This window comes from Tenrec ecaudatus, chromosome 12, assembly GCF_050624435.1.
Source record: "Tenrec ecaudatus isolate mTenEca1 chromosome 12, mTenEca1.hap1, whole genome shotgun sequence".
Classification (NCBI taxonomy): domain Eukaryota; kingdom Metazoa; phylum Chordata; class Mammalia; order Afrosoricida; family Tenrecidae; genus Tenrec; species Tenrec ecaudatus.
Window position 1 is genome coordinate 26,638,675 of NC_134541.1, and position 288,358 is coordinate 26,927,032.

The window sequence follows — 288,358 nt, forward strand, 5'->3', positions numbered from 1 at the left end:
AGGACTTGGCTATGCATTACTAAATTCACAGGACCACCATTTCTCAGGAAGGCAAACTGTTTCCCCCACTGCTTAGCCAGCGAGATGCCAAGAACTCAAAGAGAGAGAAGAGAAAGTTTTTGAAAGAAGCCCGGTAAAGTCCTGAGGGAAGACATTCAAGAGGACGCCCCACAGACAGACAGACACACACACACACACACACACACACACACCACCACCACCACCACCACCACCACCACCACCACCACCACCACCACCCCTACCTCAAAAACTTAACCTTGCTAATTCTATATGCTTTTACTTTTTTTTGGTTGTGTATTTTTTATTAAGTATAATACTAGTGGGTCACACACATATACACACACCAAAAAACCCCAAAGTCTTTTTTAATAAATAAGAACTGGTCAAATAATTTGTAATGAAATAATCTGTAAGTGTGATGAGGACATGTAAGGCTTTGATTATATATATTACATTACCTCTAGAGTTCTTATCCAGGGATAAATCTGGCAATTATTTATTACAGAGAAAAATAATACTGTCTTCATGGGACTATTTATGAAGGTTTGGGTTTTGAATTAGTCCTTTTCCCTTTTGTGCCTTGATTTATCAAGGTGAAGAATTCAGAAGAATTAAATATTTATCAATATATCTTAAATTTAACCTAGAGCCTGGGGGTGGATTTAAAGACCTCTGTAGATTACGTGAAGAGCTCTGGCGGTGTAGTGGACTGCTAACTGCAAAATTAGCCGTTCAAAACCACCAGTCTCTCCCCCGGGGAAAGATGGAGCTTTCTACCCTGGTGAAGAGTTACAGTCTCAGATGCCCAAAATCCATCTGCAGGGCCCACACATGGATTCAGCCTGCAGTGAATTCCCTCTGACCAGAGTTGAGGGCTGTGATTGGCCGTTACCAGCTAGCATGATAAAGTCAATTATGGCAGGCATAGTTAAGTTACAATATAATAGCTTCTTATTTGACCTTCCTTTTGACCCATTCTAAGGGGAAACATACATGAATTAAGCCTCAGATGAATCCCCTCTGACCATCGGCCAGGAATGTAAATAGCCTTGCTATTCTGCAGAAGGCACTGGAAAGTGGATTCTTGCAGGTGCAGGCTGATTAAAATGTAACCACTAGCATTTTATCTCCCTTTAGACCACTCTTTAATTTGTCCTAGTTGTTAATGTTTACTGCTTTCTTGTTGATTGAGGTTTTCTGTTTTACTTCGTAACTGTTGTTAGGTTTTCAGTGTTTTTCTGTGTGGGAATCCAGGAAAGCTACATGTACAGACACGGTAACTGGATCACTGGTTCTTTAGGGGCGTGGCAGGGGGTTAGGAGGAATGGGCAGCTAGTAACCACCAGTCAAAGAATGGAGAACACGTTCTAAAACTGAGTGTGGCGATGATTGCAGAGTTTTCTTATGTGATTGAACTATTGAATTCTATAGCTTGTGAATTATATTCCAATGAAACAATTTATAATTAATAATAATAAAAGTGAGTCAGAAGCCCCCAGGGGCAGTTCTGCCCTGTCCGATAGAGTCGCTGTGAGTCAGGATGACTCAATGACAGTGAGTTTAGTTGGTAGGAAAGAGACGACTGAGCTCCAGGTGGGGGAAGAATGACTGAGGATTCTTTGTGGGGCACTTGGTAGGAGGGATGTCTTTGGTGGCATGCAACAAAAGGGCTGCATTGAACTTGGGTGTCGGGGATATCCCAGGAAACCAGGCCGGGTTCCATGCAACGCCAGGCCACTGAAGCCTGGATCTTGGGGGCACGCAGCATGCTCCAGAGGCTGCATGAGTGAGACCGCATGTGGGAACTCCACTGGGTGAACTGGATTCTACCTCAGACACGCTTGTCACCTGAGGACTTGAGTTGGGAAATACATGGTGTCTGAGGAAGCAGAAGACAGCGGTACCAAGAGTGGTGAACTGTTGGTTGGCAGACAAACAAGGTCTTGCTATATCACCACCCTGTATGCTATATTAAGCTATGTATTATTTCAGCAAACCTATGATGGACATTCTGTTTTATTGTTTATGCTTGTCACATGAGGATGTATCTCAGAGGCGCTGTGTAACTGGGGCCACCCTCTTGAAGTTGTGTTATTTGTTGCTCTGGGTTTGGGTAGATGAAGCCCGGACTGATGGGCCTATAGGGATAGCAAATAGAATGAAGGGTGGTGGTGGAACAGTGGGTGGGAAGGGGGAGGGTCAGATAATAGGGAGATGATGTCAAGTAGTCCAGAAGGAAAAGTATGTTTGGAAACCATTTATGGAAGCAATCGTACAATTCTGTTTGATGTGATTGAGCTATGGAATGATATGACATATGTGTTAACTCCCAAGTAATAACATATTAAGAGAATATATATATCCAGAAATGGGTTTGAGGCTCACACTAAATCCTAGCTCCAATTTAAGAATAATTCGTTCTTACATCATGGTCCTGCTCGATACGCGTCTTCAGGAAGGTAACACAGAAGATGCGGGTGCTAGATCAAAATGTGGTGAAGAATGTCATCGGTACCTGACTATCAGATAAAATAGCATCTGGGGTCTTAAAGGCTTGTCTCCAAACAAGCAGCCAACTAAGTGAGATGTCAACTAAGTCCACATGGTAAAAGCACACCATCATCAGTCACTGAAGGATTGTAACCCATGTAATCCAAACTCAAAGGGGATTAGCATCAGAGTCTAAATTGTGAGAATCCAGTGTGCAGAAGGCTATGGACGGCAGTGGGAGCCCAAGATTCATTTTTGGAACGACATAGGAAATAAGCCTCCAGAGAACTCCCTCTGTCCACAATTGAGGGATGGGAGGACAGTGGCTACTAAACAGAATGCTTTGGAGAGAAGAGTCTAGAATATCAAAGATATAAATCTGACTTGACTGTTAAAACTTTTGTCAGTAGATCTGTTAGGTAGCCAGATTTAGGGACAAGGGATTGTCCCTCCCATGCCAGCGAAGGCCCCCCTAGAGGAGGTTGTAAAGAAATCAGGTGACCATTAGACACCTATGAAGACCCTAACTGAGCATGCTCCAATTCAAACCCCCAGCCAGGTCAGAGGTACACCTGGGTGGTCCAAACCAGACCCAGGCTCATGACATCACCCAAGTGGGCTTAACACAGCCAGTGGGGTCAACCAATACCATCAATCACACCTCTCAACCAGAGGTTTGAAACACCCTGGTAGGGGAAGGGCCTTCTCTTTTTTAAACTTGCCCCTGGTCAGTGGCAGGTCAGCATACACCTGTGCTCGCCCAGGCCTACTTGGGGCCACAGCCGCCCCTCCCCTAGCGCAATCTGGTGCTCACTTGTGCCATGCCGCATGCTCTCTGGCCTCATTGCCAGTGTGGGTGTGGTGTTCCATGAGGTTGTCCAGTTATGAACCCCAGGGCAGCTTCCCACCTGCTCAGCACGCTTCCCTGAAATAGTGTGTACCCTTTTGAGACTGTAAAACCTGAAGCCTCTCCCGTCCCTCATAAAAATCCACTTGGATTACAAAAGGGGCTTCAGCGTGAATTCTTTCTTGAGCGAAGTCAAGAATCAAGGTATTACCCACTGGAAAAAGCTTACAGATCCCCCCTCCCCCCCCGCCCCTGGTCTATGACCCAGGCTGGACTTCATCTGGTTTCCAACATGTTCTATATTTTTAGTTTGTAATGTTTTGTTTGTTCACATGAGGGTGTATATCAGGGGTGTGGAAATCACCCTCTTGAAGTTGTGGTATGTGCTTTCCCATTTTTGGGGAATCTAAAGTCCAGGATTGGTGAATCTATGGGGACAGCAAGTAGAAACAGGGTTTTGGAAAGAGGCGGGTACTGTGGGGGGGGGAAGGGGAGGGTCTGCGGGGGGTGGGGGGGGAGGTTGAGGAGGGTGGTAGGGAGACAACGGCAAGGAATCCAGGTAGGAAAAGAATGTTTGGAAACTGTGACAACAGTTGTGCGGCTCTACTGGACGTGATTGAGCTGTGGAATCATATGACATACGCATTCAATCCCTATTCATAATACATCTCTTAAAAAGGCCCTTGGAATTCTAGACATATGGCCTGAGAAGGGGCTGACTGCCAGTGGTGGGGGCCACACAACGTAGAGTATGCCTGCTACCAATCCTGCCCACTGGAGAGTGGTATCGCCATGGTCAGATCACAGACCGACAAGAACTCAGTTACATGGCTCAAATCTCAGAGTCATCAGGGGACCACAGGAACTCTAGATCCCTGACCTCCTCCTAGGTCTAATGTGGAGTGAGCGTGACCCCAATCCGAATGTCAATATTTCAATAAAGCATGATGATATGAAATCCTTTCTGGGGTGGGGGAAAGAGTAGACACTCGGACCTCACCTTCGGTCAGCTATGGCTGTATAATTAATTTCTTTGGGAATTGGATCAGTATTGGAGAGAAAAAGGCAGGAAGTTTGGAGAGCTTTGTATTGAGTCAAGATGAATCAGTAAGTTGGAGTTGTAACCCCCCCCCCATCACTGAAAACATTTAAGTTATCTGTTGTGAGGCAGCCTGGGCATTCAAATCAGCCTTGAAAGTCAGTTCTAGAAATTGAGAACATTCCATTTTGTCTCAGTTCCTAGTTTTATAGTGGAAACTACTGTAAGTGATGATGTCAGAAAGAGCTCTGGAAGAGAAGCTGGCCCTGCTACCGTGCAGCTTGGGGTAAGCTGCTCAACCACTTGGAGTCAGATTTTTGCCCCTATAAAAATGGAACGAGATTTAATTCCACAAATAACTTATTTTCAAGATGTGAAGATTCTCTTTTTTGATGTAAAGATTCTTATTGCTTGCTGATAATGAAAGTTATACCACAAGACTTTATAGCGTTCCAATTATATACAAAGCATAAAAAGGTAAATAAGACATAGTCTCTGTTCGCACGGAGGTGACGGAGAAAGGCTCTCCATAAGGGAGCTCTGAAAGACACGTGAAGAGAAGGCTGGGCATGATGTTCAGGGAGCAGCAGCTTCATGAGATGCTCAGAGGACATGACAGGAACTGAGGCAGACTATCAGAGGCCCAACTGAGCATTATTTGATCCCTGTACTGTTTTGGTTAAAATGCTATTAACAATTAATTCGACAGTCCTTAGTTGGTAAACAAGCTCCCCAGTGCACCACAGTCGTTACCCCTTTGCCTCTTCATACTTGTCAGGCACCTGTAGGTATGTGAGTGGCAACCCCCAGTATAACATCTGGATGGTCTCTTCTAGATGCCAAACTATTTGACTACAATCAGTAGTTGAAAAAATTATGGTCCCCAGCCTGTTAACTGAAGACACATTTTAACAGCCTATAGAGTTAAAAAAAATTTTTAATTAATTGTCATCCTTTAAATACTAGGATTTTTTATAATAACTTTCTAGGAAACATGATTGATCAAGATGGCCTCAATAGAAATAGAAAGTCTAATAGACTTATTTTTAGATTTCCTTCCCCCAAATTATGACAAAATGTGAACCTAAAATTTGCCGTTTTAACCATTTTCAAGAGTATCAACCAGTGGAATTAGTCACACATGATGATACCACGTTCACCACTCTTTGCTTCCAAAATGTTTTCACGACTCCAAACAAAAACGCTATACCCTTCAGCAATAACTCCCATGCCCCTCAGCCCCGACAGCCCAAGGTGGTCACTAATGTACCTTCCTCCGAGTGCGTTCTCCAGTTCCAGATCACATACATGCATCTAGCTCATCTCATTTAGCATAAGGTTTTCAAGGCTCAGTCCTGTTGTGTTAGGGCTTCACTCCTTTTGATGCCTGCTACTTTTCCATTGTGCATAAAACCACATTTTGTTCATGCATGTCTCTCTCTAAATAACCTTAGGTTGTTTTTTTCCCATTTCAGTAACTTTATTGAAAGTTATATTCCTTAAAGCCAAAACATAATGGTAGCTTGTTAGGTTACCTCTACCAACTGAAAATTAACACTGGTGAATTCAAATATTAAAATGTATGAGCTGTTGGGGAAAACTGAAAAGTTATCCACAAAAATATAGGTTACAAAAAATAATTATAAGATATACTATAGTTGTGGTAGTTACATAATCTGGTGTCAATTTGAGGATTCAGAGTGTAGGGGTGGAGTCGAGCCTATAAATCAGGTCATAGCCAATGAGGCCTCTGTGTGGGCATGACCTTCTTCTGAGGATTCTGGGAACTCCAGTATTCCTCCTTGGAGGCGGGAAGTAGACACTCTCTCTCAGCTCACTCTTTGCAAGACATCCCTGTGGAGAAGATAAATGGAGAGAGGCTGACGGAGCCAGACCTTGGGAGCCAGAGAAGCAATGTGGAGACCCCTGCCAGCGCTGAGATGCTTACAATGCCACTGGATCCACAAGACTTCCCATCCACTGGCCTGTGATCTTCCTGCATTCGGTGTCATTGCATGTGTTTTGTGAGTCTAAAGAGGACTTTATAGATTGGTATTGGACATGTGGGCTAATAGCAGACTTACAGACTTGATCTGTACTGGGCTGGGATGTTTCTTCAATATTCAACTGCTCTTCTACATGAAAGTCTTTCTTATACACATATGAGTGTCTGTGGATTTGTTTCTCTAGTCTACCCAGACTAGCACAGTATTGGCTTATTTATTTAGTGCATATTTATTCATATGTGACATGATGTCAAAAGTAAATCGGAACTGGTTTCAACTAGATTGCATGGGCTCAGGCTGCACCAAGCACTGAGTAACTATTTACCAAACTGGAGCATTCTCGGTCTCCTTTCAGTTACTGACTTACACAGAGAACCCCAAACATTACCTCAGGTTCTCTATCATGAACAAGATGCCGATTTACTGTCCTTAAGATTTTATTTTGGCATAATATGGGCATTTAATGAAGGTATACTTTGTTCTTTTAAAAAAGAGAGGCTATGATGGTTTTATAAAAGCATAATTTAGGTTTGTCTAGAAAGATTTCAGAGAAGGGTTTTGTTGCTGTAATAATCCAATTTAGGAACAGGTTCAGAGCTTGTTGGAAGCTGGGAACAGACCATCAATTGCTCGTATGTAAGTTCAGGGTAAAACTGAAGAAAATTAAAACAAATCCACCAGAGCCAAAATACAACCTTGAATCTATCCTACATGTATTTTGAGAACAACTCAAAAACAGATTTGGTGCACTGAATACTAATGACAGAAGACATGAGGAGATCTGGGACCAAATCAAGAACAGCATTCATGAAGACAACAAAAAGGTCATTGAAAATACAGGAAGACAGAAAAAAAACAAAGTAGATATCAAAAGAGACTCTAAAACTTGCTCCTAATCCTAGCGTAACTAAGACAAATGGAACAAATGAAGACGTTAATGAGCTGAATAGAAAATTTCAAAAAGGCAGCTCTAGAAGTCAAGAGCAAGGCTCCAGGAATTGATGGTAATGCCCATTGAAATGTTTCAACAAGCTGACAAACCACTAGAAGCACTCGCTCTCCTATGCAGGGAAATTTGGAAGACAGCTACTTGGTCAACTGTCTGGAAGAGATCCAACGCTCAAAGCTACAAGGCAGCAGAGATGTTTCTTTAAAATCCACAAGAAAATAAAGTTCTCATGAGTTTTATATCCCAACTGTGGTTCATCTGTAAAGAAAACACAAATATTTTGGAGCATGCCAAGAACCCAGGGGATCTAGTTCTCCTAAGACCCTTTTTGAAAAAATGATTAATAATTTGAGTTTCTCCAAAAGCTGACCTTGGGCTAACACTTGGCACTGCTCGTTTATTTGGTAGGTGTTTCCAGGAAGCGTGAGTCAAGGAACGAGGAAGATGAGACAGGGACAAAGAAATGCCAGTAAAAGATGATTTGTTGAGCAGTTCATTGATGTGGCTGACTAGAGTCCCTCTGAGTCAAAGAGAATTCACCTGAGTTGTCCTACTGAAGGACAGAGGAGCTGTGTCATGAACTACCTGTTCCTCATAGGTTGAAGACAGCCCTTGAGGGTGGTAAATCCTTGGTGTCTACAGTCTGTCCTGCACATGGTTTCCAAGTGAGAGTTCAGGGAGGGAAGCAGAGGAACGAACGCTTCTCAGAAGATAAGTTGTCAGCCTGCCTGGGACTGTTCTCCACAATGGAAGGTAAGTTCAAAACTGGGTCAAGGGTACCAATTGTGTTGGCCATGGCATTGGTCAACCCATGAAAATGAAGGTCAGCCAACCATGAGACAAATGAAGAAACAGACAAAGATGCAGAAAGTGATCATGACTAAAATAAAACAACTGTGGAATTATAGAACACGTTCAATGGCTATTCATTCACTCATTGATGTTTTGTACCACCATCTCTACCACTTAAGATATAGAAGTAAGCCAGATAGACAAAATCCCTTGCCTTCAAAGAACATACACTCTAGTGGAGGTGACCACCATTGATCTATAAACAAATAGATGTATGACATATATATTATGTACAAACCCCACTGCCAGTCAGTTGATTGTAACTCACGTGCCCTTATAGAACAGAGTAGAACTGCTCCTGAAGTTTTCTGAAGCTGTATTTTTTTAAAACCAGACAGCTTTATTGTATTCAATATATTCCCACCAGTTTGTGTTCTGCCACAACATGCAAGTTATTTTTAGCCATTGCCAACCAGACAGGGTAAAGGGAGACAGACACCACTTTGTCAGTAGTTCTTGATTTTATATATATATGAAAAAGGGCAGTGCATACTGAAGACAAATGGGTGCATAAGCAAATGTGGTGAAGAAAACTGATGGTGCCCAGCTATCAAAAGATATAGGTTTGGGTCATAAAGACTTGAAGGTAAACAAGCAGCCATCTAGCTGAGAAGCAACAAAGCCCACATGGAAGAACACCAGCCAATGTGATCATAAGGTGTTGATGGGATCAGGTATCAGACATCAAAGGAAAAAATCATATCATTGTGAATGAGGGGGAGTGTGGAGTTGAGACCCAAAGCCCATCTGTAGACAACTGGATTTCCCCTCGCTGAAGGGTCTCTGGGAGGAGACCAGTCAGTCAGGGTGCAAGGTAGCAATGATGAAACATACAACTCTCCTCTCCTTCTTAAATGCTTCCTCCCCTCACTATCATGATCCCATTTCTATCTTAGAAATCTGGCTAGACCAGAGGATGTACACTGGTACAGATAGGAACTGGAAACACAGGGAATCCAGGACAGATGAACCTCTCAGGACCAGTGGTGAGAGTGGCGATACTGGGAGGGTGGAGGGAAGGGAAGGTAGAAAGGGGGAAGTGATCACAGGATCTACATATAACCCCCTCCTGGAAGACAGACAACAGAAAAGTGGGTGAAGGGAGACATTGGACAGTGTAAGACATGAAAAAAATAATCGCTTATAAATTATCAAGTGTTCATGAAGGAGGGTGGGCGGGGAGGGAGGGGAAATATGAGGAGCTGATACCAAGGGCTCAAGTAGAAAGCAGCTGTTTTGAGAATGATGAGGGCAACAAATGTACAAATGTGCTCGACACAATGCATGGATGGATGGATGGTGATAAGAGTTGTACGAGCCCCCAATAAAGTGATTTTAAAAAGAAAAAGGGCAGTGCATTCATTTAAACTCGATCCAATCTCTTTGCACCTTACAAAATTAAACAGCTAAAAGGAAAACAGAAGGCCATGCAGGGCATGTTGACAGCATCTTCCCATTATGATTTGACAGCTTGCTTTTCCTGTTCGATGGTGTCTTTCTCTTTTTCCCCCGATGGTTTCTTTGAAAGTGTTTTCTCTTGCGTTTGTTTTCTTCAGATTTGCTTTATTGAATTTCTCAGTCTCAGCCATATCAGGTTTGTCAGCCATTGTTGCTAAGGAAGTTAGTGAAGCTCAAGCAAAGCAAACAGCGTCCTGGTGCTGTGCCCCGCTGAAGTGAGTGCTGACATGACACTGTGGATCTTCCTTTCTCTCTTTAAAAATCATTTTATTGGCGGCTCATCCAGCTCTTATCACTATCCATCCATCCATCCATTGTGTCAAGCACATTTGAACATTTGTTGCCATCATCATTCTCAAAACATTTGCCTTCTATTTGAGCCCCTGGTATCAAAGCTGTAGGTTTTGTTGTTGTTGTTTTTCAAACTGTAAGTTTTTATGGGAGTAGACGCCTCATCTTTCTCCCTCCAAGTTCAAATTGCTCTTTCATTAGCAGCTCTACACTGAACCCCCTACACCATCAGGGCTCCTTTAGAACAAGGATCTATCTATTATAATGACACGCACTAGTCACAAAATAGGACACGGGTTTTCAAAATGTGACAAAACAGAAATAAGACATCTATGGGGTTATAGATGGAGAGAAATTGGGCACTTGTGTAAATACCTTCTTCAACTTTTTTTTTCTTTTTTCTTTTATTTTTTAAAACTATTGGGGCTCATATAATTCTTATCACAGTTCATACATATACATACATCAATTGTATAAAGCACATCTGTACAGTCTTTGCCCTAATCATTTTTTCTCCTCTTTTCTTTTTTTACATTTTATTAGGGACTCATACAACTCTTATCACCACCCATACCTATACATACATCAATTGTATAAAGCACATCCATACATTCCCTGCCCCAATCATTCTCAAGGCATTTGCTCTCCACTTAAGCCCCTTCTTCAACTTTTACAGTCATAAATCTTTACAAATATTTTAGAACTGATAAAGCAAGAAACAGATGCACAAGCATACTCAAAGATATAAAAGGAAATGATAATAAGACTGGATGGTCAAGGGACAGAAAGAAAAAGAAGTATACTAATTACTCATTACTTTAAAATTTTTGTACTAGGTATATGTGTTAAACAATCATATCTAGGGAGGGGGGCATGGAGAGGAGCTGATATCAAGGGCTCAAGTAGAAAGAAAATGTTTTGAAAATGATGATGGCAGGGGCTAGGGTGTGGGGGAGGGGGAGGGGAATCATATCGTGAATGAGGGGAGCACGTGATGGGGACCCAATGCCCATCTGTAGACAACTGGACATCCCTTGCAGAGGGGTAGTGGGGAGGAGATGAGTCACTCAGGGTTCAGTGTAGCAACAATGAAACTCAAAACCTTCCTCTAGTTCCTGAACGCCTCCTCCCTCCCAATTATTATGACCCCAATTCTACCTTGCAAACCTGGTTAGACCAGAGGATGCACAGCGGTGCAGATGGGAACTGGAAACACAGGGAATCCAGGACAGATGAACCCCTCAGGGCCAGTGGTGAGAGTGGCGATATTGGGAGGGAAGGGGACATAGAAAGGGGAAACCTATTATAAGGATCGATGATAACACATATAACCTCCTCCCTCGGGGATGGGCAACAGTAAAGTGGGTGAAGGGAGATGCCGGGCAGCATAAGATATGATAAAATAATAATTTATAAATTATCAAGGGTTCATGGGGGGAGGGAGTGGAAAGGGAAGTGGAGGGGAAAGGAAAATGAGGAGCTGATTCCAGGAGCCCAAGCGGAAGGCAAGAGTTTTGAGAATGAGGAGGGCAACGAATGTATAAGTGTATGTGTATGTGTGGATTGTGAAAAGAGTTGTATGAGCCCCATAAAATGATAAAAAAAGAAAGAAAATGATGATGGCAACATATGTACAAATGTGCTTGAACAATTGATGTATAGGTTGTTATAAGAGATGTAAGAGCCCCCACTAAAACGATTTATTAAAAAAATCATATCATTGTTGATGCTTCCTCATGGAGATCCCATATGAGTCAGAGTAGAGCTGTGCTCCACAGGGCTTCTCGTGGCTGGTTTTTCAGAAGTAGATTATCAGATCATTCTTCCAAGGCACCGCTGTGTGAACCCAAACTACCAACCTCGTGCTTAGCAGCCAAGAACATTAGCTATATATAACACCCAGGGACTCCTGGTTTATATAATATCCACTCAAAATGAATGTTTTGTTAAGAAATAAAACCAACAAAATCAATCAGTGCAATTAGAAATCCAGGTAGTCATAACCATAAGCTGTACGAACAAAACTGAGAAAGAAGAGGAACCAGAGAGCAGCACAGCAATAGAGTTTCATTGAAAACTGGGTGGGGACTAAAACATAGAAATCGACAAAGAAATTGATGTATATATGGATTGTGATAAGAGTTGTATGAGCCCCTAATAAAATGATGTTTAAAAAAAAGAACTCTGCTTAGATAACAGCTATGATTAAGTGTGAGCTCAAAAAACCCAACAACAACAAAAAAATCAACAAAGAGAAAGGTGAAAGGCGATGAGGTGGCTAAGATTCTAAATTAGTCCTGGTTTATCAGAAATGAGAATTAAGAGTAACTGAGTTAATTACATACACAGTCCAGCTGGCTAAAAAACCTGGTCCAGATGACCTCCTGCACATGAAAACACCAAAAGATAATACAGATCGTTACCCCAAGATCACATATATTTGATAACACAAATTATCAAAGAGAAGTTAATAAGGGCTGCAGAGAGAACAGAACAAACTTCTTAGACTTGGTATTGAGAAAAGGAAGAAATGCAGCATTTGGGGGGGCTTGAAGCTGCTTCCCTTTCACCGTCATCACAGCTGCTGAATGATGAATGTGGTTAAATGAAATTGTAAGATTATAAGTCTGCTGAGCTGGAACTCTAAAGCTGAACATTTATGTCATCGTTAAAAAAAAATCTTGCTCCCCTTCCACCTCCCTTTCCATCTCCCCTTCTTAAAAGATTCACTCTACCCATTGGGGGAAGAAGGAAAGCAAGGCAGGCATCTACATAGGGGGAGGGAGGGTTCCGGAGGCTTTGGTAAGTCCGTGATGATTGAGCCCAGGCAGGGTGAGGCTGATGGAGCAGGGAAGAGAAAAGGGAGAGGCAACAGCTATAGGAGACTGATTGCATTCAGTTGGCTTGATCAAAGAAAATCATGACAGGTTTTTCTGTGGGAAAGTGGGTTAAATAAATGGAAAGGGAGAAAACTAGAATAAACCATTTACCATCTTGTAAAATTTTCTTTTATTACTCTCTGCAGTGTTGTAATAGAAGAAGTGTTGATAGGAACTCCTGGCTTTCACTATATACAGAAGGATATAGAACTAAATATATACATACATACATATATATATATATATAATTTATGTATGACTATGTATATATCCACTGCTATTGAGTACTTTCTGACTAACAGTGACCATAGAGGACAGTGACCCTACAGAACAGAGTACAACTACCCCATAAGGTTTCCACAGCTACAAATCTTTATAGAAGCAGACTGTCACCTTTTTCTCCTCCAAAGCAGGTAGTATATTTGAGCCAACAACTTTTCAGTATATATATCGCTATCTAGGACTGTCCAGAGAGGGTCTGGGAATAGTGATTACTCCTAAACCCACTGCTCAGATCTTGGTTTCTAAATACTACTCTCCATTGAAATAACACATATGCCTGAGAGAGATTCCAGAATGGGGACAGAAATGGTACAAGATGAATTTTGAACATCTTGTGCCAAAGTAAGATACTGCTCAAAAAAAATGATGGGACATGTCAACGGGACACAGAAGTCATCACGAATGGACTCTTTCTAATCAAATTTGATGGATTTGAACATCTGACTAGATAATAAGCCTCAGTGCTTTTCCTCCCACTCATCACAACTAAAATGTGGGTACAAACTATGAAAAACAACTAACCAGGAACTCTGAATAGCAAATAATCTCAAACGGATGAGGCAGAAGGGTAGGGAAACTTGAAGAAATAATCCTAATGAAGGTGACTTTTCTTTTTCAATGAAGATGCAGGATACAAATCAATATACAAAAATCAATTATCACGAAACTACTGAAAATTGAAAAATTTAAAGCAACAATACTTATAGTAGCACTAAATAAAATGAAATATTTAGGTCTAAATCTACCAAAATATGTGCAGGTTTACTAAGCTGAAAACTAAAAAAACACTGATATAAAATATTAAAGAACACCTAAATTAATGGAGATATATACCATGCTCGTGGATTGGAAGACTTAATATTGTTAGGATGTTAATTCTTTTCAAATTTATCTAAAGAATCAATGCAGTCACAAGCAAATAACAAAAGAAAATTTTTGGAAGTTGATAAGTGGATTAGAAAATTTATATAAAAAGGCAAATGAATTAGAAAAGCCAAACAATTTGGAAAAAGAATAATAAAATTTGAAAACATATTACTTGATTTCAAAACAGTATAAAGCTATAGTATCAAGGCTTTGTGAAAAGATATGTTCATAGATCAGTGAAATACAATACATAGTTCTAAAATAGACACATGAAAGTATGGTCAATTGATCTTACAAATATAAGGATAATTCAATGGATAAAGGATAATGTTTTCAACAAGTAGTGTTAGAATGCTTGGATATCTATATGAAAAATAACGTGCCTCAATCCCGTACCTCACATCCTATACAAAAATTACCTCAACATGGATCACAGACTTAAATGTAAACCCCCAAACTATAAAACATCTAAAAGGAAACAGGCAATAATCTTTATGACCTATAGGGCAGAGAGCTCCTAGATATGACACAAAAAGCATAATCCATTAAAAAAAAAGACAAATGAAAAACTTTTGCTGAGAGAGATACTGTTAAAAGACTAAAAAGATAAGTCATATGTGGCCTATGGACTTGAAACTTGCCAGCTTCTAAGACTGTGTAGAGCCATTTTCTTGAGATAAATCTCCCTGTGTATGTGTGTATGCATACAAACATCGCTGGTTTTGCTACTCCGACAACCCTACCTAAGACAGAATGTAACTGATGATTTATGATAAAGGATGAGTGATTCATGATCCCTTCCCAAGTGAGCACCCAATGGGGTGATATTGAGAAGGCCTAAGATGATTAGACTAAACTAGGGGGGAAATAATTCTATATTCTTCTTGTCAGCATTTTCTGCTCTATCTTTGACCTTTGTTTTACTTTTAATTGTCTGGTGGTATTTTGTTTTAGGTAGGTTGTTTGTTACCAGAACCTCATTGGATTTTCCATTTAAACTTTTTCCAGCTTTATTTTTCAAATTGGGAAGTCTCACACATATGCATGGAAAGATGTTCATTCTATATTCTAAAGTAAAACAGAACAGGTTACAAACCAGCATATTTAGTATTTACTCAAATATGTAGGGTTGAATCCCAAATTGTGGGCATATGTGTATCCATACACAACAAACACTTGTCCATTGCCATGGACTCTATTTCAATTCATAACAAAGTCTGGTGGTTTTGAATTACAGACCTTGCAGATCACTGCCGAAGAGGTAATCACTAGGCCACCAAAGCCCCCACTTCCTCAAAATAGATATTGAAATCCTCACATTTTTCTTCCCTGTTTGGAAATAGGGTCTTTTTTATTGTTATGTCAATGAAGCGATAAGGGGTGTAGAATCCATCCAAAAGTTAATCCTTTCTGAGAACAGATCATTTGAGGAAACATCCACAAGACAAGAAAAACAAAAATAAAACAAAACTCACTGTCATCGAACCGATTCTGACTCATTGAGACCCTATGGGACACAGTAGAACTACCCAGGGGTTTCCAGGACTGAAAGCCTCGTCTTTCTCTCATGGAGTGACTGTGGTTTCATACTGCTGACCTTGAGGTTAGAGGCTAATACACAACACACAAAACCCGGGCTCCATTACAAACACGGGGACCCAAGAAATACCCAGGAGGACTATCCAGAACTTTGGGCGAGGTGCAATGTTGACGCCCTGAATTAGACAACTAGCCTCTGAAACTGTGAGACCGTGAATTTCTGAGCTTTAAACCACCCATTTCTGGTATTTTTGTTATAGCGGCACTGGGTAACTAAGATGCCAACTCTGAGCGTGGAAGAGAAATACAGTTTGAAGGCCAACGGCCTCAGAACAAGAGCCAACAAAACAAATCATTTCCGGGAACAATAGGGAGCATGTGTGAAGCGGGGGCTGAGGCCAAGTGGAACAGAGTTTCTTGTCTCCAGATCTATAGGAAGGGACTTCTATTTTGCTCCACCTGATGGTTGCTGATCTGCAGAAATGAGGGTCCAGTGTGGCTAATTCTTCCACTTTTCTAACAAAAGGTGAAAATCCAGAATTGTGTGTGAATTAGTCTTTTTTTTTACTTTAATAGCTGATTTATTTTAAAACAACAGTTTTTACTGTGAAGTAGGTGAATGTTTACAGAGCAGATCATCAGTTGCACATTCAGTGATTCATTAGCTTTTCCCCTCATTGATCGCCATGTCAACGGAACGTCACCCATCCCACCTCTTCTCTGAGTTTCCTGTATTCGTCCTTCCTTCTCCCCTTGAACTTTGTCCTTGGAGAAAGCCTGCCACCTTGATTCCAAATGGTCACTTATTCTAAAATGTACATATCGATTATTCCCCTTAGAGACCTATTGTTTGGCTGAAAAATGAGCTACAGGGGAGAATCCGGTTGCAGATCCGAAGAGTGGCCAAAAACCATAGTCTTGGGAGTGCCGCCTGTCTCAATCTGACCAGTGAGCCTGGTGTTCTTCATGATTGTGAGTTTTGTTCCCCATCTTTCTCTCATTCTCCTGATGACCCTCTCGAGCCATTCCTTTCAGAGCGGCAGTCGAGCACCATCTAATTCACTGGTATCGGGGTGTGGAGAGTGAGTGTGTGTGCCCCTTTCGCCTGTTAGACTAATTGATCCATGTGCCTTCACTTCTCATCACGCCTTCTTCCACGTAGGGAGAGCCCAATAGTTGACCCACAGATGGCTGCTTATGAGCTTTTAAGACCCCACTCACTAATCACCAAAGCAGAATAGACTGTGGACTGTCTCACCAGTTGACCTTGGTGTCCCCAAGACTATGCCCCTGAGCCCTCGGCACAGCAACGCATCCCCCCAGCGTACTTGGTTATGTCTAAGAAGTATTCATAACGTTTTCCCACATCCATGGATACAAATGCAGCAAAGATAACTATCCATGCACAAATATCCTGTCCAACCTACATGGCCGCTCTCCTCCCTTACCTGCTATCTGGGCATCTGCTTGTTGGTGGTGCTTGGTGCCATCGAGTCAGTTCCAACTCAGCGTGACCTAATGCACAACAGAATGGAAGACTGCCAGTCCTACTCCATCCTCACAATGGTTCCTCTGCTTGAGACCACGATTGCAGCCACTGGGTCCATCCATGTCCTGGAGGACCTTCCTCTCTTTCATTGCCCTCTAGTTTACCAAGCATAACGTACTTCTCCAGGGACTGGTCTCTCCTGACAACTTGCCCAAAGTATGGGATGAAGTCTCACCATCCTTGCCTCTAAGGAGCACTCTGGCCATACTTCTTCCAGGACAGATCAGCTTGTCCTTTTAGCAGTCCATAGTGTTTTCAATATTCTTCTTTAGCACCACCGTTTAAATGCATCAAATCTTCTTCAGTCCAATCTCTCTTACTCAATGTCCAACTTTCATAGAAAACATCATGGTTTGAGTCAGGCACATCTTAGTTCTCAAAGTAAACAAGCTTGCTTTTCATTTACCCAATGTTTGGGCCAGGTCCCATCTCCTTTCTGGCTCCTCAGGAGGATAGAACTTCAAGGCCCCCATTTCCAGCCTCTGGGGAAGATAAATGACCTATTGAAGTCTGCATCTTCTGCCCCAACATTCCAAGGAGCTTATCTCTCCACACCAAGGTTGTGCAGCCCAGTCCCAGCGCTCCAAGGAGGAGGTTGGCAAACAATTAAGGCACTTCCCACGGATCGCATCCTGACTCAAGGTCCTGCAGCTGCAAGCAACAAATCTCCCTTCTTGTCAACAATACCTCCCTAACTCGAGCCCTACTTATCTCCCACCGCCTCACCAACAAGCTGCGATCTCCCTGACCCAACTCGCTGGATTTCAGAACCGCCCAAGAGCTCAAGGGGCTCCCGTCCCTCTCTCTGATCTCCCTTCCCTCCCGGGAGCTCTGTCGCTGCCCTAATGAAGCCGCTCTTAGCCTCATGTCCTTTGTCTCAATCCTATCTCCTTCCCGTCTCAGTGTTGACCTCACCCAAGGCAATGCTTCTTTTGAGCTCTTGACTGCTGCTTCCAGGAGCATTGATTGTGGATCCAAGCAAGACAAAATCCTTGACAACTTAAATCTTTTCTCCATTTAGCATGAGATCACCTATTGGTCCAGTTGTGAGGATTTTAGGTTTCTTTACTTTGAGCTGTAATGCATACTGAAGACTGTAACCCTTGATCTTCATCAAGTACTTCAAGTCCCATTCACTTTCAGCAAACAAGGTTGTGTCATCTGCATATTGCAGGTGATTAATGAGCCTTCCTCCAATCCTGATGCCTCATTCATCTTCATATAATCCAACTTCTCTGACAATTTTCTCTGCATGCAGATTGAAAAGGTATGGTGAGAGGCTACAGCCTTGATGTACATCTTGACTTTAAACCATGCAGAATGCCCTTATTCCATGTGCACAACTGCCTCTTGATCCATATACAAGTTCCACAGGAGCACAGTGACATGTTCCGGTATTCCCATTCTTGTCAGGATTAAACAGTTTGTTATGATCCACAGGGTCAAATGCCTTGGCATAGTCAATAAAACACAAATAAGCATCTTTCTGGTATTCTGTGCTAAGATCCACTGAATCTGGCCACTGATCCTCATGGACTCTAGTTCAGAGAAACTAGAGGAGAGACAAGAGCAGGTTGACTGGTCTGAAGTTTTAAAAGTTGTGCAAAATCTGAGCCTATGGCATGACCTAGCCAAGGGGGCAAGGGTCGTTGAGAATTTGTGAAGGAGTTCATGGTTGAAAGGTGAGGCGGCCAATGGGCACCCTGGTGAGGCTAAGCTACGTGAATTGACCAGAATCCAACCACATGAAGACAAGATTTTTAAGCCTGTGAATTAGTGCATATTGCCTGTCCTGATTTGACTTTGCTTGTGGATGCATACTCACAAGGTTCCAACTGGAATGAAGATTATTCATATCAAAGAATATTCCTGTCTCCTCAGAGCACTGGGTAGACAAAAATGGGCAGTACAGAAATTGGATACTCCAAATGGGGCTAGATAAAGATAGGAAGTGGCTGGCCTACAATCTTTCATGGTTCGGGGAAGATGTTGATAGGATCACAGGATTCGGATGTAGGGGTTTACATAGTTGCAGTTGTTAGACATATTCATGTTTTGTTCACATATAGAATATGCTTTAAATGGGCTGACACATATTCAGTTGTACACATTGTAGTTTTATCCTATTAATCACAAACATGATTTTGTTTATTTTTTAGAAGTGTCTATTTAATTAGAGCAGTCTGGTCACACGTGGTCCAAGAACATTCAAACAACAAACCAAATATAATCAGATGTTAAAGACTGATCTTCAAACATCTTAGCCTCGCTTGTCTATGATCTCACCAATATAAAACCACATCCACATTTCCGTGGCCCCCAAAACATTTGGCAGAACTTCCTTAATTGTGAGCTGCTTGAAGCAACCAGTCTGAGCACTACTGACTGTTTAGGGGATTTTTTTAATTCAAAGGAAAATTTTATCAACTGAAGGAAAGTTATTGTTTTGTTTTGTTTTCAGGCTCTAAGTAGCTGGAGGGATCTCAGCAGGGGTGGGAGGAACCACGTGACAAAGGAATTACTACTCCTTCCTGTTTCCAACTTTTGTATTCCAATGATCAATGCACCTTAATTGCATCTTGGACCAATTTCCCACTGAAGACATTGATAGGAGTCTTCAATGTCTCCATCATTAATTTTCATGGTTGGTGGATAAATTTTAATGATAGTTGTATTGCTTGGATTTACTTGAAGGTAGGGAGATATAACTGTATCACAGACAGCATTGTACTCCAGAACAGATCTTGTTCTGGACACATTTCTAACAACAAATGTGATACCATTTTTAGATCTCATTCCCAGCATATAAATGATAGGACTTTCTGATTCAAAATGGCCAATATCAGTCCACTTCAACTATCTCCAAGGACATTGATCTTTATTAGTTCCACTTTGTTTTTCATGACTGTTGGGTACCAGCCTCCACAATCAAATGGGTCCAAGGGGTGGTTGTGTAATTGAGGGGTAAAATTAAAGAGACATCAGACAAGATCAAGCATGTGAGTGCTCATCTCGGGACCATCATGACCTCAGGAGCCAGATCTGTGCAGACAGGGCGAATATATTTCCAACCAAGGCTTATATACACTCTAGGAGCATGCCAGTACCCCTAATTACAGGTAACCATATGCGTAACAGGAAGAGGTTGTATAATAGGCAGACACATGACACGAAAACATACACATAACAAGATAGGTGGGTTCTAGAGTCATGATGGCAGCCTAAGCTTGGTCCTCTCTGATTTGGCTTTACCTTAGGTGTCTTTGGGTTCTCCTTCAAGGAACAACCCATTATCCTTATCAGAATGGAGTGGACTCTAGTTAGGGTGGGATAGACAATAGGATGGTTCTCAACCTTCCTCATGCCGTGACCCTTTCATACAGTTCCTCATGTTGTGGTGACCCCCCCCCAACCATAAAATTATTTTCGTTGCTACTTCCTAACTGTAATTTTGCTACTGATCTGAATCGTCATGTAAATATCTGCTATGCAGGGTATATTTTCATTGTTACAAACTGAACATAATTAAACATAGTGATTCATCACAGAAACAATATGTAATTACATATTGTGAAATATTTATTTCTAATTACAAATAAATGAAAATTTTGTCTTGAAACATGGTACAGCATGGGTAACAGTCTTAAAATAACAATAGTAAACTACATTGCTACATTTTGTGACAGTATGAGTAAGAAGCCAACATCCTTGCAAAGGTTGAGATAGCTTCTTTCTCACCAGATCAGAAATTCTCGGGGCAGCCTTTGCAAGAGCACAATGAAGATCATCTTGCACAAGTCTACTTCTGTATTTAGACGTGATAACCAACAAGCTGGAAAACCCTGTTTCACAAAAATATGTTGTTGGAAATGGAAGAAGGAGGAACACAGTCTCAGACAGAACAGGTTATGACTGCAAACACTTGATCCAGAATTTTGTAACTGGCATTGTAGAGAAACCAGTTCTCGCTGCATCACTGTTAATAAGTTCAATGAACTCCTCTTGTGCTGTCTCAGGAACATTTTCAACTTTGACTGTGAATGGGTTTCTCGTAAGTGCAAATGGGGTGTCAGGTAGATTTGGAAAGTACAATGAAATATCATCTGCAAGCATGTGCAAGTGTACTTTCACAGAAATTATCATTGTAATCCTTTTGTCTGGTTCAATGTCATGTTCCTCAAAGAAAGCAGATAAGGTAGGCAACATGGAAATTTCATTTCCATCCAATTTTTTTTTTTGCCAAAGCTTAAGTTTCATTTAGAATGATTGGATTTTTTTCAGACAAATAGAGGCATGGTTGAATTTGGTCCTTGCAGTGATAAATTTAACTCATTCAAGATGGCAAAGATGGCAACCAAGTAAGCTATTTTCTGCAGTTCACTTTTATCACTGAAAAGTGCGGTCTTGCTTTCTGATTGAAAAACATTTTGAGTTTATCACAAAGTTCAAAAACACATTTTAAAACTTTTCCTCAACAACCATCTCACTTCAGTGTGAAATAGCAGAGCATTATTCAGCGCATCCAACTTGTTGTACAGTTGTGGCAACAGTCAGTCGACTGTTTAAAGTGCTCGCCTTTACAAAATTGACAGAATTTATTATGCTTTTCTTTACTTCTTGTAACTCTTGTGGCAGCGTCTTTGTTGCTAACATTTGCTGATGAATCATACAGTGAGTTCTGATGACTTTTGGTGACTCATTCAGTACCAAACGTTGAAATCCAGATCAACAGCCCAGCATAACTGGAGCACCATCTGTACAACCAACACAAATCTTTTCCCAAGAGATCTTAGGCTCTTTCAGAAATGAACCGTGTCAAATACATCACATGCAGAAATTGAAGTACTGGAAGTGGAGTAGATTTAATTTCCTGGATTACCTGATCAAGAATATCAGCAAACATGTCATCAATCCTTCTGGGGACAGTGTTGTTAGGTAAGGAAATTGCACTCAATTTCGTAACAAATTCATCTCTGATTATAACTGGAACAATGTCTTTGGCCACTGGCAACATTAAATCCTCAGCAATGGTGTGAGATTTCATAGCTCTGGTGATTCTGAGTGCCACCAAATATGAAGTTTCAATGGCTGCTACGTTTTGTCTGTGGTACTTGCCACCAGTGTCAAGTCTGGCTTTCTTGAGCCCATCAGCTTTGCTTCTAAAATAGTTGATATCCTTGCCGGCAAAGCTCAGATGCTTGCTATCAAAATGGTGTCTTAGTTTGTTCAGCTTCCTAGATTCGGCTGATAGAACTTCACAACAAATAATGCGGTTTCTTAATTCCTGCTGTAATTATTAAGGTAAAAATAAACTGTAAAAAATCCTCATTATATTTTCTCTTCTTAATGTTTTTCTCTACACAATTCATTGTCATGGGATGGTTTACTAATGAAAATAATATATATAACAATAGCTTTAATAATACAAAAGATGATATATGGCATAGTTCAGTCAATACAGTTCATTAAAGTTTCCTATGATTTAACATTCTGTGTTGCGGTTTTTTTTTTACCTACCTGTTACTATCACAAGGGGGCAGTATTCACAACAACCACAGCTGAATATACAAAGACCAATCAGCTTCCAGATTAAGTTCCCATGGTACAGATATAATTTTTTTGCAGTAGTTGATGATTTTACATTTACCCAGTAATTATAACTCATGAAATGTCATTTTACCACCAGTATTGCTGTTTTCAACACAGCAGCTGCTTTCTACACAGGAGCTGCTCTCTACACATGTGTGACTGGTCCGCATAAGTACATTATGGTGCCAAACCTGTCACCTGCACCTGTATTTGTACGGGGTATATATGATGGCGTTGGCATGTCATGATGATGTCATCATGCTGGGTACTCGTATGTAGGAGTATCTCCATGTGGGCAGACCAGCCTGCAGACAGAGGAGCGGTGTCTTGGTCTTGGTTCCTAAGACCTTCAGTGAAAGGGTTGTTTAACACCCCCAAAGGGGTCGCGACCCACGGGTTGAGAACTGCTGCTCCAGACAGTAGGGTTGATGTCAGGCAGATAACTTTTAAGCACTGTCTTCCAAATGTATCGTTAATGTTTACAAATAGCACCTTAGGCTTGGCATATATTATGGGGAGGTGGACAATATGGGGAATAATTTTTCTATTTCCCACAGATGGCTTTCAATTTTCCTAGTTCATACTACATACAATCCAAGATCTGGTTATTAGTAGAGTTTTGCAGCTGTTTCTTCTTACCTTGAGCTGTTCCTCATCAGTTAAATGAGGATCTCACTCCCACAAGCTTTACTCTATTCATATCATCATGGTCAACTCTACTTTGACATTCACAGTGCCCTCCAACCCAAGGGACCCATTCTCTGGCACTATCTCCAAAAATGTTCTGCTTCCATACATTAGGCCTTCAGTATCTGATAATGTTTCCATTCTACCCATAAGATTTTCCTCAGCTACTTCCTCCAAAGTGTGCTCTGGATTTCTTCTAATAGATCACTATTATTGCAGGATTACATATATAACAATGGTACCTCGTTGTCTTTAACTCTTGCATTCCTGCCAGTATCCTCCCTTGACTCCATTATTTGCCAACCTCCCTCTTATTGTATATTACCCTAAACTTCATGCAAGTTTTTGAAATCTACCTAGCTTTCCCATTTGGCAGTTCTATAACTACAGTATTTCATTTTTGTTAACTTTGGAATCATCTCCATTACAAATTCATCGATCTGGCTCCCTATAGACTTATTTTACTTTGGATACGTCTCGGTCTGGGTCGACTCTGGGTGGCACTGTCAGCTAGGTGAGGCCTAGGTAGGCCTCTCCCATTGCTGGTTCTCTGTCCAAAGAATTCCCTTTAGTATTTCTGATACTGTTGGTCTGCTTTCCCAAATTTCTGTTTATCTGGAAATGTCCTAATTTCACCCTCAAATTTGAGGGAGTGTTGCTGGATATGATGATTGATTGATTTGATTTTTCTTCTGGAGATTTGTCAATCCATAGCCTCTTGCTTGCATGGTTTCTGCTGAGAAATAGGAGTTTACTCTTATTGGTTCTCCTATGTAGGTAACTTTTTGTTTTACCCAATTTGTTCTCAGGATTCTTTATCTTTGTTTTTGGAAAGCTTGATTAAATGTCGTGGTGACTTTCTTTTGGCTTTTTCCTGTTTGGGGCTTGGTCGGCTTCTTACATATACACGGGGGTTAAACCACTCCTCCCACTGAAAAAAAAACCAACAACATTAAAAAGCACCACTGAATGTAGCTTTCATAGTACACATTTTTTTCTGCTAGGTGAGCATCAAGCAACTTGCTGAGTTACTGCACCCAGTGACATCACCTGGAAGGTTCTCTCTGGTCACAGTGAATTTTTTCATAAAAGCAGTTTGCTTGAACCTCATTTTCTGTGATAGCCAATTTAAAGGAACAGCAATGAAACTGTGAAATTTCTGTTTCCTGCTTGGGAAAAATGCCGCAGAAACTGTTGTGATGTTGACCACAGCTTATAAGGACAATGGTAAGGGGGAAACTCAAATGTACAAGTGGTTTTCTTGTTTTAAGAAAGGTGAATTGTCAATTGATGACAAACCTCGTTCTGGACATCAATCAACTTCCCAAACATACGAAAATGTGGACAAAATTCATGCACCAACAACAGACCATTGAAGAGATGTAGGAGTTATCTGAACTATCGTGGAGCTTGGTTCAGCAAATTTTCCTGGAAAATTTAGGAATGAGAAGGATCGCTGCAAAATTTGTGCCTTGGGGTCTGACTGACCAGGAAAAAGGGAAACATGCCATGCTTGAAAAGAACAGCTCTGAAGGGATCCAGACTTTCCCAAGGTCATTACTGGTAAGAAAGCATGCTGCTATTCTTACGACTCTGAAAGCAAACATCAATCAAGCCAGTGGAAGACTTCATCACCTTGCCCCCCTAAAAAGCTCGTCAAGTGAAATCAAAGATCAAAATGATGCTTGTTTGTTTTTTTTTAATGTGAGGAGGATAGAGCATTTGAAGTTCATTCCACCAGATTAGACTGTTAATCAAGCTTTCTATTTAGAGGTTCTGAAAAGATTGCGTAATGATGTGTGGCAAAAAAGGTCTGATGTGTGGCAATATGGGGGACGGGTTTCGCCATCATGACAATGCACCTGCTCACACAGCCATCTCAGTGCACGAGTTTTTGGCAAAAATCAACATGCCTCTCTTTCCCCACGTACCTTATTCACCTGACCTAGCTCAATGCGACTTCTTGTTTCCACAAATGAAGAGGTACATAAAAGGACTGTGATTTGATGAAACAGAAGGGGTGAAGAAAAAAAAGAGGGAGGTGCTGTCAGCCACCCAAAGAGATGAGTTTGGGAAACTTTTTCCAAAAATGGAAATAGTAGTTTCAACAAATGTTTTAATGTAGAGTCTTTGAAGGTGTTAAGGTTATTTTGTTTTAAAAATGTTTAATAAAAAAATGTAAATACATAGTTTAAAAAAAATCTTGTCTTTTGGAGGGTACCCCCTTCATATAGATCTTCTCATCTTTCATGAGGTTAGATTAGTTTTCTTTTCAACAATTCTGTGGGTATAAAAAAAAGATTAGGGAAACAAAAGGAAAGCAGAGAAAGAAAGATTAAAAAAGGAAAGAGAAAGATAAGGCTAAAAAGAACAAGTAAAGAAAGGAGAAAACTGTGGCCTAGGGCACCCAGTATGGTCAGCACTTTCTGCCAGCAAAGGGGTGCTAATGGGAAGGGAGAAATAAGAGGTGGGACTCCCAGTCCTAGGTAAATTTTTGTTGTCTGGTGTCAGGGGACGTGAAGTCTCTTTTCGATGGCAACTAAGGCTAGGGGGCTGGTTCCTGGGAAGCATTGTTTTGGGCCCAGAGGACAGCTGAATGGACACAGGTGTTCTTGTCCATTCAGGGGTGACCAGGGACCGCATCGTGCACGTTCTATTGATCTTATTAGAGTTCATGGCCCTCCAGACTCAGGGGTGGTACGCCAGCCCTTAACTTCAGACCGAGCAGAGGCAGGTGCAGCTGGTGGCTGGGCGAGGGTAGGGCCTGCTTACCAGGAAGTGGTAGGGAACATAAGAGTGTTAGGTTTGAGCTCCTGGCCCGGAAGGGGTGGTACACTTAGGTGAACGTTACACCTGGATTGGCCCATCTAAGCCAGGTGAATTTGATTCAGCCAATGGGGTCCACCAGGATTATTGGCCACGCCCCCAACAGGGGTCCCTGAAAAGCCAGCGGTTTTGCTCTGGAACTCTCTTCCAGCAGCTCCGACACAGGGCAGTGGCAATTGGGGTGCAGCCCGAGCGGCCGCGCCTTGGTCCCTGGCACTTGTGCCGCTTCTATTCTCCACAAACTCACTTGGATCACAAACCAGGCTTTGGCGTGAATTCTTTCTCGCCTGCAGCCAAGGATTGAGGTATATCTCTCCCCCGAGAGGGAGAGATCTAACAGAAGGACACCACCTTTCCTGTCATCAGCCACTGATGAATATGTTTCGGGGAAAGTTAGGCGACTGTCTTGAATGCTGCTTGCAAAGTAGCCTCATCAGGTCAGGCCGGCCGGCCAGCCATTCAGGTTTCCTTTCTGACTGCTTTTAGTCCGTATTCAGCCCACGTCTCTGTCCTTTCTCCTGAAGCTTGCAAGCAAGATTATTGTCCATATCTACTTCATGTGGTCTCTCACGCCTGTGCTGTGGAAGGTCTGTGCAGACTATACTATCAGCCTTGTTTGACATCTTGCCAAAAGACCTTAGTGGCTTACAGTTTAAAAATCAATTGTGATGACTTACAGGAGCCTGGATGGCTAAGCACCAATCTGTTACCTAGAAGGTTTGTGATTTGAACCCACCTGCAGCTGTTTGGGAGTAAGGCGACAATCTGATTCCATATTTACAGCTGTAGAAAACCGGGGAGGGGGACAGTTCTCCACTATCCCATGGGGTTGCTGCTATAAGGCTGGATGAACTGAAAGGCAATGGGTTGGTTTTGGCCCTCATATCATGACTTTCCAGGGTTTCTGGCTGTGGAACATCAGGCCCCACTTTTATTTATTTGAGGGAGCACTTCTGATAGGCAGGTCGCTGGTGCGCTGATGCGCTCGCCTCCAGCCTGCACGGGGAGGAACCTTCAGGGTTACACAGCACCTTTCAGAGAGCCCCTTACCTTTGTCTGGGTCTCACTTTCCCTCTCTGTAAAATGGGGCTTCAAAATGGTCTGTGAGCCAGCTGTCAAACAAACTATAGTATCACTTCCTGGAGGGTTGACAGAAGCAGATCCTTTTACTGGCATCAGCTCACAGAATTTTCAGAGTACCCTTATGAGGTTAGCTTTATTAGATCCGCATTTTCTGAAAACAATAGTTCAGAGAGAGGGAACATTTAAAAAGTTCTTTGTTGCAAGCACTTATTCAGTTAATTGTCTGCAGACTCTTATACCTGCCTGAGGCCAAAAGAACAAATAAACCAAAGCAATTTAACCCTAACACTGCTCAAGTGCTGTTGAACAGAGAACTCATTACAGCCACCTTACAGAAGTGAACGGGTTAAATCAATGTTAATCCTTTTTTTGACCTACCATATGCAAAATACTATAATTCCAACATATAATCAATATAAAATTGAGCTATCTTACATTATTTTTGCATACTAAATCTTCGAAATGCAGTATTTCCCGTTCAACACATCTCAATTTGGAGGAGTCAGTGAAAGGACCTGCTTCACACTTGGAATTAGTGTCACCCAACGGGGCAACCCCTTTACAGTTCATTTACCAACGGGCGCGTAATAATAATTGCGAGTTCTTGAGTATTTACCCTGTGTCAGGTACTGTGTGGAGGATCGTACTACACAGGTTACATGTCCTCCTCACAATGAGGCCAGTGCGACTGGCTCTCCTCGTTTGACACATGAGCAAAATGTGGCTGCCCGTGTGGCTGGACGTCAGGGTGCGCTCTCAAGTCCCCACAGCTGACCTGAGCCAGGCCCTCCCCAGCGCCTGCTGCCCAGAACCTAGTCCAGCGAGGGGTGCCAGCTCTGGAAAGCTCAGGCTCACCATCGTCCTAACCAGCGAGACGCGCGCCGGCGAAGGCAGGCGCGGGTCACCAGCGAGATGCTACGGTTGGCAAAGCTAAGAACCCTTAGCGAGAGGTCCACATTGAAGCGGTTTACTTTGGTCTACCTCGGAGCTTGCTTCCCGCGGCCTCAGCTCCCGCCCGAAGCCGCTTGCGCGCGCCAGGGGGCGCCGCTGCCTCGCGTTGCCACGCCGCTTCCGGCCTCTCGCGCGCCGACCGGATCATAGAGAAGCCAGAGGTGACTTCCACTTCCGGCTGTCGGAGGTGCCGCGCTGGTGTAGGTAGGCTCCCCGCGTTCCCGTGCCGGCCCCCGCCCCTCGTCCGCCTTCCTCGGGGGGCGCGGGCTCTAACCTCGACTGGAAACGTGTTCTCGCTTTGCCCGCGCAGACGTGGAGCTGAGCCCTTTGCTACCGGACAAAGAGTGACGCCCAGAGCCGGAGTCATGGCGGCAACGGAGGAAAGCTTAGCGACCGCCGGGGCGCCTGGGAACCTCGCCGCGCCGCGTGAGACAGCGGATCCGAGCTCGGACCCGGGACGTGCCTTTGCACGTTTCCTTTCGATCCCAGAGGCCTCGCCGCCGGTCCCCGAACCCTCCAGTCCCTACGCCGCGATCCCTGAGGCGATCCCGACGGCTCCTGCGGTAGCTTCCGCCGCCCCGGATTGGCCCCTCGGGCCCGCGCCCCCGGCGGCCGCCGCGCCGCGCCCGGGCGCCTCCCGACCCGGCCCCGAGACCTTCCGCCAGCGATTCCGGCAGTTCCGATACCAGGACGCGGCCGGCCCGCGGGAGGCCTTCCGCCAGCTGCGGGAGCTGTCGCGCCAGTGGCTGCGGCCCGACGTCCGCACCAAGGAGCAGATCGTGGAGATGCTGGTGCAGGAGCAGCTGCTCGCCATCCTGCCCGAGGCGGCGCGGGCCCGGCGGCGGGGTCGCCGCACCGACGTCCGCATCACGGGCTGAACCGCAGGTCCCCGCGCGCGACTCTCCCAAACCCCCGTCCCTGATAATGAAAAGCGCGTTTTGGCAGCTCTGTGGTCTGGTGTGCCTCTTTTCGCCCGCCCTGAGGTTTCTGCCCCCGCCCTCTGCCTCCTTTCTGGCTGATGACACCAAGTTGGTGACTCTGGAGAGCGAAGGGCCTTTGTTCCCTAGGCCCGGACCGTCGTTGGCGTTCGAGGGCCTCTCTCCGTGCGGGCCAGACCCCGGGGGCTATTCCCTCCACCCTCATCTGGGACCCTTAATTGTAGGTTCCATTTCCACCCTCCCTGTTAGAAGCCAGAATCAATCGTGTTTCACCTGCAAAGTTGTTGGCCGTTTATGACAATACAGCCACTAACTTATTCCCATAAAGCCGACCCAAAATCAACACTCATTGCCATTGAGCCAATCCTGACTCATAGCGGCCCTGTGGCCTTCTGAAGTTGTTGTAAATGTTTGTAAATCCTTGCGGGCACAGAAAGCCTCCTCTCCCCCCCCCCCCCCCCGCAAGGGGGCTTGGGGGAGGGGGGTCAACCCTCATAATCTTGTGGTTAGCAGCCCAACTTGTAACCAGCTGCACCACCAGGGTCTAAGCCTAGGTTACTTAACGGTGAAATAAATGTTTGACTGCAGGCCCAGACTATTCAGAGCTGCTTCATGTCCCTGGGGCCCTTCCACCTCTCCCTGTTTTTTAGAAATCACTGATAAGATTCAAGCAGCAAAACTAGTGTGAATCAATGGGTTATTTCAACTGCTAGCTCTGACTTTAATGAGTAACACTGGCTCGCCATTTTTGAAAGGGTATCTAATTATTTAGAAAGGGAAGGAATTTAAGTAATTGGGAAACTGCTCTGAAATCTTAAAAGCTACACAACCGTTCCTGGAAGCTTCTGGCCTCCTCAGAATTAAGTTAAGTGGCTCCATAGGTAGCTTAATTGGTCCCCAAAGGGCCCTCTCTTTGCATTGGGTGCCATCTTAATACCAGGAAGGCCAGAAAAATGTCTGCACTGCTTTCTACAGCCAGCGTGGCAAAGCATGGGCCCAGACTTAAGGCTGGTGTGGGGAGTTTGGCTCTTTAATGTTATAGTATCATTTAAAAATATTTGCATGCTTTCTTGAGGCCTCTGCCTCCCTGCAAAAGAGAAATGTTTAGAATTGTTAAAGCAGACTTCATTTACATGGTAATAAGGAAAATTTAGTGTGCATTAACCCAATAACATGCAGCTGAAACATAGCAACAAAAACCTGTTTTATTTTTTCCCAAATACAGAAGTTTGCATGTTTTGCAAATATTGCTTCAGAGCAACATTTCTATATACAGCGCCTTCCGTTCTAACAGCGCGTAAACATAGGTTTGTATCCACAGTGCATTGGTGGCTCATCAAAGATCCACCTTGCATATACTCAGCACTCAAAATGATTAGTTAAACCAGAACTGTGTATCAAGGCAATTTTTGTAGGTGGATACGTTTTCTTAAAAGACAAAACTTAGGTAGTAGTGCACATGTTTCTAAATGGTAACAGTAATGTTTGCAAATAATTTCCAGTGCTCCAACTTGGGGTTAATTCATCTTGACCTAGGAATCGGGGATGGAGCCCCTCAACATGGCTTTAATATAGGGAAATACAGAGGTCAGAACGTGGGGCAACCACCCTGCTTCCCTAAGGACAAAAGTCATCATGGGTAAAATGCCCACTCCTCACCTCTATGGGACTTAGAACCCACAATGGCCGCTTGGCAAAATTAGGATAATTCAGTTCCTGCCCTCATCTTCCAAAAGGACGAAGTTGACAACTTCCTCAAATGTGACAGTCAAATGCATTTTCACAAAAGAAAAATCATCTTAAAAAGTCATCTTACCTCACAGTTGTGGCTACAGAAAACCATCCTGTCTCTTTTTTCAGATGTATCACATGGTTATTAAAATATGCTGTCTGATTAATTATCCAAAACAGATGCCACAAACACTTGTGTGTCTTCCCACACCAGAAACACCAACATTACAGGAAGTGACAGCTTCCTTTAGAGAAGCGGTTTGCTTTCTTCCAGATGTTAGACTGCATGTATTCCCTCTGATGGATAAGCTACAGCAGACCAATTTATACTTGTCCTATTGTTAAATTTACACCAAATGGTGAATAATTCACTAGACATGAGCATTCTCTGAAACAGATCTTGGGATACAGGCCGCCTTCACAACAGATGCCTCACAGCCTACCCATTCCAAAGGTCCCTGGAGATACTGTCATTGCTATGAGATACTGGCTACTTCACGTTTACACAGTAAATATTTGCAGCATATAACATTACAGATTCATAAACCCATAATTGTGAATATTAATGGACAGCTGTGCTTAGATTTTTGCTTTTAGTAATAATAAAACTATAGTGTAATGGTTCACTCCTCAAAGCATAGGACATGTTCTTTGCCTACTAGTAAAAAAACACAATATAGCAATTATGCTTGGAACCGTAACCTACAACAGTAACACAAAAATTGTCTTAAAAGGTACAAATATACTGTACCTGGACCTTAAGCAGCATGATCACCTTGATCTCACAAAATAACACAAAGAGGAAAGTTGAAAGTGTTAAATGACTATTAACAAAACGATTCTGAAAACGTTGACTACTGACCACACCCTCCAGGAGGAAGAGCGGCAGGTGCAGGATTCAAAGTTTACAACATTACAAAATAAAGGTAATTCTCCAAGCCACATTCTGCACGACAAATCTTTATAGTGAAAGAGTTCAAAACTTAGGGAAACAATTCTGGGGCCTTAAATAGAACTGGGATGCTGTCTAAGTAGAAGTGAGTAAAAAATTCTGTCCTTTAGGTTGCAGACCCTGCCTGCTCTTGGTTTGAAATTGGCCCTAGATTCTTATTAGAATGAGATTCTAGCTTTTCCACAGTCCATGGACTCTGTACAAAAGACACAATCCAGCCAACTCTGGGGTGAATGCATACAAAACTTGTCCCCCAGTACCATGAAGTCATGCAAGAGATGTGAGTACAGGGAAGAGGCCTAACGAGAGGGTAGGGCGGCCAGGCCCTCTGCTCCTGCCCAGCCATCACAGAATGGTGCCATCCGACATCCCCACGAAGCTGGAAATGAAAATGACATCTGCTGACTAAACAATGTCAGGCAGAAACCGTAATGGTTGGTATGTGCCCCAACCTGACGAAAAAGTCAAATAAGCTGCAAATCTAATTTACAGCTTTCCAACAAAATTTTTTTGGCTCTCATTCCATTTTTTATCATCAGTGGCACGATTTCAAATGAAGTTTGTGCAAAAAAGTTCTCTCATCAGTCAACGATGTGCACCAAAAAAGGAATCCACAAGAGTCTTACTTGTATCTTCTTGGCAGGCTTTGAGACCAGATTGCCCAGCCTTCCAAACAGCCAAAGTGGCGCCTCTGTCCAAAGCTCACCACACCCCTGCCCAGATCCCTGATGTCTGTCGGCGTCAACGTGCATTCAGCATGCTAGGTTTGCTTGTTTAAATACGAGAAGTTCTCCGGCAGGTGTCCCCATTAGTTTGGGTGCACAGCTTCATGTTGAGCAGCAGAGGGCAATCTGCTGCACCTTGCCCAGGTCCGTCAGCAGCTGCTTGATGCAATGCTTCAGCTGTGGTAGCCTGGCCAAAGGCTCTGGGGGCTCCAGTTCCCCAGTGTAGTCCAGCCAGCTCTCCAACACTGTTGGCAGAATAGAGAAACAAGACCCCGTGAGCTCTCCGCGTTTGAACTGTGAAAACATCAAAAGTTTCAGCACTTTATCCCATCTGACCCAAGTTTCTCATTTCAAAGTCCTTTTACTTGCTAGGATCAGGATGAAAGGTTCCCCCCTGGGACCCCCAAGGAGCAACAAGAAATATGACAGGAAGGACGGGGAGCTCTGTGGAATCCAGAGAGCTATCATGGGCATTTCACTAAGACCATTAATCCATTCTCTCACTGCATTAGTTGAGTGAGTACTATGTGTTCTAGGCATAAAGTGTGTGAGGATGGTGGGCAAGCCCTCTCAGGTACTGCATTCCTAGAGCTTGTTCTAATTGGAGAGCGAGATTATCATCCCACTGCACAGGCACCAATCACGAGCAGTGCTGCAAAAGGCAGGCAGGGGAAGCCACAGGACCCATAGCAACAGATTCACACCAGAGTCAGGAGGCTTCCCTGAGAAGTCAATTACAGGAAACAGGATTCAGAAAGATGGAGGCTAAGGATGAGAAGAGAAGGGCTCCAGGGTCTAGAAAGTGCTCACACAGGACTGCAGACTAGAGGCTATCATTAGGGTGGAGTAGATGTAAGGCCTACCTGGAGAGACTATCTCTTAGCAACCCTACCTACATTCCATTTAGGTGAATTAAAATGGAATAAAATAAATCCAACTCATCAGTTGCACTAGCTACGTTTCAAATGCTCAATAGAGCTAGTGACTACCATATTGCACAGGTACAGAAAATTTCTATCATCGCAGAAGACATTTTCTTGAACTGCGCGGCTCCAAAGCTGTTGAGCCGTATCCCAGAAGTAATTCTTATACTCCTGGCTGAAACCGTTTTATGGACTGGTCCTCGGGTTTGCTTGCGGCAGGTGGCGGCGCACGCATGTGTTCCATCACCATCATTTTCCTCCAACATTCTTTTTGTTCAGTTGAGCCAGCCCTATTGTCATCCATCCTGAGTCATCCCTATCCCTACACTTCATCTTAGCCAAAAGGCCTAGAAGTGATCATCCTCATCTCTCAAAGAAAACATCATTGCTCTCATCTAGGCAGCGCTTCAGCCCTAGGAGTCCAGGAAGGCCTCTACAGGTACTGTTTCCCTTCACAGCAACAGCGCGCGCAATCTCTGTTGGCATAGTTTCCAACCAAACATGGCCTGGCCACACATCAAGATCACTGCTTTTATAACACAGCATTTTTACCCCTGAGGTTTTTTCCATGCTAAGTATATTTTTATATCCCTAGTTATAGTAAAATTAAACTGAATTTATCCTAAAAGTTATATCTTAATTTGGTTCCATTTTTAAGATACAAACTATCAAGAAGTGCACAACCAGAAGAAATGTGGTGCTCAGTACCAAAACCAACTCCCTGAGGATCAAAGACACCAAATTTGATCATAAAAATTATCACATGTTTAGTCCTTCTGGTAGGAAGGACTACCTTTAAATCTCCTCTAATAAAACAAGCATTTTAGGTTTACAACAAAATAAAAAGGTTTTCAGAGCAATCCTTAGCCACCTTAGACTGAGTGTAGTCTAATTTTCAATTCTCCACAGCACTGTGTTGGATTTTGCTCAGAGGAGGCTTCCTGTAGAGAAAGAAGCCAGTTGCTCTTTTTCTACACAGGTTCCCTTTACAAACAGGACTGGGCAGGTGAGACACGATCCCTGACATCTTGTAGTCCTTATAAGAATTATTACAAGTAAAGCATGCTCATATTGAGGGGAGAATGGAAATAAGGTAAGGCTAAAAAGCTGTCCCTGGAAAATGGAGCAGGATCAGATTGTGGGATTCAGAAGGTAGTTCATTTACGTGGAGTCAGAGGGCATGCCATGCCTTTGGGCAGGAAAAAGACCTACCATCCAGCTCCTTCTCAATGGAGTCCATCCTATGAGTGACTTCATCCTGCAGAGACTCCACATGTGTCAGCAGGTTAAACTGCCACTGGTGCTGGGAGCCCAGCAGTGCCTCTCCGCCTCTGTCCAGCAGCTTCCGTGTAGGGGCTTCCTCTGGGGAGACCTTTTTAGGCACATATTCCCTTCCCTGGGGATGCAATGGCATGAAAGTTACAGGGCAGAAGATCACCAATTCCAACCATCTCCGCCCAGCCTGGACTGCTGGCTGCAGGCCGCATGACTGCCCTACACTGATAGGCCCAATGCCCTAGGCTAGAAGTGTGCCAACAGAGAATCATGTCCAGATCCGTGAGATCTGACTAAAGCAGGGCTAGTCTAGGCAGGATTAGTACTCAGAAGTCACCACAGTAGATTTAAATCCCAGGTCTGTGTCTTGATGAACAAGTGGTCCTGGATTAGCTACTTTCTGAGCCTGTTTCCTCAAAGGAAAGGAGGCAGTAACACCTCCTTTGAAGGTTCATGAGGATAAGACAGAGGCAAGCTCAGTGCCTGCCTTATAGTCAGCTCATCACCCATGGAAGAACTTTTGAATGAAGTTCTTTGCTTGGACCCAGGTACTTCCTGATTTTTGGCTCTGTGCCAGGTGCCTCTACAGAAGTCCAAGTCCAAGTCAGTACTGCCTGTCCCACAAGACCACACATCTTATCTGGATTTTGTGATCCCAACCTTTTGTTCATTCTCTTAAAAACAGATTCTAATCAACATTTATTTGGGCTTACTCACTGTAAATCAATGTGCTGAGAGTATATTAGAAATAAATTCCCCAACAACTGAGAGGGCACTGCCAATGGCCCCTTGGCACAGCCGAAGGAAGCAGGTATGTCTGAGGAGGTGAAGTGACCTGCTCTGGAGCACACAGTAGGTGGCAGAGCCCAGACTTGAAACTGGGTCCATCTCAGGACTGTCTGCCACTATTGCCCTACATGTTTAGACACTGGTGAGGGCACAAGGATGAATAAGATCTAAGGATCTTACATGTGGGGTGAATGCTCTGGGGGGTGTACAGCAATGTCTTTAATGCTGAGGACCCCAACTCACAGGACGAAGTCTGTGAAAGTTACAGCTCTGATGATGCCAAGGGCAAAGAAGCTCTGAAATGGCACACAGTCTGACACTGAGGGCAGTGAACAGCAAGGAGCGTGCTACAGAGGGATTCAGAGAAGAATGACTGAGTAACTTATAAAACTCAAAGCAGCTCATAAGAAAACTGAAATTATTAAGAGCTATCTGAAATTATTAAGAACTGAATGGTTTTTCTTTAAAAAAGAAAAGGATGATGGCAACCTATGTACAAATGCGCTTGATACAATGGATGTATGGATTGTTATAAGAGCTGTAAGAGCCCCCAATAAAATTAGTTATATAAGGAAAAAAAAGAAAACTGAAATTAGAAGTCAAAGTATAGCTATATGATTTCACTTAAAGTTTTATATCTCACCCTAAATACTCGTTATTCTTTACTCGTGCCAAAAATTAGCACCTGTGTGCAATTATAATGTTAAGCTGAATTAAATAAAAACCCAGTTTCCCCAGGTTCCTGTCAACCCTTTTCTCCTCGCCACATCCCTCTTCCCCCCCCCACTCTTTTCACCCACCGATTATACCATCTTCTGGTCATTTCCTAGAATTAATGATCTTTGGCTCAAATGACTCTCCTGACTTTGTACCCATTTTAACAGACAAATTTATATGCATAAATAATTTAAAATATAAATAATTTAAAATAAACTTTTGAATACAATTTTCTAATGAAGTTGTCCTATCTTCCAGAGAACATTTAGCCCCAGGAAGAAAGGCTTATAATCAAACAATTAAGAACAAGTACATGCAAGCAAAAAAAAAAAAGTGTATGTAAGCCACATACCTTTGGGGAGCTGGGTTTAGGGTCACTATTGCCCCTGCTCCTGTCTTGGTCTAGAGGCCAGCCGAGGCGTGGGGAAAGGGAATCGTCACCATTCTCATGGAGGGGGTTGACGGCGTCATCCAGGGCAGAGCCTCGAGTCTCCACCACCAGCTTTTGTTCCACAGCAGGGTAATAAGCGCGGGGCTTTTGGTAGCAGTGTTCACTGGTAATATAGGACTCTTCCACAGATGGGGGCAGAGGCTTCTCCACTGCCCCGTTCAAAGTTCTATAGCTTAGGACTTCCTCCTTGCTCCTGGCTTCAGCAACATGGATGTGTTTGGAATGAGACCGTCCCTCTCCAGAGTGTTGTTTCCAAGGCTGACACCACAGCTGCAGATCAGGATGCTCCCTGCTTCTGTTGGGAAGGAAAAGAGGGAAAGGGCTTTGGAGTAAGTGGGACCACTGCGGAAGCTTCTACATTCCTAGGCTTTTTCCCCAGGACAAAGGACAGTTCCCATGTGGCCACAACCACTATTTGCACCAAGCAAGAGCAACCAAATCTGCAGTCTCTCAGGAGGCTGCTTTTAAGCAAGTTCCCAGAAAACAGACAGCGAATGGGACTGGACTCACAGCCAGAAGACTTGATCTGTGTCGCCTCAGCCTCTGATCAACTAATTATACAGCTGTGCCAAGGCCTTTGCCTACCTCATTCCGGCTTTGTTTTCTATACCATTGGGCTCCATATCTGCCACCAACCACTGCATTTTACAATTATTAGATGAGTTCATGTGAATGGAAGCCCTTTATACAGTGCTTTTCAAATGTGGCGTGCTAAGAATCTTATGTAGGAAAACAGGTATAATAATCCGAATATGCACTGGCACTTAGTCATAAAAGGGCAATAAGACATTGAAAATAATATTTTAAGGGCAATGATGACCCACGGTGGGGAAGAAATCAATTGTCTTCTATATGTAAGCCATTAATAATAATGGGTTTTTCAATTTTTAAAAAAATCTCCCATTTTCATCATTCCAAAGAGAAGTTTGTTAGCAATGAACAGAGATTCTTACTGTTCTGAGAGCCACAGACTCCCAGTCGTGGCTCACAGAATCAGTTGAAACTTCTGATATTTCCATGTGCATCTAAAACTCAGAATCGCTCACTATTTTAGTTTTAACTAAAGAAAAATGTCTTCAAATTCATTTAGTAGACAAATACCAATTAAAATAGAATGAATCAGCTGAACTGCAGTGAGTTTCTTTTTTCTTTCTTTTTTTCATGATCATTTTATTCCTTGTTGGCATTTGAACCAAAATTTAATGGTAGTAGCTGATCACTTAACTGTTTGCATGCCCAGTGACACCACAACTTTAGTGGGCATAGTTTTTAACTTAATAGGTGAAGATCTTGGAAAACCCAGGATGCTTTTTTATACCCTTTTTAATGTGGTGATGTTATTCCAAAATCCAAACTCACTGCCTGTCATCAGATTAAGTAACCCAAACACTCTGAGATAAGCTTTTGGAAAGGAGAAAGATAGTTTTGTTTGCTTAATCGATTAGGCAAAGGAGACGTGGATTCAGTTTTTCTAAAACCTAAGGAAAACTAAGTTTTTTATATAAAGACGAAAAGGAAGTCTTGGAAAGGAACAAAATGGTTTAGAATCTTTTTCGCAGGTGCATTAGCGAAGAATCATTACACCTCCTTCAATGCAGCTGGAAGTTCATCTTTGCCTTTTCTCGTGACTCAAAGAATAGGCCTCAGTTTCTTAGTTCTTGATATCTCAGGTCATGGTGGCTGAGCTGTGAGTACCATTAGGACTGATTGTCAAGTGCAGCCCAAACTAAAAATAAAATCGAAACTTGCTTTTCTGCCAAATTACATCCAGTGTTGCCTTGGGTGCGCCTGTGGCCCTAAAAACCTTTCACATGGAGAAAGTGGCAGCCTCCATGGAGCCGGTCAGGATCTGCTCTCAAGACTGTTTACCAGCGCGGAGTCGTGCACACTGTGTGTGGAGCGACTTGGAACGAATACGCCCCCACGTGACTCAGCCAGCCCCAGTCTCAACCGAGCGCTAGGCAAGGGTCTGAGCGCTAGGCAAGGGTCCACCCGCGAAATTGCGCAGCCGCGGCCCGCGGCCTCCATAACCTGGATAACCCTGGTTAACCTTCCTTTCTTAAGGAAGGTCCACCAGCTACCAGCAGCTCTCAGTCAAGACAGTAGAGAATACTTCTAACCATAACCAAGGGAGCTGAGAACTGGTGTTCACATTTAGCTCACAGAGGTGTGGAACTTTCTGGCTGCCATAATGACTTGAGGGGTGATACTGATATTGAGTATGAAGAATGCTAAGCATTCTATAATGCCTACGGCAATCCCACACAAAGAATTACCCCATAGTATAATTGTTAACAGTATTCTATCAGCACCTCAATCGAGAAACCCTGAATGAGCTCAGCAGAAAAGCACAGGGCAACCACCCACCCCCACCCCTTTTACTGACGCTTGCAGTAGAAACGGAGTAGGTCATAAACATGAAGGATGGAGTGATTTCAGCGACCTAAAATTCTATGCCCAAGACCCTGCACCTGTCCTTTTCTCAGCTCTCCCACTCCAATCACCCCTACCCCACTCCTACTCCTAGAGGAAGGAGGAAGAAACAGCTGACCAACATCAAGGTAATCTGCATCCAGGTGGTCCAGGCCCCACCTCCAAGAAAGGTGTCGGAGTCTGAGCTCCCTTTACCAGGGGCTTACCCAAGATCCTGAGAAATCCTAATTGCATAGGGGAAATGGAAGTTAATTAGATGCTGTGGAATAAGCACTGGACTGCTAACTGCAAGGTCAGTAGTTTAAGCCCACCAGCCATCCTACTGGAGGATGAGGCTGCCTGCCACCTGTAAATCAGTTGAAAATCTGGAGCAGATGAAAATCACAAGCATCTCTATGCTCTCGTACAATTCCCCTCCCAGCTAAGATCTGAATGTTAACAAGGAAAACCTTGCGCTCACAAGGATAAAAACCCTGGCCTGTCAATCACAGCCACACTTACCATTTTGTGACAGCAGTTAATCTGATGTCACTCCAAGCTTTACTGTCTCTGAAACCCACCAGGTCACTTGGAAACAGTATTTCTGAGATTGAAGACTCAGAGGCTGGGATGACAGAGACTACGCATGTGCAACACAGAAAAGCTGCAGTCACCTCTCCCTAGTGCCCAGTCTTTCCTCTATCACATCTAACAAGGTTTCTCTCTTCACAACTGCTAGCGTGGGCAATGCCAGATTTCATTCCAACAAAAACAGTCATCTGCTGTAAAGATCAGGGATCTGAGCAAGGTTCTGGAAACAAGGCCCGGATTACAGATTAGAACTAAGAGCACTCCCATTTCAGTGAGCAGAAAGAATGCCATTGGCTCGAGTCCTCAAATGAAAAAAACCTAGCAGAGGAGTTTGTGTTTCCAGGTCCTCTCAGGAACCACCTTCCTTCAACCTTAGCCAATGTCTGGCTCTCCTAAAGATGTGAATTTGGCATAGATGGAGTGTAGTTTCTTGTATGAAATATGAAGTCTGATAGGTTCGTGATTTCATTCAGTTCACTTCAACAAATTGCTGTCACAGCAACTGCTAAATGATCCCAGCATCTATCCTCTCCCTACTTTTTTTTTTAAAGCCTTACTTTTTTCAAACTACCTACTTTCTAACAGGCCATCTCACTGGTTTCCACCCCCTCACCCCACCCCATGGTGAAGTCCATCCATGAATATGTTTGCTCTCCTCTTGTGAATGTACCCCTCCTGCGGGCTGTGCAGAGCTGGGTGCAGGGGTGACTGTTTCACCATGCACATGAAGACAATCCTGAGGGAATCCCAAGGAAGTAAGACAGAAGAAATACAAGCCCCCAAGTTCAAAATCCTGGAGAAAAGCCACCTACCTGGCCTGGGCCCCTGCCTACTTCTGGACCACTCACTGTATCAGAAGAAATTTCCATTTTGTCTGAGCCCCTATTTTTGGAATCTTTATTGCAGCAGTATGCGAAATGCTAGCAGCTCTCACATCAGAACGATATGCATTCATAAGAGCTTATGTGAACCTGAACATCCTACATGTAGAAGTTACCATAAATGGAAATTTACTCAATTTCCCCACCAAATTTCTGATCACTAAAAGCCAGAGGTACAATTCCCAAAGGCCTTAAACTCCTCTGAGCAAACCACCAAGCAATACATATTTATTAAGCAACCTCTACGCTAAGAGAGCCCATCTGTCAAAAATACTCTTTTTCTAATAGCTTTCTACATTACTCTGTCTACCAATCAAGATGATTTACCATGTGACTGGGAATTTTTAGTGAAAGTCTCTAGTCCTGGGTTATGTGTTGGGCTGCTAACCCAACAGTGTGAGCTCATCAATCACTCCATGGGAGAAAGATGAGGTTTTTTGCGTCTGTCAATATGTGCACTCTCAGAAACCCACGGAGGCCGTTCTACTCTGTCCTGTAGAGCTGCTTTGAATCAGAACGGACTCATTGGCAGTGAGTTTGGGTTTGGCTGAGCTCTCCTGTTTTCATATTGATTTCTTGGCTTTCCAATTTCTCGATGTACCCACCCAAGACCATGTCAGACTCCTCCACAAAGCAGCAGGTGACACACTTACTGCAAGATGCTCATCTTGAGCTGCAGACCATGCAGAACCTCAATCACTCTTTGCACATCGCCAAGGAGCTGGTGGGTAGCCACGATCTTCTTGGCATTCTGGTGGGAATAGTTCTCATCTAGAAAGGCCAGGCCATGCATATGTCCCCTGCTCAACCACTCCTTGTCATACCAATATTTGAAGCCAGGTCTCTGACCTACAGTGTGACAAAGAAAGGATTAAGATATTCCATCATTACTTCACCCTTATAACACATTGCTGAAAGAATGGGTCATACGGTATGTTCGCTTCTTCATTAGCATGGCACCTCTTACATGCTGATCTCTAGTGTCATCGATAAGGTCGTGACTATGACATTCTTTTAGTTGTGTTCATTCCCCACCCTATTGAAAATTCCCCCCTACCAAAATAAAACAAAACAAAAAATTTTAAGAAGAAAATGCCCAATGGCTTCCTACTGCTCATGGAAGAAAACCCTAAGCTCTAGCTCTGGTGTAATTAGATCTGACCCACTCAGTGCCTTCCTGGCCTCCTCCACTTCTCACCCTCCTTTAACGGCCTCTTTTCAGTGGAGTACATTGAGCTCTTCCTGGTCTTAGGATCTTTGTTCTTGCATGCTCTCTGTCTGGAACACTATACCCCAAAGCCTATGCAGGGCTGGCTCCTTCCCACCTCCTTAGAGAAGTCTCATTACGTATTACCTCTCAAAGCAGGAGTCTTCTTGATGCCGTCTAGTCCTTCCCTATCTGGTTGCTCTGTCTGCCTTTATTGATCACGACCTAACACTGCTCTTGCTTATTTTCACATTGGCTCTTCTCACCCCCACCCCACTAATAGTCATAAGAATCCGAATTATGCTGTTCATGATCACATCCCAAAAGCCTGGAAAAAGGCATCTTGAACGGATTTATAACACAACTAGAAAAAAGCCCCAAATCCATTCCCATTTCCCCCAATGACACCACCTAACAAAATAGGTGGTCAGGTCCCTTCCCTTCTCTGGACCTCTGTTTCCTATCGGCTACACCGAGAGAGGAATTCCGTGACTGCAAAGGTCTTCATCACTAGAGGTCTCCTTAGGAACTAAAACAACCAGCAAGTGTGGACAGCATGTCTTGCTCCAGAAGCTCAAGGAACAGCTTTCAGTCAGACTGTTCTTAGCCTTCCAATAGCTGTCCGCCCATCCACCCACCCATAAAACCCCTGAAATAGCCCAGACAAGCCCCGTCAAGGTCCTTGGAACTTCTTTCTGATTTTACTAAGGGACAGTAAGACACCTCAATTCCCTTTTAAAGATCCTTAACAAATCTTTGGTTAAACTTTTGACCCAACACCACAAAGTCAAACAATTTACAAATTCAGATCCTATGACCGACATTCAATAATCAATGCAAGACCGAGTCTATTTCCAGTCTTGGTGATTGAAATTGTAAAAGATCAGAAATTTCACCAGGACTTGATGAAAACGGGGGCTGTCGTTTCTAAGGAGGGAAAAGTGGCGGTAAAGATTGAGAGACAACCATGTAGACAAGAGATGTTTAACAGGAGTCCCGGGTTACTGGGGGAGCCGGACAGGCAGTAGCTGTAGGCAGCAATGACCAGCAGCAACAGAGCAGCAAGCCTGTTGTCGAAGACCAGGTCAGACATGCGTCTTCTCAGCTAGCAGTCATGTCCAATGTGGGGACTTAACTAAGTGGTCCCCGAGGCCCTGGCCACCAATGATAGCCAACCTGATCCTGTTTCTTCCTTGGGATGAGAAGACAAACAGAAGCCGCTGTCTCAGTGTCTAGTCTACAGAGACAAGGTTCCCACAACAGAGGTCACTGTGGCCAGAAGGTAAGTGTCTGCTAGAAAAGAAACTGGAGTTCTTTTTATAACCAACCAATCAAGAGATCCGGTTCCACAAATCAGTACTTCAAATTTCCTTTATGAGATTTGGAAAGTCATAAGCATCCACTTAGAGTCTATTTCTTCTTCATAAGCAAAATGAGAGTAGGAACTCCTGCCAGGTCCACCTCATATGAGTAACAGTAATAAAAGCAGAGGTGCTAAGACACTGGCTGACTAGAAGGGGATTGTGGGACTGGAGCTAGGAGGAACACCTTCCAGGGGTTAAAAAAGAGCTATCACGATCCTTCTAAAGCCAGAACCCACAGATTCATCGTTAACCCCAAGACCTCTAGAAAGAGGCAACCAAGTGCCACAGGCTACCGAAATGACACTAATCTATCCTGTTACAGAATCACTCACTGCTTTCTCTGTGGCAAGCTCCATGCGACCACCCACACCCTTTGTCGTTCCTTCATGAGTCTATCTCCCTTTCTGGCAGCAGATGGTACCACAGGGAGCAAAGGCATGTTTCCAACCCTCCAAGAGACCCAAAAAACCAAGAGCAGAGCCCACATGCCCAACTTCATGAGCTCTCAAGAAAAGAGAAAATGCTAGCTCAAAGCCAGGTCTTCTGCTAGGTGAAGCTCTTACTCTAAGTTCAAGACAGCCTGTCCCCAGGTAGGCAAACAATAAAGGCAAAACAGGTGAAGTCCAATCAATGAGTCTGATGACCACAGACATTTAGGATGTTTCGTGATCAGATGTGCTAAGGAAAAAGCCATGACTCCAGAAAAACTCTACCTGGTGGATCTTGGCAAACATAACAGGTGTATTTCTCGGGCACATTTTCTTCCAGTAATCCCATGCAGACCCCATGCTGCCAGCAACGGCACTCTTCACACTGTTAGAATTAAAGCAACAAAAATTAAACTGAGAAGGTATCCTCCATCCAAAAATAAGTCCTACCTGCAAGGGTGGGAGGAGCAACAGGAGAGGGGAGAGAAGAGCATGTCCTACCGACTTATCAAAGTGAGCTGCAACCATTCCACTAGACCTGCACTGTCTAATATGGGAGTCACTGGCCACAAGCAGCTATTTAAATTAACCGATTACAGAAAAAGTTTGTTCCTCAGTTCTAATAGTCACATTTCACGTGTTCACAGCCACAGGAGCCTGGTGGTAACTGTACTGGACAGAGCAAATAAAGGACCTTTAACTCTTCCACAATATCAATCCAAAATAATTTCTAGAGACTTTATGCTTCTGGTCACTTTCCCAAGACAGAGGAGAGGTTGTTCAAGTCTTTAGAGAGAAAGGCTAACTTGGGGCAGCCAATTTTGAGTTTACCTTTTGAATTGGATATTCATTAGTCTTTGTCACTTTGAATGGATCATTTCCCCTGCTTGGGCTTCAGTTTCTGATTTATAAATAAGCTATTATTCCTCCTCACCTCATGGGGCAGTTTGTGAGGATTCAATGGATCATGTGTAAAAGCTCCTAGGTCAGAGTCAACCTACAACTTACACAGATTAAGTGCCTGGGCAGTTCAATGTTTTTGTTAACTTGAACCTGTGTGAAAGTCCTTGGAAGTGTGTCCTTTTCTGTGAGACAGTGAGAACGTTTCTCTCTCTGTCCGTCGGTCTCCCTGCTTGTTGGGACTCTGGATTTGCCTCTGAGGGCAACCCTATGTGAGCCACTGATCCTAAGAGCCAACCTGAGAACTGTCGGCACTCCTTCAATCTTGCATCCACATGACTCTGCACCCACCGCCCTGTGACCTCTCTGCGTCCCCCCTTCACCTTTCTTTGTCATAACTGGCTTTGTTTCTCTGCACCATCCAAGCTACCACAGAGCCGATTACTGATACTACTGCTACTAGGTAAGAGAATGTAGTTAATGCTTTTTAGAGTACTGTGCGCTAGAACTTTCCACTTATTCTCTCCTAATCTTACCAAAAGTCACAGCGCTGATGAGAGAAAGCGTAAGCCTGGTGAATTCCAAAGCTGGGCTCCACTGCTTAGGATTAAGAGACAAGGAGGAGGAAGGACTAGACAATGAGGCTAGTGTATGGGAATATAGATGTGTAGATACAGAACATGAGATAGAGAGAGAGAGCTAGCTAGAGGGCAGGACGCCTAAAGGCTAAGAACCCAGGGGAGGAAATGAAGAAGGCAGTGTCCCTGGACTTTCAGAACAAATAGTCTACACATGAGCCCTAAACCTTCACCCAACCAACAGCTTAAGAGTCTGGCATGATCTTGAAGGAGGGCCACCAGCTGAGGATTCAAAACTCATATAGATTTTGGTCACTTGGAGTCAGACAAGTCCCATGCAAGAATCAGAAGCTCTCTGGGAAGCCAAGCACAGCAGAATCAAGTGGAATAACTAGAAAAGAGATTTCAAATAAGATCCGATGCAGATTTTCCATGCTGCAAATGAAGACACTGAGGGACAGAAAAGTGCTGTGTGCAAGACAATGAGACAGTTGGTAGCATACAATAGGCAATTTAAAGTCTGGGTGGGGTTGGGAGCCTGTCTCCTTAATGATTGTAAGCTTGAAAACGAGGAATCACCAACATGAACCAAGTGCAAGTAAATCCCCAAATAAAAATGTTAGCATGTCCACTGAAGCTGGATAAGATACATTATTCATCTTTTTAAAGTTTAAATTTAGAAATGGATGTGAATTATAACAGATAAAACATCTAAGAATGAATATTAAAAATATATGAACTAAAAATATATGAACTTTATAAAAGATATTTATACAGAAAACTTTAAAAGAAAGACTTAATGGCTGGCAGAGTGTACCCTTTTCCTACATAGGAAGAGTACATACCCTAAGGATGTCACTTTCTTGGGTTAATCTATGGAATTAATGTAATGTAAATAAAGTGATAGGACAATAGCTTTAGAACTAGATAAGCAGGTTTTCAAAGTTAGTAACCAAAACTATGTGAAGAAAAAGCAGTAAGGGAGTATTCATTAGACATTTTAAAAACACCATCAAGGTAAAATAATTCAGAGAGAACTGTATAGGCATGAGGCAAGCAGAACTGGAGATGAGACCAAAGGCTGAACTTGGGATCTGACAAGATGGCCAGGCTGCCCCGCAGGACTATCAAGGAAACCCAGCTGGCATAACCAGTTGCTGGCATTAAAGCAGAGCCAAACGAGAGCCATGCCTGTTATTTTCATGTGGTCATTGCTGGCCCCCAGGATTCCCCCTCTGAGGGAGAGACCTTTAAACTTAAACTATTCCTTCCAGAAAAATACCCAATGGCAGCTTCTAAAGTACGTTTCATGACCAAAATTTATCACCCTAATGTAGACAAGTTGGGAAGAGTATGTTTAGATATTTTGAAAGAAAAGTGGTCTGCAGCACTGTAGATCTGCACAGTTCTGCTGTCGTCCCAGGCTTTGTTAAGTGCTCGCGATGCAGATGATCCACTAGCAGATGGTGTCTCCGAGCAGTGGAAGGCCAGTGAAGCCCGAGCCATGGACACAGCTAGAGCGTGACTAGACTCTGTGCCAGGTTGGTCTGTGCGTCCCTTCTCCTGTCCTGCCAAGACTTCCTCCTTTTTTGTTTGCAGTTAATGGACCCAGTCTTAGAATCACTACAGAACAAAAGCCCAGACACCTCCAGTCCTTTGGTGATTAAGTGCACATTCGCAAAGCTGGCTTGTCCTGATTCGCTGTTGTACAGCATGAGCAGAGGCTAGAAGTATCATCTGGATTGTTGCTAACTGTGGAAAAGGAGCGGCCCCTCCGCCTTTACTCACTTCCTCCCCCATCATGGTCGACTTGCACAGCATTGTGAAGGAAGGTAGTTGTCAGGGTCAGCTGCGTGGGGTGTGGGTGTTTTTCTTTTATAGTTTGAGGTGCAGAGGTAGTTTTACAGTGACGGGCTCCTTTCCCCCTTTTATGGTGATCTAATTGCATTAGTTAAAAGCAGCTAACCACTTGTTTTTTCGAATGTACCCTCTAGCCAAGTTTAACTTTATTTAGACTGTAGATTGACTGTTTGAACCAAGATGGGAGCATAAGCCATCACAGCCCTCACGAATACCACTGTGACTTTGCTGTCAAGTGTCGACTTCTTCCTTCACAAAAAGGCTTTTGACAATTTTGTATGGTTTGTCTGCAAACTTCTGTAAATCTTACGTTTTGGTAAAATATTTTTGTTATTCTAAGAGAACTGTATAAGCAAATAAGGGCAGTCAAAAATACTCCTATAAAATTTTAGAAGCCTTTATTGGGGAGAGAATGAAAAAAGAGGGGCTGATACCAAGGACTCAAACAGAAAGTAAATGTTTATAAAATGATGATGGCAACGTATGTACAAATATGCTTGATACAATATGTATGGATTGTTACAAGAGCTGTAAGAGCCCCCGATAAAATGACTTATTAAAGAAAAAAGAAGTCTCAAGGGGCAAGATCAAAACTGGAGGGTATATGTGGTAGTTTCTAAACAAAATTACCCTAAGACAGTCCTTCCTTACTTCCCTCAATGAGTGGTGCATTATCATGATGGAAAAAAAATTAGCATAACTCTCCTAGCCTTATTTTCACCAAAGCAGTTCTCAATTTTCTTGAAACTTCCTAATAAGCCCCCATACTGTGTCCTTCAAGAAAGTCTGTCAAGATGACCCCTTTAGAATCCCCAAAACCTTCTGTGTCAACCCTTCTGCCTTGAATGTAACGGGTCAAGTGGTTCCCCCTCAAAACCAGTGTTTTGGTTGGACCTTTTTTATAGAAGGCACCTAGGAGACTAAGTCAAAACAATGGAGCAAAGTGTTAGGACAACCGGTCACTACTGCTCTCCTGTTACCAGGATAAATCCCAGGTAGATAAAATAGCTACATAGCTTGAAAAAAAATAACAAATGAAGCCTCAAGAGTACTGAAAGAACTATGGGAGAATGTCTTGAGAAACGTCCATTGACGAAATAACTATGATTTAAATCTCAGAAGGCATTAAAGAGAAATTTGATCAAAGAAAAAAATCTGTAAGACAAAAATGACCATAAACAAAGTCAAGAGGCAAATGAGAAAATGGAGGGAATATCTGTTAACTCTTGCCGAGCCAAAGGGTTAGTTCTCTGACTCTTTACCACGCCTAAACATATCAGTGAGAAAAGCTCACCAGACAGGGAGATGGATAAAAGCATGCAAAGACAAGTCGAAGGGGAAAAAACACTTAGATACTAAATAGAAGGATATTCAAATCAATCATAAAAAGGAGAATGTAAATTCATGTAAAACAAATGGACAAAAATATCGAAGTTGTCAAGGATTTCCTTTCACTTGGATCCACAATTGACACCCATGAAAGCAGCAGTCAAGAAATTAGTGATATACTGCATCAGTCAAATCTGCTGCAAAAGACCTCTTTAAATGATAAAAGCAAACATGCATCTTGAGGACTAAGGTGTGCTTGACGCAAGCCAGCATCTTTTCAATTACTTCATACACACGCAAGACCAGACAATGAATAACGAAAACTAAAGAACTGATGTATCTGAATTACGGTGTTGGTAAAAAATAGTGAATATACCATGGAGTGTCCTTTTTTTGTTTTTGAAATCTTGTCTGGAAGAAGTACAGCCAGAATGCTCCTTAGGAGGGAGAATGGCGAGACTGTGGAGGTGTTCTCAGGAGAGTCCAGTCCTTAAAGAAGGACATCATGCTTGGTAAATTAGAGGGACAGCCAAAAAGAGAATGACCCTTCCCTTGGTGAGATGAGCCGACAGACACAATGGCTACAACAACTGGCTTGTATATATGTCGCAGGACAGGACAGTGTTTCCCTCTGTTGTACACCATTTGGTCACTACGAGTCAGAAGCAACTCTACTACAACTAACAACAAATTTAATTGATGTACATCAGTGCAAATGAAAATCAGATTAATAATTTGTCCATCTCTTAGTATATCTAATTAATTTTAGAATTAGAGTTCAATTTTTTCTCAATACCTTTATGTATTACCTAGCTTATATTATGCATGCATGTATGATTTTCATGCTAAAAGTGTTATTCCAATTGAAAAAGGATTTATAGTGAATAATTTTAATATGCATGTATCCCAAAATAACAATAGAAGTTATCTCTTAGTAAATATAATCTGGATAGTTCGTTTTTTCTCCTCTCTGATCTGATTTTCTGCATTTTCCAAATGCTACAATTATGGTGAAATTTTTAAGTTACACCATAGAAATTTATTATAAATTATAAAATGACACTTATCTGAACAGCAAAGATAAATAGAAGTTGATAATGGCCTACATGAGAAAGTATGTGAAAAATTGGCTTTCTCATAATATTGCTGGTTTGATTGTTCTTTGGTAAATACATCTGCCAAGGGAAAACATAGCAATATCTGTCAAAAATTATAGGTGTACAAGCCCTTTAGGCCCAGAAATTCCATGGCCAAGATTTGATCTCTGGGATATACTTACACAAATACATCATTTATATAAAACACGCCGTGATCCTTGATACTTATAGAAAAGTATACAGGGAACATGTCACCAAGGACCACAAGCAGGTCTCTTCACCATTAAAAAGGGAGATCAATATACCAATATTACACATCTCCTGACAAGTTCTACAGATAAATAACACCCTAACTCAATCAGACTACCAAGGCTTGGAACTGAGCATGTGCCCACAGAGAGAGTATGGACTCTACTTTAAAAAAAATTTTTATCAAAAAAGTCCTTATCGGGGGTGGGGGGTGGAAGAGGAGCTGATACCAAGAGCTCAATAGAAATTAACTGTCTAGAAAAGAATGGTGTCAACATATGTACAAATACGTCTGATACAATTAATGTATGGACTGTAATAATAATTGTAAGAGCCCTCAATAAAATGATCCCCCCAAAAAAGTATTAAATTGCAAAAAATAAAAGTCTTCATGTTACATTGTTCTTGGGTGTTGTCAAGTTGATTCTGACAATTACCAACCCTGTGGCATTTTCTTGGCTATAGTCTTCATGAAGCTGATTGCTAAGTCTTTCTCCACAGAGCTGCTGGTGAGTGGGTTTGAACCATCAACTTCCCACTTAATAGTTAAGTGCCTAACCACTGCCCCACCAGAGCCCTTTATGTAACCTAACTGTTCAAATTACGTTCTACAGAGCTCTGCTAATGTGTTCTTTTTTTAAACGGGGCTATTTAAAAGATACACAATCAAATGTCTCCCACTCCAAATACAGTGACAATGGAACCCACTAGCACACATCATCTTGTACGGCTAGTCCAGCTTGAGGGCATGTTGTCCTTAGGTCAAAGCTTTCCTCCCATCTCTGATTAATCAACATGAGCACAAAGCCAAGGTTTTAAAAAGTCACCCCTACGTGGGCATATGCATAAAGCTACTGTCACCAAAGTCTCAAGTTGCTCTCACTCACAGCCCTGACTTTATGGCAGAGCTCACAGCAACAGCCCCCATTCACCTTTCTGTTCTCGTTTTTTTCCCATTCACATTTCTAACTTGAAAAGTGAAATATACATGCAAAATACTGCTTTTACCTGTTATACATTTGAGGGTTCTGTGACAGCTCCGATTAGAAAAGGGGGTTCTAACGCTGAACAATGTTAGAAAGCCACTGACAGAAGGCACACTGAAGGTCATGAATGTTGTTTGAGGCGATTCATAAAGCCTCAATTCCAACAAGCTGCTGTGGACACTACTGGAAGAGAAGAGACTCCTGTAGTCTAAGCTACGTCAGCATGCGTGCACCCGGGGTGGTAGTGAGCTTAGCCACTGTTGTTAGGGTGCAAACACTAAGTTTGTCTCACTTTAACTATAACTATGGACCCCAGACTGCCATAGCTCAGTTGAAAGATCGTTTGGCTGGGTGTTCTCGGTCAAATCATAACTTGTTGACCTATTTCGTGGTTCTAGAACCATGGACAAATCAGTAATATCGCCTTAATTTTGTTTTTCCATCTATACAATGTGGAAAATAAATGACTTGAAACAGTCTTATTGAGGGCAAAATGTTAACTGTGAAAAGATTCCAGAAAGTTTAATTCATTATTTAATTGTATACAGTTCTATGAAAATAAGGAACTATTCCGGGAGGGTGGAGGGAGGGTGAGGGATAAAGGTGAACAGATTACAAGGGTCTACATACAATTTCCTCCCTGGGGAACGGACAGCAGAGAAGTGGGTGAAGGGCAACATCGGACGGTGTAAGGTATGACAAAATAATAATAATTTATAAATTATCAAGGGTTCATGAGGGAGAGAGGGCAGGTAAAGGGGGAGGGGGAATGAGGAGCTGATACCAAGGGCTCAAGTAGAAAGCAAATGTTTTCAGAATGATGATGGCAACAGATGTACAAATGTGCTTGACACGATGGATGGATGGATGGATTGTGATAAGAGTTGTACAATAAAATGATTTTTAAAAAAGAGGAACTACTGAGACATGTAACACTTTGGATGCACCTCAAGGAAATTATACGGAGTAATGAAGAGCCTATCTAAATAAGCTAATGTGCAGCCCCCTCACAGAGAGCCTAGTACGGAGAGGGACGAATGGCCCTGCAGGTTTCCACGGTTGTGCTCTCCATTGCTCTCACAGAAATGCTGGGTGGGGCAGGGAGGCTGCTTTAACCACGGGACCATCAGAGCTCAGTAAGCCATACACTGCACCGTTCCATTTATGTAGCAATCACGACCAAATTAGAGATGTACAACAGATTAAGGATTGGCCAGGGTTAGGAACGGCATAGTGGGAGAAATATGCTTATAAAGGGGTAACAAGTGAGAGTTTTCTGGTTGGTGGTACAGTTAATTAAGTGGTGGTTATGCAAGGTTACACACGTGACAAAAGAACACAGAGCTACACGCACGTTCACACACACAGTACACGTACATCTCGTGAAATGTGAGTAAACTCAATAGACTGTGCCAATGTCAATTTTTTGTACTGTGGTATGTGGGCATGAAGGCAGGCCGGGGGGAAGGAATCCATGGGACTTACCTATATAATTCTTTGAAAATGCTTGTGAATCTACAATTATTTCTATATAGATTAGTTATTCGAGGGGGGAAAAACAGCAGTGGGAAAATTAAAAGCAAAGTCACAGGGGCCCACTCACTCTCTGGTCCCTCTGAATGTTCACAGAATATAGCAAAGCCTCAATGTTCAAAACATTAATGGAAAAGGGATGGTTGAAAGTAAAGAAAATAAAAGATAAGCAGCATAAATCTGTTAAGGTCCAAAAGTGAACTTCAAATTGACATCATACTGACGTCAAAGAAGAGCAAGCAAGTAACAGTAACACAAATCAGGCTGAGGACATTTAGCCTTTTTAACCTACTCTTAACGGACTAGGTGGTAAACTTTTCCTGGGGCTGGCAACATGCCCCTTTTCTATGGGTAACCCCATACTCTACCACATGGTAGGAGGAAATGACTCCAAAACAGTCATTCTGTTAAATACAACCGAGTCCACACCCCTGCGTTCTACCACCACCAGACCAGATCACGAGACCCAAGCGGGGACGCTTCACCATTACGGGAACTTTTTCTTCCCTCTGCTTTTATCCATGCCAAGTTGGAATTTTTTTCTCTAAATAATTTCAGCCTGGCTTGTCATGGTTTCCAATGACTTATAACCTAAGGCTGGTGGTTCAAACCCCACCCCTACCCCATAGCAGCGATGAAGAAAGGCCTGGGCACACTATACTCAGGCAAGTCATACGGAGTTCTACTCTGTAACACACGTAGCCATCACAAGTCAGAGTTCACTCGATGACAAGAATTTTGGGAGGTCTCTGGGGTACAGAAGCATACACTGAGAGGTGGGGTGGGGTGGGGTGTTGGAAGTTGCAAGGATGACCATTTTGCATTTTCCAAGAAAACAGACCTGTAGCAAAAAGATAAAGAACCAAGCAGATTCTAGGATGAAGCAACATAATGGGAAGACCAGGTCCCTCAGGACAAAATTCTAGGTTTTTGAGTCTGGCTATATCCCTTGCCCTAGGTTCCAGAGACCAATCTAGTTTCTTAATAGTACTTAAGCCACACCTCTTACAAATCCTAACCAGTATAACCACAACTTAATTTGAAAAGTCAAGTTCCTTCCCCTAAGGCAGGCCAAACAGCTGTCAAGATTCCCAGGGTATGTCAGCTCCAGTCAGCCAGACAGCGCTACTTCCCGCAGAACAGAAAACTTCAAAGAAAATGAAGGGCCAAAGGTAAGAATCTACTAGCTAGGGACGGTCTCCCGAAGCAGGTAGGGCCATTTGACAGGCAGTACGCTAAACACAAATTTCAAGAAAGCAAAGAAAAAGAAACTTACATGGGCCTCCATTTCTTTAGGCCATTAAGAAAATTTACCTCAAAGACAAGTACAGATCTACCTAGAGCAGTGTTTCCCAAAGTGGGTGAGACCACCCCCTGGGGGTCGGGGAGCTGCAAAATCAAATACACTTGACCCTGGATTGTGGAGCACAGTACAGAAGTTCAGAACTGTGGGTAGGGGTAGGTGACTGAGTAATTTCCCCCCACCCATGTTTTGACAAGTTTGGGAACCCATGATCTATAGGAAGAAGCTTAAACTGCGATGCCAGAGTTGGGTCCTTGCTGTTCAGCACCTCACTGTGTGGCCCTTTATCAGTTACAGGTTCTAGCTGCCTCTAGCAGAGGGTGAGAGGTTTAGACTGAATGACCCTTCGAATGTCCTCATGTTCTAGTAAATGACTGTGTACATCAGCCTAGAATCTGGAGGAAACGAAGCAGGAAGAAAAGCTCAGACTGCTGCCAAGAATATTGCTTATCTGGGGCTTCATGATTTGACATTTTTGGTGGCCTCTAACTAGAACACGTTTTTGTGCAAATAATGTATAGTTAGCATAAAAACACTACAGTCCTTCAAAATTCTTACTAGTTTATGCTTTTCTAGATGGGTCTCCTGGCAGCTTTTCCTACCTGAATCATGAAGTCATTTTCCTCCTGGACCTCACAGATGCAGCGGACCACCTCAAAATCGTACCGGACTTCCCCATCAAGCTCTTCATCTGGGTTGGTGGTCACATCCACATCTTGGCCATACTCTTCATCACTCCAAAGAAAGCTCTCGGACGAGGAGTCACTCAGATTATCTTCCTCTGGGTGGAAAGGGTGAATAATTTTAAATGGCATTATTATATACAAACATCCTGGATTGTCAAGACTGGAAAACGTGGACTCCAATGTGTTTCTTAGGCCTGTCATATAACAGCCCAAGCGATGGCGGATGCCTGGCAGTGACCTAACTCTTACTTCCTCATTTGACTGCGAGGAAAGCCCAAAGCCAGTGGCTGCTCAAGGTCCCAGGACTCAATGCAAAGGAGTTCGACCTGCCCACGATCCACATAGAGCAACTCCACCCCACCAGCCAGGACCCCACTTATCATCAGCCTACATGCAAACCTATCTTTAAAGCTCTGCAGACAGTGAAGATTGTGAAGGTACCATAATCCCGGGCAAAACAGAACCAGATTGTGGCTGCTTACAGACATGATCACAGCTAACAATTATGGGGGCTTACTTTGAGTCAGACACTATTTTTTAGCCTTTCCCATATATTCAATTAATTCCTTGAAAACTCGATCACTGAGTCACCTAAGTCGCTGAAGAAAGGGAAACTTCAAAGTTAGCTCAGATTCCCTTGAGTAACCATGCTAGATGCAGAAGTCCTCAACAAGGACTGAAAGAATAAGATGGACAGATGTGAAAGTGAACAAGGGAAAAGAGGGTAAAGGGTCTGGTTATTCTCAGGCTTAAAGGCACATCCATTAAGACAAAGGGGGAGGTTCAGGGATGGCACAGTTAACAGTCTTTGTTTTATTTGATGTACCTCTTACATTAAAAAGATGACCATCTTACTTGAAAGAAGGTCTGGGAAGTAGATGACAGCAGCAACATAAATCCAGTATTCTCAAACTATCGTTTGGTTCAAATGGTAAGGCCAACAGAGTCTCCTTACCAGATACTTTCACTTTTCCTTTGTGGTTCCCAGACTCTGAGCCATGGAGCTGTGGGCTCATGTGGGCTGCAGGCTTGTGTGAAGTCCCACACCTGGTACCAGCAAATGCCTTAGGTGGAGAGGGCTCCTGGGAGGTGTCACTGACCTCCTCACTGCAAGGGCATTCTGAAAGAATGAAACAGAAAGGAATGAGTAGCCCCCCAGGCATCATCAAGGCATCCCAGAAGCAATTTATCAATAGTTCAAATAGCTCAAAGGCTCAGGAAGCAATCCAGCCACATAGGGGAGTCAGGGCTCAGTAGCTTAATCAGGGGCCTCAAAAACAAACGCTTCCTGCTCCCCTCCTTTTTTCCCTATTTCCCTCCCTCTTTTCCTCTGTCAGTAGATAAAAATAAAACATGGGTTCATGTTGATAACACCCACCACCACCCCTATACCTCAAGGAATGAATTACTCTAAGGGTTCAGAGATGCATGGCTTGAGAGCTATGTGTACACGCAGTCACTTATTTATCTGCACATCCTCTCCAACAAGGACGTTTGTATGTGTACTGCCTAAAACACGGCACTGGCCAATGCAGTGGGAAGTTGTTTTACAAAAGTCAAACAGAATGATTAGCGCAAAGAATGTACAGATGTGCTTTATACAATTGATGTATGTATATGTATGGATCGTGATAAGAGTTGTATGAGCCCCTAATAAAATGTTTTAAAAAAAGGTCAAACAGGCCCTGAAAAACAAGGGCATATGAGCTCCTCTCCTGCCAAGGCCCATGCACAGAAGTGCCTACAGGTGGGCTCCCCCCTCCCCGCAGCCCCGAGTGTAGGTTCTAAGGCTAGGATGAAGAGAAAAACCACCTCCCCACACTTGAGGTAAGGAAATCCAAATGAAACATCTTGGGGAAAATTACCAGGCTTGGCTTTCTTTTTCTTTTTCTTTTTTTTCTTCGGCTTCACTCTTACAAACTCTTTGAACTTCTTCTCTTTATTCTTTTCCTTGTCTTTCACAGCTAGAATTAAGCACAAATTTAAGTGTTGGTCTCTTAACTTTTCATCTTACAGGCTAGCGTGTGTGTTCTATTATTAAGTAATTGCACACTTCACCGAAGAACCATAAGAGACAGCGAATCAGTGCTGTTGCTGGCTGTCTGGGAGGTCATTTTCCCTCCAAGACAGTGGTTCTCAACCTGTGGGTTGCAACCCTTTTGGGGGTCAAACAACCCTTTCACTGGGGTCACCTAAGACATACACCCACATGAGTACCCGGCGTGATGACATCATCGCACCAACCCCATCACATATACCCCGTAAAAATACAGGTATATGTGAAAGGGTTAGCGCCAAAATGTACTTATGCAGACCAGTCACACATGTGTAGAGAGCAGCTGCTGTGTAGAAAACAGTTGCTGTGTTGAAAGCAGCAGTACTGGAGGTAAAATGACACTTCATGAATTACCTATAATTACTGGGTAAATGTAAAATCATCAACTACTGAAAAAAATACATATATATATTTGTACCATGGAAACTTAATCCGGATGCTGATCAGTCTTTTTATATTCAGCTGTGGTTGATGTGAATACTGCCCCCTCATGATAGTAACAGGTATGAAAAAAAAAAAACCAACAGGGAATGGTAAATCATAGGAAACTTTAATGAACTGTACTGACTGAACTACACCACGTATCATCTTTTGTACTATTAAAGCTGTTATATATTCTTTTCATCAGCAAACCATCCCATGACACTGGATCGTGTAGAGAAGAACGTTAATAAAATATAATGAGGATTTTTTACAGAATGGTTTTACCTCAATAATTACAGCAGGAATTGAGAAACCACAATGTGTTATTTGTTGTGAAGTTCTATCAGCCAAATCTATGAAGCCGAACAAACTAAAACACCCTTTTGATAGCATGCATCCGAACGTTGCCGGCAAGTATACCAACTATTTTAGAAGCAAAGCTGATGGGCTAAAGAAAGCTAGACTTGACACTGATGGCAAGTACCACAGACAAAACGTAGCAGCCATTGAAGCTTCATATTTGGTGGCACTCAGAATCGCTAGAGCTATGAAACCTCACACCATTGCTGAGGATTTACTGATGCCAACGGCCAAAGACATTGTTCCAGTTACTATCGGAGATGAATTTGTTACGAAATTAAGTGCAATTTCCTTATATTCCACAGAAGGATAGATGATATGTCTGCTGAAATTCTTGATCAGGTAATCCAGGAAATTAAATCTGCTCCACTTCCAATATTCAGCATGCAGCTTGATGAATCTACAGACGTTGCAAACTGTTCGCAGTGACTCGTTTACGTGAGGCATATTAATGATGGTGACTTGAAACGTCAACTATTGAATGTGATGTATTTGTTGACACAGTTAGTTCATTTCTGAAAGAGCCTAAGATTTCTTTTTTTTTTTTAAATAAATTAACCCATTTATTACAGGCCAGAGAGGTTTCAGATAGTGGAGCTTCTACTGGTCTTTCAATTCCTTCAGTCTTCTGATGGCAGACTTTACTGTGACAGCAGAGGTGGTATTGTAGGTCCAGGCCCCACCGGCAACTGTCTTCATGCAGGAACCGCAGTGCCAGATGCCCACGGCGCGTCTCTTCATCTTGGTTTTGCCGCAGAAGGAGTAAGTGTACTTGGCATGTTGGCTGATTTCAATTTTCTTCACCATTTTCCTGAGGGAGGCGCCGTAACGGGTCCCATATTTGCCCACGATCCCGACCTTCTTGGTGCGTTTGGCCATCTTGCCGCACCTAAGATTTCTTATGGAAAGGTTTGTGGTGTATGCACAGCTGGTGCTCCAGCTATGCTAGGATGTCGATCTGGATTTCAATGTTTGGTACGGAATGAGTCACCGAAAGTCCTCGGAACTCACTGTACGATTTATCAGCAGTGAAGGTGCTGCCGCAGAGTTACAAGAAGTAAAGAAAAGCATCATAAGTTCTGTCAATCTTGTAAAGGCGAGCGCTTTAAACAGCAGGCTGTTTTTGCAACTGTGCAACTACTTGGAGGCTGCCATCTTTGCCATCTTGAATGAGTTAAATTTATCACTGCAAGGACCAAATTCAACCATGCCTCTATTTGTCTGAAAAGATCCGATCATTCTAAATGAAACTTCAGCCTAGGCAAAAAAAAAATAAATTGGATGGAAATAAAATTTACATGTTGCCTACCTTATCTGCTTTCTTTGAGGAACATGACATTGAACCAGACAAAAGGATTACAATGAGACTCACTCTCTCACTCACTCTCTTACTCTCACTAACTCACTCATCCTCCCACTCACTCACTCACTCTCCCACTAAAAAAATAAAAACAAATAAAGGATTACAATGATAATTTCTGTGAAAGAACACTTGCACATGCTTGCAAACGATATTTCATTGTACTTTCCAAATCTACCTGACACCCCATTTGCACTTACGAGAAACCCATTCACAGTCAAAGTTGAAGATATTCCTGAGACAGCACAAGGAGTTCACTGAACTTATTAACAGCGACGCAGCAAGAACTGATTTCTCTATAATGCCAGTTACAAAGTTCTGGATCAAGTGTTTGCAGTCATATCCTGTTCTGTCTGAGACTGGGTTGCGCCTTCTTCCATTTCCAACAACATATCTTTGTGAAACAGGGTTTTCCAGCTTGTTAGTTATCAAGTCTAACTACAGAAGTAGACCTGTTGTGCAAGATAATCTTTATTGCGCTCTTGCGAAGACTGCCCTGAGAATTTCTAAATTGGATGGAAATAAAATTTACATGTTGCCTACCTTATCTGCTTTCTTTGAGGAACATGACATTGAACCAGACAAAAGGATTACAATGAGACTCACTCTCTCAATCACTCTCTTACTCTCACTAACTCACTCATCCTCCCACTCACTCACTCACTCTCCCACTAAAAAAATAAAAATAAAGGATTACAATGATAATTTCTGTGAAAGAACACTTGCACATGCTTGCAGACGATATTTCATTGTACCCATATTGTCGCAAAATGTAGCAATGCAGTTTACTGTGGTTATATTAAAGCTGTTACCCATGCTACACGACAAAATTTCATTTATTTGTAATTAGAAATAAAGATTTCATAATATATAATTACATATTGCTTTTGTGATGAATCACTATGCTTTAATGATGTTCAATTTTCAATAATGAAAATAATCCTGCACATCAGATATTTACACGACGATTCCTAATCGTAGCAAAATTAGTTATGAAGTAGCAACGAAAATAATGTTATGGTTGGAGGTCACCACAAGAGTTCTGGGATAGCACAGTAGCACAAAGAGATTAATTGACACAAGGAACATTTCATTCTTGAGACTACATGATATTTCCCTTAATTCCTAGGTACACCATGCTATCTCAAGGTAACTGCGCATATTTGGGACTGAAATTCCCAGAATCACTTATACCTAGTGGGAACTTTTCAATACCCTTGGGGAAGCCATATTCCTGATCTCATTAACTTTCAGGTTGTGACTTTCCCCTGGAGCCCATAATAAAACTCCCCAGTGTTGCCTCTATGTCTTACCAGAGCAGTTTTTTTCTTGCAGTGAAAGACAATAATCGGATCTCAGTAACAATTCTACTGAGCACGTTTTAAAGGACATCGGGGTTTTAAGAAACGCTCTCCAGGTGATCAGAATCAAGATGGATCACAAAGAAAATGTGAGGCAGAGTAGGCAGTGGGGTTCAACTAATTTGAACAAGGCGCTTTTGTATGCAAGGAAATCACAAGCCTTTCACATCTAATCCTTAACAATAACCTGTGTACAAGCAGACCTTGGAGATACTGGTGTCCCGTTCCAGATCCCAGCAACAAAGCAAATATATTATCATCAAGTGAGTCATGTGAGTTTTTGTTTCCTGGTACATATAAAAGTTATGGTTTGTTATGTCAATAAAAATGCTATTCAAAAAAATAATTATGGTTTACACTATACTGTAGTCTGTTGAGTATGTAACATTATGAAAAACTGAGAATTACCAAAATTTGACGCAGAGACACAAAGTGAGACATGCTGTTAGATAAATGGCACCGTCAGGCCTCATCTACAGAGGGCTGGCACGAACTTCCATTTGTACCTACTTTCATAAATATTAGTCTAGGGTACACTGGTCTGACAGGGACCGGGAGAAGCCCCAAGATATTCTTCAAGGTAAGAACTGAACTGACTCCCATCTCCTATGGCTCTGAGTTTTCTGTTTTCAGCCAATCAACAGATAAGGCTACAGACACAACCCACTGCCTTCAATTTAATGGCGACTTCTGGCCATCCTATAGGATTTTCCAAGGCTGTACATTTTTACAGGCGCAGAAAGCTTCAGCCTTTTTCTCACAGAGTGGCTGGTGTCGGCTTGAACCGCTGACCTTGAAGTTAACAAGTTAAACTTACCCAACAGCATCGCCAGGGCTTCTGAAGGATATATAAGGTAAACACTAAGACCAGAGAGGTGACACACTCAACAACCAACCATATGAAGTCAAGTGGGTAGCATTTGCCCAGGGATAAAGTGAGGAACATGCTGTCACACCGCGGGGATTGCAATGAATGGCATGCATCAAAAGATGTTATTAGAAAATCAACTTACTCTTTAAACTTTTACCTAAACCACAAATAAAAAAAAAGAAATTTACAGCCTTAGAAACCCTACAGGGCAGTTCTACCCTCTCTTATATACTAGATATGAGTCAGAAACCACTCAATTGGCATTAAGTTTGGGACTGCTCTGGCCCTCCAGGACCTTGTCACCCCTGCTGCCCAGGGCATCTGGCAAATGAGCACCCAGGAACCGTCAGAGAGGAAGAAGGGGCTGTAGCTGTCAGCTGGTAAGCCTCAGCTCTACAGTTAGACGTTGATTTGATTTGGAACATGAAGAGTCTTAGTGCCTTTCCAACTAACACATTCTGCCACTGCGAAACAGTCCAACAGGAAATTTAAGGCGGAGGGAAGGGCGGGCTCTTAATCCAATTTGTAAAATCATTCATTTTAAAATCAAGAAACCAAGGGTCAGAGAAATAAATTGATGCAGCCAAAGTCACACCGCTCTTTAGCAAAGCAGGTCTGCTGTCTCATGACTTTCATAAAAAGACTATGAACCATTTTTATTTTTCACAGATCCTGAAAGCAGATTTTATTTACCCAAACATAAAAACAAACAAAGCCATCTCAGTGTGTCATCTATGGAGTACCTACCTTAAAAGATTAGTTCTGGGAATTCAAGAAAATGCCACAGGCAGGGGATTTAGACCAGTGGCTGACACATGGCAAGTACTCAAATGTTAGCTGTTATCTTGCTTACAATACTCTCCCTGGACTGGGGTTAGCCGGTCCGTGGCCCACAGAGCACGTGCCTGCCTACAGTGCTTGCCTCCTGCTGCCCAGACAGGGCTGGGCAAAGAGCAGCTTCCTACCTGAGGAAGGTGGGGCTTTCCTCCATGATGGCCACTTGTTCTTTCCCTTGGCTGCCAGTGCCCATCAGGAGAACAATCAGAGAGCTCTTTTAGCTCGCCATTTCCCCCATCAGGTATCACCCACTTATGAGAGCAGAAGGTCAACCACCATCAGACTATCGCTTCCAGGAGGGAGAAGGAAAGCATTAACTCACAGCACCTCACTCATGTGAGAACTCTTGACCACCAGATCAAGGCTGCGTGGTAGGACGAATCAGTGGCCAGAGCATGTTCTCATCTCTACAAGAGGATGGCAACTTGAAAAGCCAAACAGCAGTGGGTATGTACTGAAAGGGATTCCTACCGCCTAAAAGTGGGATACAGGGCTTGCCACCCACATTGCATGATCTTTACTTTGCCAATCTCATCTTCCATCATCCACAGCCAAGAACCCCATCCAGACACCAGCCAAGTGGGCTCTTCGATAAAGCCCTCCTTCAAACCCTATATCCGTCAATGCCCATTTCTCTACTTCATGCTTCCCTGGAGCTAGATGTCACTACGTAAGGACATTCTGGTCTACTGGATGTGAACAGAAGTGATGTGCGGCACTTTTTGGGTTGTATCCTTAAAATCTAAGAAAAAGACATATTCTTCCTTTCCCAGCATGGTGAGAGCCGTCTGGGACCAGGCAGAGGAAAGTAACACCTTCAGCTTAAGCTATGAGAAAGGGGTTGGAGTCCGGAACTTCAGAGTCATAGCAAAGCTGCCATAGACAGTTTGGAGTTTGAGTTTCTGATAGTTGACCGCTTACGTTTTGCTAAAGAGAACATTAAATCTTAATGGCACAGGACAAGACAAACTACAAACACATACCACTGGATGAGGCAGGCCATTAGCGTGAGGTCAGAATGGTGTCCAACAGTTTGCTGAGATACACAGCTTTAAAAGGGATGGGAGGTCAAATTAAAAATGCCACAAAAACATGATTGGTGGCAGATCAATACATCACAGTCACTGCAGGACTCCTGAATTAGGATCACAGCCATGATCGAGACACATACATTATGTTAAACAGAGGCCCTTACAGTGCTGGTTCAGGGGTTTCTCTGAGGCAGCCAGGGCATTATAACTCCCAGTACAGTGACCTGCATCGAGGTGCTCTCAAGTCAATTTTGACATAAGTGACCCTGTGTGGCAGAGTAGAGCTGTCCCGTAGGGTTTTCTAGAAATTAGTTCACCAAATTTTTGGTGGTTAAAAGAGTCAACCTTTTGATTAGCAAGCAAGTGCTTCCATATATAGTTACTTTAGGTATCAGGCAAGCTTAGTTGTGAAGACTTGCAAAATGGATGGAGGCAGGATTTCTAGTAAGATGTGAGTCTCTGGATTCATAACCTCTTCTCCTACTCAATCCTATTGGCGGAGAAATTGAGGGGGCAAAAATAACAATAATCTCTGTAGGTTATCTCTTAACTCTCATCCTGACCATTCTACTGGAAGCCCCAGAAAATCTCTATCAGAGAACTCAGGTTCCCATTTGCCCTAATCCAAGTATTCATCATAAAACCAAACGAAATTCCTTGAGGCTTCCTCACCCCCACCATCATGACCCCAGGACTGCCTTCACTGCAGCTAGACCGGAGCATGTACACAGGTACAGAGAAGAGATCAGCGGTCACGACACATGGAATCCAGGAACAAGAGTGGCAGTAGAGATACCACAAGGCTACGGGGAAGGTGGGAAGGGGAGGGAGAGAGGAAGGGGGAACTGAACACAATGATTAACAACACATAAGCACAAGCACGCACTCCCCTCCAGGGAGGATGAACAACAGAAACTGTGGGAGAAAGAAGACAGCAAGGGGTCACGAGGGGGGGGGATAGGTGGGGGGAAGAAGAGCTAATACTAAGGGCTACTATCTTCTTTCTCCCACAGTTTCCAAGGTAAGCAGTTCTAACCCACCAGCTCCAGATCTTTGGAAAAAATAGGAAACTTTCTGCTCTTGTAAAGGTTTACAGTCTTGGAAACCCTAAGAAGTTCTATTATGTTCTGTAAGATGACTATGGATCAGAATCAACTCAATGGCAATAGGCTTAGTTTTGATTTGTGGTATGAAAATACTGTCAGATGTCCTATGAGTTCACATACAATCTAACACAGATACATTAGAAGTAAAAAATTTATAAACTTAAAAACTATACTGATGTTATAATTCCAGGTAAAAAGCTAAGAAATGTGGGATTCTTCCATTTCTGTCCATTTCAGATGAAATCCCCCAAAAGATTCTCTGTAAGAGGATATAAGAACATGAGATTTACAGCAGCTTTCAAAACTACCACTGTAGTTTCAATGCAAAATAAAGTGTTGTTAGAAAATGCCTTCAGTTGCAAGGAAGATAAAACAGGACTCAAATTTATACGCCGTAACAAAATCACCACCCTTTTGGTCTTCAGTGTTGCTGCCGGTGGGATAGGGTGCAGGTTTACAGGGCTGGGGGTGGGAAGGAATTACCCTGCCCAGGCTCCTCTAAGTCGGAGTTCTTCTACTGGCTTCTGCAGGGGTTTCCCCTTCCTGACTATCCCCACTTCAGAGTGTGAGGAACAAACTCTCTAGAGGTTAGGGCAGTAACAAAAGATATTCCTACTTCCTCCAAGCGGAAACAGCACATCTTACCAGCACATAATCCAATTCGTTGGTCATGGTCAACTTTATAAAATTCAAATTGACCAGATCAGCCTAAGACCTGCTTCTGCATTTCCCAGATACGTAAGTCCTTGGACCCAAGCAGCAGAGCCCTCCAGGACACAACAGAAAATCCAAACACTTACTTGGGGAACTGGCCGAGACTCGCTTCCTGGCCAGACTCTCCTGGCTGGCCTTATCTGAAGCTGCAGAACCCCTTGTTTGGACATGTCTTTTCCCAGAACTTTCCTCAGGCTCTGGTGACTTCTCCATTCCATGGAAATATTTCATATGATAGTGTAATAATTTGGCTTTGCGGAAAAATTTTAAACAGTCCACAACCTTGCATCTGAACTTGTGGTCCAGGTCAACAGCTGGTGTTTTGGATGCCACAAAATCATCTGTTTTCTTTAAAGCATTTGTTACTGAAAAACAAAAACAAAGATCTCTTTTGTTTATCCTGTAGTTAGTACAAATTATGGGACAATGCATAGCAACAAAGTGAAAGAGTCATATGTATACACAGTCAGAGGCATTGATTAGACAGCTATTACCCCCTAAACTTATCTCTATCCACTGAGGGGATAGAAATAACTTGAAATAGAGATACAACTGTGATTTATCTTTTGAAAGAATAGATTGACATGTTTAAGGAGACATGTAGTTCTTATGTTACCACAAGCTTTGGAAAGAGATCAGAGGAAAATCCTAAAGAAAAGTGAGGACCACTTATTACTCATGAGTTAGAGCACATTCAGATTCACCCCCATTCTGGCACCTATTTGAAGAGATATTGCAAGTTTCATTCCACAAGTAAAGATACTAACACAATAAAATGAGTCAGCCTCCTCCCAAATGTATGTATATATATATATGTGTGTGTGTGTGTGTGTGTTTCCTTGTGTATAAAGATGTTATGTTTACACTATACTGTAGTCTACTAAGTGAACAATATCATGAAAACAAAACATTGTTAAATTTTCCAACAAAATATGGCACAGGGACATAAAGTCACCACATGCTATGGGACAAATGGCTCCAGTAGACTTAGTTTGACTAAGGTTGCCACCAACCTTCAGTTTGTAAGAATGCAGTATCTGTAGCACACAACAAAGCACCAGGGAATAAAATGAAGAATGCATATAGAGAGAAGTAGGGAAGCATTTTAGTATGAAATTGAAGGGATTTTATAAAAATCTCTGCATAGGGAAAGTATTACAAAGGATTTCAGTAGTAAGCGTTTCAGATTTCACTATAAACGTTTGCTCAGAAGAACCCCAAGACTGTAAAATAAAATAACAACCAAGTAATGGAGAGAGAAGAAATGAAAACTTAAGAGGACTTGATCAAATTCAAAGGCAAAATCATTTTAAACATTTGACCTTCATGTCATTATCAAGCACCAATAACTAAAAGTAAAACTGTCACACATAAGGAGTCCAAGAGTTAGAAACTTCATTTACTGACTTTCACTAAATCTTCACTCCAATAAGGATACATCTCAAAATCAGCACTGGAATATGTTTGTGTCCTAAAGATACTTTCTATTTATAGCAGAAGACAAAGAAATAGGATCAGTGGTGACATTTTCCTGGTTCACACCAGTTCAGCAGAATCAATACCTAATTTTTGTTAAAGTAGCACTTGTAATAAAGGTTGTCTACGATGGGCTCAGCCACCCAACGTAGAAACCACAAATCTACCTCCCTTCCTCTTCTTTAACATTCATCTGGACACCCCCTTACAGTAGGGTCAGGGGGAGGGGACAGCCAGTCAGGGTGCAGGGTAGCAACAATGAAACATACAACTTTCCTCTGGTTCCTAAATGCTTCCTCCCCCTCCACCCCACCACTATCATGATCCTAATTCTACCTTACAAATCTGGCTAGACCAGAGGATGTACACTGGTACAGATAGGAACTGGAAACACAGGGACTCCAGGACAGATGATCCCTTTGGGACCAGTGCTTAGAGTGGTGATAGCGGGAGGGTGGAAAGAGGGTGGGGTGAAAAAGGGGAAGAACAACAAAAAAGTGGGTGAAGGGAGACATCAGACAGTGTAAGATATGACAAGATAATTTATAAATTATCAAGGGTTCATCAGGGAGGGAGGAACAGGGAGGGAAGGGGGGAAATGAGGAGCTGATGCCAAGGGCTTAAGTGGAGAGCAAATGTTTTGACAATTATGAGGGAAACGAATGTACAAATGTGCTTTACACAATTGATGTATGTATGGATTGTGGTAAGAGTTGTATGAGCCCCAATAAAATTTTTTTAAAAACCAAAACATTCATCTGAGCAAGTGTATACTAAGCACCCATGGTAATGTTCATCCTGCCCAAAGGTATAAAAAGTAGACTAAACTATGCTTGTAATATGTATTCATTTCCTAAAACTCATTATACTTTTGATGAAAGTACATTTTTGTTCCCTTATGTTAGTTACTTCGGTAAACATATAATAATAATAAACTATATAATATAAAAAGTACCAAACAACCAGAGGGTAGCATGCTGTCATTAATTTTAGTTCAATTTATTCACCCCAAATTCCTACGAGATATTATGAGTGAATCATGCAATTCTTTGAACACCTCTGCAAAGTGTTCAAAGAGTTGAAAATATTATCAGAACAATTGCTCAAAGTTCAGCAGAAGCGTAAAGCGGTTTTTTGAAGATGAACATACATGTTCAGAGAAGAGAAGTTATCTGTTTCTAATCTATCAAATACAATGACTATTGCCTAATTGGGCTACCTCTAAAGGAATGGGATCCTATTATTACAGTGAAAAGAAGTTTAAGGAGTAAACCCCACAGCTGATGATGCTTGGATGAAAGGGAAGCCTAGTGCAAGAAGAATGTCAATGAAGAAGCAATATCGAAATATCTTAAGTAACAGTTTTATTGGTTTTTGTCAGGTATTACTTGATTTCTTTCACCGATAGCTTAAAACTCTTTCTTGTAACATAATCTAGCTCTGTGCACTTCTTTTACTTTTCTGACCTAAGAATTAACTGTGTGGAGTAATAAGCTTGCTTTCAGTGTATCTCCTTTATACTTAAAACGGTCATTAGGACATCGAACTAGTTGTTTAATTATTTTAACCTGACCACTGAATAGGATCCAAATCAGTAAAATGAAGAAAGAGAAGAACAGGGAACGTGAAGAGAAAATGGAATACTTACTTATCTGACAAATGGTTGCAAAGAGGAAAGTTTTAATCATGGAGAGATCAAAGAATCAAATTTCTAAAATAACTCAAAATTCTTAGCCTCCACTTTCTCTAAAACATCCTCCTCTAGGGCATATTAGGTTGAATTATGTGAACTTGACAATTATGTTAGTTTAAAAAGTCAACATAATCAGGGTTTTTTTTTTCATTTTCGTTTTTTTTTTTCCCCCCAATCTTCCCCAAATCCCTGTAGACAACTCCTTATGTGTGAACAATGCTAAGGCTCAAAGTCAGAGTTTATCAGCACTGCCTGCCACGCCCTGAGGGTGATGGCAGTGAAGTTCAGCCACGGTAATCTCAGCCAACCATCCTTTGGCTTGTATTTGAAGACTCAGCTATAAGCTTCTTTATGATGAAGAGAAGAATATCACAATATAAACATCTTTGAATAAAAAAAAGAATTGAAAAAAATAATGTTTACCAATTCCTTGAATAAGTACCATTCTAATTGCTCATGTGTAACCACACTGCGCATTTGTATAAGCCAAAAGAAGTACAGTGGTTAAAAGAGTGAGCTTCCTAGCCAAATACCTTGTCTCAAATTCCGATTCCACATAGCTCCTCTTACTTCCATTTCCTTAAGTGCAAGGTGGAGACAACAACGGTTAACTACTTCAATGAATTGTGCAAATTAAAGAAATCACACCCAATGAGCCTATAAGACTGGCACACAGTAAGAGCTCAATGAAAGTTGGTTATTAACACTATACACATTCATTTTGGACTTATGAACAGTCACAAGATTAACCTGCTCATAGGTTAACAAAAGAGCAGCAGTCACCACCATGCCAGCCCAATGGGTATACTCATGCCAACAAAGCCTTATGCCATCAGAGGAGCAGCCTGAGTTTACAACCTTCAGCTACCTTTCAGGAAGTGCCTAAAGAAGCTGTACACGTTAATTTAGAGATCTGATTATCTAGCTTCTCATTTATAAAAGGACGTCATATCACCTACTTTACAAACTTGCACAAGGTGGGTGACCAATAAATGGAAGTCATTGGTGATTTTACATACAAAGCTCCGTAACCAGGCTTATGTCATTTCTGGATCTTGGCTGAAGACACTGACTATAATAAACACTCCTTTAACACCCCTTCTCTGCACTGGCTATGAGAAACATTAAGCTGCCAGCACTTGATTTTTGTCTACACCAAAATCAAACTAGTTGCCAATGTGAATTCCCTTATAAAAATGTAAATCTGTAACTGAACACAGTGTCTTTGGCCATATGTTATTCAATTGGGTTATTACTCCCACATTTTAGGGCATCTTACTTTCTACTGTTGCAGCCAAAGACATGATACAACTTGTATCAGTCTGGGCTAACAAAATCTTGCATTTTGTTTTATCTCTTTAAGTAATTTCATACAATTATATAGGTGAGAAATGACATTTATTCCTAATAAACTCAATTTGGCTATTTTAGTTTAAAAAGTGTATAATCTTACATTTCTTAGTTCTTGATCCAAGGTGATGACAAAGCTAGGAGGAGAGTGCTGTGGACAGCCTTCAGAACAGTCTTCAGGCTGACACCAATTAATCCATTCTCTCGAAAGAGATGTCTAAGCCAATTAAATTTCATCTAGTCTATTATTTCTCCTCTTTGTCCATAAATAAATTTCAAGAGATGTGGTCAATCTGCTGAGATAAAATAAGATACTTATGATCTTAATAGCTACCAACCCAGTAAGCCTCTCAAAAAAGCAAAATCCTCTCTGCCTCACAGCTAAGTAAAATGGGCTGTACCAAAAGTGAGCAGGCTTGGCTCACCAGTGGCCACTGAGAGGCAGTACTAGAATCACAGAGGCTTTAGCTAAACAGAAAGCCTCCTCCCCAGGAAAGGCACAGACAGGAAGCCCCTGGACCAAACCAGGCACCCTTTTCAATGGGACATCACTAACAAGACAAAGTGAATTGCTAATTATATATATATATTTGTGTGTGTGTGTGTGTGTGTGTGTCTGACTGAAACATCAAAAACAGTAAAGATTTGAGTACTACGGAAGTGCAAGAAGTAAGGTTACCCAGTAAACTCAACTTGGAGCTGTGCAATTCTCTGATGTTATGCCCAGATGATTAAAAACCTGTCTGAATCTACCCTGCACTGTTGTGGAAAATAATCATCACAAGCATGCAGCAGGCAGCATATAAATCAGTTAAAATAATATCCATTTTGGTTAAATAAATTTAGCGGAAGGACCACTGTGGGAGGTGGAAGAGAGGAGTAGGAAATTTGTGAGGCTATCACTGCGGCTACACCAGCAAGAATGAAAATCATGCACTGTGTGCAAAATAGCTTTTATCTCTTAATGAAATCTCAGCTTTTATGTGATTGTAGTCTATAATGCACATAACAATAACAACATGTTGGCAGTTTCCATCAGCAAGTGGACACTTCCAGGCCCCTGCATTATTCAATAGTCATCTACTTAAACACTCGACTTAAACAATTGTCTGTTCTCCGGAAGGCCTCGCATATTGAACTGTTTTGTTTTGATGTAACACATTCTAGGATACAAAAATACTGGGTTTTACATATTTCATGATTTTATCCCAACTTTCCCATGTTAGACATGTGATGGAGCACAATTCAAAATGCGAGAAATAGTTGTAAAGATCAATAATTGGCACATGGAATGCACCAAATATGAATATAAGAAAATTGACTATCACCAAAACTTAAGTGTAGCCCATAAAGATCCACGGTCTCAATGTGAGTTTGTTGAAATAGACCGATATTGGCCATTTAGGAATAATACATTCAAGAGAAATGGCATCAAATACATAATCAAAAAGTATATTTCAAGATCTGCCTTGAGGTACAATGCTGTCATAGGATAAGGTCTGTCTGCATACAAGGAAAAATCAGTCAGCACAACTATTTACACACTAATCACTAAAGTGTTAAAAAAAACTGAAAAATTCTACTAATTTCTTTAGTTTGAAATCGCTCAGATAGGTAATAAAAATGCTTTGATAATGACTAGTGATTACAATGCAAAAATCAGAAACAAATTAATAGGTGTAAACTATGGCCTCTGTAATAGAAACACAGCTGGCCATCACATGATAGAATTTTGCACAATCAACAAATTCTTTATTTCAAATGCCTCCAGGTGGCATACACAGGAATCAAGTTGACTATATCTGTGTAAAAGATGATGGAGGAGCAAAATATCATCTGTCAAAACAAGGCCAGGGCTTGACTCTGGAACAGATCACGAATTGCTCAGATTCAAATTCGGACTGAAGCTGAAGAAAATTAATACAAGTCCATGAAAACCAAAATATGACTTCAAGTATATCCCACCTGAATTTAAAGATTATCTCAAGAACAGATGTGACACACTGAACACTAATGATTGATGACCAGAAGGGTTATGGAATGGCATCAAAAACATCTCACAAGAACAAGCAAATGGTCACTACAAAGACAGGCAAGAAAGGCCAAAACGGATGTCAAAAGAGACTCTGAAGCTTGTTCTGAAACACAGAGTAGCTAAATGAGAAGAGAAGAAATGAGGAAGTAAAAGAGCTGAACAGAACATTTCAAAAGACAGATTGAGAAGGTAGAGTGAAGCACTCTAAGGAAATATGCAATGACCTGGACTTAGAACGCCACAAAGGAAGAACACAGTCAGCAGAAAGAACGCACACAAAAAAGGTTTTGAGTAGGGGTCTCATACTACAGTATTTGTCTTTTTGCTCCCTAAAAGCAAGGATGGAGAAAATTCATCTGATATACACTAGGCATGTTATCAAGAAAGACCAGTCCCTGGAGAAGGAAATCACACTTGGTAAAGTGGAGTGCAGCAAAAAAGAGGCAGGCCCTCGTCAAGATGAATTGGCACAGTGGCTACAATAGGCTCAAATCATGAATTATGAAATCTGATAGAGAAAAGCAAAGCACAGGAGGATGTGAACTCCTGAGAGACTGGAGTACTCTACAAAACTCGAGGATAAATGGATTTTACAATGCATCTGAAGCTTCCAAAAGCAGCCAGCTATGTTCTCCTACAAGTGAGGTCCATCTACTCTTTTCAACTGAGGAATTTTGTGAATAAAAGAAAACCTGCTAAAATGATATCTACTCTTGGGATACTATGGTCCTTGTCAACATGACAACGGTTGCTATGATACAGAAGGACAGATAATATGCAAATGAAACCCTCAATGGAGTCTAATTCAAAAGCTAGGGATGGAGGATAAATATTGTTGATCTTAAGCTGGGAGACAGTTGGCAGCACTGCCGTGTGTGCAGAGCACACGGTGCGCTCTTCCACATGAGCTCACAAATCTCTGCTTGAAGAATCCCGGCACAGCTGAGCACTCCTTCCTGAGTTCCCAGGCTCATATCCCAAGCGTCTCTCCTTGTTCCTACCTTTCCTAAATTACTACTAAACCCAGGTTTACGCCAAGAAAAATGGTCTGCAGAATTTGTTTTTAATAATGGCAACTCTGGGGAATGTTGCCATTTCCTTTCTTTGAGGTGGGGGGGGGGGGCAGTGTGTATGTGTCAGACAGAGGATAAATTGTCTCTTAATAATCCCCACCTCCTATCATCCACATCACTCTTGTGTAGCTCCTCATTTTGAGAATGGGTCTTTACACAGGGAATCCAGGGCGGATGATTCCTTCGGGACCAGGGGTGTGAGTGGTGATACTGGGAGGGTAAAGGGAAAGTGGGTTGGAAAGAGAGAACCGATTACAAGGATCTACATGTAACCTCCTCCCTAGGGGATGGACAACAGAAAAGTGGGTGAAGGGAGATGTCGGACAGGGCAAGATATGACAAAATAATAATTTGTAAATTATCAAGGGCTCAAGAGGGAGGGGGGAGCAGGGAGGGAGAGGGAAGAAAAGAGGACCTGATGCCAAGGGCTTAAGTGGAGAGCAAATGCTTTGAAAATGATGAGGGCAATGAATGTACAGATGTGCTATACACAATTGATGTAGGTATGGATTGTGATGAGTTGTATGAGCCCCTAATAACGTAAAAATAAAAAGGGGGGGCCTTTAACCAACAGAAGATGGCAAACGTAGCATAAGACTAGAACCATATCTGTCTTACTAACAGACACTTTCCCATGCTGGCTTGAAGAAGTGGCTAAGTTGTGAACTACCCTATGTAGGGGATCGGAGCGGCCAGGAATGGTGAGTGACCCCAGGAAAAATCCCCGAGATGCTCCTGAGGGCAGCCCGCAAGGAGCCAAAGCTTGTCAACAAAACCACAAGAGCCTGGAAGGGTTTCTTCATCAACAGTCTTTTCAGATGAGAACTCAGCCCCGATCAACCTCTGAGTACAGCCTTGCAGAGGGTTTAACGAAGCTGCCCAGACTCCTGACTCACAGAGACTATCAGCAGAAAGGGAGATGTTTTAAGCTACTATGTTTGTGATAAAACTGTTACAAAATGCACATGTTCCCTCACAATAAGTGTTATAAATCCTAATCTCTATGCCTAAATGGTCTAATCTCATTTGGGAATGGACTGTCTTTGATATATCAATGAGGCAGAATTATTATAGTATGTATCTTCAGTTAATCTTTTTCATACATAAGAGATTAAAGCATGTGAACAGAGAAAGATGGAGTTGAACAGATGCCAAGACACATGGAGATCTTTAAGGAAACAGGAAGCAGAAGCTAAAGAGATGAGGCCGTTTATAGAGAGCTAAAAGAGAGGGAGCCTTCCCACTAAATCAGGTGCTATAGACTTCTAGCCTCCTACACTGAAAAACAAACTTGCTTGGTAAGGCTCTCCAGTTGTGGTATTTCTGTTGTAGCACCACTAGATGACTAGGATGAGAAGCAAGTCCGCAACCTATTCTTACACAATTGAAAACATTATATATTTTAGTATCTTGAAAGAAAGAAGAGACAGAGAAAAGTAAATATGATAAACTACAAATAATTGGGGAATTTGGGCAAAAGTAAAAGAATTATTTGTACTAAAAATATAACTCCTTTTTAGTAAATTTGGCATCCTTTCAAAATAGAAACTTCTTTTAAAATATATACAGAAAAAATACTTTGAAGCCACAGCATAGCTAAGTGGGAGGAAAATAACCCTGCTAACACACGGGTGTTGGGGAACCTTCCATTGCTACATGCACACTCAGCCACCAAAAAAAAAAAAACCCTGAGAATTGATTCCACAAGATGGCAGCGTTGCCCCAAATGCCAGTGCTGGATTTCCAGCAGGGACTACTGTCACTTTGAGCTTGCTGTGTTGCCTTCCTGGCTCCTCCTCCATTCCCCAGGGGATCCCTTTCACAGGGACTTCTTAGACAGTGACTCCATTTCAGATGTGAAACTTCCAAGTCTGTCACATCAGGAAGAAGCAGGATCACTAAGCAGTGACTAGTGCAGCATCCTGGCGTCCAGGGGTCTGCTAGATGTTTCTGATGACAATGATCTTACCGCCCTCCTTGCTTACATAATACATTCCTGGTGAATGAGTTCTCAACAACCCCTCCTCCTCTCCCCGCTGGGAAATCTTCTGGATCATTCTGTACTCACCACTAAACGCCTGTTCCAAAAGAAACACCAGGAACAGGAACACCAGCCAGTTTGCAGATCAACAAATCTCCCCATGTCAAATTAAAGGCATCCCTCTGCCTGGAGTACTGATCGACATTACTCACACACACACACACACACACACACACACACACACACACACACACACACACATCTCTTCAAACTTAGTCAACCAACTAAGCCTCTGACTGGGTGACAGCAGAGGGGTTGTATACCACACTTCCCTTGACCTGTATAGTGCTCTGCACCTCATCAGATGAGACTAAGAACCAGCTGGGAGACGGGAGACACCGATGCAGCATTCCCAGCCATTAGAAGTATGCGACTAGAGTTCCCTTCCTACCAAGTATTAGGCTGTTCACCTACAAAACTGGGAGAGTATAAAAATCCTAAATTCTATAGCTGTAAGACATTCTTTGAGAAGACTCAGGGTAGACTCAAAGCTCCAACCTTTTAATCACTTAAAGTGAATTGTGATTTAAACTTCTATGTGGCAGGCCTACATTATCCCTTATAAGTGAGGAAATAGTGGCGGGGCGGGGGGGGGGGGGGGATGACCATGCCTGATTTCCACCGCTACACAAGGAGAAGTAAACCTCAACTCTACATCTGCCCAAGCATGATTGCTGTAAGGTCAAGGCCAAGCATGCCTCCACTTGCCAACCCTGGTTATCCTAGTCAAACCCCAGCCGTCCCTCCAATGACATTCTACTCTGCAATCATCTCTTTTTCTTTTGCAATAATCTCTTGCAATACTAACACAGAACACACAAACAGTACTACACGTTCACAATTAAGGGATCTGTAAGACAATAGTTACAAGAAGTCAAGATTAGAAATGTTAGGGATGTGGGGGTGGAGGGAATCTTCCACAACTGATTGTGGTGATTATTGTGCAACTCTTTTTGAAGTGATTGAACTATTGAATTGTGTGATATGTGAATTAACTGTCAATAAAACTGTTTTTTATCTGTAACTACAAGTAAATTTATTTGATCATACAATATCTGATTCATGTAGATGTTATTCTGTCAAAAAGTTTAAGATTCCTTAAAAAAAATTAATGTTTAGGATGGAGTTCTCTTGTCTGCTGCACCTCTTCTTAGATGATGTCTCGCCCTCTCTCTTCCTCTGCCACAGCAACATTGCCTCTTGGCTTCTGCCCTGCCCAGGCTGTTACAAAGCTCCTTGAGCACTGGTAAATGCCCACCGAACACTCCACTCTGCAAGCTAGCTGCATGCCTGAAAGCATTTGGCTTTCCTGCCACCCCATTTACCACTGTGTGCGACTGCCTCACGCACTGACACCTCTCCACACAGTGATCTCAGACACACTTGACCTCGACTCTTCTTTCTTGATGGTCAAGGGATTCTTTTTGGTGCTTCTGAAAAGTGATTAATCCCCTCATCTTGGTCCCATACACCCTATTTATATGTATCCACCAAGGCATTTGGTAATGTTACAAAGGCTATGGGAGAGCCAGAGTAAATAATTGCATTTACCACAGTTTGGTCTCTATTCCCATTGTTATATTCTATGTACTTTACCTTACTTTCTTGTAACACGAAGACTTCTAGTCTTATTCACCCTCTGGATAAGAAGCCAGACCTGCGAAGGCCGACTAGAGATCTCAAGCATATCTCTTACCCCTAGACAAAGAATCCTCAATGAATTTTCCACAATAGATAATTGATGATATGGCAGACCACAGGTAGATAAAATTTTGGAGACATACACAGGAAATATTCAACACTAAAACAACTATAACTCTATGGCTTAGAAGTTAGGGAGAACACAAGGGCAAGAAAGCTAAACTCTGAATCTGATCTGCTTAATTTAAAAGTAAATCATTTTCTACACGTCATGTAAGTGCTGGACTACTAACAGAAATGTTGGCAGTTAAACCCATCAGTCACTCCAAAGGAAGAAGATGAGGCTCTCTGCTCCCATAAAGATGTATAGCCTCAGAAAACCTATATCCAATAGCTTTGAATCAGAATTGAATTGATGGTGAGTTTGATTTGATTAGAACAATCAGATTAGATAAATGAATCTAGATTTCAACTCCTTTGTTCATTGACTTTCATGCAGAATAATTTACAAATGAGATGCCCTAAAATAGGGTCTGTGCCCACCCCTCTCAAAATGTATGTTGAATTTGTGGTCCTTCTACCTGTGATGTGATCCTACTTGGAAATAGGTATGGTAGATCTTAAACCTTACAATTTCTGAGAAATTAAAAAGCAAGAGTAGATACAAAGACACACAGGAAAACAGATGCCAAGGAATGCCAAGGATTACCAGGATATACCAAAAACTGCAAGAGAGGCTCAAAGAAAGCAACATAGCTAAGAGTCTGGTCTGGACATTTAGTCTCCAGAACTGTGAGACAATTAGTTCCTGTCTTTAAAGCTACCCACATGTGGCACTCTTGTCACAATAGCACTAGGTAACTAAACAGGCAGTTATCGCGGCACCTACCAAACGTTTGTTGACTAAATTTAATGCATGGACAGGAGGCCCATTTCCCAACAGTGCAGGTTATCTGCGAATGGCCAAACTGGTAGGGTCCAAGTTCAGAGAATAATCTGTTTTATAACCTAAACAAATGCCTGTCCATGTAGAACAATGTCTACTACATTCTCTTCCAGCTTTTAAGGCATCAAAGCAAAACGCTTAGAGCCTACTTCAAAAGAACACAATAATGGATTTAATGCTTACACTCGAGTACGGTACACAGTGATTCTGCCCTCGTTAGTCACAGCCTTCCTATGTGTGAGGGGTGTTCTGTGTTGCTGTAATGCTGGAAGCTATGTAACCATTCTTTCAACTATCAACAGTCACCCATAGTGGACAGATTTCATCAGGATTTCTAGACTATAATAGACTAAGGGGAAAAAGTCTAGCAATCTACTTCTACAAAGCAGTCAGTGAAGACCTAGTGGTGACAGCAGAATATTGTTCAACAGAGTGCTGAAAGATGAAATCCCTAGGTGGATTCAAGCATGCTGGCAGTCACGAGGTCAGTGCAGCACACCAGGCAGGCAGCATTTAATTGTTGTACATGGAGCTACCATGATTCAGAGCAGCTGACAGCCAAAGAGTTATTATGAATGAAAGATTTTAAAATACTCACATTAAAACCAAAAATTATGTAAATGTATTTAAATTACCGAGGATGCAGGATTTTCTATTTACAATTAAAATTAATATTTGGAATTTTATTTTCCAGGTGTGGGGGGAGAATTCCAAGTATGATGTTCATGGTTAAATTCATGAATTTCTATTTTGTATGAAACAATGAAATGTATATAAATTTCATAATAGCTAGAGTCAAAGTCACAAGCATGTAAGTGTCCAAATATGCAATCAATAAATATGTGACAACTTTCTCTCCATTTGAAATAGCCCGGTAGGAAATGTGCTATGCTTTGCTCATAGTTTTCCCTCTACTGAAATACCCTGGTCCATCTATTACTCATGGGACAGCACTAGCAGTCATTGCTCAAAAGCACAGCAGACTCGCTGCCATCGAGTCAATGCTGTCCCGGCAAGTTTCCAAGACTGTAACTGTTTGGAGCAATAGAAAGCCCAGTCTTTCCACCATGGAGCTGCTGGTGGTTTCAAACTGCCAACAATGGGCATCATAGCAAAACACATTAACCACTACCTCTTTCAAATTAAGAAGTTCTTCAAGCAGTCCTGGTACTAAAAAGGTTCACAGAACACTCTAATGAACTAAGGAAAAACAGATGTACAACCAGAGCCTCCATGTCCACATTTGCAACATTTCTTCTCATTTTTCATTCCCTTCCTGCAGAAGTTTCATTCAACCATTATTGTCTGAGTCCATCTCTAAAAAGAACATGCCGTGATATTCTTGCCTTCAGATGAGTAAACCACAAAAAGCTTGCAGCGACAATCTCATAGGTAATCACCAAGTTCTGCTTTGAGAACAACAGAGTCCACACTCCACCTTAACAACCTGAGAAAGTTCACAGACCACTCACTCATGCTCATCTAGGGCCACCATACAAGTGATTTCAGATTCTTTCTGGCTCCATTCTCCAGGACAGTCAGTTCTCCCACTAAATCGGCTTTAGTCTATAATAAAGATGAGTCCAGTAAAGAGCTACTCTACAAAGCCTTAGAGCTTCACGAATATTTAGGAAATGTCAGAATTTACCTACACTAGGATTTTTTTGCATATGAAGTAGCTATGTAAATAAAATGTGCACGGTGAACTAATACTCAAGGGTCTGAGGAGCATGGTTTACAAAATAAACTTTCTTATACGTGCATTATTTGTGTAAAAATATGGTAATTCTCTCCAGCTACATCCCTTTCAATTTTAGACAATGCTTTATAAACTAAATAAGCTAATAACAATGAGTACAAGGAAGAAGAGAATCTTCTACAACTGATTATGGTAATGACTGTACAACTCTTCTTGATAAGAATGTACAGAATTGTATGATATGTGGATTGTGTACAATAAAACTGCCTCAACAATAAAAATAATGAATGTTAAAATAATACTAATAATGAATGGCAATCAAGAGCCTCAAGGTATGAAGTATGGGTAAGATATATTTACAATTTTATTTTTTAAAAATGATGAAGTGGGCTACTACCAATTAAAGTTATTTTTAATAGGGTGAATATAATACATAAAATACATAACTAATCATATTAAATACATACTATGATATAACTACTACATATTTTAAATACCAGTAAGAACTAAAATAAAATTTTAAAGTTTGTAATTCTAGTATTTATAAAAAGATAAGTGACAGACCAGGAAAAAGTAATTAGTATCAATAAAATACAAGGAACCCTTACAGATCAATAATAAAAAGAACCAACCCAAAATGAAATGGGAAATGTTAAAAATAATTTTATAAATCTAAGAAACACAGGAAAACGTGTCCAACCCCATGTAGAAAGTAAAAAATAAAATCCTGTTTTCAATGTTGGCATAAATTAAGAAAAATATTAAAAATGGCTATGTTCATAGATGGAAGGGAATATACAGAAAATGGTATGCTCTCCTATTCTTGGTGGAAATTTAAAACAAAATGGCCTTTGGGGAGACTGTTTAGGCAAGATGCATTCCCTGGAATACAGCAATTTCGCTCAAAACTTGTCCTACAGAAAATTTCACTGAGTGGGCAAAAATGTTCACAATGTTCAAGGAAGGCCAATAAATGCATCCTTGTTTGAAACTCTCCAGAATCAATCTAAATGAATATCAGTCAACTTTTAAAGCACTCTTATTAGAGATTAATAAATATTCAGCTGCTAAAAAGAATGAGGCAAATGTACTGAAAGAGGTCGAAGAAATGCTATGAAAAAACAATCAGACAACAATGGCCCTAGGATTCTCTCAATCACATTTAAAAATAAAACCTTCATTGCCTCCCTACCTACGTAAATGCATAGAAAAGGATATAGAAAACTGACACACTATTATATAACAGAAGTTACTCAGAATGAAAGGAAAGAAAGGCCTTTCACTTTTACCTCCCATACTTCTACCTAGGTTTAGACTTTTTTTTATGACCACTGGATACTCTTTTAAAAAGGAAAACAAAACCAAACAGACACACACACACACACACACACACACCAAAGTAGCTTAGCTGTTTATTAGTTTAAGAGAGATCAAGGTGTACTCATAGTCAGGATTATCTTAGACTCTGACCATTTACCACACACATTATATTATCAAAACTAAAATGCTGTACTGCCAACTATATCCAAATAATTATCAATGCAGCAAGCAGTCACTGCTTGAGAGGAAAAATCCCCATATGATCATGAATACACAACTTCCTAATGCTATCCATACCATAAAATTATTATTTCTCTTTCAGTAATGGTAAATTAGCTAATATTCGATAATCCCTTTCACATATAACAATCAGACACCCTGGGAGAATATCTAAAGGCACTGGCAAACATCATAAAGCGAGTTAAAAACTGAAGAATAGTCAGACATTTGAACTAATGTAAGAGCTCACTAGAGGATTTTTCCACTATTTTAAGGCTTTCCACCTAGAGGCCGGACCAAGACAGAACCACTTGGATGGCTAAATCTCAAATGAAAACCTGTATCTCCACTGAAGATAAATGTGTGCATGAGCAAATGTGGTGAAGAAAGCTGATGGTGCCCGGTTATCAAAAGATATAGCGTCTGAGGTCTTAAAGGTTTGATGATAAACAACCGGCCATCTAGCTCAGAAGCAACAAAGTCCACATGGAGAAGCCCACCAGCCGGTGTGACCACAAGAGGTCAAAGGGATCAGGTATCAGGCATGAAAAAACAAAAAATCATATCACAGTAATAAGGGTGAGTGCAGAGTGGAGACCTAAAGCCCATCTGTAAATAAAGGGACACCCCCTTACAGAAGGATCATGGGGAGGAAATGAGCCAGTCAGGGTACAGTATAGCAACAATGAAGCATACAACTTTCCTCTAATTCTTAAATGCTTGCTCCTCCCACCCACCCACTATCATGATTCCAATTCTACCTTATAAATCTGGCTAGACCAGAGGAAATACACTGGTACAGATAGGAACTGGAAACACAAGAAATCCAGGGCAGATGATTCCTTCAGGACCAGTGCTGAAAGTGGTGATATGGAGGGTAGAGGGAAGGTGGAGTAGAAAGGAGGAACTGGCTACAAGGATTTACATTAACCTCCTTTCTGGGGGACAGACAACAGAAAAGTGGGTAAAGGAAGATGTCGGACAGTGTAAGACATGACAAAATAATACTAATTTATAACTTTTCAAGGGTTCATGAGGGAGGGGTTAGGGGGAGGGGGGAAATGAAGAGCTAATACCAAGGGCTTAAGTGGAAAGCAAATATTTTGAGAATGATGAAAGCAACGAATGTACAAATGTGCTTTACACAATTGATGTATGTATGGATTGTGATTAGAGTTGTAAGAGCCCCCAATAAAATGATTTTTAAAAAGAAAGAAAATCTGATCTTACTTGAGTAAACAGAAGACAAAAGGCAGTACAAGGCCTGAAAGAAAAGTGAGGGGGAAATCCCAGAAAGAGAGCCACAGAGAGGTAGCACAAATTTATGTCCCCAAATCTCTGGCTAATCTCCAAAAACAGAGTTCTTAATACTCTGACTAAGGCTAAAAGAACTGAGCAGAGATTGCAGCTGTTGCCCTTTACAGGGGAATAGAATTTCACTTTTGAGTTAAGCTAAATTGATTGCCCTTTAAGACAAAGAAATAAGTTTAGAGAAACTTGGCATAATTCGGACTCTACAACACATAATTTATCATGCCCAGCATACAATTAAAAGTACTGGACATATGAAAAGAAGGAAAAAATAAAATGCTATTTTTAAGGGAAAAACCAATCAACAATGGATTCTGGATGTGACACAAAAAGTACCAGCAGGTCAGAGACCCTCAGGAACAGAAAGGGGAGTAGTGACCCCAGGAGAGCAGGGGAGGGGAGGAAGGGGACATTGATCAATGCATAAGCTCCCCCTCCCCCAAGGGAGGATAAACAACAGAAACGTGGGTAAAGGGTGACAATAGTTGGTGTAATATATAAAAACAATAATAATTTATAATCATTTATAAAGGGTGGGAGGGGAAAAAGAGCTGATACCAAGGGCTCAAATAGAAAGTAAAAGTTTAGAAAATGATGGCAAAAAAAAGAAAATGATGATGGCAACATATGTACAAATGTGCTTGATACAATTGATGTATGGAATGGTATGAGGAGCTGTTAAGAGCCCCCAGTGAAATACTTTTTTAAATAAATAAATAACAAAATAGAATTCATTAGACTTCATCAAAATTAAAAACTTCCATGTATCAGAAAACCGAACTAAAAAAATAAAGAGAACGGAAAAAATATTTTGGAGCCATGTTTACTATGGACAGGGTTTACTATCCAGAATAGTATATAAAGAATTCCCTGACTTAAACATACGGATCCCCATATGACCCAGCAATTTCACTCCTAAGTATAAACTCAAAAGACGTGAAAGCAGGACCACAAACAGGTATTTGTACTAGTGTTCATTGTTCACATAAATCAAAATGTGAAAACAAACCAAATGTTCACCAGCAAATAAAGGGACAAGCAAAATGTGGCACATCAATATAATGGAATGTTATTTACTCAGAAAACCAAAATTCTGACATATGATAGGGCATGACTAAACCTTGAAACCATTATGCTGAGTGAAATGAATCAGATATGAAAAAAAATGTTGGACAATCACACATGAAATATCTGGAAAAAGACAATTTTATAGAGGTTACTAGGGATGGTTGAGAGGGAAATGGCAAGGGAGTTACTGATTAAGGACATTGAGTATCCACTGCTGTTATTATGTCCCATCAAGTGGTTTTCAACTGAGAGAAACCCCATGTGACTGATAGCACTGCTTCACAGGGTTAGAACCACTACAAGAGCAGACCACCAAGTCTTTCTCTGTGCCTGCCATCAACCTTGCAGCTAGCAGCCAAGTGCTTAACCACTGCACTACCCAGGCTCCTTTAATTTTTGTTAATGATATTTTAAAACATTGGAAATGGACGGTGGTCATGGCTGCACAACAAGGTGAATATAATCACTGTCGTGGTATGCTGATTACAGACAAATAATGAGATGACAAATGTTGTTATATATATATATATATTTTGCCATAATAAAAATTGAAAGAAATAAAAAACCGACAATGTAGACTAAGCCCAAGATTATTTACCAAGTCTACCATGTAAATTAAGATTTTAGGGGGGATGGACAAAAAAAAAAGATTTTAAAGCAGCTATTGAAACTATGAGTAAAAAATAAAATTAAAATAAACTATGAGTACAATGAATAAAAAGAAAATTTGACCAGAGTAGAATCTAAAAATATAAGAAACTAAAACTATTAGAAAAAATTCATTGAATAAGCTTAATAGCAAATTAGAGTTGAGAGAAAAGAAAATGAAGCTTAACAAAAGAAATTACTATCTGAAAGATAAAGGAAAGATATTTTAAAAAAGCAAATAGTCTGTTATGTCTTGGACAAAATCAAAATGTCCAACCTAAGTATACTATAGTCTGAATTCTTAAAGTACAAGAATTGGGATAGAAAAAACATTTCAGAAAACAATGTCCTGAAGACAAATGGGCGCATAAGCAAATGTGGTGAAGTAAGCTGATGGTACCCGGCTATCAAAAAATATAGCGTCTGGGGTCTCAAAGGCTTGAAGGTAAACAAGTGGCCATCTAGCTCAAAAGCAATAAAGCCCACATGGAAGAACACCAGCCTTTGTGTGAGATCACGAGGTGTCAAAGGGCTGAGATATCAAGCAGCAAAAAACAAAAAAAATCATTATCATTGTGAATGTGGGAAGTGCAGAGTGGGGACCCAAACCCCATCTGTAGGCAACTGGACATCCCCTGACAGAAGGGTCATGGGGAGGACACGAACCACTCAGGGTGTAGTGTAGCAACGATGAAACATACAACTTTCCTCTAGTTCCTAAATACTTCCATGCTTCCCCCACCCTTACCCCGCCCACTATCATGATCCCAATTCTACCTTACAAATCTGAGTAGACCAGAGGATGTACATTGGTACAGATAGGAATCAGAAACACAGGGAATCCAGGGCGGATGATCCCTTCAGGACCAGGAGTGAGAGTTTCGATACCAGGAGGGTGGAGAGAGGGTAGGGTAGAGAGGGGGAACCGATTATAAGGATCTACATATAACCTCCTTCCTGGGGGACAGACAATAGAAAAGTGGGTGAAGGAAGGCATCGGACAGTGTAAGAGATGACAAAATAACAATTTATAAATTATCAAGGGTTCATGAGGGAGGAGAGAGCAGGGAAGGAGGGGGAAAAAGAGGAGCTGGTGCCAAGGGCATAAGTGAAGAGCAAATGTTTTGAGGCTGATGAAAGTAATGAGTGTACAAATGTGCTTTATATAATTGATTTATGTATGGATTGTGATGAGAGTCGTATGAGCCCCCAATAAAACGATTTTTAAAAAAGATGTAAAAGAGCAAAGATGTAAAAAAAAATACCTCAAATTTGTAAGGAAGATCTAATTAAGCTAAGGTAGCTGAATCTGAACTGACTCAATAGCACCCAAAAGCAACAAACAACACAGCTCTACCTTAAGAAGGTGTGTGTGTGGGGGGGGGGGGGGGTAGAAATTAAATTTAAAAAAAGAAAAAGTTTAAAGAAAAAATAATTAAGATGAAAATAGAAATAAATGAAAATTTAAGACAAATAGAGAAAATTAACAAAAAGTTGGTGCTTTGAAATAATTAAGAGCTGATAAATCCTTAGTCATACAGAGCACATATTACCAAATCAGAAATTATGAGGTTTTAGCACTTACTGACATAAAAACAAAAAGGAAATTTTATTAACAAAAGGTAAAAAGACATGGTTAGCAAATTTGGGTTAATAATTACAGCAGAAGCAAAGGTAGTAAAAGTATGAGAAAAAGGAGAAAAGGATTGTTAACTCTAAATACAAACCTGTAACAGTCGGTCTCTCCTGTAACTCTGAAACGGAAGAGGCCTGTTCCGTTTTCATAGTGTTTTCTCCCATTGACTTGCAGTTCAACTCCAAACCTGTTGGCCCCAGACCATCCCCAAAGGAGTGGCAAGTTAGTGCAGATGAGACCTGCCCTGATTCCAAAGGAGACTTCAACTGACCTATAAGGAAAAAAAGGAAAAATAAAATCTGGAAACATATACATGTGTATAATCTGGGAAGCAGGAGTTTGCACCACAGATTCAGAAAAGCAGGCTTTTTTGGGGAGTCGATCGTTTCACAGCAGACATTCCTTCACAGGTTCTGACATATCACCAAGGTGGTGAGCAGAGAAAAATGCTAGTACGAGGCTAAGGGAGGGACCGCTGTAAATGTTAAAAAAAAAAAAAGTAGGAGGCATGAAATGAGATGGCCCCGGAGAAACAGAGACCAAAGTAAGATATAAGTAAAATCAACCACAAATGCATAGAGAAAGCTTGTTTGTGTAACCAGTGAATTCAATTACTTGATTTCAAGACCATCTTATACTTGTAGACGTCGGCAAACAAAAATTTAGACTGATTCTCACTAGACAGGTACCAGGCTGGTAAGACAATTCTAGAACACATTCTTACCTTCAGATTCCTTGGTGCTAGAAGATGTGTCTCGCAACGGTTGCGTATCAACTGTATTAACCAAATCTGATACAACCAAGTCAGAATCTAGGATCTCATGAGTCCCATTAGTGGACAGTCTGGAGGACCGTCTCCTTGATAAGTCAGTGTTTTCCACGAAATTTTTTGACTTTTCTTGTGCTATAAACCATTAAAAGAGAGGTAGTCAAAAGAACAGGAAAAAAGAGAGAGAGACCAAGAAAAATAACTCAGCTACTCCAGATTTCTGGGCCAAAAGTTCCCACAAGGGTTTTACAGAGAAACTTGTACGATGTTGAAAACCAAATCTGCTGCCATCAAGTTAATTCCAACCCATAACAACTCTCCATAGGATTTTCAAGATTGTAAATCTCTGACAAGAGCAAACAGTCTCAGCTTTTGCCCCCAACGAGCAGCTGATGTGTTTAAACCGCCAGCTCTCTTTTTAGCAATCTACCACCACCTGACTCACAGTGCAATCGGTGTTCCTCCCAGACTATAAGACCACCAAAAGGAAATCTTTTTCCTAGTTTATACCTTGAAATAAAAGTCCAGTCCTTTTCCAGGATTGATTTTTTACTTAAGGATTCATGGTCCAAAAATACAAGGAACCAACCCGCCGCAGAGGCAGTGAACGGTTTTGTGTGGCTCCTCTAGCCAGTCTTTAACTGCCACCAAACAACCTTTCCCTGCACGCATCTGGTAAGAAGGGATGTGTGTCTGGGGGCGGGGGGGATGCATCCCCTGGATCCAAGATCCCTAATGCAGTCAGTGAACCTCCTGGATCCAAAAGACAGCTAGAACATCATAGGAGCAACAGCAGAATGAGGAGCCAGCACCTGGTGCAGAGTGATGGACTTCCCACCCCATGGAGCAAGTACAGCTGAGTGCTTTTGTGCAGGAGGCTGGCTTATGGAGTGGGGAACCTCTGGGCACTGAATTCAGGAAACCGAATTTTCAAACTCATGGAGCTTAAGCTGAGTTATATGCTCCCCTTTGGGCATTTACTAGCAGACCTGAAAGAACTTCTTAACATTTCAAACAACTCAACCGTGAGCATTTCTCACTGGCATTACAGCTTATTAATTTCCTTAATCAAACCCTTTAATCATGAATTTTGTGTAGTCATTGCAAAGAATATTAGAACTGAGCGTTCAAATAGAGAAGCTGTTCTCAGCCTTTGGGTCACAACCCCTTTGGGGACTGAACAACCCTGTCACAGGGGTCGCCCAATTCAGAACAGTAGCAAATGACAGTGATGAAGTAGCAACGAAACTGTAATAAAGGATCACGGCATCAAGGTTGAGAACCATTGCAACAGAGAATATTGGTTAAAGCAACAGAGCTTCAAAAAGCTCACGGGGGAAAAAAGTTTTGTTTTTTAAATAAAAAAATTTTGAAACCCCCTCATTAGTACACCAAGGTGATTTTCCAATCTTGGCACATAAATTCTATTTTAGAGTTTCCTAATGTAAAAAACCTGAGTATTCACTTCCAAAGTCAATAGGTTATAAAAGTCTTACTTAGAGCCATTATAAATCATTTTGGAGTCAAGAGATTTTTTTTAATCAGGAAATACTATTTTTAAAGTTTCACTAAGCATATGAAATCCATCTTTTCTTTAAGCCATGAAATTTCCAGTGGCATCCAACACAAATAGATAGCTTATGGGTATGGAAGTAATACCACTGAACTCAATACAAATACAGTTTGTACTTTGCGATTGCTTTTTCGTATAGCAAATCCCCTTCTCATTAGCCACATCCCAGATACATTGGCCCTATAGCTAAGGACAAGTACTAGAGCCTAAAGGGAGTAAGAGACAACAAGGGAGGCTGACTAGTGCAAACTGTTGGTGTCAATGACTATCCTAAAAGTTGATGGTTTAAACCAACCCACTGGCCCAGCAAAAGACTTGCTTTTGTAAAGATCACAGGCAAGAAACCCTATGGAATAATTCTACGATATACCACATGGAATCACCATGAATCGCAGTCAACCCAAGGTATTGAACAGTCAATGTCAAGTTCTAGCCATACACACAAACTAAAGACTCACATGAATTTTTGTCAAGCCGAGGGCGTTTTAATGGAACTTCACTTCCTTTTGATATTTTCCGTCTTCTCAATTCCAATGTTATTGGTTGCAAAGTTTGGGAGTTGGAATCCACAGCTACAATATACATAAAATCACACACAAAAAAATGTATTGTCTTAGTGGTCCAATCTCTCCTGTTATACATATAAAGTATACATAAATGCAGACATCCTTGTATGATAAACAGACCCTCAAAGGAGCCTTTTTACTTTAGATACAAGGGGGGGAAGTGAAATGAATGAATAATTTCTTCCATATCGGAGATACAGACAACCCTGACTCTTAAATCGTTCTTTCTTAGTCTCCTGTGACCTTGCTCTAGTACTAAGTAACTGCTCTCCCAAAACCTCTTTAAAACACCACATCCTCGTGATTACATTAAAATATAAAGGTTCAAGGGCAATAACAAGAATGCAACAAAAAACTCTGAAGTCATTGTTACCACCTTCAAATTTTCTCATCAAAATTTGACCTGTCAATACTTTGGCAATCCACCATGCAGGCGAATTCCTAAAATGTGTGTCCTTATTGTTGCCAACCTTTACTTGCAAAATTAACTATTTGGGCATGGTCCTAGTTTTAAGAAACCAAGGAAGATATCAACATTTAATTCCTCTTACAAACAACCCAGCAAAACCTCAGGAGACTGTCCAATTTGACATGTCCCAGGCCTGGCTGCAGATCCCTAGCAAGCCCAGCTCTGGCACGTAGCACACAGGACAGTGCACTTTCGTTAACATTTAATGCATTCAGAAACTCTCTTCCGCCAGGAAAGAATCTGAAAAGAAGTTGGCGAGAGAAAACACAGGAAAAGAAACTGAGTCAATTGGAGAGAAAGCAAAAGTGAGGGTTTAAGGGAGGAGTTGGGGAAGAAGTAGGGAAGAGATAGAAAGAGGATGGAAAATAAAGCAAGAGGAGGCAGGAGAAAGTAGACTCATCCAAGACCAGTAGCTTCAGATCTGGCATGACAAATGGCAGAACCAGGCACAGGGCTAAGTTCTGAGGAAGCAAATCTGGTCAGAGTACTGAACTCTTTCTGGCTCTTCCTCTATGTCCAACATGGCCATAAGTCAGTATCATTCTGTTCCAAATGGCAAGAACACCTTCCAAATTAAATACAAATAAAACCTTTGACACGTGCATAGCTCAGAGTCTGCTCCAATCAGGTCTGTACCATTTTGCAAGGGGATTTAAAATACAAGGGGGCTTCAAGAAATTCGGAGGAAAATATAATTTAAAGATAAAGGAATTTTCCCACACACTTTTTGAAGCCCTCAGCTGTATGTGGAATATTTGGCATGCCTTCATTCCTTTGGTACCATTTATAAACTGGACTGAAACAATATAAATGTTTCCCAAATGCTTTTTGCAACAAGAATCATCTGAGAACCTTGTTAACAATTAATTCCCAGTCCCAGGCCCCAACACGGAGATTCTGATAGAGGAGAACTGAGGCAGGGCTGGAATTTGCATTTTAAACAAATTCCTCAGGCAATTCTTAACAGTAACCTTAGAAAATATTCATTTTATTATACTATTCTCTATCATCTTACGTACTATAAAATTCTATACCTATAATAAAAGGCTAAAGCAATAAACTAAATATTCCTTAAAAAAATTCAAAGTCATATGGTCTTCATGGAGACAAACCAGCTAAAGGAGTACAAAATACAAGCTATATATATATATATATATTCCCCTATATATATATGCTTTCCTGAGTTGGAGTAAGTCTTAGGTGGTGCAAATGGTTAAATCACTTGGCTGCTAACTAAAAGGTTGGAGACCAAAGTCCACCCATAGGGGCCTCAAAAAATAGGCCTGGTGACCTATTTCCAGAAAAAAAGGCCCCTGCCAACCCAATGGAGTACAGTTCTACTCTTGAGTAGCTCAGGGACACATACAGGGTTCCCCTGAGTAGGCCACTTGACTGTAACTGGTAAACCAAACAGGACACATCACAACCGGCCAGTCTGTATTTTTCACCTTTCCCTTCATAATTGCCCTTCTCCTCAACTTTTGTAAAAAGACCCAAGCCTCCCTCATCTTTCAGCTTAACATGGTGTGCTACCCAGGAGTTTACAATCTCTAGCCCCACTAAAAAGAGATCCTAAATCTGTATATTGAACACAGAGGTTATTTTCTCAATTATTCCAAGGATATACCATGAGCAACATTCAAGAAGAGAAATCCCTCATTACATATTATAGATGCCTTGGGCATTAGGATCTACTTCCTTTCCAGAAACTCACTGAGAGACCAAGTGAATTTAGGTCAGTGCTGTCCAACAGAAATATAATGAGAGCCATAAATGCAAGCCATACACTTTAATGTTACAATTTTTAGTAGTCATGTTTAAAGAGCTGGAAAAAAAAACATTTTATTTAACCCAAAACACCTAAAAACATTTCAGTATGTAATCAACATAAAAATAATAGACTAAGTACTTGAAATCTAGTATGTATTTTATACTTACAGTACACCTTGATTTGGACTAGCCACATTTCAGGTGTTCAATAGCCACATGTGGCTGCCTAGAGGCTACCAGACTGGACAGCGCAGATCTAGGCCCTAAGAAACATCGCAAGCATGCTAATCTATTCACTTACTGAAGGGGAAGGTAAGGAATATGCAAGTGAGCATGCTTTAGGACCACTGTCGCATGACCTCAAGCAGAGTTCAATCCAAAAAGAGCTTTTATATGGCACTGAATAGACCTGGAGAATAAATGTTTGCCTCAGGAAGAAATTCAGGACATGTTACCCACCTGGGTATTCTAGAAGAATTCCAAATACTAACTTGTATTCTTCCCTGAATCCATACTTTATCATCTTGACTCTGTATCAATTAACCTTCTATTTAGACTATGACATTTTGCGATCAGTAACTACTCTCCAGAGAATTCCATTTCAAAATGTCCCCAGGCCTCCCTCCCTAGTCATTGTGCTTTGACCCCTACTTCCTTGCCAGGAAGTCCACACCTTATTTACTTCTCCTCCTTTCTTCCTTCCTTCAAGCCTGCCTCATTAAAACTCTTATTTCCTACAATAAAATCAATAAAACTTTGAAAAGAAAGAAGCTCTTATTTCCTGATCCTGGTTTCTATTACAATTACTTAAAATGAGACCATTTAAATGGACAGAAGCAAAAGGTCTTAGCTTATTAATAAACTGAAGCTGCAAGAGGTAACGTTTTAACCTATTAGCTGAAGTAGCTAATGGACAGTTATCTGCCACCCAGAAGCTCAGTCATGGACACGCTCCCTGATTTATGTTCAGCTGATGACATGCCTCACTCATTATTCAGCTTCCACAGACACGACTTGTTTTCAGATTGCAAGACGATTCAAAGTCAGTCACAAAAAACGAAGGATTGAAGTACAGAATGTATAAAGAACCACAGAGGGCCACAGAAGAACATTCTGGCATTGCCCACTGCAGAGCCCACTTGGAAAACTCACCAGTAGGAGCTATGGAAGGGGGTCTGCCTCGTTTTCTTTTAGGCTCCCTCAAGTTTTCTTGTGGACTCCTCACAATGTCATGTTCTGATTTCTTATCCACTTGGGCATCTCCAGTATACTCCCTGTCATTTTCGGAAATGTTCTCCTTGTCTTCCTTCTCGTTCTTAGGAAGGCTTTTCTCTGACACCTTTCCCTTGTCAGAGCCGATCAGCTTTCCTTCTTTATCAGGCTGCTTGGGTCGCTTCTCTGCTTTTAAGGCTTTGTCCTCTTTGTCTTTCTTCACAGTGATGGTGGCTTTTCTCTGCTCTTTAAACTTCTCTCGTTTATCAGGAGTTGATGAAAGACTTTTGTGATCTGTTTCTTTAGGCCTAGCATTACCCACAATATTCTAAAATGAGCAAAATAGCGATGAAACACTTGGTGATTACTTGCAAATATAAAGGGAGTTTTTTGCAGTTATGAAGACAAACAAAGAAATTAAAAGACGGCAATGCCAAGTCACATAATGCAAAGCACCACAAAATAAATAAATAGATAGATAAATAAATAACTACTTTACTGGGGTTTGAGAATCAGGCCTAAGCTTAAAGAAAATAACTGTGATATCCAATTCTTCAGAGACAAAGCAGTCGCCCTTATTAAGTCACTAGAAAACAAGAGAACAAATAACTACTTTAGGGATATTTTCTAGAAAGCAATCTTCCAGACGGGGCATTCTAACAAAATGTATGCCAGGCCTTCCCATGGCCCGATCCATAACTACATAGGCTCAAGGCCTTTCAGAGGCCTTGAGTGTCTGTCAGTATATTCTGACAGTGTAGATGGGAATTTAAACTGGTTTAACTGGAGAGAAAAAGAAACCTGTAAAGATTATCCAACCCAGAACCAGGGTCTGCTTCCTCTACTGAGCAACCAATGGCTGTGCTTGCTCCCTCAAGCCCCATACTATGTTCCTAAACCAATCTAAGCTTTCTCAAAGCCACAAGGAAAAACTATTTACTGCTTATCTCTTAAACTACTGTCTTTAAAATACATGCACGAAATCTTGAATCTTATTACAAGTGATTTATAACAAAGTTCTGGAGATCTCAAAACTACAACTAGGCTTATGCATCTCTCTTCAAGATCTCTAAAGAACAAGTTATCATCCTGTTCATAGAAATCCCTAAGACCTAAAGACGCAGATTTTTGCCAGAAACAGGAAGGAATGCCTAAATATACAGTGAGTGCATGATTAATTTATCCATAAGACAAAAACAAGGAGACTCTGAAGTTAGAGCCCAGAAGGAAAAACAATTTTAAATCCTGAAATTGTTCTGAAAGTAGCCAGGTGTCAGAATAGGTGTGAATGTATGTGTGTCCATTAAAGCTAAATTCTAAGAGAATATTAAAGAACTTGGGATAGTGTTACTTTATTAATAGAGCAAATTATAAACGCATGTTTATGTGTGTGTTTATATATATACATATACTAGTCTTGAAATATATATATAGATGTATATGTAAATATGTTTAAAATTCAGAAGGCTAGACTCCTAAGTATTTAATAGGATTCTATACTTTGCTTATTTTTCCTTTGTGTTTTTCTGTACTTTTTAAGTTTTCGCTAGTAACCATGTATTATTTTTTTAACTTCAAAAAAGGGGATAAAGTTTCTAAAATTTAATTATCACAACATTTAGGGGAGTGCAGTTATGTAAAAACATAATCTCAATCTATTCTAAGAAAATAATAAGAAAGCTTACAAATTTTCTTATTTTTTGTGCATGCACATAACAGAACCATTGGTTCCTAGAGCTAGAAAGATATTAAAAGCCCTTTTGTAGAAAAAAAAAAAAGAAGTCATGGGCCTGTGCTTGCCAACCTGCCAAGTCTGACTTGAGACCCACTCAGAGGCAGCTGGAAATTAAGAACTGAGGCACCTACAGATCCTCAATGAGCACGGTGCCCACCTAAGCCTATCAGTCCTATCAATCAGGCTAAGTGACATGCATGAGTTAACAGCTGAATGTTATCTGGAGGCCTAGTTCCAATTGGAGAAATTCTGGTTTCTAAATTAACTCAATCTACAAACCTAGCACAAAAATTAGCCAGATTTAAAGCCAAGTAACATTTTAAATTACTGCACAGTTATTTAGATGCCTAAGGATCAAATAATCAAGAGATAAACATCTTCAGGGCAAAAGTTTCATAATTTTGACTTTTTTCTGAAGAAAATAAAAGGCAAAAACATTTTTAAGGTGTAATCTGAAATGAGTAACTACATAAGCAGAAGTTACTAAAAATCTATGACAAGCAGAGGCATTTGATCATAAGAAAAAGAATATATCAACACCATTCAAAAAGGTAATTTTATTAATTTCTGTTAGTCAACTTCCACAACTAAAATCATTATCAGAATTTTTATAAACACCAATATCCAAGTACTGATCTCCACTTTTCTCTTCTATTATTTCAGTCAAACATAGACGTAAAAAAAATGACAACAGGGGGCGGGGGGACGCGAAAAAAACAACATGAAGAAAGAAGTATTTGTAGATGACCCCTATGACCAGGATCAAAATACCAAAACACAGGCCACATATGGGGCGTAGGACAATAGTATATAATATCTTCAAGCCAGACACATCTAGGGCAAGTGGTTGTCAAATCACTAACAAACAGTAGTACTGAAAATCAACTGGTCATGATTTCAAGATGAAGGCCAAACTAAATGAGAAAAACATGCTCTAGGTCGCCTCAAACATTTACACAAGCTCCCTGCAATCAGCAATAGTGCTAAGGGCACAGACAGAAAAAATAATGACAACCAGACACTTTTGAGGAAAACAAATAACAGACAATGGTTTCCAAGTACTTGGCGCTTTTGGAAAACGAATCTGTGTTAAAAGGAAAAAGGCAAAGAAAGACAAGTATTTACAATATCTGAAAGCTTGTGTGTTATTTTCAGGTGAAACTGTGTTAGATGGAGGAAAAAAGACTTTTGCCAACAGAAGCAAACGTAATGCCTTTATTTGAAAAACAGTACTACAAAGTTAGCATTATTCATACCACAAAGCAAAACCACATTTCTCACCTGATCTTTGGAAAAAGCTTTGACATGAATATGTTTGACAGTCTGAACTACTCCATCATAAAATTTCACAGTGTAAGTACCTAAAATTCAAGAAGATATCATGATTTTAACTTGCAGTCTCATGAAAACAACAACTTTCAAAGTATAAACACAAGGAAGCTCCAACCACATAATAAACTTATGGGAGTTAAAAACCACTGTTTAAGAATCACATTCAGCCATACTTATTAGATACTTGCCTTCATTTCTTACAAAATGTTACATAGTAAGTTTTCTTTTTATCTATACAGATAAAAAAATAACTCAAATTTCTATGATGCCTCATGGGAGGGGGACTTGCAATGAATTAGACTATGAACAATAAGAATGTGAAGAATGTAGATTTATTCCTTAGTGAATAATTGATTTTTATCATTTAATTTTTATTTTCTAGGCTTGGAAGTAGTGGTGTCTTTTAAATTTTAAAGGAAATATAATCATTATCCTATCCTAAAGGCATCATGATTTCATCTCAAAATCCATATAATATTCACATCACAGTATTTCAAAATAAAATGTTGCCAGAACATCAGCAATATTACCTCTATGCTGAACATTTTATCCCACGGGGGGAGGAGGGAGGATGTTCAAAAACAATATAGCCAATGTTTTGTTACATACAGATCTAACACAATTTGAAGATGAAAACAAGTTCAGTAAGTATTCCTCCCCACAAGAACACAGAAAATGATAACCTAAATACAAGTTTCCATTAACTAAACCCAAACCAATACTTTTTACTTTGCTTATCAGAACCCACCTACATCCTAAATAATCCTTGTTGTCCAGAGGATTTGTATTAAAAATAAGAATCATCAATATTTCCCACCAATATAGAAGAGGGAAAAAAATCCCAGAAGGCTGAGAGCAGAAGAATGCGAGTATTTTCCAGAACGTGTCAAGATACACATAATGCCCACCAACTCAGTGTCTAATATTCGCCATCCACTGAAGGTGCCTGTGACACTCCCACCTCCACACTTTTATCGTGTTTTCCTGCCTTGATAAAAGCAAAGTGTGGCCATCATCTGCTAGGCCAGTGGTTCTCAACCATCCTAATGCTGCGACCCTTTAATACAGCTCCTCATATTGTGATGACCCCCCCACCATAAAATTATTTTCATTGCTACATCATAACTGTAATTTTGCTATTGTCATGAATCATAATGTAAATATATGACATGCAGGATATATTTTCATTGTAACAAATTGAATATCATTAAACATAAAGCTTAGTGATTAATCACAAAATATGTAATTATATATTGTGAAATATTTATGTTTTCCAATAGCCTTAGGCAACCCCTGTGAAAGGGTGGTTCGAGCTCCAAAGGAGTCGAAAATAAATGCTGTGTTAGGCTTACTCAAATCTCTTACTGATCTACAAGCACCCAGTTTAAATGACTTCAAAAGTTACATAAAAGCTTCCTAACATTCCAGCTACTGGAGATTTCTCCTTGCTACAAATTATTCTGAGACGCATTTAGTACTTGGCCCACACAACCTCACATGCTTAGGTCTACCTCAATGAAATAAAGATGCCAACTCAAAGGCCTCTAGATCAGGGACCACATCTCACATCAGTTTCTTTTACAATGGCTGGTTCACTGCAGACCAGGGCTTCTCAAAGTGGGGCCTGTATCAGGCCTAATTCCTGAGAGCTTGTTAGAAATGCAAGTTTTCAGCCCCAATTCATATAGAGTACCTCAGAAACTCTGGGAGTGGGAGACAGAGATGTGTTTTAACAAGCTTTCCAGGTGATTCCCACCACCAATCCTTCTGTCTATCACATTGTTGGCTTGAGTGTTGCTATGATCCGGGAGCCATGCCACTGGCATTTCAAATACCAGCAGGGTCACACATACTGGACAGGTTTCAGCAAAGCTTACAGATTAAGACAGACTAGGAAGAAAAGTCTGGCCATCGACCTCCTGAATCAGCCAATAAAAACCCTACAAATCACAACAAATTATAAGGAGGCTTCCAAAACTTCATAGGAAAATTTCATTATCTTTTCATTCAATTTTTCCAACAATTTTTTAGACAACCTCATATTGCAAGCATATATAGCTATGCTCTGTTGGTTAAAATATCAACAAATAGATGACACATGATAACAAAAGAAGTCTAGGAACAAAAACAAAAATGAATCTGCCTAAAGCATCTCAGCAATGACACAATGAGCAGTGCCAACAAGGGTCCAGGATCCCAACTATATAGCGTGTCTACAAACAAAGTTCTTTCCCTGCCTATGTATATATGCTAGGGGGTCAGCAAGCAAAAGAATGCTATGGAATTCTAAACAGATAGTTTTCAGACAACCGTGATATTGCTATGGCCAGCTTGGGGGCAGGAGGGGAAGGGACGGGGGCGGTGCACATACAAGTTTTTAAGGATCCAATTCTTATTTTTCAATTATTTTAGCAACAAAAAAAGTTGATGGGTTACATCAGTTGTCATTTATACTGACATTATCTAAAAGAGCATTAAATTAATGCTACCCAACGTTTCTAACTATCTTAAGTAAATTCTGGAGCATATTTATAGACACAAGGCTGTGCCTCAGTTCCATATGTAAGCTATCTAAGATCAGACTCCAAGCCAGTCGGTCAACTTTGACCAATTCTTCTCTCACCACATAACACTGCCTCACTCCTAAGTCTCAGTCTGTCATCAAACCACAGGCATTACTGGTCACAACTGAATGTCACTGAAATGACACAAATTCTATGGTCAAAGGTGCTTAGGGACCACTGACCTTAGATAATGATACCCTGGTCTTGACCCTTTGGCTTCCAATGGATGACAAAAGATCATCTTCAAACTTTCTTGATTGTGCAAAATGAAGCCTTAGAAAGACTACTGTCACTCAACAGTGGTCTAAAACTGTTTCTGGAAAGAGACCCAAAAACTAATGGTTTCATGTGTAAGTTAAAAGAAGTTCTTCCCTGACATCTCCTTACAGAAGGGTCATGGGGAGGCGACGAGCCAGTCAGGGTGCAGTATAGCAATGATGAAACATACAACTTTCCCCTAGTTCTTTAATGCTTCCTCCACCCCGCCCCCCACTATCATGATCCCCAATTCTACCTTACAAATCTGGCTAGACCAGAGGATGTATACTGGTACAGATAGGAACTGGAAACACGGGGAATCCAGGGCAGATGAACCCTTCAGGACCAGTGGTGAGAGTGGCGATACTGAAGAGTGCAGGGAAGGTGGAATAGAAAAGGGGAACTGAGCACAAGGATATAACCTCCTCCCTAGAGGACGGACAACAGAAAAGTGGGTGAAGGGAGATGTCGGACAGTGCAAAACATGAAAAAATAGTAATAATTTATAAATTATCAAGGGTTTGTGAGGGAGTAGGGAGTGGGGAGGGAGGGGGAAAATGAGGAGCTGATACCAAGGGCTCAAGTAGAAAGCAAATGTTTTGAGAATGATGATGGCAACAAATGTACAAATGTGCTTGACATGATAGATGGATGGATGGACTGTGATAAGAGTTGCACGAGCCAATAAAACGATTAAAAAAAAAAGTCCTTCCCATGAACCTTCCCATAGGTAGCTGATAACAGAGCTCTCTTTATTCAACAGTTTCTCTCTCACTAGATCCCTGGTGGTACAGCAGGTTAAGCACTAGACTACTAGCCTGCACTGTCAACAGTTAGAACCCAGACTCAGAAACACAATGGAGTACTAATCTACCCTAGAGGGCCACTATGAGTCTGAATTGACTCAGTGGCAGTGAGTTTGATTGGCTTTCTCTTTTCACTTCTAAATATAAAGACATATAGTTATGTTTCTAAGTTGACACAGGGTTTGGGTTTTCTGTCTCAGGTAACCTAAAGGAGCCCCTTCCCCTCTACCATTTGAACCCTCCTAACCCATGTCCACAAGTGAAACAAAGCTTCCTGGCCTTGTCCCTGTGAGGGTTAGGAACTCAATGTTATCTTCTTTGTCTGTGAGCAGACAGGAAAAGCAGAAGTGGAGCAGCAAGAACAAAACAAGAGGTGCTTAGCCAGCTCATCTTCTCTAGGGCCAAGAAGGCAAGGACACAAAGGTGATTTTGAATTCCTCTTGAAATCCACCACAACTGTGATAACATGTGATTGACCTGTTTGCAAGCACACCTTTCCCTGCCCTATGGCTTTCCTTCTTAGCAAACTTACAGAGAAGGCTCAGGTTTTGTGATCAACAATGTACAAAGTTTACCTGCCCAAATGAGTCCAAAGGAAGGTCAGTGAATAGCCTGTAGGGGCCAGAACTAGCATCTCTCTCCCCATTACGGCATCTCAGGAGACAAAAAGTTTCAGAAAAAGCAGACCACCTACACCTGCCATAGTCTTACATCAGGCACTTTTTCTGCATTATTCCTTCCCCTTTGTAACACCTGGCTCCAATTCACCCCCCAGCTACCTTAGGAAAATGTGGCCTGCCCTCCCCATCTCCGGGAACAGCAGGGCCATTTCAGAAGCTTGAACCCATTCAGACCTCATTTGTTTGCCCTGTTAGTTTATAGCCTCATCTGTAAAATGAGGACAGAGTCAGTTAGCAAGAACCTTTGCATGTTTGGGTGAAGACAAAGTGAAAGAAGATATGAAAATTGCCACGCACAGGGCTTGTCACAGACGAGAAATCAGTGAGTGATTCTAGTTATTATTATCCACCGAGTCATGACAAATGGGAAGCCCCAGCTCCTCCCCACTGCCTCTGCCAGGAAGGTCAGAATCAAGCTAGCACCTGCTTGTGCGGGTGGGCCTGAAGCTTCTTTCCATCTTCTGTTCTAAAGCTCTTCCCACTGTGCCAACCTCTCCTCACGTCAATACATAGGATCAGTTACAGCAGGAAGGAAACAGAAAGTCAGGAACTTCTCCACTCGAGACTCAGAGCGAAAACTACTTCCATCCAGTCAGCTCTAAATGCAGAGCCGACTTCCTGTCTTTACCAAAAAGATACACAGGTTTTCAAGGAGGAAGGGGAAACCCACCTGGCTCACCACATCTCTCAAGATTAAGAACCACAGATCAACAGGAAAGAGGAATGAATTTCTCTTTGTTGTAAACACTAAATTAACTACTTTTACCTCCACTCCCACCCCACCACACACACACCCAGAACGCCCTACAGAACAGAGCGGAGACACAAAACCCTGACAGTAAGTAAATGGCCCTGGCAAACAAGTGGCTATGCCATGCCCCTGGCAAAAAACAGGAAGCTAAGCAGTTCCAGCTAAAGGCTGAAGTGAACTCACCAGAGACAGCTTCCAAACAAGGATCCATAAAAGTAGACCCTCTGGCTTTAGTACACACCGAGGAGCTGACAAGGCTCACAGGTGTAGCTACCTAAATACAAAATGATGCTTATTTCCCACTGCCAAAGCACCATTCCAGGTGAAAGGGCTACATAATCTGACACTGCCTGCCCCATCTTCCAAGCGAGTGTGCATTCCCTTAAGGCACTATAAAGTTGCTGTTTAGTTGAGGACCTGGCTGGAGACCTGGTGGCACAGTAGCCAATGCACTCAGGAATTAACCAAAAGGTTGGTGGCTTGAACAAAATGAAAGATACTTAGCTAGCAGAAAGCTGAAGAAAAGCAGCAGCAGCTGTTTTCATACAGAATATGGCCTCAGGAAGCCTACTGGGGTGCTCTCAGGAGTCAGAACCAACTGGATGACGAGGGAAAAAAAAGTTGTAGCTCATATATCCTTGATTCCTGACTGCTCACCTACTCTGGAGAGAGCCCCACCCAACCAGACGGCTCATTCAGTGCTCAGCAAAACCACAGGGAGATGAAGAGTGATTTAAAAAAAAAAAATCAGCCCAAGCCTTGCAAAGGTGAATGAATCCATCTGTGACTTCACGATATTCCTGGCCTCCTCTTAGCAGGACTAACAAGAGATAAGTGACTTTCAGAAGAATTACGGGAGATAGGGGACACCTTCCCACCGGAGCCTCTCCTCACAGGAGCATTAAGCTGCAGTGGCCCCTGCTCCAGGTGATCCAGAGGGCAGAAAACGCCAGGGAAAGAGTGAAGAGCCCAGCATTGTAGCTCCTAATCCTGCAAGTAAAGACATGAATCACAATGAAATAGAAACTGCCCACCAGCTCCCATGGATAAACTCCAACCCTAAAGACCTATCACGCAAGAGTATTTTCTTTTTTTAAGAGTATTTTTATCGCAAAATCTGGCCCTAATCTGAGTTCCCACAAGTTAGCTTTCCAACACCATCCAGCAAGTATCAATAACACCATCCTACCTGTTCCAATAATTTTTCACTTCTGGATTTCTCTCTCCTCTTTCAACAAGTTAAGAGTGGCAACATAATTCAGGACTTCAGGAAAACAGACATTGGCAGAAAACACTACTCGTTTTCAATGTTTTCCAATTAACTAAAATTTCATTCCACTGGACAAAATTCTGAGCTCACAGAACCAATGAGGTAAGGAGGCAAATGACTTTTCCCCTTATCCTTTTAGCTCATGGGGGAAACAACTGAAAATACTTTAAAAAAAAAAAAAAAAAACACCTTGCAAGCAAAGCTTTGGTTGCCTCAGTTTAAAAAGAAATACAAAAGCCCTAATTAACTATGACCAATGTGGTCAATACTTAAGTCCTTAAATGATTATTTCAGAAAGCATCACAGCAGCCCCCCCCCCCCCCCGAAACACTAGTAAATGCACATTTCTTGGACCCTTAGGATCACTGTACTGCCTTGCCACTTTTTTGCTATCCCTTTACCTAATCCCTTTACCTAATCCCTTTCCTCCCATTTCAGCACTCCCAGGCACTCTCGCAGGTCAGTAGAACAAAAAATATTCCTTCCTTAAGGCTACCTCTTTTATCTATGGAGGTACCTGTGTTGCTTACCACCTGGGACTTTCCCCTGGTCCATAAAGGACAGTTATTTCCTCCAAAGGAGCAAACCCAAATACATTAGTGAAGGGGGCAAATATGATGCCATCAGCATGAGTGACCTAAACAGACTTTCCAAGAACACACCTCTGTACATGAAAAACTTCCATATTGCATATCACATGGTTTAAAAAGCCAATAAAGACAAAAAGTGTGATTAACCTTGAAAACTACAAACTGTAAAAGTAAACTGCCTTTTACTAAAAGGTATAAATTTAAGAACATTTATATTTTCCTTCAAATACTTTTCCCCCCAGTTAATACACAGGAAAAGCAGTAACATCCATTTTATTTTTATTTTCCTTATAAAAAATAATTTAAGGAAACGAGCTATTTAAAAAGATTTATCTATCTGATTAAAAGACCACTTAAAAGACACAACCTTGCTTTACAGGCCTAAGGGAAGAGAGCTGTGACCGTAACTGGTACATCTAACTGAGCCAAAAGCTGAAGAAAGGAAAACAATCAGAGAACCTGGAATTCCTCCTTCATATTCTGCTATTTGTCACTTTTAATCCTCTCAACCCAACCCATTCTCAGAATTAATTTCTATCCCATGGCCAACACTTCTCTGACCACAAAAGACCCAGCACCAAAGACCCACTGCCCCAACCAAGGCTGAACCCCCAGCACCCCTGTAGCACTGCTCCATAGGGTTTCTGAGACTCAGGAGTCCCAACCACCAGCTCTCAGTCAGCAGCCCGACACTTAACCCACTGCAACACCAGGGCAAATGCTGGCTATCTACCCTAACGAGACCAGTCTGGCCTCATGGCCATGCCTGATAGTGACACCCAGAGGACTAATTAGCTTACAGGTTTTGAAGATCAAGGACATAACATAAACATCCTGGTAGAAAATGTTTACAAACAGTTTTTTTTTTTTTTAAAGTTATCATTTCAGACCCAAGAATCTATTCTCTGAATGCCAGAATTCTGATCACATATGGTATCCTTAGAAACCTCTGCTGGTCTTAATATTCGCAAAATGAGCCTCTTTGGGTATCTGATGTGTGTCCTCAAAGGCTCTAACATGTGGCAAAGACAGCCCACTAAGTAAACTACAGTGTCTCAACTTCCACTGCGACTCTGATGTTACCCACCATCCTCAATCACCTTACATCCACAAAGAATATTCAAAGAAATGTTTGGTATTCATTTCACTTCTAAAATGGTTATTCACAAACCAGCAAAAGGAATAGTAGTGACATTTCATCAATTGTATTGGGAACTTGTAGATCACGTATTTCTCAGCAGGGTGACAGGAAAACTGTGACTATTTTCGACGGAACGTTAGGGAGCAAAGAGTTAACCCCTTTAACCCAGCTTTCCCTCCAGTTACGATTCTTGACATACTGATTAACTTGAAAAGAAATGGTTCCTAGGAAATAATGCTGAAAAATACACCCTCAAACTCTAATATTACCAACTTTCCCCTAAATCACGAGTAAAATCTACTCCAACTTAAATGCCTTACCATCCTTGTTAACAGCAGTGACTTTGGCTGGATAAAAACGACAATCAGACCAGCAAGCAAGGACCTGTTCATTTATCTGAAATTCCTAAAAAACATCAAAAAGAAAAAAATATTCTGTTACTAATCTATGTTTATAGGACACACACTGATCAGAACTCAGAAAAGAGGGTAGGGTGGGTCAGAGTGGGAATGAGAAGTGGCTGCTCGCATATGGAAAGCTTGTTTCTTCTGGTCAGTATTGGAAGGGTTTGGGCACAAGACCTAACCCCCTCAGGGAGGTCTGGCAAGTACAAAACAGCACTACTGATAACTCTCTCCAGTCAAGAATATGCTGGGGAGAGGCGGGGAATATGCTTGGAAAGCAAGTCTAAAAACTGGGGAAACACAGCCAGTATCCAAGTTAAAAGGAATGAGACTACTTCATCCTGAAGAAGCAGCATTGACGCCACTTAATACCGCTCATTTCTAAAGTCTTTAGCCAAGAGAAGCACCCATTCACCTTTAATATTTCATACTGTATCCTACCACCATGTAGAACATGCAGCACACAGCTGGCATGGATACATTCTGTACAATAAATATTGAATAATTAAGATAGAAAAGAGATAAATCCTACTGATTTGAAAGTGGGTATGGGGGAGAGCCTAATAGAGATCAGGGTTAAACCAGAAAACAGATACTGGGTTGAGTCAAATTTGAAGGCAGTAGGATGACTCTGTATATCTCAATGTCTCTTTAAAAAAACTCAAAATTAATGCTTCATTACTCCATTCAGAAGTCAGTAAAAGCGGGAACCAATTACAAGAATCTACATATAGCCTCCTACCTGGGAGATGGACAGCAGAGAAGAGGGCGGGGGGAGACATTGGACAGTGTAACGTATGACAAAATAATAATAATTTATGATGAATTCTGAAGGATTCATGAGGGAGGGAGGGAGGGAGGGAGGGAGGGAGGGAGGGAGGGAGGGGGAAAGTGAGCAAGCAGTTGATATCAAGGGCTCAAGTAGAAGGCAAATGTTTTGAGAACGATGATGGCAAAAAATGTACGTATGTGCTTGACACAATGGATGGATGGATGGATTGTGCTAAGAATTGTACGAGCCCCCAATAAAATGAATTAAAAAACAAAAAAGAAGAAATCAGTAAAAGCTCCAAGCAAATGATAACATTTAGAAAATGGGAATACCCTCCTCTCAGGTCCAAGCTCTTTGAAAGCTATCCCTGATCTTAAATATGAGGTGGCATGGTTTACTACGCAGCATGATTGCTGAGTAACTAATCAGACCGCAAAGACGGTAAGATTGTAAGATTGTGAATCTAAAATTTAATCCTTCATTCATCTATTTACTGCACAAGTATTTCCTGAAGACCTACTATGTCTTCAAGGCACTGTTCTCTAAGATGAGGATACAATGCTGTAAAAGAAAAACAAGGTCTCCACCCATCATCAACTCAAGAACTTCAGCCAGGTTCATGTGTGAGCTGTCACATTAATCACATCAATTGATTAAATGAAAACCAGGATTCTCAAAAGACCCAGTTGTACACATGGGCCTAAATGGGATTGGTCCACAGCTATTGCATTGCACAATAGCTGATCCAGCGCCTTACAGAACTTCTCTAATGCGAAATTACTCACAGACGAGCCTTCTTCGCCATGTAAGCCCTCTTTCCTCAGCTGGATTTTCTCTAAAGGGCGTAAATACGGACTGTCCCAGCAGAACCATTCATCGTAACGGTGGTTCCAGCGCTTGAAGTGGATGAGTACCTTTCCTTCTTCGTAGTCAATGTCTTCTATGTGAGCTGGATACCTGAGTCAGAGAAGTGGGAAAAATTGAAATTGCTTCTAATACTCACAAAAATATTCAATGGACATCCCCAAATCCCTTCCCAAAGAAACTGGTTATCAAAATATTCCACAAATCATTTGAGGGTTTCAATAATACTATCAAATTACAGGTGATGGAAGCTAACTGGTTCAAATCCCAATTTGGCTACTCCTTAGTCCACAATTACCAAATTAATTTTTCAAAGCTGAGTTCCCATATAAAGTAGAGGAAGAAAATCCAGTACATTTGGTTGCAGATGCGAGTTAAACAAGGTAACTCATATAAAAGACCCAGCCACACAGGAGTGGAGGCAGAAAGCAAACATTTAAAGCTACATTGTATTTTATACATGCCAATAAATTAGAATCACCAAGTAATTTAGACTGTGTTGTTGTTGTATTCACAACCCTACAAGGACAAACAGAAATGCCTCATAGGATTTCCGAGGTTATCATCTTCATGGGAGCAGAGCACTAGGTCTTTTCTCCTGCAGAGCAAGTGCTGAGTTAAAATTGCCAACTTCTCAGTTAGCAGAACACTTAGCCACTGTGCCACCATAGCTCCTTTCAAACTGGATTAAAAGTAAACTTAGTTTGTGCGCGTTGATATGATTGGCCGGCGGAGGAGTACCTCCTTTTCGTCTCTGGCTGCTTGAGCGTTCTGCGCCATCATGAATGACACAGTAACCATCTGGACCAGGAAGTTCATGACCAACCGACTACTTCAGTGAAAACAAATAGTTATTGATGTCCTTCACCCTGGGAACGCAACAGTGCCTAAGACAGAATTTCATGAAAAACTAGCTAAAATATACAAGACCACACCAGATGTCATTTTTGCATTTGGATTTAGAACCCATTTTGGAGTTGGCAAGACTACTGGCTTCAGCATGATTTACGATTCTTTGGATTATGCAAAGAAAAACGAACCTAAACACAGACTTGCAAGAGACATGGCCTGTATTAGAAGAAAAAGATTTGAAGAAAACAATGCAAGGAACGCAATAACAGAATGAAGGTCAGGGGGACTGCAAAGGCCAACGTGGATGCTGGCAAAAAGAAAGAATAAAATGTCTACAGTGACTTGATCTGCACTGGTTATGTGGATTTTTCACCAGAATTAAAAAACTATAAAATCTTTTAAAAAAGAAAAGAAAGCTTAAACTCATTGTCATCAAGTAGACTGCAACTTAAAATACCCTAAAAGGCAGAATAGTTTCCGGAGGCAATAAATCTTTATGGGAGCAGAAAGTCTCAAATTTCTCCCTTAAGGCAGCTGGTGAGTTAAACTGTTGATTTTGCAGTGTGTGAACAGATTAGGCCGCCAGAGCTCCCTTTAGATTGTATTCCAAACTCATGCCAATCAAGTCCATTCCAACTGCCCCTGTGGGTTTCCAAGACTGTAATTCTTAGACCACCTCAATTTTTTTAATAAATCATTTTATTGGGGTTCACACAACTCATCACAATCCATACATACAACAATTGAGTAAAGCACCCTTATACATTTGTTGCCCTCATCATTCTCAAAAAGACCACCTCAATTTTAAACAATTTTAATCCACTTACTGGAAAGCCATACAGTTGTTTAAAAAAACAATAATATGGTTATACATGTCATGATATGGAGAGGCCTCCCAAGATAAAATGTGAAATGATAAACTCAAGGTTCAGAATACCATATAAGCTATATAGCTCATTTTAAAATTTTTCAAGTGAAAAAAATTATTTTCACATATGTTTAGGGGTATCAAAGTTTGTGTCAAAATGAAACTTAAATACAATGTAATTTTTCCACAAACCTTTTGGAGCCCTCTCATATAAAGCATAAAGTATCTGGAGGAAACACAAGAAAGTATAATGATTATTTTTGCTAAAGTATGATCAGTTCAGTAGATGGGTTCCTTCAACCTCCATTCATACTTTCCTAAAATAAGAGTTGGGAAAACCGACAATTACATTTCCCAACTCCCTTTCAAATGGAAACAAAATTCAAGAAGGCGCTTGGGTTAGGAAGCAGCAGTGGTGACCAAGCACTCTGCTCCCATGCAGGACCTCTCAAACTTAACTGCACAGGCAAATTACCAGAGATTTTAATAAAACACAGGTTCCGATTTAGCTGGTGACGTTTTAAAGAGTTTCTAACCAGGTACCAGGTGCTGCTGCTGCTGTTTCTGGTCGACAACAGCAAGGTTCCAATGCTTAGTCATCAGCGTCATGACAAACAGGAGAGGCGGGTTAATTAAGAGTGGACATTCTGACCTCCAGATCAGAGCTCCAGTGGTAGGCCCTTACAATTCAATCCTAGAGCAGCCTCCTGAACCCCCTCACTCGTTCAGCTCTTTAAAAAGGACCTAATTCTCTGTGCTAAATCTCTGTAAGTGAAAACATCCAGGGTGGTTTCTGTGTCCAACTTAGAAAAACCAATGACACAAAAGGGAATTCGGTCAGAGAAACGAAGTCAGAGGGCGACTTTGTGGGCAGTATACCTTTTAAGACTTTTTTAACTGTTTCAATCATGTAAATAAATTGTTTGTTCTGAAAATAAAAGGTTAAAAATAGTGCATGTGCGTGTTCTCTTAAATACACTGCGTTAAATCAGATTGCTATGGCCAATTGAGAAGATTTGGGTCTGCCTATACTTTCTAGTTTCATCTTGGATCTGTGCCATTTTCCTTTCTTGCCCCCAACACCTATAGAGTTGCCTAATAAAATGTGCTCCCTAGTCAACAGGCCAGCTCCCTGATTTGTGTCTTCCTCAATCCTACACTATTATCCTCTAAGGTAGGTGGTTGTGGTTTGTCATTGACCTATGACAGTACCTTGTCCATCCAGAGCACTGAATAAATGTTCGGCAAAAATTCCATTATCCCTATTTTCTCAAAGGCCACCTGCCCTATAAGTTCTTCAGTCCCAAGGCTCTCACCTGACAACTCTTACTACCCTTTCCAATTTCAGTCACTCCCAAGTAAAGGCCCCATCACAAGTGGGAATTATTCACACAGGACAACAGCATGTGCTTTTCAAATTTTCATAGTGCTATGCATGCAGTAATTGATCAGAAAGTATTAAGAGAAGGAATAAACGATGCTGAAACTACTCTCCCTGCTCCTAGCCAACCAGCAGCTGCTACAAAAACGAAACATCTTGACAGCAGATTGGCTAATCATATGATCTCATGAACTAAGGAGCACAACTGTAGGACATCAGTACAGAATCCCTTATCTGTTCATCTCTGTAAAATAGGGAGGAGGACATAGAGATCTCAATTCTGTATTTCTTGCCCTATCATTCATTCAACCCACTACTGAATCTTAGTTAGAATCTCACACTCTGCCCTGGTTTTAACACTTGCTATCTCAAACAAAGGCTTTCAAACACAGTTCTTTTTTAAAAAATTATATATATGTGCACATATAAACATTATAACATTTTGTTGTGTCATCTTAAGATACATTTTTGTTCTTTTTTTTCAAACACAGTTATTTGAATCGATTTGGGAATTAATTTTCCACAGTGCAAGATTTAATTTATAGAACTGTTCTTTACACTGAATTGATATTTTCCCCTTAATTTAAGTGCTTAAATATACTTTAAAAAATTTAAAAGAGGGCAAGGGAAAGGTGGGGGGTAGGAAGAGGGAACCGATCACAATGATCTACATATAACCCCCTCCCTGGGGAACGGACAACAGAAAAGTGGGTGAAGGGAGACATTAGGCAGTGTAAGACATGAAAAAATAATTTATAAATGATCAAAGGTTCATGAGGGAGTGAGTGGAGAGGGGGGAATGAGCTGATACCAAGGGCTCAAGTAGAAAACAAATGTTTTGAGAATGATGATGGCAACAAATGTACAAATGTGCTTGACACAATGGATGTATGGATGGATTATAAGAGTTGTACGAGCCCCCAATAGTATTTTTTTAATTTAAAACAATGTTTTAAATCATGTGGTTTCAATGCTTTTAATAATACTGTGGTGTCATTAAAAAAATAATACTGCAGCTATCTGTATACTAATGTAAAGCAACTTCTAAGATAAGATGTAGGAGGTGGGGTAGCTCCCAAGATATAGAAGGATTATTGTAACACACGACCAATTTATGTGGGAGAGGGGAGAAAACCAATACATTCATACCTGTTTGTAAATTCGTGGGCTATCCCTGGAAGGATGATCAAGCAACCGGTTTGCCTCTTGGGAGGGGAACTGGATAGTTAGGGAACTGGAGAGGAAGTATGAGACTTATTTAATTCAATGTATATCCTTTGTATGTTCTGAATGTAGTACCATGAGCATCTATTAACTATTAAGAATATTAATAATAGGTACTTATTTTAAATTACCTTATTTAGCAAAATACAAGGTTGACAACCTCTTAGAGGGCAAACTAGCCAGTGCCCACTAAAAGCCTAGGAAGTTTAGCTTTGTGCAATGAATTTTTAAATCCTCTGCAGACACTCCACTGAACACTCAAGATCTACAGAAACTCTGCAGCCCATTAGCTTAAAACTTCCTTCTTCCGCTCAAAACCCTGGCAATCTCACTGTTTGCAGCCCTAACTCAACCTCTCCAGGATGCTCCCCAGTAACTAACGAGTCAGGAAGACTGATGAAGGAGACAGCAAAATCCTCTGCTACTTCCTTCAAGTGTGACAAGGATGCAAATCACTCCTGGGGAAAACCAGAACCTCCAGACACTGTTGAACTGAAGCCAACTCACAGCAGCAGCCCCATGACCTGCCGAGTTGCACTAGGCTCCCCAGGATTTGTTTTTCCTTCCGCTTTCTTTAATTGTCATTTGAGTGAAAGTTTACAGAGCAAATGAATTTTCCACTCCATAATTTATACACATTTTATTTTGTAACATTGGCTACAACCTCTCAATGTCCAGCACTCTTCCCACATCCTCCCTAGCTGCTCCTCTTTTCCTGCCCCTCCCTGCTTCCTGAGGCTTTCAGGGGCAAACACTGCTGTTGGAACCCTGGTGGTGTAGTGGTCATGTATGTATTAGGCCGAAATCCATGTGGCGGGCAATGTCTCCACAGGGAAAAGACGGGGCTTCCTACTCCTGTAAAGTTACAATCTAGGAAACCCACAGGGGGGCGCTATGAGTCAGCACTGACTAACTGTCAGCAAGAGCTGTGCAGTTGGTCTTATGTGGCTGGGCTTCATATCGTTTTTTACATCGGTGACCTTAAGGAAGCGGATCACCAGTCTTTTCTTCCAAGTCATTTCTGGCTGAGTGTAACTCAGGAGCTCTGCACTGCAGGAGACGGCGGACAGAAGCTGCTCTGGAGACAGCTCAGCTTCATTAGCCAACGGGATTTTAGTAAGTACCTCTGACCGAGTCTGTCAATTCCAGGTCTTGGAAAGGATTGTAAAGACGGATGTGGTCTAGCCCTTGCCTTTTTTATTTTTTAATTACCAATAATCGGCTGCTTTTTACCTACAAAAGCTGTTACTTTATTGGCTCAACTTAAACATGTGGACAACCAAAAGGAGAACTGAAGAAGATAAAGCAAAATTAATGAAAAGACCGGAGAACAGAATTTGCATCGGCAGAAGAGCAGATTTCCAGCTTCATTAGCAATGCCTGCAACTAACAACCAGTTTGATAAAGCTCTAATTTCCAAACTAACGCTGCGGCTGGGAATCACATTTCTAACCAACGGGAATATACTAGGAAGGAGTAGGCAGAACACCAAACTGGCAATAAAAGAGGGCGAGAGGTGATAACGAGCAATACAGCTGCTTCTAAGTGTCTACAAGGGTGCAGTCACATACTTGTGTAAGTAAAACTAAATTAAAATTTTAAATTAGTTTATTTGTTGGGGGGGTTTAAGCACCTAATGGGTAGGCACCAAACCAATAGCTACATGATTACTGTGCTTATACTGGTGGTATACTGGGTCACAAGCCGGCTGCTAACCACAGGTTCACAATTACCTGCCACTCACTGTCTGGGAGAAAGCTGAGGCTTTCCGCTCCCATAAATATTTAAAGCCTCGGAAACCCACAGGGAGGAGGCACACCTACTTTGTCCTGTAAAGATCTCTACAAGTTGGAATTAATTCGATGACAATGAGTTTGGTTTTCAGTGTAACACATTCACAAAATGGAATGTTATGCAGCTGTTGAAGGTGTACTCTATGAAACAAAGAAAAGAGTTCAAGGCATATTGTCACATTGCGAAAAAAGCTATACAGTCACCTTGTATGCTATTTCTTGTGTTAGAAAAGAAAAAATAGAGAATTTATATTTATTTTTCTTTGCATTTAAATGTTTCAATAATACTAGAAGGACAGGCAGAAATTAATAAAACTGATCATCTTTAAAAAAAAACTGATCATCTATAGGGATAGCTGGGAAGATATAGAAAAGTCTTGTTACATTGCTGTGGTTTTTCACCTCTTTCACTCGCTTTGATGGTACAGGACCAGGCAGTGTTTCATAAGATTGCTCAGTTAGTTGGAACCAAGTGGATGGCACCAATTCAATTAATTCCTTTGTATTTCCTGAGTAGACTATTATATCACATTCAATTTATTATTGTGTCTTCTTTTCAAAACTGACCTGTCTTAATTGTCTTATGCTATCAGTAACTAGTGCTTCAAAATTGAGGTTGATACATATAACCTCCTCCCTGGGGGATGGACAACAGAGAAGTGGGTGATGGAAGACGTCAGACATTGTAAGACATGACAAAATAATAATGATAATTTATAAATTATCAAGGGTTCATAAGGAAGTAGGAGTGGCAAGGGAGGGGGAAAATGAGCAGCTGATACCAAGGGTTCAAGCCAAAAGCAAATATTTTGAGAATGATGATGGCAACAAATGTACACATGTGCTTGACACAATGGGTGGATTATGGATTGTGCTAAGAGTTGTACGAGCCCCAATAAAATGATTTTTTTTTTAAAAAGATGAGGTTGGGGCAAAGACTGTACAGATGTGCTTTATACAATTGATGTATGTATATGTATGAACTGTGATAAGAATTGTATGAGCCCCTAATAAATTGTTAAAATTAAAAAAAAATAAAATAAAATAAAATTCAAAAAAAAAGATGAGGTTGAAGTTTAGCAGGCATAATCAGCATTCCTTGTTTTTAATAAAAATGGCTCTACTATTTCTTCATTAAGTATGAAGTTTTACTAAAGATTTCTAATTAAAAAAAATATTTCTAATTAATACCGTTAATCAAGGTGATCGTTTCCTTTTCCTTTTTTTTTGTTTTTCCCTTCTTTTATTTTATATTTTTAATCATTTTATTGGGGTTCATACAACTCTTACCACAATCCATACATACATCAATTGAGTAAAGCATCCTTATACATTAGTTGCCCTTATCATTTTCAAAATTTGCCTTCCGCTTGGGTTCCTGAACTCAGTTCATTTTCCTTTGTTCCCTCACCCTCCCTCCCCTAACCCCCCTCCCTCATGAACCCTTAATAATTTATAAATTATTATTTTATCTAATCTTACACTTCCCGGCATCTCCCTTCACCCACTTTCCTGTTGCCCAACCCCCAGAGAGAAGGTTATATGTAGATCCCCGAGATTGATTCCCCCTTTCTACGCCCCCTTCCCTCCCAGTATCACCACTCTCACCGTTGGTCCTGAGGGCTTCATCTGTCCTAGATTCCCTGTTTCCAGATCCCAACTGTACCACTGTACATCCTCTGGTCTAACCAGGTTTGCAAGGTAGAATTAGGATCATGATAGTTGTGGGAAAGGAAGCGTTTAAGAACTAGATGTAGGTTTTGAGTTTCATTGTTGCTACACTGAACCCTGAGTGACTCATCTCCTTCCTACTACCCCTCTGCAAGGGATGTCCAGCTGTCTACAGATGGGCATTGGGTCCCCATCATGCACTCCCCTCATTCACAATGATATGATTTTCCACCCCCACCTTTGTTGTTTGAAACCTGGTCCCCTCGGCCCTTCATGAACACACATGTTGGTATGCTGTTTCCACGTGGGCTTTGTTGCATCTGAGTTAGATGGCTGCTTATTTATTTTCAAGCCTTTAAGTCCCCAGATGCTATATCTTCAATAGCCATGCACCATCAGCCTTCTTCACCCCACTTACTTATGTACACATTCGTCTTCAGCGTTTATGTGGGGAAGGTGATCACACAATGATGGTTTTTGTTCTTTGGTGTCTGCTACCTGATCCCTTCAATACCTCGTGGTCACTTAGGCTTGTGTGCTTCTTCTCTGTGGGCTTTGTTACTTCCAAGCTAGAAGGTCGCTTGTTTGCCTTCAAGCCTTTAAGACCCCAGACACTATATCTTTTTGATAGCCAGGCACCATCAGCTCTCTTCACCACGTTTGCTTATGCACACGTCTGTCTTCAGTGATCACGTCGGGAAGGTGGGTATCATGGAATGACCGTTTAACTGAGCAAGGTGCTATTGCACTGAGGGAGTGCGCGCGAGGAGACCCAATGTCCACCTGCTACCCTACTACTGAACCTATAAATATATGCATATAAGTCTATTTCCCCCATTGTCATAAATATATTTACATATGACATGTCTGTCTTTAGGCTTCTATGTATGCCCTTTTCCTCCTGCTCCTTTCCTCTATTTCCTTACGCTTTCCTCCCATCCCACTACCACGTGCAGCCTTCATTCTGGTTTCAGTAGTTCCTCTCAGTGACCTTGCCCTTGGTCACTCCCTACCAGTCCTCCATCCCCTCCCTCCACTGGCTTTGAACCACTCGTTGTTGCCTTGTCCCTGGGTTGGCCAACACCTCCTCCCTTCCCCCACCTCCCACACTCTTCGTTTCCTTTTTCTATAGCAATATACCACAGATTCGCCAAGAAAACATTTTGACTTTCATCAAAAATTCTATAAAAGAACCCTGATCAAAAGGGAGAAAATGAAAAGAATTTCAAGTCACCAAAGAATCCAGAGTTTCTGAAGCCACGGAGGCTGGATGAGCCCTGAAACGATTGTCTGAGATGACCTTTAAAGCTTAAAAAAAAATTTTTTAAGATTAAAAATTTTCTCCTGGAATAAGTTTTAAAATCAAACAACAGTTTAGCTTAACTACTAAAGAATGTATGTTTTTAGCCTTTTGTGCTCTTTTCAGAAATATATATGGGATACAACTGACGACAGCAACTCTAATGATCTCACAGAAAGCGGAAGGGGCAGGGAGCTGTGCACTAACGAGCAGCAATTCAGAAAGGAGCGGGAAAGTGGCTGCACAACTGTGCAGAGTGGAATCAATGTCACTGAAGGGTACACATGGAAACTTCTGCATTACTCTATGTTCTGCTGCATGGTCTCAACAAAAGTTAAACTACGGTAAAAAATCAAGTACAGAATTTAATCCAATTGTTTCTCAGTCTGTCAATACGATTTTATAGTTTTCTTTTACTTTATGAAATAATAAAAAGATATCCTAAATTCAAGTTATCATTACTTACTAGAATAAATATTAAATCATCTAGTAAGTACACTTGGTTTCCTAATTTCTTATTAGCAAAATTTGTAAATGTTTTATAAGTGAAGCTTTCATAATTCTACTGCATTATGCCTTTTCTGTTTGGCTTTGGTCTCAGCCTATGCTAGGCTAAAACAATAAACGGGAAAGCTTTAATTTTTAAATGGACTACTCTGAGGTCTCTTCAGAAGGTAGTTCTTCACCTCTTCCATTACTTTTATCAATCTAGACAAAACTTGTTCACCTCGTTTTGAAAATCAACTTCCATATTTCTTTGCATGTGATGTGTCCAAAACGTAGCATGTGTAAACATATGAGCATATACAGCACTCACAGGAACCAAGTCCATAAAAGCATTGCGTGGTTTACAAAAATGAGCAATCTGCATTGATTTATTTCTTGACCTCTAAATGATCTTTAAAATTTTTATGGGTTTTTTAATGTTTTTAAGGTGCCTTTTAATTGAGTAAAATATAACAAAACTAACCATTTTAAAATAATTCAGCAGTATTTCGTAAATTCACAATTTTGTGCAACCACCACCTGCTGTACTTCTTGAACTGACTAATACAAGAGCTTGAAGAAGTCAGATGCTAGGAAATTGGAAAAGCAATTTTAGAGGAAACTTAGCATGTGGACTGTACCTGGGGAAATTAGAAAACAAACTCGCTACCATGGAGTCAATTCAATGCATGTGCATTGCACAAACAGACTTTAGTGCAGCGTGAGGTCTATCATTTTGGAGGAGGTATACATGCATGTGCTGTAGTCACCGTGACAAACAAATGAGTCAAAGAGCAGTATTCCTCCAAGGGTCAAAGAATTCTAAAAATTTGGATTTATCCAAAATTCAGCTTTTAAATAGGCAGACTATCAAAACTTCAGAGTAAACTAGGTTATCTATGAGACTTTATTATAAGCAAATGATGTGAATGGTCACTAAGCCAACCAAGAACCTAAAAAGGCCAGTGTGGCCATTGTTAACTGAAAAGGAATAAGGTGAATGACCAAAAACTTGAGGAAGAGAAAGTCATCGATTCTATAGACATTCTCTGAGTGTCCACACTGGGCCAGGAAGCGTGCTGTTTCAGAAATAAGAGTTAAAGATGTCTGATCACAGAAACTAGTGGAGAGAAAGAACCCATGCTACAAGACACACTCACATAGACACATCTTCCTTCCCAAACTCCTCTGTTCCCTCTACCTCAAGCACTCTCCCTATTGCCCACTCTTTCCAGGCAACACACTCATCCTCCCACAGATAGCCACAGAAATCCTGACTACTCCATTCTCCAGGAGGCTACTCCCCCATTCTCCTGCTTACTTCCTTTATAGCATTTGCTCCATGTGCAAGAATCTCTCTGTTTCCCGCTTATTTGTGTTTTATGACCTGCTTCCTCAGGGAATTATAGGTGTTCCTAGAAACAAGAACTCTGTCCCTGTTCACTGCAGTATCTCCAAAGTCTAACACAGGGGAACAAACATGTCTACATGGAAAAATAACTGTAATTAATTATCATAGGTGCAACAACAAATGACTACTTTAGGTAGAGTACCTAAACCAAACCAAACTCACACCATGGAGTCAATGCTGACTCATAGCAACCCCGCTTGTGTTTGCAAGGCTGTAATTGTTTACAGCAGAAAGTACAGTCCTTCTGCAGAGCTGTTGGTGGTTTCAAACTGCCGCCCATGCAGATTGCAGCCCAAAGGGTAACCACTACACCACGAGGGCTTCCGGTAAAGTACAGTACCGAGTTATTATCACTGTATGCATTTTACATTTGATGAAATAGAAGCTCATAAAGAGTCCCTAAGAGGATGAAAACCAAGGGTAGGACCTAAATCGTCTGACCTAGTGAAGAGCCAGGGGAGAGGTTTCTCCCCTTTGTGTAGCTTCACCTGTACATGTCTTTGTAGTAACAACAGACATAGAGATGGGAGTCTCTTGTCTTAGCCACCAACTTAATCTACTTAGAGGCTAGCCCAGATTTCCCCAAAGGAGTTGAGCATTCAGACAGCTTATAGATTCTTCCCTATATAAAAACCCCCTTGCAACACACAGTACACATTTTACTTCCAGATTCAAAGTATTCCTCTACTTATAGCTCGGGACATATTCCAGAGCAAAGGACTTCTGTGCACAAGTAACACTCTAAGCCATCTGCAGCCTTTGCTGAAACGCCATGGGGAGGGAAGATGTTTGTTGTGAAAACAATGGGATGATTATGCAGCAGAAAAACTGCATGATGTTTTGGATGTCTTAACTCTTTACCCATCGTGTCACAACTTCCATTAATTAACATCTGACACTTCTACGCAGGAAATGTCTTGGATTATTCTCTCCTCCATCCAGATTGTTTCTCACTCATTCATCCCTACAACTCTCACATCCCTCCCTCAGTACTCAGCAGATGGCCTGAAACAGTCAAGATTTGATGACTGACGAAACACCACCACTATCCTATTCCTAGAAGGCATTTGACAATGCTTAAAATCTCATTCACTTATATGCTCATCTCCCACCACTCCTGATCTGTTTCCTCTCTACAGTCTCAGAATCTATTCTGGGAACCCTATTCATTCTATTCCTGCTGCCTACTGCCACCCTCACTTTCATCCTGTCAATATTCTCATCGTTTAAATTCACTTAATTAAATATATATCCTCAACTCTCTGCCCCTCTCTCCCTCCACACTTGCCTGGGTAAACACTAACCCAGGCTAAATTAGGCTCCGCCCAGAAGCCTAAGGAGACATTGCAACTAAACATTCTGGATGGGATCCTAGCACAGAAAAGGGACATTGGAATAAAAACTAAGGAAATCTGACTAAAATACGAACTTTAGTTAAAATAATTTACCGATATTGGTTGAGAAATATGTCTTACATTTGTATTTTAATATGCTAAGAGTAAGGGAAAGTGGATGTGGCACATAGGATAACTTTCTATATACTATCTTTCCATTTTCAACACATCTAAATGCATTTTAGAATTAAAATTCATTTTTTAAAGCCACCCCCAGGCGGGACAAACAACAGAAACATGGATGAAGGAAGACAGCAGGGTGTAAGATATGAAAATAATAGTAATTTATAATTTATCAAAGGCTCACGAGTGTGAGAGGGTAGAAAACGAGAGGGGCTGATACCAAATAGAAAGAAAATGTTTTGAAAATGATGATGGCAACATATGTACAAATGTGTTTTATACAATTGATGTACAGATGGTTATAAGAACTGTAAGAGCCCACAATAAAGTGATTTAATAAATAAACAAAAGAGAAAGAACCATACATAGCCACCACGAAGTTTTTCTTTTTCTAATGATTAAATTGTATGATATGTAAATTATCTGCCAATAAAACAATTTTTTTAAAGTTACAGGGTCCAGCAATTTCATTCCTAGGTCCCACCAACATAAGAGAATTGAAAGGTTATGTCTACACATAAACTGGTACACAGTGTTCACAGCAACATTATTCATAATAGCCAAAAATTGTTAACAAACTACTCACTGATGAATCTACAAACAAAATGTGCAGGTCTGTCTAAATAAGATAGGCTGGATGAACAATCTGGATTTTAAAAAAAAGGAGACTGACAGTTCTGGGAGCACATGGGAGAAGGGGAGGTGGAGGGAAAGGTAGTGATGTTAACAAACCCAGAGACAAGGGAACAGCAACTGATCCAAATCGGTGGTGAGGAGGCTGTATGAGGCCTGGTAGGGCGTGATCAAGGGGAATGTAACCAAGAGGAATAACTGAAACCCAAATGAAGGTTGAACATGATAGTGCGACAGAAGGAAAGTCAAAGGAAATAGAGGAAAGAGCTAGGAGGCAAAGGGCATTTATAGAGGTCTAAATAAAGGCATGTACATATGGAATGTATATATGAGGATGGGGAAATAGATCTATGTGCATATATTTATAGGTTTAGTATTAAGGTAGCAGATGGACATTGGGCCTTCACTCACGTACTCCCTCAATGCAAGAATACTTTGTTCTATAAAACTGGCATCCGTGATGCTCACCTTCTTCTAGACATAATCGCTGAAGTCAAAGCTGGTGCATAAGCAAATGTGGTGAAGAAAGCTGATGATGCCCGGCTATCAAAAGATATAACGTCTGTAGTCTTAAATGCTTTAAGGTAAACAAGCGGCCATCTAGCTGAGAAGCAGCAAAGCCCACATGGAAGAAGCACACCAGCCTGTGTGATTACAAGGTGTCCAAGGGATCAGGTATCAGGCATCATCAGAACAAAAAAACAGATCATTGTGAATGAGGGAGAGTGCAGAGTAGAGACCCAAAGCCCATCTGTAGGCAATTAGACATCCCCTTACAGAAGGAAGGGTTGCGGGGAAGAGACAAGCCAGTCAGGGTGCAGGTGTAGCAACGATGAAACATACAACTTTCCTCTAGTTCCTAAATGCTTTCTTCCTCCCCCCCCCACCCTCACTGCCTCACTATCATGATCCCAATTCTACCTTACAAATATGGGTAGACCAGTGGATTTACACTGGTACAGATAGGAACTGGAAACACAGGGAATCCAGGACGGATGATCCCTTCAGGACCAGTGGTGAGAGTGGCGATACACCAGGAGGGTGGGGTGGAAAGGGGGAACCGATTACAAGGATCTATACATAACCTCCTCTCTGGGTGACGCACAACAGAAAAGTGAGGGAAGACATCGGACAGTGCAAGATATAACAAAATAATAATTTATAAATTATCAAGGGTTCGTGAGGGAGGAAGGAGCGGGGAGGAAGGGGTTAAACGAGGAGCTAATGGCAGGAGCTTAAGTGGAGAGTAAATGTTTTGAAAATGATGAGGGCAATGAATGCACAAATGTGTCTTACACAATTGATGTATGTATGGATTGTGATAAGAGTTGTATGTCCCCCTAATAAAATGATTAAAAAATAAAATTAAATAAAAGGTGATTTTTAGGGTGTGTGAATTATGTCAACATATAAATTAATAATAATTATAATAAAAGTCAGAGAGGAATGAAGCTACCAGTTCTGGAGAGACTATGTAGCACCTGGAACTCTAAGTAGAGTAAGAAAAAAATGTAGAACAAAACTCAAAATTAAAAATAAATAAATAAAAATGTAAACCCTCAAAATTAAAAAAAATGTTTAAAGATCAGATGTCTGAAAGAGATTAGTGAACCACTCAGGCTATGGCTCTTAGACACTCTTTAATTGTCTAGAACTGAACTCAACTCACTATTAACTCCTAAGGTTCAACTGTCAGAAAATCAATGAGAGGGCTATTTAAAGTGAACAATAACATCAGGAGGTAAATATGCCTTAGACTACTCAACCACATAAGCTCAAAAGGGCAGCACTTGCCCAAGGATAAAGCTCAGAAGGCAGAACAGGATAGAAGAGGACAAAGAGACAGGGAGAGAAGTGGGACATGGGCTATTGCATTGTGGGGATTGCAATCTATGCCATAAAATGTGTTAAGAAAGCTTGGGGGGGAAGGGATGCTATATAACCTTGCACTCACATCACTTTTTTTAAACAAGGAGAGAAATGAAATCTTAGCTTATGTTTTCATTGAAATCTGTAAATGGATGTTTATCATAACAGGAAAATGGGTAACCCACTGTACATCCATGATGGAATACTACTCAGCCAAAAAAGGCAAAAACTGCTGATTCATTGCAAAAAAACAGGATGAATCAACTACACTGCAACCAACATGACCTACCTCAGACCAAAGCCATGGGAAGCATCCGTAACTCCCCTCCATCTTTTATTTATAATATAAAAAGCAAACTAGACAAATGTACCTTCAAATATACCCAGACTCTGATATCCTCTTGTTATGACTGATCTTTGCTTCAAACAACTGTCATCTTTAATCCAGATGACAAGAGATTCCTGATACCTACCTACAGCATTTTCTATACACAATAACCACATTCTATAACTGAAATAAGATAATATCACTTCCTTGTGTGAAACTTTTCTTTTTTGTTTTTTTTTAATCACTTTATTGGGGGCTCATACAACTCTTATCACAATCCATACACCCATTGTTTTAAGAACATTTGTACATTTATTGCCATCATCATTCTCAAAACATTTGCTTTCTACGTGAGCCCTTAGTATCAACTAATTTTCCCCCTCCCTCTCCAGACCCCCTCCCTCACAACCCTTGATAATTTATAAATTATTATCATTTTACCATGTCTTACACTGACCAATGTCTCCATTCACCCACTTTTGTGTTGTCTGGCCCCAGGGAGGGGGGTTATATGTAGATCATTGTGATCAGTTCCCCCTTACTCCCCCACCTTCCCCTTCCCCTCCTGGTATGGCTATTCTCATTACTGGTTCTAATGCGTTTATCTCTCCTGGATTCCCTGTATTTCCAGTTCTTACAAGTGTACATTCTCTGGTCTAGCCAGATTTGTAAGGTAGAATTGGGATCATGATAGAACTAGAGGAAAGCTGTATGTTTCATCAGTGATATACTGCACCATGACTGGCTCATCTCCTCCCAGAGACCCTTCCATAAGGGGATGTCCAGCTGCCTACAGATTGGAGTGGAGACAGTCCCCCTCATTCACAATGATGTGATTTTTTTTGTTCTTTGATGCCTGATACCTGATTCCATCAATACCTCATGATCACACAGGGTGGTGTGCTTCTTCCATGTGGGCTTAATTGCATTTCAGCTCGTTGGTCGCTTGTTTATCTTCAAGCCTTTAAGACTACAGACGCTATATCTTTTGATAGCCGAGTACCATGAGCTTTCTTCAACACATTTGCTTATGCACCCACTTTGTCTTCAGCGATCATGTCCAGAAGGTGAGCATCATGGAATGCCAGTTTAATAGAACAAAGTATTCTTGCATTGAAGGAGTACGTGAGTGAAGGCCCAATGTCCATCTGCTACCTTAATACTAAACCTATAAAGATATGCACATAAATCTATTTCCCCATTGTCATGTATTAATATATTTATATATGTACATGCCTGTATTAGACCTCTATAAATGCCCTGTGCCTCCTAGTTCTTTCCTCTATTTTCATGAATCATTTTATTGAGGACTCTTAAAGCTCTTATAATAATTCATACATCAATTATATCAAGCACATTTGTACATCTGTTGCCATCATAATTTTCAAAACATTTTCTTTCGACTTGCGTCCTTGGTATCAACAATCTTTGTCCCGTCTTCCTTTCCCTTTCCCATGCTCACGAACCCTTGATAAATTGGGTGTTTGTTTGTTTTTTCATATTTTACACCATGCACTGTCTCCCTTCGCCCACATTTGGGTTGTTTCCCCTTGGTGTGTGTGTGTGTGAGTGTGTGTGTGTGTGTGTGTGTGTGTGTGTGTGTGTGTGTGAGAGAGAGAGAAACTTTTCAATGACATTTAAAATAAAATCCAATGGTCAGTCTGGCTCCTGATGACCTCTCTGAACTCATCTCATACCTCTAATCTCTCACTTAACCCTCTAGACACATATTCCTTCTTTCTGTTGCTTGAACATGCCCAGCCTGTTCCTACCATAGGGCTTGTGACTTCGTACCTGAAACCATCTTCTATTAGATATCCACCTGGTCCTCTCCCTCACTCCCCTCAGAACTCTTACTTAAATGTCTCTTTGTCAATGAGACCTTTCCTGATCAACCCACACACAGTGTCACTCTCTATCTACTTAGCAGTATGTACTCTTGCCAGCATTTATAACCAACTACAATTTTCTGTAATGAGCCTTGGTATCTGTAGGGGCAATGAATTATTTAATATGACTCTTCTAGTCAACATTTCTAACTGCCACCAGGCAACCTTTTCCTGCATGGCTCTGGTACTGACCGAATCCACCTGTGAGAAAGTGCAAACAGAAGTCCCTGGAGTAACATACTGCTGGAGAAATAAGCCTTCTACTAAGCAGGAGGAGGGGTCTCTTTACCAGCAAGAGTCAGGAGTGGCAAGAGTCCTCTGAACCTAAGATCTCCGCATAGTGAACCTCCTGAATCCAGAAGAGACAGATAATATCAGAGGATCACCAGCAGAACTAGGCATTAAAGCATGGAACAGAGTGATGGGCAGATGAAACTGAGTACTCCCCTCCCCAGAAGAATGTAATACAGAGGACAGCACTAAACATATAGCCCAGGAAGAGTGGCGGGTCTGCCCAGAGCACATGGATGCAAACTAGAAGGAAAAGAGAGTGAGTGGACCTCATCATGACCCACCAAGCTTCAGGGACAACATTCCTGTTCGGAGTAGCCAATGCAGAGAGAGTCATATGGCTGGTCCCACCACGAGACTCAACATTTCCTCACTGACCCATAGAGCTACAGGGAACAGCATTGGAGACTGTGAGGAAAGTGTGCCCAGTCTGCCCCACGCACAGCGGATGAAACATGAAGGGAGTGCAACAGGGCAGCAACGGGAGCAAAGTAACCAAGTCTGCAAGAAGTTCTGAAAATAGACTTCTGACTTGGGGGACAGTGCTCGGCACCTCATCAGACTAGATTGGAAAACATTCATAAAGGTCAGCAGACAGAGCTGGAACTAACTATGGGGATTTTTTGTTGTTTTTCTTTCACCCTAGGTCTAACAATCCGGAGGAGAAAACAATGGCACTGGTGGTCTGGGACAGGGAGGGGAAGCAGGAAGTCAACAAACAGATAAGGGACCAACAAGAGATCTAAAAGTAATGGCAAGGAGGGTGTATAATGCCTGGTGGGGGTTTGATCAAGTGCAATGTATCAGAGAGGAATTACTGAGAGTGGAATGGAGGGTGAGCGTGATAGTGGGACAGAAGGAAAGTGAAAGGAAATAGAGGAAGGAAGTGAGGGCAAAAGCAATTTTTAGGAGAAAGGGGGAACCAATCGAAATGATTGATGTACAACACCCCCACCCCCACCCCTGGAGGGCCAACTGAGGTGGGTGGGAGGGTGGGTAAAAAAAAAAAAGAGGAGCTGAAGGGGGAAATGATTTTTTGGTAATTAAAGAGCTTGGCTTAACCTGAGAGTATGCAAAAACAAATTGAACAATCAATTAGCAACACCTAGAATAGCATTAAGTACTGGGAGACAACCCAAACAGACTCTGAAGAGCAAATCATGCCATGTGAACTCAGTATCTTTCTCTGACAGAATGGCAGGTCATATTATCAGGTAAAAAGTGAAAGGTGCACTCAATAGACAGTAAATGTTTAGAAAACAATGATAGCAACATATGTACAAGTATGCTTGATACAATTGATGTATGGAAAGATCTGAAAGATCCCCCAATAAAATGATCTTTTAATTTTTTTAAAAAAAGAGTTTATACCAAGGACTCAAGTGGAAAGAAAATGTTTGGAAATGATGATGATAACATATGTACAAATATGCTTGAACAATTGATGTATTCAATATTATAAGAGTTGTAAGAGCCCCCAATAAAGTTATTTATTTTAAAATAAGTAAATAAATTTGTATTATATGACTGGGGGGGGGATTGTAAATGATAAAATCCAAATCTGAAGGAGAATATAGTATCCGAGCTTAAATTGTGAAATTCTGGTTTGCAGAAGGCTATGGATGATGCTAAAGGCCCAAAAATAAATGTTGAGGTTCTACCCATGGAATATGCCTCCAGTGATGTCCCTCTGATCATGATTGAGGGGTGAAAATAACTGAGTTATCAAGTACACTATTTTAGAGATGATTATAGACTAAAATGATAAATCTGGAAAAAACAAAAATAAGCTACTTATAGAGGTATAGCTATAAGCATGTATAAATGTAGATATATTTATTTATAATAAAAGGGATAGAGGCCAAGGTACATATATTTATATGTTAAGTATTAAGATAGCAGACGGACTTTGGGCCTCTACTTAAGGCCTCCCAAAACACAAGAACACTTTGTTCTAATAATCTGGCACTCTGTTATGTTCACCTTCCTGACACGATCTCTAAAGACAAAATGGGTGCATAAGCAAATGTGGTAAAGAATTCGGATGGTACCCAGCTCTCAAAAGATATAATGTCTGGGGTTTTAAAAGACTTGAAGTCAAACAACCGGCCATCTAGTAAGGAAGCAAATAAGCCCACATGGAAGAAGCACACCAACCTGAATGATCGACAGGGATCAGGTATCAAAAGATCCAAAACAAACAATTATATCGATGTGAAAGAGGCAGGGTTGGAAGAGAGACCCAAAACCCACCTGAAAACAATTGGACATCCCACCACAGAAGAGTTACAAGGAAGGGACAATTTAACCAGGGTACAGTAGAGCACCAACACACACAACATTCCTCTCACTCCTGAATGCTTCCTCCCCCCACTACCAAGCCGCAGCTCTACCTTACAAATCCGGCTAGACTGGAGTACACACACTGGTACAGATAAGGGCTCTAGACACAAGGAATTCAGGACAGATAAAACCCTCAGGAACAGTAGTGGGAGTAGTGATATCAAGAGGGTAGGGAGATAGTGGGGGGAGGGGGGAATAAAAGAGGAAACCCATCACAAGGTTGAATATATAACCCACCACCCACCCCTGGGGTATGAATAACAAATATGGGTGAAGGGAGATAACAGTGCTAAGACTCAAAATAACAATAATAATATGTAATTCATCAAGGATTCATGAGGGTGGGAGGGTGTTGGGGAGGGGAAAAAACAGGAGCTGATACCAAGGGATCAAGTAGAAAGAAAATATTTTGGAAATGAAGATGGTAATAATATTGTATAAGTGTGGTTAATACAATTGAATGATGGATTGAGCATTTCTTAGTTGCATTATAACTTATGAAATTCCTTAATAAACCCTTTAATCATAAATTTTATTTGTGAGTTCTGTGTAACCACTGCAATGTGTATTAGGATCTGGATAGGTGAAAGAGAAAATTAACTGGAGCAACACAGTGTTGTAGGGCTGCGACCCCAGAGTAGCAGCTTGAAACCACCACCCACTCCATGGAAAAGAGATGAGACTTTAGACCCCGTGAAAGATTTGTCTCAGAAACCCACAGGGGCGGTTCTACTCTGTCCAATTTGGCCACTATGGGTCAGAATCGATTCAATGGCAATGAGTTGATGCTAAAGGCTATAGGCAAATATCCCACTGGCCACTGAACTTTAATGAGTCTATGTAAGCTTCGTTATTCATTCCAGAGCCCATAGTGAATGCATGACTCACAGCAGACATCCAATACGAGCTTATGGACTGCTGAGAAGAGGGGTTATGGGCTGAGGGGGATGATGCGAGAAGTGAAGCCTGCTGAACAGGAAACTCATACCTTATAAAGAGTCCTAATGAAAAAGAAATAAGAAAGAAGTCTAAGGAAATGACAAAACTCAGATCCTTAAAACCCTTGTACAAGAAATGAAAGGAGACCATGACCAATTTAAATGAAAACACAGTGGCAGAAATGAGCCAACAAATCAGGAAAGCAGCCAGCAGGGGAGCTTTTTTCCACCGTGTTCAGAGCAGACACTGGGAGGGCCAGGCCCACTGCTGGGGCAGATGGCACACTCCTGATAGATGACAGGAAGAAGCCCATTCCCTTCTGTCCACCAAGCACCATTAAGGGGACACTTCAGCCTCTCGTGTGTTAGAACATCAGACCACCTCCATAATCCTGAAGGTAAACTCAGCAGGTCCAATGACCCCTTCCTACAAATGAGGCAAAGGCTATGTGAAACATTCCCCCAAGGAGAATTGACAATTTCCACAGAAAGATCTAAATGTGCATTTTACAAACCCCCTTCTCTAGAAAAATAAAATTTTTTTTCATGATTTCTGTGGAAGCCCAACATTCCAGAAAAGTTGCCTTGGCAAAGAATGTACGGATGTGCTTTATACAATTGATGTGTGTATATGTATGGATTGTGATAAGAGTTGTATGAGCCCCTAATAAAATGTATAAATAAATAAGATATACGTAAAAAAAATTTTTAAAAAGAAAAGTTGCCTTGGAAATACCCAATAGACTTATGTGTTGTCATACAACACGATGAGTACAATGTCACTGCATTGTACATGTGAAAAATGCTGAAATATATGTGAAAACATATGTAAAAATACATATATGTACCACAATTAAAAATAAGTAAAATAAATTTAGAAATAGATCTGGGTGAGTCAGTCAAGAATAGATTGTGACCTGAGGCAAGTCATTTTACCTCTGAATTTCAGTTCCAAATGGGTACTGTTCTGAGGATTAAATGAGCTAATCCAAGTAAAGCAGTTAGCAGCATACTGACAAATAGCAAACTCCCTGTAATGTTTGCTGCCACTGTTGCTATCGCAGCTAGTTTAATAAGAGCATAATATATGCAGTTACACAGAGGGGAGGGAAAAAACAAGCTTCTGGAGAGCAGTATCAAAAATTCAAATACAAACTCACTGCTATTAAGTCGATGCCAACTCATAGCAGGAACTTCTGTGAGTTTAAGAGACTGTAACTATCCTCCCAGCCCAAGGCTTAACCACCATGCCACTAGAGCTCCTGCAGAGTAATATAGATAGAATAAATCAAAGGTATCAACCTACTATAAATATGATGTATTAATTCAGAGAGACCTAAAACTCATTTTGGTTACATTTGTGCCTCCAGACACTTGTGTGGCCACAAAGGTTTTGAAAAATGCATCAACTTCTTTCCTAGTTTTTCAAGGGTTTTGTTTGCTTCTTTATCTGCCTCTGCAACAGTAGCAAACCCAGAAAATACCATCAAAGCAAGGAAAAATGTGGGAGACGTGGAAGGCCACTGAAATCAGGTCAAAGAGGGTTAACCCCAACTCTACCATTCACCGGCTCTGTAATTTGGGACAAAGGACTCACTTCTGTGAGCCTCGGTTTAGTTTTTGGTTTTTCAACCCCTCATTTATAAAATTAAAACAATAAACAACCATGTAGCTTGTTGAGAAACTTAATAGGTAGCATGTGAAGATCCTCAACAAATGGTGAGACTTTTACCTAACTGTATGGAACCCTGGTGGCAGAGCTGCTAAAATGCTCTGTTGCCGAATGAAAGGTCAAACCCACCAGCTGCTCCAAAGGAGACAGATGTGGCGGGCTGCGTCTATAAGATGTATACCCCTGTAGACCTTACGGGACAGTTCTATCGTGTCCTGTAATGTGACTATGGAGTCAACATCCAATGGCAGTGGGTTGGGCTAGGATTCAATTGACAGTTATTTTTGCGATCTTAAAAACATTTCCTTTGAGAACGATGAGGGCAACAAATGTACAAATGTGCTTGAAACACAATTGATGGAAGCATGGATTGTGATAAGAGTTGTACAAGCCCCCAATAAAATGATTTTTTTTAAAACACAAAAAGACATTTCCTCCTAAGTATGAATAGTCAAAAGCACGTAGGACGATGTTTTTCCACAGTCATCTGAAACTCATCCCACAGATAGTGTATTAAGTATCTATGATGACCCTGGTGTACTGTTGAGGCACTGGAAGAGGGAGAGGGGACCTCCAGAGAAGTTCATGGAGAAAATCCCAGTATCTTTTAGTTCCAATCTTCAACAAGCTTTTTGAAGCCCCTCAAATAGCAGTGAGCACAGCAGACAGTCCAGCTGTGCTAGCCAGCAGATCTTTTTTTTTTTTAATCATTTTATTGGGGGCTCATACAGCTCTGATCACAATACATACATACATGTATACACTGTGTCAAGCACATTTGTGCTAGCCATCACATCAACTGTAGGGTAACTGGCCCCAGCTTCACTGCCCCACCCTCTGCGCCATGGCCAACTTCCCATACAGCTAGCTCCCAGTTAACACCTGAGCACACAGGAATCCTAAGGCAAGACTCTGGACCCCAGACACTTCCTAGAAGACAAGACTCCTGAGAACAACTTTGACTGAGGATTCACATTTACTATATTCTAATTGCATTACAATCTCAGACCTGTCCTACCCAACTTCGCTTCTTTCTCCCTCTGCTTCACAGAGGTGAGACTTGCCAGGCAATCTGAAAGCTCTCCCAGCTTCCTCCTTATTTCCACTTACTGGCAATCCACCAATAAACCTCTGGAATTTAAAAAAGTGCTTCTTTTTCCCTTTAATATGTTTATGTCTATTTTCAATCTACAAACAGTCTCCAGGTTACAAACGAGAGCCATTCCAACCGTCTGACATCTTTAAGTAAGTAGAATTTGTAGGTCACATGGGTGCATGCCATTTTTATGTAGCCTTTTGTGTAAGAAAGTGATTTTTTTTAAAAAAAGGAAAGTGACTTAAAAGCTGTGTGTGCAACAAATGAAGGCTACCACGATGAAGAAGTTGTTGAGAGCATAGGTAGGTTAAATTATTTCAAAGTGAGGGCAAATTTACATGACATTAAAGAGTAAGTAGGGAATAATAACAAATTATCAAGTGTTCATGAGGGAAGGAGGGAGGGAGGGGAGAATGAGGAGCTGATACCAAGGGCTCAAGAAAATGATGACGGCAACAAACGTACAAATGTGCTTGACACAATGGATGGACATATGGATGGATTATGATAAGAGTTGTACAATAAAAAAAATTTGTACAATCCCCCAATAAAATGATTTTTTTTTAAAAAGTAAGTTCTCCATAAGTCAAATGTCCCCAGCCACTGATAACCTGGGTGGGGACTGCCTGTGATATCCTATGGGTATTAGTTTTTAATTGTGGTCAAAATATGTACAACAAAACATACAATTCAACATCCACAACGCGGTGAAACTGATTACATTCTTCAGGTTATACAACCAACCTTGCTATCTTTTTCCAAATTATCCCACCACTGTTAACTTAGATGCAATACATCCTAAGCAAAAAACGCTCTGCCCTCCTTTCAGCCACTAATAAATTTTAGTTTATGTCAGCTTGCTTGTTTCATTTAAGTTGGGGACATTATATTATTTGTGCTTTTTCAAATGATTTATTTCAGTCAGCATAATCTTTTCTAGGGTCACCTACACTGTGGCACGCATAAGGACTTCACTTTTCCATTGTGCACATACACCACGTTTTGTTTCTCTGTTCTTCAGTTGCTGGGCATATGAGCTGGTTCCACTCATTGTGAACAGTATTGCAACGAACACTGCTTGTACATATGGCTGCTAAAATTGCTGCTTTCAGCTTTATTGGTACACACCTAATTGCTGGTTCATTCCATTTTCTATTTGTCCTACTTCCTGAGGAACCCTGTCTAACACACCAGCCCTCATGGAGATTACATTCTAGTGGGCAAGAGAAGTAAACAAAATAATCAAATCAAATACCTGCAAAAGTATTGCATGAGGGAATTCTTTGGGGTATTGGAAATGTTCCATATTGTTAACGGTGGGACTTACAAAAAACTATACATCTATTTATTTAATACATAGAGTTGTGTATGTAGATATACACACAGTAAATATATATGCTTACAATATGTATAGTACAAAAATTTCTTAAAAACTGGAGAAATAAAATCACAGACCATAAGCAGTCTTTGGGTGCCAATCAATTACCAGCTGAAAGGTTGGCAGTGCAAACTTACCCAGAGACAGCTCGGAAGTCATGCCTGGCAGCCTGCTTCTGAAAGGTCACAGCCTTGGAAACCCTATGGAGGGAGTGGGGAACCTTTTTTTCTGCAAGGGCCATTTGGATATTTACAACATCAATCATAGGCCACACAAATTATGAGATTAAAAACTAGCCTGTTAGAGTTGGTCAAACATTTAACTCACTCCTAATGTAAAGACTGAGGAGCCCTGATGGTAGAGTGGTTACAAGCTGTGCTGTGGTCTTCAAGGTTGGCAGTTTGAAACCACCAGCCGCTCCTCAGGAGAAAGACTGACAACAAAAAAGGAAAAGAAAAACTCCAAACAGTTAACTTTTAATTAGAAGTTTTAAAATGAGCTCATTATTTGTGTGTGTGTGTGTGTGTGTATGTGTATGCAATAACATTCTAGCAGAAGTGAACACACCCAATGGACAGAGCTTAATTTCTCCTTTTCTTAAAACCTACCTCCTACTCCGAGGGCTGAATTTTTTATACCACTTTCTAATAAAAGGAAAGCATCCTCAGAGAAATGGCAAACTCCAGGATGTGAGGCAGGAAAAGTGCAAAATAGGTTCTGGGGCTTCTATATGCCTAAAAGCAACAGTGGGATGTCAAAAGAACAAAGGAAACAGTTTACAGGGCCTCCCAATGACCAAATTTGGGATAATTTTAGCACCATAGAGAATAATGACTGTAATTGACTGTAACACCATTGAATAATCTAGTCCTTAATGATCCTAAATAAAGAAAAAGAAGTTCTTCCTACAGAAGAATAACAGCTAATAAAACTCAGACCAATCCCTTTAGACACTTTTCAAACAGGGACCAGAATCACTCTCAGGGATCACCTTCCAGCCAAACAACAGACTGGCCTATAATGTAAGCAATAACACTTGTGAGAAACTTGACCCTCAGAACAATCAACCATGGAAGACCAAAGAGGCAGCATATGCCCAATAATCATGTTCGGAATTCAGGGAAGGTGGGCAAATGGAAAAGGGAAATCCAGAGAGGAAGTGATAGAATGCTGTTATAATGCAGGATTACAACTACATCATGCATGAAACAAAGTTGCATAAATTTCTGAATGAGAAACTGATTTGCTCTGTAAACTTTCATGTAGACTACGATAAAATATTCTCTTCTCCTCCACCAAAACAAAACAAAAAACAGAACCTAAAATGACATGAGTAGAAAATCACAACCTTCAGAGATTCAAGCAAGGATCTACCTCTAACCACTGCCACAAATCAATTCCCACTCAAAAACCATTAAATAAATTAATGGTGGGGTAACTGGATATTGATATGGTATCAAAGTGTCCCTATAGGCTAATTATTATTTGCACTGGAAAAAAATATACCCTTATAATCTAGAGAGAGCCATCACCTTATGCAAGTGACCACACTAAACCATGGGAAAACAACGTGGCCAGCTCAAAATACGGATTAGGCCTACTCAGAACTCTTGAAAATACATAAATAAGTGCCACGAAGCAGGAAAGACTGGTATGGAATAAAAACAACTAAGAGGACATAAAAACAAAAATATAATATGTGAAAAAGCTGGGGAGCCAGTGTGATCCGAAAATAATAATAACAAAATCCAAACATGATGAAGGGAAAAGTAACAGAGCTTAAATTATGAACACCCAGAGGATAGCGGAAACCTATCTGTAGAGCATCTAGTCAGATTAAACCTCTGGCAGATCCCCTCAGGGACACAAACAGTCTTGTTTTCAGAGATTATTGTAAACTTGATTATGGTAGATGGAACTAAGGTGTAATGATACATGGTCAATAACCTACCTCTTGACCCAACCTGAATTTGCTCTGTTTAAATATTTCTCTCATGTTTCAGAACAGAAACTTCCTCTCTGGCTTTTCAAAAATATGTCATCATTTCTTTCTTACTCTTTATCTTTATATTATTATTCTTTCTTTCTGTTTGTTTCCATTCGGTTTCCCAGTTTATGAGCCACAGAAGGAACAAGTATATTGAGATAATAACTGATGCAACCGCTTATCAGGATGGGGTAAGGTGGCGAGGAAGGGGAAGGAAATTTCAAAGCAAATAACGAATTCAGGAGGGGAAAGGTAGCACTAGACCTGATTGTAATGACGTATATACAACCCTTCTTAAAAGCAACTCAACTATGAAAGGTATGTGTGAATTTCATTTCAATAAAACTATTTTTAATGTAATATATGTGAATTTTGACTGAATATTTTTAGGAACAATAAAAGATATTTGGGGGACAACAAAAAATCTGAAAATAGATATTAGTTATTATGGAATTATTGCTAGTTACAATTAATTGCACTACAAAATATAGAATTCAAATGGCATAAACCTGTCAAAAATCACTTTACTGTTCTCTCAACTCTTATGTTTGAAAATGTTCACAGTAAAAAGTTGGTACTCGCATGAGTCCCTAATAAAATTATCATTAAAAATAAAAATTTAAATAAAAAGAGCACTGATTACAGGGGGAAAAAAAAGTTGGTACTCATTTACTTTACAATCCCAGAAATGAGAACAAGGATTCAGAGATAAAAGTCAAAAGGAAACAAGCTGTGAAGAGCTGGACCTAAACCTCACACCACACCTCATTTCACATCAACAGGTTGGAAATATACACACACACTGTAGCCTACAGAACACTAAACGACCAATCACACCAGTTACCACCTGCTTGATGCCAACTTGACGCTAACCCTATAGGGCAGAGCAGAACTGCCTCATAGGGTTTCCCAGGTGGTAGTAGGCTATGTATAGATTCCGAAAAACCAACCCAAATCCTCCACTATGGACTCACAGAGATCTCATATAGGGTTTCCAAGACTAAATCTTCATGAAAGCAACCAGCCTCATCTTTCTCCCACAGAGCAGCTGATGGAGTCCAACTGCTAACCTTGCTGTTAAACCCAAAGCTTACTGCATCGTGACAACAGGACTCCTACTTTCAATCTAGAGATGCTAAAGCAAACCCTCTATTTTAGGAGACAGAAATCAAAGTCAAATGAGCTCTGGTGAGACAATAGTTAAGGGCTCTTCTGCTAACTGAAAGGCTTGTGTTTCAAAGTCACCAAGGCCTCTACAAAAGAAAAGCTTTGGAGATCAGCTCATAGAGATTAACAGCCTAACAACCCCCAGTGGAGCAATTCTAGTTTGTCTTCTAGCAGAGCTATGAGTCACAGCCAGCAGCACATAACATTCAATGTCAAAGATCCAAGCAAACTATTAAAAATGCCCTTTTACCCACAGGACCGGTGGTAACAGTGGTGATACTGGGAGGGTGGTGGAAAAGTGGGGTAGAAAAGGGGAACCAATCACAAGGATCTACATGTAACCCCTTCCCTGGAGGACAGACAGCAGAGAGGTGGGTAAAGGGAGACATCAAACGGTATAAGACATGACAAAATAATAATAATTTATAAATTATCAAGGGTTCGTGGGAGAGAGAGGATGGGGAAAGGAGGTGGGGGAATGAGTAGCTGATACCAAGGGCTCAAGTAGAAAGCAAATGTTTTGAGAATGATGATGGCAACAAATGTACAAATGTGCTTGACACAATGGATGGATGCATGGATTGTGATAAGAGTTGTATGAGTCCCCAATAAAATTATTTTTAAGTGCCCTTTTAAATATTCAGCCCTTTAGATGATGAATTGGGGAACCATTATCAGAAAGTGTTTTTTAAGTTCTTTTATTAAAAATAATAAATTAACAGTCAGGAAGACCAAAGACACTGAGAGTTCTGGTTAAGTAAGGGTGAAGTACAGCACAGATAAAACATACAACTTTCCTCTAGTTCTTTAATGCTTCCTCCCCCCACTATCATGATTCCAATTCTACCTTACAAATCTGGCTAGACCAGAGCATGTACACAGGTAGAGATAAGAGCCGGAAACACAGGGAATCCAGGACAAATAAACCACTCAGGACCAATAATGAGAGTAGCCATACAAGGAGGGGAAGGGGAAAGTGAGGGGAGAGAGGAACCGATCACAATGATCTACATATAATGGCTTCCCTGGGGGACAGACAACAGAAAAGTGGATGAAGGGAGACATCTGACAGTGTAAGAAATGACAAAATAATAACAATTTATAAATTATTAAGGGTTTATAAGGGAGAGAGGGTGGGGAAAGGAGTCGCTGATACCAAGAACTCAAGTGGAAAGCAAATGTTTTGAGAATGATGATGGCAACAAATGTGTTTGACACAATGGATGTAGATAAGAGCTGCATGAGCCCCAAATAAAATGATTTTAAAAAAATAGTTCTGGTTAATTCAAAGAGGTTATGAGCTCAAGTCTACGGGGATTCAAAGCCTGCCTACACTATGATCTTGGTCAACTGACTTCATTTCTCCCTGAGCCTCCTGGTCTTACTGGTAAAATAAGGCTCATACCAGCACTGCATGGGATAGCTAGTTGAAGATTAGAGAGCCCCGGCAAGGAAGCACATTCCAGGCACACACCTGGCCCAAGGACTCTATTAAATGTTAACTTTAGACTTTGTTCCTAAATATTCAAACTGGCCACGTTTTTTATTTTTACTATGAAGACCTAATTAAGAAGAAAATTAAAAGCTGTATTTTTCCTTGCAATATGAAATACAAAATACATACACAAGGATGATCATATCCAGTATATACAATAACCCAATTATAATTCCTTATTCTGCCTAAACAGAAACTGAGGTTCAGAGAGGAAATATAACTTGACCAAGAAAATTTAGCTAGACCTTGGAGTAACGGAAATTCCAATCCTGAACTCATTGCTCTATATTACAAATATTGTTTAATACACCAAAGAACCTTGGTAACAATGGGTTAAGCACTGGGTTGTTAACAGCAAGGTTAGTGGTTCAAGTCCACCAACTATTCCATAGAGAAAGGTGAGGCTATGTGATCCTGTAAAACTTCAGGCCTGGGAGCCCAAAGAGCAGTTCTGTTCTGCCCTGTGGAGTCACTATGAGTTGGCAAAAACTCGATGGCAGTACTAGCTGAATTTAGAGAGTTATTAATTTATTCATTGCTCTAGTAAGGTTAATCCAGGAATGGAAGAAGAGATCTTTTAAATAAAAATCTACTACTGTCACCCCAAACCCACTGCCATTGAGTTAGTTCTGACACACAGTGACCCTCTATTATGTTTTCTGCCTGCCAATCTTGACAGGAGCAGAAAACCCCACCTTTCTCTCAATGAATGTTGCATGTCATACCAACAGATAAGAGGTAAAAAGTATAATCAATTCATTATGTGCCTAGAGAGTATTAGATAAAATTCAACATTTAAACCCATGTATCTAATGTCAGTTGATTTTGGAAAAGGGTACCAGATCCATCAAATGGGAAGGAATAAATCTCTAATAAATGATACTGGAACAATTGGATTTTCAAAGCAAAAGGAAAAGCCAGAGCCTATGCCTCACAGCATATACACAAAGTAACTCAAAATGATGCAAAGGACTAAATGTAAAAACTGAAACTATAAAACAATTAGAAAAATGTAGGGGTGTTGCTTTAGGGTCTAGTTTTGGAGGTTCTTTTAGGGCCTGGTCTTTTTTTGTTTTTTTTAATTATTTTTTTTATTTTAACAATTTATTAGGGGCTCATACAACTCTTATCACAGTCCATACATATACATACATCAATTGTATAAAGCACATCTGTACATTCTTTGCCCTAATCATTTTCTTTTTTTTCTTTTCTTTTTTTTACATTTTATTAGGGACTCATACAACTCTTACCACAATCCATACATATACATACATCAATTGTATAAAGCACATCCATACATTCCCTGCCCCAATCATTCTCAAGGCATTTGCTCTCCACTTAAGCCCCTTGCATCAGGTCCTCTTTTTTTTTTCCCCCCTCCCTCGCCATTCTCCCCTCCCTCATATGCCCTTGGTAATTTATACATCATTGTTTTGTCATATCTTGCCCTATCCGGAGTCTCCCTTCCCCCCTTCTCTGCTGTCCCTCTCCCAGGGAAGAGGTCACATGTGGATCCTTGTAATCAGTTCCCCCTTTCCAACCCACTCACCCTCCACTCTCCCAGCATCGTCCCTCACACCCTTGGTCCTGAAGGTATCATCCACCCTGGATTCCCTGTACCTCCAACCCTCATATGCACCAGTGTACAGCCTCTGTCCTATCCAGCCCTGCAAGGTAGAATTCGGATCATGGTAGTTGGGGGGAGGAAGCATCCAGGATCCGGGGGAAAGCTGTGTTCTTCATCGATACTACCTCACACCCTAATTAACCCATCTCCTCTCCTAAACCCCTCTATGAGGGGATCTCCATTGGTCGACACTTGGGCCTTGGGTCTCCACTCTGCACTTCCCCCTTCATTTAATATGATATATATATACATATATACATACATATACACATACATACACACACTTATATCTTTTTTTTTTTGCATGATGCCTTATACCTGGTCCCTTGGGCACCTCGTGATCGCCCTGGCCGGTGTGCTTCTTCCATGTGGGCTTATTTGCTTCTGAGCTAGATGGCCGCTTGTTCACCTTCAAGCCTTTAAGACCCCAGACGCCATCACTTTTGATAGCCGGGCACCATCAGCTTTCTTCGCCACATTTGCTTATGCACCCATTTGTCTTCAGCGATCCTATCATGGAGGTGTGCAGTCAATGATATGATTTTTTGTTCTTTGATGCCTGGTAACTGATCCCTTTGGGACCACTCGATCACACAGGCTGGTGTGTTCTTCCATGTGGACTTTGTTGCTTCTGAGCTAGATGGCCGCTTGTTTATCTTCAAGCCTTTAAGACCCCAGTCACTATCTCTTTTGATAGCCGGGCACCATCAGCTTTCTTCACCACATTTACTTGTTCACCCACTTTGGCTCCAGCCGTTGTGTCGGGAGAGTGAGCATCATAGAGTTCCAATTTAATAAAAGAAGGTATTCATGCATTGAGGGAGTGTTTGAGTAGAGGCCCAAGGTCCTTCCGCCACCTTAATACTTGACCTATAAATATAGACACATAGATCTATTTCCCCATCCTCCTATATATATTTGCATGTACATGTCTTTGTCTAGACCTCCATGAATGCCCTTTGACTCCTAGCTCTTTCCTCCATCTCCCTTGACTTTCCTCCTGCCCTACTACCATGCTTCGTCGCCACCTGGGCTAGAGTATACCTCTTCTCTAAGCAACCTTACCCTTGATCATTTCCCACCAGGCCTGCCACTCCCCCTTCTCTACCATTTGGGGTCCCATGTTTTTCCCTTGTCCCTGGGTTTGTTAACACCACTTCCTTACCCCCCCTACCCCCCCACCCCAAGTCCCCCCAGAACTGTCGGTCCCGTTGTTTTTCCTCCAGATAGTTCATTAGGGCCTGGTCTTTAACAATTGACTCTTGGAGAACAAAAGTTCAGGGTGTTGTTGTTGATGTTAGGTGCCATCAAGTCAGCTCCGACCCACAGCGGCCCTGTGCACAGCAGAAGGCAATGCACGGTGCTGCGCCATCCTCACAATTGCTCCCAGGCCTGAGCCCATTCATGCGGGCACTGTGTCAATCCGTCTCATCAAGGGCCTTCCTCTTTTACACTGCCCCTCCACTCTACCAAACAAGCTGTCCTTCTCCAGGAACTGATCTCTCCCGACGATATGTCCAAAGTATGTAAGACGAAGTCTTGCCATCTTTACCTCTAAGGAACAACTCTGGCCTTTCTTAGCTCCATAACCAAGTAGTCCAGAAATCAAGACAGGTAGTATGTTACACAAGATCTCCTTTAAAGTACCGAAAAGCAAGGATGTTACTAAGATGCACCTGACCCAAAATTAACTAAATGAATAAGGACAACCAAAGACTGCTGCATCTGAAGTATGGTCCTGGCGAAGTGACCCTATAGGACAGCTTTGTAAGAGAACTGCCCCCCTGGGTTCCCAAGGCTGCCATCTTTACAGAAGCTGATTGCCACGTTATTCTCCAACCTTTCGGTTATCAGTCGCATGCTGTAACCACTGTGTCATCAAGGAAGCTTAAAGAATAGCCAGGACACTCTGCACAGACCTGGCTCCTGAAGCCATGACTGGGGAGGTGAGCCCTTGCATGCTTTAGCTTGCCTGATGTCTCTTTAATTTACCCCTCAATTATACAACCGCCGCTTTCAGTTGTGGAGGCTGGTCCCTCACACTCTAGTGTCTGGAGTCCACAGTCCCCTCCCTCCACCAGTTGGAGAGTAGAGTATAGCTCAGGGTTCAGGGGCAGGATTTGAAAGCCCCAGAACAGCTCCAACCTCCAGTCCGGCACATTCAGGCCAGGATACAACCCAGGTCCTCTCCCTAGACCTCAATGATCACATCTGGAGGCTCAGCCTCCACCTGCTGCTCCCCAGCTGCACCTGACCAGGGTGCAGGAGACTGGGGACCAACTCCACCTTCACGCCTGCATTCTGGAATGCTTTGTCAAGCAGTGCCAGCACGCAGTGGATGCTCAATCTCTTGAATTAATGGATGAATGAGTGACTAGCTGTGTGACTTTGGGAAGCAACCTCCTGCCTCGGAGTCATGTTGTAGCTATAAAACCAGGAAAAGAATAGCACCTGCTTCTGGATCACTGTCGTGTTAAACAAGTCATCCAGGGCAGGAGCAGAGCCAGCTGTCCTTCTTCAGTGGTCCAGGCTCCCGTCCCTGCCTCACACTAAAGCCAAGTCCTCCAATCAACTGTGTGCCCTACCCTACTCTGGCAGTGCCCTGCCAGTGGGCCCAGCCCAGCCCAGCACTGGCGCTGCACTTCACTGGGTTACCCAGCATTTCTCTGGATGGCCTCACTTCATCCCTGCAAAACCCCATGAGCTGGACAGTCCCAGCTCAGTTCGTAGACGTGTCGGGAGCTGGGGTTTATGGAGTCCCTGGACCATGGAAATCGGCAAGAGCCTTTGCAATTCTTTAATCCATTGATGAGGCAATGAAGACCCAAAGAGGGACGGTGCCTACAGAAATCACTCAGCGTGAATTCAACTCAACACTTGGCCATATGTCCTCCCTATAGGCCCAACCTGAGTTGGTTCTGGGTGCAAATATGTCTTGTGCATGACAGAAATTTCTTCCCTGGCTTTCAGAATGTTGATGGGGGTCTTTTCTTACTTACTTGTTATTTGTATTTTGGTCTTTGTGTTATTACTTTATCTTTACCACCTAATTTTGATTTTGGTTGCTATTGTCTCTGTTGGATCTCTCAGTTTGTAAAGCACAGGGAGAATGGATGCATAGTGATAACTGATAGGGGACACAGGGGTGGGGAGTGGGTAACAGGGAGTGAAAGGGGATTTCAGGAATAAAAAAATGAAGACAGGAGGTGGGAGGGAGCACTAGAACTATGAATGCACAACTCATTTTAAAGGCAATTTAACCACGAGGGCTGGGGAATGTTCTAAAATTGTTATGGTCATGATTGTACAATTCTCATTGATATCATTGAACTATTAATTTGTATAATATGTAAATCATGTGCTAAAAAACTGCTAAAAAAAATAGCCAGGACTTCCTCTGGTGACACCAGAATAGGCATTGGACTGCTAACCACAGGTTGGCAGCACAAACCCACCAGCCAATCCGCAAGAAAAATATGAGACTGTCTATTCCCATAAAGATTTACAGTCTTAGAAATCCTACATAGTGTTACCATGAGCTAGACTCAACTAGATGGCAGTGGATTTGGGACTATAATTCTATAAATTGAATTATCAAACCTGAAGGAACAGTGAGGACCAGCAAGTAGGAAGGGATGAGACCTTGGAACCTCTGGATTGATATCCTGAGGAGGTGAAATGAAAGCCCTGATTTTATAGCCAACAGGTCAAAAGCAAAGGTTACTTAATGGGTATCATAAAAGATATGCACATGACTGGTAGCCTAAAGGGAGAGAAATGAGGCTGCCCAACTCCTGTAAAGAGTTACCCTCTCGGAAATCCACAGGGCCAGATCTACCCTGCCCTATAGCAATGCTATAAATCAGAATCCACTCAATGGCAGTGAGAGTACCCTAAAGGTTGGCCATTTGAACCAATCCAGCAGCATCGCAGGAGAAAAGCCCGCCAATCTGTCTTTCATAAAGACTGCTTCCTATGTCACAGCCCTACTCAGTAGCACATTGGGTCACCATGAGTCGGAATTTACTTGACAACAGGTTTGGGGTTCGTGGTTTGGGGTAGGGCAGAAGTGTAGATGCCATGGATACCATGAAGCTGGCATCTTTAGTCTAGAGGACACTGCTAGGGTCTGAAGGACTTTGCCCTCATTTCTTCCGCAGTCTGGCCCTGGGTAGTTAAGCATCAGAGAAAGAAGTGCTGCACACACAGCTGGTATCAGAACAGACATGGAACTGTTAAGTTGCATTGATTTTTATTTCCACACAGGAAGAAATACAATGGATGATATATATATATATATATATATATATATATATATATATATATAACCTTTATGGAGGCTTAAAATATTAATTACTGAAGATCATAGAGGAAAATGTGAATAAATACTAACGTATAATATTTTCATGAAGGAAACTCATAAATATCAGCTTCCCCAAATTAACTTATAAATTTAGTGCAATTTACTTGAAAGTTACAAACAGTATTTGTCAAGAAACTCAACAAAGACAAAACTTCACATTAAAGAATTAGTCTACAGGAAATAACAATAATAATATATTATTGATCGAGGGTGGAAGGGTGAGGGTGGGAGGGAGCGGGGAAGGGAAAAAAGAGAAGCTGATACCAAGGGCTCAAGTAGAAATTGTTTTGGAAAAGTTGGTGGCAACATATGTACAAGTGTGCTTAATACTATTGAATGATGGATTGCTATAAGATTTGTAAGAGCCCCCCCCAATAAAATGATTAATTTTTTTAAAAGAAAGAATAAGTCTAAAAATAGTCACAGATCAAGCAAAACATAGAGAGGCCAAACCTGTCTTACTAGAACTCAAAATTTATCTTAAAGCAATATTGATTAAATAATGTGTTATTACCACAGGCTCAAAACATACTGCCTTGAATCGATTCCAACTGATATCGTCCCTATATTAGGTTTCTGAGACTATAAATCTTTATGGAAGCTGATACTCTCGTCTTTCTCCTTCAGAGCATTTAGTGGTTAACAGGTCAACATCTAACCCACAGCACCAAGGGAAATAAAGAGTTCAGAATACACATGTAAATACAGAACTTGATACACAAAAGTGGCACTGCAGATCAAATTTGGGGAAGGAGCAGACACATGACTTTGGGGAAACTTGTTATTCATATGGTAAAAAATAAAGATTCAAATGTGAAAAGCAAATTAAACCTTTTAGGAGAATATAAAAGAATAATTTTTAACTAACTGATAAAACGAACTCCATATTCAAGTCACAAAAAGATAAACCCATAAAATTGGAGAATGTTTTAAAATCTAAAACTTAAGATGGAAGTACATTGAAAGACAGCATAAACAAATGAAAAGGCAAGCCACAGACTGGCAGAAGGTTTTTGCAACACAAACTGACAAAGCACTGAAATCCTTAATATTACAAAGAACATCTATAAATCAGTAACATACAAATAACCCCCCCCCAAAAAAATGCCAAGGACAATTTATAGAACACATGTCTAAAAAGATGAATAAGGGCAAGACAAACTAAAAAGATAAAATTTCATAATCAACAAACTGACAAAACTAAAAAGCCTGTCAAAGGTGAGGGCTGCTAACGCTATGGAGACAGAGGAAGCTTCCCATACTACTGGTGAGATTACAGATAAGCATTCTGAAAAGCAACTTGACAAATTCTGTTGTTTGGTGCCATCAAGTCAGTTCTAACTCATAGTGATCCGATGTACAACAGAACAAAACATGACCCGGTCCTACACCATCCTCACAATTGTTCTTATGTTTAGTAAAACAAAATGTTTATCACATTACAGAACAGAGCTTATCAAACTTCAGTTAATCAAGTATTATAAAATCAAATAAATGCTTCCTGACAGTCATTTTTGTTGTGTATTTTAAGGGGAAAAATATCAGAGTATAAAATTTTTGCTTGAGATAAGTTTATATGCACGTGTGTATGAAAGGGTACTGCAATAAATTTAAAATAGCTCTTACTGTAGGTTGTGGTCAAATGAAAGCCATTGCCATCAAAGAACAAAAAATCCTATCATTGGCTGCACACCTCCATGATAGGATCGCTGAAGACAAATGGGTGCATAAGCAAATGTGGCGAAGAAAGCTGATGGTGCCCGGCTATCAAAAGTGATAGTGTCTGGGGTCTTAAAGGCTTGAAGGTGAACAAGCGGCCATCTAGCTCAGAAGCAAAAAAGCCTACATGGAAGAAGCACACCAGCCAGTGCGATCACGAGGTGCCAAAGGGACCAGGTATAAGGCAACATGCAAAAAAAAAAAATATATATATATATATATATACCATATTGAATGAAGGCGGAAGAGCAGAGTAGAGACCCAAGGCTCAAGGGTCGGCCACTGGAGATCCCCTCATAGAGGGGTTTAGGAGAGGCGATGGGTCAGTCAGAGTGCAAGGTAGTACCAATGAAGAATACAGCTTTCCCCCAGATCCTGGATGCTTCCTCCCCCCAACTACCATGATCCGAATTCTACCTTGCAGGACTGGATAGGGCAGAGATTGTACACTGGTGCATAAGGGGGCTAGAGGCACAGGGAATCCAGGGTGGATGATACCTTCAGGACCAAGGGTGTGAGGGGCGATGCTGGGAGAGTGGAGGGTGAGTGGGTTGGAAATGGGGAACTGATTACAAGAATCCACATGTGACCTCCTCCCTGGGAGATGGATGGCAGAGAAGGGGGGGAAGGGAGACTCCGGATAGGGCAAGATATGACAAAATAACAATGTATAAATTACCAAGGGCACATGAGGGAGGGGTGAGCGGGGAGGGAGGAGAAAAAAAAGAGGACCTGATGCAAAGGGCTTAAGTGGAGAGCAAATGCTTTGAGAATGATTGGGGCAGGGAATGGGCGGATGTGCTTTATACAACTGATGTATGTATATGTGTGGATGGTGATAAGAGTTGTATGGGTCCCTAATAAAATGTAAAAAAAGAAAAGAGGAGAAAAAAATGATTAGGGCAGGGACTGTACAGATATGCTTTATACAATTGATATATGTATATGTATGAACTGTGATAAGAATTGTATGAGCCCCTAATAAATTGTTAAAATTTTAAAAAAATTTTTTAAAAAAAAGAAAATGATTAGGGCAAAGAATGTACAGATGTGTTTTATACAACTGATGTATGTATATGTATGGATTGTGATAAGAGTTGTATGAGCCCCTAATAAAATGTTTTTTAATAAAAATAAATTAAAAAAAGAAACAAAAATGAAAGCCATTGCCCAAGAAATATTCTTATACCTTATACACAAGGAGACATTTGCAGGGGCAATCACAGAAACACTGTGTAAAATGAAAACCTGGAAACTCAAATTACCTACAGAGATTAAATAAAATGTAGCATATTCTCATTAAATGGAACTCCCTTACTATACAGCAATATGGATAAATCATAAAAGCATGTTGAATATAAAAAATAAGATACAAACAAGAAAGTAACACAGTAATGTTATTTACTTAAGTTTTAAGAACCCAAAATGATTCGAATTATTATTTCTGCAGATACATAATAAAATTATAACTATGACTAAGGTAGAATACAACTAACTTCTGTTTTATCAATGGAAATTGGCTCTACAGTATGAGAGAGGGGTACTGAATTGAGAAAAACAAAATTTCCATCAGAAATGTTTCTTTTTTAAAGGGGAACCCAATTACAAGGATCTACATGTTACCTCCTCCCTGGGGGACACACAACAGAAAAGTGGGTGAAGGGAGACATCAGACAGGGCAAGATATGACAAAATAATAATTTATAAATTATTAAGCATCCATGAGGGAGGGGGAAGTGGGGAGGGGAAAAATGATGACCTGATGCCAGGGGCTTAAGTGGAGAGCAAATGTTTTGAGAATGATGAGAGCAATGAATGTACAAATGTGCTTTATACAATTGATATGTCTATGGATTGTGATAAGAGTTGTATGAGCCCCTAATAAAATGATTTTTTTAATTATACTAAAAAAAGAAATGTTTCTTTTTTAAAATACAAGTCAACTAAAGGTGTTAATATTTACAAATTCTGAGTGACAAGTACCTAGATTCTATTGTTTTTCTGTATATTATTTTTTTCCAAAATAAAATAAAATCTCCTTTCTTGATTAAGCTGCCTTGCAAAATTCTGAGGAAAGCCACAAAGGAAAATGATTACAGATAATACAAATAGCCTAAAAACAACTAAATATTCAGAGTCCCTCAAACCATCCAGACTGCAAAATACAATGGAAAGTTTCCTGTCCCAGCTACTTCCCTCTGCCTCTCTTCCCATCTTCTCCTCCTACACCAAAAAGACTGGTCAGTCTATCTATTTTGAGCTAATTTAGCCCCAAGAAAGCTAAACTCTTCCTTGTGAAGTCGGAAACCACTCCCCTTACCCCACACCTTGAGCACTAACAACCAACCAAAATGTTCTCAACACAGTCACAATTCTACAGTTGATCAGGCTTTTTCCCAGATGGTTTTATTATATGTTTCTCAAAACAACCCTCTGAGGTTTATGTTACAGTCACCCACATTTATGGATGAAGCTGATGACCAAAGCTGCTAGTTAGTAGCCAGAGGTCACCGGTCAATGACAAAGTCTGGGGTATAATCCCTCAACTGCAAGATGTAATCACCCTCAGGCCCCTAATGTGAGGACTATATTTCAATCATACTATGAACACACTCCAGAAAACAGGAAGGGTTGCTCACAACTACTTCGATCATTTTTCCATCCCTGATCTTTTTCCCTTTCTTCTTCCTGACAAGCAGCCCAGAGCCAGGACGAGAACACTGCCACTATTAACTCTTTCCTTCCCTGTGCCACTCATGTCAATTTGTCCTTTGGCTGAATAGGTAAAAAGGGGGGAACAAGGAACCCATGCACCAAAGGGAAAGGACACTCCAAGGCTCCAGACTTAAGTCTCCTTCCATCTCCCAGAAACAATGAGCAGAAAGCACCACCAAAAAGCCTCGGCCACCACTCTGTATCAGTGCTGACAACAGTCCTTGACTGAAGGGCTTAAATTAACAGAGAAATGTAAAAGTACCAGTTTTTTAATCGGTCCCGGGCTTCCAACTGGGCTCCCACTTCAAAGCTGATTCCTCGTCTGTTAGGTGGATGCTTTGTCATTTTCAGTCATCAACGGGGCTGCCTTTATTCTCCTGAAAAAGCCAATTAAATATTTATGAAACTTAGGCAAAGTCTGCCCAGAGTGCAGCATCACTCACTACACGAGACGAGCAGGCATTATTCAAAATACAAAGCTCCACGAAACTTGGCCGCCCGCTTTCCCTCTGCCTCACTACAACCCAGGCTGCCCACCGCTCCTTCCTCCCCAGGAGTCAGTATCCTGGAGCCTCTGGAACTGTGAGAACCCGACCTCAACAGTGCTTACCAAGGACTCACCTGCACAAGAAGGCCCCTCGAAACTTCCAAAACAGTTACTCTCAGGGGGTCCGAGTGAATCACTTAGTAATCCTTTCAACAACTACTTACTGAGGGTCTATTTAAGATCTGATAGTAAGGAAACAGTTAAGACCAAAAGAGACAAGAGTTCAAGCCCTTTGATGCCTGCAATCTACGGAAACTTAGCCAGCAAACAGACAGAGAGGCCATCACTTTTAAGGAATCAAACAAACGCTTTGAAAATCACTCATACTTGGCTCTCCTTTAGGAAAATTGGGCAAGAAAAATCTTTCTTTTCTTTGGGAACATGGCAGCTGTTCAAAACCACCAACTGGTCTGTGAGAGAAAGAGGAGACTTTCTACTCCCATAAAGACTCACAAACCCACAGGGGCAGTTATACAATCAACTAGTGAGATTTCTTTTTTAGTCAATTCTGACACTTATCTTTTCCAAAGTAACTGTATCCATTATATTAGTTTAGAACAATACAAAATATTCTAACTCCTTTGATTGCTTTTGAATCTTAAACATCTCCCCATTCTCAATCCTGTTTCATGTATTTGTGCTCATTTATCTGGGTGTTTGCTTTGTTTTTGCCCTTTATTATCTTTTACACAAATATATTTTTATTTTTATACAAATGCAAGGTCATACAATATTTATCCTTTTATGATCGGCTTATCTATTTTCAAACTCCCATCCATACAACAGCATTAATCAAGACTTCATTTCTCCTAGCTGGCTGAGTACTATTATGTACTTTATTGTTTTACAATACTGAGTAAAACCTAATTCCATTTTTTTAACACTATGTACTTTAGGATGGAATTAAAGTATAATGGAATTTTTCCCAAAACTTTTTAAAGCCCTCTTGTATGGATACACTGTATTTTGTTTATCTATTCATCTGTTAGTGGGTAGACAGGCTGTTCCCATCTTTCGGCTACTGTAATTGGTGCTGCACTGAACACTGGTGTGCAAACCTCTGCTTTCAAGTCTTTAGAGTAAAATACTGAGGAGTGGAGTTGCTTGATTTCTTTTTTTTTTTTCTTTAACAAGCCTTTCAGTACTGGAATTGGCAGTGATTTTCTAAATGAGCAAAACTTACTCATACGATCAAAATTAAATAGTAAAGCTATTTTGTTTATGAGGGAAAAAAATGTTAAGTAAGGCCCTTTATCTGAACAGTGGCCCACACAAAAGACCAGTTCCTGGGATCTATGAGGACTCAAATGTGAGCCCTGACAGCCTAACGGTTGAGTCAGGCTGCAATCTGCAAGGTCAACAGTTTGAAACCACCAAGCTACTCATTGGTTGAAAAAAATGAGGCTTTCTACTCCCAGAGAGTGATAACCTCTTTAAAAATATTTTTCAAAGAGTTATAGTCTCGGAACCCCACGGGGACTTTTATACCTTGGCCCTATAAGGTCACTGTGAGTCAGAATTGACATGATAGCAGTAAGTTTGAGTGGTGATTCTGCTGGAGCCAGAGCCCCTCTGAGTTCCTGAGGGCCCTCAAGTATGACAGGCCACAGAACAGACTAACCCAAATCATCTCTCCCACTAAATTCTGAATCTCAACAGCCTACCCAACCAATGCCAAAACAGAGCCAGAACAAGCCCAGACACAAACTAGGAGTGTAATCTTTACAATGAATGAATGAGGAAATGTGGGTCCTTATATGTAATGGGCATCACATTTTATAAAGAATTTGTTTATATTTTATATGAAAAGTAAAAGATTCAAAATTACACCACTTTGATCTCAGATTAAAATTTATGTGTATCCAAAAAAATCTGATGTGTATCAAAAGAGAAAAATGTTAATTTTTTAGAAGCCTTGGTGGCCCAGTGGTTAAATGTCCTGCTAACTGAAAGCACAGCAGCCAGAGACAGTCAGCGCCTGAGGCAAAGGTAAAGATGTGGCTATCTGCCTCAGTAAAGATTACAGTCTTGGAACCATGTGGATCAGTTCTCTCCCATCTTGTAGGGTCACTCTGAGTCAGAATCAACTTGACAGCAATGGTTTTGCTCGTTATTAGCAAACTGTGTTAAATATACAAAGTGTGTAACAATGTCAATTTTCCAGAAAGGGAAACAAAATGTAATCAATGAGCTATGCATTAAACCCCCCCATTCTGAGAAGCTGATACTGGGGAGTACACATATCAAACTGAGGTAGGAGTGGTGCGTAGTGATAACTGGGGAAGCTGAAACATAATAAGCTAAAAACCTGTATTAGCAAGTTTTCATCTATGTGGAAGAGATGACATGTGAAAGGACGAGTGAAAGAAATCTGTCTTTAAATTTACCTACCAAAAAAAAATTTTTTTAAAGTTTACCTACCATGAGCCGGAGAATGAGACAATAAATATGACAGATTAAGTATAATCCCAATCAGTAGAAAAGTCCTCATTTCAGTTTGCCTGAGATACCATGTCGAATTATCTACATTTTTTTCTTTTTTTACATTTTATTAGGGACTCATACAACTCTTAACACAATCCATACATATACATACATCAATTGTACAAAACACATCCATACATTCCCTGCCCCAATCTTTCCCAAAGCATTTGCTCTCCACTTAAGCCCCCTGCATCAGGTCCTCTTTTTTTTTTCCCTCCCTCCCCCATGTGCCCTTGGTAATTTATACATCGTTATTTTGTCATATCTTGCCCTATCCGGAGTCTCCCTTCCCCCACTTCTCTGCCATCCCTCTCCCAGGGAGGAGGTGAATTATCTACATTTTATCTCTGACTTCATGCACATCAAGAAAGTACAAAAAAAAGAAAGAAATCTGAGTAACACTTTCTTCTCTCAGATTACACAACAAGGTGATACCTACCCCAAAAAATAGAACTAAACTTTGGGTTGCTCTTATTCGTCCGGCTCCATGCAGAAGGGCAGGTCCTGTTTACAGAGGATAATGTAGTGGGGTTAAAGCTTGGACTTGAATCCCCAGCTCCACCCCTATCAGCTAAGTGAACTTGACAAAGTTAACTTCTCTGATCCTTTCTCCTCTAGTAAAATGGAGGTGGTGCTTACAATAGTACCTTCTTCCAAGAGTGGGTGTTGAGTATTAAATGAAAGAATAATTTTTAAAAAGAAAATAAAAATTGTCGTGCAAGGCTGAATAGTGCTTCCAAACCAAAATCAAACTCACTCCCAGAGAGTCAATTCCAACTCGCAGTGACCCTATATAGGGTTTCTGTGACTATTAATCCCTACAAAAGCGGGTAACCTCAACTTTCTCTCCAGGGGCAGCTGGTGGGTTTGAATTGTCAACCTTGCAGTTGGCAGTTCAATGCTTACCCAACATAAGCAGCAGTACATTTATTTTCACAAATTAGGAAATTAGGCTAAAGTATTCTAGCTCAAGTTCAGCTGTTAAATGACAGACCCCAGAAGAAAAATTCAGGTTGGCTGGGTTTCAGAATTAACTCTTTCCCTGACACACCTTCACCAGCAGGTGTCCCTAGGTGACCATTAAGTCAAAACACAGGAATGAGGGAGCAGGGCAGAAAATAAATGAAGATGTGCAATTTATTTCCAGCAGCTCAAGAAAACCAATTCCTCTTTAAGCTGAACAAATTTCTTTCTAATCACAAACTAACGAAAAGCTTATGGGGCATTTGTGTCCCATCACCAACCCACCCACCACCCTTCTGAAGTGACAGGAATTGTTTTTAAATTTCCTATCAATTCTTTCAACAAGCCTTTAGTATATTCGTTATCAGTAAGGCATTGTCTGGAAAACAGAAGCAAAGAAATCAAACTCTGCCCTTACTCCAGTGTCCACTCAGACACAAATACTAAAACCAACCAACAAGTTCTGATAAAAGGCAAAAGAAAGGGCAGCAGAAAAATCATCTAAAAGTCTCAAATGAATTTGAAGGCATCTACTACGGAATTGGTTGGGGGAACTCAAGACCAAAACAGAGCTTTTTGGATAAAAGATTACATAGAAAGTACATTAAAAAAAAAGTACATTAAAGGCTTGAAGGTAAGTAAACAAGCGGCCATCTAGCTGATAAGCAACAAAGCCCACATGGAAGAAGCACATCAGCCTGTGCGATCACGAGGTGTGTAAAGGATCAGGTATCAGGCATCATCAGAACAAAAAATCTTACCATAGTGAATGTGGGGGAAAGTGCGGAGTGGAGACCCAAAGCCCATTTGTAGGCCACTGGTCATCCCCTTACAGAAGGGTCTCCAGGAGGAGATGAGCCAGTCAGGGTACAATGTAGCAACGATGAAAAATACAACTTTCCTCTAGTTCCTAAATGCTTTCTTCTCCCTCCCCAATCCCCCCACTATCATGATCCCAATTCTACCTTGCAAGTCTGACTAGACCAGAGGATGTACACTGGTACAGATAGGAACTGGAAACACAGGGAATCCAGGGTGGATGATCCCTTCTGGACCAGTGGTGAGAGTGGCGATACTGGGAGGGTGGGGGGGAAGGTGGGGGGGAGGGTGGGTTGGAAAGGGGGAACCAGATTACAAGGATCTACATATAACCTCCTCCCTGGGGGACTGACAACAGAAAGTGGGTGAAGGAAGACGTCAGACAGGGCAAGATATGACAAAATAATAATTTATAAATTATCAAGGGTTCAAGAGGGAGGGGAGAGGAGGGGAAAAAAGGAAGACTTGATTCCAGGGGCTTAAGTGCAGAGCAAATGTTTTGAGAATGATGGAGGCAATGAATGTACAAATGTGCTTTACACAATTGATATATGTATGGATTGTGATGAGTTGTATTAGCCCCTAATAAAACGATTTTTTAAAAAAAGAAAGTACATGTAAAGGTAAACCATTCTTCTGAAGATGCAAAAGTGCAAAGAACATTCTGTAGCTTTTAACCTATTTATTCTGGAAGGCTTTAGCTTTACCTTCCCAAACTCTCCAGCTTCCAGAATAAGGACCATGTTCCATAAGGCACAAAGAAAAACTGACTGAGACATCATCTAATGCAATCTGCACTTATGCAGGACAAGTAAAGACCTTGGCTGGACATCAATATTACACCTCTACATTAAAATATACATATAACGGGGTATTCACCTCTACACAAGAGCCAAAGCCTAATCTATTTCATGAAAGAAAAAAAAACTATTCCCAGTCAATGGCCCCTAATTCAAGATCATAAAACTTTTCAATGTACACTGTGTAGTGCTATAGACCATTAAATGAATACTTTCACAAACGCCAAACTGGGAGACATTAAGTACAACACACATGGCAAAAAAGCTAATGTATTAAAAAAAATGCTAACTTATTTTCTTAACAAAGGGTTCACATAAACAAGTATCAAAAAAGAAAACAATTCACTTAAAAAGGAGCAATACATATGAAAGGGGTGGGGAAACACAAAGGTCTAGTAAATGTGGTACTACATCCATATAATGCCATCCTAAATTAAAAGAAATGCAAGTCAAAATAATATAGGCTTAAAATGTAATTAATTATATGGACTTTTAAAAATCTTTTCAGACTGGCAATAAATTTAGAGGAGCCCGTAAGGAGACAGCAGCATGCTCATACACTGTTGGCAGAAGCATAAATTGGAAGTCTTTCTAGAAGCAAGTTAATACCATCTACAAAGATGCACCTATCTTCTGGCCCAGCAGTCCCACTGCCAGGAACTTGTCCTACAGGTGCGTCCACAAACTTCGCATAATTCTCTTTCAGAATGATCACTGCGGCTTTGCAGTTTCTGCAGCAAAAATATGAGAACCCAAAAAAAATGTAAATAGAGAAAGGACTGGTGAAATGAATTGCGAGTCATCTCTACAATACACAGCGGCACAGGTACGAAAAGGAATAATGGCCATCGGTAGATACAGACACAGAACCACCCCCAAAATATAAAGTGAAAAACACAATACAGAGGCACATGTATGGTGGTGTCCCTTTACTGTTAACAAACAAACATAAATGTAAATATAGGCAGAGGGATATTATACCACATGCATAAAATTATCTTGTGGAAAGAAATGAGAAACTGTATAAGTAGTTCTTTTAATAAGAACTTTTCACTATTTATCCTTTTGTACACTTAAATTTTTATCAATATATTCCTTTTTTTTAATTGTCAACAAGGATTGTCTAGGTAGTACTATTTTAATTTTGGATTACTTACACTTCATCATGTTTTAAAATTTGCATTAAATATACAAAAACCCTTTAATTTTTATACTAACTTATTGGATTGCTACCACTGCCAGATGATATATGAAGATTATAAAGAACTGTAATGTTCCGATAGTAGAGAAACGAACTGCAGTACAGAGGGCTTTTGAGTTCCCCCAATGTACCTCTTATTAAAGGTAACAGGACTTTCCCAGAGGTTGGCGACCACTTCTTGCATGTCCACGTTCTTTCCCGCTCTTGCCCCTGCCAGTCTTACTAGGCTTATATCTATGCCTTCAGATATAATCTGAATACAAGAAGATGAAGTTATTGGGCAATGTTTAAAAGCTTGTGTAAGAATTCACAATTATGTAACAACCAGACATTTTCATTTTTCAATAAAAGCCAAAATTAACCGTGGCCCAGCCATGAGTAAACTACAACACTTGAACACTGCCTGGGAGTCTAACCACAGGCAACTTTTCATACCAAAATCTGGAAGCAAGGAACAAACGATCTCATACAATTGGATTCAAGTAACTTCAATCTGAAGAATACAGCCCAAGATAAAAATAAATCAGTTTTGAAAACAAGAATGAAAAAGAAGCTCTTTACATGTCTGGGAAAACTAGATATAGTTGACATGTTTGAAACCCAAGAATAGTTACGTACCACTCAGTGTATAAGACTACACTATAAATTCTGTTAGGGAAAGGAACTACTGGAGCTTGACAGACACCTTGAAAGAAAAATAAAGAATGCTGTTAAAATGATAAGCATATAACCCAACCTTAAAAAGTAGATAAAGTACTCCTATGCACACTAATAATTTCTTACCTTTAAAAAGGTTTTGTCTATGTAGCTGACCCTACATAAAGTAATTTAATTCTTGCAACCCAAGAGGTAAGTACTTTTACAAATCTTCATTGTAAAGATGAGGAATGAGAGGAACAAAAGTTAAGAACACCTCCCTTCCTCTCTCCGCCCACCCCCAAAAAGTTAGGGATACCCAAGGATCCCTGTATAGTAATGAGCTCAACTAGGATTTGAATCTAGACCCTATTGCTGCCATATCCAAATTATTAACCACTGCCCCATTCTTTTTTTTAATGAACCACATCTTGAGTTCTCTTTCTGCACCATCAAATAGAGATAATGGACTCTGACTCGGGGTGCCAAGAGGATTAGATAAGAAAGGTTTCCAAAGCCCCTATTAAATGGTCTAACACACAGTACTCGATAAATGGCAGCAGGATTGTCTGCATTCATAATACATTTATGGTTAATAATGGATTCACAAGGACTTGGGGTTTTACTTTGAGAAATGTGAAAGAGTACTGTCACCATGGTAACTGGAGGTCCTGCCCTTAACAATGCCATTGTTGGAAAAGGGTGTGAAGGTTCAAAGCAATAAAAAATTGAACAAGTGATAGATGGGTATAGGATAAGACCTTTCAATAAATTAGCTCTGGGACAAGGTTAAAGGAAAATAAACTCTGGGACATTTGAGAAAAGAATGTCAATCACCAGAAGCTACAGAAAAGACTTGGGGATAACCGATAGGTGCTTACCACCAGACCTGCATTCAACCTCCATTGAAGGGTGAGAGTGCCTTTTAAAGTCAAGGCAACCCCTTTTCAATTGAGTGACTCTTCAATGAAAGACTGGCTTAAATTGTTGTGCCCTCTTCTTCTAATAAAATATGTACTGAGTGTTTGCTGTGTGCCAGGTGCTGGGACAATATATGAAGGACGAAACACCCATAAACATTGGCCAAGGAATATAGTCAATATTCAATATGCGGTGGACATTACTATGAAATATTCAAAAACAGTATCCAAATATGCTAAAGAACAAAAAACGGTAAAGCTTTAATCCTAGGGAAATAAGCTGTTTTAAGTAGGGGGGGGGAGGGCTCTTCCACCATCATCCTAAAGTTTCCTCAAAGACAAAGAAGGTAAACTGGGTCCAAAGTAAAAGGTATTCTCCCAGATCCCAGTCAAAAGTTCACTGCCTTTGAGTCAATTCCAACTCAGTGACCCTCTATGAGAGAGAAGTGCTGCCTCTGTGGGTTTCTGAAAGTGTACACCTTTCAGCCTAGTGGGATTAACACTCTGACTTTGTGGTTAGCAGCCAAACACATAACCCACCACATCCTCAGACACACTACAGGACCTGAACTAGTCCCTTAAACTTCATTAAAAATAAAACAGAGACCTCAGAAATCCCCAGATACTTGAAATGTCTTCACTTCAACAAGCTTTTTATTTCCACAATTAAAATTCAGACAGACTGAAGTGTGGGTTAATCAGTGGATCAACTCCGTCGTGAAAAGGCTTGGCTCTAAAATTACTTGCTATATGACCTTTGGACATTACTCAGCCTCTCGGAGCTAATCATCTGACCCTCAGCCGTTCTTTCTCCTTTTCTCCTTACCACAATTTAAGACCCCAAGACCAGCCAAGATATGGGTCTCTAAATCTCTCCTTCCTTTACCTTCCAATGTCAGGCACCATCTCTGCCACTGCCAAGAGGTTGCCTGGTTCAGGCCTCCATCAATTCTAATGCCAATTTTTGTGACAAGTCTCATCAGAATGCCAAACCTCCAGCCACACCTCATTAGGAATAAACTAATACTGTCTGGGAAGCCGACATCTTTTGAGTGACTATTTTATGACATATATTACTCTGAGGGCTTTGTAGATCTCATTTATTGTTCCTGTTGTTAAGTACTGTCAAGTCGGTCCCAACTCTAGGGAGGCTACGTATAACAGAACAAAACACTGCCCCTGTCCTGTGCCACCCTCACAAGTGTTGTTTGAGGCCATTCTGGCAGCCACTGTATCCGTCCACCTTGTTGAAGGCCTTCCTCTTTTTGTGCTGTCTCTACATTACCAAGCATAAAGTCCTTTTCCAGGGACTGGTCCCTTTTGATACCATATCTGATGTCTATGAGACAAAGCCTCATTATTCTCACTTCTTGAGGAGCACTCTTCCAAGACAGACTTTTTTGCTCTTCTGGCAGACCATCCCATTCAGCATCTACCTTATCCAAAGTCTGAAAATCAAGGTCAAAGCTAGTAAGCAGTAGGACAAGGAATTAATTGTACCCAAGCAGTCTGACTGAATCAACTACTACACTGCTGCTATCTCCCATACTTTATGGTAGTGCCGTTTCTGAAATGCAAATCTGATCATTTGTTTAAAACACTTCAGAGGCTTTCCCAGTACAGCGTTCAAACTCCTCAGTGCTGCATTAAAGCCGTGTCTGAATTAGCCTTTACCAGATCAAACCAAACCAAGAGCCATGGGAGTTTAAAATAGGCTAGAAAAATGTAAGCTTAGTAGACGCCTTGGCTCACTGTTGTAATGAGTCAGCTCCACTGTTTACCAGATAAGCTGTACAAATCATTTCCTCTCTCTCAGGCTCTTCATCTTAAAAAATGGGGTAGTAACAGTACCTACTTCATACAGGTGTTAGAAAGGTAAAAATTACTTAGCACAGGGCCTGGTATTCACACTCCAACCACACCCAAAGCTCATGCAGTTCTGACCACCTGGGCTTTTATACAAACAAACTGGTTCTTCTGCCTGGACCAGACTGGGGTCAACCCAAGGGGAAAGTAAAAGGAAATAGAGGAAAGAACTAGGAGGCAAAGGGCATTTATTGAGGTCTAAATACAGACATGTGCATATGTAAATATATTTACACATGACAATGGGGAAATAAATCTATGTGCATATATTTATAGGTTTAGTATTAAGGTAGCAGATGGACTTTGGGCCTCTACTCAAGTACTCCCTCAATGCAAGAACACTTTGTTCTATTAAACTGGCATTCCATGATGCTCACCTTCCCAACATGATCACTGAAGACAAAGTGGGTGCATAACCAAATGTGGTGAAGAAAGCTGATGGTGCCCAGCTATCAAAAGATACAGCGTCTGGGGTCTTAAAGGCTTGAGGATAAACAAGCAGCCATCTAGCTGAGAAGCAACAAAGCCCACATGGAAGAAGCACACCACAATGTGTGAACGTGAGGTCTTGATGGAATCAGGTATCAGATATCAAGGGGGACCCAAAGCCCATCTGTGAGCAACTGGACATCCCCTTGCAGAAGAGTAACGGGGAAGAAAAGAGCCAGTCAGAGTGCAGCGTAGCAACAATGAAACATACAACTTTCCTCTAGTTATTTAATGCTTCCTCTCCCACCCCCCACTATCATGATCCCAACTCTACCTTACAAATCCCGCTAGACCAGAACATGTACATTAGTACAGATAAGAGCTGTAAACATAGGGAATCCAGGACCAATAATGTGAGTAGATACCAGGAAGGGAAGGGAACAGGTAATGTGGGGGGCCAAGGGGAAACTGATCACAACGGTCTACATATAACCCCCTCCCTGGGGGAAGGCCAACAGAAAAGTACATGGAGACATTGGACAGTGTAAGACATGAAAAAAAATAATGTATAAATTATCAAGGGTTCATAAGGGAAGAAGGGTGGGGGAGGGAGATGGAAAAATGAGGATCTGATACCAAGGGCTCAAGTAGAAAGCAAATGTTTTGAGAATGATGATGGCAACAAATGTACAAATGTGCTTGACACAATGGATGGACGTATGGATTGTGATGAGTTGCACGAGCTCCCAATAAAATGATTTTTTTAAAAAAGGACGGGTCGACCAACCATCAGCCCTTTGAAGAAAGGTTTGCTGGGCCTGACCTGTCATGTCCATTGCACCCCAGCATTTACCCCCCTATCCTGAAATTACCTATCTCTAAAATAATCTTAGTCTCTCCCTTGAGGAGCTGGCAACTCTAGCATCTAGCAAGCACAGTGCCCATATGTGGCAGGCAGATGCTTGTTAAATGTGTTAGCCTCAGCTTTCTCATTGCACAATGGGAATAAAAACATGGTAATAGAGATTCAAGATAATTCTGGAGACTCTGAAAAATGTCAACTGAAAAAAGAGAACAAAATAAGCAAACTCAACTGCCATGGAGTTGAGTCCGATTCATAGTGACCCTACAGACAGGACAGCACGAACGCTGGAGGCTGCAAATCTTTACAGGAACAGAAAGCCTTATCTTCCTCCCTCAGAGCAGCTGGGTGGGGTTAGCAGCCCAATGCCAAACGCCTGCACTACCAGGGTTCCAATCACCTTGCTGGCTAGCCACCCAAGAATGTGGAAACTGGTATTATTCCTGGAGGGCAGGGCAAAGAAGAATAACTTAAGAGAAAATGAAGCACTTGAAAAGAGATGTTAATTTTTCCCCTGGGCTTTTTAATCCCTAACCCACCCACCCACCCACCTCATGGGTAGTTCTGGAATGAGTTTCATGTGAGGATTTGGAGGGCGGAGGAGTTATTTTTCTTTAAACACATCTGAGTGAGCTGTTCTTACAGGGGTCCTTATCTGTGGTCTCACTCTACCATAAAAATAAACAATTTGGAGATGGAGTCATTCCTTGGCCAGGGAAGTCTCTGAAGACTTTTCCCTTACTACAATGGGGGATAAAACAGTGATTTCACTGCCGACAAAGTTTTAAAAGACACCTAATTTAATAGTCGCCTTATTCTTTAAATACTACCTTTTATTCTTGGCCTTGCTAACACTAGGGAATGTGTGTTAAATCCTTAACTAATATCTCATTCCCAACGATGCAGAGAAGTCAAAAGCATTACTCCAATTTTTCGGGAGGAAAGGAAATTCAGATCAAGTAAATAACCTACCCAGTCACCCAACTATAAAGCGGAAAAGCTGGGATTTGAGAAGCAGTTCTTTCTCCAACTCCACTTCAGCTATACTGCTTTTAAAAAGACAACTTTGGGGATATTTGAATGCTAATGATATTATCATTGGATTCCCTTTAAATGTTTATGTGTGAAAAACACTGAGATACATTGTTGAATAAAAATCTTTTAATTTCTGAAAAAAAAGGAAAAAAATTGAGCACCTATCTCTTTATTGACACTACTGACATAGTTATGGATAAAATAAAATAACAAACAGGGTCATGAAAGAATGGGGATGGGGGGTGCAGGGACTGAAGGGGGTGTAGAGAGAATAGGATGGGTTTCCAGACATTTTACGAGAGATCAATTATGTATAGCTAAAGTTTTGATAACCATATAAATTAGGCTTTCTTATTTCCATTTGACAGAGTAGGAAATCGAGGAAAATGTAGTATTTTCTATACTGTCGATGAACCCTAAGGTGACTGATACATGAATAAGGACATTCAGGTCCAGGCAGCACAGTGATCTGCCGTGCTGGAAAAGTCTACTTCCAACACCCATGCCCCAGTGAGAGGTCCAAAAGGTTTAAGCTACATATGCAAGTTACATGTGACCCTAAAGGAGTAGCAGACGTTGACTCCAACTTGAGTATGACTCTGCCTTCAAATCCTGGTTCCTTGCCACCACATACCATGCACCCTCAAAATGGAAAAGTAGCCCCTTTAATTATCTTGTCTTCCCAAATGCCTGTCCTGACTAATTCTCTTATACGGAGTTAGTTACATACTGGGCGAGTTATGTAACTGCTAAGTTAGTAGTTCAGAACCACCAGTTACTCCCCATCCCCACCCCCCCAAAAAAGACGAAGCTTTCTACTCCTGGAAAGATTTAGTCTCAGAAACCCACAAGAGCAAGTCTACTCTGTCCTATAGCTTTGAGTCGGAATCAGTTCAATGGCAGTAAGTGATCAGGAGACCAAACTCAATACCATCAAGTCATATGATTTCCTCCTTCCATGCAGACTGCGTGCAGTATTAGTAAATGCTAGTTTTTAGAGCTATGAATTTAGATAGTTATTCCTTTAGCATACGGTAGAAGTGCCCCTGTGGGTTTCTGATACGAAATCCTTACCCGAGCAGAAGATCCCCTCTTTCTCCCACAGAACAGTTTGTGGTTTTGAACTACAGACCTAGAAGGAAGATGCCAAGCATGCAATCCACTATGGCAAGTAACCCACAGACTCCTTATCAGGAAACCAGTTCCTGGAAGAGGACATCATGTTTGGTAGAAGATCAGCAAAAATGTGGAAGCCCCTCAATGAGGTAAGACAGATAAGACTGTAAAACAATGGGCTCACCACGACTGAGTGGCTGACTGAGCAGTGTTTCATTCTGTTGTACAGTCACTGAGTCAGAACCGATTCAAAGGCACCTAACAACTGAGACAATCAAAATACTCATTTAAAATTCCTGAGAGTTAGTCTTTAAAATTCCAGGATTATAATGCTGGCTGGATAAACTGTCACTGAATAAAACCAGTTTTGAATCCTTCCCTTTCCCCACTCTCTTCTATCCGTCCCCAAAGTCCATTCATTTCAGGCTGCACCTCCCTTTCACACAACCTCCCTATATATTTACACTTGGTGACTCATTGCAAGCTTCTTTAAAAAAAAAAAAAAAATCAAGCGCCTAAAGTGTTATGGGATTTCTGTAATCTCATTACTTCCATTATTTGGTCAAAGAAAAGTATGACTGAAGGCCTAACCCAAGATCTAGCAAATCCAAGAAAGCAAAGTTAAAAACTGGGGTTTGAATTAGGCAGTCAGAGAGAGAGAGATGAACAGGACAAGGACAAGGCCAGCACCCTCCCTTCTGCCAAGCTTACAATCCAATCAAGACCATACATTAAACAGATTACTGATAGATACATTTTGGTGCTTATCAAAAAAAATGTACACATGTACAATTCTCTCATATCAATTCCTAGAAAGAGGAGAAAAGTTAGATTATCCATCTATCTATACCTTTGAACTTGGATTTCTAGGTATCACCAGCAGCTGCCTTTGAGAATAGCCAGGTATTTCAAATAACTGTGATGGTTCATTGGTGAACTTACATGAAATTGAAACTTCTAATCATGGTCTTCAGCAAGTTCTTAACGGGATTTTTGTGGCTGTGTGTTGCGTGGAGGAAGAACACTTAGAAGTAATTGTTAGTGTTTGTACTTGAGATACAATTTCAAATTTCAGGCTGGAGGTTTAAGCACATTTATAATCCAGGGAATCCCTAGCTGGTGCAAAGGGTGAACATAGTTGGCTGCTCACTGGAAGGTACCCAAAACCACCTCAGAAGAAAGGCCTGGTGAGGCCTAAAATGCACCGACTGAAAACTCTACGGAGCAAGTTCTGCTTGGACACACATGGACCAACCATGAGTCAGACTCTAAATGACAGCAACCTGTTGTTGTTTTGTTTAAACCAGGAAGAAGTTCAAGGTAGTCGCTTTCCTACAGATATGGGAGACCTTGGGAGAAGAGAGCTAGAAGCATTAATCTCATTTTCCCCACACTCTAGCCAAAGGTAAGCTACACGATTCACCTTCAAATTTCATTCAGCCGCCTTGGTAATGCAAAGTAAAAGGGAATGCTAGAGTAAGTAGGAGGGGGGAAAACTTTTAAAATACACACCAGATAAGAAACTTTGAAATAAACAGACTTTTAAAAAGTCAATAAACACAGTTGTATACATGCTAGGGTCTCTCAGTCATGGGGAAATAGTGAACATTGAACATCGGCATACTCAAGGAAGACTTCTTCGAGAATTCTAGGCATTTTTTAATTAAATGCCATGGCACTGGCAGAGAACATGGAGGCAAAAGAATGCTGATGTTGGGTGTGAGGGAGGACAAGCTGGCAGCTTTGACTAGGAAAGAGTGGCAGATGTGACTAGGACAAGGGAATGATTGGCAGGCTGCCCAAAGGAGCACGTGAAGGAAATCAGATCTACTACAAGAACCCACAGACACTGGGTATCAAAGAAAGGCAGGAACAAAGACTCAGAGCAGGGCAGTCCTGTGACGATAACCAAGACATTCATTTTGCAAATGGGTAGAACTATGCCCAGTAACATTTAAGTGACTTGCCTGAGGTCTCAGAGCCAGTGAGTGAAAAAGCTGGGACTAGAGCCAAGTACAGATCAAATCAGTTGCTGAAGAGGATCTGACGTTCAAGTGAGGGATGGGAAGGGAAAGAGCAGAGGGGGGTCACAAAACAGTCTAGTCATTCAAGTTTGTCCTGATTAGGGCCTAGGACAGGATCATGATGGAAAGGGCTATGACAGGTGACAACTAGGGAAATAGGTACAGATAATCTAAGACATTTAAAAAAGAAAATCCCAGTAAAGATTTAAGAATAGACTAGATATGTGGGTACAAAAGGAGAGAGGGGCACCACTGCCAGCCATGGTGTCATCTTTCCACCAGCATTTGACTTTCTGGAGCACCTTTAGAGAGACAAGTCAACAGCTGCCAATCACGGTTCAGACCTTTCCCAAGCCAACTTACAGAAACTAGAAAATCAAGCCAGAGTCCCTGAAAATACGAACATTTGTGACCCAGCTGGATTTGGGGTGTCTCCAAATCCCTACCCAAGTAGGATGACAGGTGAGGAACCAGAGGAAGGCAGGCAATTACTCAACCATGCAGTACTTAGACTAATTCTATATCAAGAATCACTACATCAAGTTCACTTTAATAAGAACATACCGTACATACTCGTGTATAAGCAGAGTTTTTCAGCACAAAAAAATGTGCTGAAAAACTGGGGTTCGGCTTATACACAGGTCAGTGGTACCCTAGCTCTCACGGGTGATTGCTGTTTCTCCACTGTTCATTCAAAGCCCCTCTGACACTGCAGGGCTTTGAATGTTTGTTTACTCACATCTAACCAATCAGAGCCGTCCTATGACGTGTAACTTTGAATAAACCTTTTAAAGACCATGTGTGAAGGATGTGGCATGAATGGATGTCATCTGGTCAAGCCCGACTAACAAAAGGAGGAAATCTCATGAAGCCTGACAGAGTTAATAGCAAAGTGGGTTCGAGATGGATGGGAAGACATTCCAGAAGAAATGGTGCGACGTGCCTTCCAGAAATGTAGTATTAGCAATGCTATGGATGGCAGTGAAGACTGCACTTTGTATGAAAATGACAGCAGTGATGGTGATGACAGCCATCTCAGTGAGGACAGCGTCTATGATGACTTCACATCAGGTAAAGCTCTGCATTGGGATACGGATGATGATGAGGAATCCAGTTTTGAAAGATTTTAACTCTTTACATTTTAGTTTAGTTGCTGATTGAGCTCAAGGAATAGTACTCTTATTATTGATACCTAATTGTTTTTGTTGAACCTATTTTCCACTTACTGTGCTAGTTTACCAATGTTAAATGACTTGTCCTTTTATTTATGTTTTTTAAAATAAATATTTAAATCCATTACCCCACTGATACCTCAAGTTTTAGTAATTTTATTTTCATTTGTTTTGATTATTGAAACTCACCAATAGCGTCTGCATTTTCCACCGTAAGCTTATACTCGAGTCAATCAGTTTTTCTGGTTCCCAGGTAATAAATTAGGTACCTCGGCATATACTTGGATCGGCTTATATTCAAAAGTATGTACGGTAGTTAACCATTTTGTCAATATACCTACAAACAATGCTTCTGGAGACGTTTGGGCCATGGTTTAAAAATCTAAAGGCCAGATTAATTGTAATTGGGTATTAATCATTCTCAATGACCTTGTACAAACTTTAGAGACTTGTGGCTATATGAAGGGGAAAACAACATCCCAGAATAAGGTCTTCCACCACCTCTCTATCTTCACAGAGGTTTTTCCTTTGTGTGCAGAACTTCACTACTCAAAGAATTGTTCAGAAACATGATTGTCACCTAGAATGCCAGTAGAGCCCTACCTTATCCACCCAAAGGGCACGACCCCAACAACAACAACAAGCAACCAAACTCACTGTCATCAAGCCAATTCCTACTCATGGGAACCGCATATAGGGTCTCTGAGGCTGTAAACCTCCACAAGAGCAGAAAGCCTCATCTTTCTCCTGCAGAGTGATTAAAGAGTTTGAGTCCTCAACCTTGCGGCTAGCAGTGCCAAACTTACCTAAAAGTACCACAAGGGATCCTACTTTAGACCCGCCAAATCAGAATCAGCCTTTTTACCACACCTCCAGGGGATCTGTATGTACACTCTAGTTAGAGAAGAACTGGGTAGTTTAAGAGCTACAGACACAGAAGTAAAAGTACCAAGTGGGTAAATAAAGAGGCAAAGTACCAGTTCACTTTCTGTAGACTATATTGTATTAGGAACTGCTCTGAGACTTCGTGAGTCTATGTGTGTAAGAATAAGCTATTTACTAATAACCACATGATTTAAATGTAAGATTGCACTTCCTGAAATAATACAATTTAGCTTTCCTGCACATAAAGTATAAAACAGCTTAGTTGTTCTGAAAATACAATTAATGCTTAATTTGCTTTCTACTTGAGCCCTTGGTATCAGCTCTAATTTTTCCCCTTCTATTTTATTGAAATTCTAGCACTCAAGTTCAGAACACTTCTCCACAAGCCCCATTAATTCCTACAGGTTCCTGGGAGTATCATTAAATCCCCCAGCATCCCTAAGAAGCAGGTGCCTGGCAAACATCCAATCTCCAAATGAGATTCAGAAAGACTTGGTCCTAAAAATGCAGTATTTTCCTCCCTCATGCTGCCAGTGCAACCTCTCAGTTCCACTCTCTCTTCCCCCACTGGGGCCTCCTACAGCTGCACACTCAAGTACTTCCCAAGAGAGAAAGGTCAAAGGTGTCACTATCCCATAAGCACTTGGGATTCCAGCTGTGGAGAAATAAATCTGGTTGGGGATTCAGGCTGAAAAGACTCCAGCAAGAACTGGAAAGGCAGAGAGAAATGCAAAAGAAAGACCGTACTGAGAGGTTCTTATGAGACAAGTAGGAGGGGCCAGGGAAACCTTGCAGTTTGTCAGAGAGGATGATCAAGGAATAAGAAAGCATCCATCCCTCCATCCTCCCACTCCTACCCCCAAAGCAAGAACAACCAAAAACAGTAACCAACAAATGCCTACAATTAACCTCTTTTCTTGATAAAAGGAAAAAAAACTTAATGGACCGAAAGCAGAACTAGAAAAATCTCTTGCAGGTTTGTTTGTTTTTTTACCCCCAGCAGAAAGAAAAAGCAAAGGAGAACTGAATCTTATAGGAAACAAGCCATCAGGAGGCTTAAGAGTCTTGTGGATAACCATAGAAATGCAAAGGCATGCCTTTTCATTTTTAATTCAGCCTGGGGGGTCAGGCAGTCCGGACTAGAGGCTTTCACCGTCTACCGGGGAGAGAAAACAAAGTCTCTACAGCCAATCAGTACACAGAACAGTGCCCCAAACCGTTAGAAACCAGGAAAAGCCCCCGAGACACCAAAGGCAACCTCCAGGTTTCTCTTGGGGAGGTGGACCTCCCCTAGAGGGGAGGATTCAGCTATGCTCCAGGAGCAAACGTGGAAGTGCCAAAAGAGATGCACTCGCCACTGGGAGGAAGGGGAAAAGGGGTGCACTCAAACCAAAAAGGGAAATGTAGTTCCAAATGACTTCCCAGGATGGGAGGAAAAACTAAAAAGGGTAATTACGAAACAGAAATACACTCAAGAATCACAGCCCAGCACCCAAGACTATGGGGTGCCCCCAGAAGGAAGGTGCACTTGTACACATGGGGGTGGAGGGTGGGGACCGGACAGAAAACAAATACATGTTCAGGCAGGAAAATAAGGAGTCTCCCAGGAAAAATAAAATAAATTGATTTGAGGAACTCTGGAGAAGGGCGTGACCCCAAGAATGGAGTGGCTGGAAACGGCAGTGAGTTGCCAGATTTATGGTAATAAGTATTTCTTAAAGTCAGGATTTGGGCTTCATTTTTGAGACTAAGGAAATCTGGTGCAGCCTCAGATTTGAAAGGTTGAAGAAAGAAAGTGGCTCCAAAATGTTTAAACTCTGGGAAGCATGTGGAAGGGAAGTCTTCCATGGATTTATGGAAATATAAGTACCCCCAAAACTTTGGATACTGGACCCAGATTTGAGGGATTTGTTAACTGGGAAGACCCCCAAACTTCAAAGGCAGTGTGCACTGCACACCCAGATTGTGAGGCTCATATATGGGAGTGTGTTTCCAGGTTGGAAGGGCTAAGAAAAAGGGGTACACACCCTCAATTTGAGGAAGCATTGGAAACTGAGATAAAACCCCAGGGATGGAGATAAATGAGAGCACGCTGCTCACATTTTTATAACTATAGAGAAAAGGGGGCACTCCCATTTTCGGGGGTCTGAGAAAGAGGTGGGCTCCCCGGAAAAAGGATGAGCCAATAAAAGAAAACGCGTTACAGGGCAAGAACATGGGCTGGTAGCGAGCCTCTCAGGGGCCACACGTCGCAGGCTAGACAGAGCCCCAAGCTCTCACCCCCACCCCCAACACGGCCCGCTCCGCGCCTCGGGCCCGCACCCCGCAGCCCAGCCCCTTCGGGCGACGCTGATTGGCCACAGCCGCCGTCACTCCCGCGGGCAGCGCCGAGGATTGGGCACCGCTTGCACGCCCGCCACGCTCTCAGCAGCGGTCCCCGGGCCTCCCTCCGGGCTGGGCGAGCGGGACCAGGCGGGGAGCGGGGCTGGGCAAGCGACTGGCTCGGCGGTGGCGCCCGTCACCGTCCCCGCCCGCGCGGCGCGCGCTCGGCGCGGACCCGGCCCGACCCCACTGGCCTGCTTCGCTCCGCCGCGCCGCGCCGCGCCGCGAGCTCACCTCACGGCCCCGCTCCGGCTGCGCCGCTCCAGGACCAACCGACAGAAGGACTCTGCGTGGTGCGCACCACGTGACCCCCGGGACGCGCCCAGCGTATCCCCCGCCCCCCACACGCGCGCACCCTCGCCACCACCGGGTGACGCAGTGCCCCGGGGCCCCGCCCTCGGCCCCGCCCCGCCCGGTCGCCGTGGCGACGGCTCGCGCGGAGCACGCCCCCTACCCTGACGCGCGGGACCCGGGCGGGCGCCGGGCCCCGGACGAGGTGTCCCCACTCAGGCGCAACCCCTGAGCTCACGCGAGGCCGAGGACTCGGTATTGGCCATCGTTTGTTAATTTTGTCCCCTTAGGGCGGCGAGAAATCTCTCCCTTCTCTCCATCTCGGTGCCAACGCTCCAGTCTAGGCTACGGTGACCTCTCTCCCAATTGAAATTACTTTTTCAGTCCATTCTTCACAAACTGGGAGTTTTCCGAAACGCCGGTGGAACCGCGGCCATTCCCAGCTCAAAGCCCTGTTTCTCAATGCTCTTGGAATTCTGATGGAAAGCTTTCCTTTAGCCCATCGTCCCCTTCCCACCAAGCCTTTCCAACTTAGCCTGCTCCATCACAGCCTTTCAAGGAGGCAAAGTCTTGTTCTGGGCTCCGGGCATCTGCATTCATCTCTCTCCATTTAACTGAGAGAAAACAATCTAATTGCTGGTGAGGAGAGCAGGAGCTATGTTATGCCTCGGGTGCCAAAGTCTGAGTGCAACCACCTGCCGAAGGGACTAACGCTAAGAGGTTCCATGAGTGAGATTTGGGATTTGCTAAACATTTGTTATTCGTGAGAGCAATTTTACCCGAGGAAGACAATGGGACAGCCAGATTGCATTTATTAAAATGTAAAGCTAATCACATCACTGCTTAAAACAACCTATCACTCTGCCTTACTCCCCCGTTGCTCAACCTCTGTGACGCCCTGGTGAGGTTGTTGGGCAAGTGTTAGACTGCTACATGCAAGGGTGGTCCTTCCAAGCCCTCCAGCTCCGAGGGGGAAAGAAGAGAGAGTATAAGCTCCTTTAAGGGTCGCTATGAGTCAGAATCCACTTGGTAGCAATGGACTTGGTCATCCTCTGGCCATACTTTCAGTTTCCATGACTCTTCTCCAGCTCTTTCCAGCCTCTGGGCTATTTGCATAGGCTGTTGCCTTTTACAAAACTGACTCTTCAGCAAACAGGTCTCAGTTTTATTGTCATCTCAGTGAGATCCTCATTGGCCACTTTATCTAGAAGGAATCCACTCAGTCACATGCCTCCTCACTGTTTTCAACAGGGCACTGAAAGCAATTTATCACTTTGGTGGCTGTTGCATTTGTATACTGCCTGTTCCCTACTGAATAGGCAGACCTAGTAAACAGCAGATGTTCAGCGTGTATCTGTAGAAGGAATGAGAGGGGGAAACAGTTAAACATTTTAATCAAGTGTTTTCTATGATCTGAGTTCATAGAGGAAGTGTTTTCCAAATCAGGACTGGAGACTCAAGATGACAGTCTCAGCGGAGGCACACAGGACAGAGAGCAGCCCTTAGGGTGAGGCACTAGGGAACCCAGGGCAAAAACTCTAATAATTTGAGGACTAGAATCACATTCACGAACTGAATCAAATGCTCAAATACAAGAAGTGCTCTGAGGTGATACTTACATGAAATTGTTCAAATGCTAGTAGTAGTTGGTGTAGCATTAAAAAAAACCAGCAAAAATAAACAATCGGGGGAGAGAAGCGATAAGCAAATAATGACAGTGACAGGAATAGCAAGCGATCTAAAATTGAAGGTGAAGAGGGTGTAGCATTCCTGGTCATGTTTGATCAGTTGAAATGTATTGGAGAGTAATTACCGAGAGCTGAATGATGAGTAAACATGATAGTGATCCAGGAGGAAAGAAAAAGAGGAAAGATTTGGAAAGCAAAAGTTATACAACTATAAATATAGATATGTAATATATATAAAGATAGGTGTATTTGTCTATATATGTGTGTGTGTGTAAATACAATAAGGAAGCAGCTGGACTTTGAGTCTCTACTTACATCTTACCGCAGAACAAGAACAGAACAGTTCTAATATGTGGCAATGTATAATACTCACCTTCCCAATGGCTGAACAGAAAATGGGTGCATAAACAAATGTGGGAAGAAAGCTGATGATGCCCAGCTATAAAAAGATATAGCAAAAACAAAAAAAGATTTAAAAAAAAAGAAGCAAACAAGTCTAAGTGAATACGAGGTGTTGAAGGGACCAGACACCAAAGAACAAAAACCATCATTGTGTGATCACCTTCCCCACATAAACGCTGAAGATGAATGTATGCATAAGTAAGTGTGGTGAAGAAGGCTGATGGTGCCCAGCTATTGAGAGATATAGTGTCTGGGGACTTAGAGGCTTGAAAGTAAACAAGCGGCCATCTAGCTCAGAAGCAACAAAGCCCACATGGAAGCAGCACACCAACATATGTGATCATGAAGGGCCGAGGGGACCAGGTTTCAAACAACAAAGGCACGGGGGGAGGGGGGGAAATCATATCACCGTGAATGAGGGGAGTGCATGATGGGAACCCAATGCCCATCTGTAGACAGCTGGACATCCCTTGCAGAAGGGTAGTGGGGAGATGGGTCACTAAGGGTTCAGTGTATCAACAATGAAACTGAAAACCTTCCTCTAGTTCTTGAACGCTTCCTCCCCCACAACTATCATGATCCCAATTCTACCTTGGGGACCTGGCGAGACCAGAGGATGCACAGCAGTGCAATAGGGATCTGGAAACACAGGGAATCTAGGACGAATGAACCCCTCAGGACCAGCGGTGAGAGTGGCGACACCGGGAGGGAATGGGGTGTAGAAAGGGGGAACCGATCTCTGCGATCTACCTGTAACCTCCTCTCTGGGGGATGGGCAACAGGAAAGTGGGTGAGGGGAGAGCCGAGCAGTGTAAGATAGGATAGAATAATAATTTATAAGTTATTAAGAGTTCGTGAGGGAAGGGGGAGCGGGGAGGGAGGGGAAGGGAAAAAAGGAAAATGAGCTGATTCTAAGAACCCAAGTGGAAGGTGAATTTTGAGAATGATGAGGGCAACAAATATATAAGGGTGCTTTATTCAATTGATGTATGTAAGGATTGTGATAAGAATTGTATGAGCCCCAATAAAATTATTTATTTAAAAAAAAGATAAAGCTTCTGGGGTCTTAAAGGCTTGAAGATAAACAAACGGTCATCTAGCAGGGACGCAACAAAACCCACAAGGAAGAAGCATACCAGTCTGTGTGATCATGAGGTGTCAATAGGGATAGGTAATTAGAAGTTCAAAACAAGTAATCAAATTGATGTAAAGGAGAGCAGACGAAGTGGAGACCCAAAATCCACCTGTAAGACAATTGGACAGTCCCTCATAAAAGGGCCCCAAGGAATGGATAATATATCCAGAGTACAGTATAGCACTAATGAAACGCTTAACTATCCTCTAGTTCTTTAATAATGAAGACCCTACTACTATGGTCTCAGTTTTACCTCATTAATCTTGTGAGACCTTCATATGTTCATTTGTGTTTTTTTTGTTGTTTTTTTGTGTGTGAGTGTATGTTCATTTGTATAATTAAGATTGTTCGATGCATAACATTCCAAGATAGATAAACCCTTCAGAAATAGTAATTGGAGTAATGATTCCTTGAGGGTACAGGAAGAAGGTGGAAAAGGGAGGAAAGAGGGAACTGGCAGCAATGATGACTGAATAACCCACTCTAGGGGACAAAATAACAAAATTGTAGGTGAACTGATACACTGGCTGGTGTAAGATACAACAAAATAATAATAATATATAATAATAAGTGTTCCTGAGGGGTAGATTGGGGGAGAAAGGGGGAGAAAGAGGAGCTCATATCAAACAGATGAAGAAGAAAGAAAATGTTTTGAAAATGATGGTGGCAGCAACTGTACAATTATGCTTGATCTAATTGAATGATGGATTGTTATACTATCCATAAGAGATCTCAATAAAATGATTTTTTAAAATTAACACCTAATCATTGGACCTCCCTTTTGACCTATTTAAATTTTGTTCTAGTTTTTAATATTTTCTGCTTTCTTTTCCATTGAGGTTTTTCTCTCTTTTATTGTTGTTATTTCTTGTTGTTTGTTTTCTTTTTCTCTGTATATGACATTGAGGATATGTAAATCTATAGAGACAGTACCTTGGTCAATGGTTTCTTGGGGGTATGGCAGGGGATGTTGGAGGGAAATGGGGAGCTAATAACAATCTGTATAAGAAAGGAGAAAATGTTCTAAAGTTAATTGTGGTGATGATAATGCACCTCTTCTCAATGTTTGAATCATTGAATTGTATGTTATATGAATTGTATGCCAACAAAATTATAAAAGAATTTTTAAAAGAATAAATCTTGATAAACAAGCAGCCATCTAGCTCAGAAGCAACAAAGCCCACATGGAAGAAGCACACCAGCCTGTGTGACCACAAGGTGTTCAAGGGATCAGATATCAGGCATCAAATAAAAATATATCATATCACTGTAAATGAGGGTGAGTGCAGAGTGGAGACCCAAAGCCCATCTGTAGGCAACTGGACACCCTGGACACAAGGGTGTAGGGTAGCAATGATAAAGCATACAACTTTCCTCTAGTTCTTAAATACTTCCTTCCCCTCCCCCCACTATCATGATCCCAATTCTACCTTCCAAATCTGGCTATACCAGAGGATGTACACTGGTACAGATAGGAACTGGAAACACAGGGAATCCAGGACAGATGATCCTTTCAGGACTAGTAGTGAGAGGGGCAATACTGGGAAGGTGAAGAGAAGGTGGGGTAGAAAGGGAGAAATGATTACAAGGATCTACATATAACCTCCTCCTTGAGGGATGGGCAACAGAAAAGTGGGTGAATGGAGATGTCAGACAGTGTAAGATATGAAAAAATAATAATAATTCATAAATTATCAAGGGTTCATGATGGAGGGGGGAGCAGAGAGGGAGAGGGAAAATGAGAAGCTGATGCCAAGGGCTTAAGTAGAAACCAAATGTTTTGAGAATGATGATGACAACAAATGTACAAATGTGCTTGACATGATGTATGTATGTATGTATGTATGTATTGTGATGAGTTGTATGAGCCCCCAATAAAATTATTTTAAAAATTCTTTTTATGTAAAGAATAAATCTTACATCTTACTTGACCTTCCAACATCCACCGCCCCCCCCCAAAAAAAAAAAAACAACACCTCACTGCCATCAAGTTGATTCAGGTGTAGCAGAGAAGTTTTTTTGGGGGGGGTGAGGGGGACGGATAACAGAAAAGTGGGTGAAGGGAGATGTCAGACAGGGCAAGATATGACAAAATAATAATTTATAAATTATCAAGGGTTTATGAGGAGGGGGTAGCGGGGAGGGAGGAGTGAAAATGAGGAGCTGATGCCACGGGCTTAAGTGGGGAGCAAATGTTTGAGAATGAGGGCAATGAATGTACAAATGTGGTTTACAAAATTGATGTATGTATGTCTTGTGATAAGAGTTGTATGAGTCCCCAATAAAATGATTATAAATAAATAAATCTCCTGAATACATGCAAAAAATAAAATGTCAAGAATCCCAGAGTCTGTGGTCACATACAGATACATCATCTTGTTCTGCACATATCCATCCTGAAAATATTGAGAACAGGGTTGAGATGGGCACCAAAAACATGGAACAGAATGAGACTGAGGTCCTACTCTAAAGGACCTCCCCACCTGCCCATTGCCATTGGATCTGTTTGGACTCATAGCAAACCTATAAAGGCTTTCTGAGAGGGTGAATCTTCACGGGAGTAGACAGCCTCATCTTAAGTTCTGAAGATCAGGATCAGCGGGTGGCAGTGACCTTTCTGCTAGCTGCCCAATGTCTAACCCACGCCTCTGAAGAAGCTTACAGTAAAGAAACCACTATCAGTTACAATTCCTTCTGTCCGTTCAAGTGCAGGCTCTGCCACTCTCTATTAAAAGAAAGAGATTACAACAATATTGGGGGCCTAAGAAAGCATCTATAGGAAGGCAGGCTTAGCAAACGGACAGACAGGAAGGCAGTTCCAGAAGGCCGAGAAGCCGCTAGCTGCCTCTGCAGCTTGCAACCACCGCACACCACTCAGACCCTCCCACTGCCATTGAGTCCATGTTGACGCTTAGGGACCCCTTGTGAGTTTCTGAGCTTGTCTGTTTACAGTAGAAAGTCCAGTCTTCCTCCTGAGGTTTCAAACCGCTGATAATGAGGTTCACAGCCCAGGGTGCAACCTCTTAGATCCTCAGGTCACATGCATGAATCCAGCTGCCAAGAGAAGGCGGGGGGGGGGGGGGGTTGATGACTTGTTCCCTAGGGTTTTCCCCACCATCGCCCCCCACCAAAAGAGAAGGAAGGAGGGGTTGATACTGGCCAAGTAAAAATAGCTTGATACAGCTAGGAATTAAGTATCTTGTGAGCTATACTCTTTTGTATTTTATCTTAAGCTCTATTTTATTTTGCTGCGCTAGACACACTCTTAGCTAGTGAACTAAGTTCTCTTCTAAAACACAGATCTTACTGTCTCCTTAGCAGTATCCACTTTCCACCTAAAAAGTTTCCCTAGCATCTCATGAATAATTGGTCTCAACCTTTCAATTCTTTACTGGGCAGAGGCTTTCTTTGCACGTGATAGAAATTCAAGTATTCGTTGTGAAGGAATAAATGAATTGCAGCCTCTATTTCAGATAATTGAATCCTTTTTGTTAATTATGTAACTATTTCAAAACTACCAATCCAGTCCCTAAGAAAACAGTTCCCAAATGAAACCCTGTATTTACACAATGCAAGGACCTCATACTTGGTAAAGTAGTTCTTAGTGTCAGGTGCCATCAAGTCAGTTTTGACCCATAACCACCCTATGCACAACAGAAGGACACATTGCCTGGTCCTGTGTCATCCTCACAATTATCCTTCTTCCTGAGCCCACTGTAGCAACCACTGTGTCAGCCCATCTTGTTGAGGTAAAGTAAAAGGGGAGTGCAAAAGAGGAAGGCCTTCAGGGAGATGGATTCACACAGTCGCTGCTCCCATAGACTCAAAGGTAACAGTTGTGAGGCTAGCGCAGGACTGGGCAGTGATTCTCTCTGCTGTACATAGGGTAGCTGTGGGCCGGAACCTTCCTAAGGCCATGACCCTTTCATACAGTTCCTCATGTGGTGGTGGAACCCCAACCATAACATTATTTCCGTTGCTACTTCTTCACTGTAATTTTGCTACTGTTATGAATTGTCATGTAAATAGCTGATATACAGGATGTGTTTTAATTGTTACAAATTAACATAATTAAAGCATAGTGATTAACCACACAAACAATATGTAATAATATATTGTGAAATATCTATTTCTAATGATAAATAAATGAAATTTTGTCTTGAAGCCTGCTATAACATGGGTAACAGTCATCACACCGGGCACTCGTATGTGGGTGTATATGCATGTGGGTGGACATGCTCAGAGATGGATAGAGGAGCAGTGTCTCAGGTCCTAAGACCATGGGAAATAGGTGTTTTCCGATGGTCTCAGGTGACCCCTATGAAAGGGTCATTCGCAGCCCGCCCCCCCAGGGGTCTCGGCCCACAGGTTGAGAACCGCTGAACTTGAGGGCCCAGCCCAACCCACCTCACACTACACACAGTAAACAAAACAAAAATAAACTCACTGCCATCAAGTTGATTCTGACTCATAGCAATCTCATAAGAACAAACTGCCCATTTGGGCTTCCCAGACTTAACAGCTCGGTGAGTAGTCAGTTCACTCCACCACCAAGGTTCCAGGTATCCAGTAGCACAAACCAAACCACACCCACTGCCATTGAGTCCATTCTGTCAAGCCAACCCTGCAGAGCTGAGCAAACGGCTCCTCAGGGTTTCTGAGACAGTAAGTCTTTACAGGAGAGCCTCATCTTTTCCCATGGAATAAGTGAGGAGTTCGAACTTCCAACCTTGTGGTTAGCAGTCCAAAGCTTAATAAACTGCACCACCAGGGCTCCGTATGCAGTGGAACAGGATTGTTCAATACTCCCGTGGAGGAATTCGTACTCTCACTAGGCACCCGCTTTCTTCTCACTGTAAAATGCAATTGTATCTACCTTCACTCACAGAATTGTCCGATTTAAATTAAATAAGGGATGGAAAAACATTCTAGACTGCAAAGCTCTATGCAAATATAACCTGATTGTTTTCTTGATAGATTTATTATCTAGAGAACTCAAAGTGTACTTAGCTAATGAGAAACAATGGTAAAGATCTAACACAAGATAAAATATTCTATTAAGAAATTGATCTTTCTCAACTTCTATCCAGCAAACCTTTATATTCAGGCCTGATGCAACCCTAATTCATTTACAATGAGTTTTTCCAGAGAAAAGGATGGGCTGGTGAGGACTAGCACAGAAAAGCAACACCCTTAGCTTGGACGCTGGCCTTCAGACCATGCACTCAGGCAGAAGCAAGGCAGTCCCCAAAACAGGAACTGTGAGATGATCTCTAGCAAAACACCGCGTGTGAGAACTCAGGAAGCAGGAAACCGCAGTCAGAGGAGCAGGAGGCCTAAGAACCCAGGCCAAGCACTAGGGGGTAGAGGAGAGTGAGTTGACTCTTGGACCTGGCAGGAGATCTCTGCAGTCTAGGCCTGATGGAAACTTTCTGAACTCCCCAGACCTTAGCTGCTCTCCAACAGAAAGGGAGGAGAATTAAGTAGGAATTCCAATATACTCACGTTTCCAGCATTTTGCAACATTATAAGAGGGAGGAATTGGAACATTCTGATCCCTCTCCTAGCCACCGAGAAGAATGATAAAGTCTACTTGGACCACTTCAAGAGCAGGAACTATGTCCTATTCTTTGTCTCCTGGGAACCCAGTAGTAGCTAAAGCTGTCCCGTGTAATTTAAGCACACCTAATCAATGTTTCCAGTGGGTTGAAACTCATTCCAGCTCAGAGATAAAGAGAAAGGGAAGGAATTAAGCCTCAGGAACTAAGGAAATAAAGGTTATAAAAGGGAAAGACATCAAATACATTTTTTAAAAATCTCTCAATCTCCAAAAATTCCACTTTACTCCTCTAATGTTTTGCAATTCTATGTTGGGTGTATGTGTTTGCGTGGCGGGCGGTGGGGTGAAGTTCAGGGGAAAAACACAGAAAATCTGCTAGACAAATCTTAAACGAGCTGTAACACTTGCCATTCCATTTTTAAATAGTTAATATTGTCAAGTGGTTCAAAGACCAGAAAATTTATAAAAGGTATATAATGCAAAAAAACAAACTCGCTGCCAGAGAGCAGATTCCAACGCATAGTGAACCCTGAACCCTATGGGGAAGAGTAGAACTGCCCATTTGAGTTACCCAGTCTGTAATCATTTGTGGGAACAGAAAGCCCTGGCTTTCTTTTATGGAGAAATTGGTGGTTTCAAACTGCTGGCCTTACTATTAGCAGCCCAAAGAGTAACCACTATGCTACACGAACTCCAGATATAATACACAATCTCCTTTAAATTCTTGTCCTTCATTAGTCATTTTCATTGGGAACCACTAGTCTCACTTTATTAAAATCTTTTTTATAAATATTTTTATTTGGGGCTCTTACATCTCTTATCAAAATTGATACACTAATCCAATGTGTTAAGCACATTTGCACACATGCCGCCATCATCATTTTCAAAGCATTGTCACTTGAGCCCCTGATATCAGCTCCCCATTTCCACCCCCTCCCTGCCCCCCACCTTCCCTCCCTCAAGAACCCTTGATAAGTTATAGACTATTTTTTCTATATCTTACATCGTCCTCTGTCACCCCTCACCCACTTTTTTGTTATTCGTCCCCCTGGGAGGGGGTTCTAGTTTGATCCTTGTGATGGGCTCCCCCCACCCTCCTATAATCCTCCTGGTATCTATACTCTCATTTTTGGTCCCAAGGGGTTTATCTATCCTGGATTCTTGGTGTTGCAGGCTCTTGTCTTTAGCAGTGTGCATGCTCTGGTCTAATCTGATTTGTAAGGTAGACTTGAGGTCATGATAGTGGGGGGAAGGAAGCACCAAAGAACTAGAGGAAAATTGTGTTTAATCGGTGCTATACTGCATCCTGAATGGCTCATCTCTTCCCTATGACATCCCGGTGAGGGGATGTTCAATTATCTCCAGAAGGGCATTGGGTCTTCACTCCATCCCTCCCACCCCGCACCATTCACCTTGGGTATGGTTTTAGTCTGGGTCTTAGATGGCTAATACCTGATCCCATCAACACCTTATGATCACACAGGATGGTGTACTTCTTCCATGTGGGCTTTGTTGCTTCTCAGCTAGGTGGCCACTTGTTTATCTTCAATCATTTAAGACCCCAGGCACTATATCTTTTGATAGCCAGGCACCATCAGCTTTCTTCACCACATTTGCTTATGCACCCATTTTGTCTTCAGCAATCAGAATGGCAGATTGTTAGAACAAAGTGTTCTTGTGTTAAGGGAGTACTTGAGTTGAGGTTCAATGTCCATCGGCAGCCTTAAGTCTTAACATATAACTATGAGTACATACTTCTACTCCCCTTTCATATATATATATATATATATATATATATATATATATATATATATATATATTTACATATGTACATGCCTGTATTTAGGCCTCTATAAATGTCCTTTGCCTCCTGGTTCTTTCCTCTATTTCCTTTTTACTTCCCTCTTGTTCCACCATCATGTCCAGCCTTCATTGGGGTTTAGTACTTCCTTGATGTTGCATTGCCTTTGGTTGACCCCCACTAGGCATCCTACGACCTTCCTTCCATTATTTTAGTTCCCTTGTTGTTTCCTTGTCTCTGGGTTGCTCCCCATCGCCCTTCTTTTTTCCCACCTCACCTTCTTCCATATCCCTCCCTGAAACCACTGGTCCCTTTTTTTTAATCTCCAAATTGTTTATCCTGCCTAATGGAATCTTTTGAGGCTTCATTTATACATACACATACTACTCACTTATGAATGACCTCATTATCCAACATTTCACATTTAGAATAATAATACAAAATGTATCTATTTGTGTGCACTAGCAACATATATCTGGCATTAATAAATGCTAATGTATAAGGCACAGTAACACAAACAATCATAAGGTTGTGGTGGTTAAGACTGTCAATTTAGCTGGACCATGAATCTCAGTGGTTTGGCAGTTTTTTTCTCATGTCATTTGACAGTTATACCATGATGCAATCTCATAGTTACAAAATGGCACAATTTCACAGTTATGGAATTATATCACTGGACAGTTATATAACCATATGATCATCTTCCATTTTGTGATCTTGATGTGGTTTCTCTCCATTTCCACATAATGCTGACCTAGTTTTTGGAACTTAATCATATAAGTCAGTGAAGAGTGGGTATATAAACAATTCTAAGATCCTTATTTTGACCCCCTTATACAAGAGGGAGAGAGTCCTGGGGATACAATACTTTAGCACTTGGCTTCCAAGCAAAGGTTGACAGTTTAACCCACTAGCCTTACTGTTTAGTGGGGGAAAGATATGCAATATAATCACATGGAATGTAATGATGTAACTTGGAACTCTAAAAGACAGTTCTATTCTGTGTTATCCTGTTGCTATGAGTTGCAATCAACTCAACAGCACACAACGCACATCAGCATACCGAAGGAAACACATACAATTCTCTACCTCACTTTTGTCACTTAGCACACTTGAACACCATGCAACACAAAATACACACTCGATTGAAAAGAACTTCCTTTACTTATTGATATTGCTGCACAGTACTTATTATGTGGATGCACTATCATTTGCTTAATCAGTTCCTATGGATGGACATTTTTGTCACTTTCAATAATTTGTAACCATGCTTCATTTACAAAGAGTACTGTGTGGAGATGAAGCTATAGTATAAATTTCTGGAGGTGAGATATTGGAGCTAAAGGACATGCATGATTACATACACCCTCCTCACTTATCGATATGCTTAGGGTCCAAAAATCAACCTGTTATGCAAAAGGCAGCATTATGAGAAAATGGAGGATGACCGAATCATGACATAACCAGTTCATGAAAAAAGGCATCCTGTTTGGGAAAGTAGAGGAGAAGTGAAAAAGACAAAGTGCCTCAAGGAGTTGGATTGACACAATGACTGCGACAATGTGTTCCAATATCAGAGTAATTGTGAAGATGAAGCAAGGCCAGGCAGTGTTTCATTCAATTGTACACAGACAGGGTTACTGCGAGTCAGAACTGACTCGATGGCACTTAAGAACAACTACAACCAACATCAAATTACACAACCAGCCGAACTTTCATTTTCATTGGCCCCAAAATCAATGCTCAAGAAAGCAGGAGTCAAGAAATCCATCAGGGTACACTGGGCAAATAATCTGTTACAGAAAACCTCTTTAAAGTGTTGAAAAGCAAGGATACTACATTCAGGACTAAGATACACTTGCATCAAGCCATGATATTTCTTATTTGTCTTGTATGCATGCCTGGATGCAGAAGCTGGACAATAAACAAGGACGACTGAAGAGCAATTGCTGCCTTTGAGTGAGGGAATTGACCAACAGTTCTCAACTTGTGGGTCACGACCCCTTTGGGGGGGGTCGAATGACTCTTTCACAAGGGTCGCCTGATTCACAACAATAGCAAAATGACCGTGATGAAGTAACAGCAGAAATAATTTTATAGTTGGGGGAGGAACTGTATTGAAGGGTCTCGGCATTTGGAAGGTTGAAAACCACTGGTCTTGATGATTGCTCTCCTTTGCATGATGGTACTGATGAAGAATAATGAATATACTATGGCCTGCCCCAAGGACAAACAATTCTGTCTTGAGTCAGAATGATGCTTAGAAAAAAGAGTTGTGAAACTTCATATATTTCATGTACTTTGGACATGATACCTAATGGTATCATGAGGGACTAGTGGACCTAATGCTTGGTGAAGCATAGAATCTGCCAAAAGGAAGAAGACTGAATGAGATGGATGGATAAGAGTGGCTACAACAGCGGGCTCAAAGATAGGCCTGACAGTTGCCATGGAGCAGATTTGGGTAGGGTTCCTTCTGTTGTGCACGGGGTTGCTGAGGACGCACCAAACACCTAGTGAGAACAAGAGAGGTGGGGAAGAGGAGAAAGAGTAGACACAGAATTTCTGTTAGGGGTGATGGAAATATTTGGAAATGGGTAACGGTCATGATTGAAAGTATAATAAACCTGTCACTAAATTGTTCATGAGAAGAATATTGAATGGCAAATATCTTTACATACATACTTACCACAATAAAATAAAAATATGAAAAAATAATAGCTTATTCGTGGGTATGCATAACCCAAGCTATGGAGCCCTGCTGGTTAGTGTTTACACTTGGGCTGCCTTTATCCACATAAACCCAGGTAGGGAAATGAGAGGATAAGGAAGCTACAGAAAAGTAATTAAAAATATAGTGGCCCTTCACTTTGTTTCTAATTTTTCTTCTTCTTTTTTAAAATAATTTTATTAGGGGCTGATACAGCTCTTATCACAATTCATACATACATCAATTGTGTAAAGCAAATTTGTACATTCACTGCCCTCATCATTCTCAAAACATTTACTCTCCACTTAAGCTCCTGGCATCAGCTCCTCATTTCCCCCTCCCTTCCCGCTCCGCCCTCCCTCATGAACCCTTGATAATTCATAAATTATTATTTTGTCATATCTTACACTGTCAAATGTCTCCCCTCACCCACTTTTCTGTTGTTTGTCCCTCTGGGAGGAGGTTAAATGTAGATCCTTGTAATCAATTCCCCCTTTCCGCCCCACCCTCCCGGTATCACCACTCTCAGCACTGGTCCTGAAGGGATCATCCGCCCTGGATTCCCTGTGTTTCCAGTTCCTATCTGTACCAGTGTACACCTTCTGGTCTAGCCAGATTTGTAAAGTAGAATTGAGATCATGATAGTTGGGGGAGGAAGCATTTAGGAACTAGAGAAAAGTTTCATCTTTCATCGTTGCTACATCGCACCCTGACATCGCCAGTTTAATAGAACAAAGTATTCTTGCATTGAGGGAGTACTTGAGTGGAAGTCCAATGTCAATCAGCTACTTTAATACTAAACCTATACATATACGTGCATAGATCTATTTCCACATCCTCATATATAAATATATTTACATATGCACATGCCTTTATTTAGACCTCTATAAATGCCCTCTGGCTCCTAGCTCTTTCCTCTATTTCCTTTGACTTTCCTCTTGTCCCACTATCATGCTCATTCTTCATTTGGGTTTCAGTAATTCCTCTTGGTTACATTACCCTTGATTATGCCCTACTAGGCTTCCTACACCCTCCTCACCACCAATTTGGATCACTTGTTGTTCTCTTGTCCCTGGGTTTGTTAATACCACTTACTTTCCCGCCCCCCCACCTCCCCCTCTCCCATGTCTATTTCTAAGTTTTATAAACAATGTTGCAATAAGTAATCCCTGGACTAACTGTTTCTAAATGTCATAAGCAATGCTTCAATCAACATACTAACTCCCTGTAAGTCAGAACCCACTGGATGACAGTGGGGTGTAGATCATTGAAGGAAGAGCAGAGGATCAAGGGAAGCTGTGTCCGTGTTGATGACAGCTGTGTGTCAAGAAACTAAAGTATGACTGAGGCTATCAGTGTCATTATGAGCACTTGAAAATCCAAACCAAAAACATGGGGTCGGAATAGGGAAGGAAGTTTCCATACTGATCATTGAGCCTCTGGATTCTGCCTTGCCTGCTGAGTTCTCTTTTCCTCTCTCTGTTGCCCTACACTTATCAACTTGAGACCTCACCTCCTTAACTTCACCCCCAGCACAACCCACAGTCCCCTGGAGCCTAAAATATACCTGAAGTTTTATCTGAATTCTAAGGTCTAAATGGAACCACCAAAAACGTCATTGGCGAAATAGGTAGGTAGGCCTCTAGGTATTTCCATATTTTTAGCACTTTCCTTGCTTTCTCTGCCTAGGTTTCAACACATTTGTGGAAACTTTGCATTTTTTTCCTGGTAAAGAAAATTTATTACTATATGTTCACCATCAAAACTTATGATCTTGAAGCAGGAAGAGGGAGAAAAGGAGATGAATAACAGAAATATGGGTAAAGGGAAACAACGTACAGTGTAAGATATGACATAAGAAGAATATATAATTGATCAAGGATTCATGAGGGTGGGAGGGAGGTAGGAAGGGGGAAAAAGGAGCTGATACCAAGGGTTCAAGTAGAAAATGTTTTGGAAATGTTGATGGCAACATAGTACAAATATACTTGATACAACTGATGTATGGAATGTTGTTGTAAGAATTGTAAGAGCCCCCAATAACAGGTCTGTCTAAAAAAAAAAATAGGCTGGATGAACAATCTGGAGGAGAAACAATAGGACTGATAGTTCCGGGGAGACAATGGAGAAGGAGAGATAGGGGGAAAGGTAGTGGTGTTAACAAACCAGGGACAAGGGAACAACAAGTGATCCAAGTTGGTGATGAGGAGGGTGTAGGAGGCTTGGTAGGGCGTGATCAAGGGCAATGTAACCCAGAGGAATTACTGAAACCCAAATGAAGGCAGGGCATGATAGTGGGACAAGAGGAAAGTCAAAGGAAATAGAGGAAAGAGCTAGGAGGCAAAGGGCATTTATAGAGATCTAAATAAAGGCAAGTACATATGTAAGTATTTACATACGAGGATGTGGAAATAGATCTATGTGCATATATGTATATAGGTTTAGTATTAAGGTAGCAGATGGACATTGGGCCTTCACTCAAGTACTCCCTCAATGCAAGAATACTTTGTTCTATTAAACTGGCATTTCATGATGCTCACCTTCCCGACACAATCGCAGAAGACAAAGTGGGTGCATAAGCAGATGTGGTGAAGAAAGCAGAGGGTGCCCAGCTATCAAAAGATAGGTGTCTGGGGTCTTAAGGACTTGAAGGTAAAGAAGTGGCCATCTAACTCAGAAGCAACAAAGCCCACATGGAAGAAGCATACCAGCCTGTGTGATCACCAGGTGTCAAAGGGATCACGTATCAGGCATCAAAGAAAAAAAAATCACATCATTGTGAATGAGGGGGGCTGTGGAGTAGAGATCCATGACTCAACTGTAGGCAACTGAGCATCCCTTACAGAAGGTTTTCAGGGAGGAGACAAGCCAGTCAGGGTGCAGTTTAGCAAGAGTGAAACATAATTTCCTCCAGTTCCTAAATGCTTCCTTCACCCCCCCCACCTCCCACCCCCACTATCATGATCCCAATTCTACCTTACAAATCTGGTTAGACCAGAGGATGTACACAGGATGGAAACACAGGAAATCCAGGACAGATGATCCTTTCAGGACCAATGGTGAGAGTGGTGATACCGGAGGGTGGAGGGAGGGTGGGGTAGAAAGGGGGAATGGATTACAGGGATCTCTATATAACCTCCTCCCTGGGGGACAAACAACAGAAAAGTGGGTGAAGGGAGACGTCGGTCCGTGTAAGATATGACAAAATATTAATTTATAAATTATCAAGGTTTCATGAGGGAGACAAAAAAGACATCTCTGAGCCTCTTTTTCAACAGTAGAATGATTATAATAGGACTGTCTTTAAGGGTGAATATTAAATGAAATAATGAATGATTTTTAGCGCAGTGCTTGACACATAATAGATATGCCATAAATATTGTTTTTTACCTCAAAAAGTGTTAAAACTTTTGGAGTAGCACAAGAAAAGAAGAGAGGCCAAGGTAGGTGTGTGCAGTAAAGAGTAAGGGTCAAAGGAAAATCTGAAACTCTTCAGGAATTGTAAGTGTGACTTCATTTTGCCAGCTTCTCTGCGGTGTTTTTTGGCAGTTAATTAAAGGTTTTGCTCCAAGATTTGTGGAGAGAGGATGGAAGCTCTCAGGGATGAGGAGAGTTCAAAGTGGGCAGGGCTCAACCCTACAGGGTATTTATAAGGCTTACTTACTTGAGTTTTTAGTAAGCATTTCGTTTCTACTTTTTTAGCCGGGTAACTGAAGGTTTGTGGTTCAAGTTTACTTCCTGCGATAGAACAGCTCCCCTGAAAATCAAGGCTGGTGGTGGGAGATAGGATTCAGACACAGTGATTTAAAACAAACAAAAACCTTTTTTGGAAAAGTATCATAAAGGCCTGAAAATTGCTTAGGAAATAGCCCCCCCCCACACACACACCCCTAAAAAAACACTATGACATGCTTCGAAAAGTTCAAGTAAAAATAGGAATTCAAAACAATCCACCCTGTCACTGGGAGTCATGGGAAAGTGTTGATGTCTTTGTCCTGCTAGGAAGCTCAGCAACCACCTAAAGGACCAGAAGTAGCACTTTAAACAGGACAAAAAAGCTGACTTAGGCACAGCTCTGAAAGTCAACCCCTTTCCTTATGCGAAGGGAATTGTGTTTTAAAAAACAAAACAAAGAGCAAATGCCTTGAGAATGATTGGGACAGGGAATGTATGGGTGTGCTTTATACAATTGATGTATGTATATGTATGGATTGTGGTAAGAGTTGTTGGAGTCCCTAATAAAATGTAAAAGAAGAAAAAAAAAAAACAAAACATGGAAATTCCGCCATTAGGAAGTATGTCTAGCTCATTAAGAATGGCAAGAAAATCTGCAGGACTGGATAGGGCAGAGGTTGTACACTGGTGCATATGGGAGCTGGAGGCACAGGGAATCCAGGGTGGATGATACCTTCAGGACCAGGGGTGTGAGGGGCGATGCTGGGAGAGTGGAGGGTGAGTAGGTTGGAAAGGGGGAACTGATTACAAGGATCCACATGTGACCTCCTCCCTGGGAGAGGGACGGCAGAGAAGGGGGGGAAGGGAGACTCCGGATAGGGCAAGATATGACAAAATAACAATCTATAAATTATCAAGAGCTCATGAGGGAGGGGGGAGCGGGGAGGGAGGGGAAAAAAAGGGGACCCGATGCAAAGGCCTTAAGTGGAGAGCAAATGCTTTGAGAGTGATTAGGGCAAAGAATGTACGGATGAGCTTTATACAATTGATGTATGTATATGTATGGATTGTGATAAGAGTTGTATGAGCCCCTAATAAAATGTAAAAAAAAAGAATGGCAAGAAAATCACAGCCTTGTGCCTCACGATGGTGCTTGAATTTTATTGAGGAGAAAGATGATGATCGGGTGGTAGTTGGTGACATTCCTAGAGTCTGTTTGAAGGTTGTCACAGTGGCTAATGTGTCCCTTTTGGCCTTGTACAAAGACAAGAAGGAAAAGTCAAGATCATAAGTTAGTTTGTTTGTTTAAATCACTTTATTGGGGGCTCTCTATTTTTTAAAAATAATTTTATTGGGTACTCATACAACTCTTATCACAATCCATACATACATTAATCTTGTAAAGCACATTTGTACATTTGTTGCCCTCATCATTCTCAAAACAGTTGCTCTCCACTTAAGCCCCAGGCATCAGGTCCTCATTTCCCCCCCTCCCTCCCCACTCCTCCCATCCTCATGAACCCTTAATAATTTATAAATTATTATTTTGTCATATCTTGCACTGTCTGACATCTCCCTTCACCCACTTTTCTGTTGTCTGTCGCCCAGGGAGGAGGTTATATGTAGATCCTTGTAATCAGTTCCCACTTTCCACCCCACCCTCCCTCCACCTTCCCGATATCACCACTCTTATCACTGGTCCTGAAAGGATCATCAGCCCTGGATTCCCTGAGCTTCCAGTTCCTATCTGTAACAGTGTACATCCTCTGGTCTAGCCAGATTTGTAAAATAGAATTGGGATTATGATGGGAGGGGAGGAGCATTAAGGAACTAGAGGAAAGTTGTATGTTTCATCCTTGCTACACTGAACCCTGACTGATTGTCTGCTCCCTGCAGTGACCTTCCCATAAGAGGATGATCAATTGCCTACAGATGGGTTTGGGGTCTCCACTCTGCATTCTCCCTCATTCGTAATGATAGGATTTTTTGTTCTGATGATGCCTGATACCTCATCACTTCGAAACCTGGTGATCACACAGGCTGGTGTGCTTCTTCCATGTGAACTTTGTTGCTTCTGAGCTAGATGGCTGCTTGTTTACTTTCAAGCCTTTAAGACCCCAGACACTATATCTTTTGATACCTGGGCACCATTAGCTTTCTTTGCCACATTTGCTTATGTGTTTATTTGTCTTCAACAATCGTATCGGGCAGGTGAGCCCACATTGATATGATTTTTTGTTCTTTGATGCCTGATAACTGATCTCTTCGGAACCAAGTGATCACACAAGCTGGTGTGCTTCTTTCATGTGGGCTTTGTTGCTTCTGAGCTAGACCGCTTGTTTACCTTCAAGCCTTTAAGACCCCAGATGCTATACCTTTGGATAGCCGGGCACCATCCATTTTCTTCACCACATTTGCTTATGCACCTGCTTTGTCTTCAGGGATTGTGTTGGGAAAGTGAGCATCATGGAATACCAGTTTAATAGAACAAAGTATTCTTGCATTGAGGAAGTACTTGAGTGAAGGCCCAATGTCCATCTGCTACCTTAATACTAAACCTATATACATATATGCACATAGATCTATTTCCACATCCCAATATGTAAATATATTTACATATGTACATGCCTTTATTTAGACTTCTATAATGCCCTTTGCCTCCTAGCTCTTTCCTCTATTTCCTTTTACTTTCCTCTTGTCCCACTGTCATGTTCAGCCTTCATTTGGGTTTCAGTAATTCCGCAGGGTTACATTACCCTTGATCACGCCATACCAAGGCTCCTGCACCCTCCTCACCACTGAGTTGGATCACTTGTTGTTCCTTTGTCCCTGAGTTTGTTAACACCTCTACCTTTCCCCCACCTTCTCCTCTCTCATGTCTCCCCCGTACACTCGGTCCTGTTGGTTTCTCCTCCAGATTGTTCATCCAGCCTCTTATTTAGACAACCTGTAAAGTTGCAATCTTCAGAACCATTTGAACCCAGTTCAATTCCTATCTCAGGCAGGTAGGGTGGGTCGGGTGGGGAAGAATGTGCCCTTATACATGCAAACAAAAAAGGCTTGCCAGTGAGAATTATAGCAGTTGCTTGTCTTTTTTTTTAATTGCAAATACATTTACTTTTATTTATTTATTTTAAAACATTTTATTAGGGACTCATACAACTCTTGTCACACAATCCATACATACATCAATTGTGTAAAACACATTTGTACATTCATTACCCTCATCATTCTCAAAACATTTGCTCTCCACCTAAGCCCCTGGCATCAGGTCCTCATTTTCCCCCTCCCTCCCTACTCCCCCTTCCTCATGAACCCTTGATAATTTATAAATTATTATTTTGTCATATCTTACTCTGTCCCACGGCCATACCGGTTGCTTTTATTAACTCATTTAACTTGCACCACAGTTTTACAAAGCATATTTTTATACTATCCCCATTTCAAAGACAGAAAAACTGATGGCTACATTATTTGCTCTGTGTCACAACCATGATGTGGAGTACTGTATAGTGGCTTGGAAGAGGCGATGGTTAGTTATTAGGAAATTTGTGAGTAAGGTGCTACATTTTTGGTTGCCTTGAAATTGTCCATGTTATTGTGTACCATCCAGAGATTCTGAGTTGCACTGCTCCATAGTGTCTGTGATAGGTAAGGGTACCAGGCTACTTGGTTGGGCCATAATTCTCATTGGTTTAGCAGTTAAAATGTACTTATCCCCCATGATTATATTACAATGCAATCAATGATGACCTTCCTGATGAGATCTACTTTGAATAGGGGATGAAATGAAATGAGTTTCCTTAAGGGTGTGGCTTTTTTCCAAAATGTAGTAAAGCCTGGTTGCTCTTTGTGGATCCTGAATCTGCCTTTTTATCTGGTTTTGACCTAGCAGCTGACCTTATTGCCAGCCGATTCTACTAGTTACCAGTAAGTGATCTTATCTGTAGACTGACCTTGGATTCAGTCATCTCAGCATCCAAAAGCCTGTCATCAGTCCTGTCAATCTTGGCTTTATCCTCCCTGGAGATAGAGGTGAATCGAGATAACTGGGTGAACCCATCCCATCATATCTTTCTTTATCTATACATCTATCCACTTTACAGGAGAACCTAGTCAAACATGGCTTCCTAAACTGTGGCCTGCACAGCAGCAGATTGTCTGGTGTTTCTCGGATTCAGGAGCTCATTAAAAGGTCACTGTGACTCTGGAGAGGAGGTGCTTTGAGAATGATGAGGGCAAAGAATGTATGGATGTGCTTTATACAACTGATGTATGTATGGATTGTGATAAGAGTTGTATGAGCCCCTAATAAAATGTAAAAAAAAAGAAAAGAAAATGATTAGGGCAAAGAATGTACAGATGTGCTTTATACAATTGATGTATGTATATGTATGGATTGTGATAAGAGTTGTGTGAGCCCCTAATAAAATGTTTTTTGTTTTTTTTAAAAAGGTCACTGTGACTCAGTATCAACTTGATGACAGTAAGGAGTTTTGGTTTGATTTATTTATTTATTTGGCTTGAGTTTTTTTTTGGAGCCTCTTGTTGATTTGAATCACCAAAGCAGTAATCATGGCTCTACCAGGCCTCCTAATTAGGCCATAGTGGTACTATTTATGGTATTGAAAGCAACCAACACTACAAATTAGGTTTGCTTGCGTTCTCCTTTTTAACAATTGGAGAGCAGATATACCAGCACATCACTGGGAGTGAGCCATAACTAATAATGTCATTTGACGAGTATTTATTGGGCCCCTATAAATTTTCAGAAGGGAGCCCTCGTGACGCTGTCAGGTAAGTATATTAGATTGCTAGGGCGGATGATATCTTCAGGACCAGGGGTGTGATACCTTCAGGACCAGGGGTGTGAGTGGAGATACTGGGAGGGTGGAGGTAGAGTGGGTTGGAAAGAGGGAACTGATTACATGGATCTACATGTGACCTCCTCCCTGGGGGAAGGACAACAGAAAAGTGGGTGAGGGGAGACATCGGAAAAGGCAAGATATGATAAAATAATAATTTATAAATTATCAAGCGCTCATGAGGGAGGGGGGAATGGGGAGGGAGGGGAAAAAAGAGGACCTGATGCAAAGGGCTTAAGTGGAGAGCAAATTATTTGAAAATGATGAGGGCAAAGAATGTACAGATGTGCTTTGTACAATTGATGCATGTATGGACAGTGATAAAGAGTTGTATGAGTCCCTAATAAAATTAAAAAAAAAAAGACTGCTAGTCAAGAGTGGCAGTTCAAACCCGCCAGCTGCTCCAAGGGAGAAATAAGAGGCTATTTACTCTTGTAAAGATTTACAGCCTCCGAAAACCACAACAACCAAAAGAGCCTCAGATACCCTACATGGGGTCATGACGAGTTGGGATAGGTGCGCTGGTAGCACAAGCTGAACAGTTTGAAACCGTTACCGGCTGCGCCATGGATGAAGAAGGGGCTTTTACTCCCAAGATTTAGAGTCTTAGAAACACACAAGGGCAAGTTCTACGCTGTCATACAGGACCACTGTGAGACAGAGTGGACTCAACGACAGTGAATTTGCCCTTTTGGTCTATGCATTGGGATCAGTTTGATGGCAGTGAGTTTGGTATATTTGGTACTAACTTTCCGATATTGTTCCAGGTCTTGAGTATATAACAGTAAGAAAAGTAAACAAAAAGCTTATTTTTATGGGTCTTCTATTCTAATGGTATGATATGGGTGGTGAAAAGATATAAAGTAAAATAACAGCGTGAGTAGAGTATATCAGATTTTATCAATGCTCTTTGGGAAATTGGAAGGCTTAAAACCTACAGATATTACAATGATCTACATATAATCTCCTCCCTTGCGGACAGACAACAGAAAAGTGGGTGAAGGGAGACATTGGACAGTGTAAGACATGACAAAATAATAATTTATAAATTATCAAGGGTTCTTGAGGGAGGGAGGATGGAGAAAGGGAGAGGGGAAATGAGGAGCTAATGCCAAGGGCTCAAGTAGAAATAAAATGTTTTGAGAACGATGATGGCAACAAATGTACAAATGTGCTTGACGCAATGGATATATGTATGGATTATGATGAGTTGTACGAGTCCCCAATGAAATTATTTTTAAAAATAAGACTTATAGATATCTTGGAAAAGAGTATTGTAGGGTTCCTCTCCCGCAACTATCATGATCCGAATTATGCCTTGCAAGCCTGGATAGAGCAGAGGATGTACACTGGTGCAGATAGGAGCTGGAGGCACAGGGAATCCAGGGTGGATGATACCTTCAGGATCAGGGGTGTGAGGGGTGATACTGGGAGGGTAGAGGGAGAGTGAGTTGGAAAGAAGGAACGGAGTTGGACATAATGGATTGTTTTGTGTTCTGATTTATAATGACCTGATGTACAACAGAATGAAACACTGCCTATTCACAGCTATTTTGTTTGAGCTCATTGTTGAGACACTGTGTCAATCCATCTCCTTGAGGGTCAACCTCTTTCAACACCCTTCTACTTTACCAATCTATGTCCTTCCCCAGGGACTGGTGCCTCTTGAGAGCATGTTCAAAGTAGGCTCTTTACTGTTTGCCTTCCCAATGTCCAGTTTAGTGATTTAGCAGAAATGCAATATAAAATCATGTTTGTTTAAGAATTACTTCAATATTTTCATTATCTTGAAAACAAGGCATGAAATCATGACACAAGCAGAGGGGTGCACTAGAAAGCAGGAGTAGGGGTGGTGGTAATTTTGAATCTTCTTTCAGAAGGATTTAACTTTTTTTTTTTTAACATTTTATTAGGGACTCATACAACTCTTATCACAATCCATACATACATCAATTGTATAAAGCACATCTGTACATTCTTTGCCCTCATCATTTTCAAAGCATTTGCTCTCCACTTAAGCCCTTTGCATCAGGTCCTCTTTTTCCCCCTCCCTCCCCGCTCCCCCCTTCCTCATGAGCCCTTGATAATTTATAAATTTTTATTTTGTCATATCTTGCCCTGTCTGTCCCCCAGGGAGGAGGTCACATGTAGATCCTTGTAATCAGTTCCCTCTTTCCAACCCACTCACCCTCACACCCCTGGTCCTGAAGGGATTATCTGCCCTGGATTCCCTGTTCCTCCAGCTCCTATCTGCACCAGTGTACATCCTCTGCTTTATCCAGACTTGCAAGGTATAATTCGGATCATGATAGTTGGGGTGATGGAAGCATTTAGGAACTAGAGGAAAGCTGTATTCTTCATCGATGCTACATCACACCCTGACTGACTCATCTGGATTTAACTTCTTTTACAATCGCTGTATACTAGTCAAAGAAGTCTTGGTGACATTGTGGCTTATGTATTGGGTTCTTAACCACAAAGTACAGCAGCTTAAACCCAACAGCTGTTCGGAGGGAGAAAGAAGCAGCTATCTGTCTGGTAGAGACAACTTACCATATATACTCGAGTATAAGCCTACCTGAATATCAGCCAAGGCACCTTATTTTACCACAAATCTTGCATTAAAATGTGCTGAAAACTCGGCTTGGAGGGGAAAAAATGAGGAGCTGATACCAAAGGCTCAAGTAGAAAGAAAATGTTTTGAAAATGATGATGGCAACAAATGTACAAATGTGCTTGACACAATGGATGGATGCATGGATTGTGATAGGCAATGTAAGAGCCCCCAATAAAATAAAATAAAAAAACACAACTCAGGTTATAGACGAGCATGTATGGTATATAGGGTTGGGATGAGTTGGAATGGACTTGGGGCAGGTTTACTTTTCTTTGTTTGGGTAAAGTAGTTATGTCATGCTGCATATATGTTGTATGATGCTTTACTTGCTTTATCTATTTATTTATTTGCTTTCCTTGCATACAGAGGTTACAAAATCATACAAAATACATTGCCTTCAAGTCAATTCAAATTCATAGCAATCCCATAGAATGGAGGACTGTACCATAGCGATTCCATATGGCTTATGGAATGAAACTGCCACATCTTTGCCACAGTTTGAACTGCAAACCTCTGGTTAGCAGCCAAAACCTTAACCCACCATACCACCAGTCAGGGCTGCTTCAATATTGAGGTAGGATCTAGTTATTCAGAGATGATGAATTAATTCATATCACCTCTCAGCATCTCTTCCACAAGAATGATTGCTAAGGATCACTTCTTCAAGCTCAAAAAAAAAGTATGAATCTATTAGATAAACCTTTTCAGAGTTGTTATGCTATTCTGGACGATTCATTATACAAAGCTATTAATTTATACCATGCTTTTCAATCAGAACTACTGTGGATGGATGCTTCTTTTGTTTGCCATCCATTATTTTCAAGGCGTATCTCCATCTTGTGATGCCTTTTTAGCAGAATTTTCCTGTTCCTAGGTTTGCTTCAATCCCAATTATTTTGCTATATTTTGTGTATTTTCCCTGGTTATCAGGTTAAACACACACTCACACAAATTACCCTGCCTCTTAATTTGCAATGCTTTTGTCCAGTTTTTTGTCCAGTCTTCTGGTTGCCAGGTAAGGACATTTTGGGATCAGGTCTATTGCTTTTTCTGGTCTTCTGTTCCTGCTTCTAGCATTCTCAACTGTATGGAGCAAGCCGTACTCTTTATTTTTAATGCATATGGAGAGTCATTAGTAGAAGGACTGTACTAGCAACTAATATCCTCCATTGGGATACATTTACAGAGTCCATTTAGGCAAGTAATTATGTCCTGGGTATTTAGTAACAAGCATGATATCTTTGTTGCTTTGTATATAGTTTTGACATGAGTCAGAAGCAACTGGAAGGCACTCAACAACTGAAAGGACGTTCTGAATCACCTAATCGACTAGGTAGTAGTGGTTCATAGAGACCTTTTTAGGCCTTTAGGAGGGTAGCCTAGCAATTATATATTACCTCTCTTCATAAGCTTACCTATCCAATGTCAGAGTCGAGATCCTGACTTATAGTGACCCTGTAGGGCAGAGTAGAATTGCCCCTTTGGGTTACGGAGGTTGTAAAACTTTTTTGTTTTGTTTTTTGAGGCTGTAAATCTCTATAGGAGCAGAAAGCCTCATCTTTGTCCCTTGGAGTGACTGTTAAGTTGGAACTGGTGACCTTGAGAAATAATGTGCTAGTTCAAAGTCAGTGTTGTAACAGCCATGGGAAATTATGGTGTCTCAAATTAAATTTTTTTTAAGTAAATCATTTTATTGGGGCTCATCCAATTCTTATCACAATCCATACATACATCAATTGAGTAAAGCACCCTTTTATACCTTCATTGCCCTCATCATTTTCAAAATTCGCCTTCCACTTGGGTTCTTGGAATCAGCTCATTTTCCTTTTTTTTCCCTCCTCCTCCCTCCCCACTTCAAATTAAATTTATAGTGGCTTGTGTTTTGTTGGACGCTGAAAGCTATGTCACTGATATTTTAAATACCATCAAGGTAACCCAAAGTGAATTTCCTTGCTCCTTAGAGGCAAGGATGATGAAACTTAGTCTCATGTATTTTGGACATGTTATCAAGGAGAGACAGAGTCCTTGGAGAAGGAGATGGCACTTGGTAAAGTAGAGGGGCAGAGAAAAAGAGGAAGCCCTTCAACAAGATGGATTGACCCAGTGGCAGCGACCACGGGCTCAAACATAAGCACTCTTGTGTGGCTGGCCCACAATCAGGCAATGTTTCCTTCTGTTGTATATAGATAGGGTCGGAAGTCGTCAGAACCAACTCCTCGGGGTCCCAACAAGGATATGTATATATTTTTATTTTGGAGGGAAAACCTTTATTATCAATGACTAAGCAGCTCTATCCTTTTTTTTAAACAGTACTGATCAAAGAGTAGAATCTCTACTCTGTCAGAAATATTGAGGAGACAGTCCCAGAAGAAACGGGGCCATTTTGCTAGAAGCCATAGCCATTATGATGTAAGTCAAGGAAGGGTAGACTGTTATTTAGGGGGAAGAGATACAGAAAGCTAACAATCCATTGTTAAAAGGAATCGGTTTTGTTTTGCTCCTCTCAACTTTCTCCACAACTTGTAGGGGTTTCTCGAATGTCTATAACCGAGAACGCATGTATCCTTCTGTGTCTAAAAGGTAGGGCATTCTAATTTCTATTCCTCACTCCCTTCCACCTCTTTGCAGTCCCGCCTTCGCTGGTCTGTTTTCCCCTTCGTCTTCATCGTGAATAATCTCAATATGATGGTTTTGTATCAAATCGCCATATGGTCTGGTTGTCTTATGGCGACCTTGACTACTATCTGGTGGAAGGCTCGGAGGAGGGGGAGACGAGTTCTGAGGAGGAAACCGCACAGGAGGCCGCGTCAGGAGGCGGCGACCATCGCGACCCACTCAACGAGGCCTTTTTAACGAGATTGACGGGAAACGCACCAACGGCCTTTCCCCGAGTGGCTTGCACAGTCTCGCGAGCTTTGGACGTCAATTGAGCGGGGGAGTCCAAGGCGGCCGTGTGGGGGATGGGAACGTTTGTGGCGCAATCATTGCGCGAGATTGGGCCATAGTCTCTGGGCGGGGGGGAGGTGCTCGGTGGCTTAGTTAGATCTCGCGATATTTCTGGGACGTCGGGCTGGCATTCGGGAAGAGTCTCGCGAGAGCCCGTGCGGAAGGCTCTGTGCGTCCCCGTGTGTTTGTGTGTATGTGTATTGGTGACTGTGAGTACGGAGAAGCAGCGGCCGCCATTTCAGGGAGCTTGCGGACGCTGTCGCAGGGGAGGATCCTGAGCTGCCGAAGCCGCTCTCCTGCTGTCCCGCGCGGGCTCATCTAATTCCATTTGTTTTTTAGATTCGTTCGGGCTTAGCAGCCCTAGGAGCCCGAAATTCGGGCTGGGCGTTACCGCGGCCTGGGCCTAGCGTCTTTAACAGTAGCGGCGGCGGCGGCGCGGCGCGGCGGCAGTAGAAGACAATTGTTCCCGAATACGAGCCTCACAGGCGCCCGAAAGCCCGCTCAGGTAAGGAGGCTAGGGGGTCCGCATTGTGATTTGGAGGCTGAAGGGGCACTCTGCAGGGGAGGGTTTTAGGGCCGGCGGAGGTGGCGCTGCAGAACTCGGCCCCCCGTCAGCGACCGCGCCCTTCTTTTCCGGTCGTGTGGGAGCCCGGCGTGTACGGGAGCCTGGGCCCCGACGAGGTCTCCGGTCAGCCTCGCAAAGGCACGGACTTGCCGCGACCTCCCAACATGGCGCCAGCCGAGCGCCTCCATGGCACACCGCCCCTCCCAATGGAGGGAGTTTCCCTTTGCCCCTAATATGGCAGCGCGGCTTGTGCGCACAGAGGTGCTGTGCCAAGCCCTTTGGCTCGACGCTGCCGGCTTCTGTTTCGGTGTATATTGTAAGTTTTTTTTTTTTAAATCAAGCGTTGGTGTAAGAGGCATTTCAGATAACCGAAACATAAGCCAGGTCTGGTAAGTGCGTCCTAGCACTTCGGATTTTGAAGGGTTTTTCAGGAGTTTTGGAGCATGTTCGGTAAGCGAAACAAAGCAGAATTAACATTAACAAATTGTCGCTTTTTTTCCTAGGCGTTTGGAGAAAATGGCAGACGATATTGATATTGAAGCAATGCTTGAGGCTCCTTACAAGAAGGTGAGAGAAAACATGTCTGTGAGGTTTATATATTTCTTAATTTAGCGTATTCACGAAACTACTGCTGAAATGTAAACTAACCTCCCCGGAGCCCTCTTGATTTACCTTATCAGAGATGCATTACGTATAACTTACAAAAGTAAATATGTGCTATTGATGTAATAATATTGTGCAGTAGTTTCACTTCAGCGTGATGAATAAATGCCCATCTATCTCTCTTTGTAGACTTGCCTAACGATATCTCACCTCTACTCCCATGAATTCACCTTTGATTCCAGTGTGAACTGTCAATCATAAGGTAGTAATTGAGTGACTTATCGCTGTACCGTGGTCCCCTAGGTAAAATGACTCAACTAAGAATTACCAGCTCCAGTTTTTGGTATAGCAAAAAGGTGAATGTAGTGGTTTGGGAAAATAGCAGGGGTCCAAGAATAACCAAGGATAACCAGTCTGGCAAGTAAATCTTTCAATATGATAACTTACCAGAAGAAATGGGTGAGATTTGATTTTTTTTTTTTTAAACCTAAGACTGGTGACAGTAAATCTTAAGGCAGGTGGAGATCTGCTGAGTTAAAAATTACTAAAATTCTTGGATCCCTGAAAAAAAATTTTTTCTAAAGCAGAAGAGGCAGTATCACAGTTTAGAGTCCACTTAATGCTGTTTTACTGTTCTCTATTCTTTTTTTTCCAGGCCCTGCCATAATATTTCACACTAAAATCTACAAAGGAATTATTTTGGCTAAAATTTAGTCTTTGACCCATTTCACTACAGCAGTAAAAAGTAAACTGTCTTCATTCTTTGACCACTTGGTGGTGAAAATAACAGTGTGCATGCATTATCTTATCACTGGTTTCACAAACTGTAAACTTTAAGTTAGCAGTTATACTCCTATTGCTGATGTAATTAAACTTTCAAATAAACATTGCTCTAAACCTTTGAAAAATAATACATCTGTTTCATGGTGGATAGCACGACCATGTGGTACCAATTTGGATGAATTCTTGGTAGCATTAGTTGTAGTTTGTAATGCTTAGACTTTCAGAGCTACTCTTTATGTTAATGTTATGATTCTTGTGACTTAGTTTAACATGGATGTAATTCCATGTAAACAGGTATGGAAATAGGAAATGTTTAGGTTGGACTGGTGGATTATTAATTGACTTTCTTGGGTTCTTGGGAGTCAACATTACTAAAGCAGTGTGAATCCCTGTTTGCTTCAGGGCGAGATGTGTGACAGAGGTGGCATCAAGCTCTTACAGTCCCAACCCTCCAACGGAAATGGGCGAAGATCTCAGGAATGGCATCGGTCACAGGAAATCGATAGTGGCTGGCTGCTAGCATGGCCACTTGGGGCTTAGGCAGAAATAGAGCCATGGTACTGACCAAAGGGACCATAGCACACGGAAAAAAAAAACACCTCAAAACAGGACTTCGTTCATGTCTTATTGAAGTTTTATTTAACCACTTCAACTATGTAAATCTGATTAATATCTAAAATATGTAAGATATTTTGACATGTTAATGTGAAAACCTTTTTTTGTATTTCAATGATTTAACTAAGCAATCAAGTGGTTAAACCACACCCATCTAAATTTTTTCATAGCCTTCCATTTCAAACTATAAATAAGTAATTAGTTTTAAAATTGTTTTGTATTTTCTTATTCCTATTCCCTTTACCCTTTGACAACTTGAAATGTTTCCACTTCGTCCTCATGATGTTCTTCTATCAACCCTGCTTAGGATGAGAACAAGTTGAGCAGTGCTAACGGCCACGAAGAACGTAGCAAAAAGTAAGTTTAATCATTGGCTGTGGGGGTGGGTGAGGGAGGAGATAGTTTCTGTGATTGAGGTGTGTTATATTTCGGTGCCTGTGTCTAAAGTATCAAACCATAGATTTTCTTTGACTTTTTTCCACCCTGAGGTTTAGGGGTGGAAAAAAGCAGGATCTTTTAGAAGCATGGCTCTTGCTTTATGGATAAGAAACTTTTTGCTTTTGAACCATGAGCTCTTAGACTGGATATTAGAATATAGTTGCAGAGTTCATCTGAGTCCTATATTTTAAGTTTGCCTTTTGTCTTAAATTTGGCAACTTTGACTTGTTTCATGTTGTCCCCTCTCAAGCCCCCCCCCCAGACCCAAAACAATACACTGAACATAAAAGGGTAAGAAAAGTTAAATAAGAAAAGGTAATAAATCAGGCCAGTGAAAGTAATTTGTCCTTGATGACGAAAGGAGCCAGAACTTCTTGCTGCTTAAAAGTCCATTTTGTAATATTTTAGACTCCAAATTTGTTATGTGGCTTTCATGTCTTAACATATTTTAAACTTGACCAAGCTTAATATCGTGAGAATGGAGTTTTACAAAGATGAATGCTTGTGCAATTGAGTAATCAGTCCAGAGTTGAACTCTGTTGTAACCTAATACAGAATGCAATAAATAAAACTTTGTTTAATCCAGATCCACTTTCTAAGGTTGGATACTATCAATTTTGTAGGTTTCCTTTCACCTCTAAGACAATGACTCTTAATGTGGTCATAAGTATTTTATTAGCCTGTATTTACATTAAAACATTTTGTCATGTTCATACTCCATGTTAAAAAATGATTTTAAAAGAATCACTTGGTTCTTTTTGACTTTTTTCTACTGAGAGCTCCAAGTGCTTCATCATATACTAATCTCATGCATCCTCAACTGTGTTGGGTAGGTGGATAAAATTTCATTAAAAATTGCAAAATGTTGCATTGGGTTGATAATATCAAACTGGTATTAAGATTTCCAGAAGTTACTAGTAGTATGGCATATCAATAGATTTAAAATGGTCTATATTCTAGCACAAGCTTGGTTGGGTGTCTGAAAAAAGTTGATCGAAAGTTACAAAGGGACATGGAAATTGGCTTTGGATTCTTCTTGAACTATGGTCGTAGGTGATTTAAAAAAGTTGCAGTGTTTATATTATCTCGTTTTAGACCTTTATCCAAAACGAGTTTTTTGATAGTTTGTGTAATTAACATTAAACAGGAACCTAGGAAGTGGCTTGTAAACTGATACTTCCCTAGATGATGGTGTGCATTTAGGGTAAATAAAGATTTCACATAAGGTTCAAAATGAAGGGTATATATTTGAGGCCTTGTGCCTTGTTTTGCTGTATTTTCAGATATTTCACCTTTGCTACTCATATCCCCCATCATTTGATACTTGTTTTCATTCTGCATGCAAGCTTAAGACTACTTTGCTTTTTGAATCAAATAAGACATTGAAGAACAAGTTAAAATTGATATTCAGGGGCCTGCAGTATAAAGGGCCTTATGAGACTGATATAATTGGGCAACTGATTATAAGCTTTCTTAAGTATTCCCAATTGAAATCTATTTACCTTTTAAAATGTAGAAAATATTTTTTCAGACTTATTTACAGTTAATTATTTGTCTTGGTCAATTGGGAACTTTTCAATTTTGTGAAGAGAATTTATCTTTGAAATTAACTTAATGGGGGGATTATTTCAAGGTTAGATAAAATATAAAAGAAGCAAAAATAATCTACCTGTGCTATAGTATTCAGTATAAAGTAAAGATCTTAACCAAAGATTCCATGTTGTGTTTTTCATTTTGAACTTAGTTTTAAAGGCACATTTTGAGAAATTGGGAGTTGTCTAAGTAGAATGTTTTCTATGTAAAAAGTTATTCTGATTAACAATCGATTCCCAGTAAGATTAATAAGAACTAGGTTTTAATGTATTGCAAATTGGTTGCCTGATGACAAACTTTGGAAGAGCTACCACCGTGAGTTTGGCAAAACCTCAAAACTTGAAATAGTGGGCTTGCCTTTATTAGAACATTGTTTGTTAGTGTAACCAGGTTTACAAAGACTAAACTGCAAGCATCCACCTAGTTAAGTTCTTTCGTGAATTAGCCCAAAAAAAAACCAACGATGGCATCTTTAATGGCAACAGTTAAAATATATTGGCTACTGTGGTGTGGATTTTCTATACATTTTGGAATAAATGACTTTTCTATTTTTTTCTTATTTTCCAGAATGCTTTGCATTTAAATTTTAGATCTTCTTACATGGAAGAGGTCAAATCCAGTTATAGCAAAACACCTTTACAGCAGAGGCCATATAACCCAAAAGTCCAAAGGCCCAGCCCAGTGGACCATTTACTTCAATGATGTTCAGTACAAAATTCCACTGCCACTAAAGAGTTTGGAAAGTCCCTTTTAAGTTGTAACAGGATTTGACTATTAGTGTGGATTTTAATAACCTTTCTGTAGTCAAACTTACATGTTCTTTGAAGCTGGAATTTGTTATAGAGAAGTATACTGGTTTCTTCAAGTTTTACCTTTGTTTGTTTGGTCTTTCATGCAGATGATTCTAATTTTGAATGTTTTAGTATGCTGTAGTAGGCAAGCTGTCTTTTTACCTCTGGGGTTGCCTTCAGATGTGGGTGGGGATTCAGTTACGAAAAGTACTAGGAAGATATCACAGATCTAGCTGTCCAGTTTCTGAGTCCTTTGGCAGAATCAGCGCCACGGTTTGTTAGATTATGGTAAGTAGGGAGGTTGGCTGCCTCTCTGCTATGGGCTATTCATGAGCAGAGCAAAAACTTTCATCTTTATGGATGATAGGGTTACTCTTTTTTACACTTTCCCCTAATTGAATTACTTAAATTCAGGGCTTTTGACTTTGGTTACTCAGAATTCTTTCACTTAAGAGGTAATAGTGTCAAGTTTTTCAGGGGTCAAAGTTAGAATGTTACCTGCTGTCTTTCTAGGCATTGCTTTGATAATTTCTATAATGATGAGTGTAGCCTAATTTTCTGACAGTCAGGTGGATTATCTTGAAATTTTAGACAAAAGTTTCTGCCTCCTTGGAAAGCTCTACATCTCCTTGTGATTGGAGTGTGGGTTTCAAGATTCCAGAAGGTGGGTGTCTTCATTTTCTATTTTCAATGCACTCTAAGATGACCTGCTTACAGGTTCTCTGAGGCAGACCTCACTTGCTGTTGTGCTAATGATGTTTTGATAAGGACTAGCTAATTAAATTTCCAAATAATTTTGAAGTGTCAGAATGTTCAATAATCATTCAGCCGCTACAGATTGACATTTTAGTGGAATAACTTTTGAAATGTCTTTGAATTTATATGGAAATATCTGAAGGCACCTCTAAAATTATGGGTGATAAGTAATTTTGAAATGATGGTGTACAGGGTAGAATGCACAAATGAATAGAAAGATAATGACTAGCTCTTTTTCAGTTAATTTTTGGTAAGATTTATAAAGGTGTGGATTCTTGTTTTTGACTACGACCCACAGGCTTTGTAAAAGTGGTTTAAAAATAGTATACTCCATTTCCTGCTGTAGTCCCTATAAAATTTGGAGTGGTCTAAGGATTCCAAAATTGCATTCTATTGTATTAGTTCTTAATATCCTTTGTCATTTTCTTCTGCTTGGGAGAATAAAAGGATGATTAGATGGTCCTTGCAAAACTTTAAATATTCTGTGTTTAGGTGGGTCAAAATAGGTTTACTTAACATTAATATATTAATAGACATGAACTGCATAATAATGAGTATATTTTAACTGATTTTGTGATCTCAATGAGTAGTATTTATTGACCTGTCCTATCATTGCTCAAGCTTTCTATGTAAGTTGAGGTTTTGATCTATACCTGCCAGCAAGTTCTCATTAAAATTGTTGATACCCAGGAGATGATGGCAATCCTTACTATTATGAGATAGTACCTCTAAAATACTTTTCAGCAACCAGCTTTTTAGTTGTAAAGGCCAAAGTTGGGTGTTGGCTTACTGTATTTGGAATTTTTAAAGAGTTACAATATACCACTATGTGATGGTAACAGAAAAATTACAAAAAGATAAATTTCTGACCACAAACAGAAGTAAATCTTAATGGATTCCTCAAAAAAGGTAAATAATGATAATTTTTTTTCTTTGTAGGAGGAAAAAAAGCAAGAGCAGAAGTCGTAGTCATGAAAGAAAGAGAAGCAAAAGTAAGGAACGGAAACGAAGTAGAGATAGAGAAAGGAAAAAGAGCAAAAGCCGTGAAAGGAAGCGAAGTAGAAGCAAAGAAAGGAGACGGAGCCGCTCAAGAAGTCGAGATCGCCGATTCAGAGGCCGCTACAGAAGTCCTTAGTATGTACTTAAGATGATGATGAGTTTGGTTAGAAATTGCAACTCACATTGAGATTTGAATTTTATTTTGTTCTGTTAGAAGGTAAATCAAGTAACACTGGCATTTGAAAGACGGTAAAATTACTGATAACTTGTTTTACTAAAGCTTTTATTTCTTCATCTAAATATTTCAATTTTATACTAAATAGTCTAGTTTTACACTAGTAGAAATTTGATATTTTTGTAGCTAGATAGAATTAAGATCCAAATATTTAAACATTAAAAGGCATGTTCTTTATTGAACATATTTAACAAACTTTAATGCTTTCTCTCAGGCTGTCAACAGAAACTCCCCTGATGGGTTCATCGTTTGTTACTTGAGAGGTATATAGTAAATGAAAAGTTCTCTGAAAATCAAAATGTAAATTTTCATGTTATTAAAAATGAGTTGGAAATTAGATGGCATAAAAGTACAGATTCATTATAGTCATAGACAATTAACAACTTGGAAATAATTTATAAAACCTAATCAAAGAGAATAGCAATTCTCTTGTAAAGAATCCTAATGTAAACCATTTTGGATTATGTTCAGATTTCTAGCCTTAAATGCTTAAGAGCATGGAATTCCTAGACAAAACAGACATGAATCAGTTACTGACAGTGTATACTTCTAACCTTTCATTATCTTACTCTTTTAAGATGGAAACATCTATCAGACAAGTTATCAATGAAAAGTAATTATAAGTAAATTACTTAGATTATGTGTGTTCATTAAATGATTAGTTTTTAAACCAGGTATCCTCAAACTTAGTTTTTCAGGTTCCTCTTGTCATATTCCATAAATTATTAAAAGTGAAAAGCAAAGTGCCAGTTCTAAATGTTAAATTTTGTTATTTTAATTCTCAGCTTTTTGTCAAAGAAATTTTAAGATTTTCCATATTCATAAATTGGATTTAAGAAAACCTTATGATAATGAACTAAATGGATTAATTAATAAATTAAGAATGCTGTTAACTGAGAGATACCCGAAATCTATCTACTTTTGATACTATCCCAGTCTCATTTTAAAATTATTAGTGCTTATAAATATGAAAGAAACCACTAGGGGTTTGTTTGAACATCTTAAATTAAGCCTATATAGGGTTTATATTCTTTTTGAAATACTAACAGCTTTATTGATAACATCAGAGTTCATTAGTTTAACATCTAGAAAACAATTGCATACAAGTGCAATTTCAGAACATTTTCTTACTTGCACTCATAAGCTCATTTGTCCCTTTCTAACCTCCTGTATCATAACCCCAAGAAACTATTAAGCCAATTTGTGTCTCTAATGATTTAATTATCCTAGATTCCATATAGAAAACAAAAACCCAATAATACATGGAAGAAGCCCATCATTAGCCCGTGTGATCCAAGTGTTGAAGATAAATGGATTTTATTGTAAGAAATGTAAATTCCGAGATCCCAGTTTACAAAACGTATGAATGACACTGAGAGCCCACAATCCATTTAGTAAATCCTTCTAGTTTAGTAACCCATTGACCTGTGGTGTGATTAGCTTTGTTATCAGATTGCATTGGAAAGTAGATTTATGCAAATACAGTTAAATTTAAGTTTTAACACATTCTTTTGACCCATTTATAATTTTAGTTTTTTTCTATATATTCTTAATTGCTAGTCAAAATTTCAAAAGACCCTGTGTTTAAGTAATTTTACCTGAAACTGCTTGAATTATACAGGTAGGTGTATAGGCTTGGAAAATTAATCCAAATGTGGATCACAGACATGTTTTTCATTTGCCTACCTTTCTGGAATATGATTTTAGGTTAAGTACTATGGGGCATCTGGCTTCTCCTGTTAAACTTAGTCCTGTCTTTAAAAATAAAAAGGTATAAACGCTCCTGATGTACTTTTAACAATTATGTGGTTTGTTTGAAAATAGCCTTCTAATTAAGTTCTGAAGTTTTAACGAATTTGTGAATTGTAATAAAAATTTTACTTAGCAATCCTTTGCCATAGTAAATTGATGGATAATGCACAATTTGGCATGTTAGTGGGAAAATTGCAAGTTTCATGACTAAAGAATTATTTCCTTTAGTTGTACAATACGGCCTTCACACTGGGTAGTTTTAGAAAATAGTTATTAAAAATGTTATTTTGTGGGTTTAAGGCCCTAAAGAAAAATTAGGGCTATTGCAAATGTATGCTATATCCATTAATAGAAATCTTCATATATTTATATATTCCTATTTGAAGAATACAAGAATAAACACCAGATTGTTAACCCTACTTACTGTTAGTATGAGATATTAGGGGCACTAGCCAAGTTATAACAATTTTTTAATCATTAAAATTTTCATAGATGTCAACATTATTTTAGAATGAAATTAGATAATGAGCATTTTCTGAATCAAAACCCTTTCTGGCTATAACCTTTGGCTGTGGCACCTTTCAGTGCTCCAGGATAAATAAGATGGCAGCTGGCATTGGCTAGTATTAAAATAATTTTTCCACTTAAATTTTGGTGGAAAATATAAGCAGCCTGAAAAATGTTAAGCTTGCTGGAGTGTACTAACACAATAGTAGCAAGACACTAAATCTGTAACTAAGTGTGATCTTTTTTGTGTGTGTGTTTCCTTTTTAGCTCCGGACCAAAATTTAACAGTGCCATCCGAGGAAAGATTGGGTTGCCTCATAGCATCAAATTAAGGTTTTTAAACATGCTTCTGAATTGTTTAAATTGCTTTTCAAGGAATCAATGTAGTGTACTTGTATGGCTAATTTCTGAAACTTTGAAATTTTACAGCAGGCGACGTTCCCGAAGCAAAAGTCCATTCAGAAAAGACAAGAGCCCTGTCAGGTAGCTATACGCTTGTTCTCAAGCTAAATGTAATTTGGAACTTAAAACTATATTGCTTTTTTTTTTTTAATTTTAATTTTTTTAACAATTTATTGGGGCTCATACAATTCTTATCACAGTTCATACATATACATACATCAATTGTATAAAGCACATCCATACGTTCCCTGCCCCAATCATTCTCAAAGCATTTGCTCTCCACTTAAGCCCCTTGCATCATGTCTTCTAAAAATATATTGCTTATTTATAGATTTTATTGTAAAATTTTACTTTACTAGTTTATGTAACTAAAATACACTATAAATAGGACCTTATTTATTTCCTGTTTAGCTTAATGGTTTTTTTTGCTATACATCTCTTAAACTAGCCCTGAAGGCACAGATTAAAATAATTGGTTTGAAAAAAAAAATTGGTTTGGGGCTGCTAGTAGAAAGGTGAGAGTTTATAAACTCAACAGATCTGGAATGATTATATTATCTTTCTCTTAAAACAAGACTATTGTCACTAGTAAACCATTTTGATACTGGAAGCATTTTTGTTCTTAAATCCAGTAGCATTCTTTATCACCATCTTTGACAGTTTCTATGTTGTAATTTTATTGTAGATTTCCAGGATTTACTGACAATGAAAACTTTGTAATTTTTTTTTTGGTGCCGAAACCCGGGAATGAACCAGAAAACTTTGTAATTTTAAAAGCTTTCCACACATTGAGACTTTTTATAAATAAAATGATATGTCAAAAGAAAAAAAATGTTTTACAGCTAAATCATTGTTTTAAAAAAAATCAGTCCCTAGGAAGTCCAGCCACCTTGTGCTTCATACCCATCCCAAAAAGCAAGTTTTAACTTAGTTTTGTTGGGTAGAAGGTATTTTTCTATGATCACTAATTTGTGAAAATCATTTTATTGGGGGTTCATACACTTAACACAATCCATCCATCCATTGTGTCAAGCACATTTGTTGCTATCACCATAATCAAAACATTTTCTACTTGTGCCATTGTTATCAGCTCCTAACCACTTTAAAACTGCATTCTATTTTAGGGAACCTATTGATAATTTAACTCCCGAAGAAAGAGATGCCAGGACAGTTTTCTGCATGCAGCTGGCAGCAAGAATCCGGCCAAGGGATTTGGAAGAATTTTTCTCTACAGTTGGAAAGGTAATCTTTAGGGACAATAGAAATGTGGGGACTGGCAAACACTGCTCATTGTCAGGTAAGTTTAGGAAGGAAATACCTAAGCCTAAACATTACTGGGAAGTTAATGGCATTGGAATTATTTGTAATACACAGAAGTAGGCTTCACATTTTCTTTCTTACAATCAAAGATTTTTTTTCCTGCATTTAAAAATTATACCTGTAAGTAGTTTTTAAGATACTGATAACATACAAAGGCATATAGTGTTTCCATGGAAACAAACTATAATTGAATTTTTGTAGGGATTCATCAGCCTCTTGATTGCCTGTTGAACTTATACAAGCAGTGCCTTAGAATTGATAATTGCAGGACTGAGAATTTTGTGTTGTGTCTTTTCTTATTAGGTTCGTGATGTGAGGATGATTTCTGATAGAAATTCAAGACGTTCCAAAGGAATTGCTTATGTGGAATTTGTTGATGTTAGCTCAGTGCCTCTAGCTATAGGATTAACTGGCCAGCGTGTCTTAGGTGTGCCAATCATCGTACAAGCATCACAGGTAAGTTTTAAATCTAAGGATTTCATCATGAAGTATTTTTAGTAAGCTTAGGTGTCAGGTGTTGTCTGATGACTTTACATCCATGGTCATCACTTCAATCTTGACCCAGACATTTTCATGCCATCTCCCAATTTTTTTTAACTAAGTTGGGTTATTAGTAACTTTCTTTTTAATAACTTGTGATTTTTTTTTTTTATGAATCAGACTGTAGAAGCATTTTTTTGCCAAGGGATAGTCATTGCTTTCGAATGGAATTTAATTTTTAAGATTTATTTCTTACAACTCTATATTATTGAAAGATCATTTTATTAGGGGCTCATACAACGCCTCACAATCCATACATAAATCATTTGTGTCCAGCACATTTGTACTTTTGTTGCTCTCATCAGTCTGAAATGGAATTAATTTTTTTAACGTTTTTATGGGACTGTTAAGAGCAGCTCTTATGGAACAATCACCACTCCTAGTAGTTTTTGCGAGTAAGCATATGATTTAGAGATAATTTTCAGTTCAAGTTGATCAGATTAACAATAAATTTAGTCTTTGTTTATGTATTTATTAGGAAAAAATACATATTTGAGATCTTTTGCCTAAGAAATAGTTATCTACAATGCCTTATTGAGTTGATACTGTGAAAATGCCTTAGGATTCATGATTCTTATTTAGTTCTTGTATTGATTTGCACTAGACAAATATGGGTGCAAAATAGACATGTTAAAGCTTTTCCAATCTTTGAAATGTATCAAAACTTCTAAATCTGGAGGGAAAATAACAAACCAAACACTCCTACATCTTGTTATTTTATTACATTATTGAAAACTAAACCTTAGTGGTTGTTAGGGTTGTGAACAAGCTGTGAAAACAAGTTTGAACATTCTTGATTGACTTCTAACATGTATGTAGTTATAGCCAGAATATGTTTTATGATTGTAAAGATTTATGTGAGTAATTGATAGGATCACCTGCTAATGGAAAGCTTAAAGTGTGAGTTCTGGTTCACGAGAAACCTTTCTGGAGCAGTTTGCTTATACACATGGAGTTACATACCTACAGACTGAGTCACACAGCCATTGATAGTAATGGTTGATATATCGGGTATTTTCTTCCTAATTGTTGGCTTTGATATCAGTTGTCATTTTTGTTTTTCATGCCTGCATCTTTTATTGGGCACATTCTCAAGGGCTCCTTGGGGTGTGTGTGGAGGGGTGGTGGCAAGGCAAGTGGCCAGGCCAGGATAGCAGGCCGCACTCACTGCGGCATTTTCAGTGGTACTTCCATAATCACTCGTGTTTGAGCTCCTTTAGGATAGGCGGTAGCTGAAAACCACATGGGCTGCCAACACCATGGACAGGCCTGCGATGCTCCCCTTCCTCGCGTTGACATACTTGTTAAAATACCGATCGTAACCTCTCCGAAAGGCGCCAACACTGTCCGTGAGAGTGAAGTCCCGCATCAGCACTCAGCTGGGCAGCTCCGAGATCCTGATATCCAGGAGGCACTTCTCCTTCAGGGGCAAGGGAGACCCTATCTTTCAGTCCTGGGTGTCCGCTGTGTTGGGCCGTGCGGCAGTTGTCATTTTTAACAAGCTCAAGGAATTGCTTGAATGAACTCTTTGTGATTAGTAATGTGTCCATCTTGTTTGTAGGCAGAAAAAAATAGAGCTGCAGCAATGGCAAACAATCTACAAAAGGGAAGTGCTGGACCTATGAGGCTCTATGTGGGCTCCTTACACTTTAACATAACTGAAGATATGCTTCGTGGGATCTTTGAACCTTTTGGAAGAGTGAGTTCAAGTTTTTTTGTTTTTTTGAGTTCAAGTTCTTTAATAGGTTATTGTTTTTATTTCCACCTCAATGGTTTTATTGACATAATTCATATTACATACAATTCAGTAATTCAATTACATTGAGTTGTACAATCAACAGTCTTAGAGAACATTTTCTTCATTCTTAGCATTATTAGTGTATAAAATAGGATAACTTATATGTATAATTTCATGTTTCTTTGAGGTTAATTAGAGTGGGGATCAGGTGGTTTGCTAAGATTTTTGAGACAACTTAGAGTTGGTCTCCTGGGATTAGGAAGATTGTTATTTAATAAAATGGTATAGAGAAATAACTTGATGAGAATTATATAATGTGATAGATTCTACCATAAATTGGTTTTAAAGTCCCAATTTAACATTTTATTACTATAATTATTATAAAAGGAAAATAGAATAATGGGTATTTTTTAAAATCATTTTATTTGGGGCTTGTACAATTTTTATTATAATCCATGCATACATCTATTGTGCCAAGCACATTTGTTGCCATCATCATTCTCAAAACAATTGCCTTCTACTTGAGTCCTTAATATTGGCTGCTTATTTTCACGCTCCCAAGAATGGGAATTTTCATTAACCAAGAAAATATCCATCTAATTAATGAGATCACTAATTACATCACTAGCAGTATAGTTGAAAATTAATGGTTAGTGGTTTTAGCATAAAGTTTTTATTGGGGGCCCTTAACTTTTATAACAATCCATATATCAATTGCATCATTATTTTCTAGACATTTACTTTCTATTGAGCCATTGGTATCAGAAAAAGGAGATTTGGGACAGAGACCCAAAGTTCCTCATTTGTTGACAATGACATCCCCTCATAGGGGTAACAGAGAAAGGGGGATGAGCCAATCAGGTTGTAGTAAAGCACTGATGAAACACAGTACTACTTTGTTCCCTTGCAGCTTCCTCATTGCCCACTATTATAAACCCAGTTCTGCCTTTCACTGTGGGCTAGATAAATAAGAGCCCACAACAAATGGAATCCAGGAACAGGAATAGTATCGGGAAAAGGGGAGGAATGGGGAACTGATTTATAATCGACACACAACACACGCACCACACCTACACTCCTACTGGGGAAAGGAATACAGTGGTCAGTGTAAGATGAAAATAATAAATTATAATCTATCAAGGGGTCACAATGGTGGGGTGGGAAGAGTTGGGGAGATTGTATATCTTTTTGAATGACATTGGTTATTAACCTAAAGACTAATGTTGTTTGCGGGATGTGTATGTGGGGTTTTTTGCTGAGCTTTTTCTTGAGAATACATCCTTTTATTAAATACATTATTCTATTTTAGATCGAAAGTATTCAGCTCATGATGGATAGTGAAACTGGTCGATCAAAGGGATACGGATTTATTACGGTAAACAATTACCATAGTTAATAATATACTGAAAAACCTTTGGTTCAAATTGTGACTAGTGATTGTAGTTAACAGTTTTGCGTAGCTTTTGTTTGTAGTTGGTAGCTGCAAAGAAAAAGCTCTTTGGGAGTAATGATTATGTCTTAGACTGCTCAGCAGAAAGTGAGCCAGTAGAAACCACAGGTTGCTCCATGCAAGAGAATTCTTCCTACTCCTTGTTAAGTAAACAGTCACTGAAACTGGTTGCAAAGCATCAGTGAGCTTGGTTTTTGGTGTGGAGCTACAAACGATAGCTCATCCCAAATACCTGGATTTTGTTGGTAGCACATCTAATCAAACAGATTGCCTCCGCCTTACTATGGCTTGGACATTCAACTTTTTTTTTTTTTAAAAAAAGACATATAAATAGTTCAAGGTCTGTTTTTTGACCTCTAGGAGTACTTTCCAGTCAAGTTTGATGGGTTACCTCACTTTGTCCCCAGTTTATTTTTGATGTTCCTTATCTAGGTTTTTAAAGCATCTCTGTCCCCAGGAATTCTTTACTACCTAGTAGCCTTACTAAGTGTTGTTAAAACTTGACAGTATATTTAACTTTGTGTTCATATGTAGGGATAATTTAACCAGGTTGTCAATAGTTTTTGGTTTTTTTTACCTTGAGCGAAAGTCTCTTGATTCATTCTCTTAAAATCTTTTTTTTTTTAAATTGGCTAGTCCTTAAAGCCTTAAACTGCCTTCTTAATAGTATGTCATGGTAACTAGAGTTAGTGTGAGACAAGCCCTTCTTTTGTTACATTTGGTTTTTAAAGTAATCCAAATAAATGATAATTTAATCATTTTTCTAATGTATGGTGTTAAAATTGCAACCTGAAAAGCTGCTGGAAAAAAATAGTGCTATTAGTTGAAAACAAGGATATTTGTTTTAATTTAGAAATTTGTTATATCTAGATTTGAATAAAATTTAAGCATGGTTAGCAGTGATAGAAACTAAAGCAAGTTATTGGTTATTGTACTGATGAAAGGAAATTATAAAACGCTTTGAACCTCACTTGACCTTGTTTCTGTAGTCATGTTAAGGAACCTTGATGTGTTCATTGGTTGAGATACTCAAATCAGCTGCTGCTTTTAGAGGTTGAAGGACATTGATAGTAAGAAGTTTTGTTACCTTAACAATCAAAACTCAACTTTATGTGGGTTGTGTTGAGTATTTTTCTGTAGGAAAATATTTTGGTGTTTCATATGTGAAAGAATAGGACTTATTCCTCATATACATATTTGATAAATTGACATCTGCATTCGGTGACTAGTAATTTTATTTCATTATATTTTGTTAATGTCAGCTGTTTTTGTTGTAACATGCTGCAAGAACACATACTTACTTGTAGTTGAATAGCAACCGTGGTGGTTCAACAGGTAAGCTTAACACAGAATGTTGGGATTTTCATTAAAACCTACTTAACATCTCTGCAAGAGCTAGGCCTTCACGAGGTCTTCCTTAGATTACAACACAGAGACTTACGGAGGCAATTTTGTGGCCATAGACACTATTCCTTGGGACGTAGTTGTTGGATCCTAATAACAAGAAAGTATAGAGTTCGTGAATATGTACATGGTTTATACAACATGTAACTTTTGTGATAATTATCTGCAGTTCTCACCTCGAGAAAAGTTAATTTCAAATTCCCAAACATTTCATAAAAAGAAGGTACATAAATTAGAGTTACCCTTTTTTCCATCTGCATCATGACTAAAGTGCTAAATAAAAGATGCTCTAGAGTTTTGTGTGAGAAATCACATCTAAATAATGTTACCAAAATGATACTTTACCAAATGTTTGCCATTTAAGTGCCCACAGCAATAAGTATATTTTTGATAAGCTTGAGATACTGTATGTGCAGTGTTGCATGTTTGACTGCTACCTGTGTTGTCAGCAGTTTAAAGCAAGCATCCCCGTTCAGGAGAAAGTGAGTCTGCTACTCAGTGGCATTTTTATCCTGCCCTCTATGGTTGCCATGACTCAGAATCTGGTTTGGTTATAGTATAAAATTTGCTGTCGTTGGGTGAAGTATTCTGTTACTACCCTTAATAATGGCTATATATTAGACTTTACTGAATGTTGTGCTCTCTGTATGTAACTAATATACCTGGCTTTTACTTTCTGCCTCATAGTTTTCTGATTCAGAATGTGCTAAAAAGGCATTGGAACAACTGAATGGATTTGAGCTAGCTGGAAGACCTATGAAAGTTGGTCATGTTACAGAACGCACTGATGCATCCAGTGCTAGTTCATTTTTGGACAGTGATGAACTGGAAAGGACTGGAATTGACTTAGGAACAACTGGTCGTCTACAATTGATGGCAAGACTTGCAGAGGGTAAGTGAAATAATGATTTATTTTGGTTAATGAAAGGTAAACATGCAAATTAATTAATTGCAAAATGGTTTTATTTTGGCCAATATATACTAATTTTCACAGCCATTACCTTGCCTAAATGTGTTATTGACTCAATTTTCTGTTTATATATTCTTGCAAATTCCGGCTATCTGCTTTTTTGCTTTCATTTCATATCACATATTTATGTCCTTAAGAACAAACTTATTCCTCATATACTATGAACTCTGTGGGTTTATTTGTAGTACATTGACCTCTGTAGTAATGAACCTGAAAACTTAGAGCCTTTTTAAAAAAATCTTTTACAGGGACAGGTTTGCAAATTCCCCCAGCAGCTCAACAGGCTCTACAAATGAGTGGCTCGTTGGCCTTTGGTGCTGTGGCAGGTAGGAATTGAATCTTTTCTAATATGAAACCACTGTTTTTTCATCTAATTCGAAAACTTACCAAATTTTTGCATTTGAAAGGACTTAACTGAGAATTCAATTCATCAAGTACTTACAGACTAGGTTTCTAGAGTTTGTTTAAGGCAGGGGTGGTATAAAAAAATCTTTGATTATACTAAAACTTAAATAGTACTTTCTGAAAATCACACAAGTTTGAAGTGAACATAAATCTAAACTTTGAAAAAATATGCCACTTTTGAGGGTACAATTTTAGGTACTCTTTAAAGGTGATAATTATTTCAAATGAAAATCTGCTTTCTTTGCAAGGTGCATAGAAAACAGCTAGTTACAGAATGGATTCCTTAGAAACCAGGAAGAAATATAAATATTGCAATTAAGCAACAAATAATGCAAAGTATATGTGTTTATTTCCCTATTTATTATGCCTTAAATAATTTTCTTAATCCTTACGTTTATAAACCTGGACAGTAACCTAAAGTTAGGAGATACTGTTTTAATTTTGCTCTTAGTGTAGTGGGTTGTGTTGGGCTCCTAATCACAAGATCAATTAAAGTAAACATGACCAGTCTGGAGCAAAAAGATGAAATCATTTTGCTCCGGTCAAAATTTATAATCTTGAAAGAACAGTAAGGTAGAATGTTGGTTCTTCTTGTAGTATTACTGTCATAGGATTTTAGAAAACCCAAGAGAAGCAATCTTTATTTTCCTGAACTTCTGTGTCAAAGCATAATTAGGAAGAGTATAGCATTTTCTATAGCAGAGAATTTGAAAATTGTTTGACTGTAGTGATTTGCTCTATAATATCTATATATACAAAAGCTCACATGATTACTTGATGTTTTTTTTTAATCTTCAGAAAATAAAGTACAATCCGATTTGTTTCTAATTTTATATTACATTAAGAGGTGCTGCTTTGAGTACTCTGTATTTGTATCCCAAATTATGTAAATACCTGTAGAAAACCTTACTAGCCTTTGGTTTGCTATGCATACTGGCATATTATTACTTGAAATCTGATATCTCTTAAGTATTTTCTGGAATTCTTAGAAAACTATGCTAGTATATATGAGAAGAAAAGCAATTCTTTTTGTTTTCCCCGCCAACCACCCCTCAGTTGAAAAGCAACTCTTACGACATTCTGTAGACATTGCTATATTCATCCAAGCACTTAGCTTAGTTTGAGCTTGCTTTTTTATTTTTTGAGCCCCTTTTTAGCTTGTTTTAAATTACACTGTAAAAGTATTATAAAAAACTAGTATTTATAAAACGCCAAATAATTAAAAATAAAAAACAATAGAAAATAAGTATTACTAAACACTTATTAAATAGAAATTCCTAAGACTAGGATAGACTTACAACTGGTATTTCTTATAAGTGAGGATACATTATATTCTTAAGGTTTAAGAGGTATTCTTTAAATTGAAAATTGTCTTGTGTTGCTTCCCAATGTTCAAGTTATTTTTCCAGTGTATTAACCAAACACTTGGTTCATGGACATTGCAGGTCCATGGGGTTTTAGGTAATGACTCAATAATAGTTAACTCATTTCTAAACAAAATATTTTACTCTCTATGCCATACTAAAAGTATGTTGACTTGCTGGTTTTCATTTACAATATCAACTGCAAGTTGAAGGTTTTACAGTGATGGATATTAATTACAATATCTTTCTCTGATAATGTAAGCTATGTTGAGATTGGTTAAATAAAATGGAATTAAATTTTAAAGAAAGTTTGCTTTTTTTTTTGAGGGCGCTTAAAATTCTTAAAATCATTAAGGAAACTCTTGAACCCGCTCTTTGAAGCCCTTTTAAAAACAAGAGACCACCCAGCATTCCCTTTCTCACACATACTTCTGATCCCCTTGATTCGGTGTTCATTTTCTTAAAAATTCATATATTGCTACTGTAGTATTTATGGTGAACATTAAAATGCACACAATTAAACGTGTATAGTCTCCAGTTTTAAAACCTCCGCGTACTCTCTTGAAATACATGCTTGGCATTGTATATGAGGCCTTGTCCCCTAAATTCATAGCTAGTGCTGGGAAACCAGGGTGTGTCTATCACTAATTCTGAGAGAATACAGTGGATTCTAGTTACAAACCCATGCTTTTCCTCTTGTGATAACCTGATCAGTCATTTTTGTAATTTGGATTAGGGTTGATAGAGATTTAAAATACCATAAATATCTGATATATGTACATTTTTTCCCATTTTAGGAAGTAAACAGATTCTGTTATAACTTAACATTTCTTGACAGTGGTCCTATGGTCATACCTTCAAGTTCCATCAGTATACATCAATTCCCTGAGATGCCAATTTTGAGCACATAGAACCCAGGTATTTTTATATCCCAGTATAACTTGGGCTGCAGTATCCTTACACATTTTTGGCCCTTTTTTGTGATCATTTTGTTCCTCTGGAGGAACCCAAACTGGTAATAAAATGTTGTTCTTGAATCACATTTTAAAAGATATTTACCTTAATGAGTTTAAAGTTTTTAAGTTTTGTGCCTCTGTTCTATTTTTAATACTGCTTAGATCCTTGTATTCTTGTACTTCAATGATTGTGGGCAGAGAATACCCCCATTGATTTATTTTTTGCCTCTTCACATTTCCAAGTTATGCTAAGAAATCATGTTATTAATAGTCTCATCTTATGGCTTAGTGGGTAAAAGTTGAACACACGAAAAGAATTTGTCAAATAATATAGATGAACAAAAAAAGCCCCTTATGTTGTCAGTCTTAGAATAAATTACTAAAGTATTGAATTAAAATTTTTTTCAGTACACTTAAACGAAAACAGTTGATTTTTCCTGTAGTTGGGAAGATTGCATTTATCCCCCAACAATTTTATTAGGAGATAATCCTGACATATTCCATTGTTAAATCACATCAAGCAGTGTTTTACAATTGCTACCACAATCATTTTCAGCCTTCTTGACCCTGGGGGATGGGGGGGTCACCCCACCTCCCGAATTGTTAACTTCCATGAACCCTTATTGTGGTTGTTATCTATAGATTCAGCATAATTTTCATACCTATGTTGATAGCCGTTTGATGTGTGCTGTTGACAGCACTAGAGAATCTTAGTATAAAAAAGCATTTTAAAGTATTTATTGTAATTGGTAAGTGATAAGAAATAAGTACATTTCTATCCCAAGTACTTGGAATTGAATTCTCAGGGTCAGGGTTTTTTTGCACATATTTTGACCGGTGTGCCCCCCTTTCCCCATTTCCCATTATGCCCAACTAAAAGTTGCCTCGTGGAATGCATTTGCCATGTGGAGGACCAGGTGAAATAGAATAGACTGATTCCTAGGGTAAGGGATATAAAAAGGCCCCAAAGCCTTCTCAATGAGGAATGGGGAAGGTGGTTTGCTGCCAGGTTTTATTACGTTCCCTTTCACAAACCCTGCTGCAATAGTCCTCTTTTATTAATACTCTCCTGACATTTACCCTGTTAGTTGAGGCTCTTCATTGTTCCTGCACTGAGCTGTAGAATTCTCTTTTGTTATAGATTTGCAAACAAGACTTTCCCAGCAGACAGAAGGTGAGTTGAAATGTTTCTCTTTTATATTTTGCTTCTGTAGATTTTTAGTAGCAAAACGTAGTTTATTATTTATAGTTTAAAAACATTTTGGGCATATTGGCTCAAAAGGGCTATCAATTTGTGATTTGGAAAGCCAAATATGCTCTTTAAATTACAGAGGAGAATTAATGCCTTTTTTACTTTAGTTGCTTAGAATTATTTTAAGTTTTATGCTTGGCTTAATGCTTAACAGTGTTTTCAGATTGTTACTATGCTTTAATTTAAAAATTAGAATATGAACTAATTTAATAGACAAGTTAGTGATGGAACTTAGAATCCAGATTAACATATAAAAATGACTTATTTAATAAAATGACTTTATGAAATGGATCGGTGGTTTAAATTTGTTTAAGTACAGGCAACCAATAAGGGTACTAAATTAATGTGAGGAGCCTGGATTACCTTGTAAGGACAGTGGTTCAAACCCACTAGCCACTATGTAGTCTACTTCTTCAAAATTTATAGCCTTGGAAAAACTATGGGGTGCTGTCTTGAATTGAAGTCATCTTGATGACAGGGAATGATGACTTAAATTAGATGACAATCAGGTGTAAAAATTTATAAAGTAGGATGATTGTGGAGGCTTCTAATACCATTGACTTTGTCATTGGACTTAGATGAATTCTTGAGCAAATTTAGTGTCCATTTTTAGGGATGGGGCAGGATTGTTTTTGCATTAATTTATTTAAGGAAGGTAGGAAGTTATTAAATCTTCCTCCCCTCACACACCACAAATATTGACACTCATTGCTGTGTTAAAGAGTTATTTCCTTATTTCTTAGTTGGTAGATTGATTTGGTATTACGATCAATGTTAATTCTAAATATTTCTTTTGTACGTTTTCACCATAGGTAACGACCTCTGTTAATATATTTAAAAAAGAGAAAATTCTAGTTTCCCCATTTATTTGATTATATTCATGTACTATTTTTCCAGCATATTTCTATTTGATGAGTAACCAAACAGTACTCATTATTTTATTATCACAGTGCATGTAACTCTTGCATCTTCCTAGAAATTAATGTAAATTTTAATTTATTTCAGTTTAATTTGGTATGAAAGAAAAATATTCATCATAAAAAAGTAAAAAATGCTAAATGCATTATAGTGGTACCATAAACCAACATATTTTAGTAATTTTATTCCATATGGTAACCTTGTTTATTTTTGATAGATTTCTACTTCCGTGTAGTTCCTCATGTAGTCATTTATATCCATTACCGTAACATCTAATCCACTGTTTTATCCTTAGCTTTGTTGTTTATTGGATTGAAATTTGATCATATAATATGATTACGGTGAGTTTTATAGCAGCTACTGGTAAATTTTGAATAATTCGCATAAAAGCTGTGGAGCAACCATTTTGGGAAATGTTTTAATTCAGTAAGCCAGTTTTACTTCCTTGCTTCTCAATATTGTATCCCAGTAAAAAGAGTTTATCATATTGAACTAAGACCAATCTAATAATTTAAAATTTAGTTGTATAGTTTTTTCATTTTTGTAAGATAACCTAATATTAAGACCATTTTTTTGTTGGCGATAAAAGAAATTGTGCCTAAGTATTCATTCCTTCATGGATATGAACTTGAAGTACAAAGTGATGTAGATTTATGTTCTAAGTGTATCAATTCCAGCATTCCTTCAAAAACAATCTACCATTTTAACCATTGGCTTTGTGGGTTGCTCACATCGCTATTTAAAAGATTAATAACCCTTTTAGTTTGACTGCTTAAAATGTGTCTTTCCCCCCTGTTCTGTCTAGAGGAGTTTCTGCATGGTTTTAGTTGTAAAATTGTACACAACCAATTAATCCATTTTTAAGTGTACAATGTATCTTGAATACGTTAAAACCCTCAAATTATAATGACTAAATTCTATCTTTCCTATTTTCCAGTTTAAATGGTGAGAAAATGAAATACTTTGCTAGCATTATTAAATAAGACAAATTAGTGAAACTATCCTTAGTTTCATAGTTCTATTTAGTGGTTTATTAAGGATACTCAGCTGTTTATTTATATGAAACTAATTTCTTTTTTGTTTGTTTTTAGCTTCAGCTTTAGCTGCAGCTGCTTCTGTCCAACCACTTGCAACACAGTGTTTCCAACTGTCTAACATGTTTAATCCTCAGACGTAAGTAATACACATTGAATGAGAGAAATTCATGGGTTGACGTATTTTGAAATTTTGAAGTATTTCATAATTCAAACGGGTACAGTTTTTTAGGGGGTTACATTTATAGGTTTAGAGGTGAATTTGAGATTATTCGGATTGCTATGCAAGTTTTCCGTATGTCCACTCAACTGATCATGATTATGAAATATTTATATTTAATACAATGTTTAAAATTTTATTTATTAGTGTTATGGATTAGATATCTTTTATGCCTGGTCAGTGGTTAGAATGCCATTTATTAAGGCAAATGCATTTCATTAGTTTTATTATCAGTTTATAGTTTAGTCTTGGCATTTATCAATCACAAACATTTGTTGGATTGGTTTTTATTAAGTATGTTGAATGTTAACAGACCTTAATACTTTACTTTATAGTGAAGAAGAAGTTGGATGGGATACAGAGATTAAGGATGATGTTATTGAAGAATGTAATAAACATGGCGGAGTTATTCATATTTATGTTGACAAAAATTCAGCTCAGGTATTTTAATATCTTTTTAATGTTAGGATAATGTTAATTCTTAGTAATTCTTTATTTTTAATTGGCGGCTCGTACAACTCTTATCACAATCCATACATACATCCATTGTCAAGCACATTTGTACATTTGTTGAATAGTTTCAAATAAGAAATATAAATAATCTTCAATAATATATATTTATTGCACAGTTATATATGAAAACTTGTGATCTACAATGGCATAATTCACAAATTTATAATTTTTAAGTCAATCTTGTATTCTTGTATAGCAACATGTGTAAAGCTGTGTATAACTCAACTTTTTTTTATTTTCAGGGCAATGTGTATGTGAAGTGTCCATCAATTGCTGCAGCTATTGCTGCTGTCAATGCATTACATGGCAGGTGGTTCGCTGGTAAGATTTGTCTTTATATTAAAGTGATTATTAATATTAAATCTAAACAGAATTACATTTGCTAAACCATATGTTTATTTCAACAGGTAAAATGATAACAGCAGCCTATGTACCTCTTCCGACGTATCACAACCTCTTTCCAGATTCCATGACAGCAACACAGCTACTGGTTCCAAGTAGACGATGAAGGAATATAGTCCCTTATGTACATAGCTTTTTTCTTTCTTGAGAATTCATCTTGTTATCTTTTATTTAGATAAAAATAAAGAGGCAAGGGTCTACTGTCATTTGTATACAATTCCTGTTATCTTGAAAAAATAAAAATGTTAACAGGAATACAGTGTGCTCATTCTCCCTAACTAGTAAACACCACTGTAAACAAAGCTGTTTTCTTGTTCTGCCTTTTAAATGTATATTTACAAATATTACATTAAGGAAATATAGGAATAGCTCTAGGGGAACAAATGTGCTTTCTATAAAAAGGCAGACAAGGGATGTTATGTTTTTAATGTTTCAGAAGCCTAACTTTTTACACAGCAGTTAGTTTTCACTAATGTTGATACTTGGCTAGTGTGGCTTAGATAAATAAGGTTTCTGGAATATATCTAGTGTGAAATTTATAGACAGCTAAAGGGCTGTTAACATCTCATCTTGCATTCTGGTCAATTGGTAAGAAAGGGAGATTTTGAAATCTTATTTCTTGATGGCAACTTTTCAATTAATGTATGTGTAAAAGTTCTTTGTAAATATTATGTGTTCTGGTGTGTAAGATTCCAAACAAAATGATCCCTGCATTTCCTTCAATGTTCACTGACAGTCTGGTAAGCAAAGCAGTCCGAGCAGGAAATAGGAAATGCAGAAATAGGTTTTGTCTGGTTGCATATAATCTTTGCTCTTTTTAAGCTCTGTGAGCTCTGAAATATATTTTTGGGTTACTTCAGCGTGTTTGACAAGACAGCTTGATATTTCTTATCAGAACAATGACTTTCATATTGCAACAACCTTTGTAAGAACCACTCAAATAAAATTCTCTTAAAAAGGCCATAAGAAATCCTCATTTTTCAAATATTTCAAAATCAGAGGAACTAGAGAACAGACTTGGTTTCTCAGACTTACAATATTCCTATTTGTGAAAATAATTGTTGCTGTTCAGGGTCTGAGTCCCTATATAGTCCACTTCACAATAAACACTTTTGGAAACTGGTGTAGTTTTGCGCATAATTCAGTTGCCATAGAGAACTGGCAATTAGAGATCACTGTAGCCTGTCACATGATGGGTAAAGTAGGAAAATGAATTTGCCAAAGGCAAGTACACTTACCAGTGCATTCTTGAGTACTGTATCCTGTGTGATAATTGCATCTTTAGCTTTGAAGAAAATCAGGTTCAGGTGTGTGTGTATATATTTAACTGGGCAGTCGTACTTTTTACAAGTACCATATATACTTGAGTATAAACCCAATTAGCCAGGACATCTAATTTTGCCACAACAACTGCATTAAAAGTGTGCCGAAGAACTCCGCTTATACACTAGTGTAACGTTTATATTGGCATATAATTCCCCATCATAGTTTGCAAGTTAAATCCAGAAGTTCTGTTTTGCCATCTCTAATTTTTATTAAAATTTGAAACTGCTGTTTTCTGGCCTCCTATTCCCTCGGGAGTTAACTTTAAAAAATGACAAGAATTACAGATTTGATTTAGATAATTGTGTGCAGACCTAAATAAAGTGGTGCATTTGAAAACTCTAAAACTGATATTCTAGAATTTGTATTTAGCATTATACAACAGATCATGGGTCTCATAGGTATGACAATGCTGCCTTGTCTACATTTGATACATTCTAAGGTTATTACTGAAGGAATGCTTTCATGAATGAAAACCATTTAGGTTTTTGTCATACAGTACACACAGTTGCTAGTTTTTATCTTTGCCTTGATAAATGGTATAAATATTTCTGCAGTTTTTTATCAATTGAGATGTGTCAAAATTAGTCATCCTGCAAAGCTAGCATGAAAGTAAAATGCAAGTTAAAAAGTAACCTTTGGCCTTTTTGTGAACTGAATCAAGTATCTCAGACATCAAGCTAATAGAATAAATTTGAACAGTTTAGCTCACAGTGATATATAGAAATTAAGCAACTGAAAATTGTTTTGAATTTAAAATAACCATGTAGTTAACCAGCTATTGTATCTGAAAGAAAATATCTGTCATGGAAGTAGACCTTGTGGTTAAATCTAGTGAGACTTTGAAGAAATCTAGACTTCATCAGTTTTTCACTTATAAAGGCGTTAGTATAAGCAAACCCAAATTGCACAACCAGAACTCCTTAATACCAACCACACAAGGTTTAATGTGGGTTGTTTCCAGCTCTCCAGGCAGGAAATTGAAGCTCATTGATTGAATGCATGTAGAAAAACCTTCCGGGTAATTATAGTGTCCTCAGCTGGGTCCTGGTAGCATGGCTTATGAGTTGGGCCACTAGCTAGGTGATACATTTGGATGATCCTAGGACAAAGATGAGGCTTTGCTAATCCTTGACCATTTGAAATGAACTAGCAGGCAATGGGCTTTGGTTTATGTTGTATTTACCACCTAAAACTACCCTATTGAAGGCAGGAGGCAAGTAAGCATGGGAGGAAGTTCCAGACAAGTCATTCAAGTTTCCCCACCTTGTAGCACATGGCTGACTTGTGGGTGTTTTGAATTTATGTCTAGGACCTTAGCTGGAAGGGAAATCAGGACCTAGGTGGCCATAATGTTCTGGGCTAAGCATCCGAGGGGGCCAGGCAAGATGTGCTATGGAAGTGCCAGGTTGGATGTACCACAAAGTTGGCCAGAAGTCAGTACTGAACCTTAGAGGGATGGAGACAACTGGATGTGCCCACCTTAATGTGCTCCATGACCTGGCCTGATCGAAGTACTATTTGAAGTAGAGGCTTCACTGTTGAACAACTTGAGTAGGTGGTGCTTTTGTTAGTGTCCTGGAATCATAGGGAAGGAACCCTACTGGTGTTAATGGTTAAGATCTGGGGTGTTAATCTCAAGGTTAGAAGTTTGAAACTACCAGGAGCTTGCCTCTGGAGAAAGATGGGCTTTCTACTCCCCTAGTTAGTCTCAAAACAGCAGTGGCAGTGCTATAATCGATGTGGCAATTTTCTTATTGAAAGTATAGGGATGAGCTCAATTGCTGGAGAAAGTATGGAGAGATGAACAGTCAGGTCAGCAGTGGAGATTATTGGGATGGCCTCATTGGGCCTAAGATGGGTAGATAGCTAGGTACATGTGGTAGTTGGGCTTCCTAAGGAACATCGTTGGAGGGAAAGGAGTCCTAGGAAGAATTCCTTCACCCGTTCAGAAACATGGGAGTTTAGCTCCAGGAGCAGTGCATGAGAAGTGCTTGGGGTAGGAGAAATCTTTAATCACAAGGGACAGATTTGCAAGGTGTTCTTGCCAAAAGACTTCTATGCCTGGCCTTCATTAAAGCAATGTCAGCAGGCTACTGAAGGTGGCAGGTAAGGTGATTTAATGCTGACTTCTGATGACTTGGGTGGTCTTGATAACCTGTTGGTGGGTGATGAGTACATGCAATGCGTCTAACAGATGCTCTGATTACTCAAAGGCTGTTTTATTATAGTACATGGGTTACAATTGGTGGGAGAGGGTAGACAAACTAGACAACCACTGCACCAGTTAACATCGGATGCCCATCCCAATCGCCATGAATGTGCCAAAAGTGCCACCACTCTGCATCATGGTTTTTCCAATGCCGCCCATCAGTTCCCGACCCCGCATTCCGATCCTGTGAAGAAGCAGCCAAGATATGACCAATTGTCAAAACAAACAGCATTACAATTTGTGTTACTAACTGAATCAAGCACTTCTAATTTGGCCACTCCCCATGCCTTGGTTCACCAATGGCCAAGCATGGTCTTTGTCCCCTGAGATGAGTATGGACCAAGAAAAGGCTCCATTAGGTTCTGTACCCAGGTTCCTCATATATCAACCCGTCTTCAGCTTAAAGGAGGCAAAAGATGCCCTGATAAGTACCCGAACATGGAAGCAAATTTTTAATGCTGATTTTATCCATTTTCATTCAGGGTATATATGATCCAATATAGTTTCCTGGTGTTGAGACAATGATGGATTCTGGAGCCATATCTGGATTAAAAAGCAATTTATAGGACCTGCTAATTGTAAAGTAGGGTTCATAAGGAACAGCGGTCACACCGATGTTGTAATAAGACAACTCTGCACGCAGTTATTTCGTTTGACACATAGTTAAGTGCTTAGTAAATGGTAATTTTGCAATTTCAAAAAATGAGAATGGTCTCTATAAAAGTGAAAATGACGTTCTGCATAGAGTATAATTACTTTATCTTTGCATGCTGTTTCCAGGACAGTATAATGTTTCCACATGAGTTTAATTATTAGCAACTGGAAATATAAATAAAGGCACCAAAAAGCCAGCGGTTGGCACTCAAGCTGCTGAGGAAGAAAGTCGCGGCTGTAACATTTGCCGCCTTGGAAACGCCCTGAGGCAGTTCTGACTTACAGGGTCCCTGTAAGTTGGAATCGACTTGGTTACAGTGGGGTTTTGGAAATAAAAATAATGTCTGCAAAAGTGGTCACAATCACTTATTGAGAACTAAACATGTGTTACCTTCTGTGCCAGGGGAACAAAGACCGGGCTTGTAAAGTCTCGGAAACTAGATAAAACTGGCGAGTTCTACCCAGTCCTTGAGGGTCGCTATGAGTCAGCTTCTACTCCAACGCAACGTTTGTGCTAAGTGTGTTTGACCTGATCCTCTTTAGGCAGGCGTTACAGTGCTCGTGGAGGAATGCTAGTCGTTACCAGTCTACCAATTGGCCTAAGGACACACAACGAATTCGTAAACACTGGGGCTTTCAACCAGACTCTCATGTCTGAGTGTGTCCAAATAATTTGGCCAGAAGAGCAAATACTCTTCGTTTGGCTCCGGGCCGGAGCCGGGTGGTGTCCCGCCCAGGAGACAGCCCGTGACCCTCACCTGAGACAGGAAAAGGTGCCGAAGAGCGCCCCGGCCGCCATGCCCACGGCGCAACCCATCACAAAGCCCATCTTCACGCGGTCGAAGCAGCTGGGTTGGGACTGCCCGTAAGGACCCACGGCCACCGGCATCTGCGTGGAGGGGGACAGGGACGTGTGGGCCCCGGCACCCGCCCGCGGAGCGGGAGGTCGGCGGGAGCGGGGGGCGGATCCCAGGGTCTGGGAAAGCCCCGCAAGGAGAAGGAGCGAGGAGTGTGATTCCACCCGCTGCACGGTCGGCCCCCCACGCCGCGGGGCCCCCGCCTCACCTCGCTTGCGGCTGCAGTCGCTCAACTCTACGTCTCAGTGCGTACGTGAGGCGTCGGACCTTTGCGACCCGAAGAATTGCTTCCGGGGCACGAGGCAACACTTCCGGGACTTTAGGGCCAAGGAGCGGTGTCGTGTTGGGTGGGAGACTGCCATCTCTATATACCATGTTGCTGCGAATCGCCTGGAAGCGGGTGGCCGCGACCTTGGTGGCAGCCCCAGCGTCGAAGTCCCGGGGGCCCGTTCGGGGGCTGCGCGTGCGCGGTACGCTAAGGCTCCTGCTCCTTGCGCCGCTCTGGGGAAGGAGAGGGCTGGTCCTCTGAGCGGGGCTGCGCACCTGACTATCCCTAAGGCCCCTTGCCTAGTCCGCGTCCTGCGCACTGCCCTCCGTATCCGCTCCCTCCCTTCACCTTTCGTAGTCTTCCCTCCGCTCCCTGATGTTGACCTTCATTTAGCCACCTCTCAAACTGCGCAGCGGGCCCTCCTAGGCGTCGGAGCTCTCTTGGACATCTTCTAGAGCTCCTAGTGAGGCTCCACTCCCTCCAGCATCCTTTCAAGGGCTTCTCGCCATCCCTGCCTCCCCATTCCTTCTGTGTGGTTTTGCCCTTTCGAGCTCTGCCTATTTCCAACATCCCGCGCGAGGTACTGTCATTACCCTTGCCTTCTCGTGCAGCTGGCTCGGGTTTTCAGCTGTTTTTGTTTCCTTGCCCTTTGAGGTTGGCCAGCTCTTACGCTGCATTACCTAAGTCTAGCTTTGATGCATCGCCTCTCATTTGGTGTTCTACTCCTTTTATTTATTTATTTTTCTTGATCAGTGGTACAGCATGCGCCCTCAGACACAACTCCTGCTCCAGAGGCAGAGACCGTGCTGCGACCTCTCTATTTGGATGTGCAATCTACCACTCCTCTGGTAAGGTTGGAGACACAGTTTTCCCCAAGTTATGATCGGGAAATAAGAGACGGTCAACAGAAATGTGAGGGGCCATTGAGTTCTAGAGTCATCATTGAGCCATTAGACAGAAGACCTGAGTCCTCTTTCACTAGAAATGGGTGGGCTACAGCTGGCCACTTCTTCAATGCAGGTGTTATGAAAAACAACCAAACAGACAACCCCACTGCCATCCGGTAGAAAGCTGTAGGTCTTCCTCAGAGCAGATCGCCGCCTCTTTATCCAGTGGAGTGGCTGGAGGGTTTGAACAGCTGTGATTAACAGTCTCACCTACTTGATAGCTGGTAATCTACAGTAATGAAAAGTACTAGCTTTAGAATAAGCTGGACTGCCACTTAGTAACTTTGTGAACTTGGGTAAATGGTTAAAAATGATCAAATTCTTAGAACAGCACTTGACACACGATGAACTCTCAAATGTTAATGTAGGGCTTTACCTTGAGTGAAGAAGGATATTTACCAGGACCTCTTGTGTCCTAAGCCTTCATAGGTCACTTTGTATGACAGTGTCACCTTAAGTACAGAGTCTTCTCCCTTCTCTATGGACTTTGTCTCATCCCTGACCATACGGATCCTTACAGTCTACTCTTGTAGAGTTGATTTGGATTCACAATGACTCAATACAGTTGAGCCAAACTCCTCCCCTTATAGGGTTTCCTGAGAATGTCAATGGTAGTGCTTAACCTACTGTATCACCAGGGCTCCTTACAGAATCTTTAGTAATGTTATCAATTTTAATAATAGAATAACATAAGTATAATTATAAATTGTTCAAGTGTCCTATCTTAGATTAGGATAGTGCATCCTAATTAAATTTACAAAATCTCTACATTGAATTACATTATTAGTTAGAACAATATTCGTAACTGAATGGAAACCTGTTTACATTTTTTTCCTTTATTTCTTCATTTTTAAAAATTACTGATTTTTGGTAGCAAATACTACTTACTACAGCATTATAGCTAATACATTAGAACACTTGATTAAATCATTGACTTTTAAAATAAGCATTTTATTCAGGGCTCTTACAGCTCTTGTAACAATCCATATATCAATTGAATCAAGCACATTTATACGTATGTTGTCATTATTTTCTACACATTTATTTTCTATTGAGCCCTTGGTGTCAGCTCCTCTTTTCCCCCCCTCCCAAAATACAGACAACCGCCCAAAAAAGCCCCCAAATACAATGAGTACTTATAGCTAATGAGGATGAAGTCAGGTGATCTGAAGCATCATTGTAATTGGATAATACTAGTTCTGCCCTGAGTCCATTGGAAAGTTCAAAAAAATTAGCTTAGAGTTTTGCCTTTTAACTATAGTTATACCCGTAAGCTGGGCTTATTAAAACTGTTATATAACTAATATAAGGCCACCTTTATACATAAACAACAAATATGTGCTGAAATACTGCACAAAAATCTTAAGCAGAGTTTTTGTGGTGTCAGGCCCTCTAACAGTATCACCTGGTACTTACCCCGTCCCCCATTCCCACTGAGGAATAGAAACAGCTTGCAAAAACAGGTGTCAGACCCAGGCAGTATTTGTAGACTTCCTGATGAGGTAACGGTTACATTTGATTTGAGATCGATTGGGATGGAGTATATTCTGATTTTTGCTTAGTATCTGAGGGGATGGAAGATTGGTTGAGGGCTAATTTAGGTAGTGTCTAAGGCAGTGGTTCTCAACCTTCGTAATGCCATGACCCTTTCATAGAGTTCCTCATGTGGTGGTGACCCCTAACCATAAAATTATTTTCATTGCTACTTCATAACTGTCATTTTGCTACTGTTATGAATTGGGCAAACCCTGTGAAAGGGTTGTTCAACCCCTAGAGGGGTTGCGACCCACAGGTTGAGAACTCTGGTTCGAGGGGTTGAACATGTGTTGAGGCAGGTTGGGCAGGTATGAGGGGATAGAGTAGGGCCTTGAATTGACTGTGGGTGCAGGAAAACTGAATTTACTCTATTGTGCTCAGGATCCCCGGGTGCTTGATGCCATGCTTCCTTACCTAGTCAACTACTACGGGAACCCACACTCCCGGACACATGCGTATGGCTGGGAAAGTGAGGCGGCCGTGGAACGTGCTCGCCAGGTGAGTACAGAGGAGTCTGGGGAGTTCTGAGGTCATGCCGGCAGTGGCCTGTGGGAAAGAGGTTTCCTTTTTGCTGGGGGTGCATAGGGATGGAAAGGGTTTGAGATTCTCGGGAAGAGATTCAGAAAGCAAGCCCTGGAGTTCAACTTCAGGTATTTCATTACTTTCAGCATTTCCTCGGTGACTTATCTTGGGCAAGTTACTTACTTTTCCAAGCTTCAATTTACACATTTAAAATGGAGAATGTTATTGGAGTGGGGAGCTTCCTGGGACGGGGTGTTGTCCTTATTTCAGAGCTCTGGCCTGTCTCTGCTTGCACCCTCGTTCCTGCCCGATTAACTGATTGTAAGTTTCTCTGTTTCTTCTTACAGCAAGTAGCATCTCTGATTGGGGCTGATCCTCGTGAGATTATTTTCACTAGCGGTGCTACTGAATCCAACAACATAGCAATTAAGGTAAGAGAAGGGAACCAGAGGACTTATCTGGCCTCTCCCTCCATAACTGGGATCTATATGTATTTCCCATCCACCCACACCATCACATTGTGAAAAGAAGGCACATAAAAACCCCCTTTTGGGTTTGGTGACTTTTCAACCTTTAGCGGTCTACTCTACCTTAATTAAGTCTTTACTCCTCTTGAACTAATTCTGTGAGGTGGTTGCCTAGGATAGGTGATGGCTCTCTGATTCCTAACCACTTGGTTTTTTGGATAACAGCTACTTCAGAAAGTGAACAATAGCGACCTGACCCTTTCCCCATCCATTTGCTCTAGTCCCAGTGAAGTCTAGAGTAAACTTGTAGTTGGGCATGTTTCTCTACTTCACAAAAAAATTATAAAAATTTATTTAACACAACATTTGGCAAGTCAGCATTTCTACTTCTTGTCATGCTAGCTTCACCCTTACAGCCTTGATTTCAGGGCTGCTCTCCTCTCAGCCTTTCCTTCTCTTTCTGATCAGCTCTGTTTTAACAAGTTCCTCTTCGTTCTGTCCCCATTTAGAAATCCTGGTGGTGATGGGGCCCTCTGCAGGCATTCCCTTAGTCACTCGTTCTGGGATTGGTCACTTTATCCTTGGGGCCTACTCTTAGAAAGTACATACTTCTGACTGTAGCACAGGTACAATTCCACCCTTTGTCGTCATGTTGGTGTCTCATAGGGCACAATCACATTTGACTGGACTTCGCTGTAAGGATCACTTTGGGGAATGTCAACCAAACAAATAAAAGATCAAACCTAACTCAGTGCCACTGAGTTGATTCTGACTCATAGTGACTCTATAGGACAGAGTAAAACTGCCCCTCTGTGTTTCCGAGACTTCAAACCTTTATGTTGACTGCAGTTAGCAGCCCAGAGTAGTAACCTGCTACACCACTGTGGCTACTTCGTGAGTGTCAGAACCCGCTCAAACCAAACGCATTGCCATCGAGTAGAGTCCAACTCATATAGCCCCTCTAGGACAGGGTGATACTGCCCCTTGTGGGTTTCTGAGACTGTACCTTCATGGAGTAAAACGCCTCTTTCTCCCACAGTGAATGTCAAGGTTCAGATAAATTGTGGCCTATTTCACTTCAACTGGCCTCACACCCTCTCTCTTAACTATGCTGCCAGTGTTGGTTTTCTGTGACCTTGGCCTGAGTGTAGGAGACCTGGGACGGGTTCCAGAGTTATCAGCACAGAGCCTGATCCTATGAGCAGTAGGCGTCCTTCAGACTGCCCCGACCAAACAGCCAGAGTGGACAGCCCTCCAAAGGTGGAGTGATCGCTGGACTATGAAGCCCTTTTTAAACTTTTGACAATCATTTGCTTTGACAGTCTTCACAGATGTCAAATCCAGGGGTCAAGGGCTGGGGTGAGGCTCCCCTTTGTCTCTTAATTGGGTAGATTAGACACACTATGTGCCTTTACTCCCATAAACAGTTACAGTCTCGGAAAATTGAGGGGCAATCCTATCCTGTCATTTAGGGCCACTATGAGTAGGCATTGACACGATGGCAGTGAGTGAGTTATCTGGTGTCTTAGTGGTAATGGGTTGGGCTGCTAACCTAAAGGTCAACAGTTCAAAACCACCAGCTGCTCCTCAGGAGAAAGGGCTTTCTACTTCTTTAGAGAGTTAGAACCAACGGAGACAGTTCTACGCTGTCCTGTCGGGTTGCTGTGTTTTGGACTCGACTTGTTGGCAGGGAGAGATATTCCATAAATCACTGAGCTAGAAAAGAAAGGGAAAAAAATAATTCAAGTTGTACTGTTTATAAATAACAGTAATAAAATTTTGGACACCTCCACTCAACTCTCCTTTTCCCCATAACTTTTAAAAAATCATTTTATTGGGGTTTCGTACAATAACTTTTCATATTATTGGTGTAAATTATTTTGGGGATATAATAAGGTATAAATCAATTCCTAAAACTTTGTTATTTTTTAAATTTCTCTCTCCTCCTGAATATGTAGTTTTGATTTAGTTATAATTTTGCTTTAATTAGTATCTTGTTTCAAAAGTAGTACTCTATTATATGCTTTGGTTTTTTGGGTACATTTTGTTTTTTATCATTTTTTTCTTATTTTGAATTAATATTTTTCATTCTTTAAATGTAAGCAATTCAGGGCATGTTTTGAGAATTTTTAACTAATAATTTTTTACTGGAATATTGTTTTTTAATTACTTCATTAATTTTAATAAATCATTTTATTGGGGGCTCTTACAGCTCTTATAACAATCCATACATCCATTATATTAAGCACATTTCCAAAGGATTTTCTTTCTACTTGAGTTTATATAATCTTAAATGAAAATTTTAATCTTTAATTGAAAAATGAAAGTTTTTTTTTACCTTGACCTCAGTCCTGCATTATAAAAGTAATTCTGTTAAGAATTTTTGTAGCATTATTCCAGAAAAAAAAAATTTGTTTTTAAATTCTCATGAATTCTAGAATATTATATTTAGTCTTCTATAGTCTCCTTTTATCCATTAATAACACAGTCTCCTTTATTTTATTTTTTCCTCCTTTATTTTTAAGTTAGCTCCATTTTGCTCCAGAGAGTTGTGTTATCACAATTGCCATTTATTTATTTATTGCTGGGCATTTTTCAATTTTGAAAAATTCTAAGTTTAATGACAGCATATTTTGTCTTTTGACTCTATCCTTTTGAAATATTTCCCTCAGAAAATTCCCATAAAAGGAATCAAAGACCCAGTATAAGTACAGCACTTCAGATACCTTAATTCTCTGAAGAGATGCTAACATAAATATTGCTTTCGGCAAGCATTAAGCTTAAGCTTCACTTCTGTTCTGCTAGAGTTGGGTGTTGGAAAGTTTGTATTTAAATAGATATGACACGGAGAGGCTTTTCCCTGCACTCCCAAGTATAGTCATTGTCCATATATTTTGCCTTAACTATTTTCCCTGTATAAAGGCAATCGAAATTATTGCTGTCTCTCTGACAATGTTGTTCTTGCTTCTACCAATGTCTAGGGGGTGGCTCGGTTCTATAAGTCACGGAAAAAGCACTTGATCACCACTCAGACTGAACACAAATGTGTCTTGGACTCCTGCCGCTCACTGGAAGCTGAGGGCTTTCAGGTCACCTACCTGCCAGTGCAGAAGAGCGGGATCATCGACCTAAAGGTAGGAGAGACTCTTGAAGGAGGGCACCACATATTAGAAGCTGTGTTCAGCTAATCAAATCTCTTCAGCCTCGGCTTTCCCTGAGGGGCTAGAGCTAATCGCTGGGGTAGGATGCAGAGGAGACCTGTTAGAGAAACGGAGGCTATGTTTCCTGAGTATGCGTCAGCCTGCTTTTCTCTGGGAGGCTTGTTTTCTTAGCTTTGTCAGTCCTTCCTGGGTAGCATGAGAACCACTGGGACACAAGTGCAGGACACCAAGACTCACTGTCACTGCGAAGCTTAGCCCCCTCTTCTCTCACACACGTATCCTTCAAGAGGGTGTGTAGTTTTCTTAAGAATATTTCCCGTTTTTTCCCTTCCCCGCCAACCATATTTCCCTTTTTAAAAAATATGATAATAACTTATAATTGATCAAGGATTCAGGAGGGTGGGAGTGGTGGGGGAAGGGGATAAAGAGCTGATACCAAGGGCTCAAGTAGAAGGAAAATGTTTTGGAAATGATGATGGCAACATATATACCCTCAGATTTTCGGCACCAGTATCCTTAAACAAAGATGTACTTTGTAGACATAGCCTTTACTTAGAAGTATAATCTGTTTCTTGCCATCATTCTTGGTTTCTACTGTCTTCTTCAGTCAGTTAACATGCTGAGAGCTATTTCTTTTCAGTGCTTCTGGAATCATTCTTTTCTTTGCATTTTCTTGTCTGCGATGCATCCTGGATCTTAGTCACCTCTGGATGAAAGCTCTTTGCCTGAATGAGTTCTTTAACCACCCCTCGCCAGTATTTGTTGACTGTTTACCAGACTTTATTTATGAAGTATTTTGTAGATGCTTTTCTACTTGCCCTAAAAATTCTGAGCGATTTCTCATCCCCATGGGCATGAAGGAGAATTTTGTTCACTGACGTTCAAGGTCATTTATATGCTATTACATACATTTTTAAACATTGCGATAGAATTCACACACCATGAAATTTACCTGGTGGGTTGTTTTTTTTGTTGTTGTTATTGGAAAAGTTTATATTTAGCATTAGCCAACCGACTCAGTTTAAATGATTGATTTTGTTGGTAATATCTAAAGCATCACAGTCAGGAGACAGTCCAACCTACGCTTCTTCTCCCCGTCAGGCCTGATCAAGGTGCTGACCAGGGCTACTTAGTGTCACAGCTAATTCACAGCCTGTTCGATCTGGTGCTGTTGGCCTGACGTCCGCAAGGAACAACAGTGTGGTGTTGCCTTCAGTCTTCTTCATGGCAGACTCCGTGGTCAAGGGGAACTTGATGATGGCACAGTGGTCCAGCCTATTTCTCCTGGGGGTGCTCTTCCGAGGGTATTTGTGGTGACTTCTTAGTCTCAGGGTCTTGGGCTGCAGGACAGTGGGTGACATGGGGAATCTTTGTGTGTGTGTGTGTGTGTGTGTGTGTGTGTGGCTGCCTTTCAGCAGGGCCTTCTTGGTCTTTAAAACTTTTGCTTCCGTTTTGGGAGAGGCAGGGGCTTCCTTCTTTGCCTTTGGTGCCATCTTCGTAAAAAGCGAAATTTACCTTTTAAAACCAGACAATTCAGTGGTTTCTAGTGCATTTATGAAGTTATGCAAGTACCACCATCTTATTCCAGAATATTTTCATTGTTCCCCTTCCTTCCTCCCCAAAATTCATACTAGTCACTTCAGTTATTCACTGAGCTGTTAATTGAAAAGTTGGAGATTCAAACCGACCAGCCTCTCGGAGGGAGAAAGATGAGGCTTCTGGTCCCATAAAGAGTTACAGTCTTGGAAATCCAGAAGGGAAAGTTCTACTCTGTCCTCTGGGGTTTTAACTGCTTGCAACTATAAATCTCCTTTCTGTTTCTGTGGACATTCTGCCTATTCTGAATGTCTCATAAAATATGGGACCTTTTGTGCCCGATTCCTCTAGCTAGCATGACAATACATTTGCTCATTCTTTGAGGGTAAAACGGGCTATCCTTGGAGATTCTCATTCGAAAACCTGACTCCAGCTGTCCTACAGTGTGCATGTATAGGTATGATTGGTCTTGCCCTCCAGACTTCTTTTTGTTCCCCAACAAATAATATTTAGAAGGATGTCAAAACTGCTACTTGGGCGTGGTATAAATCAGTGAGCTCAGAAATCTTTGGGAACGGGTTAGAGAGATGGAAACACCACCTTCAGACCTAGGCAGAGGATATGTTGGGACACTTTGATATATATATTTTTTTCATTTTGATATTTTTGTTTAATAAAGTTTCTACAGCTTTTGTCCCAACCAGCGGGACATCAACAACGTGGACCTGAAAGAGGGACTGGGAATGAAGATGGGCAAGGGCACGGAGAGATGGAGGCAAGACAGGAATCTGATCAAGCCTCATTTATTGAGTTGAGAGCAGAGGTTTAAATAGCCAGCCAGGGGCTGGCACCATTACGTCACATGTAAAGTAAGGTACAGCTGAGGTAGCCAATAGTCGCGCATCTCTAAATAAGGAAGAAATGGCGGGCAACTGTTCAAACAGGTAAGTATGCTAATGAAGCATTCCTGGTAAGCCTGGGGGGAGATGCCATCAGTCATGTATTGACCAATGAGCATAGCAGCTGCTAGTGAAAGAGCACCAATCCTGGCAAGGGTCAAGGCAGCCACCCTCTGGCGGGAATTGAGACAAAGGGCAGTAAAACCTCAGGGCAGTTTGTATGGCAGGAAACCGAGAGTAAATTCATGGCTTAAATCCAGGGTGGGGAGACACGCAGTTCCCTACAGGTTTTGTAGCCATGTTTTCTTACTTATCCTCATATATGTTATAATATGTACTTTGTCATTTATTCTTGTGTACCTGTCAACATCTGTCTCTTTGTAGCTCTAAACATTTTATTATTTTGAAGCTATTGTAAATATAATTGCTTTCTTCATTTTTGCGTTATTCATTGCTCGTGTGTGGAAACAGAGCTGAATTTTGTATTTTAGTCTTGTGTCCTGTGACTTTGCTAACTTATTAGCTCTAATTTTTCTGTAAAGATTCCACAAGGTTTTCTATATTTTAAGATCATGCTACCTGTGAATATAGCTTTACTTTTTCCTTTTTAATCTAAATGTCTTTTATTTCTTGTCTAATTGTCTGGGCAAGAGCTTCCAGCACAATGTTAAATGCAATTCAAGAAGATCTTTAGTCGTTCACTCCTGAGCCAATGGGTTTCCATGGTACCACGAAAACAGCGAGGATCATATCTGGCCTATTTTGGCCTCCCTGCGACCATCAGGGAGTCAGACATGCCTCCTTCTGCCAGCCCTTGGCACTTGAATCAGACACCGATGGCACTCTGTTTCTACGCTGGGTTTTATAATTAATTGCAGTGGCCACATAGAATCAACTTGTTTCCTGGGCTAAATCCCCCTTGGTCATGATGTATAATTATTCTCATATTAATGGATTCAGTTTGCTAGCATTTGCTGAAAATTTTTGCATCTATATTCAAAAGTAATATTGAGCTAGTTTTCTTGTGATCTCCTTGTCACGTTTTGATATCAAGATCATACTAGCCCCAGTGAATGTATGTGCTCGTCGAAAACTAGTGCTTCAGTCTTGCCAACTACTGTGTCCCTTAAGAATACTGTCCCTTCTAGCCATACATCTTATATTACCATATATACTTGAGTATAAGCCAACCAAAATATCAGCCGAGACACCTAATTTTACCACAAAAACTACATTAAAAATGTGCTGAAAAATTAGCTTATACATGAGTATATACAGTATCTAATATATCCTGGCCAGTTCTGTCTGTAGCCTTGCCTTATACCACCTTACCTTTGATCTCTACTATCTTCTTTACAAGGAGCCTTGTCAGGTGACTCTGTCAGGTAAAACTGTTGCTGCGATTTGCAAGGTCAGTAGTTTGAACCCAGCAGCCACTCTGAGGGAGGAAGATGAGGCTGTCTGCTTGTGTAAAGATCTGTAAGCTCAGAAACCCTATACAGCTTATTTATGAATTGGAATTAACTCAGTGGCAGTGGATTTGGGTTTATCTTTTTTATACGTACCTTAATCTTCTCCATCTTCTAGAAACTTAGCTCAAAGCCCACCTTCCTGATGAAATCTCTTTGCCTGCTCCAACCTTTTCTGAAATGTCCTCTCTGAATTCCCATAGCATTTAATGAGTGTTTATTTCTGTTCTGTACTATGCATATACAAGCGTACCCAAAAGAAAACCTTGGGAAGAAAGTCTGGGTCATTTTGGTTCTTTCAAAGCTCTTTTTGCTGGTCAGTCAGAAGTTGAGGCACAAATTTCACATTGACCCTTCTCATTCCCAATTTTCCATTAAAATTAACTGACCCGAGCTCCAAGATAATCCAGATAACTTCCCCGTCTCTTCAGTGATTCGTTGTTGGTCTTCAAGCACAAGTGCACGGATTTTGTGGACATTTCCAACGAGATTTATCATCAATCAATCAACAGTTCACCATTTTTTAAATGAGAAAACCACTCATACTCTTGAGCTTTATTCATAACACTGCCCTTGTAAGCTATGTTTAACAGTTTCTGTGGCACTTTTCCCAAGCAGGAAACAAAATTCCATAGGGCACACTGTTCTCTTAAATTGACCATCACAAAAAAATGAAGTTAGACCAAAAAAAAAAACACCTCACTGTGACCAGAGAACCTTTTCAGGCGATGCCACTGGGTGCACTAACTCAGAGCAAGTTGCTTGATGATTGCCTAGCAGGAAAAAATGCATACTATGAAAGCTTTTCCCCTGTTTTTTGGGGGGTGCCCCCTCATATGTTTCTCTCTTCAACTAGGCTCAGTGTCTTGAAGGCTTCTTGTTAGTTGCATTTCTGCATTTTCATTTCTTGTAATACTTAGGATTTTGCCCTTTTTTTCACTTAGTATTCTTTACTGTACCATAGGGAGCTCTGGTGGTGTAGTGATTATGTGTTAGGCTGCTATCCGAGTAGTCAGCAGTTTGAAACCACCAGCAGCTCCACTCGAGAAAGATTGGACTTTCTGCTCACTTAAACCGTTACAGTCTTGGAAAACCCACAGGGAGCTGTGATACATCAGCCTTGACTCAATGGCAGTGAGTTTGTTTTTGTTTGGTGTATTGTACAATAGTGGCAGGTACTAGAGATAGAGGGATAAACAAGACAGGCCTAGTTCCTACCTTCAGGGGGCTTAGACTAGTGAAGGGTTGGTACCACAAACAAGTAAACAAAGGTATACAGTAAGTTCCTAATTTACCATGGGGTTCCAGTCAGATGACTGTGTTTAATATCAGCGTATCACAACTGTATCATAAGTTGGTTCTAATGTAAGTCAAGTACTTCTTTTTACACTTATTTATTTATTTAAATGTATTAAATGTGTTTTTACAGCCTGATATATGGCATTGTTTTGAACAGTAAATCATAACATTGAACATCTGTGAGTGAATGTCTGGGAATGGTAACATCAGCAAATTACATGTTAAGACATTATATATGGAACATATTACTTAGGAGGTATACCGATTTTTTTAAATGACTTTCTTAAATATATTGTAATTCAGTTTTAAGTTAGGATAAGAGCGATGAAGGAAGCAAACATGGAACTGAGAGAATACAGCTGAGAACCACCTACATTAGACTAAGTGTGGGGGAAGGCATCATGATGGTGGATTAGTAAGTTCTTTAAGATAAGGTAAATGATTAGGTTAGATGGGATCTTGTCTTTTGTGTTAATAGTAACCCTGTTCTGTGCTGTTTATTCTGTCCTTAGCCAGTGTACTCTGACCACTAGGTAGTAAGTTCCTCTTAATTCATTGACCTTTTTATATTTTGATAATAACTGATTTACATGCAGTTGAAAGAAACTGTACAGAGATCCAGTTTCCCTGAGTGATAATACCTAGCAAAATTAGATGTTAAGTGAAACATATACTATCACCTGAAATGATTGTAGTAGTATAGTAACTATCACAATTAAGATGTTGCTATTGACATGGCCCACAATGTTATTTCCCCAGTTGTGCTTGTGTGTTTAGGTCTCTGCAGCTTCATCCCCTGTGGAGGCTTGTGGAACGTCAGGCAGTTAAGATAAAGGAACAGTCCCGATCACCACAATCACCTCTTGTGCTGCTCTTACACCAACACTAATGTTTCGTCTATATCTATAACTTTATTTCAGTAATATTGTACAAATGGAACCATACAGTATGTAAACTTTTGGAGTTGGATTCTTACACTCAGCATGTCTTTGGAGATGCGTTCAAGTTGTTTTATGTATCGGTAGTTTGCTTCGTTTATTCCCGAGTAATGTTCCATAGTATGGAGCTACCACACTTGCTTTCACTGGTCACCCATTGAAGGCCCAAGTTTTTGTCTAACTTTTTGCTATCATAAATCTACTATGAACGTTTATTTTGCATGAGTTGAAATCTTTCATTTCTCTGGAGTAAATACCCAACAGTACAACTATGAGATCACATAGTAATCGCATGTTAGATTGTATGAAGGCTTGGCAGTTTTACATTCCTACCAACAGTGCATACATGGTCTGCTTTCTCTGCGTCCTTGTCGGCATTTGCTGTTGTCACTATTTTACCATTCGAATACGTGTTTAGACTAAGCTTGCATATGTTTTGAGTTAAGAGGACTTTGTTGATATGGTAGTCTCTTCATTTTGTATTTTCTTAGGACCTAGAGGCTGCCATCCAGCCAGATACCAGCCTGGTCTCAGTCATGACTGTGAATAATGAGATTGGAGTGAAGCAGCCCATTGCGGAAATAGGTACGAACATCATAGATGTATAATCTGTGTGGGGAGCAGGGTTGCATTGGGCATTGTAATACTTTACAGAGAACAGTAGGGAAATCAAGGAAAAGAAACTTAAGTTTTTGTTCATTCTTTATTATCCCCATTTAGGACCAGAGGCTTGCCCTATAATCTCTTGGGCATATTAGTAAAGAGCAAAAAATAAATAAATAGTTTTTTCTCACTGCCATGGAGTCAATTCCATCTCATAGTGATCCTGTTCAGGCAGGATAGAAGGATAGAACGCCCCTGTGAGTTTCTAAGACTAACTCTCAGTGGGAGTAGAAAGTCTCATCTCTTTCCCATGGATCAGATAGTGGTTTTAAACTGCTAACCTCATGGTTAGCAGCCCAACGCATGCGTAACTCACTATGCTACCAGGCTTCTATATTAGTAAATAGATCTTTAAATGTTTCTTCTTTAAAAACGACAACAAATAAACAAACAAAAAAACACGCAGTATATTGCAAAACCAGTGTCAATGAGAAGAGCGTTACATAGTAGAACATCCTGGATAATTTGACTTGTTGCTTTCCCTCCTTATTTCATGCAGTCAAGGAAGCTAGAACCGAAAGAGATAGACATGGTTTATTATATGGCTAGAGGCTAGTGATGTGGTCATGGTGCTATATTTTGGGACCAACATTGTTTTTGCTCTCTGTTGTTTTCTTAGGGCAGATTTGCAGTTCCAGAAAGGTTTATTTCCACACTGATGCAGCCCAGGCCTTTGGGAAGATCCCACTTGATGTCAATGACATGAAAATTGATCTCATGAGCATCAGTGGTCATAAAATTTATGGTCCAAAAGGTAAACAACTGTTAGACTTCCTCCTCTTTAGACCTCCAGGAAACCCATGAGCAGTTCATTCCGTGGATCTTTTGGAGACACTTCTTTGCTCTCAGAGGAAATCGAGTACCTCACACAATGCAGTTGTCATTTAGCGGTCGTACAAGAGTACGTGCCCATTTGTAACCCCTAGAAGTTACTATCCAGTAGGCCACTCTTCACATTCAATCTAGAAAACCTTAGAAAGCATGTGGAGGCTAATTTGGCTGAGGGATGAGATTTTGTCATATCAAATTTAGTTAGATAGGCCCAGCTTTCTTCTCTATGAGTCCTTCATTCTTGATATCTTGCCTTAGCTTGGTCAAGATTACATGGGCTTTTATATGTCTTTTGATTTTGGTTTCTAACAGATTTAGTAATCTGTGCTCCATTATGCTCTCCAGGATACCTTTCTGTTACTCATGATCCTTTTACAGGAATGTGTTCAATCTTGAGTTATGCTTCTTCCCCCAACCTTTGGGAAGAGATAGTTGTTCCCGACATTATGGAAGCAGCCATACAAACAAACAAACGTTTCTTTTGTCTTTGGGGTTCAGATTTGTGGTGACTAGTGATACTTTTGCTGGTATACTTTCTGTGTCTATTGGGTGTGTCATCTGTGTATGTTTATACTGGTAGAAAACAGTATGATGGATTCCTAGAAGTATGAAAAATAAAAGCATTCCCACACATTGTAAAGTCGCTTACTGACCTGTAAAAACAAAAACAACCTATAGTTGTTGAGTTGATTCGAACTCCTTGTGTCTTTGTGGGACAGGGTAGAAGTGCACACGTAGTTTCTGCTACTGTAATCTTATGAATGCACACTGCTACATTTTTTCTCCAGCAGAGCATTAGCAGAACTGATGGGTTCAAACAGCTGATTTCCTGGTTAATACCCACCCCACCCCACCCCCGCCAGTGCTTTAACCACTGTTCATCAGGACTCTTGATTTTATCCTACATATATATCTATTTTTATTCAACCACTTGTATCATACTAATGAGCAGCTCTGATCAGAATTATTCAGATATCCTTGTCTCCAAACAGCTAATGTCCACAGTCATGATCTCAATAGGTTTAAATGGATAGTGTCTGAGCATGTTGAATTTGGGATACTTGAATTTTATTTTTTCAAATGGAGAAATGAAATATGTCTTCATAAATATTATTGGGTACTTAAATACTTTTAAAATTTAAGTCCTTTAAAATTTAAGTTGGAAACCACTGTCTTAGTTTCTATGGTATCTCCTGTCCCTGCCTGGACAGTGGTTCTGTATGGAGAAGAGTCAGGAAAATAACATTAGCACATGCCCCTGCGATTGAAAAACTAACTCTTGACTACTTAGTAATTACCTTTGTACACATTCTCATACTTTGGTAAGAAATTCCTATGAGACAGTTTGTTGACTCACAGGTTATACATATTTTTAAGTGTGATAGGCGCTGGGAGATTGTATCGGATTTACTTCCATTCTGACCACTTTTACATTCCGTAAAGGTTTCACTTGCTTGCTTGTTTACTGTTTTAGAAACCATGGTACCAGTTTTATTCACAAGGTTCAAACTTCAAAAGCTACTAAAAAGTGCAGTGCAAAGTATCCCTCCCACCTCTGACATACAACCATGTTCCTTCCCTCTGGGGAGGCAGTTCCTTGGGTAATTTTAAAAAATCATTTTATTGGGGGCTCGTACAACTCTTATCATAATCCATCCATCCATCCATTGTGTCGAGCACATTTTTACATTTGTTGCCATCATCATCCTCAAAACACTCTTTCTACTTGAGCCTTAGGTAATTTTTTATAATTACTCTATACATGTGTGCCTTGCCTCCACTGGGCTTCATACCTGTTAGCTAAACGGTAACATGTGATACTCATCTTTCTGCATCCTACTTGCTTCAACCAACAATGCAGCTTTTTTCAAAATCTGAAGTGCAAACTTTATTTGGGAGCCCCAGTGGCACAATGGGTACAGCACAGGGCTGCTAACTGAAAGGTGTTCCATTCAAAGTCACACACTGCTGCAAGGGAAAGAGATAAGGCATTGTGCATCATAAAGGTGTACAGCCCTTCGTAAGCCCTATGAAGCAGTTCTACCGTGCCCTGTGTAGTCACTAAGGGTTGGAACTGACACCATAGCAGTAGTAGTAGCTTTTGAACAATGGGCTGTAGAGAGGTTAGGTTATTAGTGTAATACAGAAGGCATGTCTACGTTCTTTTACATGCCTGTATGGACATAACCATTATCATCTCCCTAATGGAAGGCCTCTAAGTTATTTCTATTCTTTGTTATTATTAATAATGCTGCCTTACTGACACATTTCTTACATGAATAGCAACTACTTTAAGCCATTTTGTCATTATTCCTTCTGTGAGTCACCTGGCGTATGAAAAATAATTTTGTTTAAAATTATATTTTAACTGCCTTTTCTTTTAACCCAAACTTTTTACAATATTTAGAAAAATTCAGACTTAGAGAAAAATTGAAAGACTATTTAAACCCCTTTGGAAAGTGATACTTTGTCTCATCTACATTTCTCTTTCTCTCTTCTTAAACCACTCTTTGTTTGCTAGGAGTTGGTGCCATCTACATTCGCCGCCGGCCCCGTGTGCGTGTGGAGGCCCTGCAGAGTGGAGGGGGGCAGGAGCGGGGTATGCGGTCTGGGACAGTGCCCACACCCCTGGTGGTGGGGCTGGGGGCAGCGTGTGAGGTGGCACAACAAGAGATGGAGGTATGGGGAGAGCAATTTCCACCCACAACTTTCCCTGAAACTAGATCTCCTATTTAAAGGCTTCTCAGAAGGACAGTCAGAAAAGGAGATTTAAGAAAACCTTTCACTGTCCCAGTGCTGCTGGCATCTTGCTTGCTCTAAGGGGGATACTATAAGCTACCATACTTAAGCGTTATTAATAGTTATTTGCTCATATGTTTCTGGGTAGTTAGGAACTGTGTCCTGTTTACTAAGCTCCTCTTTTGCACCCCAGGCACTGTGTTCAGTGCTGCGGATACAGTGGTCTCCATGAGTAACTTAGAGTGCTAAGTAACTAACAGACATTTCCAGGCATAGAAAGACTCCTCAGCTTGTGTGTTTCTGACTTGGTTGATGGTCACTGTGCTTAGCCCTCCCTTGCCTGCTCCTCAGTATGACCATGAGCGGATCTCAAAGTTAGCAGAACGACTGACAAAGAAGATCATGAAGAACCTTCCCAATGTGGTGATGAATGGGGACCCTGAGCACCATTACCCAGGTAGATCCCCTTCAGTCCCCATTCTAGACAAGCTTGAGACTCTGAGAACCCCCTCATTGTGGCTCTGTCTTACAGGCTGTATCAACCTGTCCTTTGCATACGTAGAAGGGGAAAGCCTGCTGATGGCACTCAAGGATGTCGCCTTGTCCTCAGGCAGGTGAGCTGGATCAATGTGGCAGGACTTCTACATGCCAGGACCGTTTATTAAATTTCCCAGTGTATAGGTGGAAATAGTGCTAGGTGACAGGGAAAGAACTCTTGGTTAAGAGTAAGGTCATTTTATGGGTGATCATTGTGTACTTGGGTTGGCACAGACTGAAATTTGTGACCAGGGAGGATTTCTTTAGGTAGAATTTTGTGGTCCCAGGCGTTATAGATCTCTTCTAGGGTTATGTCAGTAGTTCTGCTGCAGGCCTCCAGAATTGAATTCTCCAAGGTCACCAAGGATTTAGCTGCCCTCAAGACTGGTACAGATGTTATATTCTATCCTTGAGAATTAACACAGGGCCCTCTACTGCCTTTTTGGTCAAACCCAGCCCATGTGGCACCATGCTCTTTCATGGTTTGGCAGGAGGTGGAGGAGAGAGGTTCACGTACCTCGATGGGCCAGTAATGTCTGACTCTTCAGTTCTGTCAACTATTGTCTCTTTTATTTGTAGGGTATGACCCCAGTGACCTAGGAGTTTGGGACTAAACATAGTTGTTGTGATGAACTGAGTACGGCTCTTGTATTTCTCTCCTCAGTGCTTGTACCTCTGCTTCCCTGGAGCCCTCTTACGTCCTAAGAGCGATTGGCACTGATGAAGATTTAGCTCATTCTTCCATCAGGTCAGTGCTGCAACATCTGTAAGAGGCAGATCTTCTCTTTTTGAATCTTCCACTTCTTTTTATAGTCTTAGTCTATGTCTAGTTTTCTTTATACCTGCTTGATGCTTCTTAAAAATTTCTAGTGCTATGGTTCTCAGACTTTATTGAGTATCACTGGGAAATTCATCAAGGAGGAAGAGTCCTGAGTTCTCTACCCAGAGATTCTGATTCACTAGGTCTGGAGATGATACAGTGTGTTAGTCTGGGCTGACTAGAGAAACAAATCCAGAGACACTCGTATATATAAGATTTTTTTATAAAAGAGCAATTTTATATTGAGAAAACATGCCAGCCCAGTTTAGATCAAGTCTATAAGTCTGATATTAGCCCATATATCCGATACCACTCTATACATTTCTCTTCAGACTCATGCAACACATGCAATGACACTGAATGCAGGAAGATCACAGAGGGTGCAAAGTCTTGTGGCCTCAGTGGCGGTGGAAGCTGGTGTGGATCTCCATGTGGCTCCTCCAGCTCCAGGGCTCTGGCTCCATCAGCGTAGCTCCATGTGTCTTGTCAACAGGAAGATAAAGCAGAGAGAGTGTGTCCCACTCTAGAAAGAAGACAAGGATTCCCAGGATCCTCAGGAGAAGGCCATGCCCACACAGAGGCCTCATTGGCTATGACCTGATTGACAGGCTAGACTCTACCCCTTCACAGGTTGATAGGAGATTGTATTTGCCGCACACAGGAATCTTCTTGGGTGATTGGAAATAGGGTGGTCTACATGTCATGTTCTGAGAAAGACTAACTTTGGAGTGGGCTGAAGTGGGAAGGGGACCACATTCTCCTCTATGTCTTATGTGTAGGAAGATCCTTGGCGAATATTTGCCGAATGAATTTACCCTGGTACCAGTGCACTGATGTAGAGCTCTTTTCCTCTCCCTTGTTCAGGTTTGGCATTGGCCGCTTCACTACAGAAGAAGAAGTGGACTACACAGTGGAGAAGTGCATCCAGCATGTCAAGCGTCTGCGAGAAATGAGGTATACAGTATTGTACTGGGGGCCCTTTGGGGGAAACTTGAGTGTGGGCTCCTCTTGTCTTTGAGCTCTTTCTTTACACTTTCTGAGAGCAAAGCTTGAGAGTGCTTGGATTTTAGAATTTAGAAGTTCCATGTGAGAAAGCAGTTCTCCACATTTTTAGACGATGAGAAGGTATCCTTTTAAAGACTGAAAAACAAAGTAAAGACCAAACTCATTGATATCAAGTCAATTCTGACCCATAGCAATATCACAGCATAGACTAGCACGGACCCTGTGGGTTTGTGAGTCTGTAGCTCTGTACGGAGCAGCAGTTTGTCTCCTGTTTCCAACTGCTGGTTGTGTGGTTGCAGCATCGCACATCACCCACTATACCACCAGAGTGCCTGTTTAATGGTAATGCTAAATACCACATAAATGCAGGTAGTATTTTTCTTTACTATTGATAGTAGTTGGGGTGCAATCTTACAAGGTTAGCAGTTTGAAACCACCAGCCGCTCCTCGGGAAAGAGACGGGGCTTTGAACTCTCTAAAGAGTTGCAGTCTCAGAAGCTCACGGGCAGTTCTACCCTGTCCTATAGGGTTGCTGTGAGTTGGCATTGACTCGATGGCAGTGACCTTGGTTTTTTGTTTATTGATAGTATTAGCAGTTGTCACCGCAGCAGTACTAAGAAAAACCTTACTGATTTATTAACGAGTTATAGGAAAACTCCCTTCAAACTGGGATTCTTAATTTGGGCTCTGTAGTTCAACTTCAGTAGTTAGATACATAACTGCTCTGAATTATATGCTAAGTGTTATGGAGTGATATAGTTCTAGAGTTTTTATCAGATTCTGAGATGTTGGGAATCACTGCTCAGAGTTCTGTTGGGAAAGGTACATGTAAAGGCCAAGGGGTCCTTGACTGGTCAGCTGCCACCATGGTTTCCTTTAGGAACCACAGAGCTAAGGTTTCTCATGGGAACAGTGAGAGCTCTGGGTGTTTTCACAGCATGGCTTCTGCTCTAGCTCAACTTGACTTTGAAATGTCTGATCCAGTTGTTGGGAGTTAAAAGTTCATGCATACACTCTGCTTCCATTTGTAGGAGCTTCCAGGCCTTTCTGTGGTCTGGATTTTTCTTCCCACGGCCAAGCTTAGTTGCTTAAGCATTTACAGATTTCTTAACTTTCTAGGGCTCATGACTTTTTCTTTAGCTTGGCTTTCTTGTACTCTCTGTCATACCCAAGGGTTTTTTTTATATAGTCACTAAATATTTATTCCATTCATTTAGTATGTTACACTAATTGATACATTTAAATAAAATGTTGATTATGAATTCCTATATGCAGAAAAAGTATACAAAAAATGTACTTATAAAACTATTTTATTGAGGGCGTGTATAACTCTTATCAAAATCCATACTTACATCCATTGTGTCAAGCACATTTATACATTTGTTGCCATCATTGTTCTCAAAATATTTTCTTTCTACTTGGGTCCATGTACAGCTCCTCATTTTTCCCTACCCTCACAAACCCTTGAAAACTTATAAATTACTGTTTTGTCAAGTCTTGCAGTGTCCGACATCTTTCACCCACTTTTCTGTCGTCTGTCCCCCAGGTAGGGGGTTATATTTAGATCCTTTGATCTGTCCCCACCCTCCTAAGGGGCATTTTTACTGACCATGCTGCCAGAAAACCCTTGTTCTAACTGTGGCTCATGTGCACCCTATTCCTTCTCTCCTCTTACAAACTGAATTCAGCCTGATCCCTGTAGCTTTCAGCCAGTCTTCCTTTGTGAGCTTATGATAACCTGGGCAATGTTTTGTTCTGTTGTATGCAGTTTCTCTGTAAGTCTGAACCCATTCAATTATACCCAACCCCATAATAAATGACTTTTCCTGAAGGGACATAAATGAAATATGTACTTTCAAAGAGCCATGGAAAATGTCACAAATCGCAAGTTATACTGAGAATTATAGTGTAAAGGAGTAAGCCAAAAAGAGAATGATATTAACTGGAGAAATCTAAGCCACAGAATCTCATAGAACATTGAAGTGTATGGCCTAGTACTATTATTCAATATATCCAAGCAAAGGGGATCAGAACTTAGCAGAGACTTCTTAGTAGCAGTTCTTTTGTGTGATGGGATGCTCAGGTCCGAGTTCCAAGAAGTTCCTTTTTTATTGGATCCAGGGAAGTTGAAACTACAGTGTAATTCAGATGAGATGATGATGGTAGGAATTGGATGAGGGTGCTGTACACCTGCATAATTTAGGGATAAGCCCCACCCCTACTTGTAGAGAAAAACCTAGAAACTAGTGCTGAAAAGTGGGCCATTCATGAAGAGGGCGTTAGGAGATAGCTTGGAATTTGATGCTTATACATGACTCACAAGTTCTGGTATCCCCCAAGGGAAATTGTGTCCATAGGCTCTCACAAGTGGGATAGGAGCTTCTAGAATATGACCATGCCTGATGCCCACTGAAGGAGCTCTTGTGACATAGTGGTTACATGTTGGGCTGCTAACTCCTAGATCTGTGGTTCGGAACCACTAGCTGCTCTGAGGCAGAAAGACAGGGCTTTCCTCTTAAGAGTTACAGTTTTGGAAATTCATGGGGGCAGTTCTACCCTGTCCCATAGGGGTGCTATGAGTTAGCGTTGCTGAACCTAGGGTAGTAAGTTATTATTTGTTGGCAGTTGAAGAGAGGCTGGAACTAGCAAGGATTTTCACGTAACTACAGAAGACTTACTAGCTATCTGTATTGGGATCTGCCAGGGAAAGATGCAGAACAGAAATAAGGACCGAAGGAGGCAAGCCATTACTAATGATCTCAGAGCCAACACTGACTGCTTCCTCTTTGAGCTCTTCCTCACCCCAAATCTCTTCTTTTTGGCAGCCCTCTCTGGGAGATGGTACAAGATGGCATTGACCTCAAGAGCATCAAGTGGACCCAACACTGAAAGAGCAGCACGTGCTGAGGGCCTGGTCTCTCCTGCTTTACTGAACCATGCACACCAGACACCTTGTTACACCCAGAGGCCGTTCCTTATTCAAACCAGAATTGCTATAGTCCAGTTGACTTCAGCATCAGCCCACCTCCAAGACAGAAATACAAGAAAGCTCTTTCCCCAGCCTTGGCTCTTTTACCGAGAAATATTCCTTATTTCTCTCCTGGAGTCTTCCTCTAGTCTTATAATGGGTATACATTATCATCATGAAACTGTAGGGGGAAAAAAAAGAAACTGTAGGGAAATTCATTATGATGCTACTGTTGGATACGTTTGTGTCCTTGATGGGAAGAGAGCCAAAGAAACAAGAAGAATGTTCTTTGGGACCCTAGTGCTCTACATGGACATTTTAGTTGCTACTTTTTTGCTGCTGAGCTTGATTGGTTCCCTCAAGAACACAGTCAACTAAGATTTTATCCTTTTTTGTGTTTCCAAAGACCACCTCTTCATATTGATTATAGACCAAACAGCAAGTCACGTGGAAGGCTTTTGTCCTTCCTATTCTCATCCTCTTTCTTTTTACCTAAGAGCTAGAAAAGGCCCATTGTTAAAATACTTTCTTTCCTTAAAATTTGTTTAATTACATATCGGAGAAATAAATTCACTTTCTATATGCTCTCTGACTTATTTATTTATTTTTAATCATTTTATTGGAGGCTCATACAACTCTTTATCATAATCCATCCATCCATCCATTGTGTCAAGCACATTTGTACATTTGTTGCCATCATCATTTTCAAAACGTTTGCTTTCTACTTGAGCCCTTGGTATCAGCTTCTCATATTTTTTCCCTCCCTCCCTCATGACCCTTAAAAATTTATAGGTTATTTTTTCATGTCTTACACTGACCGATGTCTCCCTTTACCCACTCTTCTGTTGTCTGTCCCCTGGGAGGCAGTTATAGCTAGATCATTTTGATCAGCTCCCTTCTTCCCCCACCTTCTCCTTACCGCTCTATAACTTTCATGAGAAAGTCTGTGGCACTGCTGACTGCCACTCCACCTGGTTCCCACATATGACTGAATCTGCTTACAGAGCTGTTCATTCAACAGTTACTGGTGTGCTTTTCAGAAGCCAGTGATTGTTCAGGGTGGTGGGGATATTCTGGTAAACTGGAAACTGAAGGGACCCTTCTTTGAATAAGCTTACATTCTAGCGGAGAAAAAAAATAAGTAAACAACTAGTAGAAATGCCCATCATAAGTGCTATGGAAGAAATAATCAAAGTGGTAAGAGGAGTCCCCATTATGCTGTTTGTAAGGATGAGTGTCCCACGTAGAAGGAGCAGCAATAGCACAGGAGCTGAGGTATGAAAAAGCTTGGTGTGTCTCAAGAAATCAAGAGAAAGCTTGTATTATTGGAGCAGTTTTTAACCATTTCTGCATCTAGACTTGTAGACAGTTAACCAGCACTCTCACATATGAGCAAGAATATATCAAAGTGCTTCCTATACTTAGGCAGTCCGTCTGAGTCAGAATCCGTTTGCAGTAAATTTGGGTTCATACCTGGTAAAGTTTTCACTCCGATGACCTATTTTCATGCATACAGCAGGTTGTAAATGACTGGGAAAGCACTTGGAAGTCTGGTGAGTGAAGATGGACAGGGAAGAAGATGAAACACAGTTGCTAGAGTTCTCATTTGCTCCTCCTTTCCTCTGATACTACATTTCACATAAAACCATGCTCTTTGGAAGTGAAGATGGCAAGATTTTGTGTTTTATACTTTGGACATGTTCTTAGGAGAGAGCAGTCCCTTTAGGATGCCACCCATGGTGGAGAAAAGAAGAAAATCTTGAACAGGATGTACCGACACAGTGGCTGCAACCGTGGACTCAAGTACAACAACTGTAAGGACGGCGTGGGACCTGGCAGTGTGAGCATTTTGTTGTATGAGGTGGGACCCCCGCAAAACTGGACTTTTTTTCAAAGCTATGTATTTAAATTTTTTACAAAACAACCTTATCACCTTCAAAGCACTCTCCATTAACTAATCACCTTCAAAGTACTCTCTAATCTGTCCTATTGAGTTGCTGTGATTGGAATCAACTTAATGTTTGTGAGTTATTGTTTTTAATCTTAAGTAGAAAGTGATTAATATGCACATTGGAATCCTTAAAGCAAAAATCAATGAAGAATGAACACAGTATACTAATATCTATTTAATACAAAAGGAGGAAGAGAAATTAAAAATACATAGAAAAAACAAATGGCAGACATAAATTCAACCATATCAATGAGAGTTCTTATAAAAATTTGTGGCAAAACAGATAGAACAGTAAATGGAACTTTCCCACAGGTTTCTCTGAAACCCTCACAACATAACCTTCTGCATGACTGTAGCCAACGCTGCTGGGAAAAGGCAGGGATTTTCAGACTGGATTTTAAAAAAAATATACCAATTTGTCTCCAAGAGACATACTTTAGATCCAAAGATTTCTTTTGCCTAAACATGATTTTAAAGAGTATTTTACTTAAGCTGCTTTTGGTTTCATGACTTGATTTGTAAAAGTTAACAAGGAAATATAATTTCCAAGTATTTAAAAAACTTTTTCACCTTTCATAAAGCAAATTTTAATGTACCAACACTTAAAGAATACAGTGACTTAATAAAATATCAGCACAACTGCATAGAATTGAGCACCAGCGAGTTACCCACTTGTGAGCTGTCTTTCCGGGCTTTGGTTTAGGTGAATATAAGGGGGATACCAAAAAAAACTCCAGAATTCCCCACCTCCTTCCCCCACAACACACACACACAGCTATGTATTTAAATTTTTTTATAAAACAACCTATCACCTTCAAAGTACTCTCCACTACACTTAATACACTTGTGAAATCTGATTCCATTCTTGAAAACATTTTTCAAACTGTTTGGATTGCTGACAGCACCTCTCGTTTTTTTCTTCACCTCTTGTACATTGTCAAATTGCTGTCCTTTTATGTCCCTCTTCATTCATGGAAAGAAAAAAGTTGCATGGAATGGCGAGGTCAGGTGAGTAAGATGCGTGGGAGGTGCTGTTAGCCAGAACGAGGTTGGTCCTCATTTGACGTTTTACCTATTTTGAAATGAGAAAACCACTCATTACACTTGAGTGTCTCCCATAGCTCTTTCCTTGTAAGCTGTGTTCAACAACACAACAGTTTCTGCGGCATTTTCCCAAGCAGGAAACAGAAATTCACAGCCGCACACTCTTCTCTTAAATTGACCTCACCAAAAAACGAGGTTTGAACGTAACTGCTTTAATGAAAAAATCTTCTGAACAGAGACAACCTTCCCAGGTGATGCCACTGGGTGCAGTAACTCAGAGCGAATTGCTTGATGCTCACCTAGGGTGAAAATGCACACTACAGAATCTCCGCTCAACCCAGGACAATTTGGGGTTGTTTTTTTGGGGGGTGGGGGAGTACTCTTTGTACGTAGGGTCATTATGAATCATAACCAACTTGATAGTACCTAACAACAAAATGGTAAATTTATCAAAACTAAAAGATCCACTTTGGTTTATTACTCCAGAATTTATTCAGAATTCATCAGTTTCCACTAATGTCCGTCTTCTGTTCGAGGATCCACTCCTGCATACCACATATGTTTCAAAGGAATAGGTTAGGTTTTATGTCAATTTAGGTGGGTCGGTTCTCCCATTATATGATCTAAGAGTGTGCTCAACTCCATGATGGGATATTCTGTGAAGCAGCCAAGTAGTTTTTGAACAAATAGGTCACAGTCTTAGTACAATGGAGGGCAGTTTCGTTCAGGCTGTGGTCTATATCATGTAAATCCACAGTGTGCAGAAGTTAGCTTACGTCTGCTGGATCTGAATCCTATATCTGGTTCATCTACCTGTTCTATTGCCTGCCAATCCCAGAAGCCCTCACTGGACAACAGACCTTGGATTCACTTGGCTGACCTCAGATTCATTTAGCTCTGGTCTTACTTTATCTTCTTCTGTTCATCAGACAGACTCGGGTGAAGCATCCAATTTACATTTCACCCACTGGCTTGAAGCAGGCTGGACTTCTACAATTACATGAACCATTACTTTCTTTTTTTAAGTAGTTGGGATTTAATACATATCATTCCAAATTTCAATCCCATCAAGTCAAATGTACAATTGCTAAGACAAACAGTTTCTAAACATTCTTTTTCTACATGGACTCAACATTGTATATGAACCATTTCTTGACATAAATCTCTTTCTACATGTATACACTTATAAGCATTATAGGTTTTCTTCTCTAGAGAAGCCAACCTAATGGGTGTTGTTTTCAATTAACTGTATCATTCCTGTTAGGAGCCCTTGGTGGCAGAGTTCGTGAGTTAGGCTGCCAACCTCAAGGTTAGCAGTTGTAACCACCAGCCACTCTGCAGGAGAGAGATGACACTTTCTACTCCTTTTAAGATTTCTCGTCTTTAAAAAAGAAAGACTCATGGTCTCAGAAACACACAGGGGCAGTTCTACACTGTCCTATAAGGTCACTATGAGTCAACTCACCTGAAGGCAATGAGTTTGAATTTTTTATAACATTCCAAAAAAGAGTACATAAAAATTATAAGCCAACCCTGTTGTTGAATAAATCTGACTTAGAAGTTCACCATATGTGGGATCCAGCCGGAAAGGTCCTAAGGGCGGTTGTGTAATTGAGGGGGTCAATTAAAGAGACATCAGACAAGGTATGCAAGGGCTTATCTCTTCTGATGGAGACTTGAACTAGAATAAAGCAGTAATGTATTCTCTCATGGGCCTATATAATCTCAAGGATGCAAGCCACAGTAAGCACATACATAAGAAGGGGTTGTATTAGAGGAATACACATAACATGAGGGGGCAAGCTAGGGGTACAGGGGTATACAGGAAATATGAAGGGAAGGCACCTACGTAACAAGATGGGTGAGTTCTAGAGTCAAAATGTCAGCCTAACCTTGGTCATCTCTGAGCTGTCTTGACTTTAGGTGTCTGAACTTTTCTCCAGGGGAACAATCCATGATCCTTATCAGAAGGGAGTGGGCCTTATTTTGGGTTATATTAGTGGTTCTCAACCTGGGGGCCCAATGATCCTTTCACAGGGGTCACCTGATTCATAACAGTAGCAAAATTACAGTTATGAAGTAGCAATGAAAATAATTTTGTTCCCAATTAGAGCAGCCAGTTTACAGAGAGGACCACATGGCTGGCCCCACTATGAAACACGATGTCCCTCACTGACCCATATTCCTACAGGGGACAATACCTGAGACACAGTGTGAGAATTGCGCCTGATCTGATCCCGCCACATTAAGGGTGTGCAAGGGAACGGAGTGACAAGGTCCCCAGGGAAGGCTGAAGGTGGACTTTGGGGCCAGGGCATGGTGCCCCAACAGACTAGACTGGAAAACATTCCATAAGGCCAACAAACAGTCCTTGAACTAACTACAAGCTTTTCTTTCTTGTTATGCTTTGTTTTGTTTTTTTTGTCATTGTTTTGTTGTATATTGTTGCTTGGTTTTGCATGTTATCTCCACAGGTCTGTCTAAATAAGATAGGCTGGATGAACAATCTGGAGGAGAAAACAATGGTACCAACAGTTCTGGGGGAGTATGGGAGAGGGGGAGGTGGGAGGAAAGGTAGTAGTGTTAATAAACCCAGGGACAAGGGAACAAGTGATCCAAATCAGTGGTAAGGAGGGTGTGGGAGGCCTGGTAGGGCGTGATCAAGGGTAATGTAACCAAGAGGAATTACTGAAACCCAAATTAAGGCTGAGCATGATAGTGGGACAAGAGGAAAGTCAGAGGAAATAGAGGAAAGAGCTAGGAGACAAAGGGCATTTATAGCGGTCTAAATAAAGGCATGTACATATGCAAACATATTTATATATGAGGATGGGGAAATAGATCTATGTGCATATATTTAAAGGTTTAGTATTAAGGTAGCAGAAGGCCACTGGGCCTCCACTCAAGTACTCCCTCAATGCAAGAATACTTTCTTCTATTAAATTGGCATTCTGTAATGCTCACCTTCTTCTAGACACAATTGCTGAAGACAAAGCGGGTGAATGAACCAACGTGGTGAAGAAAGCTGATGGTGCCCGGCTATCAAAAGATACAGCGTCTGGGGTCTTAAAGGCTTGAAGGTAAACAAGCAGCCATCTAGCTCAGAAGCAACAAAGCCCATATGGAAGAAGCACACCAGCCTGTGTAATCACGAGGTGCTGAAGGGATCAGTTATCAGGCATCAAAGAACAAAAAATCATATTGTGTGCTCACCTCCCCTATACGATCGCTGAAGACAAATGGGTGTAAGCAAATGTGGCGAAGAAAGCTGATGGTGCCCAGCTATCAAAAGATATAGTGTCTGGGGTCTTAAAGGCTTGAAGGTAAACAAGCAGCCATCTAGCTCAGAAGCAACAAAGCCCACATGGAAGAAGCACACCAGCCTATGCAATCGATCACGAGATATTGAAGGGATCAGGTATCAGGCATCATCAGAACAAAATATCATATCATAGTGAATGAGGGGAGGAGTGCGGAGTGGAGACCCAAAATCCATTTGTAGGCCACTGGACATGCCCTTACAGAAGGGTCTTGGGGAGGAGATGAGCCAGTCAGGGTGAGATGTAGCAACGATGAAACATACAACTTTCCTCTAGCTCGTAAATGCTTCCTCCCCCCATCACTATCATGATCCCAATTCTACCTTGCAAGTCTTGCTAGGCCAGAGGATGTACACTGCTACAGATAGGAACTGGGAACACAGGGAATCCAGGGCGGATGATCCCTTCAGGACCAGTGGTGAGAGTGGCGATACTGGGAGGGTGGGTTGGAAAGGGGGAACCAATTACAAGGATCGACATCTGACCTCCTCCCTGGGGGACAGACAACAGAAAAGTGGGTGAAGGGAGATATCAGATAGGGCAAGATATGACAAAATAATAATTTATAAATTATCAAGGGTTCATGAGGGAGTGGGGAGCGGAAAAATGAGGAGCTGATGCCAGGGGCTTAGGTGGAGAGCAAATATTTTGAGAATGATGAGGGTAATGGATGTACAAATGTGCTTTACACAATTGATGTATATATGGATTGTCATGTCAGTTGTAAGAGCCCCTAATAAAATGATAAAAAACAACGCTCTCACTGCTCAAAAAAAGAGAAGAAAATAGTTTATGGTTGGAGGTCCCCACAACATGCACTGTATGACAGGGTTGCGGCCTGAGGAAGGTGGAGAATCACTGGGTAGGTGGTCTGACTTCTTTTGTTGGCAGATAAACTTTAGGCAAGTAGCCGTCAAGTAGTTGACCTTCAAGAGTATATAGTAGCAACCAAGTGCCTGCAAGCACCTTAATAGTGGCATTATTTTGGGGGACCATTGCCGGTTAAAGTAAATGACAGCCACTATAAGGTCTTGAAATTTAGAAGAGTCTTTATCCAGTTAACCTGACTGCAAGAACCTAAGATCGATTCTCTAGGTTGCACTCCAGTGTGGAGATAATAGCCAGCTTATATAAGCAAAAACCCATGTATCAGGGACTTTTCTATAGTGAGAGCAGGTAACAATCTGTAGATCAAAGCAGCGTACATCGGTTACAAAAACTATAGTAAGATTAAAGAGCACATCCTGGTTACAACATCAAAAGAAACAATAGTGAAGAGTAATGAGATTAATTACAATGTCCTGATCTTGGGAACAAGAGCGTACATTCTAAAATCAGTCACTCGCAGGACTTTCCAAGATGGGAACGGGAAGGAGGCAGGTCATTCAGCAGTCAACAAAATGGCATCACTTTGGTTGGTTTGCCTCAGGGCATCATAGAGAATAACTTTTACTTAGGAGAAAGGGATTGGAACCGATCTCTAACCCCTGAATGTGAAGGTCTCCCTCCACAGAAACCCTGCCTCCCAGACTCCTTAAAGTAATCCAGTTGAGAGTTTGTCCGCATACACTCTCTTCCTGGCTGTCTGCCACACCCATGGGGTTCCAAAGCTGTACATCTGTACAGCTGCCACACCTTCTCCCGCAAAGCAGCTGGTAGAGTTGGACCTCCTATGTGTCAGATGTATCGTGGTTGCATGTCAAGCTGCTAACTGTGAAGTCAGCAGTTCAAAACCACAAGTCACTAAGGGAAAACAAGGCTTTTTACTTCCGTGAAGAGTTAAGTCTCAGAAACACAGGGACAGTTCGTCCCTGTATTACAAGGTTGTTATGAGTCAGAATTGACTGATTGCCAGTGTATCTTTCAGTAAGTTTCCAAGCATCCAGCTAATGTGCCACCAAAAAGGATCTTAGAGATTGTACAATTGGTTTGAAATTTTGGCTGATTTTTTCCATTTCTTGATTTTAGAATATTGAACCAGTATCGGTCAAGTTGGCCACACATACCTTCCTAAAAACTTGCTAGGACTTCAGGTGTCGCCATGGTGGCTAATGCTACTATGAACCCATCACAGCTGCTGCCTCTACAACAGTGGTTCTCAACCTGTGGGTCCTGAACCCTTTGGGGGATGACCCTTTCACAGGGGTTGCCTAAGACCATCGGAAAACACATTATTTCCTATGGTCTTAGGAACTCGAGACACGGCTCCTCTATCCATCTCCAGTCGGGTCCGCCCACATGCAGATATGCCCACATACCAGTCCCCTGTGTGAAGACTTACCCATACTACAACATGCTTCAAGACAAATTTCATTTATTGGTCATTAGAAATAAAAAATTTTGCAATATATAATTACATATTTTTTGTGATTAATCACTATGCTTTTATTATGTTCAATTTGTAACAATGAAAATATATCCTACATATCAGATATTTACATGATGATTCATAACAGTAGCAAAATTACAGTCAAGAAGTCGCAACAAAAATAATTTAATGGTTGTGGGGGGTTACCACAATATGAGGGGCACAGCATTAGGAAAGTTGAGAACCACTTCTCTAGAGCTTGCGGACAAGATCAAGAATTCACATTGTGATGAAGAGAGATAAGGAAATTGCTGGCATGCATCTAGGTTTTGATGACTTGTCAGTATGGTATTGGAAGATTTCACTGAACTTGAAATCACACCAGAAGGAAGAAGGACTACTAAATTTGATCAGATTTTGCTAAATGAAATAACATCACAATGTTAGTTCCTGGACGAGTGGATATTCTTGACTTAGGCTTGCTTCTATTTTGTTTTATAAAGGCAACCGATGTATTTCTATTTTTTTTTAAACAAATGTATTTTTTTAAATGCACTTTTTAATCTTGAGATTCTATGATGCTACATTTCCCATTACAGGGAAATACTTTGAAGATGCATTGTAAATGCCAATTTTTGTGTCATAATTATATTAGGAGAACAAAAAGTAAAGTTTGTTGTGTGAATATGAAAATGAAGGTGTTTGGGGTTAAAAAAAACCATCTTGGTAGATTATGCAAAGATTTAGGCTTCAATTTTGCACTCTTCACCAGAAGGCTACTCTGTCTTCTAACACTAAGTCAATGATGCTGATATTCATCAAGATATGGGTTACACATAGACTGGGGGTCTAGGACCAAAACAGCTTGCGAACTGGTTTTTATTTTTTGAGAATTGATTTTTCTATAATAAAATAAAGTGGAAATTTCAGGAGGGGTCAGAATCATCCAGGTAGAATTACCTGCCTGGTGCCCCTGTTGCTAGACCAGAAAATTAAGAGGCATGGGAAGCAAGCCTGAGAGAGAAAGCAATGGGACAAAGGCTCTGGAGGCACTCAGTGGGAGGAGAAGGCAGGGGAAGGGAGTAGTGAGCAAACAATGCCATAGACAGGTGAACAACTAGGGAATTAAAAAGCAACAATGCGTTGGAGTGGATGGAGAGATCCTGGTGGTGTTGGACCAACAGCAATCTAGCTGAGAGTGATTACTAAGAGGCAGAAGAAGGGCGAGTATGATGGTGGGAAAGAAGGAAAATAAAAGGAAACAGAGGAAAGATCTAGGAAGCAAAGCTATGGACATAGGTACAAACATAGGTGTGCACTTATGAAAATATATTAATAAAATAGAGGTATTGGCATAGGTACATATATTTATATGGCAATACATTGAGGAAGTGGATGGACTTTGGACCTCTGTTCAAGCCCTCCCTCAACTCAAGAACACTTTGTTCTAACAACCTGGCATTCTGTGATGCTCACCTTCCCAGCACGACTGCTGAAGACAAAATGAGTGTAGCACAAGCAAATGTGGTGAAGAAAGCTGATGGTGCCCGGCTAGCAGACTCTCAAAAGATATATCCTCTGGGGTCTTAAAGGCTTGAAGTTAAACAAGCAGCCATCTAGCAGAGAAGCAACAAGCCCACATGGAAGAAGCAAACCAGCTAATGGGATCATAAGGTGTTGACAGGATCAGGTAACAGGCATCAGAAGACCACAAACAAGACATATTGTTGAGAATGAAGGGGGGTGTCAGAGCAGAGACCCAAAACCTATCTGTAGACAATGGGACACCCTTCTTCCTTGTGACAGAGGGGTCACAGGAAGGGATGAGTCACCAAGATGAAGTATAGCACTGATGAAACACAATATTCCTCTGGTTCCTTGAGGCTTCTTCACTCCCCACTATCATGACCTCATCCTGCCTTTTCACTTCAGGCACAAATAAGAGCTAAACCCCTTCAGGAACAGAAATGGGAGTAGTGCTACCAGGAGGGTAAGGTGTAGGTGGGGAGAGGCAGGGGAAGAAATCTCAGAGGAGGGGAGATAAGATATGAAAATAATTTATCATTTATCAGGGGATTACGAGGGTGACGGGGAGGGAGGGTAAAAAGAGGAACTGATACCAAGGGCTCAAATATAAAGTAAATGTTTAGAAAAGAATGGCAACACAGGTACAAATATGCTTGATACAACTGATATATGGATTGTGATAAGAGCTTGTAAGGGCTCTCAATAAAATGATCGTTAGAAAAGCTAAATCAAAAAAGAAATAAAAACAAAGTGTATCTTTGAGGTGTTAATGAGGAGTGGTTGGTAAGGGTTCCTGAACTTTAATTTTTATATGGGGGACGGGGCGCGGATAGGGAGATGAGGTCAGGGTGAGGTATAGGTATTATCAGAACTAACGACTACCTTCGCGGCCCATTTAATCCTTAAACGAATGTGGGAGAAAGGCTTCAATCTGGTCTAAGAAACAATTTGTTCAGGGTGCCGCAGGGCAGGGCGCAGAAGGAACCGCCTACCTCTCCCACCGCACAGCGACACTCCCCGAACGACGTGCCAGTGCGGAAACGCGGCCGGTCCCGGGCGCCTCACACACACCGGTAACTTCCGGGCCGTGCCCGCGAGCCTCGATTGGCTAGTGCCGCTCGTTTCGATTGGCTAGCGCCGCTCGCTCCGTGACCTCACCTCGCCGGCCCCGCCCCTTTCTGGAACGCGGAGCGACTGAGCGGGCCGGCGGCCATTTTGTGGAGCGGCGAAGGCGCTGGTGACTGCGGTGGGCTCCGGGAAGCCGTTCGGGCTGGGGCTGTCGGCCGCGGGGCGCAGGCACTCGCGCGGGGGGTAACGCGGGTCTGGGTTCGGGCACCGCGTAGCTCTCCCCGGTAAGACTCCCGCAGCCCCAGAGCGGGCGGGGCTGTGCGGGGCTCGAGCCGCCCCTTGGTGGCCTGGGGCGGGGCCTTCGGAGGCCTCTGGCCCGCCGCAGTGAGCGCCCCACACAAAGGGTCGGGGCTGGGCTGTGGGGCGTCGGGGGCGCGCCTCCCACCTTTGAGGCCCGAAGGCGGATAGGAACACGCAGGAGTCAGGATGCCACGGCGTCCCGACGTGGGAACGAAGCGAGGACGCACCCGTGGTCTGAGGGGGAGGCGGCCAGCGCTGGGAGGCCCAGCAGCCTGCGAACTAACGGGGACTGCCTTGAGAACACCTGTATCCCGAAGCGGGCACCATCTTCTGTGCCCCTAATGTGGAAGAGGCGCTAAATACCCCTCTCTACCCCGAAGCGAGGAGATAATCGTAGTGAGTCCGCCTCCCCGACCGAGTGCGAAGGAGGCCCCGGGGGCCTACCAGGAAAAGGGACCCGAACCAGGAGACCCCTGTGGGGGGAGCCGTCGCCGGCACCCCCTGCGCGCCCGGGAAGGAAGTGGTGGAGTGGGCCTCTGGCCGAAGGTGGGAGGGGATTGCGCTGAAGCGCTTCCAAGAACCCACGCTTGTCGGGGGCTAGTCGGAGGAGGATCTGGCGTGTGCTGCACCTTCGCAGCTACCTTGTGGGGCGGCCATGGGGGGCTTTGTGAAGCGAGAAGGGGCTTTGGGTAGAGGGCGAAGGGAGTTTCTCTGGAGAAGGCTGGAAGTGCTAGTTAGCCACGTGAAGAGGGTGGGAGGACCTTAGAATCCACAGGTTAGCGACGGGGACGGGCTCCAGCGCTGGAGGCTGAGCCGCCGAACTGGAATTCCGTGGGCTCTTTGTGTGCCCTACAGTGAGAAACCTGCGGGCCCCTGGGTAAGGGTTCTTTTTAGGGTTGGTCGGTTCCCAACACCAGCTTGGAGGTGGATCCTGAGAGCTGCAGCCCTTGGAGAGCTTTCCGGGCTTTCGAGTGCCTCGGCCCTTTGATTCCCTGCAATGTAAATTGGGGCAGTTGGCAGGAACCATTTTGTGTCACTCAAGATTAGGGCGGTGCTTTTCAGTACCAGCGCTTGGAAAACGGGTTTGCAACGGAAAGTGTGTTGAATAGGGAGGCTTGTGATTGGAGTTGTGTCGGTTACAGCTTCTTCGGTGGTTTTAAACAGGTGTGACTTTTGTAAAATGCAGTATTAGCAACAGAAATGGCTGGAACGTTGTTACCTATTTTATAGTATTAATCCATCTGAGAGCGTTTGCAGTGGGGGAGGGGACCCACAAGTTTCGACATGTAAGAAGTTACTGCTTGCTTATAAAAACAAGATTGGTTATATTTGATTTTGAAATGTGGTAGTTTACGTAGACTGGAGGACGGTTGGATTTAGTGTGATGTCCAGGCATTTTCCAAGAATATTATAAAGGAGTTGGGGGAGAACTGTTAAAGGTGGGTCCAATAATTTGATGGTAATTTTTTGGAAGAATACAAGATGTTTGGTGGTGTGTATATGAAAGTGTTACTGAGGATGTGCTTAGTATATGGTTGGGCAGTGTTGTTTAATAAAACAGGGAATGCATTTTACCATTTCTGCGCTTCATTAAATTTTGGTTGCTTTGTTTATGGATTATGATGTGTAATTTCAGCTTTACGTTCACATTTGTTAGATGATAAAATATGAGGGTTTAGAAGCCATTCTGGTAGTTTGGAACATTTTGTGGATGCAGTAATACAAGTGTATATTTTATAGTATTTCAACTTATCTGACATGCCAAGTGTTTTGATGAATATTTAGGGTTGGGGGTTGTTGGTATAATTTATAGAAGTGAAACTTGTGGATCAGTGTGTTCAAGGTGCTGGGACCCAGAGACAATGTTGATGTTTTTTGTGTTATATCTTGTAGGGAGCTCCATCATTCAGCTTATTTATTACAGAGGACATTTATTAAGCCTTAAACAAGGACAAGATAACTACAGAGACCTATCATCTGGATAAAGGATACTATTAGTCTGAGGTTCTAATGATGTCTAAGGTCCATAAATTAGCTTAGATGGAATTTTTCTTACGTATTTTGAAGCATAACCACTAAGTGCCAACAATTGCTGGATAAAAGATATTCTTAGACATCCCTCCCTAAAATGCATTGATGGCTGATAATTTTTAGATCTCCTGCTTGACTCACAAGTGCTTAAGAAATATGGAATAATATTAAATGGAATGAATATTAAATGTTTTATACCAACTAAGCAGAAAAATTGACCCAAGCTAGGTTGATCAAATTTTACAACCTGGGTCCATTGAACTTGATTTGCATAGTTAAGTTTAAAGCTTTAGTTTAAATCAGTAGTGAGTCTGAAAGACTGGTTTTAAGTAATATTGTTACTTTGAAGATTAAGAAAATTTTAAGATTATGAAAAATTTTGTTGATATTTTAGGGCACTCAAAATTAATGTCAGTTAGAATAAATGTATTTGTTGCCTGTGAGAACTGGCTGGATAGTAGGGAAAATTGAGTAACAGAAAAAGGATGCTGCATGTTAATGGGAAATTTGAGTAACATTATAAAAAGGATATATGTCTCATTAGGGTCCAAAGTATTGTTTTATTAAGATGATCATAGGATCTGAAATGTGATCTAAATGAGAGCAGGGAAGCAAAATCAAGTTGACAAAGTTCTGGTTGTTCATAATGCCTATCATAATATCCTACTCCTTATAGCATTGTGCCTGCCCATTGTTGACACTGTTGTGCTCATCCTTAAGGTGTATGTTTGAGTGTTTGTTGGTTATTTTTTTTGGATCTGTATCTAGTTCTACTGTACTCTAGTTTTGTTGCTTAAAGATCTGCACTTAAAGTTTAAATTGACTTTTGGTTGATAATGCATATCAGATGAAGAGTGGAAATAATCAGGTTCTAGTTTATGCCTTGTCTTGATAAAAAGGGTTGTCAAGACAATGTATTCTGAAATTCCAAATCATTGGAATGGCTAGTAAATAAGTATTTGTCTTGTTATGGTAATATACTAGCTTTTAAAATTTTGTAACAGATACTCTATCGGTGTATCTGGTAATTATAGAGCTGAAGCAAATACTGTCTTAAGACTTTCTAATTCCTAATACAAAGTGAAAATAATGCTAAAGCAGATTTCTTGTTTTGGATCTTTTGAAGGGGATTTAATGACAAATCGGGCACATGTTTTCCTTCCCTACCCTTAATGCTGTATGTATAGGTAAGACTTGCACTTATGTTTTGTGGAGCATTGTTGGAGTATTAACCTTTTCAAAATTCGCCAGTGTTTAAAGAAAGCAGCTGGAGTGGATTTTTCATTTGGGGATCTTGCATTGAGTTGATAGTTACATTTGGAACACAGATTTAGTTGGTTCCTCAAAAACAATGATGTCTCTGTTAAATTGTGTGCTTCTTTCCAAAATGTTAAAAACCAAAGAATAAAAATTTAAAATCATGAAAGCATTTCAGTGTCCATTGTCCGTTGTAAGAGGTGAGATACGACACCAAATGTATGTTCTGGTTAATAGCTTTGACTTTCAATATAATTCTGGCGTGGATTACGATGGATTGCTATTCTCTCTACTAAAATAGAGAAGAATCACATATTTATATGTAGATTGTGTCGTCTTTTGCTAGCTACAGTGGAGCATTTCAACCTTTTTTGTTCAATGAAAATGTCTTCCTTGTTAATTTCTGGCAGCCCTTTGGAGATTTTTCCAGTGAGTTCCCTTTGGGTTTAAGTGATCCTTAACTTGTTATTCCCCAGATGGACAGATGATGCTTTCTTGGGCCTGGTAGGGAAGAGGCTGAGGAATCTGTTACCCTTGTCTTCCAGAAGGAGCCCTGGTGGCGTAGTAGGTTAAGCATTCAGCTAACAGCAAGGTCACCATTTCAAACCCACCAACCTTTTCACCGGAGAAGGATGAGGCTGGAAACCCAAAGGAGCAGTTCTACTGTCTTAAGGAGCCGTTGTAAGTCCTAATTGACTCAATGGTAGTGGGGTGTCTTCCAGGGCATATGCCCTGGCCTCATGCCAGACCTTTTAAATTGGAGTCTCCACTGGAGGACCAAGTGTTTATTACATGTTCTTAAAAAAAATTACACATGTACTATGGTCCATAGCACCAAACCTTTATTTAGATTTAGAAATTAGTAATGCAGTAATTCAAACTCTTCCACACTGAACATAGTCTTACTAGAAGTAAGAAGTAAGGGCCCCCCCCCCCGTTTCAAATTTCATTTTATGATCCATTGGGTAAATTACTAGATGTAATTTTTGAATGAAGAGGTTTTTAAATTCTTCTGATCTAATTAGTAAGGAAAGATTTGTGCAACATGTAAACGATTAATTGTAATGCCTCGGGCATTTGAAAGCTTTGGGACAGTCTTCACATCTTTTTGTGGCAAAACAATCTCATTGCCCTTTTAGTAATTTGAATAAATAATTAGGTTTTTAGTTTGCTCTTGAGGAAGGTTTGGTGTAACAAAGAGTTTCAAAAATATGTTACTTTTTGGTGATGAGAAAATATTAAGCTCTCTGGTGGTCTTTTGATTTTGAAAGATTTAAAAATGAGCATAATTCTGATTAGTAGTCTTCAATTGCTAATTCTATGAACTATAGCCATTTTTTTCTACTTTGTTTCTCGGAATTAAAAGTGACTATGGAAAGTTGTGTTAGCATTGGTTGTGTATACTGCTTGTGTTTGGGTGATAACATTAGTTTGGAAGAAATTCTAGTGGAAGATGAGTCACATGTTTTTACTTTGAAAAATACCTTAATATGCCAAGCATTTTTAGTGATTTGTTTTTTTTTAACAAGTTTCTTGGAACTGTTTTGGGTTAGAGGAAACTTGCTTTTCCTTAATATTTGGAACCACAGTGGTTTTAACTAAGACTTAATTAGTCCTTATTGCCAGAACTTTCACTTCATGTATGTTTGGTGGTAGTAGGCGATGTTTTTGTGCAAGCAAAGAAAACATATTGAAAGTAATTGCAGTAATTTCTTTGAGTATCTTTTAATTGATGGATTAATTCGTTCAGGAACTATTATTGTGTGAGCTTGTGTTTCTTAATAAAAAATTTGGTGAAAGCTTGAGATTTCTGTACTTCATGATACACTCTTTATTAGACCCAACTGATCTGTCTAATCAAGTGGTAACAGCTGTGAAGTTGAACTTTTTTACTGCTTTCATTTCATTTTCTCAGACTAATTTTGACACATATGCTGTTTCGAAAGATAGTCAAATTTGATATCAGTACTAAGTAATAGTAATGCGAGGGATTTTGGTACATATCCTTCCCCCTAACCCCTTGGTATGCATTCTAAGTACTCTGGTGGTTTCAGACTCGCCTTCTTAATGTACAGTTCAGTGTGGCCTGTGCCTGTTGTTTTGTTTCCTGCATTGATTTTTGCCTCCATTTATTCTCTATTGCAGTCTAAAAGTTGGTTTTAATTGGTTGCCCACAGGATTGACTTGGCCTCTACTTCTTGTTAAGAAAATACATCTCTTGTGTTATCAGGTAAGAGATTTTGAATAGAGGGTTTGTTTTTATACAAAATAAAATGAGTTGACTTAAATAACCTGAAACTAAATTGTCGCGCCCCTCCCCCTTCCAACAAGCTTATCTGAGAAATGGCGTTGGGGGTTGGGTGAAATGGAATTGGGTCCTAAACAGTTGTTGCTTCCCCCCAGGGGTCAGTTTATATGGATGCATGTCTCCTGTTGCATTTCTGGTTGTTAGGCAGTATGTTGCTGTCTTTTCCTCAAGTAGCATTCTAGATAAACTGTAAGTATAGGCGCTTGTTACTGCTATGGTTATTCATGTTCCCTAGAGGTGTAGTTAGATATCGGACTAATTTTAGGCTTTAGAAGGAACCTTAGTAAATAGAATCTAATCCGTGTTTTGTTATCTAAGACCAAAATGGATTAAAATTATTATTTAGGTTAGATACTTGGAATAGCAGATGCTATCTCTCACTTTTCAAACCTAAAAACTAAGTGTTTTCTGCAGGTGGCTTTATAATGAAATCTTTTGCTGTACTCATTTCTAGCTGGTATTTGAAGCAGATTTTCAGTAGCATATTTTATATGTATCTTTAGACTTCTCGGTAGATTTCTTCATTCATCAGGCGATGGTTTAAAGGCTGTGTTGATGAGTTTTGGGACCGAGTCAGGTTCTGTCCCAATGCAATCTAGCATTTCTCTGTCTTTCTAGAGTTGTATGAAGTGCCTATCTTAACCGTGGTGTTTCCCTTAAATAAAGTGTGGTAGCAATTTTTTGAAGTCAAGTAAGATTGCTGCTCAAGTTTGAAAATAGCCACATATTCTAAAGCCAATACGGAATGCAGATTTTATTTATAAACTAGAGCCTTCTTGATAAACTTCTTTATAGGTTGCTAAGTTTTAAATCAAGGAGAAGAGTACTTGTTGGTGTGGTTTGGTTTTGTTGGTTTTCTTTTGCTGTTTTTCTTCTTGATTCTTACAAACCAAAAATGAAAAACTTCCTCACTCAGTCCCCAAATTTCTAGTGTCTTATAATAGTTTCAGAGTCTGAGTAGTTCAGATGTTTTCAGCTGCCAACTGAAAAGTTGGCAGTTTGTGTCCATCAGAGGTACCTCAAAAGAAAGGCCTGGTGATTGCTTATGGAATTACTTCTGGAAAATACTTTATATTTGAGCACAGTTCTGTTGTGACATACATGGGGTCACCAGGAGTCAGAGTGAACTGGCTTACAATAGCCTCAAACGGAGCATTCTTTATTTACCAGTCCTACTTTCTGGATTTAGTTTGTATTTTTGTGTATGCAAACAAAAAAAAAACCTGTCAAAGCCAAGCACATTTTCTCTTTTGTGTATAGTAGGTAAGGGATTGCTATAGATTTAGACTTTGTTGCATTCGGTTAATGTTTATTACTTGACATTGAGTAACTGCTTTCACGAGTTTTAAAAGACTTAGAGCTTGAAGGAAACATGCCCCTGCTCTTATTTGAGAAGTGAAAGATAACAAAGTTCAATTAACTTGTAACCTTCCTAAGGGGACGAGACCAGATAGTAGGCATGCTTTTTTTTTTAAAGTTGACTTTTAAGATAGCTTGGAAAATATGGTTGACCACCATAATTTTAACTTGTTTTTCCTGTTCTCAAGAACTTGTGTTTTACCATATTTTGCAAAGGCATGCCATTGTACTTAGGAATCATTAGAACTGAAATTTTAAATAGATTTTTTGGGGAAAGTTTTCTGATTAGATCAAACGTGACTGTGACCTAAGGAGATCATTGAGCAACCACGTATACCACAAGAGTTACATGTTAAGTCAAGGACTGAAACAATCATTGAATAAAGCTCAATTCTACCTCTTCTAAACAAAAACTTCATTTTAATTACCTATGTGGAAGAACAAGACTTTTTCCCCTCCTGTTTTTTCTTTATTTCCATTTTTTTAAATGGATGGTTTAGGATTGTGGCATCAGATCTTAGTTTTAATTCCTGTATATACTCGTGTATAAGCCAAGTTTTTCAGCACAGTTTTTGTGGTAAAATTAGGTGCCTCGGCTTGCTTATACTTGAGTATGTGCAGTAAAACAGCTTTGATGAAATGTACTGGAACCAGGTTCCACTTTTGAGGTGGTGAATCAGATTTTGGCTATGCCTTTGAGTCTTAGTTTGTGCTAACCTTGTTAATAGTAGTAATTAGAGCTGTAAGGCTGATCAAATAGATTAGGATTAAATCTGGAATCGATTCTCATTTACGACTTGATTCTACTTCAGTGTCGAGTGTTACTCATTATTAGTATTCTCGTTTTCGTTGGATCTTGAGACTCAACCATGTAAAATGACACTTATTCTATGAAGTTGTCGAGTTTATAAGGAAGATGCTAAGCAGTGTTTTGTTGTGTGGTTTTAAATTTTGGTGAGAATATACACAGCAAAACTCCCATTCCATAGTTTCTAGGTATAATGATCTGAGTGTCATTGATTGTGATAAACTTTTTATTTCTGTTCTATACTAAGCCAATTTTAAATACTAATTTTCATGCACCCATTGCATGTGTTTTAAAGATTATTAAACTATGATACTTGCCTCAGCATAAATGTTTCTTTTAAACTATACTGTATAATCAGTGCTTTTCTGTGATTAATTGGTGATTTTACTGTCCTATGGTTCTTTTTTTTATCCTGAAACTTTTGAGTCTTAGGGTCTAATTGTTTCTTGAATAAATCCCTCTGGAAGTAGAAATTGTCTAGGTTTTACACTGTTAATGGCATGTAATTTTCAGTTTTTATATTATCCAAATCAACGAAAGATATTGCTGTGATAGCTCCAAGGGAGTATTTGAGGGCTTAGTTGGTCTTTCTTGTAGCTAAAAACTTGGTGTGATAAACAGGAGTCTGACCTGGCCGTTGCCTTTTTTCATCTGCAGGTGTGTGTGGTTTCAGCGCAGCATGGCTGTGGTCATCCGTTTGCAAGGTCTCCCGATTGTGGCGGGGACCATGGACATTCGCCACTTCTTCTCTGGATTGACCATCCCTGATGGGGGCGTGCATATTGTAGGGGGTGAACTGGGTGAGGCTTTCATCGTTTTTGCCACTGATGAAGATGCAAGGCTTGGTATGATGCGCACAGGTGGTACAATTAAAGGGTCAAAAGTAACACTATTGTTGAGTAGTAAAACAGAAATGCAAAATATGATTGAACTGAGCCGTAGACGTTTTGAAACTGCCAACTTAGATATGCCACCAGCAAATGCTAGCAGATCAGGACCACCACCTAGCTCAGGAATGAGTAGCAGGGTAAATTTGCCGACAACAGTACCCAACTTTAACAATCCTTCACCTACTGTAGTTACTGCCGCCACTTCTGTTCATGAAAGCAACAAAAACATACAGACATTTTCCACAGCCAGCATAGGGACAGCCCCTCCAAATATGGGGGCTTCTTTTGGGAGCCCAACATTTAGTTCAACAGTTCCGAGTACAGCCTCGCCAATGAACACAGTCCCACCGCCACCAATTCCTCCAATCCCAGCGATACCATCTTTGCCACCGTTGCCATCCATTCCTCCAATACCAGTTCCTCCTCCAGTACCTACGTTGCCTCCTGTGCCTCCTGTGCCCCCAATCCCTCCAGTTCCCTCTGTGCCACCAATGACTACGCTGCCACCCATATCAAGCATGCCGCCCCTGAACCCGCCACCTGTGGCACCACTGCCTGCCGGAATGAATGGCTCTGGAGCACCTATGAATCTGAATAATAACCTGAACCCTATGTTTCTGGGTCCACTGAATCCTGTTAATCCTATGCAGATGAACTCTCAAAACAGTGGGAAGCCACTGTCCATCAACCCTGATGATCTCTATGTCAGTGTGCATGGAATGCCCTTTTCTGCAATGGAAAATGATGTCAGAGATTTTTTCCACGGGCTCCGTGTTGATGCAGTACATTTGTTGAAAGATCATGTGGGACGAAATAATGGGAATGGATTGGTTAAGTTTCTTTCTCCTCAAGATACATTTGAGGCTTTGAAAAGAAACAGAATGCTGATGATTCAACGCTATGTGGAAGTTAGCCCTGCCACAGAGAGACAGTGGGTAGCTGCTGGAGGCCACATCACTTTTAAGCAAAGTATGGGACCTTCTGGACAAACCCATCCCCCTCCTCAGACACTTCCTAGGTCAAAATCGCCCTGTGGGCAGAAGAGATCCAGGTCAAGATCACCCCAGGAGGCTGGCTTTTGTGTTTACTTGAAAGGGCTGCCATTTGAAGCAGAAAACAAACATGTCATTGATTTTTTTAAAAAGCTAGATATTGTGGAAGATAGTATTTATATAGCTTATGGACCCAATGGGAAAGCAACTGGTGAAGGCTTTGTAGAGTTCCGGAATGAGGCTGACTATAAGGCTGCTCTGTGTCGCCATAAACAATACATGGGCAATCGCTTTATTCAAGTTCACCCAATTACTAAGAAAGGTATGCTAGAAAAGATAGATATGATTAGAAAAAGACTGCAGAACTTCAGTTATGACCAGAGGGAGATGATGTTAAATCAGGAGGGGGATGTCAGCTCTGCCAAAATCTGTGCCCACATAACAAATATTCCATTCAGCATTACCAAGATGGACGTTCTTCAGTTCCTGGAGGGAATCCCAGTGGATGAAAATGCTGTACATGTTCTTGTTGATAACAATGGGCAAGGTCTAGGACAGGCATTGGTTCAGTTTAAGAATGAAGATGATGCACGTAAGTCTGAACGGTTACACCGTAAAAAGCTTAATGGGAGAGAAGCATTTGTCCATGTAGTTACTCTAGATGACATGAGAGAGATTGAAAAGAATCCCCCTGCCCAAGGGAAAAAGGGATTAAAGTTGCCTGTTCCAGGTAATCCTCCAGTTCCAGGAATGCCTGGCACCAGAATGCCTGGCGCTGGGATGCCTGGCGCCGGGATGCCTGGTGGCGGGATGCCTGGCGCCGGGATGCCCGGTGCTGGGGGGATGCCCGGTGCTGGGGGGATGCCCGGTGCAGGGATGCCTGGGGCTGGGATGCCCGGGCCTGGGATGCCCGGGGCTGGGATGCCTGGGGCAGGGATGCCTGGGGCAGGGATGCCCGGTGTAGGGATACCTGGGGCAGGAGGTGAAGAGCATGCTTTCTTGGCTGTAGGATCAAAGGAGGCCAACAATGGACCTCCATTTAACTTTCCTGGTAATTTTGGTGGGTCGAATGCCTTTGGGCCACCACTTCCTCCCCCAGGATTAGGAGGAGCTTTTGGTGATAGGCCTGGTATACCGTCAGTCGGAAACAGTGGTTTGCCTGGTCTAGGACTGGATGTTCCAGGCTTTGGAAGTGGACCAAATAATTTAAGTGGGCCATCAGGATTTGGTGGAGGCCCTCAGAATTTTGGGAATGGTCCTGGAAATTTAGGTGGCCCCCCTAACTTTGGAAGTGGCCCTCCTGGTCTTGGAAATGCACCTGGGCATTTGAGTGGGCCACCAGCTTTTGGGCCTGGGCCAGGGCCTGGCCCTGGCCCAATTCACATTGGCGGTCCCCCTGGTTTTGGGTCTAGTTCTGGAAAACCAGGACCAACAGTCATTAAAGTACAGAACATGCCCTTCACTGTGTCTATTGATGAGATTTTAGATTTCTTTTATGGCTATCAAGTAATCCCAGGCTCAGTATGTTTAAAATACAATGAAAAAGGTATGCCCACAGGTGAAGCCATGGTGGCCTTTGAGTCTAGAGATGAAGCCACAGCTGCTGTCATTGATTTAAATGACAGGCCTATAGGGTCAAGAAAAGTAAAACTTATATTAGGATAGCTGTTCACCTCAGTTCTTTGTAGGTTAGATCTTAGTACTGTGATTAATGCATCAAGATTGTTTTCCTAGTATTTCCAGGTTAGAACCTGTGGATTGTTTAAATTACAAATAGACTGGTTTTTCCACAACATAAAGCATTGGTTGATGTTTACAGTAGACTCAATACCAGAATAAAACATTGCTGTATGTTACAGTAGAGCTATCTGAAGTGAACACAAAAAGTATTTTGGCGTACCATTTGAGAAACTATTTGTAAAACTCAAATGACCACATTAAAACTTATCAAGAAGTCTAGATTGATTTTTGTTTTATACCATATGAGATGAAGAAAATAGAACTGTCAGTAGAGCTCATTAAGTGCTCTTGCCTGCCATTGAAAAATTGAAATTGGTTACTCCTGGAATTTGGTTTAAAGCTGGACAGATTTGCTTTGTTACAGGGTCAAAGCTTTGTCTAAAGTCTTCATTTTCTTTTTAAATTGAATAAAATCTCTGTATACAGATTCATTGTATGTACCTTTATTGCTTCTGGAGGATTCTTGCTGTATGGACAGTCCTGCTTCTGAAGTGCTGCTTTGTTTGCTTAACTGTGACTCATTTGTAAATGAGCAGAACTATGTTTGTTTTTAATATAAAATTCCATACTCAAGTTTAAGCTATAACTTTCCATTTTTATTTCTAATGTCACACAACTGTGTGGAGTAAGATATTTGCCACAACAATAAAACAAGGAGTCCTCTACTTACCAGAATTTAAATTTTGATTTGATTACCAAGTTTTAGTTTTAAAATGTTTATGGATGGCATCAAAAACAAGAAACAACTTTTAATAATCAGCGTTTAAGATGATTGGTTTGAAATACGGTCCATGGTGAACTACTTGTTCAGGCAATATCCATCTGTCCCAATTTATGTGAAATTTTGTCCTGCTACAAGCTAAGAGGGGTCCATTAATAAGCCATTATACCTTGTAGGTTTTTAAAACCGAGGTTGAGGTATTAGCTTTGTTAGCAGTAGTATTACTGAATAAAAGATCCATCAGGTTGATGATACACATTTAATCCTATCCCTGGGAGGCATTTTGGTATAGTAGTTGATCAGAAAAGCCATTTAGAAAAATTCTTCATGCAGACTGCAAGTGCAACTGCCAGAAAGGAGACTCCAGGCTCCTTACATACTCTGACATTCAGGACACTAAAGGAGGTTATTTTATCAATTAGGGCTCTGATGGATAAATGACCTTGTCTTGAAAGACATTAACCTCTTGTTCACTGCCACAAAAGGCACTACTTCTGGTTACTTTCTTAGTTACAATGCAAGTATACAAATGAGTACTTGGTAAGTTATGAAAAACACATGTTTTTTGTATGACCCTCTAGTCTTGGTTTGAAACATCTCCAACTTTTTTTTTTTTTTTTTACAAATTGGTGTACTTACAAAAGGCAACTTTTTAAAAGAAATAGTTCCTATTTTAAAAAAATACAGTGCCTTTTTGGTTGCAAGTCAGTGTGACACTGAAGTGTAGTGGTGACAGTCCCATTTGTGGTTCATTTCTACATTAGAGGATTGATAGTACAGGATTGCTTAGAAAAGAATTGTTTGGACTTTTAAAGGAGCTGGCTTTGTTGTGAATGTTGATAATTCACAAATACAAATTTGCTTTGACAGATCACTAGATGTTTCCATAATTTAAAAAACAGTATGATGTTTGTGGTGTTCAATTTAAGTTTCCTGTTAAGTAATCATTTCTCATTCCAAAGAGTACCAAAAACTTTAGCGCTATTTGGGAGTCTTTATTTCAACTAGATTTTTTTTTTTGTCTCTGAAAAGCTATTTGAGAAAGAATGGCTTGTTTAAAAAAAAAAGAGAAAGATCGTCTTTTTTTTCCAGTTTATTTTGGTTCTATGCTCATACATATTAAATATTTCATATTTTATTGCAGCTATTTTGTTACTTGTACAATTTAGATACATATTTAAAAGGAAAACGTAATTTTGTTCATCGAAATGAAATAAAATAGTGGTTTGTGTAGAATTTGGAGAGAACTATGTTCATATTTGGTTGAATCACAACAGTGTTTTTTTGTTGTGAAATGTAATTAAATGCAATGGTCCTTGGAACTTGATCTTTGTATCAGACTCATTAATATAGTGCTAAATGCTAAGCAGTTTATCTTGTTTTGAGTGTTGGAAGTTTCTGTTTTTTAAAAAATGATTGAAAATATATTCTGTGAAACTTTTCACACCCCTCTTCAAATTTCCTCCTAGGTTTGGGTTGGGAAAGAATTTGTTATTTTCTCATTTCCTTTGTATGGTCTGAAGGATTTGTAAAGCGTTGCTTAAAGTTGTGTGCATCTGTAAACGCTATTTTGATATTTTCAATTTTCTGTGAAAATTTCATTGTCTGACATCGGTGACTCTTGCATTCCTGGACAAGAATCTTTTCCATTAGGTTTATTTTTCTCTCCCTTATGTGAGTTTTTATTGATGTTCATTTTTCTTTTGGTTTAAAAAGATGAGAAGTCGACAAAATGTATTTTATAAATAAGCAAGTTTGTGAACTTTTTAACTTCAGTGAAACGCAAGCTGAATTTAGAGGTCTGTTCTGTGCTTAAAGTTTGGATGTATAATCATTGGTACTTTTGTTTTTCTTTATTGCAACACAGTGTTGAGTGAAATACGGTTGCTTGCTCTGTACTCCCAAGTTGTTGAGGCACTGACAAAAAAATTCCATTAGAAAACTTTAAATTCAGAATTTTAAAGAGGAATATTCAATGTAATATCCAGCATAGTTAAGGTTGTCCCTAACCCACTAGATGAAAACCTACTTCTGTATGGAAGTGAGTAAATTTAAATGATAGTATATTGGGTAGAAATAACCAGCTTGGGTAAAAATTAACATTGCATGAAAGTATTATAAACTCCCTTTTAAAGGATTCTGTCATTGTATATAGGAGAAGGCCTAGTGTATAAAAACAAGTTTCCAAAAACTTGAAACCCCACTTACCAACGTTAAAGGAAATTTGACAGATGAGTATATATATATACCTAATCAAATCTTGGAATTATTTCTGGCAGTAATCATGTAAAATTATTTCCCATCTCTGCAAAATTGCCACACTTAACCGTTTTATTGGCGATTCAGTAAAACTTAAACACAATAAATTGGCACATTGCCAGTATAGGGACAACATTCAGCAGATTATAAAAATGAAGTCTACTACTGTTCAATAAACGTCACAAAATAAAGCAGGCTGATGTTTTTAATGTCTTAAACATAAAGGGTACTGACCTCTTAAGTTACTACTTCCTTTGGAGAAGTTAAGTCAATGTCTTAGACCATTGTCAGGAGTTTATTTTTAACTTCTAAAAACATTTTGTGCCTTTGGAGTGATTGGTGATCTTGGTGGTAATAATTGTTGGTCATATCCTTGTATGCTAACGCTGAAGTGTGGAAAGAAGAGGATACCTGGAAAAGCAGGGAGGAAACTTGATTCTAGGTCAAATCCCATGGTGTTTACCTTTTTGGAATTTTATTTTGTGTGTAGTTAGCAAGCTCTTTTAAGTGGATTCAGAAAGAACTGAAAACCAGGTGTTCCGTTAATGGAAGGAATTTTAAACAATGTTGTGAATATGTACTAATGTTGGATATGGCACAAAATCTATGTCAATTGCACACACCTCTTAACACTTAGTTTTTCTTCTGTGTTTTTGGTATTTGAGTGCATTTGATGAGGAGAGGAATCAACATTGCTGCTTTCTGACACTTTATGCTCTGATTCTGTTTTTTAACATTTGTACTGAAAAAATTAGCAAATGAAAAGTTTTATTGGACTTTCACCTCCCACTTTTTTAAAAATAAATTTGGATGGGCATTGGAGAGAAACTAGTGGACTGTTGATAAGCACGATCCTTAGAAATATTTATCATTTTTATCTCTGTCTTTAAAAAAGGTCAGCCTGTGTTTGAGTGTGAATACCCAGTTTTATCTTCTAGGTATTATTTTCCAAGTTTTAACTTAAGTCCTAGCAAAAAAATCACTGAAGTAAAATCAGCTACTTAAAGAAACCCAGAATAGCCTTACAACCTGAAAGGTATAAACTGATTATATGTCTCCTTTTCATGCTTGAAAATACATTGTTTTCTGCCCTAGTAGCCCACACCAAGAAATGGTCCATCAATTGTGTGCATCAACAACATTCTGTAATCCAACACAAAAATAGAATTTGCTTTTATGAGATAAAATAGGATCCCTCCTTAGATACCCTTTAATATTATTTTGTTTCATTCTAATCTTTTTAGAATAAAATCTGATAGATCATATTGACTTGTAAAATGCTTTTAAAAGAATGTATTCTAGACTGGCAAAAATTCTCCAATTGTATAGTGATATTTTCAGAGAAACTCCTCCTGGTCAGCAGCATAAGCAAATTCATCTCATATTGGTGCCTGTACAGGTAAAATATTAGTTCTTTACTGTGCTGCTCCTGAGTTTATTCTTGGCACTTACAGTTACTTTGTGTCAGAGACTCTCACATGCATCCTTTCTGGATTGACAAAGCTAGCAATGAGCAACACAGATAGTGTTAACTTTTTTACATATTGCTCTACTGAAGAGCCCAGATGAGCCTAAAATGACCTAATTTGTAGGCATGGCAGCTCCAGGGAGAGAGCACCCTAAAAGTCTAGGGGCAGAGAATCATGTTGAGGAAATTCCTTTTTTTAAAATCATTTTTTGAGGGAAGATCTTGCAGATGTAGCAATTTATAATTCAATCAGATCAAGCATGCTTATACAATTGTAACTACCATCGGTTTCAATACATTTTCATTTTTAACTCCTTTATATCAGCTCCCCTTTTTTCCCTTCCTCCCCCCATCCTACCCTCCTGGAGGAAATTACAATTAAGAAAAAATATTTCCAGCCCCAAAGACCTGCCCAGTGAAAATGTGGGATGCATAGAGCATAGGCTCCCAAATGTATTCGGTCTATCACACACTCCCATCCCCCCTTCAGAAAAAAAATTACTTGGGGCCCTGCTGGCAATGGAAAACATTTTAAATTTAGGATAATGTGTAGGTATCATCTTACACAGCCCCTTGGATTGTTACAGTACCTCCCAATTTTTGGAAAACCGTGGCATAGAGGCACATAGCAGCAGTAGAGAAGCAGCATGTTTTGGCATCCCAGCTCTTTCAAAACTAGTGTTTGAATTTGGTAATGTTAGTTTAATGCCATTTTTTTCTAATCTGATGAGTGGTTATAAGGGATGTTTGGGTAAATGGAGCAGTGATTACCAACAAGAGAACAGCCTCCAATATGAGTAAAATCAAAGCTGTTGAATGAGCTTAACTGATCTCGAGTGAGCAATGCTATATTCAAGGGGCTTGTGCCTTAGTGCTTCATTTAAATGCTGTTCTCTTGTATCCTTGCTCATAAAGTAGATATGCTGGTAATCAAGACTTTTTTTTTCAAAACAGTTTTATTGGCACTTAGCCACATATCACAATTCAATAGTTCAATCATATCAAGAATTGTTCGGTCATTACCATAATAAATTGCAGAACATTCCCCCCATGATTAAATCACCTTTATTTCTATTTTTAAATCACCTTTTAAAATGAGTTGCATAATCACCTTCTAGTGCTTACTCCCCCTCTCACCTTCATTGTTTACTCCCAACCTCCCCTGCCACCCAGATCCTTGCATCAGTTCTCTGCATCCACTCCTAGGTTGAACTTTTGTTACACTGAACACCCCACCCCCTCACTACCGGCTGGTCTTAGCCTCTTAATTGACTGGGGAGTGGATAGTTCACTCACAGCTCTCAGTAGCTGTGCTACATATCAAATATCAAATGTAACAGGCATACTGTGTCATCACAGGTCTCCTGTCTTCCCTCATGTAGTGGGAAAGGCCTAAATCATTTAAGGCATCTTAAAATTCTGCTGTTGATGAAATGGCGCTGCTGATTTCCTTTTGTCCCCTTGGGGGAAGTGAGTTAATACCCTCTGTGCTCATATATTGATTTGCAATAAAAATCACTTATTTACTATTGTATTGTGGCCTGTTGGTCTAGTAGCGTTCCTGTGTTATAAATCTGGCTAAAGTAGAAAGATTAATCCTGCTGATAGACAGAAATGTGTGCCATCAAAACTATTATTCTGTCTCATTCTGAACATAGGGCAGGGTATGTCCCCCATACAATTTCCAAAGCTGTTACCTTTATGGAAGCTGACGTCCACATGTTTCCTTGGAGCAGCTGGTGGATTTGAATGCTGACCTTTCAGTTCCCAGCCAAGTGCTTAACCACTGCTCCACCAGGGCTTACTAAAATAAACACTGCGGATTACCTTTGCTACTTTGACCATTGAACTAACCAGGTGGGTTTCAAAGGCTGCATAATTCTCTTGGAAACATCTGTTGGTATTAAGTTTACATGGGTCTATCACCCCCTGGAAGCTCATGTTGAGCCTATTTGGACCTGCAGACTGAGTTGCCAGACAGCTGATTAAACAGGGCATCAGATCAGTGACGGTTCTAATGATACCTGGCCTAGCAGGGTAAAGGAACCTTTTCATCTCTTTAGTAATCTTTTAACTGCCAAATGCCACATCTAAACAAGTACTTAAATTAGACATAAACTACAGAGTTCAGTGAGTCACCCCAAATTTAGCCACATGTATGTGTAGTAATAGCTACCTGATTTTTTTTTCCAGTTGGCTAGATTTGTTATGGTTTCAATTTGTGTATGACCTGTCTACCCTTTAATTCTTATTTTATGTGCTAGTCCAGCTCTTTTTAAAAGCTTTCTCTGGTAGAAATGTTCTAATTTATTCTAATGTAATTAATAGCACATGTATTGTTATATTTAAATGGCCACATTTGGCTAGTGGCTGTTGTATTGGACAGCACAGCTCTTGACTCCCAGAATAATATCAGATCTTAAGAAATCTCCATATTAAAACACTTCAATAGAAATATGAACTACATGTAAATTAGAATGTCCTGGTAGCCACATTTAAAAAGGAAAAAGAAACAGGTGAAATTAACTTTTAATATATTTTTAACCCAGTATATTTAGGCTTAATATTTCAACATAACTTTAAGATTATTTGAGGTCTTAATACAGAGTTTTCAAAACCCTGGGTGGACTTCTCAGTAAAGCACATCTCCATTTATATTTGTATAGATCAAGTGCTCATTAGCTACATCTGTCTGGAAGCTACCCTTTTTGGACAAAACATTTAAAACACAGTTGTTTTTTTCGCTGTTCCTTTTTCTATGGTCTTTTCTGCTCATCTTCACTTTTGACTATAAAATTTAGTTCTAAATTGAACTCCTGAGTTTTCTCGAAAACTTGCCTGAGTCACCTTTTTTATGATCCACGCTGGAGGTTAGATAGGTGTCAGTTGTATCTTGGAAAATCAATTCTTAACCAAAACACTGGAATTCCCCCAACTCCGAACACAGTGGCAAGTATGCATTCCCATTTTTGACTGTTGTGTAGTTGCCTTCCTGATGGAATAATTTTTATTTCATAGTCTCAGTTCTCCCGAATGTACAAATTCTGAAGAGTAGTAACCAATCGTAAAATCTTAAATTATGTTACAGCATTATGAACACTAAATAAGTAGTTTTTGTATCCAATAATTTTGGTCTATTTTGTTCATTCAGTTCCTCAAGCATAGATTTATATGACACTGTGGATGCTTAGGAAGATGGGTGGTCTAAGACTTATTAAAGTATAGACTTGGACGTCTTGAATCATTTGTGTGTGAAAATAGAAGTTTGAGTACGTGTGCAAATACAATCTTCACTTTCCATTACTAACATTAACGATTCATTGGGGGCAGAAATTTATGTAGATTGGACTAAGAACGTGTTCTCGAAGATTTTTATTTCATGTTTTCTCAAGGCAAAATCCTTGTTTTTTTCATGATTGCTATTCAAAATGTGCCCCTTTGATGAGTTCCAAAAATACATAGAGTCCAGCAATTGCTCCGTGTGGTAGATGCAGAGTTGTCTCTGTGGAAGGGAGGTATAATAGACATGGAGAGGGCACATGAAGCTCCTTTTTGCTTTGTGTGACCAAGGTGGACTTCGTGTGTACTGGTGCAAGGTGAGATGTTGCGAAGGTGGGTGGATAAAGAATTCACATTCTCAGGGAGTTGGGTCACGGTTCTATCATTCAGTTACAGACATCCAGGACAAGTCATTTCCCTTCTCTTAATGTTTTCTACAAAACTACATTAACTTTCAAACTTCTGTGGTTCTTTGACCTCAGCCATTCTGTTTCTTTCTAGAAATTTTAAGTGAATTTGGGTCTTCCAGGAGTAATGCATGGCCAAGCACACATTTGTGGCTGGCTGGTTTACTGGTGACATTGCTTCCTGCTACTGCCTAAGTCAACTTGTTGGAAGTTCATTTGCCAAAAGGTTGATTATTTTTAGTGGCAATAATATGACGAGAATTTGGGAGAAGTTCAGTTTAGCGAGAAGTGTAATGTAAAAATTCGTTCATTGAGTGTAACTGAAGAAATCTTTTCCATACATATTATATATGCTGAAGTATTGTAAACTATAAAGACAGCTTCAACTTAATTTTGCTGTAATATAATTGGTGGTAATCATGACAGCAGACCCCTTTGTATCATTAATCAGTCATATCTCATAGTCCCTAAGCTATTCTAAGTCTCAGAAAACAATAAAGAAATTATAGAAATGATTTTGGTGAGCTGGTTTTTCCTTTATTCTAAAAGAGTTTGTGAATTGGTTCCCCATCCTCCCATTAAAGTCTAGGGTTGGTACCCTGAAGCCATACATGGCCATGCCAGCAATTCTTAGAATTTCACTTCTCAGTCTTTTAATGAATATAACTATTACTGATATAATAAACTACTGTCCTAATGAAAAAGGTAAAGGTAGACCAGGAGTTGAAATCCAAATTTTGGTCTGGGCCTCTCTGTCTCCTGTGCATTGCCTCAAGTGTGGTAATTATGTCATCCTGAAGCTTTAGAATTTGACCAGGAGAGAATCTTCATTAATGCCTTTGAGGGCTGTTCTGACTTTCCAGTTACTCCCTCTGAAACAAACTGGAGACTTCTTTCTAGCAATCTCATGAGCCAACAAAAGGATCTAAGGGTGCACATAACGTTTATGCTAGCACCAAAAGGACCATTTCCTTAAACATGCTGGCACTAGTGCCAGTAAGGACCAGGTTGGGACCTCTTCCTTATTTGGTCTCTAATCCCTGCAAGAGTTCTGTTAAGTGGTCATAGTATGTCCACTTTACAGATGGAAAAATTGGGGCCAAGAGAAAGCAACTTTTCCAAGGTCTCATTACTGCTAAGGAGTGCTGAAGGTGATTTAATCATAGGCTGCCTGCTTCACTTCAGAAGCAGAGCTTTCCATTTGGTCCCTTTCTGTCTTGAGGGGTCCATGCAGGAGGCTACTGGCAGTATCTTTCTTTAATATGTCCTAAACCTGCTGGGAAAGGGGAACCAGCTCAGCTCTATCTTTATAGTTTACCAATCTATCCCCCCCCCCAGTGTACTCTGGAGGTTACTATACTGATAGAGTATGATTTGTTGATAGGACAATTTTTTTAAGTATATTCAGTTTGCGGAGTAGAGAAAAACATTTTCCTCCCATTTCAGTACAGTCCTTATCTGTTTGAAGACTTTATTAAATTTGCTTCCTTCCCCATATCTGATGCTCCTCATGCTATGTTCTCTCTGAAGAATTAGGCACAGATTCACATTGGGGGGATGTCAGGATTGGATCAGTGGTTTCCAAACTTTTCATCTCCCAGTATAGCAGAATTTGAAGCGTGTGGCTGCCATTTTAACTTTTTACCACTTTTCACTTTTCGTATTTACAAGCACATTGTAGATCTTGCCAGATATGTGGTAGTCAGATTTAGCATATGGATCTAAACCAAATAGATTATAGTTTTAATTTATGGGTGCATCTTTAGTAACCTTTAGTCCTAGGTATGATTAAGGATAATGTGTTTTATAGTCAGAATTTGCACACTGTATTTGTGATCTGTGGAGATGGCATTATAAATTCATAGCACAGCAAGATAAACTGTTTCCATATCCATCTGGGAAGTAGAGGAAGAGTGGTGGGGTGCAAGCATAGTTTGTCTTCTCAATCATATGGTTTTTTTCAATAGTGATCTCTTCATTCAAAACATTGCAGATTACCTGATTTGCTTTCAATGCTTGATTATCTGAGCTGTCCCTATGTCAAGGCACACAATAGAAGTGTGAGCATGGCTTTGGTTTGTTTAAGCAGTGCCTCTTGGCTGAAGGATCTCTGCAATTCTGTGTTGTTCATTACCAAAAGTGATCAAGGGAGCATGGGAATGAATACTTTTACTGGTTAGGCTGTTGTGTGTTGGAGAAGTTAGTGTAACTCCATAGGTTCGAAAACACCGTTGCAATTCCTGAACCTGAAAGACTGGTGAGTGAATATAAGCTCACCTGGTATTCAATTGGTTCTAACAGGACTCAGGAGAAAAATAAATGTCCTTTCTATGAAGAGCCCATTAGAACCTCTCAAGGTAGTGGACAAGTCCTATTAGAGAGTGGGCTTCCATGTTGATCGTTGTCTGCTGATAAAAACTGGCTTGGAGAGAAGAGGGATGTCGATTTAAAAAATAAAAAGTTTACTATTTGTCTAATTTCTGTGATTAAAAACTCTTCTCATGGTCCTCTGCTTGAATTTAATACTTCACAATTGGGTTTTGCAACCTATACACCTCTGCAGCAGTATATCATACCATTGCCAACCTCCTCAAGTGTTTTGAGTTTTCAAGAATTGTGCTGTATGATACAGGAGATGCCGAAGCAGCATGTGCTTTAAAGAAGTTTTTCAGCTCATTGGTAGGCAAGAAGCTGGAAACATTTGATTATGTGGTAAGGCTTATATAACAAAAGTTCCAGACTCTGTGCCAAGCATCTTACATGCATTATTTGAGTCTACAGAAATAGTATCTCCACACATGAACCTGAGGCTTAATGAGAATACCCAAGTTATATAGATAGGGCATCATTCAAGTAGAGTATAGTTAATATACCATTGTAGCTAGCAAGGAGTAAGGCCAGTATTTGGACCCTAGACACCTCCTTCCAGAACCCATATTCTCATTACATTAGATTGCTCCTGAAGAACATGTAATGGGGGTGGGAGGTTTGAGGGGAACTCCTAGGAGACAAGAATATACATAGCCCCCTGGCTTGCTTATGACCAAATGCACTTTTTTTTTCCCAAATGCACTTCTTACAACTCAACTGCTATGAGTCAATTCTGACTCGTGAGGTTTGTGTGTGACATCTTGCTACACACAATTTGCAGCATGTAACTTACTAATGTCTAAGATAAGACATTCCGCCTCCATAAAGATTTACAGCCTTGAAAACCCTATGGGGCAGTTCACCTCAGACCTCCAGGGTCACTGTTGCTGAGTCACCATTGACATGTCAGTGAATTTTGTTTTAGATGCCAAATGTGATGAGAGAATAATGTGCACAGAGGCCTCTTAGGGAAAATTTTTTTTTATTAAAATTTCTGAGACATCTAGTAACTTATTTAAATGTGCTCTACGATTCCAGTCCTATGAAAGAAGTTGAAAAATTCAGGAGCTTGAAGGGTCCTGAAGAGATTAGATGAAAAGGGTGTACCTGAGTAGTTCACAGAGGTAAGGTACATGCTTGGCTGCTACTGAAAGGATGGAAGTTTGAGTCCACACAGGTGCCTAGTGATATACTTTTTAAAGATCAGCCCTGGAAATCCAGTGAGCACAGGTCTATGACGCCATAGGATCACTGTGAGTCAAAAGCAACTCTAGTAGCTGAGTGGAGATGAAAAACCGATGACACTGGCTTAGAGTTCACTGGACAATGACAAATCACGAGTTCAAGTCACAGATTTCCAATACGTCTGCTTAGAGCTAGATTTTAAAGGAGTTAAACAAGATTTGGTGCGAATTAATTGTCCCATGGATTGGATAAGGAGTCTTGATTGCGTAGTGGTTTCCTGTTGCACTGTGATCCACAAGGTCAGCAGTTTAAAACCATCGGCCTGTTCCACAGGAGAGATGGAACTTTCTACCCCCATAAAGAGTGACAGTCTTAAACTCCCTGTTGTATAGGGTCACTATGATTTGGCATCAACTCAATGGGCAGTTATGGATTGGCTAATGTGTTATAATCATAAAGTTCAGGCTGGATTCAATAGAGGACATGGTATAAGGCACCTCATTGCTGATGTCAGATAGATCTTGGTTCAAAGCAAAGGATACCAGAAAGATATTTACTTGTTTTATTGACTATGCCAAGGCATTTGATTGTGTGTATCATAACTAATTATGACAAGAATGTGCTCATTCTGAACTTGAGTGCAAACAAAACAAGGGAATATTGACTGCATAGTTTAAAATCAAGAAAGAGGAGGGAGGGGAAAATGAGCTGATACCAAGAGCTCAAGTAGAAAGCAAATGTTTTGAGAATGAGGAGGGAAACAAATCTACAAAAGTTGCTTGATACAATGGATGTATGTATGGATTATGATAAAGAGTTGTACGAGCCCCAAATAAAATGATTTTTAAAAAATCAAGAAGGGTGTGAGTCAGGGTTGTATCCTCTCACCATACTTACTTGGATCTATGTGCTAAGCAAATAACCCGAGAATCTGGATTATAAGAAGAATGTAGCATCAGGATTGGAGGAAGGTTTATTAACAACCTTTGATATTCAGATGACACAACCTTGCTTGATGTAAATCAGGCACTTGAGGCACTTGCTGATGAAGATCAAGGACCACAGCTTTCTGTGTAGATTACAAGAGAATCCAAATGCTCACAATTGGACCAATAGGTAACTTGATAAATGGAGGAAACAATTTGAAGTCAAGGTTTCATTTTGCTTGGATATACAAGCAATGCTCATCCGAAGCAACAGTTTCTTGCAGTAGGTAAATCTGTTGCACAAGACCTGTTCAGAGTTTTGAAATGCAAGCATGATAGGTGCCCCTTAACATTTGAAAATTGGACATTGAATAAAGAAGACTGAAAGAGAATGTTCATTTGAATTGTGCTTGTGGAAACTATTGAAAGTGACAAATATATCTTGGAAGTAGTACGGTCAGACTGTTTCTTAGAGGCCAGGATAGGGAAACTTTGTCTTACATAATTTGGACATGTCAGAAGAGACCAGGAGAAGGGCATCCTGCTTGATAAAGTAGAGGAGTAGTGTCAGGAAGGCTCGAGATGGATTGACACTGGCTGCATAGAAACAATTGCGAGGATGGCAGGACTAGGTAGTGTTTTCATTCTTTTGTGCATAAGGTCACTATGGATCAGAAGTGACTCAGTGGCACTTAATGATATGTTTCATATGATAGAAAACAGCAGATGATAAAGATTTGTTTTTAAAGTTAATATTCTAATGAGAAAAGGAAGTAGATGTGTATGAAACAAACTGATGTGGTTGCACAAGATGCTCTGAACAATCAAGTAGAACCCAGTACTATGTAGTGGCATTAGTGATAGGCTGTCCCTTGATACTGAAGCGTACACATGCCCAAGACAGTGTGCATTTAAAAAATTCAAAAAGGATGGAATTACCAGCTTTAGGGAAAGTGATGTGATAATCAACGAACAGAGGTCAGTCCACCACCCAAAACCAAAATGTAGCATTGGAAGGAGCCCTGGTGGCATAGTAGGTGGCCACAAGGTTAGCAGTTCAAATCCACCAGCAAACCCACGGGAGAAAGATGAGGTTTTCCATTCCCATAAAGAGTTAGACTTGGAAATATATGGGCCCCATCTATAAGGTCACTATAAGTTAGAAACAAATGCCGTTGAGTTTGGGTTTTTTGAGCATATGAGATCATTCCTGGCCGACTTGAGTGTTTGGGTCAACATAGAAGTATTCTAGGAGATCTGTGAGAAGTCAAGTGAGGAAGAGGCTGTAGCTCTGGTAGTTGCCTATCACTACCACAGATAATTGCTAATGCTCTTACAACAATCCATACACCAAATGTATCAATCATTTTACATATGTTGCCAACATTTTAAAAAGCATTTTGTAAACTACATTCTATTTGAGCCCTTGATATCAACTCCTCTTTTTACCCTCGTGACCCCTTGATAAGTTATAAATTATTTTCATATCTTACACCAACCATTGTTCTTTCTTCCCCTGCGGTTTCTTAACTCCCTCTTCTCCCCACCTTCCTCCTACCCTTCTGGTATCGCTACTCCCATTTCTGTTCCCAAGGGGTTTACCTGACCTGGATTCCATGTTCCCTAAGCTTTTATCTACCTGTGTACATGCTCCGGCCTAACCTGTAGTGAAAGGCAGGATTGGAGTCATGATAGTGGGGGGTGAGGAAGCCTCAAGGAACCAGAGGAATAGTGTGTGTTTCACTGGTGCTTTACTTCATGCTGGTTGACTCATGCCATCCTTGTGACCCTTCTGTGAGGGGATGTCCCATTGTCTACAGATGGGTTTAGGTTCTCTGCTCTGTCCCCCTCTTTTCTCAACTCTATTTGGGGGTCTCTGATGCCTGTTACCTGATCCTGTCAGCACCTCGTGATATCACAGGCTAGTGTGCTTCTTCCATGTGAGCTTCTCTGCTAGATGGCTGCTTATTTAACTTTAAGACCCCAGACGGTGTATCTTCTGATGGTTGGGCACCATCAGTTTTCTTCACATTTGCCTTTGCACCCATGTTGTCTTCAGCAATCATGCCGGGAGAGTGAGCATCACAGAGTACCAGGTTGTTAGAACAAAGTGTTCTTGCATTGAGGGAGGGCTTGCGTCCATGTCCTCAATGTATTACCATATAAATATATTGTCAATACCTTTTTTAATACCTCTATTTTTATGAATTAATATATTTACATGAGTGCACACCTGTGTTTGTGCCTCTATCCATAGCTTTGCTTCCTTTATATCTCCTCTATTTCCTTTTACCTTCCTCCTTTCCCACCATCATATTTGCCCTTCTACTGCCTCTTATTAATCGCTCTCAGCTAGATTGCTGTTGCTCCAACACCCCCAGGATCTCTGTGTACCACTAATCATTTTATTTTTAATGCAAAAACATTGCAAACATTAGTATACTTCACCCCTAAATATTTACATGCTTTCACTTATGTTCAGTACCTGTGAGTTTTTTGTATATACATGCAATACAGTATATATACCTTTATTCTACCATTAAATGAAACTGACATGCACGCACTCCTGTGACTCACATTCCTATCTAGTTGTAGAACTTTTCCAGCCACTACTGTTGTGACCTTTTTCACCATTTGTTATTGTTGCCTAATATAGAGCTTAATAAATGGTGTCTTTGTAGTATATCCCTCAGGTTCATCCGTGGTGCAGATAGCAATGGATTGTTTCTTTTTGTTGCTGAGTTGTTTTCTATATTATTTATTCACTCATATTGATTGGCACATGGGCTACTTCAAGTTTTTTTGCTACTGTGAATAAAGTACAAACACTCTTGTACAAATCTTTTTATGGGCGTAATGTTTTCATTTCTTTTGGGTTAAAACTTGAGAGTAGAATTGCTCTTAAGCTACGTACATGTTTAGTTTTCTAATCAGCTGCCAGACCTTTTCCAAAGTAGCTTATATTTTATCCTTTCACCACCAAAGTACGAGAGTTCCGTGTCTTCACTAACATTCCATGTTGCTGTTTTTGTTTTGTTTTAATGTTAGCTATTGTGGTGGGTGTGTCTAATAGTATCTAACTTTGAATCTAATTTGCATTTCCCTGATGACTGAAGATGTTAATAACCACTTCATATGCTTTTTGCTGATCCATTGCTTTTTTTTTCATTGCTTTTTTTATATAACATGTCTGATAAATCTTTTGCCCATATTTTAATTGGACTTGTTTGATACTGAGTTGCATAAGTCCAGCATTTAAATTTTAAAACTCAATTTTGCAATGTACAAGTACAGAATATTTACCAATGAGCATTAGTTTAAATGAAAAATTCATGAACATTTGAATTTAGAAAACACCTATTCACTCTGTAGCAAATGGTTATGAGTAACAATTATGTGCTAAGGACTAGTCTTGGGTAGGTAGAGGTAATACCCAGACCTAGTCCCAAAGAGCCCATAGTTTATGGGGGTAGATAGAAGTACAGTAGTTTAAGCACGTAGTCACTAGATTTACCAAGTACTTGTTGTAGGGCAGGTACTGGTAATACAGAGTTGGACAAACCAGACATAGTTTTTCTGTAATAGTTTTTTGAGAGTTTGTTTATAGCAAACTGAAATGGCACGAGATTGATACTGTGGTTTTGAAAAGCCAACCTGAGGCATAATGAGCAATGGTAAGGGTGTCTCAATTATCAATTAGGCAATTCTTTTTTAAATCATTTTATGGGCTTGTACAACTCATCACAATTCATACATGCATCCATTGTGTCAAGTACATTTTTACACTTGTTGCCATCATCATTCTCAAAACATTTGCTTTCTACTTGAGCCTTTTATATCGGCTCATTTTTCCTCTTTCCGCTGCCCCCTCCCTCATGGACCCTTGATAATTTCTTAATTATTATTTTGTCGTATCTTATACTGTTCGACGTCTCCCTTCACCCATTTCTCTGCTGTCCGACCCCCAGGGAGGAGGTTATATGTGTCCTGGATTCCCTATATTTCTGGTTCCTTTCTGTACCAGTGTACATCCTCTGATCTAACCAGATTTGTAAGATAGAACTGGGATCATGATAATGGGGGGGGTAGCGTTTAAGAACTATAGGAAAGTTGTATGTTTCATCATTGCTACCCTGCACCCTGACTGGTTCATCTCTTCCCTGCAACCCTTCTATAAGGGAGTGTCCAGTTGCCTACAGTGGGCTTTGGGTTTCCACTCTGCACTTATCCTCATTTACAATGATATGATTTTTTGTTTTTTGATCCCTGATCCCTTGGACACCTTGTGGTCAATTAGGCAATTCTTACGAGTGACTTTGTAGACTGTGTTACGAATTTTGGATTTTATTTCAAGTGTTTTGGGAAACTATTAACAAGAATTTTAAGTGGAGAAATTACACAATCTAATTTACTATGGTCGATAGTTGGAGAATTAATTAACATTGATGTGTGTGGTTGCAGAGACTGATGAGAAACCATTGTCCTCTAAACTGGTGGTAAATTTCTAAAGTAACAATGTCATAGAATCCTGGATGAGAAAGCATTTGATAGGCATAAAACAGGAGGGCTTTGAAGGTTGAACCAAGAATGTGGGGCTACTATATTGCACAAATTACTGAGTTCTATGTATATGCGCCCTCTGGGATTCTGTAATGGAGTGGGGAAAGTAGATATTCCTTGTAAGCTGACATCAAGGATGGCATTCCTATGGAGAAGGTGAGAGACAATGAAGTAAGGTAGAGAAGGTTGGGCTGAAGATAGACACTTAGTAGCAGTCTTTAGAATAAATAATCAGGACTCAGCCTGGATTGGGAGAAAAAAGCAAGTGAAGCCCACAAAATAATAGTATAAAATGTATAAGTACATAAAATTATCTTTTTCACTACACTCAGCTAAATTTTTGTGCAGGGGTTTTCTTTGACTTATCCGTATTTTATATAAATAATCCATTATATAACAATCAGTTATATAATGGCAATCAGCCCTATTCTTATTATTTTTACTTATGTGTGTATGTATAACTTTGCTTTACGTTTTAGCTGTTTCTCAGCATTTTATTGTTTTGACGTGCCATAAGTTTACTTGTAAATAAATAAACCAAACCTGTTGCCGTGAAATCAACACTGATTCATGATAACCACATGTAATGGAGTTTCATAGAGTTTTCTTAGGCTGTAGTCTTTATGGCAGTGAGTTTGTTCAGGAATGTTTATGGAAGTAGATCGCCAGGCCTTTGCTATGTTGGTGCCTCTGGGTGGTTTGGAACTTTGAGACAAAGCTAAAGTGTGGTATGCCTTGGGCATCACTGAGGGGGTGGGACACCATTGAGCAGTTTCTATTAATCATTCCTCAAACGTGATAGACATCAATGCAAATAAAATGAAGGCCAAAAGAGCAGTCTGAAACCCAATTTGGTACCTACATTTTTGTGAGAGAATGTTGAAAGTGAAGTTCCCATATTTCATAACATCGTGTAACAATACCAGAAATGGTTGTTCACAAAGAGGAGGATGGAAGAGGCAGTTGGAGGCATAGGAAACTAAAAGTCCAGCAAGTTCTTTCCCTTTTAAAAGCCTATAACACGTAGTTTGATATGTCCCGTGGATTTGCCTACACCTGATAAAAGATGGTTAGAATCTGAAAGTGGATCGAGTACAAATCAAGTTGATTAAATCCATGTATGACTAGACTAAAAGTTGCCAGAAAATGTCAAAATGACGAGGGAGAAAGGTGGTGGTGATAAGTTTATTGACAAGAATTTTACCTGACAACACTGAACCTAGTGAACTGGATGGTGTGGAAAAACAATTCTGCCTCATGTTTTGAGGACAGAAATAATAAAGCTGATTTTGAAGTATTCCCAGAATAGCGAAAGACCTTTCCTGTCAAACAACTGTTCAGTCAACAAAACTTGATTAAAGAAGAAACTGGGAAATAGTTGTGTTAGGGAAGTGACTAACTTGTGGCTCGTCTATTATCCTCCTCAAAGGTCTGTATATTGTGTATGCTGTCCTCTCTTTCTGGTCAGATCATCCACCCACATTGGGCAGGAAAGTGGATCCAACCAGTGGATAGCACCTGAAATTCATTGGTATTCACAAAGAAGCTAAAAGTGCTTCATACAGGAGAAAGAAATGGGAAAGAGCTGAAAATGAGTTATTGACGTGAAAGTTGATCACAGATTAAGAAGGAAAAACAGAAATGGCCTATTTTGACAATCCTGCGTAATTCTTTGCAACTCATACTCTGACTTTGCGAGGACATAGGGAATCACTAAACAGCGACTGCAATGTGGGCAATTTCCATGACTTGGTGCAACCACTGACCATCTTTGACCTTTTCATGACGGGGCATCTCTCTGGGAAGTCATCCTGGATCCACATCTTACTTTGCCCGCCATGGGTCCAGAATGAATGCATCCACTGTTTACCACAGTTTAGTGAGAAGCACTTTTAAAGCCAAGTACAACCTCCATTGCAAACTCAAATTTAACTCAAGTAACTCTTAGGCACACTGAGATTAAGAAATAGGCGTAAGGAAGTTTATTTTAAGAGGAAAACAGTTCATGTAAGAGTCTATCCTTGGTTTTATCCAGATAAACCAGAATGGCACTGAGAGTTTGGTTGAAGACATCTGGAGCAGCTCAAGCAAAAAACCCAAATTCACTGCAATAGAGTTGATTCCAACTCAGTGACCCTATAGGACGGTAGAACTGGCCCTGTGAGTTTCCAAGACTATTTACAGGAAGTAGAAAGCCTCATTTTCTCCTGCAGAACAGCTGGTGGTCTTTAACTGTTGTGTTTATGGTAGTAGCCCAACGTGTAACCCACTACACCACCAGGGAACTAGAGGAAGGACAGATGGGAGCTTTAAGATGTCATGGTGTTATGATAACACTTCCATGAATGCTGAATACATAAGTGGTGTTCATTGAAGAATCGGAGAAAAACAACTTGATAGTATTTGCGAATTGCAGCATTCTTACAAGTTAGTGGTGGACATGCAGCCAAAAAGGATAGTCGTTTTGGGCACCATCAAAGTTATATATTATTCTCTTCATTCAACACAGTGCTTGGAAAATTTGAAAAATGTTATACCTGTGGTGCGTATACGTTGTTTTGAAATCAGATGCACTGAAAGGATAGAAACATTGCATCCCACCAACAAGTGCCTTGAGAGAAGTTCCAAGTTCTCAAGGACATGAAAATAAGTAACGCAAGCTGTGCCCCAAGATAGGGCTCAAAATGCATACTGTTGCATTGAGTTGTAATTTTCTGGCTTTTTTATGATTTTGGAACAAAGTACTCAGTTCACATTGACTATCTTTTTAGAGACTTTCGGGTTGTAGCATCAACGTCCATGATGCTGCTCTGAATTTAAAAGTCCTTTGAGATCATTTTGATGATGAAAGAGATGTGTTGTTGGCTAGTTGGTCTAAAGACGACTCAGTTTCTGTCAAGCATGGAATGCTGACATTTAAAGATGTCAGAAATGAAAGGAATGAATGACAGGTGAAAACTCAGGAAACAAGGTTAACAGTTAAAGGGGAGATGGAAATACATTAAGGAAACTCTTGACTGTCTTCACAGAAAAATAGACAAAGTTTGCTAGCTTGCCTGACACTGATGGTGACAGTAAAATTTAAAGCAAGGTAAAAATGTGGATGAATTCTACAGCTGTGTTGCTGATAGCAGCTATATGAAGAAATTTTAGACTGTAGACTTGCTATCAAGTTAGATGAACATGAAGACAGTCAAGCCCTAAGGAGCTTCTTGAACGTGTCCTTCGGTGTGGAAGTGTGAGTGTGTTCAGGTGATGCCATCACTGCAAGGTAAAGTAATTTAGTTTACTTGAGAGCTTCCATGGATCAAAGAGATGGTGTGGTCTTGCTCAGGTGAGTGTAGAAAAAAACCTTTTAAAAGTACTTTGAGTACATCCTAGGCCAGTTGTTAACAGTGAAACTAAGAGAGGGTACCATTCATTGTCATTTTCGTGCAGTGCTGTAATGTGCTAAAAGATTCAGGAGCTTACCTTGTATCTTTGAGTTAATACTATGATTGTTAGGTTTCACTGCGTCATAGCAACCCTTTGTACAAAAAAAACAACTAGCCCTGCACCATCCACACAAACGTTGGTATTTGTGCCAATTGTTGTAACCAGTGTGTTGGTACATCTCGTTGAAGGGCTTCTGCTCTTTCAGTGACCATGATTTCCTTCTCGAGGAACTCCCTCCTGAAAGTGTGAAATGAAGTTTCACCATTGTCACATCTTACTGACATTATTGTAAACTTATGAAAAAATGGGTGTCGGACGTTAGGATGAGGGCACATTTTCAGTGATTGCGATTGCCACAGGACGCATTTTTCCATAGTTGTGCCTTTGGTTAGGAGCCAAGTGCAAAACATTTGCACCGCCAAAGGACCTTTAGTCTTAGTTGATGGACTTTTGAGTTATATCTAGCTTTCCACTTATCAACCATAGTGAAATGGCGGTTCTTTTTCATTTATTTTACTGTGCACATATTGCCTTAAGGAACATGGAGTTCAAACTGACTTGGGTGAAGATGTGCTCCCACTCTCTTGGGAGTAGGTATTCTCTGGATCTGTTCCTCCAAGAGGGTGATCAGAGGTCAGAAATCTGCAGACCACATACTAGGGGCAAGATGGTTTTTAGCTAGAATTGTTTACTGCTTCCAGCTGTCAGATGGGTCTCCACAGCGGGGTGGAATAGGCTTTCCTGTATGATTCTAGACTGGGGAAGAAATAGGACTATTGGGTAGAAGTAGAAATTAACATTTGGTTCAGTTGGGGGAAGACTATAGAACTGAACTTTCTGCTCTGGATTGTAAGAGTGATAAGCAGTACATGAAGCAATTTGAACTCTGAAGAATCATTCTAACGAGTCTA

At 40.6% G+C, this 288,358-nt stretch overlaps 8 protein-coding genes and 3 pseudogenes across 16 annotated transcripts in view; 8 read left to right on the forward strand and 3 right to left on the reverse strand.

Moving 5' to 3' along the window:
• Positions 1-28,273: 28,273 nt before the first annotated feature.
• Positions 28,274-29,149, forward strand: SCAND1 (SCAN domain containing 1). Its single transcript, XM_075563695.1, has 2 exons — positions 28,274-28,409; positions 28,516-29,149. Exon 2 carries the CDS (start codon positions 28,571-28,573, stop codon positions 29,081-29,083), a length of 513 nt encoding a protein of 170 aa, XP_075419810.1. The 5' UTR covers positions 28,274-28,409; positions 28,516-28,570; the 3' UTR covers positions 29,084-29,149.
• A 1,179-nt stretch (positions 29,150-30,328) lies between these two features.
• On the reverse strand, positions 30,329-164,404 carry PHF20 (PHD finger protein 20). 3 transcript variants are annotated; one of them, XM_075563693.1, is made up of 19 exons: positions 164,303-164,359; positions 147,398-147,462; positions 144,190-144,304; positions 103,833-104,004; positions 102,192-102,276; positions 93,761-93,840; positions 90,685-91,072; positions 87,186-87,299; positions 85,110-85,289; positions 84,477-84,656; positions 64,316-64,594; positions 55,976-56,074; positions 55,066-55,230; positions 54,027-54,205; positions 43,875-43,974; positions 41,244-41,439; positions 36,608-37,001; positions 34,687-34,870; positions 30,329-32,796 (listed from the first exon to the last, which is right to left on the reverse strand). In XM_075563693.1, the coding sequence occupies exons 3-19, from the start codon at positions 144,270-144,272 to the stop codon at positions 32,654-32,656; spliced, it is 3,021 nt and encodes a 1,006-aa protein (XP_075419808.1). In that variant the 5' UTR covers positions 144,273-144,304; positions 147,398-147,462; positions 164,303-164,359; the 3' UTR covers positions 30,329-32,653. The 3 variants fall into 3 exon arrangements, with proteins under 3 accessions (XP_075419808.1, XP_075419807.1, XP_075419809.1); XM_075563692.1 differs by lacking the exon at positions 147,398-147,462 and having other exon boundaries at positions 164,303-164,404; XM_075563694.1 differs by lacking the exons at positions 90,685-91,072; positions 93,761-93,840; positions 147,398-147,462 and having other exon boundaries at positions 164,303-164,404.
• LOC142422419 (ubiquitin-conjugating enzyme E2 N pseudogene) lies at positions 46,170-46,592 on the forward strand (annotated as a pseudogene).
• LOC142462120 (large ribosomal subunit protein eL43-like) lies at positions 57,481-57,859 on the reverse strand. Its single transcript, XM_075563696.1, has one exon. It carries the CDS (start codon positions 57,826-57,828, stop codon positions 57,550-57,552), a length of 279 nt encoding a protein of 92 aa, XP_075419811.1. The 5' UTR covers positions 57,829-57,859; the 3' UTR covers positions 57,481-57,549.
• Positions 104,693-105,090, forward strand: LOC142423313 (small ribosomal subunit protein eS24 pseudogene; annotated as a pseudogene).
• Positions 164,405-191,951: 27,547 nt separating the features above from the next.
• On the forward strand, positions 191,952-217,785 carry RBM39 (RNA binding motif protein 39). Of its 2 annotated transcripts, none has more exons than XM_075563698.1 (17): positions 191,952-192,263; positions 192,827-192,890; positions 194,632-194,681; positions 198,842-199,036; positions 201,663-201,728; positions 201,825-201,878; positions 202,922-203,039; positions 203,421-203,573; positions 205,219-205,356; positions 206,705-206,770; positions 208,937-209,141; positions 209,468-209,545; positions 213,086-213,118; positions 215,206-215,287; positions 215,704-215,809; positions 216,124-216,202; positions 216,289-217,785. In XM_075563698.1, the coding sequence occupies exons 2-17, from the start codon at positions 192,840-192,842 to the stop codon at positions 216,387-216,389; spliced, it is 1,575 nt and encodes a 524-aa protein (XP_075419813.1). In that variant the 5' UTR covers positions 191,952-192,263; positions 192,827-192,839; the 3' UTR covers positions 216,390-217,785. The 2 variants fall into 2 exon arrangements, with proteins under 2 accessions (XP_075419813.1, XP_075419812.1); XM_075563697.1 differs by having other exon boundaries at positions 213,068-213,118; positions 216,289-217,784.
• Positions 217,786-219,807: 2,022 nt separating this feature from the next.
• Positions 219,808-221,694, reverse strand: ROMO1 (reactive oxygen species modulator 1). The gene is made up of 3 exons (XM_075563701.1): positions 221,538-221,694; positions 221,231-221,361; positions 219,808-220,002 (listed from the first exon to the last, which is right to left on the reverse strand). Exons 2-3 carry the CDS (start codon positions 221,359-221,361, stop codon positions 219,894-219,896), a joined length of 240 nt encoding a protein of 79 aa, XP_075419816.1. The 5' UTR covers positions 221,538-221,694; the 3' UTR covers positions 219,808-219,893.
• NFS1 (NFS1 cysteine desulfurase) lies at positions 221,623-244,519 on the forward strand. Its single transcript, XM_075563700.1, has 13 exons — positions 221,623-221,799; positions 222,351-222,445; positions 224,462-224,578; positions 224,950-225,033; positions 228,051-228,203; positions 234,863-234,956; positions 235,654-235,788; positions 238,387-238,544; positions 238,956-239,061; positions 239,137-239,218; positions 239,806-239,889; positions 240,826-240,915; positions 243,792-244,519. Exons 1-13 carry the CDS (start codon positions 221,703-221,705, stop codon positions 243,853-243,855), a joined length of 1,359 nt encoding a protein of 452 aa, XP_075419815.1. The 5' UTR covers positions 221,623-221,702; the 3' UTR covers positions 243,856-244,519.
• Positions 244,520-252,290: 7,771 nt separating this feature from the next.
• LOC142422196 (U6 snRNA-associated Sm-like protein LSm5 pseudogene) lies at positions 252,291-253,182 on the forward strand (annotated as a pseudogene).
• A 2,114-nt stretch (positions 253,183-255,296) lies between these two features.
• CPNE1 (copine 1) overlaps positions 255,297-288,358 on the forward strand; it is a 41,485-nt gene continuing 8,423 nt past the window's right edge. Inside the window, exons 1-2 of one of the 6 annotated variants that reach the window (XM_075563706.1) lie at positions 255,350-255,436; positions 260,918-260,970. The gene's annotated coding sequence lies outside the window, so the exon portion shown is untranslated. Of the gene's footprint in view, positions 255,437-255,709; positions 255,849-259,335; positions 259,422-260,888; positions 260,971-263,876; positions 264,016-288,358 lie in introns of those variants that run through there. The other 5 variants (XM_075563705.1, XM_075563704.1, XM_075563708.1 and 2 more) reach the window with 5 other exon arrangements.
• On the forward strand, positions 263,895-267,264 carry RBM12 (RNA binding motif protein 12). Its single transcript, XM_075563702.1, has one exon. It carries the CDS (start codon positions 263,895-263,897, stop codon positions 266,760-266,762), a length of 2,868 nt encoding a protein of 955 aa, XP_075419817.1. The 3' UTR covers positions 266,763-267,264.

Bases quoted from the DNA above. Each gene is read 5' to 3' on its own strand.
- RBM39 (XM_075563697.1), top strand. From the start codon at position 192,840: ATGGCAGACGATATTGATATTGAAGCAATGCTTGAGGCTCCTTACAAG. The intron at 206,771-208,936 runs GTAAACAATTAC...TCTGCCTCATAG, and splicing joins AGGGATACGGATTTATTACG to TTTTCTGATTCAGAATGTGC. The intron at 215,288-215,703 runs GTAAGTAATACA...TTTACTTTATAG, and splicing joins AACATGTTTAATCCTCAGAC to TGAAGAAGAAGTTGGATGGG.
- PHF20 (XM_075563692.1), bottom strand. From the start codon at position 144,272: ATGACAAAGCATCCACCTAACAGACGAGGAATCAGCTTTGAAGTGGGA. The intron at 84,657-85,109 runs GTAAGAATGTGT...TTTTCCTTATAG, and splicing joins TAGCACCAAGGAATCTGAAG to GTCAGTTGAAGTCTCCTTTG. The intron at 64,595-84,476 runs GTTTGTATTTAG...TTTGTTTTTCAG, and splicing joins GGAGAGACCGACTGTTACAG to TAACAAATGCTTTAAAGAAA.
- LOC142462120 (XM_075563696.1), bottom strand. From the start codon at position 57,828: ATGGCCAAACGCACCAAGAAGGTCGGGATCGTGGGCAAATATGGGACC.
- NFS1 (XM_075563700.1), top strand. From the start codon at position 221,703: ATGTTGCTGCGAATCGCCTGGAAGCGGGTGGCCGCGACCTTGGTGGCA. The intron at 228,204-234,862 runs GTAGGAGAGACT...GTATTTTCTTAG, and splicing joins GCGGGATCATCGACCTAAAG to GACCTAGAGGCTGCCATCCA. The intron at 239,062-239,136 runs GTAGATCCCCTT...TCTGTCTTACAG, and splicing joins CCCTGAGCACCATTACCCAG to GCTGTATCAACCTGTCCTTT.
- ROMO1 (XM_075563701.1), bottom strand. From the start codon at position 221,361: ATGCCGGTGGCCGTGGGTCCTTACGGGCAGTCCCAACCCAGCTGCTTC. The intron at 220,003-221,230 runs GTGAGGGTCACG...GCTTCTTCACAG, and splicing joins GGCACCTTTTCCTGTCTCAG to GATCGGAATGCGGGGTCGGG.
- RBM12 (XM_075563702.1), top strand. From the start codon at position 263,895: ATGGCTGTGGTCATCCGTTTGCAAGGTCTCCCGATTGTGGCGGGGACC.
- SCAND1 (XM_075563695.1), top strand. From the start codon at position 28,571: ATGGCGGCAACGGAGGAAAGCTTAGCGACCGCCGGGGCGCCTGGGAAC.